Genomic DNA, 274,561 nt, shown 5'->3' with positions numbered 1-274,561 from the left:
AAAAGAAAAATCTACCCTGCCAGACACTTCCTGCTTTGGTCTCATTCAAAACATAGTTTTCCAGTGACTATTGTTTCCCCTTTGGTCGGCTCCCTCATCACCACCATAGAACATCCTGGTTCATTTACTGCAAAGTTACCAAGTGATTCTCTTCTCCTATCCTGGAATGTTATTATTGTTCTCAGTGTCTCAGGGAAGACACTGTAGTTGAAAGAGAACTGGTGAACTGTTTGTTCTGGTGAACTGGAGGTGCACCTTACATGGCAGATGTTAGACATAGCTCCTGATAAAATGTGTGGGTGCACGACCAAAAAAGGCAAAATAAGTAAGTAAAATCCTGTGCCCGTGTCTTCTGCTTGCTGTATATCAGGTTTCTGCCTCCTATGCAGCAAGGTCAGGGCACTGGTGTGCCCTCCTAGTTAAATATGGCTTGTTGGGAGGAGATCCCCTCACGTGACCCCTCTCAGACACTGTTTTCCCTTCCCTGTCCCACCATGCAATCTCTGTTTCTCTTGTCCTTCCTTCACCAAGGAACCTCCCCAAGCCTGCCCTTCCAAAAGTGCCCTTTGCTTCAGAGCTTCCCTAGACCTCTTTCCCTCACCCCACCTATGCCATTAAAATCCCCACCGCTGAGCTCTGCCTTATCTTGACTAGTTCTTGTAGCATAGCAACCTGTGCAATTATCCACAGTTAACCATATTACCAGCAATAGCAACCTTCCTTTTCTTTCTCCCTTCCCCCTTCCATAATCCGCCTAGGAAAATGTGCTCCTGTAAACAAACCTCTAAATGACAATGTTTAGAAAGAGTTAGCAAGATATTGGAGGTAGAAGTGAATGAGGAATTTAACCTGGACTTGTCCCTTAAATTTTATTGCCCAGGTTTCTCTTCTTAGAAGTAAGGTCTGTTCTGGGAATATATATGAAGGATTAGTTCCCTTCCTTCAACAAGGAAACTTCTGTGAAGACATTTTAAAGGCCCCTGAACAAATGATTTTCAATGAAATGACATACTCATTAAAGCCATAGGTAAAGGGAAGTAGCTTTCTCCTGACTCCTCCTCTAGTGGAAGGAAATGAGGAAGGTTTAGCTGCTACTATGTTGACCTTGGTTTCATAGTTCTAATCTTCTTACCCTGACTAGAGGCAAATGTGGCAAAAGCAGCAAACAGACAGGGTCTATTTCAGGTCGGCTCAAGCACCTCACCTCATCACTGCCCCTTCCTCCTGACAGTGAAGGAGACCGTGAAGAAGGTGGCAGGAGGGATGTTCTTTTGAGGGAGACAGGACCACCATGTACAGCTACAAGAGTCTGCAAAAAAGCCTCTATCTCCTATCCCCTACTTATTCCTATCTCCCTTCTCACTCCTTCCCCAAAGAAGCTTACTTGCTTGTGATAAATTAAAAGAAAAAAAGAGCAACCCTTGGCATTCAGAAACTGTGAGTACTACACTCACAGCTAGGCTGCATAATGCTTCTCTTAAACAATGTCACAGAATACCAGTCTGGACAAGTTTACTCTCAGACCATAATAAAATGAGACAAAGCCAGGCCACTTTTAAATATCGTCTAAGATCAGAAAAGAAGGTCACTGTGCAACCCACAAAATACCAAACATCCCTCTCTCTTGCTGAATGAATGACTGCTATTCTTTACCCAATCACAGGAACTTTACCCAATCACAGGAACTCTGCTTTCTGACAACAACTAATCTAGAGAAAATCCCTGCCTTCTTAGACTTCACCAAGTCACTCAGCCAAAACCTAAATCATATGATAGTTTCCTCCTAATACGCTCTTACTGAGACACCCCATGGCTTCCCATGGTGTGCACCCTCCCTTCCCACAATAACTGATAAAGCATACTAATTTAACTGCAGGTGTGCTCCTGGTGGTCTTTGGAGCACTGACATTGTATGAAGGCAGAGGCACTTAGTGTTCATTCTTATAAGAATTCAGAAAATTTTTATTGAGCATCTTCTATGTACCAGGCTCCCTTGTAAGTATTAACAATACAATAGTGAGCAAAACAAACAAGAGCCCCTGCCCTCACTGAGTTTAAATTCTTGTAGGGGAGGGAGATAATAAATAAGAACAGTAAATAAAATATTCAGTATGTTGCAAATTATGATAACAAAGAAAAATAAATAAGGCAGGATTTGTTCCTAGATGGTAACAAGCCTCACTGATCCCAAGGATAAGAGGAGTCAGCCTGGAGGATGTCTGGGGAAGTATGAGGGAAAGCAGGTGCAAAGGCCCTGTGGCAGAGCATGTCTGCTGTCTCTAAAGACCTTTGAAGAGGTCAGTGACTAGGTAAAAGGAGCCAGAGAGGAAAGAGTGAGGGTCTTGTTGGGGCTTATAGGTACTCAGGCTTTCACTGTAAATGAGATGGGAAAGATGTGGTGGGCTTTGAAAGAAGAATGACATTATCTGCCGTGGGCTTAACTGGATTCCTCTGGCTGCTGTGTTGAGGCAAGCCTGAAAGGGAAAAGACACAAGAGAGAAGCAGGAAGACTATAAAAAGCTCTTGCAATAATCTAAGACAGAAATGAGAGCAGTTCAAACCAGTTATTTATGAGACCATAATATTTTAAACAATCACCACAAAGGAAAAGGATATTATAAATCAATAAATTAATTGCACTAATTTGCTTTCATTTTGGTTGCAACTCTAAGTGCCTGTTCTCAAACACCCAGTGCGATGTTTTTTAACTTTACACAGCATGGTGATCCACACTGATCTTTACGATTAGAGTGAATGCTCTGGAAAAGTTTTTCAAAGCATATACTCCCTTCTTAATATTCAGGTATTAGTGAAACGAGTTGATTTTCCAAATCTACATGTCTTCTATTTCTTTTTTCATGATATTGGGGTTCTGCTTTAAAAACCTTTAAGATGCCAAGTGTCTGCTCCTAAAACCGTGAGAGTTTGAAGAGATATCCTGAAGGTCATGGTCCTTAGGAATTTAATAAATGCACTGTTTTATTTCCAAGCCCCTAAGGAAAGTACTGACCAAAGTGATATTTTGTTGCCAATGATGAAAAATATATATACTCATATATATTTATCAGACCGAGAGACAGAGCAGAACCATGAAGTTCAAAGCTATGTGCTCAATTTTGCAGAACTAATTGCCAACCTATTTTCTAATAAAAGCTTATTAGAGCAACAGCCAATAATAGGCATCTATTTTTCTCTCTGATGAACTTTTTCTCTTTTGAAACATCAATGCTCTGCAAGCTGGCTCTTTAGTATTCCAGCAGAAAAAGCAAAATATTTTAATGTTAGAGGTTTCTCAATTAAGTATTTTTCATACATTTTTCTTAAAAACTTGTTGCCTATGGGTTTATAATAAATCTACTCTATAACAGTATTTCTTTAAGGCCCATAATTCATCATTAGATACTGAATTTTATGATAACTATTTTATGTTATTATCAAAGAACACAGTGTCCCTCCATCTGAACTAATTTTAGAACTCCTATACTATCTTGATTGTATAAAATTGTTTCATTTCCAGTCTTCTTAAATATAGGCTTAAGTTTTGTAAATATGTGAAAATGACTATTTCAGTGTCACTTTTGCTAATGGTAAATTCACTATATTATTTGATCTGAAAGGCCTCATTTTTAATGAAGCAAGCAAATTTTGCAGTTTTAAGAAATACAACCTGAAAGAGGTTTAAATTATCTTTGTATAAAAGTATACACTTGGTCTTTGTCTAAAAGTATTACTCCTCTTTTAGGACTTGAAATTTCTTACAGCCAAGATCAACAGATTTCTTGGAAAAGCACACTAAGTCTTAGGATCACATTTTGAATAAAATGTTCCCTCTGTCAACCTGTTTTTAACTAAGTTCCTTAAGATAACATTAAGTTGATTTATGTCTTCAGGTTTTTAATTAAAGTTGTTGAACTAAAAAGCCATCCAGTGGTCTGCGAAATGTTATTTAAGTCTTTCCAATGTCCATAGTCAAGATTACAACTTAAAATACTTCCCTCCCCATAAAAATGACCCAAGCCATTGATTAGGAGTGTTGGGATACTAGTTAGGGTTATCAGACAGAAACTAGAGATGGGGAGCTGAGTCCCCAACCTCAGGCCTGAGGACCAGAACAATATTTAAGCAGGAGAGAGTTGGATCCCAGTTCCCCAGATCCTAGTTCTCAATGTTAGAGTACAAGACTGGAGAGGAAAGGCAAACATTTGAGAGGTCAAAAGCTGTAGCCAGATCACATTGTCTTGTCTCTGATAAACATGGCTTAATTTCAAATTTTGCCTCAGTCCTGAATGGAGTGGCTTAAAAACTAGGGTTCCCCTGGCTTTACAAATGGCAACCTATCATCTATCTCTCTGTACAAGCATATATATTTTAGCAGGATAAGAAATTTGAGCAAGGTGAAATGTGCAGGGATTGATTCAAACCTGAATGAAGAAAGAGTACATTCCTAGTGGAAACAGAAGACTGGAAATTTCTATCTGAATTATCAATGAATAAAACCTTTCACCAAGAAATTCTGCTTCTCTGTAATTCATTGTAGCACTTCTTATAATTAGGAAGACAAAATTAATGTCTTCCTAATTCTTATAATTAGGACAACAAAATAAATGTCTACTATAAGGCAAAAGCCACATAAGGCATGGCCTCGTATACAGTTGAATGCTATGCACCTATAACAAAGAATGAGGTTTCTTCTACATATTGATAAGGACATTCACCAGATATTAAAATAGTCTCTAAAATATGTATTTGTTTTACATGTGTGTCTGTACACAAGCTATAAATTTTAATAAAGTGTGTATAGATTGTTGCCATTTTTCAAAGAAAGGAATATATGCATACATATATATACACACACACATACACATACACACACAAATTACATATGTACACAGTATAATAATTTGTGTACTGAGGAATATCTCTGGAGCTATATTAGTCTGTTCTCACACTGCCATAAGGAAATACCCGAGACTGGGTAATTTATAAAGGAAAGAGGTTTAATTTACTCACAGTTCCCTATGGCAGGGGAAGCCTCAGTAAACTTACAATCATGGCAGAAGGCAAAGGGAAAGTAAGTGCCTTCTTCACAAGGTGGCAGGAAAGAGAAGTGTTATGAAGGAGGAACTTCCAAACACTTATAAAACCATCAGATCTTGTGAGAACTCATTCACTATCAGGAGAACAGCATGGGGGAAACCGCTTGCATAATCTGATCACTTCCCTCCCTCCACACATGGGGATTACAGGTCCCTCCCGCAACATATGGGATGATAATTTGAGATGAGATTTGGGTGGGGATACAGAGCCAAACCATATCAGGAGGGATACTCAAAAAAGGTTATATTGCTTGCTTCCAGGGAAGAGAACAGGGTGGCTAAGTGAGAGAAGTGAGCATGGGTGAGATTTATTTGAGAAGGAAGTTCTATTGGGATTTTGTAATATGTTGCTGTAACAGCTAACTAAAAACCATCAATCTGATTTTAAAAACTCAAAGTTCTTTGGATATATAAGAGAAGATGCAAATCGATTCTGACTACAGTATAAGGAATCAAGTTTTCCTAAAGAAAGTTACATCTCACGTGCATTTTGTCATGAAGATCATTTTTATAATTTTATTTGAGAAATTGTATGCTCATCTGCAATCTGACAAGAACATCCCTTTTCAGGAAATAAGAATGATTTTTTTTAATGGAAATGAACACTATCAGCCAGAGCTTTAAGTTAAGGCTCTATTCTGACATTTGATTATTAAAAGCTAATTATTGATTGGTTACTATCTATGGTAAAAGAAAATTAACAGTGGTTAATGGTTTAGGAGGTGTTCGGTAGGAACACTGATGATAAGCTTGAAGAAACTGATTAGTATTATTATTCTCCACAAAATGTAATGCACAATACCGGTGAATTATTTAATACTAGTGGAAAAATATACTTTACAGTAATAGGCCTTCTCTGATTGTAAACAAGGCAAAACTCTAGTTACAACAGATAAAAGTATGCAGAGAAATTGGATATGAAAAAATGATTGTTCTTTCTTCTTTATCTTTGACTATATATTAGTTTTGGTGATTTATTCAGCCTAATTTTAAATAACTCAGGAAGCTAGATTGCTTGTTAACTTCTTCAGCATCAGATAACTTTTTTCCTTGGATTTTCTTCAATTCCATTTTATTTCATCACCCATAACTTTTTGATGAAGACTAACTTCTGATCTTATTTTTTATTCTTCAATGTCTATGGCATTGTTTTTATTTCTTTTTATTCTTCCCTACACTTTTCTAAATCCTTCTCAAATCTGATTGCTTTCTTTGAATTACGTCCAACTACCCTGGTGTGTTTACAACACAAAATATCTCAGTGCAATATAACAGAAGTCAGTAAAGGGTGCAGGTTAAAATCTTACACTCTGGAGCCAGTTACCATAAACAGCACACTAGAAGAAGTTTCATTATTTTTCCTATTCAATTTTTATTTCTATTGTTTTAACTTGCCTTCCCAGCATATCACAATACTGTCTTTAGGGGCAGAGGAGTGCCACGATAATAGTAATGGCATGTTATATATCTAAACATAGTATTGATGTCTATTGTGTTCTTATCAACTAAAGTCTCAACTTTTGAAAATTATATTTATGAACTAGAACTTAAATTCTAATTTATAAATATGGGAGAGGATCTTGCACACTACCCTTTCGCCATTCCTCTCTGCACTCTTGCCTTTCTCTGTTTGACATTTTCACATAAGACAGATCTTCTAACCTAGACAGCAATCCTACTATATGGTTCAATGGACATCTTATGTCCACTATGCGCTGACTACCACATATTTGATTAAGTCATGCCTGAGTTTGTAATGCCTTTTGGCATTGCACCTAATGTTTTCTACCTAAAATATCTCTGTCAATCTTCATTAAACTTGACTATGAGATTTCAAGCCCATCAAATTAAGCAATCTGAGAAGATTTTGGCTTATAAAGAGCTGTCTGGATTATGTCTGTATATAATTTTCTTCACTTTTTGGTTTACATCTTACATGGTTGCTACACATACATTTCTTTTGTTTGTGTGTTTTTTGAGATAGAGATAGGCTGAAGTGTAGTGGCACAATAGCAGCTCACTACAGCCTCAACCTCCTGGGCTCAAGCAATTCTCCCACCTCAGCCTCCTGAGTAGCTGGGACTACAAGTGTGTGTCACCATGCCAAAGTTAATTTTTATATTTTTGCAGAGACAGGGTTTCACCATGTTGCCCAGGCTGGTCTCGAATTCCTGAGCTCAAGTGATACACTTGCCTCAACCTCCCAAAGTGCTGGGATTACAGGAGTGAGCCACCACACTTGATCTACATAGACATTCTGTATCTCCATTTAAGAGCCTAGTTTTCCACTTCAAGTACACCTTCTGGATAAATGATGATGTTCTTGATGTTGCAACTGAATTGTGCCAATCAGCCTGATCATTACCAGGTTTAAATAACAAATAGTATATGTTATGTGACCAACTGAATTATGTTTTGTTTCTATTAAAAAAAAGAAAGAAAGAAAGAAAGAAAGAAAAAAGAAAGAAAGAAAGAAAAAGAAAGAAAGGCAGCTGGCAAGATGGCCCAATAGCAACAGCTCTGGTCTGCAGCTCCCAGTGAGATCAATGAAGGAGGGTGATTTCTGCATTTCCAACTGAAGTACCTGGCTCATCTCATTGGGACTGGTTAGACAGTGGGTTCAGCCCATGGAAGGCAAGCAGAAGCAGGGTGGGGCATCACCTCACTTAGGAAGTGCAAGGGGTTGGAGAATTTCCTCCCTTACCCAAGGGAAGCCATTAGGGACTGTGTGGTGAGAGACAGTGCTATCCGGCCCAGCTGCTATGCTTTTCCCATGGTCTTCGCAACCTGCAGACCAGGAGATTCTCTCAGGTGCCTACACTACCAGGGTCCTGGGTTTCATGCACAAAACTGGCAGCCATTTCAGCAGACACCAAGCTAGCTCCAGGAGGTCTTTTTGTACCCCAGTGGCACCTGGAACACCAATGAGACAGAACCATTCACTCCCCTGGAAAGGGGGGTGAAGACAGGGAGCCAAGTGGTCTAACTCAACGGATCCCACCTCCACGGAGCCCAGCAAGCTAAGATCCACTGGCTTGAAATTCTTGCTGCCAGCACAGCAATCTGAAGTCAACCTGGGATGCTCGAGCTTGGTGAGGGAGGGGCGTCCACCATTACCCAGGCTTGAGTAGGCGGTTTTCTCCTCAAAGTGTAAACAAAGCCACTGCAAAGTTTGAACTGGGTGGAATCCACCATAGCTCAGCAAAGCCACTGTAGCCAGACTGCCTCTCTAGATTCCTCCTCTCTGGGCAGGGCATCACTGAAAGAAAGGCAGCAGCCCCAGTCAGGGGCTTATAGATAAAACTCCCATTGCCCTAGGACAGAGCAACTAGGGGAAGGGGTGGCTGTGGGCGCAGCTTCAGCAGACTTAAATGTTCCTGCCTGCTGGCTCTGAAGAGAGCAGTGGATCTCCCAGCACAGTGATCAAGCTCTGCTAAGGGACAGACTGCCTCCTCGAATGGGTCTCTGACCCCCGTGCCTCCTAACAGGGACAGCTCCCAGCAGGGGTCAGCAGACATCTCATACAGGAGAGCTCTGGCTGGCATCTGGCGGGTGCCCTTTGGGATAAAGCTTCCAGAGGAAGGAGCAGGCAGCAATCTTTGCTGTTCTGCAGCCTCCTGGTGATACCAGGCAAACAGGGTCTGGAGTGGACCTCCAGGAAACTCCAGCAGACCTGCAGAAGAGGGGCCTGACTGTTAGAAGGAAAACTAAAACACAGAAAGCAATAACATCAACATCAACAAAAAGGACACCCATGCAAAAACCCCATCCAAAGGTCACCAACATCAAAGATCACAGGTAGATAAATCCATGAAGATGAGGAAAAACCAGTGCAAAAATGCTGAAAATTACAAAAACCAAAATGCCTCCAAAGTATAACAACTTCTCACCAGTAAGGGAACAAAACTGAATGGAGAGTAAGTCTGATGAACTGACAGAAGTAGGCTTCCGAAGGTGGGTAATAACAAACTCCTCTGAGCTAAAAGAGCATGTTCTAATCTAATGCAAGGAACCTAAGAACCTTGATAAAAGGTTACAGGAAATGCTAAGTAGGATAACGAGTTTAGAGAAGAACATAAATGACTTGATGGAGCTGAAAAACACAGCACGAGAACTTCATGAAGCATACACAAGTATCAATAGCCAAATCAATCAAGCAGAAGAAAGGATATCAGAGATTGAAGATCAACTGAATGAAATAAAGTGTGAAGACAAGATTAGAGAAAAAAGAATGAAAAGGAACAAACAAAGCCTCCAACAAATATGGGACTATGTGAAAAGACCAAGCCTATGTTTGATTGGTTTACCTGAAAGTGATGGGGAGAAGGGAACCAAGCTGGAAAACACACTTCAGGATATTATCCAGGAGAACTTCCCCAACCTAGCAAGGCAGGCCAACATTCAAATTCAGGAAATACAGAAAACACCACAAAGATACTCCTCGAGAAGAGCAACCCCAAGACACATAATTGTCAGATTACCCAAGGTTAAAATGAAGGAAAAAACGTTAAGGGCAGCCAGAGAGAAAGGTCAGGTTACCCACAAAGGGAATTCCATCAGACTAACAGCAGATCTCTTGGCAGAAACCCTCCAAGCCAGAAGAAAGTGGGGGCCAATATCAACATTCTTAAGAAAAGAATTTTTAACCCAGAATTTTATATCCAGCCAAACTAAGCTTCAAAGAGGAGAAACAAAATCCTTTAAAACAAGCAAATGCTGAGGGATTTTGTTACCATAAGGCCTGCCTTACAAGAGCTCCTGAAGGAAGCAAAACATATGGAAAGGAAAAATGGTACTCACCACTGCAAAAACATACCAAAATGTAAAGACCATCAACACTATGAAGAAAATGCATTGACCAGTGGGCAAAATAACCAGCTAGCATCATAATAACAGGATCAAATTCACACATAACAATATTAACCTTAAATGTAAACAGGCTAAATTCCCCAATTAAAAAACACAGCCTGGCAAATTGGATGATGAGTCAAGTCCCATTGGTGTGCTGTATTCAGGAGACCCATCACACATCTAAAGACACATATAAGTTCAAAATAAAGGAATGGAGGAATAAGCAAAAAAGGCAGGGGTTGCATTCCTAGTCTCTGATAAAACAGACTTTAAACCAACAAAGATCAAAGAGACAAGGAAGGCCATTACATAATGATAAAGGGATCAATTCAACAAGAAGAGCTAACTGTCCTAAATATATATGCACCCAATACAGGAGCACCCAGATTCATAAAGCAAATTCTTAGAGACTTACAAAGAGACATAGACTCCCATACAATAATAGTGGGATACTTTAACACCCCACTGTCAATATTAGACAGATCAACGAGACAGAAAATTAACAAGGATATTCAGGACTTAAACTCAGCTCTGGACCAAGGAGACCTAATAGACATCTACAAAACTCTCCACCCAAAATCAACAGAATATACATTCTTCTCAGTACCACATAGCTCTTATTCTTAAATTGACCATATAATTGGAAGTAAAACATTCCTCAGCAAATGCAAAAGAACATAAACCATAAGAAACAGTCTCTCAGACCACAGTCCAATCAAATTAGAACTCAGGATTAAGAAACTCATTCAAAACCACACAACTACGTGGGAACTGAACAACCTCCTCCTGAATGAATACTGGGTAAATAATGAAATGAAGGCAGAAATAAATAAGTTCTTTGAAACCAATGAGAACAAAGACACAATGTACCAGATCTCTGGGACACAGTGAAAGCAGTGTTTAGAGGGAAATGTATAGCACTAAATGCCCACATCAGAAACAGTAAGGATCTAAAATCGACACCCTAACATCACAATTAAAAAAACTAGACAAACAAGAACAAACAAATTAAAAAGCTAGAAGAAGACAGGAAATAATTAAGATCAGAACAGAACTGAAGGAAATAGAGACATGAAAACCCTTTCAAAAACACAGTGAATCCAAGAGCTTGTTCTTTGAAAAGGTTAGCAAAATAGACTGCTAGCCAGACTAATAAAGAAGAAAAGAGAGAAGAATCAAATAGACACAATAAAAAATGATAAAGGGGGTATCACCACTGATCCCACAGAAATACAAACTACCATCAGAAAATACTATAAACACCCCTATGCAAATAAAGTAGAAAATCTAGAAGAAACAGATACATTCCTGGAAACATACACCCTCCCAAGACTAAACCAGGAAGAAGTCAAATCCCTGAATAGACTAATAACAAGTTCTGAAATTGAGGCAGAAATTACTAGCCTACCAACCAAAAAAAAGCCCTGGACCAGAAGGATTCACATCCGAATTCTACCAGAGGTACAAAGAGGAGCTGGTACCATTCCTTCAGAAATTATTCCAAACCATAGAAAAACAGGGAATCCTCCCTAACTCATTTTATGAGGCCAGCATCATCCTGATACCAAAACCTGGCAGAGACACAACAACAACAACAAATTTCAGGCCAATATCCCTGATGAAGATTGATGCAAAAACTCTCAATAAAATACTGGCAAACTGAATCCAGCAGCACATCAAAAAGCCTATCTACCACAATCAAGTTGGCTTCATCCCTGAGATGCAAGAGTGGTTCAACATATGCAAATCAATAAATGTAATCCATACATCAACAGAACCAATGACAAAAACCACATGATTATCTCAATAGATGCCGAAAAGGCCTTCAATAAAATTCAACACCTCTTCATGCTAAAAACAATAAACTGGTATTAATGGAATGTATCTCAAAATAATAAGAGCTATTTATGACAAACCCACAGCCAATATCATACTGAATGGGCAAAAGCTGGAAGCATTCCCTTTGAAAAGCAGCACAAGACTAGGATGCCCTCTCTTACCACTCCTATTCAACGCAGTATTGGAAGTTCTGGCTAGGGCAATCAGGCAAGAGAAAGAAATAAAGAACATTCACATAGGAAGAGAGGAAGTCAAATTGTCTCTGTTTGCAGGTGACATGACTGTATAGAAAACCCCATCATCTCAGTCCAAAATCTCCTTAAGCTGATAAGCAACTTAAGCAAAGTCTCAGGATACAAAATCAATGTGCAAAAACCACAAGCATTCCTATACACCAATGATAGACCAACGGAGAGCCAAATCATGAATGAACTCCTATTCACAATTGCTACAAATACCTAGGAATCCAATTTACAAGGGATGTGAAGGACCTCTTCAAGGAGAACTACAAACCACTATCAAGGAAATAAGGGAGGACACAAACAAATGGAAAAATATTCCATGCTTGTGGATAAGAAGAATCAATATCGTGAAAATGGCCATACTGCCCAAGGTAATTTATAGATTCAATGCTATTCCCATCAAGTTACCATTGACTTTCTTCACAGAAGTAGAAAAAACTACTTTAAATTTCATATGGAACCAAAAAAGGGCCTGTATAGCCAAGACAATCCTAAGCAAAAAGAACAAAGCTGGAGGCATCACACTACCTGACTTCAAACTATACTACAAGGCTACAGTAACCAAAACAGCATGGTACTGGTACCAAAACAAATATATAGACCAATGGAAGAGAACAGAGGCCTCAGAAATAACACCACATGTACAACCATCTAATTTTTGACAAACCTGACAAAAACAAGCAATGGGGAAAGTATTCCCTATTTAATAAATGGTGCTGGGAAAACTGGCTAGCCATATGCAGAAAACTGAAACAAGACCGCTTCCTTACACCTTATATAAAAAATAACTCCAGATGGATTAAAGACTTAAACCTAAGACCTAAAACCATAAAAACCCTAGAAGAAAACCTAGGCATTACCATTCAGGACATAGGCATGGGAAAAGACTTCATGGCTAAAACACCAAAAGCAATGGCAACAAAAGCCAAAATTGACAAATGGGATCTAATTAAACTAAAGACCTTCTGCACAGCAAAAGAAACTATCATCAGAGTGAACAGGCAACCTACAGAATGAGAGAAAATTTTTGCAATCTACCCATCTGACAAAATGTTAATATCCAGAATCTACAAGGAACTTAACAAATTTACAAGATAAAAACAAACAACCCCATCAAAAAGTGGGCAACTGATATAATCAGAAACTTCTCAAAAGGTGACATTTATGCAGCCAACAAAGATGAAAAAACGCTCATCATCACTGGTCATTAGAGAAATGCAAATCAAAACTACAATGAGATACCATCTCACACCAGTTAGGATGGCAATCATTAAAAAGTCAGGAAACAACAGATGCTTCAGAGAATGTGGAGAAATAGGAATGCTTTTACACTGTTGGTGGGAATGTAAATTAGTTCAACCACTGTGGAAGACAGTGTGGCAATTCCTCAAGGATCTAGAACCAGAAATACCACTTGACCCAGCAATCCCATTACTGGGTGTATACCTAAAGGATTATAAATCATTCTACTATAAAGATACATCCACAAATGTTTATTGCAGCACTATTCACAACAGCAGAGACTTGGAACCAACCCAAATGCCCATCAATGATAGACTGGATAAAGAAAATGTGGCACATATACACCATGGAATACTATGCAGCCATAAAAAAGAATGAGTTCATGTCCTTTGCGGGGACATGAATGAAGCTAGAAACCATCATTCTCAGCAAACTAACACAGGAAGAGAAAACCAAACACCGCATATTCTCACTTGTAAGTGGGAGTCGAACAATGAGAACACGTGGACACAGGGAGGGGAACATCACACACAGGGGCTGTCAGGGGGCAGAGGGCTAGGGGAGGGACAGCATTGGGAGAAATACCTAATGTAGATGACAGGTCGATTGGTGCAGCAAACCACCATGACACATGTATACCTACGTAACAAACCCACACATTCTGCAGATGTATCCCAGAACTTAAAGTATAATTTTAAAAAACTTCGTTGAAACATCAAATGTAGTATTTAACTAATCATTAATTTGCATGTATTTTTTAAAAGATCATTAAATAATTTGTTGTCTACTTTGGTTTCCCATTCACATGGTGTGAGAACTGTGTTGCACTTGGATCTTAGTAAAGTAAGTTGAGTTCCTACATTAATTCATAGCAACATATATTAACCATAAATGTAAAGAAATACTTTTTCATACAAATATTTTTTAATTCTTTAAAAATAAGTTTATTTATCCAAGACTGCTAATTGCATGCAGTCTAATTACGCAAACCTTATAACTTCAAAATGTTTCACAATAGATTTTGATTTTCAGATGTAATCTTGAGAGAATTTCCTAATACAATAAGGAAATTTGGAAATGTTCCAATCATAGATTTTGGGTTAGACTAAGGATGCAATAAGGTCATTCTGGAATTCTCTTGACAAAGGCAGAGGAACTCCAGCCTAGGATTGCAGCCAGTTCTTCAACCACCCAATATAGTGTATCAAAGAAATATTGCTCCTTGAAGAATGAGATTGAGATTTTTCACATATTCATGATAAGACAGAGCACAGGATTCATGCATTTGGGCCTATTATGAACATTAGGTCCATGCTTAGTACTTAGGTAAAGAGACTTCGGTCTGTGAACAAAACAACTACAGGTTGTTCTTGTTAGAAATTCACAGTATCTGTAATTCTATTATAAGTAGAGTCGCACGGTGGCTCAAGACTGTAACCCCAGTACTTTGGGAGGCTGAGGCCGAGGACCGCTTGAGCCCAAGAGTTAGAGACCAGCTTGAGCAACATGGCAAAAACCTGTCTTTACAAAAAATACAAAAAATTAGCCAGCTGGTGGTGCGTTCCTATGGTTCCAGATACTCAGGAGGCTGAAGTGGGAGGATCATCTGAGCCCAGGAGTTCAAGGCTGCAGTGAGCAGTGATCATGCCACTGCACTCCATCCTGAGTGACAGTGAGACCCTGTCTCAACAACAGCAACAAAAATCTAAGTATTCATATTTCAACAAGAGCTCTTCTTTCCATCCTCAAACTGAATTCTAATTTACAAGCAAGGCTGAAATAAATCGTGTGACTAAGCTTTCTTAGCTATTGCTACAATTGTATTGCATTTATCAGTACAATAAGTATCTCAAGTAACAATGATTCTAACATGTGTCACATTTGTTGGAAGAATTCCCAAAGCTTTGAAACAAACAGGTAAATCCAGTGTCACTCTAATTCTACCTGATTGGTATGTAAGAGGGTTGCATGCTACTATGTAAGATAAAACATATGAGAAATATAGAAACATGTTTCTACATAGAAATATAGAAAGTTTTGTATAAACAGGTGAAATAGAGAATCAAGTTTTTTGTTATTTGTGAGAGAGTCTGGCTCCATCGTTCAGGCTGGAATGCAGTGATGCGATCTCAGTCCACTGCAATCTCCGCCTCCTGTGTTCAAGCAATTCTCCTGCCTCAGCCTCCTGAGTAGCTGGGACTTACAGGCACGCTCCACCATACCCTGCGGAGAACCAAGTATTATGAAGATGATTCAAGTCAGTATGTCTATGAAGGAACAAAAATTTTGTCTTAAAAGGTTTCTCTTTTGTTTTGTTTATGTATATTGTTTTAAAAAAGAAAGCCTGGGCCAGTTGCAGTGGCTCACACCTGTAATCCTAGCACTTTGGGAGGCCAAAATGGGCCAATCACTTGAGGCCAGGAGTTCAAGACCAGCCTGGCCAATATGATGAAACCCTGTCTGTACCAAAAAATACAAAAATTAGCCAGACGTGGTGGTGGTGGGTGCCTGTAATCCCAGCTACTTAGGAGGCTGAGGCAGGAGAATCACTTGAACCCAGGAGGCAGAAGTTGCAGTGAGCCAAGATCGTGCCACTGCACTCCAGCTTGGGTGACAGAAAGACCCTGTCTCAAAGAGAGAGAGAAAGAGGGAGAGAGAGAGAGAGAGAGACTGTACATTAGTTATTCAGGTACTCCAGGATCTAGAGATAACAAGTTTTATTACCTCATAATTTTTCAAATTTTCACTTTATATACATACATACAGTCACATACATAGTCACTAAAGTAAACAGCATTTTCCCCATGATTATTAAATTTCTCAACTTTAAGATTTCTCTTTAATAGGTTGAATGATTTAAGATTTACCTTCCTTATACTGTTTTGGTACTTGTTCCTTCTTTTCTGGAAAATCTAAATCTATCCATATGTACATATATGTATATGTTTATTTATTTATCCTCTCCCCAATTACTAAGATTTTTCTTTTTTGAAATGCCAGATGATTGTTATCTCTAAATATTCAGTCACTTTAACATATTTGGAAAGAAAATATACAACCCAGTTTTACAACCAAAAATCATCCACTTTCTGAGCCCTTTTAAATGTTGCATGCGTCCTAAAATCTGCAATACTTATTCCAACAAACAGTCCTCTTGTATTGACCATCATGGTAAGTATAACTATAAAATTAGGTATGAAAAACATGCTTCATTAAAGATGGTGCAAAAGTAAAATCTTTGTCAAAATACGCACTTATACTCTAATGGAAAACATTTATGTTTATAAAGTTAGCTTGAGCAGTGCTTCACATCTATTGATTCAAAAGAATATTAAAGTTGTGGCTGTCTCATAAAGTCATGTGTTCCTATGGCTTGTTTGTAGTTAATTTACTAACCTGCTTCATGGAATACATTTTGAGGCTATCACAAGTTAAGGTTAGTAATGCAATCACAGAAACTATGTGCACAAGAAAAATGAAGAAAGCCTTGAGTAGTCATTAAAGTGGGAATTATTTTCAAATGTAGAATGTATAATAAATAAAAAGTTAACTGAAATTTAGCTCGTAACTATCAGTGACAAATGTGTATTTTAGGCTGCTTGGTTCATAAAAACAAACTCATATTTCAAAAGGTAATGCATTTGAAAATTAAGTAAAGTTAGGCTGCAAAAGAAATTGAGTATTCCAAGAAATTAATATTGGCTTTTTTCTAACTCCTCAAATTTCTAAAAACAATTTTAAAAATTTTTACAAACAGGAAAAAAAAGTCTATTTTACCTTTGCTTTTGTTTGCTGCTGGTCCTTTAGTCACCTTGTGCAAATCAGAGGTTGAATGGCAAAGGATGTCCTGTGCGTGGTTCAGACAAACATGTTATTACAGGGGTGACTCAGTCCTCCAAGTTAAACTGGAGGCTTGCATTAAATCTCTTTATAACCAAAGTCAGTTCTCTTAAAAGCATCTTGGTATACATGACCATTGCTTTCTGAAAATACCCAGTTTAAATTCACTAACTTAAGATGGAAGAAAGAAAACTTTGACTCTTTAGCTGGAAAATAAGGAAGAAAAGAAAACTGTATATGTAAGACTTCCAGAATAAAGAGAAAAAAGGGGGTCAAGTGCTTTGTGTACTAAAGCATGTATTATTATTATTATTATTTTAGACGGAGTCTCACTTTGTTACCTAGGCTAGAGTGGAGTGGCACAATCTCAGCTCACTGCAACCTCCACCTGCCAGGTTCAAGCGATTCTCCTGTCTCAGCCTCCCAAGTAGCTGGGACTACAGGTGTATGCCACCATACCCAGCTAATTTTTTTGTATTTTTAGTAGAGACGGGGTTTCACTGTGTTAGCCAGGATGGTCTTGATCTCCTGATCTTGTGATCCACCTGACTGGGCCTCCCAAAGTGCTGGGATTACAGGTGTAAACCACCGCTCCAAGCCTAAAGCATGTATTATTAAAAAAATAGATCCTAATGTGCTGTTCTTAATGATAATGGAATCGTTGAATAGAGTATTAGGTATCATCCTGAGTAAACACAACATGAATTTACTAGAACTAATGGCTCAAGATGGTGAGCTGAACATTGTATTTATTTACTGTGTCATTTTCAGCACCTAGGATTAGAAAAAATACACTATAAAGCTGAAAATGAAAAGGGATAACATGACTCAAAGACTGAAAACAACTAAAAGCATATCTCAGAAATTTTTTAAAAGTAGAAAGACAAAAACAAACAAAAACCATAGTAGAAAGTTATTCTAGGAGATCATGGCAGACAAGAGGCAGGACTAGACTGCAGCTCTCACATGGACAGACAGAGCAGTGTATGGAGACTCACGTCGTGAACTTTTGCTCCAGAACTACTGCAGAAATTAACCAGGAAAGCTGAGAGCACCCACAGACCATCTGAAGGAAGCGGAATGCTCCTGGAGGACCCAGGAGACACCCCAAATAGAGCCCAAGTTGTGGAAGTGGGAAATGGAGATTGTCTGCCCCCAAACACACACCCTCAATGGGGAACCTGAAGGTCTAGATCATGGGAGAAGATTCTGACTTTACCTTAAGCTGGGTCGATTCAGAGAGCTGAGTGAAATACAGGGATAGAGGAAGCAGCAAGAAAAGCCCTGTGGACTCTCTGAGTCCCCTGGGAAGCTATTTCTGCCTTGTCTCATAGGGGTCCTTGGGGAGGGCTGCTGGAGGTATTTGGAAAAGACCACAGGGAAAAGGAAACCTCCAGCTGAACTTTGTAACAATTCCAACAGAACCTGAAGTTTCCTGTCCAGACCTCAGGGGAGGGTGTGAATCTGGTATGCAGACTCCACAGGCAGGGAGGCAGGGAAGCAGGAAAGCCCCGTTTGCTTTCACAGCTAGGAGGCTGGTAGTCTGGGGCAAGTTCTCAGTCTTGCTTGCCCACTGCTTGGAAACAGACTCGGTGCTGTTTGAGAGGGCAAGGTGGGAGTGAGACTGGCCTTTTGGGTTGTATGAGAGCTGGGTGAGGCCTATGACTGCCAGCTTTCCCTCACTCCCCTGACAACCTGCATGACACAGCAGAGGCAACCCTAATCCTCCTGGGAATATAACACCATTGGCCTGGGAACAACACCCCCATCCACCACAGCAGCTGCCACCAAGACCCACCCAAGGAGAGTCTGAACTCACACATGCCTAGCCCTGCCCCCACCGATGGTCCTTCCCTACCCACCCTGGCAGCTGAAGACAAAGGGCATATACTTTTGGGAATTCTAGGGCCCTGCCCACTGCCTGATGCCCCTATGCTACTACAGCTGATGCTCTCTTCAAAGTGCCACCTCCTGGCAGGAGGCCAATACAAAAATAGTGCATTAAGCAACCAAAACTAAGGACCTTCACAGAGTCCATTCCACCCTGCTGCCACCTCCACCAGAGCAGGTGCTGGTATCCATGGCTGAGAGACCTGCAGATGGTTTACATCACAGTACTCTGTGCAGACAACCCTCAGTGCCAGCCTGAAGCCTGGCAGACCAGCTAGGTGGCTAGATACAGAAGAGAGATAACAATCACTACCGCTCAGCTCTCTGGAAACCACATCCATAGGAAAAGGGGGAGAATACTACAGCAAGAGAACACCCCGTGGGTCAAAAAAATCTGAACAGCAGCCTTGAGCCCTATACCATCCCTCTGACATAGCCTACCCAAGTGAGAAGGAACCAGAAAAACAATTCTGGTAATATGACAAAACAACTTTCTTTAACATCCCCCCGCAAAAATTACACTAGCTCACCAGCAATGGCTCCAAACCCAGAAGAAATTCCTGATTTTCCTAAAAAAGAATTCAGAAGGTCAGTTATTAAGCTAAACAAGGAGGCATCAGAAAAATGTGAAGTCAAATTTAAGGAAATTTAAAAAAAATGACTCAAGAAATGAGAGGAGCAATCTTCAGTGAAATAGATGGCATAAATAGCAAGGCACGGTGGCTCACCCCTGTAACCCAACATTTTGGGAGGCTGAGGCAGGCAGATCACTTGAGGTCAGGAATGCAAAACCATTCTGGCCAATATGGTGAAACCCCATCTCTACTAAAAATACAAAAATTAGCTGGGCATGATGGCATGCTCTTGTAGTCCCAGCTACTCAGGAGGTTAAGTCAGGAGAATCACTTGAACCCAGGAGGCAGCGGTTGTAGTGAGCTGAGATCACACCACTACACTCTAGCCTGGGCAACAGAGTAAGACTTCATCTCAAAAAAAAAAAAAAAAAAAGGAAAAGAAATAGATAGCATAAATAAAATAAAGAACTATTGAAACTGGAAGATGGCCAAATAGGAACAGCTCCAGTCTGCAGCTCCCAGCATGATCGACGCAGAAGACGGGTGATTTCTGCATTTCCAACTGAGGTACCTGGTTCATCTCACTGGGACTGGTTGGACAGTGGGTGCAGCCCAAGGAGGGCGAGCTGAAGCAGGTGGGGGCATCGCCTCACCCAGGAAGTGTAAGGGATTGGGGGATTTCCCTTTCCTAGCCAAGGGAAGCTGTGACAGACTACCTGGAAAAACAGGACACTCCCGCCCAAATAGTGCTTTTCCCAAGGACTTAGCAACCAGTAGACAAGGTGATTCTCGTGCCTGGCTCAGTGGGTCCCATGCCCACAGAGCCTTGCTCACTGCTAGCACAGCAGTCTGAGATTGAACTGTGAGGCAGCAGCCCGGCTGAGGGAGGGGTGTCTGCCATTGCTGAGGCTTGAGTAGGTAAACAAAGCAGCTAGGAAACTCGAACTGGGTGAAGCCCACCACAGCTCAACAAGGCCTACTGCCTCTAGACTCCACCTCTGTGAGCAGGGCATAGCTCAAAAAAAAGGCAGCAGACAACTTTTGCAGACTTAAACGTCTCTGTCTGACAGCTCTGAAGAGAGCAGTGGTTCTCCCAGCACCGCGTTTGAGCTCTGAGAAAGGACAGATTGCCTCCTCAAGTGAGTCCCTGATGCCCGTGTAGCCTATCTGGGAGACACCTCCCAGTAGAGGTGGACAGACAACTCATATAGGCGGCTGCCCCTCTGGGACGAAGCTTCCAGAGAAAGGATCAGGCAGCAATATTTGTTGTTCAGCAATATTTGCTCTTCTGCAATATTTGCGGTTCTGCAGCCTCCGCTGGTGATACCCAGATAAACTAGGTCTGGAGTGGACCTCCAGCAAACTCCAACAGACCTGCAGCTGAGGGACTTGACTGTTAGAAGGAAAACAAACAGAAAGGAATAGCATCAACATCAACAAAAAGGTCATCTACACCAAAACCCCATCTGTAGGTCACCAACATCAAAGACCAAAGGTAGATATAACCACAAAGATGGGGAGAAACCAGAGCAGAAAAGCTGAAAATTCTAAAAATCAGAATGCCTCTTCTCCTCCAAAGGATGGCAGCTCCTCGCCAGCAATGGAACAAAGCTGGATGGAGAATAACTTTGATGAGTTGACAGAAGTAGGTTTCAGAAGGTCAGTAATAACAAACTTCTCTGAGCTAAAGAAGGGTGTTTGAACCCATTGCAAGGAAGCTAAAAACCTTGAAAAAAGATTAGATGAATGTCTAACTAGAATAAACAGTGTGGAGAAGACCTTAAATGACCTGATGGAGCTGAAAACGATGGCACAAGAACTTCATGACGCATGCACAAGATTCAATAGCCAATTCGATCAAGTGGAAGAAAGGGTATCAGTGATTGAAGATCAAATTAGTTAAATAAAGCAAGGAGACAAGGTTACAGAAAAAAGAATAAAAAGAAATGAAAAAGCCTCCAAGAAATATGGAACTATGTGAAAAGACCAAATGTATGTTTGATTGGTATACCTGAAAGTGATGGGGAGAATGGAACCAAGTTGGAAAATAGTCTTCGGGATATTATGCAGGAGAACTTCCCCAACCTAGCAAGGCAGGCCAACATTCAAATTCAGGAAATACAGAGAACAGCACAGATACTCCTCGAGAAGAGCAACCCCAAGACACATAATTGTCAGATTCACCAAGGTTGAAATGAAGGAAAAAGTGTTAAGAGCAGCCAGAGAGAAAGGTCGAGTTACCAACAAAGGGAAGCCCATTAGACTAACAGCAGATCTTTCAGCAGAAATGCTACAAGCCAGAAGAGAGTGGAGGCCAATATTCAACATTCTTAAAGAAAAGAATTTTTAACCCAGAATTTCATATCCAGCCAAACTAAGCTTCATAAGTGAAGGAGAAATAAAATCCTTTACAGACAAGCAAATGCTGAGAGATTTTGTCAGGACCAGGCCTGCCTTACAAGAGCTCCTGAAGGAAGCACTAAACATGGAAAGAAACAACCGGCACCAGCCACTGCAAAAACATGCCAAATTGTAAAGACCATCGATGCTATGAAGAAACTGCATCAATCAACAGGCAAAATAACAAGCTAACATCATGATGACAGGCTCAAATTGACTCATAACAATATTAACCTTAAATGTAAATAGACTAAATGCCCCAATTAAAAGACACAGACTGGCAAATTGGATAAATAGTCAAGACCCATCAGTATGCTGTATTCAGGAGACCCATCTCACGTGCAGAGACACACATAGGCTCAAAATAAAGGGATGGAGGAGGATCTACCAAGCAAATGGAAAACAAAAAAAAGGCAGGAGTTGCAATCCTAGTCTCTGCAAAAACAGACTTTAAACCAACAAAGATCAAAAGAGACAAAGAACGCCATTACATAATGGTAAAGGGATCAATTCCACAAGAAGAGCTAACTATCCTAAATATATATGCATCCAATACAGGAGCACCCAGATTCATAAAGCAAGTCCTTAGAGACCTACAAAGAGACTTAGACTCCCACACAATAATAATGGGAGACTTTAACACCACACTGTCAATATTAGACAGATCAACATGACAGAAGGTTAACAAGGATATCCAGGACCTAAACTCAGCTCTGCAACAAGCAGACCTAATAGACATCTACAGAACTCTCCACCCGAAATCAACAGAATATAAATTCTTCTCAGCACCACATCGCACTTATTCTAAAATTGACCACATAATTGGAAGTAAAGCACTCCTCAGCAAATGTAAAAGAACAGAAATCACAACAAACTGTCTCTCAGACCAAAGTGCAATCAAATTAGAACTCAGGATTAAGAAACTCACTCCAAACTGCACTACTACATGGAAACTGAACAACTTTCTCCTAAATGACTACTGGGTGAATAACAAAATGAAGGCAGGAATAAAGATGTCCTTTTAAACCAATGAGAATAAAGACAAAAGGTATCAGAATCTCTGGGACACATTTAAAGCAGTGTGTAGAGGGAAATTTATAGCACTAAATGCCCACAACAGAAAGCAGGAAAGATCTAAAATCATCACCCTAACATCACAATTAAAAGAACTAGAGAAGCAAGAGCAAACACATTCAAAAGCTAGCAGAAGGCCAGAAATAACTAAGATCAGAGCAGAACTGAAAGAGATAGAGACACACAAAAAAATCCTTCAAAAAAATCAATGAATCCAGGAGCTGGTTTTTTGAAAAGATCAACAAAATTGATAGACTGCTAGCAAGATTAATAAAGAAGAAAAGAGAGAAGAATCACATAGATGCAATAAAAAATGATAAACGGGATATCACCACTGGTCCCACAAAATACAAACTACCATCAGTGAATACCATAAACACCTCTACGCAAATAAACTAAAAAATCTAGAAGAAATGGATAAATTCCTGGACACATACATCCTTCCAAGACTAAACCAGGAAGAAGTTGAATCTCTGAATAGACCAATAACAGGCTCTGAAATTGAGGCAGTAATTAATAGCCTACCAACCAAAAAAAAGTCCAGGACCAGACAGATTCACAGCTGAATTCTACCAAAGGTACTAAGACGAGCTGGTACCATTCCTTCTGAAACTATTCCAATCAATAGAAAAAGAGGGAATCCTCTCTAACTCATTCTATGAGGCCAACATCATCCTGATACCAAAGACTGGCAGAGACACACACACAAAAAAGAGAATTTTAGAAACCAATATCCCTGATGAAAATTGATGCAAAAATCCTCAATAAAATACTGGCAAGCTGAATCCAGCAGCACATCAAAAAGCTTATCCATCACGATCAAGTTGGCTTCATCCCTGGGACTCAAAGCTTGTTCAACATACACAAATCAATAAACGTAACCATCACAGAAACAGAACCAATGACAAAAACCACATGATTATCTCAATATATGTAGAAAAGGCCTTCGACAAAATTCAACAGCCCTTCATGCTAAAAACTCTCAATAAATTAGGTATTGAGGGAACATATCTCAAAATAATAAGAGCTATTTATGACAAACCCACAGCCAATATCATACTGAATGGGCAAAAGCTGGAAGCATTCCTGTTGAACACCAGCACAAGACAAGGATGCCCTCTCTCACCACTCCTATTCAACATAGTGTTGGAAGTTCTGGCCAGGACAACCAGGCAAGAGAAAGAAATAAAGGATATTCAATTAGGAAATGATGAAGTCAAGTTGTCCCTGTTTGTAGATGACATGATTGTATATTTAGAAAACCCCATCGTCTCAGCCCAAAACCTCCTTAAGCTGATAAGCAACTTCAGCAAGGTCTCAGGACACAAAATCAATGTGCAAAAATCACAAGCATTCCTATACACCATTAACAGACAAACAGAGAGCCAAATCATGAGTGAACTCCCATTCACAATTGCTACAAAGAGAATAAAATACCTAGGAGTCCAACTTACAAGGGATGTGAAGGACCTCTTCAAGGAGAACTACAAACCACTGCTCAAGGAAATAAAAGAGGACACAAACAAATGGAAGAGTACTCCATGCTCATGCATAGGAAGAATCAATACCGTGAAAATGGCCATACTGCCCAAAGTAATTTATAGATTCAATGCCATCCCCATCAAGCTACCAATGACTTTCTTCAAAGAATTGGAAAAAACTACTTTAAAGTTCATATGGAACCAAAAAAGAGCCCACATTGCCAAGACAATCCTAAGCAAAAAGAACAAAGCTGGAGGCATCACACTACCTGACTTCAAACTATACTACAAGGCTACAGTAACCAAAACAGCATGGTACTGGTACCAAAACAGATATATAGACCAATGGAACAGAACAGAGGCCTTAGAAATAACCCCACACATCTATAACCATCTGATCTTTGACAAACCTGATAAAAACAAGCAATGGGGAAAGGATTCCCTATTTAATAAATGGTGCTGGGAAAACTGGCTAGCCATATGTAGAAAGCTGAAACTGGATCCCTTCCTTATACCTTATACAAAAATTAAATCAAGATGGATTAAAGGTTAAATGTTAGACCTAAAACCATAAAAACCCTAGAAGAAAACCTAGGCAATACCATTCAAGCCATAGGCATGGGCAAAGACTTCATGACTAAAACACTAAAAGCAATGGCAACAAAAGCCAAAATAGACAAATGGGATCTAATTAAACTAAAGAACTTCTGCATGGCAAAATAAACTACCATCAGAGTGAACAGGCAACCTACAGCATGGCAGAAAATTTTTGCAATCTATCCATCTGACAAAGGGCTAATATCCAGAATCTACAAAGAACTCAAACAGATTTACAAGAAAAAAACAAACAATCCCATTAAAAAGTGGGCAAAGGATATGAACAGACACTTCGCAAAAGAAGACATCTATGCAGCCAACAGACACATGAAAAAGTTCTCATCATCACTGGTCATCAGAGAAATGCAAATCACAACTACAATGAGATACCATCTCACACCAGTTAGAATGGCAATCATTAAAAAGTCAGGAAACAACAGATGCTGGAGAGGATGTGGACAAATAGGAATGATTTTATACTGTTGGTGGAAGTGTAAATTAGTTCAACCATTGTGGAAGACAGTGTGGCGATTCCTCAAGGATCTAGAACCAGAATTACCATTTGACCCAGCAATCCCATTACTGGGTATATACCCAAAGGATTATAAATCGTGCTATTATAAAGACACATGCACACATGTTTATTGCGGCACTATTCACAATAGCAAAGACTTGGAACCAACCCAAATGTCCAGCAATGATAGACTGGATAAAGAAAACGTGGCACATATACACCATGGAATACTATGCAGCCATAAAAAAGGATGAGTTCATGTCCTTTGCAGGGACATGGATGAAGCCAGAAACCATCATTCTCAGCAAACTATCACAAGGACAGAAAACCAAACACCACATGTTCTCACTCATAGGTGGGAATTGAACAATGAGATCATTTGGACAAAGAGTGGGGAACATCACACACAGTGGCCTGTCAGAGGTGGGGGAGCTGGGGGAGGGATAGCATTAGGAGAAATACCTAATGTAAATGATAAGTTGATGGGTGTGGCAAACCAACATGGACATGTATACCTATGTACCAAACCTGCACGTTGTGCACATGTACCCTAGAACTTAAAGTATAATAATAATTTTAAAAAAAACTATTGAAACTTCAGGAAATAATGGATGCACTTATGGAAATGCAAAATGCTCTGGGAAGTCTCAACAATAGAATCAAACAAGCAGAAGAAATAACTTCACAGCTCTAAGACAAGGTTTTCAAATTAACCCAATTCAACAAAGACAAAGAAAAAATGAACAAGGTCTCAAAGAAGTTTGAGACTATGTTAAACGACCAAACCTAAAAATAATCAGTATTCCTGAGGACAAAGAGAAATCTAAAAGTTTAAAAAAACATATTCGGGGGAATAATTGAGGAAAACTTCCCCAGCCTTGCTAGAGACCTGAACATCCAAATATAACAAGCTCAAGGAACAACCAGGAAATTCATCATAAAAAGACTATCACGTAGGCACATTGTCATCAGGTTATCTAAAGTTATGATGAAGGAAAGAATCTTTTTTTTTCTGTATATGACATCATTTATTATAAAAAGCCAATGCAAAAGCCATACAAAAACTATACAAAACACATTTAAAATGGGTAGTATAATGGTAGAACCCTTTTGTAATGTTGATATTATTTGTTGGGGTTGTCAGTCATATTAGATCTTGACATAAGCCCATACGTAGCATGATTAATTATGTAATAGTAGTTTTTCATTGCAATATTTCAGCAGGCATGACATGGCCTGTTGCATGCCTGAATCTATTTAAATATTAGCAATTCCACAGAGTTTCTTTGTACATAATTCTGTTGATTTCCAAAAAAAAAAAAAAAAAAAAAAAGGCTCTGTAAAGAATTCTATGGTAGAGGTAAACAACAGAGACTACAGTCTGGAGTCAGGATTCATGCTGGAGAGGATGTGGAGAAATAGGAATGCTTTTACACTGTTGGCAGGACTGTAAACTAGTTCAACCATTGTGGAAGTCAGTGTGGCGATTCCTCAGGGATCTAGAACTAGAAATACCATTTGACCCAGCAATCTCATTACTGGGTATATACCCAAAGGATTATAAATCATGCTGCTATAAAGACACATGCATATGTATGTTTATTGCGGCACTATTCACAATAGCAAAGACTTGGAACCAAGCCAAATGTCCAACAACGATAGACTGGATTAAGAAAATGTGGCACATATACACCATAGAATACTATGCAGCCATAAAAAATGATGAGTTCATGTCCTTTGTAGGGACATGGATGAAGCTGGAAACCATCATTCTCAGCAAACTATCGCAAGGACAAAAAAACCAAACACCGCGCGTTCTCACTCATAGGTGGGAATTGAACAATGAGAACACAGGAAGGGGAACATCACACACCGGGGCCTGTTGTGGGGTGGGGGGAGGGGGGAGGGATAGCATTAGAAGATATACCTAATGTTAAATGACGAGTTAATGGGTGCAGCACACCAACATGGCGCATGTATACATATGTAACTAACCTGCACATTGTGCACATGTACCCTAAAACTTAAAGTATAATTTAAAAAAAAGTGGTAATGCCAGACACGTTAATATTCTGTTCAGTGTTAATGGAATTTTAATGCTGCATGTTGGAGTTTCAGATTAATTGCTCCCTGAGAGACAGATGGTGTAGAATGAGGTGGTGAAATGCTCAGACTAAAATGGCATTTGCTAGTTGACAAAAATCTACTTAAACACTTCCTTTTTGATGCAGGAAAGAATCTTAAGAGCTGTGAGACAAAAGCATCAGGTAACCTGTAAAGGAAAACCTACAGATTAACAGCAGATTTCCCAGCAGAAACCTTACAAGCTATAAGGGATTGGGGTCCTATCTTCAGCCCTCTTAAACAAAACAATTGTAAGTCAAGAGTTTTGTATCCAGCAAAACTAAGCTTCATAAATGAAGGAAAGATAGTCTTTTTCAGACAAACAAATGCTGAGAGAATTCACCACTACCAAGGCAGCACTACAAGAACTGTTAAAAGGAGCCCAAATCTTTTTTTCTTTCTTTTTTTTTTGTTTTTGTTTTTGTTTTTGAGATGTAGTCTCGCTTTGTTGCCCAGGCTGGAGTGCAACCTTGGCTCACTGCAGCCTTGGCCTCCAGGATTCAAGCGATTCTCCTGTCTCAGTCCCCTGAGTAACTGGGATTACAGGCACCTGCCACTGCGCCCAGCTAATTTTTGCTTATTAGTAGAGACAGGGTTTTGCCATGTCAGCCAGGCTGGTTTCAGACTCCTGACCTCAAGTGATCCACCCGCCTTGGCCTCCCAGAGTGCCGGGATTACAGGCATGAGCCACCACCTGGCCAAGAGCTCCAAATCTTGAAACAAATCCTGGAAACATATCAAAACAGAACCTCTTTAAAGCATAAATCTCACAGGACCTATAAAACAAAAAGACATTGAAAAATATATATATATACAGGCAACAAATAACACAACGTATGGACTAGTACCTTACATCTCTGTACTAACGTTGAATGTAAATGGCCTAAATGCTCCACTTAAAAGATACAGAATTGCAGAATGGATAAGATTTTACCAACCAACTATCTGCTGCCTTCAGGACTCACCTAACACATAAGGACTCATATAAACTTAAGGTAGAGGGGTGGAAAAAGATATTCCATGCAAATGGACACTAAAAGTGAGCAGGAGTAGCTATCCTTATATCAGACAAAACAAACTTTAAAGCAACAGCGGTTAAAAAAGACAAAGAAGGACATGATGTAGTAATAAAAGGCCTTCTACAACAGGAAAATATCACAATCCTGAATATATATGCACCTAACAGTGGAGCTCCCAAATTTATAAAACAATTACTACTAGACCTAAGAAATTAGATAGACAGCAACACAATAATAATAGTGGGGGACTTCAATACTCCACTGACAGCACTAGACAGGTCATCAAGAAGAAAGTCAACAAAGAAACAGTGGATATAAACTATACCTTGGAACAAATGGACTTAAAAGATATTTACTGAATATTCTACCCAACAACCATAGAATATATAGTCTATTTATCAGCACATGGAATGTTCTCCAATATAGACCATATGATAGGCCATGAAACAAGTCTCAATAAATTTAAGAAAATTGAAATCATATCAAGTAGTGTCTCAGAGCACAGTGGAATAAAACTGGAAATCAACTCCAAAAAGGAACCTTTAAAACCATGCAAATACATGGAAATTAAACCTGCTCCTGAATGATCATTGGGTCAACAGTGAAATAAAGAAGGAAATTTAAAAAATTTTTGAACCAAATGGCAATAGTGACACAACCTATTAAAACCTCTGGGATACAGCAAAGGCAGTGCTAAGAGGAAAGTTCGTAGCCCTAAATGTCTATATCAAAAAGTCTGAAAAAGCATAAATAGACGATCTAAGGTCACACTGCAAGGAACTAGAGAAATAAGAACAAATCAGACCCAAATCCAGTAGAATAAAGGAAATAACCAAGATCAGAGCAGAACTAAATAAAATTGAAACAAAAAAATACAAAAGATAAATGAAATAAAACCTGCTTCTTTGAAAAGATAAGTAAAATTGATAGACCATTAGCAAGATTATCGAGAAAAGAATACAGAAAATCCAAATAAGCTCAATTAGAAACAAAACAGGAGATACTACAACTGACACCACTGAAATATAAAAGATCATTTCAAGGCTACTATGAACACCTTTACATGCATAAACTATAAAACCTAAAGGAGGTGGATAAATTCCTGGAAAAATAACCACCCTCCTAGCTTAAATCAGGAAGAATTAGATACCCTGAACAGACCAATAACAAACAGAGAGATTGAAGTGGTAACAAAAAAAATTACCAATGAAAAAGTCCAGGACCAGACAGATTCACAGCTGAATTCTATAAGACATTCAAAGAAGTGGTACCAAACCTACTGACACTATTCCACAAGATAGAGAAAGAGAGATTCCTCCCTAAATCATTCTATGAAGCCAGTATCACCCTAATCCCAAAACCATGAAAGGACATAACCAAAAAAAAACAAACTACAGACCAATATTACTGATGAGCATAAATACAAAAATCCTTAACAAAATACTAGTTAACTGAACCCAACAACATACCAAAAAGACAATCCACCATGATCAAGTGGGTTTCATAGCAGGGATGCAGGGATGGTTTAACATATGCAAGTCAATAAATGTGATACACCACACAAACAGAATTAAAAACAAAAAATCACATGATCATCTCAATAGATGCAGAAAAAGCATTTGACAAAATCCATCGTCCCTTTATGAATAAAACTCTCAGCAAAATCAGCATATAAGGGACATACCTCAATGCAATAAAAGCTATCTATGACAAACCCACAGCCAACATAACACTGAATGGGGAAAAGCTGAAAGCATTCCCTCTGAGAACTGGAACAAGAGAAGGATGCCCACTCTCACCATTTCTCTTCAACATAGTACTGGAAGTCTTAGCCAGAGCAATCAGACAAGAGAAAGAAATAACATCCAAATCAGTAAAGAGGAAGTCAATGTCACTGTTTTCTGATGATATGATTGCATGCCTAGAAAACCCTAAAGAATCCTCCGAAAAGCTCCTAGAGCTGTTAAAAGAATTCGGCAAAGTTTCTGGATACAAAATTAATGTACACAAATCAGTAGCTCTTCTATAAACCAACAGCAACCAAGCTGAGAATCCAATCAAGAACTCAACCCCTTTTACAATAACTGCAAAAAAACCTAAAATACTTAGAAATATATCTAACTAAGGAGGTGAAAGACCTCTACAAGGAAAATTACAAAACACCGCTGAAAGAAATCATAGATGCCACAAACAAAAAGAAACACATCCCATGCTCATGGATGGGTATAATCAATATTGTGAAAATGACCATCCTGCCAAAAGCAATCTACAAATTCAATGCAATCCCTATCAAAATACCACCATGATTCTTCATAGAAATAGAAAAAACAATCCTAAAATTCCTACGGAACCAAAAAAGAGCCCACATAGCCAAAGCAAGACTAAGCAAAAAGAACAAACCTGGAGCATCACACTACCTGATTTCAAACTATACTATAAGGCTATCGTCACCAAAACAGCATAATACTGATATAAAAATAGGCACATAGACCAATCAAACAGAATAGAGAACTCAGAAATAAACCCTAATACTTACAGTCAGCTGATCTTCAACAAAGCAAACAAAAACATGAAGTGGGGAAAGGACACCCTTTTCAACAAATGATGCTGGGATAATTGGCAAGTCACAAGTAGGAAAATAAAACTGTACCCTCATCCCTCACATTATACAAAAATCAACTCAAGATGAAGAATCAAGAACTTAAATCTAAGATGTGAAACTATAAAAATTCCAGAAGATAACATTGGAAAAATCCTCCTAGACATTGACTTAGGCAAGGATTTTATGACCAAGAACTCAAAAGCAAATGCATGAAAAAAACAAAGATAAATAGGTGGAACTTAATTAAACTAAAGAGATTTTGCGTGGCAAAAGGAACAGTCAGCAGAGTAAACAGACAACCCACAGAGTGGGAGAAAATCTTAAAAATCTATACATCAGACAAAGGACTAATATCCAGAATCTACAACAAACTCAAAAAAATTAGCAAGAAAAAAACAAACAATCTCATCAAAAAGTGGGCTAAGGACATGAATAGAAAATTATCAAAAGAAGATATACATGGGCCATCAAACATATGAAAAAATGTTCAATATCATTAATGATGAGGGAAATGCAAATCAAAACCACTATGCAATACCACCTTACTCCTGCAAGAATGGCCATAATCAAAAAATCAAAAAATAATAGATGTCCATGTGGGTGTAGTGAACGGGAACACTTCCACACTGCTGGTGGGAATGTAACCTAGTACAATCACTATGGAAAGCAGTGTGGAGATTCCTTAAAGAATAAAAGTAGAACTACCATTTGTTCCAGCAACCCCAACACTGGGGATCTACCCAGAGGAAAAGAAGTCATTGCACATGCATGTTTAGAGGAGCACAATTCACAATTGCAAATATGTGGAACCAACCCAAAAGCCCATCAATCAACAAGTGGATAAAGAAATTGTGGTATTTATATATGAAGGAATATTCAGCCTTAAAAAGGAATGAACTAATGGCATTCTCAACAACCTGGATGGGATTAGAGACTATTATTCTAAGTGAAATAACTCAGGAATGGAAAGCCAAACATGTATGTTGTCACTCATAAGTGGGAACTGAGCTATGAGTATGCAAAGGTATAAGAATGACACAAAAGGCTGGGCACGGTGGCTCATGCCTGGGGGGCTGAAGCAAGCAGATCATGAGGTCTGGAGATCGAGACCATCCTGGCTAACACAGTGAAACCCCGTCTCTACTAAAAATACAAAAAAAATTAGCCAGGCATGGTGGTGGGCACCTGTAGTCCCAGTTTTTTGGGAGGCTGAGGCAGGAGAATGATGTGAACCCAGGAGGTGGAGCTTGCTGTGAGCCGAGATGGCACCACTGCACTCCAGCCTGAGCAACAGAGCGAGACTCTGTCTCAAAAAAAAAAGAATGACACAATAGACTTTGGGGACTCAGGGGGAAAGGGTGAAAAGGGGATCAGGGATAAAAGACTACAAATCGGGTTCAGTGATTACTGCTCGGGTGATGGCAGCACCAAAATCTCACAAATCACCACTAAAGAACTTAACTCATGTAACCAAATACCACCTGTTCCCCCAAAACCTATGGAAATAAAAAAATTTTTAAGAAAGAAAAACAGAGTTACTTTAGATATATGAGCTGTTCCTTCCATTAGAAAGAGAAATTCTAATATTCAAAAAATGGAAATGGGTGGAGGACAAATTATCACATCAAGGAAAATATTTATTTCAACACAGCAGAGCCAGTTCCACTATTTAACTTACCAGAATGCGTAGAATGGCAAGCAGTAGAGACATTTGACCCCAAGACATTTAAGTAAAGAGAAAGCTCTTCCTACACAGGTTCAGAGTTTATATGTTGAACCAAATATAAAAGCAGACCTAAAATGAATATATCTGGATCTTTCCAGTGGGCATGGAAGGGAAAAAAAAAGGAAAGGCTGCTCATCCCAGGAAAGAATTACACTCCTTTTCCATGATAATTTTCTACTTATTTTGATAATTATGAGGGGTTCTACTAACCTGCCTGGTTTCTACTCATCTGCTACAGATGCACTCTCACTTGTCAATATGTCCCAACCATTTTCAGAATCTACAGTCCATCCTTTCATTCAATGAAATAATCCTGTTGAGTAAATATGCCCAACAAACACATGGGGAGGGGGGCAGAAATCCCTATGACAGATTTTTCAATTACTCTGGTCCTTTGTAAATATAAACAGATGACCAAAGATCACAAAACATTTGATACAGACCAAAAGTATAAAGGAAATTAACAAAGGGAACATTCTATTCTCAAAGGAAATGGAATAGAATAAAATGTATAACAATAGAAACAATTTTCAATAATCTAATTAACAGCCTCAGAGAGATTTAAGAAGTTGTTGAACCAAACCAAAATAAGAGTACTATAACAAAGGAGCAATCATATTGCACACAAAAAAGGGTTCTCTGAAATTAAAACAAATATCAAAATATGGTGGTGTCTCAGTTCATTTAGCATTGCTATAGTCAAATACCCGAGGCTGGGTAGTTTATAAAGAAAAGATGCAGGCTGGAAAGTTCAAGATCATGGCCCTGGCTTTTGGTGAGGGCTTTCATGCTGCATCACAGCATGGCAGAGAAGGTCAAAGGGGAAGCAGATCAAGGGGTAGCCTGGCTTTATAACAACCCATAGACAAGGGAACTCACTCATTCCCATGAGAACTAATCCAGTCTTGCCAGAGCAGGAACTCAGTACCACAACAATGCCACTAAGCCCTTTATGAGGGATCCATTTCCATGATCCAAACACCTCCCATTAGGTCTCACCTCCTAATACCACCACATTTGGGATCAAATTTCAATGTGAGTTTTGGTGGGGACTAATAAACCATTGCCAAACCATTGAAAGCGCAGAACAAACTAGTATTCTAGAAAAAGAGGTTAGCAAATCCATAATATGAGGCAAAAAAGACAAAGACTTAGAAATGTGAGAGGAAAGCAACACAGGGTTCAGATGTAGAAAAGCCAAGATCTATCTAATAGTAATTTTATAACTGAACAGTGAAAATTAGCTAACTATTTGAAAAAAAAATTGAAAGCAAATTATCTTGAGACAAAGATGAGAGTCTAAATTAGAAGATAAAGTCAAAAGACTTTGTAAAGAATGTCTCCAATATAAAAATAGCCATGACATGAATCTACTAAAGACCAGAAAGACTGATTATAACATACTGCTTGTGAAATGAAGACATAAATTCCTTCTGATTCAGAAAATTGTGGGTTGTATGGAATAGTAAGAGACTGGGAAAAACAGGTGTCCCATGAAAAAGTTTATGTCCAGATAAAGAGTGCTGTGTTGTTGTTGTTGTTTTCTAACAATAATGCGAGGTAAGAAACAATACTGCCCTATAGAGTAGATAAAAGTGTCATTTTTCAGGTTATTCAGGACAGAAATAAACCCTCTTTGGGTTTCTAACAGATATTACCTCTTATCTTAGAAGATAGGTTTTATTTGCTAAAGTGATTTGTGGTATTTATAAGATATTTTGCTTACAGGTGTACCTTTTACTAATTTCTCTTGGAAAATTATCATAGGCATAGGAAGAGTTTAAATTTTGATTTTTTATTTTAGAAAAAAATGTTCATCTCAGCATAAGACATAATTGATGATACTCATTTTTATGAGACAGTTGACAAAGTATTACAGTCTGGAAGTCCAAAATTATTCAAGTTAAAATAAACTACGACAAAACCTGAATGCTTTTCATGATCTGTTTTTAACTTGAGAAAATGATCACTTGTAATATTTAGGGATCCCCAATTACTGGAGTGCAAACAGCGATTTGCTTCTGCATTTGCTATTCCCTATTCCAAGAATGCATTTCCTCGGATCTATTTGTGACCTGCTCCTGCCTTCAAGACATCTCATCAGAGAGGCTTTGACTCTCTTACATTTCCAGTGTTCTCTCACACTCCCTACTCATTTTACCCCTCATTGTTATTCTCCAGAGCACTTGCAGCCACCAAATATATGTGTGCTTGTTAGTTTATTGGGTCTTTAAAAAAATTTTTTTGAGACGGGGTCTCACTTTGTCACTCAGACTGCAGTGCAGTCACAAAATCATAGCTTACCACAGCTTTGAACTCCTGGGCTCAATGATCCTCCCACCTCAGGCTGAAGTTGCTGGGACTACAGTCCACACCACCACACTCAGCTATTTTTTACATTTTTTGTAGAGATGGGATCTTGCTATGTTGTCCAGGCTTGTTTATTGCTTATTTATCATTGTTCATTTTCCCACAAGTATTTAAGCTCCCTGAGAGCAGGTATATTCACTTTCTTTTCCCTATTGCCTTGCATGAGGTAAACACCCAGTAAATAATTGCTATATCAATGAGTGGCATCAATGACTAACTTTTTTATTTTTATTTTTTACTTTAAAGTCAATACGTATTTTGGGAGAGGCTTGAGGTTGAAAAAAATCAACACTTGCTACTGTTTGGTATTTCAAGGAAAAATTGGCATTGTAGTAAGGGCTAAAATTTTTTTTAGCAGAATCACAGAAGAAGCCATACTGAGAAAAACTAATAAATTGAAGCTAACAGTAGGAGCCTTATTCATCACTCTTAGGAGATCTGAAGAGTGATCGTAACAAGACGGTCCATGCCAGCCGTAATAGCAGTGACACACAAATCCATTCTTCATGTCTGTTATTGTCTTCTGTTTATTATTTTCAGAAATGATGAATCTGAAACTCTTGTTTAGAACATATTTCTTACCACTGCTTTCAGGCATATGCAGATAGAAGGAGGACTCAGGTGTTTTTCGAATACATCTTCCATGATTGTTACATAGACTCTGACTGCAGAGCTTGGCTGCAGATGTCACATTCACAGCATAATGGCCCAAAGGCCCTCGGACAGATTGCTGCACAGATAAGCAGTTCTCCTATAGGAAAAACAGAAATCTACTTAAAGCACTCTCAAAGTGTGATTCCATAATCCAGGCAGTATTAATGCCTAAAGTTCTGTATTTGGTAAGGCTGAGGAGGAGGAGCATTTGTGTGGATTAGCTATTTAAAGGAGGGACTAAGCCTTTATAGGGTCATGTGAGTAATGAGCCATGCCTTTAATTGGGAAGACTATGACCCAACCAAATTCGTATCATTTCCAGGTGAAGATGATCTCACAGTGTCCCAGTAAAGACTGTTCCTTAATGTAAAGATATATTTGTAGTGATACTTTTAAAAGATATCATTAATATGGGGATGGTTTGTTAAAATTGAACTTTAATTGTGAAACATTTTCAATGTTGATACTCAATATATTTTAACATTAGGTCAGATTTTTCAAAAACTACCAAGTCATCCTATTCTTCTCCCTACCTCTGAAGAGATAACAATTCTCCTAAAGTTGATGAGTTCTCATACACGTTTTTAGAGGTGTGTGTGTGTGTGTGTGTGTGTGTGTGTGTAATTATGAACAAGAGGGAGTATTATTTTGTGCTTTTTAAACATTTACGTATATATAATCATGTAGGATATTTTTGCAATTTGCTTTTTGAACTTAACATTTTCCATTTTTTATGTTGATACATGTAGCATTTTTCCATTTTAATTGCTGCTCAGTATTTCATAATATAAATATAACATACTTTACTTGTCCATCAGTCAGTTTTTAGCAGGTAGAATATAAAAGATCATTATTTACACCAAATGCTAGTGTTACTTGTACATTGTATATAGGGTCCAATGATAGTAGGTAAGAATGTCTTCCCACAAGTCTACCATTGGGTATTTCATTGGTGTGTCCATAGCATTGGGCTTTAACTCTAGGACACACTTCTACAGATTAATGATCACATTGTGCAGCTAGGATGGGCAAACCTAATTGAAATGATATAATCAGCTAATCCAGAAGAGCCTGGCAGGAATCTTGATAAATGTCTGCCTTGATCCATACAGGTAGGACCATGGAAAAATTCTAGTAGATTAATTAATAACATAAATTGAGTTTTCTATTAGCATTTAATTATTTATTTTATCAATATTAAAACTAATTCATAATTAAAAACCAATTAAGCTTAGAACAGTGGGATATTTTCTCAGTAAGAGGAGGCCCCAGAACTGTGACTCCATCTGGTAAAGATTTGGGAGATTCAAATTGAAAGTCATAAGGCAGAATAAAGCTCTTAATTGACAGGTAGTTGAACAAGGCCAGCACTTTGGCAATAGCAAATTCTGAAGATCATGTAAGCAATATTATTTGTTACAGGCACATTCAATCGGAGGCAGTCTCATACTGTGTTTAGAAACACATGCTGTTTTTAGTCAGGACAAGACTCCTTGTCTGAGGCATCTGAGGAGGTTTCTAAGAAAGACACAATAAAATAAAGCAGGCAAACAATTGAAGCAAAGGAAAGAAGGAAGGGGAAAAGGGCAGTTGGGAAGGAAAAAGAGGAAGGACGAAAAAGCAACCAAGAAAGACAAAGGTCGGCAGGAGTCAAATGAAGACAACACAGAACACTGGCAAATATAATCAACTTCAACTTGGGCATTCCCTGTTCTGTTGCAGCCACCCTCCTTGAAATACCTTCTTCACTTAGCTTCCAGAACATCACATCCCTGTTTTATCCCCAACCTCACTAGATGTTCCTTCTCAGTCTTCTTTACTGGCTCCTGTTCATCTTTCCTACATTTAACACTGAAGTGCCTCTGGCTTAAATCTTAGACCTCTTCTCTTCTATAGCTGTACTATTTCACTAGATAAGCTCACCCTATCTCATTACTTTAAATACAACCCCCAAATGTGTACCACCCAGACCTTATCCCTGAATTGATTATATACCCACCTATTTACTTGACATCTCTACCTGGATGTTGTACAAGCATTTCAAACTTAACGTACTCCAACATAATCTGACCCTCTTCCCAGACTTCCCCATCTCAGCATAAGCCAACTCCCTCTTTCCAGTGCCTCAGGAGCAAAACCTTGGAGTTATTCATCACTCCTTTTTCCCCTTACAGTTAATCCATCAGCAAGTCCTTTTCAGTCTACCTTCGAAATATATCCAGAATTCAACCCTTGCTACCATTCTGTTTCAGGTCACTACTAGCTCTTGCCTGGATGATTGCCTCCCAACTAGTCTCCACAATCTGTTCTAAATACAGTAAGCATACATATATTTCTCTCTATAATTAAGTAAAATAGGAATCAATAATAAAAGAAGTAGACACAAAAATCCTAGTTTTTTACAGATTAAAAATATCCTCCCAAGTAGCAATTTGGTCCAAAAGGAAATTTTTAAAATTACAATTTCGAATTAATTAGAAAAATAAAAGCAACTGGAATACTACATGTTAAAATGTGTTAATACATCCAAAGTAATTTTCAATGTCAATGCCTAGTCATAAGTGCTTCTGTTTACCGGGCAATCCAATTATCAAACCAGAAACAAGGCATTTTGGCATTGGCTTTCACCTGGACTCCCATTCAGCTATACAGCACTGTGTACTGGTAGCTGATGGGGTACTGAGTGGCTTGCTTTCCACTTACGCTTTTTTCCATGTTTCCTGTTCCCCCAACTCTCTGCATCTTCTCAGTCATTTTTCTACTCTTAGAAGCTCCACCTTAGTTGCTACCTGCTGCATTGAATCAGTGCATTTCCTATCTCTATCTCATTATCAGAAGCTGGTCACCAATTTCCCAGAACCCAGCAAGTGACATTCTACCCATTATGGCAAACTTTCTTGACTTTCAGTGTATCTGGAGCGTTAGCTAAATATATAAAATTAGCTTCTAATTTTAAATCTTTATCCAAAGAAATGTGCACCTTTTTGTGGAAGTTTATCTTCTACTCTGTCTTTGGATCTGAAAAAAATGTCCTAACATTTTAAAGCATGCTAATACTAGATGCAAAAGTAACACTTTTTATTGCAATAGTTTTGATTATTTAACATAGAGGAATAAAATAATAAATTTAACAAGCATTCAAGAAATTAGAAAAATAATTTTTTAGAAAGCAATCTCATGAAAAGAAATAATAAAGTTAAAAGTATAAATTTATGAATTAGAAAATTGAATTGATAAAGAATAGGTCTTCAAAAAAAGAAAACCATCAAACATTTATATCTGACAAGCCTAACTAATCAAAAAAGGAAGAGACATGATTGATTGATTGACTAAGTGGTTCAACTCAAGCTCCAACTCATTGATAATGCATAGCTTGAAGCATCTACCCATTGTTTCACCCTTTGTGACATGGTTGATTCTTGAGGCATAGTCAGCCCTTATCATAAAACTATTAGGTGTGACTATATCCACCCTAAACAAAGATATCCCCAGATTACCACCCAGAGCCAAGGACAAAGGCCAGATCTCTCTTTGGGAAAAGCCAGATTCTTTATAACCCATTGTCTCTCCATCTCACTACCTCCTCTTCTATTTTACTATGAAAGTTTTGATTATATCAACCTTAATTATTGCTTCTAGAGTTGGATTTGTCAGCCTCTTGGATGTGATTACATGGCTATTTCAGCTGCTCTAAGGAAAGATGATCTGTATTTAAAGATTTACATCAGGAATCTAAAAGAGAATTTTGTCTATGTGACAGCTTGGATTTAATCAGACCATCCCAAATACATGCTTCAATTAGGGGAAACCTGTTACACCATTTATATGTAACGTGGTTAAAAAAAAAGACAGGAACTTTACATATAATTTATAAAAATCTAAATACATTTTATATATATAGATTTATCATAGATATATATATATATAGAGAGAGAGAGAGAGAGAGAGATTTCACCTGAAACCCAAAGCTGAAGACAGTGGGGTTGACAACTAAGGAGTTAGAGACATTTACCCATCTCCAGCATATATAAATGGCTAGAAATTATCAGGGCAGAAGGAATGTTCTGTGAAAGGAATTTGAAGTAGAGAGCACTGTCCTAGAACCCCACGGGAACTACTGGGAGCTTGGAGGCTGACATGTTTATTTATTCACTCTGCAAATATTTATTCAGCACACATTACTATGCGCAAAGCTCTGCTACAGGTTCTTGGAATAAAGACACTGAGGAGAGATGACAGCAGTGGGAGTGGCCTGCCTTCATATAATTTAACAGAACAAGGGTATAGGAGTATTTTCATGATCCAAGTGGACTTTACACAGGTAGCCAGGCATGCATCTTCCTGAAAAGTCCAAGGGCAAAGGGAATGTAGGAGGTACTTCTGGGGAAGAAGTAAAGGGGAAGTTTCAAGGTGGTAGCTAAAGCCTGCATTGTTCAAAGCAGAGAATGGTGTCATGTGCGGGGGTGAAGGAGGTGGTGGTGAGAGTTGTGGGGAGAAGGGGGTTTCCTGTAACCAAATTGCAGCAGCGCTTCATGTAAGAAAAAGTCAGCCACTAAATGGCAGCTGTATCAAAAGGCTTTCAGCAGGAAAGATAATTACTAATGTCATTAAACTTAAAAAAATTATATTGCCACCTTTTCTCATCCTCATCCCCATCTTCTAAACCCATCTTTGAATTAGCTGAACAAAAGAACTCACCATACCCCTCTTCTCCACACCTCAGATCCAAGCCTGGTGTGAGGGGAAGAGAGGTAAGAAGTAATAATCAACACTTACGTGGCACTTGCCATCTGCCATGTACAGTTTTAAGTGCTTTACATATATCAATAGTGTAATTCTCATAAAAGTCCTATAGGAGAGATACTATTATTTCTTTCATTGTATAGATAAAGAAATTGAAAAGTCAATTACTTGATCAAGGTCACACAGCTAGTAGGTGACAAAAAGTGAGCATTGAAACTCAAGCAGTCTCATCACAGGACTCCTGTTCTTAACAATGCTGACATCCTAATTTGTGTCACACTGAATGAAAAGAGATTGCTATTTTTATATTTTATAAGACTAGACATTTTAATTCCTGAAACTGAGACTGTTGGTTAATGCCTGGAAGTGAGGAAGAGCTGTGGTCTCAGAATTTTCACTTAAGCAGTGGGATGGATGACCATACTCAAAGGCAGCTTTAGAAAAGTAGTAGTTATTTTGTGAAAATTAATAGAGTTATTTTGTGTGTACTATCTAGGTAACTCGGGATAACCTAGAAGAAATGAATAAATTCATATATATAAATATATATGTGTGTGTGTGTATATATATATATGTGTATATATATAAATATATATGTGTGTGTATATATAACTTCTAGAACTAAAAATGAAAAAACAAATAGAATATCTGAATAGACCAATAACGAACATGGAGACTGAATCATTAATCCAAAAATTCCCAACAAAGAAGAGCCCTGGACCTGAAAACTTCACCAGTGAATTGTGCCAAACATTAAAAAAATAATGCTAATCTTTCTCTAACTCTTCAAAAATATTGAAGAAAAGGAAACACTTTCAAACTCACTTTATGATGCCAGCATTACCCTGATACCAAAGCAAGGCAAAGATGCTGTAAGAAAAGAAAATTATCAGCCAATATCCCTGATGAAACTGGATGCAAAAATCCTCAACAAAATAATAGCAACCCAAATTCAATAGCACATTAAAAGTATCATACACCATGATCAAGTAGGATTTATTCCTGGGATGCAAGGATGATTCAACACACACAAATCAATAAATGTGATATACCACATAAACAGAATGAAAAATAAAAATCCTATGATCATCTTACTAGAAGCAGAAAAAGCACTTTTTAAAAATTTAACACCCCTTCACAGTAAAAACTCTTAAAACAATAGGTGTAGAAAGAATGTGCCATAACATATAAAGGCCACGTATGACAAGCCCATAGCTAACATCATAGTCAATGATGAAAAGTTGAAAGCTTTTTCTCTAACATCAGAAATAATACAAGGATACTCACTCTAATCATTTCTCTTTTATTCATTTTAATTTAATTATTTTTCTTTAACAGATGGAGTCTGTCACCCAGGCTGAAGTGCAGTAGCACAGTCATAGCTCACTACAGCTTTGAACTCCTGGGTTCAAGTCATCCTCCTGCTGTAGCCTCCTGAGAAGCTAGGACTACAAGCACACACCAACACACCTGGCTAGTTTTTTCTTTTTTACCTTTTGTAGAGATGGGGTCACATTATGTTGCCCAGGCTGGGTTTGAACTCCTGGCCTCAAGCAACCTTCATCCCTCAGCTTCTCAAAGTACTGGGATTATAGGCATGAGCCATCTCATCCAGCCAACTCTGACCACTTCTATTCAACATAGTACTAGAAGTCCTAGCTAGAGCAATTAGGCAAGAAATAAAAATGAATCTGAATTTAAAATTATTCTTGCTGCAGATGATATAGTTCTATATATAGAAAACCCTAAAAACTACAAAAAATGTCATAAGTAATAAAGAAATTCAGTAAGGTTGCAGGATACAAAATCAACATACAAAAATTAGTTGAATTTCCATCTATTAATAGTGAGCCATCTGAAAAGGAAACTAAGAAAACAATTCCATTTACAATACCATTAAAAATAATAAAATACTTAGGAATAAACTTAACCAAAAAAGTGAAAGACTTGTACATCAAAAACTACATAATATTGATAAAAGGCGTTAAAGGAGACATAAATAAAAGATAACCTATGTTTATGGATAGAAAAACTTAATATTGTTAAAATGTCCATACTATCCAAAGTGATCTGCAGGCTTGATGCTATCCCCATCAAAATCCCAATGGCATTTTTTACAGAAATAGAAAACAAAAAACTAAACTTTATATGGAACCACAAAAGGCCCAGAACAGCCAAAGTAACCTTGAGAAAGACGAACAAAACTGGAGGCTTCATATTTCCTCATTTAAATATATATTACAATTCTACAATAATTAAAACACTATGTTTCTGGTATAAAGGAAGATATACAAGTCACAGGAACAGAATAGAGAGTCCAGAAGTAAACCTACACATATATGATCAACTGATGTTTGACAAGAGTGCCAAGAACACAACAGAGAAAGGATAGTCTCTTCAAGAGATGGAGTTGGGAAAACTAGATATCTGTAGCCCCAGAAATGAAATTGGATCCCTATCTTATACCACACACAAAAGTCAATTTAAACTGGACTAAAGACTTATTTAACATTAGACCGAATACTGTAAAACTCCTAGAAGAAAACATAGGGAGAATGCTTCTTGACACTGGTCTTGGCAATTATTCCTTAGACATGACACCAAAAGGACAGGCAACAAAAAGAAACATGGACAAATGGGACGCATCAAACTGAAAAGCTGTTGCACAGCAAAAGAAACAGCAGTATGAAGAGATAACCTACAGAATAGTAGAAATATTTCCAAACCATATGTCTGATAGAGGTCAATATCCAAAATATATAATGAACTTCTATGACTCAGCAAAAAATATATATAACCCAATCAAAGATTAAGCAAAGGACTTGAACAAACATTTCTCCAAAGAAGACATACAAAGAGCTAACAGGTATATGAAAAGACGCTCAAAATCATAATTATTGGGGAAATGTAAATCAAAACAATGAGCTATCACCTCACACCTGTTAGGATGGGTATTATTTAAAAAATAAAAGATAACAAGTGTTGAAGTTGTAGAGAAATGGGAACCCCCATACCCTGTTGATGGGAATGTTAAATGGTACAAGAGCTATGGAAAACAGTATGGAAGATTCCTCAAAAAATTCTAACTATAATAACTACTATATGATTCAGTATATATGCATATATACTTCTGGATATATAAAAGAAGTGAAATTGCAATCTCAAAGAGGTGTCTGCATTCCCATGTATATTGCAGCACTATTCACAATAGCCAAGAAATGGAAACAATCCAAGTGTCTGTTGACAGATAAATGCATAAGGATAATTCGGTATATACATACAATGAAATATTAGTCAGCCTTTTAAAAGAAGGAAATAATGTCATTTATGACAACCAGATGAACCTGGGGGACATTATTCTGTGTGAACTAAGGCAGTCACAGAAGGACAAATGCTACATGATTCTACTTACGAGGTATCTAAAATAGCCAAACTCGTAGAAGCAGAGAACACAGTAATAGTTGTAAGGGGCTGAGGGTGGGAGAAATGAGAAGTTGTTATTTAAAGGTTGTAACGTTTCAGTTATGCTAGATAAATAAGTCCGAGATATGCTAGTTTAGTTACGCTAGATAAACAAGTTCGAGAGATCTCCTGTACAACATAGTGTCTATGGTTAACAATGTATTAAGCACTCCAAAATTTAAGAGGGTAGATTTCATATTAAGTGTTCTTATAATAAAAGGGGGATTGGTAATTTTTTTTTTTTTTTGAGATGGAGTTTCACTCTTGTTGCCCAAGCTGGGGCGCAATGGCGCAATCTTGGCTCACCGCAAACTCTGCATCCCAGGTTCAAGCAATTCTCCTGCCTCAGCCTCCTGAGTAGCTGGGATTACAGGTGTGCACCACCACATCCAGCTAATTTTGTATTTTTAGTAGAGACGGGGTTTCTCCATGTTGGTGAGGCTGGTCTCGAACTCCTGACCACAAGTGATCCACCTGCCTCGGCCTCCTAAAGTGCTGGGATTACAGGGATTACAGGCGTGAGCCACCGTGCCCAGCCAGAACAGAGTAGATTGTTAATAAACCTTTATATACAAATAGATTTTTCTCCCACATGCATTTCTATAATAGGTAATCAGCAAAGTAAAGAATCATTTTTGGGCCAGGTACAGTGGCTAATGCCTGTAATCCCAACACTTTAGGAGGCCGAGGCAGGCAGATAGCTTAAGGCCAGGAGTTTGAGACCAGCCTGGCCAACATAACGAAACCCTGTCTCTACTAAAAATACAAAAAAATAAGTCAGACATGGTGGCACATGCCTGTAGTCCCAGCTAGTCAGGAGGCTGAGTCACAAGAATCACTTGTACCTGGGAGGCAGAGGTTGCAGTGAGCCAAGATTGCGCCACTGCACTCCAGTCTGGGTGACAGAGTGAGACTGCCTCACAAAAAAAAAAAGAAAAAAAAAAGAATTATTTATCATTTTTGGAGAATCTGCCCTCAGTGCAAATGAAATAATTATTCATTTTTAAAATTTATTATTTTTTGTTTGTCACATATATATTATGCCATTTAATCTACCAAAATCCTGCAGAGGAGGTTTTATTTTAGTCTAATTTTTTAGACGGAGAGGCTGAGACTCAGAAATGTTAACTAACATGCTCAAAATTACACCCCTAGGACATAAACATCAGTTTCTCACTTAGCTGTCTGATTAGAATGATTGTGCTCTTTCTACCCTTCTACTAACCACAATGGCTGGTATGGAGTAGGTGCTCAATGTTAGACCCTGTACTTTTTGAATTTCACTAAGGTCAAGTAAGCAGATAATCAGCAACCATTTGACTCTGATGCGAAAAAAAAAAATGTTTTTAAACCAATATCAAAAGTATATTCAAGTTGCTGACAGAGAAATCATTGCTTACCTTTGAAGCAGAATATTCATATCCTCCCCACAATATTACTCCTGCTGCCCCCAATGCGGCACTTTCGCCAATTGTATGCACTAAGTCCTCCTAGAAAAGAGAGGCATCAGGAGTAGTTTCCACCAAGTCAAATTTTGTCAGTGATAATGCAATAAAAAGACTCAACCCCTCAACTGTGATAAGGAACATGTTAATAACGATATCTTTGTTTCCAAAACAAAGGACGTACCACAAGGTAAATACTGCATGATCTCACTCAGATAGAATCTGAAAAAGTTAATCTCATGGAAGTAGATAGTAGAATGGTGATTACCCGAGGCTGAGGTGGTTAGGAGGGAGAGGGGATTGAGGAGATGTTGGTTAAAGAATACATAATTACAATTAGATAGGAGGAATAAGTTCAAGAGATCTATTGTATAGCATGGTGTCTATAGGTAATGACAACATATTGTATTCTTGAAAAATGCTGAGAGTGGATATTAAATGTTCTTAAAATAAAAATAACTGTGAGGTCATGAATTTGTTAATTAGCTAGATTTAACCATTCTACAATGTATATGTACCTCAAAACATTATGTTGTATATGATAAATACATACTACAATTGTATATGTCAACTAAAATATAAATTTTAATACACAGAAAAAAAGGCATTTCTTTTAAATAAAGCTATCATACAAAAAATAAAACAAAAGACCATACCAGAATTGGAAAAGGTGATACTGCCTTGAATTCTTAGATTTATTTGAGAAATATTTACAATGTTCCAGGCAATATTCTAAACACTGAGAATATAAAAATGAAATAGATTTCAATTCCTGTTCTTGAAGGAATGCTTTTTAGTCTAATGGTTGAGACAGACATATAAACAAGTGACTATAATATAATAATTTTTATATTAGTAGCACTCACAAAGCATATATAAATTAGAAGTGCTTAATACTTCATGGAAGAGTCTGGGAAGGCTTCCTTAACACGTTAAATTTCATATGACTCTTGGGAATGAGAATCAGTAGACTCTTGAGAATGAGTATGAATTCACAAGACAGTCTAGAGAGAGCAGAGTTTTATATCCACAGGAAGAATAAGAGCAGAGACTTAGATCCAGGCAAAATCACAGTCCATCCAGAGAACTCCCAGTACTTCCTTGTGGTAAAGCACACAGAATTTGGCAAGTAAAAACATATGAATTTCTATGTATAAACAGAATCCACATACAAAGAGAAAAATGCTGTTTTAAAGCGTTAAGACAACTGGTCAGGCGCAGTGGCTCATGCCTGTAATCTCAGCAATTTGGGAGCCCGAGGCAGACAGATCACTCAAGGTGAGTAGTTCGAGACCAGCCTGGCCAACATGGTGAAACCCTATCTCTACTAAAAATACAAAAATAGCCAGGCATGGTGGTGCCTGCCTGTAATCCCAGCTACTCGGGAGGCTGAGGCAGGAGAGTCTCTTGAATTCAGGAGGCGGAGGTTGCAGTGAGCCGAGATCCTGCCACTAAACTCCAGCTTGGGTGACAGGGCGAGACTCCATCTCAAATAAATAAATACATAAATAAATGTTAAAAATTTAGTGCTGGAAAGACACAAATTTGCAACTTTGATTTTTTTTTCTTTTTGCATATAAAGAATGCATTGGAGGATGGGTAATCCCAGCACTTTGGGAGGCTGAGGCGGGTGGATCACCTGAGGTCAGGAGTTCGAGACCAGCCTGACCAAAATGGTGAAACCCTGTCTCTACTAAAAATACAAAAATTAGCCGGCGTGGTGGCACACGCCTGTAATCCCAGCTACTCAGGAGGCTGAGGTGGGAGAATCACTTGAACCCGGGAGACGGAGGTTGCAGTGAGCCAAGATCATACCACTGCACTCCAGCCTGGGTGACAGAACGAGACTCCATCTCAAAAAAAAAAAGAAGAAGAAGAAGAATGCATTGGAGGGCAAGGTCAAGATAGTACAGGCAGGAACACCAATTAGGAGTGATAGAAATTGTTCGGTGAGAAATGATGATGCCTCAACAAAGGCAATGTAAATCCTTGTAAAGCAGAGGGAACAGATTGAAGAGTTATTTGGAAATAAAGATGGATAAGTTTTAGTTACCCATTGGATAATGGAAAGAGGAGAAGGGAGGCAGCCAAGTGACTTTCAAATTGGGTGACTATACAGATTACAGTTCATAAAGATAAGAAACCGAGGATGTTATGCTAATGTATATAGGCCAAGAGCAAAGAAGTAGGAAATAGGGAGAGATGGGAGATAAAGGGGATGACCGATGGCGCAATCTGCATTCTTTTCTCCCCTACAAGGTATGGAGAGTCAGAGATCCAGTGCAAAGGTGGAGTGCTCACAGACTGCAATGAGTAAATTGTCACGCCACTGTAAGCTTTCCTGCGTTATAGGAAGGTTTCAGCAATACTGGCATTTATGTTCTGCAATTTGTCTAAGTAATACAACAAGAAAGGAAATCATTCTTCCATTATACTGACTAATATCACATTCCTTAAACCTAAATGTAGTCACTTATTTTAATTGTGACACTCCTGAAAGCAAATACCAAACAGGACTGGTTTAAAAAAAAATGCGTTGGAAAGTTATGTTACTTAGACCAAAGGTGAGAAAAACCCATGTTGTTTTTTGATATATGATACATGGAAGGCAATAGGAAAGCATTAAAACAATGCAATATAATGCTCAGGTCATTCTATATATTTTGGTGAGTAGAGAATGCAGTCTATTGATTTCTCAAGTAGAGCTCAGAGGTGATACTTAGCATATAATTTACTTTAAAAGTCTAATGTACCCACAAAAATTAAAAATAAAAAAGATTAAAAAGTCCAATAGTACAAAAAATAGGAAAGCAATGAACAAGGCTTTTATGAAAATGTGGCTCATCTCATTCTCCCATTTTCTCTCAAGGTGAACTCTTTGACTGCATGAATTATTATTATTTTCTACTGTTATTACTAATAACATGTAATTCCTGACACAAGGTAGGCACTCAAGAATTTCTCAATGAATAAATATAACCCAGGTTTTTTTTCTGAAAAGGATTTAAGAAAGTAAAATGATTTGAGAAAGCTGGCATCACTTGAGGAATACCTTAGCAAGAAGACTTTGGTAGGCATGACTGATATCCTAAAATAACTGGACAACTGCCTTTTGAAAGAAGGATTTGCTGTATTCTATGTTGCACCAGAAGGTAGAATTAGAACTAGTGGTACAAAGTTATTAAGAGGAAAAGTAGATTAAATAAACTCAAAAACTTTCTAGGAATTAATATTTCCCCCAAATGGCAGTTTCCCTTCTAATATAAGAAGTGCCCCCATCAAAAAGTGTTAAAGTGTAAGAAAGTGTTTTTATTTGGGTAGGAGATGGGTTAGTGCCCATGAGATTCTTCCAAATTTTTGTCATAATGCTATGATTCTTTTCCTTCTAAACTTATTGAATGAATAGCCCATTCTGAATAATACTGAGTAATCCTGCAAAGATGAATATGTCAAATCTAATTAATAATTGGATTTTATTCTGAAATATTTAGGAAGAGTTGCTACTGCTTTTAAATGGCCTTATCTCAAACCTAAGTGGTCTAAGTGAGCTGTGTATTGTCCATACAACAGCTCTGCTTCTGTGTTGGGTACTGGCATAAAGTATTGTTGGCTCTCAGGTATGGATGGAGATTTGAGGATTTTCTTATCTAGCCACCTATCCAATGATTGAATCCTTACAATAATGTCCTATGTGACAATCTAGTTAAAGTTTGGACACTTGCCATGTCTTCAAACTTATTATCTTCTAAACAAGCTCATCTCCACATCGGTAGGCTTCCAGCTTTGTGTTCAGTCTAAAGACAATATCTGTCTCCTTATATAAACCAGTTTTAATGCCTTGACAATAACCACTAGATTGCATTGTTGACTGTTAAAGACAAAATCAAGAGAATCTATGTAATTTTTTTAGTTAGCCTAGCTAATTAAAACATACAAATGCAATATAATGAGAAATGTAGTTGGCTAATAATTTACCCTAAGCTCTATGTTGCACGTTTTTGATTTGGAAAATTGCTGCTACCTTTTCATATTAAGAAGTTAGTTCTAAAATTTCTCTCTGGTTAAAATTAATCTGTCTGTTACATTATTTAAGTCAAGTTTAACCTCTGTTCTGTAGGAAACTCCTGTGAATGCTAAGCTGGTAAGAATCATTATCCAAAAGTGTTAAGTGTACATCTAATTGTCAGTGACATTTTTCAGAATTGAGTTGACATTTGAAGAAATATACATGTTTAATAAGAGAACAGCATTGTATTGCCAAGGGAAAATAAATATTCTAAAACATTTATGTATAGGCTTTATATAGTTATTCTACCAAATTTCCATTTTTTTAAAATGTGAGTGACTGTGCTTTTCCTTACCTGTGACAGAGCTTCAGTATGATGCAAATAAAATGGTCTGGAAAAAATAAAAACTGGCAAAACATAGTCATGTCTAGCCATTTCAGCAACCCTCATGGCTTCTCTAACTCGATAGTGAACAAATTTCAAAGCATTTAAGCTTGACTTCAGTATTTTATCCAAATGTATTGAAGGATAAAGTGCTGCGCTTTTTTCCCACAGCCACAGGAGTTGGTCATTGCGGAGAACTTCATCCTTTGGACAATTACCTGTGTACATCTCTGGATTTATTCTGTAATCATAATTGTAGCAGTCTGGATAGAGATAAAAGCCCCATAAACATTTTGGTCTCATTTCTAAAGCCAATGTGAGAGTAATGTTCATGAAATTTTTTCCAGCATTTTCAAATTCCTCTTGGGCAACTGTTTCCACTTTCATTTCTGACCAATAAGGATGATGGTTTCTAGTGAAGGCTAAAGAGTGGTTTTTATATATTATTCTGCTGCCCCGATTTCTATCCCATTGGGGTTTCCAACTTTCCCAGTCAATAACAACAAGTTCTTCTGATCTCCACCAAGGGACACCTTCTCCAATGTCATCAGCAGTTTTCCTAAGGTGTTCAGAAAGGCTCACATTCTGCGGTATTCCTCCATTAAAGGATTTTCCATCTTGAGATAAGTAAGGGTAATACCCTAATTCATTTGGATAAAATATGGCGATTTTTGACCCACTCTGAGTCTCTAAAGGATTTGATATAATGTTAAATACTTGAAGATTTATAGCCACGTTGAAGAAAGGCATACAATACATTGTTGGGGCTGCCCAGAAAATGTTGAAAGGCTGGCTCTTGATCACCGGAGGCATTGCTGGTTTGAGGGCTGCCTGAGTTAATAGGATAAAGAGTGGTAGCACTCCTAACCACGCCACCCATGGGTTACACATGGCTTGAGGTTTTCAGCATTACAGCAGTCTCCTTGAAAATAATAAGCAAAATATCATACATAATGGAGTCAAATGTCTCTTAAGTTTTGTGGTATACAATGAATAGACCAAATATTTTAAAATATCTTTGAGGCTTATTAATATCTATGCCAATTTGTAGTTTCATCTGAACAAGGGAGGATGAGTGAGGCAATTTTTTTTTACTTGAAATGTGAAAAAATATATATACTCAATAAAAACTATAAAAAGTTTCACACATTTGTCAGCTATGCAAACTCTAGCTGCTAGCCATTCTGGTTTTAATTTCCTACGATTCTGAATACGCTAACCCAAACCTTCTTGTACTGACAAGCCTTCACTGGCTCTAAGAGGAACTAGAAAAGGAAGTCTGAATGGATTGTCATATCTCCTTATTGATTACTTACAAAGTGACTCCAAGAACATGCCCACTTGAAAATTAACAAATATTGGGATTTTAACGAATATTAAATAGAACAAAAAGAAATAACTAACTGTACTAACAGTAAGTAATACTTTACATGCAATTTGAAATGCACTGGCTTCAAATGTTTATTTTTAAAACAGAGAGCAGTTACCCTTGCAACTAGCATAGGCTGAAATAAAAAACAAGTAGAAATGTTAATTACCCTGTGTTGATTATGGATTTTGGTGCTATCATCTTCTCTTAGGCATATAAACAAGCCTAAAATCCTATTAGTTCTTTAACTCCAGTGGTTTTCCTATAAAGAAACTGGATTGTATATTCAGCAGTTAAACCCTAAACAAAACTTGTCTCTTTAGGCCCCTTTAACTAGTCTGTTGGGACGAAAACTGCCAAAGAATCTTCCCAGAATATAAGGACTATCGAATAGTTGATGCATTCCAGCCAACAAGATCTCATCCTGAAAGCAATATGGTTTCAGTTACATATCAAAATTATCTTATCGTATGGATTTTTTTAAATAAAGGAATTTATTTTAAACAGATTTTTCTCTGATATAATTAAACTCAGTTTCTTTTTAAGAATCATACATTGTTTCTCATGTAGTTCTTGGTGTCTTTATTTAACGTACTAAATTCAGGAAAGACACCAACCAAAATTGTACACTAACTCTCACAACATAGCACCCCAAGTTTGTAAAGAAACTTGAGTTCAAGTCATACGCTCTCTGTACACTGAATTTTTAAATTAACAAATGTGAATGATAATTTACTCTTTTAAATAAATTGGATATTATTGAGACAATTGCCTTCATGTGGAGTGTGTATTATAGCACCAGATGAATCTCTAAGCTATCAGAGATGGTTTTTCTCCCACCACTCTTCTCCAACCATGGGATCTTAATTTGACTCCCACTCCCCCACAAAAATATAAAGGCAAATCTTCTTCATTCTTTATTTGTTGTTCAGGGAAAATGCAAGAATATCTACTCTCCATAAATATTATTCTTTACCTCCCTCTGGTCATGACTGCACATTGGGTGTATATATGCCTAATAAACTGACACCCTTGGGAACAAAAAATACCTTTTTAAAATGTCATATCACAATAAATTTTTTAGAGCCAAAGGGCCTAAAAATACAAAATATTGTACTTTAGTAAAATACTGTTACAAATTTCCTCTTCTAGGAGATTTTCATTATGTTTTCCATGTATATAAATGATACACAATCATCTATTTTTCTAGCTAGCCTATGGAAAAATTATTTTGGCATTATTTTGTTCCCTAGTCTACATTTTATAACAGACTTCTACTACAGTAACAAAAATATGCATTATAATGGTATGCATTTTTAAATATAATGAATTCTTTCTATATGCTGCTTACTGAGATTTTATTTTTTCTAGCTATTTTTATTACTCAAAATACAAAACTAGATCTACATTTTTCCACTTATAAAATATATATACTAATACATGCATACATATATACACACATACACTTGAATTTTTATTCAACAAATCTGATATGTTTCAGGCAAGTAGCCAGGTCTAGTGAAGCAGTGAGGAAAGCAACATAATTCCACACATTGCAAAAAGGTATAGATACCAGCCAGACGCAGTGGCTCACACCTGTATTCCCAGCACTTTGGGAGGCTGAGGCAGGCAGATCACGAGGTCAGGAGTTTGAGACCAGCCTGGCCAACATGGTGAAACCCCATCTCTACTAAAAATACAAAAATTAGCCACGTGTGGTGGTGTGCACCTGTAATCACAGCTACTCAGGAGGCTGAGGCAGGAGAATCATTTGAACCTGGCAGGCAGAGGTTGCAGTGAGCTGAGATTGTGCCACCGCACTCCAGCCTGGGTGACAGAGTGAGACTCCCTCTCCGACAACAACAACAACAACAACAAAAAAGGTATAAATACTTAGATGTAAAATATAAAACTATAAAACTCCTAGAAAATAATATAGGAGAAAATTTAGATTACCTTAGACAAGCAGATGACTTTTTAGATACAATACTAAAGGCACAATCCATGAAAGAAATAGTTGACAAACTGGATTTCATTAAAAACATCTCATCTGTGAAAGACACTGTTAAGAAAATGAGAAGACAAGCCACAGACTAAGAGAAAATATTTGCAAAAGACATATCTAACAAAGAAGTGTTATCTAAAATATACAAAATCTCTTAAATTTCAACAACAAGAAAATGAACAACAGATTTAAAAATGAGCAAAAGGCTTGAACAGACATCTCATCAAAGAAGATATACAGATATGAAAAGATGCTCAACATTATATGTCCTTAGAGAATTGCAAATTAAAACAGCAATGAGACACCACTACATGCCTATTAGAATGGCCCAAATCCAGAACAATTCCAACTCCAAATGTTGGTGAGGATGTGTAGCAACAGGAAACTCTCATACATTGCCAATTGGAATGCAAAATGCTACAGCTATTTTGGAAGACAGTTTGGCAATTTCTCATAAAATTACATATACTCTTACCATACAATCCAATCATTATGCTCCTTGGCATTTACCCAAACAACTTGGAAACTTACGTCCACACAAAAATCTGCACAAGAATGTTTATAGAAGCTTTATTCATAATTGCCAAAATCTGTAAGCAACCAAAATGTCCTTCAGTAGGTGAGTAGATAAATGAACTGTGGTACATCCAGATAATGGAATATTATTCAGTGCTAAGAAGAAATGAGCCATCAAGCACTGAAATGATGTGGAGTAAACTTAATATTACTTACAGAATTAAGTAAGCATCTTACTAAGTGAAATAAACTATCTGTAAAGCTTACAAGATTACATATTGTACAATTCCAACTATACATGACATTCTGGAAAAGAAAAAATATGGAGACAATAAAAAAAGTTAGTGGTTGCCAAGGGTTGGGGAGAGGGACAGATGAATAGGTGGAATACAGTGGATTTGGAGAGCAGTGGAACTATTCTGTGTAATACTTTAATGGTGGATACATGCCGTTATACATTTGTCAAAAGCCATAGAATGCACAACACGAAGAGTGAACCCTAATGTAAACTATAGGCATTGGATAATAAGAACATGTCCATGTAGGTTCATCAGTTATAATAAATGTACCACTCTGGTGGGGCATGTCAATAGCAGGGAAGGTTGTGATGTCAGGGAGAAGGGAGTATACAACAAGTCTCTCTACTTTCTGCTCAATTTTGCTAGGAACCTAAAAGTGCTCTGAAAAGTAAAGTCTACTTGAATGAAGAAAGTTATAGATGCAATTGCATTCACTGCTACTATGTTTGTAATAGAAAATCCTAGAAACAACATCTATGTGACCAACAAGGAGTTTCTTAAATATATTGTGACTATATTATGGTAATTACACCAAATATTATAGTATGAAGTAACACGGGTTTTTTTTTTCCAGTTTCTTGTTGTCTTTCAACTTTTTCATTCATTTTGCCATGAAACCCCTCACAAGAAGAAAGTCAGCTTTAAAGAGCCAATTTCAGATTGACACCTGTCAAGTAAACATTTTCTGCTTCTCTTGCAGCCACTGATACCCACACTTCAACCATGCAGGAACCAGAAGCAACCTAGTATTTGGGGAAAAGCACTTGGCAAGGGATAGAGAAGAAGTGAAACACTCCTCGTCTTTTCTCCTGGCAGATTTTCTTCCATCAGATTTAATCCAGAAGAACGAAAAAAGAGTTAACTTTTACTAAACTTTGAATTTAAATTTATAAACCTAATTAGTGACCGAAGTGCTAAAATCTGGTTGTTGAGACTAAGGATCTGTAGGTGACTATAACTTTGAGGGGTTTAGTCTGCTCTTCAGTTTGATCTGATGGCATATGCTTCAATCAACTGGGGCTGTTCAATAAATTGTTAATGGAAGGGACACTTGCTCCCTCCCTGTCCAGTGGGATGTGACAGGTGAGAGAGAACACAACTAGCAGGTAAGAGAGATGCAGAAGAAAAGGTCCTAGAGATGGATGGTGGTGATGGCTACAATGATATGAATGTACTTAATGCAAGAAAGAATGTTGCAAATGCTGGGGGCAGTGGCTCACACAAGTAATACCAGCACTTTAGGAGGCTGAAGGGGGCAGATCACTGGAGGCCAGGAATTCTGAACCAGTCTGGGCAACAAGGCGAAACCCTGTCTCTACAAAAAAGAATACAAAAATTAGCCAGGCATGATGGTGCATGCCTATAGTCCCAGCTACTCCGGAGGCTGAGGTAGGAGGATCACTTGAGCCTGGGAGGTGGAGGTTGCAGTGAGCCGAGATCACGCCACAGCACTCCAGCCTGGGCAACGGAGTCAGACTCTGTCTCAAAAAAAAAAAAAAAAAGAAGAAAAAAAAGAAAGAAAGAATACTGCTGCAAGGGAAGCAGTGCACGCAGTGCACTTGGAGGACAGCCAGTTTTCTATTACAGCAAGAAAATACAGAGAAACTCAGAGAAGATGTATTTGATCTAGGGGATTCTCTTGATTGGAGATTTTAAGTTACAAAGAACATAATGGACAGGTTTTCAGGGTCAGGGAGTGGCATGATCTTGGCTCCATTAGAGAGTGTAAAGAAGAACACACAAAAGACAAATAATAATTTGGGAATTTGGACTTCATGTGTTAAAGGCATGATGGAATGAGTTCTGATGGATTCTTCAAGGGAGATGAATAATCAGTTCCAATTATATCCTCCTTCTTGTCAGTGGTACTATGGTCTGAATATTTGTGTCCCCTCAAAATTCATATGTTGAAACCTAATCTCTAATGTGATTATATTAACAATTGGGCCTTTGGGAGATGATTTGGAAGGCTCCGCCCTCATGAATGCGATTAGTGCCTTTATTACAAAGGCCCCAGAGAATGGCCTTTACCCCTTCCACCATGTGAGGAAACAGTGAAAAGGTGCTCCAACTAAGGAGCAGGCCCCCACCAGACACCAAATCTATTGGGACCTTGATTGTGGACTTCTCAGCCTCCAGAACTGTGAGAAATAAATTTCTGTTGTTTATAAGACATCCAGTTTAAGATATTTTTGTTATAGCAGCCTGAACAGACTAAGACCATTGGTATCTTAGACATTCTGTAGTGGGAAGATCTAGAGAGAAAGGGCATCAGCTTTCTGTCTAGATCTGTCAGAGTTCTATGAGGTCTCTTTTCAGTTCTGCCAAGGACAGCGTCCAAAATGAGCATGAGGCTTTACCATGCTTTTTTTCATACATTTTCTGCAACTGAAATGTGAACCTACTGAGATGGTCTAAACCAGAAAATACACACACACACACACACACACACACGTGATAATACATATAAAATATGTGTGCATGCGTGTGTGTGTGTGTCCATATTTCTATGCAACCGGGAATTTCATTCTTTCCACTCAAGGATAGCAAGTCTTATCAGGGAAACACATTCTTATGTACTATGAAATCACCAATCACTAAGTTCATTATGATAAAGCATTGTTAAACCTAGGACCCAGTAAAAAAAAAATCACATTGGAATTTGCAAGAACTTTTAATCAACAAAGGTTTACATATATACCATAAAGCCTTTTGTAATGTATTATCAGGCATTCCAAGCAAAGATGAGATTTTCTTTTATGGAGGGTCTTGTTTGCACGAAAGCTTGAGCCCTGGCTGGGCAACTATAGTACCTCATGCCTGTAATCACACCACTTTGGGGGGCCGAGGTGGGAGTATTGTTTGAGCCCAAGAAGTTGAGACCATCCTGGGAAACACAGTGGGAGTCTGTCTCTACAAAATAATAATAATAATAATTATTATTATTATTATCCAGCTAAAAATATTAGCTGGATGTGGTGGCATGCACTTGAAGTCTCAGCTACTCAGAAGGCTAAGGCAGGAGGATCACTTGAGTCTGGGAGGTTGAGGCTACCGCCAACTATGATCATGCCACTGCACTCCAGCCTGGGTGACAGAATGAGACCCTGTCTTCAAAAATACATAAAAAATAGGCCAGGCACCTTGAGAGGCTGAGCACCTTGAGAGGCCAAGGCAGGTGGATCACCTAAGTTCAGGAGTTCGAGACCAGCCTAACCAACATGGTGAAAACCTATCTCTACTAAAAATACAAAAATTAGCCAGGCGTGGCAGCACACACCTGTAATCCCAGCTACTCAGGAGGCTGAGGCAGGAAAATTGCTTGAACCTGAAAGGCAGAGGTTGCAGTGAGCTGAGGCAGAGGTTGCACCACTGCCCTCCAGCCTGCATGACAGAGCGAGACTCTGTCTCAAAAAAAAAAAAAAAAAAAAAAAACCATAAAAAGTAAAAGTAAAATTAAGTCAAAAATTTTTTTAAAAGGAAGTTTGAACTCTAATGATGACATCCAGCATTGATCAATTTTTTTCAAACCTGCAGATTATTTATGGTTTTAGTTTTCTCAAAGAGATAATAGTAGTAGCTTTTATGAAAAGAAAAAGAAGAGAAACATTGATTAAAGCAGACTTGATACAAAAAAGCATTTTGCTCAAGTTTGCCTGTATTTTAAATTTCTGATGAGAAATTTAAAGCCAGGTCAATTAAGATTAGATTCTTTTCGAAGAAATAAATGATTCTCTAAAAAGTCTATGAGGTTTATAACTCCTTCAGAAATAAGCAGGGAAATTGCTATATATCATATAAGCTTTAAATCTGGGGAAAAGAAATTGTATGCAGTAATGTAATTTTCCCCCAAAAGGTCCAGGAGCTGGGGTAACTGTAGGACATCTATAAGGATCAACTGAAGGACTTCCTGTGGAATAACTAGGCCAATCCTGTCCCTTCCCATTCCCTAAGTATAGGAGTACCTGACTGAGTGAAGCTTTTTCACTAGCCTGAAGCCTTGAGCACTGCTTTCTAAAAAGTGGTGTGACCATCTGGAGACAGCTACTAGCCTGGCCACTGAGGTGAAAGGAAGAGAGAGAGACAGAAGGAGTACGAGAGAAATGGAAAGCAAGGGCCGGGCCTGGTGGCTCATGCCTGTAATCTCAGCACTTTGGGAGGCTGAGTTGGATGGATCACCTGAGGTTGGGAGTTTGAGACCAGCCTGACCAACATGGAGAAATCCCATCTCTACTGAAAAAAAAAAAAAATACAAAATTACTTGGGCGTGGTGGCGCATGCTTGTAATCCCAGCTACTTAGGAGGCTGAGGCAGGAGAATCGCTTGAACCTGGGAGGCAGAGGTTGCGGTGAGCCGAGATCCCACCATTGCACTCCAGGCTGGACAACAAGAGTGAAACTCCGTCCCAAAAAAAAAAAAAAAAAAAAAAGGAAAGCAAGATTATGGCTACATCGGACTGCCACACTAAGGAGTAATGGAGAAATTGGCAGTATTTCCCAAGAATGAGCTACACTAAATACACTAAAGCCTCCACACGAAAGGAAAACCTTCATTACTTTGGCAAGGTTGGGGCCTCCTTCCTGCCTACCTAAAGCCCACCTATGGAACTTACTTTGGTTTCAGCATCCTCCTTTCCCCTCCATGTTCCAAGGCCAGCTGCTCCCAGTGCAACACTCTCACCTCATCAATAATTTGATTGATCTCTGTATGTACGATTATGCCAGCCTCATCTTGTCTTGATTATTTCAGTTTTGTTGATGAGTCTTGAAATCAGATGGTATAACTCCTTCAACTTTATGTTTCTTTTGCAAAATTGTTTTGGATACTCTAGATCCTTTGCATTTCCATATATATTTTATTTTATTTACTCATTTATTTATTTTTTCGGACGGAGTCTCCCTGTTGTCACCCAAGCTGGAGTACAGTGGCGCAATCTTGCCTCACTGCAATCTCTACCTCCCGGGTTCAAGTGATTCTCCTGCTTCAGCCTCCCAAGTAGCTGGGATTACAGGTGCCTGCCACTACGCCCGGCCTATATTTTAAAATAGACTAGTCATTTCTACCAAAAAAGCCTGCTGATTCTTTTACTGCAATTTCTGCCTTTTAACTGGTGTGTTTATGTAATATAATAAATATATTACATAATGTAACAATTAGTACAGTGGATTTTGAGTCTATGATCTTACTTCTTATTTTCATTTTGTATCTTTTTTATTAAATATCATGCCTTTCTTGCTCTTTCACTTTATCTACTGCCTCCATCATTCTATTTCTTTTTTATTATGTTGTTAGTAGTTGTTCTGGGACTGATAATATAACTTAAATTATCAATGTCTACCTAGCTTCAGTATTACTGTTATTCACACTTTACATTTCATACCTATCACTTTCCACTTCCCACTTTTCAATTCTCACTTCCCCCTTCACATTTTACACTCCACATTTCAAAAATGTAATAACTTTACAATAATATAATTCCATTTATACCTTCCTTCATTTAAAGACATAAGAATTGGAAAGGAAAAGAATAAAATTCATATCCAACAACATTATTGCTTATGCAGATATTCAAAAGAATCTACAAATTATGTGAAATAATAGGAGGGTTGAACAGATTGTTGGATACAAGATTAATATATGAAAATCAGATGTATTTCTACTCACTAGCATAATTGAAGAGAAGACAAAAGAAGATTCAAAACTTCCGCAAGGCCTTTACAGGGGAAAGTTATTCATCTTTATTGAGATTATATTATAGGAAACCTAAATAAACGGACTTACAACTTTTTCACCCTTACCATTCACTACATAGCACAATCTCTTGATTTACACTGATTTCACCTTTCCAAACCACCTGGGGAAGAAAGGCTAGCGATTAAGGAAGGGCTTATCTCTGAGATCCTGCTTAGGAGACCCCACCTCCACATCTGGAAGTGAGAATAGGTTACATTTATAACCTGTGAAATCATTGTGCTTAAGATAAAAAATTTTAAATACTCAATAAGAATTCATTGATATAAAGATCTATTGAAGGACTTCCTGTGAAATAACTGTGGAATAATGTCTATAATCTATAGCCAAAGTTTGTAAAGATTCTAACATTCAGATTCAATTCAGTATCAGCAGAGTTCACCACCACATTCATGGTTTGATGCTAAAGATGGACACAAAATCCCGCCCAAGAAGTTCAAGGTCTAATGTGTGGGGGGGCCATGTGTGTGTGCACACATGGAATGTATGTGTGGGAATATATGTGATGGGAACTGGAAGGAAGGAAACATATACGTCCTATTTAAAATACCAAGGAGAATAGCATGAGTGCTAACTTTTTCTTTTTTTAAATTAGCTGTTACAAAATTAATGATCATTGCAAAAAATACAGAAAAATATAGACAAAATTAAGATTAATTTTATTCTTATTACTCAAAAAGTAATATTTTTCCTGTGCACCCTGAAGTTCTGATTAAATGAGAATCTTTTCCCTCCCTTCCTCTAGGACTCTTCAAGATAAACGCTGAAGAGGACAATCAGGGCAAAAGGCCAGACTTCCATCTGAGGGGTCTCAGAGCACTGGGATTTGTAGTATTATTACACCTGTGAATCAGTAATCCCCAATGGTGGGTAAAATCAAGAAACATATGTGCATAACCACACTCACCATATACTTCGTTACAAAAACAGTGTCACACTATATATGCCATTTGCTACTGTGTTTATTCACATAGGTTGGGTGGCAGCTTGTGAGAATAATCAGCTTTGTTAGAGAGGGGAGAAAGCTACATTTTCTTAGCATATATAGTATTGTGGGAGTAAATTGTGAACTCTAGTATAAGGATAAGACAATTATATAAATAACCTACATATTATGTGGAGTAAAATCAGTTCCATAAGCTAGACATACCCAGAATGCCATGTGAGTTCAAAACGTGGAGCTATCAAACGTGGTTTAAAAGATCTGGATAAACTTCAAGCTGGAGGTGGTATTTAAGGCTTCAAACATAAGCAGAATTTCAACAAGCTGAAATTGCAAAGGGACTCCAGATGGAGGAAATGGCAAGAGGAAAGATGCAGAAGAAGAAAGACAAAGGGCATGTACAAATGGTAACAGACACTGATTTGGGGGTGTACATATCTTCACATGGAGATCTGCTGCAGGCAGTTAGGAGTTTTTCTAGAAGTATAAAATTGGGCATCTTCTGTGTTGAAGTGATGGTTGATGCAAAGGAGGAAAATATCTACAGAGCAGAGATGAGATCTGAAGATAGAATTTTGAGAATCACCTACATTTATATCGAAAAGGAAAATGTCCAATAATAAAAGGAAAAATAGTCTTGAGAGAATTGGGAGGACGGTATAGTGTACCTAAGGATAAGGAACACAAACATTTAAGGAAGGCAAGCTGTGGAAGATGAAAACCAAGAAAAGGCAACTTTGCTGAAGCCATTAGATGCTGATTAAAGATATCAGTATACAAGTATTAAAACATTGAAGGGGTTTATGAGTAAATCAGTCTAGTGGAGGTGGCATTCTTTTTTACACGCAAATGATGTCTCTGTGGCCCCCTTTTTAAAAATTTTTTTAAATTCAATTTAAATTTAAAATTTTTTTTAAATTTATTTTATTTTTTAGAGACATTGCCCAGGCGGGCCTCAAACTCCTGGACTAAAGCAATCCTCCTATCTCAGCCTTCCAAGTAGCTAGGACTAGAGGTGCATGCCACCTTGCCCATGGAGTCTGTGGCCTCTTTATCTCTCCCTAGAGATCCTTCAGCTAGAATAGAGAGAGGATTATTTCTCAAGAAGGGAATGCTTGGATGGTACAGCCTCTCAACTTTGTGGTACTCAACTGAATTTACTCCTGAAAGGCTAAGGGAACAGAATGACACCAGATTTAGAGTTGTAGTAAATAATCAGGTGTATGGAGCCTAGTGTCTTTCAGTCCTGAGACACCAGCAAGGTCAGTCATGACAGATTTTAAGACATAAGGTTGACCTAGTGTAATATAGTAGTATACAATTGCATATGTTTCATAATCTTAAAATATGTATCCTATTTGAAATGGTACTACATCTTTTTAAAATTATTAAGCCATCTTATTTTTATAAGCAGATGAAAGTATTAGTTAATACTTGGCTTTTCCTTTAGTATCTTTTGTTTCTGTCTTTAAAATTAAAGATTCAGTGCCATAAAAAGATCTATAGGGCGTTGAAGAGTAACATATGCCCAGGCTGTATTCTTTTGTAGGGATGTCTTCAAAAGAAAGAAAAAAAAAAATTCCCAACTTGGGATTTACAATGTGGGTTAGATATTTAAATTTATATTAATAATAAATGTAGCCAAAGAATACACAAGACAAAGTAAATGGAACTTGATTTGTTGTCTAATACAAGCACTGTTGATGTGCGCCAAAAGGCATAAGTTCCATTTAAGTCAAATTATCTTGATTTATTAAAAGTTGAACAGAGGATTGTCAGGAACAGAGAAGTCATCCTTGATATGGAAAAATGAGATGAAAGCTCTCCTTTAAAAAGAGCATTCTATCTGAAGATTATTAAAAGATTTACAGTAGAGGGGACTATGGTGAGGAAAGGGGTATGTTTAAATAAATTTAATTTAAGTTTAAAAAAGTCCAAGTGGACATTTAAGTTAGAATATGAAGCAAAAAAATAACCTTTTTATATAATATCAGAAACTTCTGCAACAAGTATCTGGGGAAATGTTTCTTTTTGGAAGCATCAGGCATTACATTGGTTTCTTTGGCAACAGTTATACTTGGAGATCATATGCTCAGTTTCTTCTCACAAACTCATCAATCAGAAAAGTCACTCCTCCTCCCCTGGAGAGGAATAAGAGAAAAGACAAGAAAAGATAAAAGTGTTTTCCATACTATTCTAGAAACTCTCTACCCTCTAGGACCAAAAACCATGGGGGAAAAAATGCACTGCCCTCACACCTGTCTATAGGTGACCAGGCAGTCTGGTTTGCTGGGGAGAATCACAATTTACACCTGTTGCCCTCGTGTGATAATTAGTAGTGCACATTTTAATACCCCAAACTGTCCCAATTTAGACAATAAATTATATGAGCAGCCTAAATATGTAGCAATTGTAGACTCAAGAGATGTATAATACTGAAAATAGAAGTTTTGTAATAACTTCTACTTAGCCTGCAAAATTGAGGACTAGGACACTGAAAACAGATTATAAAATCAAACATGAAATAAAATTAATGAAATCAAATAAATAAGATACATTTACTTACCTTATTTTTTATAGAGAACGTTTAAACTGCTTAGAAATAAGAATAGGTTTTCGTATTTTTTAATTTAACTTTAGGATTTAAGTCGTCTTCAATAAGTCAATTTTTACTTTTTCATCCTTTCTCCTCATGAGAGAAAAGGCCTCAGGTAATTTATGGTTCAAGCTAATGAGTACCTTAAAATAGTTTACCTATTTTTGATTGAATATTAAAGTACATGGATAGAAAACAGATCAGTATTCCTTTTCTGGATTAATAACTCAATGCTATTCCCACTCCCACTCAATTCTACATAAATTTAAAAGATAATCATTTTTAAAAAGTTTTAGTAGATTTAACAAGATTTATTTAACTGCCTCAATAAGAAAACCAAAAGTGAATGAGAAATAATATGAATAATGCCTAAATTGACCATATTCTCATTGGCTGATTCTTTGTATTTTTAGTAGAGACAGGGTTTCACCATGTTGCCCAGGTGGGTGTCAAACTCCTGCGCTCAAGCAATCAGCCCACCTTGGCCTCCAAAAGTGCTGGGATTATAGAAGTGAGCCACCAAGCCTGGGAAAAACTTCTATTTTTAATTAATAGTGATTTCATGTATCAAATAAAATAAATTTTATTTTGAAATTACATTGAGGCTGGGCACAGTGGTTCACGCCTGTAATCCCAGCACTTTGGGAGGCCAAGGCAGGTGGCTCTCCCGAGGTCAGGAGCTCAAGACCAGCCTGGGCAACATGGTAAAACCCCGTCTCTGCTAAAAATACAAAAAAAAAAAAAATTAGCCAGCGTGGTGACGCGTGCCTGTAATCCCAGCTACTCAGGAGGCTGAGGCACGAGAATCGTTTGAACCCGAGAGGCAGAGGTTGCAGTGAGCCGAGATCAGACCACTGCACTCCAGCCTAGGTGACAGAGCTAGACTGCGTCTAAAAACAAAACAAAAAAAAAGAGAGAAAAATATTACATTGAGATTTTAAATCGGTATTACACTAGATGGAATTGTTAAAGATGCAAGAAAATGAAGTGATTGCATTCTAATTAGACCATAGAAGATGATATGCTTATTTGATATTTTAGCTATCAAAAGAAAAACTTTTTTTTAATTTTTTTTTTTTTTTTTTTTTTTAATTTTCAGGCCGGGCACGGTGGCTCACGCCTGTAATCCCAGCACTTTGGGAGGCCGAGGTGGGCGGATCACGAAGTCAGGAGATCGAGACCATCCTGGCTAACACGGTGAAACCCCGTCTCTACTAAAAATACAAAAAATTAGCCAGGCATGGTGGCGGGTGCCCGTAGTCCCAGCTACTCAGGAGGCTGAGGCAGGAGAATGGCGTGAACCCGGGAGGCGGAGCTTGCAGTGAGCCGAGATCGCGCCACTGCACTCCGGCCTGGGTGACAGAGCAAGACTGTCTCAAAAAAATAAATAAATAAAATAAAAAAAATTGACAGAGTCTTTCTTTGTTGCCCAAGCTGGAGTACAGTGGCGCGATCTCGGCTCACTGCAACCTCCACTTACCCAGTTAAAGCGATCCTTCCACCTCAGCCCCACCTCCAATAGCTGAAACTACAGGCGCACCACCATGCCTAGCTGATGCTTTGTATTTTTAGTAGAGACGGGGTTTCACCATGTTGCCCAGGTGGGTCTCGAACTCCTGCGCTCAAGCAATCAGCCCACCTCAACCTCCAAAAGGGCTGGGATTACAGGCGTGAGCTACCAAGTCCAGGCAAGACTTCTATTTTTAGTTAATAGTGATTTCATGTACCAAATAATGTATTCAAACAAAAATTCATATTAGAATTGAAGTAAATAAGAGACCTTGTTTAAAATGCAGTCATTCCTTGGTAGAAAAACATGTCTGATAAAAAGAACAAAAAGAACAAGAAACATGGAACCAAAATGAGTAAATGAAAAATTATTAACAAAAATGTTAGCAAAATGTTGCTAACATTTAAATTTATATATATTTTTTGTATTTTTAGTAGAGACAGGGTTTTACCATGTTGCCCAGGCTGGTCTTGAACTCCTGACCTCAGGAGATTCACACCCCTTGGCCTCCCAAAGTGCTGGGATTATAGGCATGTGCCACTGTGCCCAGCCTCAGTGTAATTTCAAAATAAATTGTATTTTGAAATTATAAATTTATAATTTATAATTTAATTTTATTTTATAATTTTATAAATTTATAAATTACCTTTATAAAATACCTTCCATAGTATTATATTTTCAAAAAGATTAGAAAAATGAGCCTGCTGATAAAAGAGTAGGGAACTGAATATATTGGCTTAAAAGGAGCTATGAAATTAATTTTTTCTGATTGTATTTTAACCAGAAAATTAAAGGGAAATCTACAATAAAGAAATAATGTCTTTACATAAGGCTATGAGGAGAAGAAAGAGAGGAAAATACATTAAATGTGAATCAGTCAGAGAGAAATGACATTACTTTATCAATACTAAAAGAGTTTGTAATGAGTCTACTGATATATACAGTTAACTCTGATAAATGTGGATGTCCTGAATTATTTAATAGCCTCTTACAAGTTTCCCTGCTTGTATGATTGCCCCCTTCAGTCTAGTTGCAAGCGTAGTGTTCTCTTAAAATCTTAAGTCAGATCATGGCACTCCTCTGCTCAAAGCTCTTCAATGGCTCCCCATTTCCTTCAAGGCTCTATCGAATCTGATCACAGTTACTTCTCTTACTTCCTTTCCTATTTCCCTCCCCTAGACCATACTCTAGAGTAACAGAATTTTATGTTCCACACAGTCACTCAGCTGCCACCATCTTGTAGCTGCTTCATCCTAAATATGCCACTTCCTTGGGTATTCTATTAAAGGGAAAGAGAAACGAGAAATCTGCATGGACTTTTCACTACCTCAGTCTGGAAAGGACACACTTATATGCACAAACATTCTATTAGTCAGAACTTGTCCTATCCACTCATTTAATTTCAAGAATGCCACGAAGGGAGTAAATGGCATGTTTGATCTGTTTGTCAGCCCCGTGAACCTGATTGACACACCCAACCATCTGTCCCACTCCTAGTTTCAGCTTCGTCTTTCCTAAGGTTGCTTTTAAGCTCATGATAATATGATTATCCATTTTTAGAGATGGCTTTACATTTTGTGGTTTGAAAAGGATAGTGCAAGATCTTTATAAGTCTTTATTTAGGACTAAATTATGGTTCTAAGATCATTGTAGGTAATCTCTCTCTCTCTCTTTAAATGAAGCAGTGTTTATGGGATGAAGGAACACACCTACTCTTTCCCTTATCAAGAATAAAGCACTGAGCAAGTAGAAGGGTGGAGGCTCTGATAATTGCATAGTTTCTATAACCACAACTGACCTGTAATCACTTGACCTTACTTCTGGCTTAAATACCCAAGAGTGACTTTAAACATCTGACTGTGTTGCAACTAGCTCTATAACTAGCGCTGACAGGTGTCCAATTACAAAATTCCTATTGCATTACAGAGTCTTGAATAACAGAAAGTTGCCAATTTGAATATCAACACAGGGTACTTAAAACAATATAAAAATTTCCTTCAGAAGCCAGGCCACATCTTTAGGAAATGTAAGGAAGTAGCACCCTCTGGTGGGTAAAATAAAAGGAAAATTTGTGGACTTGCTTATTGAGGAATCTATAATTGTGGGCACTTTTTAAAATTATTATTATTGCCATAGGTGTAATTAAGTTTTCAAATATAAGCTTTTTGAGAATTTGGAATTGAGACCTGGGGAACAAAATGCTTTTCTTAGAAAACATTGATAAATAGAAAGTGCATGACTTTGCAAATTGCCATTTTTGATTGATAGCTACTTGTATGAATTCCAGGTGAGTTAAAGCAGAGTCTAGTAATGATGAGAAGGTTACTTATAACCTGAGACTATTATCTTCAAGGAGCCACGTGCCTTAGTAATTTAAAAAAGTTTACATATGCTAGGCCCAGGCCTTAGTGTGGGCCTCCAATCTCCAATTTACTTAGTACTTATCAGCAGAGGCCAACAGGGGCCCTTTTTCATATCTACTTGATTTATTTGTTAGCCAATTTCAGAAATAATAGTTTTTATTTTTGTTTTGTTTTTGCAAAGGCAAGAAAAATAAGTTTTTGGCTTTTCAGCTTTCAAGTATCTGGGTCCCATTTACTTAACTGACATTTTTCTCAGAATTTTAACGTTGCTTCCTTGAGCAATTAAGTTTGGAGTTTTATTTGACTAAAAGGTTACTTAGTTCAACAGAGCAGCAATGTGATGGACCTGTTCTGGAATTTTACCCTGACACTTTATTATAACTTTTTCTGTGATGTTCAGTAGCAATGAGAGAATAGAAGATCTTTTCTATAAAAAGAGAAGGGTACATGAATAGTCATAGCAAATAGATGCTAAAACTTCATAGAACCTGTTACTCATCCATTTACGATTGAGTCTCATTAAGCCAGGCTTCTTTTTAACCTTTTACCTTAAGGATACTTTTTACCTGACTTTGCCCCCATATGAATACCAAAACCACATGTATTTTATAGTATGTGAATATATACAGCAAGAAGTCCTAGTCAGTAGGCTTCTGTGATCAAGAAAGATGGGCATAGCCCAGAGATTGAGAGCACAGACTCTTGATCCAGATCCTGACTTTTTTTTGAGATCTTGTTTCCCCCTTAGCTATCACCTCCCTACTTCCAAGAAACCACCAATCTATTTTCTATCTTCATAGATTTGCCTATCTTGGACATTGTATATGAATGGAATCATACAATATGTGGTCTTTTCTGACTGGCTTCTTTCACTTGATGTAATATTTTCAAGGTTTATCCATGCTGTAGTATGTAGTATGTATTGGCACTTCATTCTTTTTCATGGCTGAATAATATTCCATTGTATATATATACTACATTCTGTTTATCCATTCATCTGTTGGTGGACATTTGGGTTATTTCTACCTTTTGGCTATTATGAATACTGCTGCTATAAACATTAGTGTACAAGTTTTTATGTGGACACATGTTTTCACTTATCTTGGACATGTACCTAGAAGTGGAATTACTAGGTCATATGGTAATTCTGTGTGTCAACAGACTGCCTGATTTTTAGGCCTAGTTCTGTTGTTGCTTGCTCTGTTGTCTTGGGCGAATTATGCCTCAGTTTTTTAATCTATAAATAGAACTGATAGCATCTCATATAGTTGATTTAAAGATTAAATAATTACAACTTGAAGGGCTAATAGTATAAACACCATGTAAGTGTTTCTTTAAAAACATTTTTTTTCCAGATTCTCTTCTTTAAAGATTTTGAGAGAATCCCTAAATCCAAGTGACAGAAGGAATTGTCTCAGGTTTGGCCAGGTCTGGATGACTCTTCTTATGAGGCTCCACAGTTGTCTGTTCCCATGATGTCTAATCCATGCTGTTCTGTGTTTGAATTGTTGCTTGGTGCCTTCAGTGCCTTCTGGGGATTTGCAAATAGTGCTTATTCTTTGCATTGGCAAAAGTTCAAAGTTCACCTAAATACAAGCTTTACAGAGGCTTCATTTCCCTGCAATATAGTTTGCAAACAATTGGCTTCCTGCTTTCTCATAAACCCTGAGGAAGGTTTTTGTTTATTTGGTTCACCCTATACTCTTAAACGAAGCATCTTATCCTATGTGTCTCTGTCAAACAGTACTCAAGGAACCAGTTTTATTCTGCTCCATTGGGGTAAGAATCTTTCACATGTTGGGTCCAAGCTATATGGATCCAACCATGATGCAGTACTGTGACTCTTCCTCTTCCTTGGTAACTAAACACTCCACTAGTAGCATTTCTGATCAACCCAGTCATACTTACAACTTCATATGTTTCATTGATAGTATATTAGTCTGTTCTCATGCTGCTAGTAAAGACATACCCAAGACTGGGTAATTTATAAAGGAAAGAGGTTCAATTGACTTAAGTTCAGCATGGCTGGGGAGGCCTCAGGAAACTTACAATCATGGCAGAAGGGGAAGCAAACACATCCTTCTTCACAGGGTGGCAACAAGAAGTGCTGAGCAAAAGAGGGGAAAGCCCCTTATAAAACCATCAGATCTTGTGAGAACTCACTATCATGAGAAGAACTTGAGAAAACACCCCATGACTAAATTACCTCCCATCGGAACCCTCCCATGACACATGAGGATTATGGGAACTACAATTCAACATGAGATTTGGATGGGGACACAGCCAAACCATATTATTCCACTCCTGGCCCCTCCCAAATCTCATGTCTTTGCATTTTAAAACACAATCATGCCCTTCCAACAGTTTCCCAAAGTCTTAACTCATTCTAACAATAACTCAAAAGTCCAAGTCCAAATTCTCATCTGAGACAAGCAAGTCCCTTCTGCTTAAGAGCCTGTAAAATCAAAAGTAAGTTAGTTACTTCCTAGATACAATGGGGGTACAGGCATTGGGTAAATACACCCATTCCAAATGGAAGAAATTGGTGAAAACTAAGGGGTTACAGGCTGCATGCAAGTCCAATATCCAGTAAGGCAGTTATTAAACCTTAAAGTTAAAAAATTATCTCCTTTGACTCCATGTCTCACATCCAGGGCATGCTGATGCAACAGGTGGGCTCCCACAGCCTTGGGCAGCTTAGCCCCTGTGGCTTTGCAGGGTACAGCTCCACTCTTGGGTGCCTTCAGGGGCTGGCATTAAGTCTCTGTGGCCTTTCCAGGCACACAGTGCAAGCTATAAGTGGATCTACCTATTCTGGTGTCAGGAGGACAGTGGCCCTCTTCTCACAGCTTCACCAGGCAGAACCACACTAGGGACTATGTGTGACAGCTCTGACCCCACATTTCCCTTTTGCATTGCCCTAGCAGAGGTTCTGCATGAGGGTTTCATCCCTGCAGCAAACTTCTACCTGGACATCCAGGTGTTTCCGTACATCCTCTGAAATCTAGGCAGAGGTTTCCAAATCTCAGTTCTTGACTTCTGTGCACCCACAGGCTCAAAACCACATGTAAGCTGCCAAGGCTTGGGACTTATGTTCTCTGAAGCAACAGCCTGAGCTGTACATTGGCCCCTCTTAGACATGGCTGGAGCTGAAGCAGCTGGGACTCAGGGTACCATGTCTCAAGGCTGCATAGAGCAGAGGGGGTCAGGGGATGGGCCTGGCCCAGGAAACAATTTTTCCCTCCTAGGCCTCCAGGCCTGTGATGGGAGGGGCTGCCACAAAGGTCTCCAACATGCCCTGAAGACATTTTCCCCATTGTCTTGGTGATTATCATTCACCTCTTGTTACTTATGCCAATTTCTACAGCTGGCTTGAATTTCTCTACAGAAAATGGGTTTTCCTTTTCTATCAGATTGTCAGTCTGCAAATTTTTCAAACTTTTATGCTCTGCTTCCTCTTGAACACTTTGCCACTTAGATGGTTCTTCCACCAGATACGCTAAATCATCTCTCTCAAGTTCAAAGTTCCACAGTTCTCTAGGGCAGAGGCAAAGTGCCATCAGTCTTTTTGCTAAAGCGTAACAGTCACCTTTGCTCCAGTTCCCAAAAAGTTCCCCATCTCCATCTGAGACCACCTCAGCCTGGACTTTGTTGTCCACATCATGATCAGCACTTTGGTCAAAACTATTCAACAAGTTTCTAGGAAATTCCAAACTTTCTCACATCTTCCTGCCTTCTGTGCCCTCCAAGTCTCTAGGAAGTTCCAAACTTTTCCAAATTTTCCCGTCTTCTTCTGAGCCCTCCAAATGGTTCCAACCTCTGCCTGTTACCCAGTTCCAAAGTCGCTTCCACATTTTGGGGTATCTTTACAGCAGCACCCCACTCTCTGTGGTGCTAATTTACTGTATTAGTCCATTCTCATGTTGCTAATAAAGTCATACCTGAGACTGGATAATTTATAAAGAAAAGAGGTTTAATTGATTCACAGTTCAGCATGGCTGGGGAAGCTTCAGGAAACTTACAATCATGGGGGAAGGGAAAGCAAACACATCCTTCTTTACAGGGTAGCAACAAGAAGTGCCTAGCAAAAGTGGGAAAGTCGCTTATAAAGCTATCAGATCTTGTGAGAACTCACTATCATGAAAAGAGTATGAGGCTAACGGCCCCCATGATTAAATTACTTTCCACCAGGTCCCTCCCATGATATCTAGGGATTATGGAAACTACAATTCAAGATAAGATTTGGGTGGGGACACAGCCAAACCATATCAGATAGTAATCTCCCAAGTCCTGAGATGTTCTATATAATAACATGACCCAGACAACTTTGGGTCTCAGATTTTATCACTGTAAAAACAGTTAGGCATAAGGGTAAAATATTTAGAGACAACTGTCTAGCAAATACTTCAAATTGTTCTTAAGCAAAGAAGGCAAAATGAGTAGCTTATTGTGTGGCAAGCACTAGTTGCTTTAAGGAATATTTTGGACCAGATCAAGTTTGGAGCATGGCATGAGACCCTCTGTACATCCTGGATAGCACAGCTTCCTGTTATACAAAGTTCCAAAGCTGCTTGACCATCACAGAATGTTTTGAAACACCACAACAGATGCCCAGACACATACCTTGTTTTGCATGGTCTTAGGATAGCTGTAGAAGAGAGCTCAATCCTGGTCCACCAACTGTGTTAAGGCATCCACACACCAGTCTAGGGGACTGGGATCCCCTGAAAGAGGCTGGCCTGAAGGGACCTCAGAGCCTATGAGAGGAGGTCTGGAAGAGCAGGCTGAACTGGTAGCCTGCCTGAATGTCAGAGGAGCAGTGGACCATGGTAGGAGGAAGCTTGACCTTACCTGATATTATTCCCTTCCCCCTGAGCATCAATGTGTTATGACAGTAGAAGGCTAGGATGTCAGTTACATCTGTTTCTAGGGCCCTAACTCTTCTGTGAAAAACATCTCTGATCATGAGACTCTAAGGGAGTTTTCCTACCAGTCAGAGAGGGAGAAAAGCAAGAGATCAGCAGTCTGGGGATGAGACAAGGCATGAGAATAAAGGAACTTGTGGGCAAACCTCACCCATGGGACCTCCCAGACAGAATAAATTAACAGGAGGGGCTTCTACTAAAAGACTCAGTCAAGCAGGTATGGGCTCCAAGCCTTGAGATTTGGACTGTTATTATATATGTGACTATTTGTATGCCCTGGCAGATAAAGCTACAGCTATCTGTGTTCAGTGCATTTAACCTTCACAACTAATTTTACAGAAGAAAAACTGAACCTCAGCAAGGTAATTTACCTAAGTGCAAAGAGATAAGAGGCAAAGCCAGGAATCAAAACCAGAGCTGTCTGACTCCAAAAGCCAGGCTCTTACTTCCACAACTTAAGGCATCTCAAGAGGTGGAAGATTCAGTGGAGCATAACCAATAAACACGTACAGTGTTCTAAATAATGATAAAAAGCAACCTAATGTGACCAGTTTCTATGTGCTATGTGATCTGCCTGTGTAACAGTGTGACTTCCTGAAGAATTTATTGATATCTTGATTTTTCCCCCTATTTTCTTCTCATCAGTGAAACAATGAGGTCAGGGCTCTATGCCCTTGAGGTCAACAGTTCCCTTGTCCTCAGAGTGAGAGTTCATAGGACTCATTTCAAAGCTCTCAGCCAATGAAGAAATTAAACTGGACTGTCCCAAAGAAGATGAAAATAGAGGCTTTGGGAGAGTGGCCCAACCTTGCAGTTGGTTTCACAGACGCAAACATTGGGAGAATTGTGAATTTCTTCACGTGCTTGGACTTGGCATTCTGGAGGTTACAAGTCCTTGTATGGGAACAGGTGTTTGGAACAGATGAGAATTGGCCATTAAATGCTATGTCTTGAGCATCTTTTTAAGACATTTGTGACTAAGCAGTCAGCAGAGAGGAATTTTGAGGAAGTTTTGGGCCAGCTCACCCAAGGAGGCCGTCTCCAGTGCATGGCAAAGAAACCATGCTCAACTACTGTTGAACATTTGGAAGACTGAGCTGCCATCCATGTCTGTGAAGGTTGTATACGAAATGGCCCTGTGCACAGCACCCAAGTGGAGCCAAGGGGTAAATGGCTATCCCTGTGGACCAAGAACCAGGCCCTTCCCCTTTTCCTGGGAATATGTAAGCCCCAGGGGTTTTGTAAATTCCAGTGAGGATAACCCCAATTAATCACTGATATTGAGCTTATCATTGACCCTGATAAGTTATGATTTGGAGATGGCTTTATTTAGAAAATAAAGAAGCATACCATCTCTTGTATCTTGAGTGTTAAGAAGCTATTCATAACTTTACACAGACAATAAATCATTTTCTATTTACATGATGAATTACTGAAGTTCTATTATCATTCTCTTTTTACAGATAAAGAAATTAGACCTTAAAGTTGAACAACATGCCCATGTTGACATGACTCATAAGCCCTTTTAAATATAAGGAATTCAGGCCTTTCGGACTTCCCAGCTTTATGAAAAACACTGTGGCACCGTTCTACATGCTGTGAAAACTAATTCAAGGAGCCTGTCACCACAAGCTGCATAAACAAATTGTTACCAGCATAAACAGAATATATAGCAGAATTTATTCTTTGAAAAAAATACTTACTGATATTCAGGCCAGGTACAGTGGCTCCTGACTGTAATCCCAGCAATTTGGGAGGCCGAGGCGGGTGGATCACCTGAGGTCAGGAGTTCAAGACCAGCCTGGCTAACATGGCAAAATCCTGTCTCTACTAAAAATACAAAAATTAGCCAAGTGTGGTGGTGGGTGCCTATAATCCCAGCTACTTGGGAGGCTGAAGCAGGAGAATCGCTTGAACTCGGGGGGTGGAGGTTGCAGTGAGCCAAGGTCATGCCACTTCACTCCAGCCGGGGTGAAAGAGCAAAACTCCATCTTAAAAAAAAAATTACTCATATTCAATTATATGTAGTACATAATATGGTTGGCCATAAAAAGGCATGTCTTTGAATTTAGTTGGATAGATAGAATATATATCCATAAAGGTACTTTGCACTAAGTTTCAAGACAGCGTTACAGATAATGAATGCTATAGAAATTTGGGTTGGAACTAGTAGATGGCACAACAGAAAGAACACTAGATAATGAATCTGAAGACATCAGTTCTAACTCTAACGTCAGCTGTGCCACTTCTAGTTCCCTAAACTTCCAGATTATTAATCTCTCTGTGCCTCAGATTTGTCATTTAGAAACTGTTTATAATAATATGCTACCTTCTTTTCTCACAGGATTTTTAATGATTATATATGCAAAAACATTTACAAAACATAATGAGCTGTGTAAGCAAAGGAAAGACTTTACTGTTTCCCATGTTTTCATTACTGCCATGTCTTCATGATTCATGACAGCTCTGACGGTCAATTTCATGTGTCAACTTGAATTGGCTAATGTGGGTGGGCAACTAATCAGTAGAAGGCCTTAAGAGAGAAGACTGAGGTTTCCCCCGCCTCAAAGAAGAAATTCTGCCTCCAAATTGCATCAGACTCAAGACTGTGAGATAAACACCTGCCAGAATTTTCCCTACCTAACAGCCCTTCAAATTTCAGACTTGCCAGCCCCCATAATCGTGTGATTCAATTCCTTACAATCTCTCTCTCTCTCTGGCTCACTCATTCTCTCTCTGGCTCACTCATTCTCACTCTCACTCTGGCTCTCAATCTCTCTGTCCAACAAATAGGATATATATATACACACACAGACACATACACATACATATATGTGTTTGTACTTATGTGTATATGGATATATATACATACATATATGTATTCATGTATACGTCCTATTGGTTCTATTTCTCAGGAGAACTCTGACTAATCCAATAGCTGAGCTAACAGCTTACTTTGACAAGAAAAATGTGGAAAACAATTAAAAGGACTTCAGAAAGTACTATTTTACTCTCAATATATTTTCTGTTGGTCATTTTTGAATATTTATGAAGTAGCAAATAACAGAGCATATGTTTCATAATTATACCTTTCATTATTTCAATGAAATATGCACATTTTATATACCCAAGCAGGAAATACAATGACACATGACTATTCACTATTGTTTGAAGCAGTTGATTTGCCTCTCCTGGTCAGAGTGTATGTCATTGTTCAAGGTGTTCCTTGCATCATGTTACCTCCCTCCCCAGTCAGCCCTTGTCCAAATGGATTATAGTCCATTCTCTAAGGCATAGTTCAATGACCCTTCTAAGCTGAAATGCTCAATTCCTCTAGCTGAAAATGGTCACTACCGCTCCTAAACTCCATTCCTCTTACACTATTTATCACTTCAGGTCCTAAATTATAGTTATTTGTGTGTTTGTGTTGTTTCCACCTCTAGAAATAACAATCTTCTTGAGAGTAGCATTTACTGATAAATCATAGCTTTTATCAGAGCCCACTGTGGCTCCTGGTGAAGATGTCTTCATAAATATGTGCTGGATAAATACACCTTCATGGGTCATTTCAGTCTCCAGAATTCAATCTCTTCTCTCTAATTTGTGCCATAACAAGTCCTATAAGTAATTTCTATCAGAGTGACTGTAATCTTTAATGCATGGTGGTGGTCTGGTGGTGAATATTTATTACATAGAGAAAGGATGAAAAGCAGCAGCATGGGGCTTTAGCTATCTAAAGAACAAGCTTGAAAATTGGCTTCCAATTACATTTTTAATGAAGGAATTTTACGAACAGAGGTAGTAAAATAGCACAGGCTTTGAAGTGTACACTGATAACTGCACAGTAACCAAGGTACTTCCTTGTTCTCACATGAAATGTTCTTGCTATTTGTCAGTGATATAAACTAACTGCTAAATATGTAACAAAAGCAAAGTACAAGTGTCTGTGTACCCATCAAATATTTTACTTTCAAAAATATTCCTGTACCCTCCATGAACAGTGTGTACTTTTCATCTAAATTCAGAACACTTTAGTAACTTCACAATATGTGAAGAGACACAGTGGTACAAAGAGATAGAATGACTTCTCAGGGGTTAAAAGCAGAGCTGAGATCTATTTTAGATCTCAGAATTTTAAAATTTCAATTTAGCATATTTGATAACCAATATTCCTTGTTCATCTGGGAGCAAATTTATCAAAACGTTATGGTTGAAGAACAGAGATTTGTCCTTGAATTCTATTCAACTAGTTTCATATTTTAATGCATCTAAAAGTTTCTAAGACCAGAATTATTCTAGAAGACACAAATAGTAACCAACAATACATTCAGTTCATTGAGCATTTTTTTCTGAGACAAGATCTCACTATGTTGTCCAGGCTGGGCTCAAGCATTCCTCCCACCTCAGCTTCCCAAGTAGCTCAGACTATAGGTGTGTCCCACCATGCCCAGCTTAATTTTTAAAATTTTATCTTAGTAGAGATGAGGTCTCACTGTGTTGCCCAGGCTAGTCTCGAACTCCAGGGCTCAAGTGATCCTCCTGCCTTGGCTGCACAAAGTGCTGGGATTACAGACATGAGCCACCTCTCCTGGCCATTGAGCCAATATTTATTGGCTGATAACATGTACTATGTTGAGTGCCGAAGACCCATTTATAAAGAAACAAAGCTCTTATCCTCAAGACCCATGTCTATTGAGAGGGGATGGGCACACAACAAACCAACTGGTAAGTTGTGTTTGTTGCTTAATGCTATTTATGGATTTCCCTGCTGTTGACTCACCATGGTTAAAAAAATTATCTCTTTTTCTGTTTTTCATCCAAAGAGATGAAGTTTGCTGTCACTGCAATTGCCCCTCCTCCTCTCAATAAACACACACTGAACTCTTAGGGACAAAATTAAACTGTTTGGGATTCAGACGCATTGAGGAAGATTATGCTTCCTCAATCCACTTCTCAGAAGGTGAGGTTATTGTTTGAAATTGATGATGGGGTTGACTGGGCCATAGAGAGGATTTCCTAAGGCGGGTAGGGACTTGGGTCTTATTCTCAGTCAGAATCCCAATAGGTGGTAGGACTGCTGATAAGACATGCATATAAATGGCTGGTGACTCAATATTGCCATGGCCTTGCAAGCTTTGGAGAAGGCTGCTAGGGCTGAGTTGAGCATGGAGGAGGAGACTTCACAAGAAGCAGGGCAGCCTACCTTCAAACAGGCCACATGGGCTTGAGCAATGGGCATGACATTAGGCAACTGGAGTGAACTCAAGCTAAGAATCCTTTCCTCTCCTCAGCTGACCTGTCACGGAAAAAAAAAAAATTTTAAATGTAAAAGAATCTTTTCTTTCATGACAACATGGGATAACTATATAATGCCCCAGGGAATCCTGAGCAATGCTAAGGAAGGGCCCTCTAGTAAATCATAGTCATGTTTACAAGGAAGTTCAGAGTGAGATACATTTTGATTTTTCAAAATAAAGTAATGCAGCTTTTTTTTTTCTTTTCTTTTTTTTTTTTTTTTTTTGAGACAGAGTTTTGCTCTTGTTGCCCAGGCTGGAGTGCAATGGTGCAATCTCAGCTCACTGCAACCTCTGCCTCCTGGTTCAAGCGATTCTCCTGCCTCAGCCTACCAAGTAGCGGTGATTACAGGTGCCCTCCACCATGCCCGGCTAATTTTTGTATTTTTAGTAGAGACGGGTTTTTGCCACGTAAGCCAGGCTGGTCTTGAACTCCTTACCTCAGGTTATCTGCCCGCCTCGGCTTCTCAAAGTGCTGGGATTACAGGCATGAGCCACCGCGCCCAGTTAATAATGCAGACTTTATTCACCCAAGTCTCATGAACCAAATTCATACCCTTTACAGTTTAGATAGATGAAAGATAGATTAGATAGATAGATAGATAGATAGATAGATAGATAGATAGATAGATGATAGATAGATAAGCGTGTGATACATGCCAAAATAGAGAATGTATTATGTGCTAATGTTGCAACACAATTGTGGCAGACAAAGCAACTACCCCATTTACTAGATTTTAAAACTTGTTTGATTACTTTAATGTTTCCCCATTGGAACATGTCTTAAAACTGATGCATACTTTTAATATTCTATTTGTTTGGCTCTGATTTTCAAAAAAAAAATAAAGCTGATGTTCTAGAATCAAGGAGTCATTGTAATTCCTTTAGGGAAATAACAGAGAAAAGAAGGTATCATAGATGAATTGATTTTTCAAATGGGTCAAAAGATAAGTAGTGAACAAAGTGGAGTAAGGATAGTATGTGTGGAGGTGGAAATATGTAGGAAATCATAGTGAGTGCAAGAAAACTTCAGCATCATTGGCAACCAAGTGATTTGACACCTCTTTCACCCCAAACTACTTTTTGAGCACTTATGTAGAGTGTGAAAAATTATATTAATAAAAAGTTGTACATAAAAACAAATTTTTTTACTGATTGACTTCTGCTTAAAGCACAGTCTGTATTTTCAAAAAATGTGACCACTTACTTGGAAGCATATTCAGAGATTAAAATTTTAAATTAAAAGGTGAATCATGTCCCTATTAAGCAGTATTATGGCCTGCATTTTGGACCTTGGGATTTTGGCTATTTGTAACTGCTTGTGTGCAAGAACGTTCAGAAAAGAGAGGTGATTCTAGCAAGGAGTTGTAGTTGTTTGTTTTGTTTTGTTTTGTTTTGTTTTCTTGTTTCTACTGAAGGGCTTGCTTCTTTTGCTAGGAAAGGAAATGTAAATTTACATTTTGCCTAGGATAGCAAATCAAAGCCTGCATTATCTGGCAACATATTTTCAATGTAATCCAGGGCTGGGTAGCATTTTTATAGGTTGGCACTCAGCTGAGGCTGTCCATGTGTCCCTTGCCTTATTCCAGCTCTGAGTTCAAAGAACTTAAAGAAGCAAAAGGGAAGTAAAAATGTGTTTGTGGAAGGGATGGGAGATGAAGGAGTACAGCAGAGTGCAGCACACTATTATTTTCATGAAATACGTGGCATATACAATCTCTTTTGATCACTTCTTTACAATATATGTATCATCATCCCCATTCTTAAAGATGGTGAAACTGGGACTAAGAAAGTTAACTTGCCTTAGACAAGGTTAATCAAGTAGTAAATAAGTAGAACATTGAGTGCAGCCCTTCTGAATCTCAACTCATGGACTGCCCACTGCCTCATATAACAGGTAGAGTGGCTAGCTAGCCAAGTGAGACATGTTTTATTTGTTTAAAGAAATCCAAATACTTAGGTCCAGCACAGTGGCTTATGCCTGTAATCCCAGCACTTTAGGAAGCCAAGGTGGGAGAACCACTTGAGCCGCAAAGTTTGAGACCAACCTGGGCAACATAGGGAGACATTTTCTCTACAGATAATAAAAAAAAATAACCAGGCGTGGTGGCGTGCACCTGTAGTCCCAGCTACTTGGGAGGCTGAGGCCAGAGGATCATTTAAACACAGGATGTAGAGGCTGCAGCCTGGAAAGTGGAGGCTGCAGTGAACCGTGATCATGCCACTGCACTCTAGCCCGGTGACAGAGAGAGACCCTGTCTCAAAAAATATATATGTACTTAATTTTTCAATAATTGTTTATGGTACAAGTGTCAAGGCAAATGGAAAAATGAAAATAAATTATCCAGCTGGTTTTGATCAGAAAAACACCACTTCTCTCTTTGTTACACTCAACATACAACTCCCTAACACAGTAGCAGGATTCTAGTTGCTAGTTCTAGAGGTCACACAGCTTGATACCTGACTTACTCTAAGACATGTACAGTAACAAAAGCAACAACCACATAATCCAACCTGCGACTACCAAGGTCCTTCTCACATGCTGGAAGGCTCCTTGTTTTCAGTGGAATTGGTAGTGGTGGTGAAAACTAGCAAATTCAAATAAAAGCAGATGTGGTTTGTTTAGCTCTTTATAGAGTTACGGTAAGCAAATTTATCTGTAGCAAAACACACGCAATGAAAGTCCTTTGAGAAAAACATTGCTAAATAAAGTTACTGAAACACTGTGGATTTTTAACGAGAAAGTAATTCCCTGGTAATCAGTTTTGAATGCTGACAAACTTGTTTTCTTCCTGGTTTCCTATTTCTGACCTTCTAATTCCTTTCTTTAGCAACAGTAAGAATATTCCAAAATAATTCTTTCCAAGGACTCTGTGTCAGCAGCTGCGAAGCCTCTAAACTTCTGTTTTCCTTTGGCTGGTCATTAAGTGAGGTCAGTGTGAGGCTTATGTCACATTTTCTAGTTGTATTAAGCAACTTCTCAACTGGTGAAAAATGTAAAGTTCTAGATTATCAATATCTCAAGAGTTTTGAAAAACAATTATGATATTGCTATTATGTAGTATACAAAGTCTGTGCTAAATTTCTGACTAATATGTTTGTTAGACATAGTTTGAACTCACTTATCTAACATCATCTTATTTTAACAAATATACTGAAATTAAGGAGTTTCTTTTTAAATCAAGACTAGACGTACTTTAAAATACCAGGAAAATTATTTACTATACAGATGGGAAACTGAAGGATATTCAAACAACAGAATTAAACTCTCTTTTACAAATATACTCTGTCGCTGTTACATGAACACACACACACGCATGTACACAGTGACTAAGAACTTTCTGGAGGAAGTTCTTGCTAAAATAGTAAGATTAGATTACAAACACATTTTATGACAATTATTTTATTGAAAGGGAGTGACCAAAAGCTATTTTATGTGGTGGTAACTTAGCATACTTTTATTTCTTTGGTAGACATTTAACACACCAATGAAATTTTCTCATCAGGCTCTTAAAGAGTTGGCTGTCCAATATTGAAGGGTACTCACCAATGACATAAAGTCTAGTCGTTAAAATCATAGGTCGTTTCTTCATTCTCCTTAAATCATATTTAAACAGACTTTATGTCTGGTTCCCAATTATTTTTTTAAACTTATATTTGCCCACCATCACCCTAACCTGTTCCCAGCAGCATGGAACATGGGCTTACATGGTCTCTACTGCAATTGTGCAAACAACTCTCTTGGCCTGGAAATACTTAATACTCTCTGTGTGTCTGTCAGCATTTTAATTTTTTTCAAGGCTCTACTCACATAGGACCTCGTCAGTGAAATCCTTTTCAATGATTCTGGGGAGAACTGAGTAATTCCTTCTCTATGTTTTAATATCACTTCATTTATGTCTTGTTATATCACTTAACTATTAATTCTTAATACAATCATGTGTGTTCCACCACTAGATTAATTCTACTAACCTTCATAGACTGTTGATAATATGATGAGAAGTAGAAATGCAATTATGAAAACAACCAATCAATAAAAATTAGGGAAAAAAGTCCCAACATAGAGAAGGCAAACTAATCCACATTTTCTATACAACTTAATCCATAAAGGATCATGTCTGATTCATCTTTGCATTATCAGTACTAGCCCAGGGCTTGATGTGTAGGAAGCATGGGATGAATATTTATTGAAATTAACTGAAATTAGCTGAAACTCAGATTTACTGATCATGAATAAAAGGAAAAAATTTCTTTAAGCAGATACCTGCTCATATCAATGCTACACTTTAGAAAAAGTCAAACGCTTTTGACTTTATATTTATATTTGATTTATAAATATATAATCAAAAGATTATATATTTATTTACATAATGATAAAAAATTGTTATTCCTCCTATGGTAGAAACCTGTTAGTTAAAAACCTGGCATTGAAAAATTCTGAATATGGTCAAACTAATTGTAAGTGTGTTCTGTGGGATGTTATATGTGTCACAGGAAAAAAGGGAGTTTCAATAATGAAATAATTTAGGAAATGAGTTACACTAAGTTAAAAACATTTATTATATGACTTCTCAGAAGCGAGTACATGTTGTAAATTTCTAAGAGGGAGATGGAATATGATTTATTTCCCAAGCTTATTGAATCAAGAAATCCTACCATCAATGAGGATCTTATGAAAGGTGAACCATGAAACTTACTGTCCATACTGAAACACTTTTGAAAGTGAAAGGGAGAGCTAGTTAATAATTATGCCAGGACAACAGGTGTAAACTGGGATCCTGCCAGGAAAATCAGGATGTATGGTCACCCTACTTTTATAGGGTTTTTTTTAAAATACACTTTGAAAAAAAACTAAATCAATATGGCCAAGAGATAAAACTATTTTATGTCAATACCCGTCTGCTATTAGTATACGTGTTGATAATATCAAGAGGAAGATTACTTGCATTTTAAACATAATGATATGTTCTTATTTTTCTAGCTCAAGGATTCTCACCATTCTTATAGCTCTTTTCCTGAAACTATAATTTGAGTGATAAGGTTATATGGTTGGGGAAGAATAATACACAATGGAATTTCTCACTTAGCAGTTAGGAAGATGATTGAAGAATGCTGGCTTCCTGCCTAGAGTCTACCCCACCAAAAATACTAGGATCATATATGTCAACAACCTCTTTTTTCTTTTGTATTATTGATATTAACCACATTGTCAATGATTTCAACTATGGAAAGGCAGCAGTATCTCAGGCTTTAATGCAAGGCAGAGGCAGGGGAAGCATCATATTAGCCCATGGTGATGGCGTGCCTATAGTCTTAGCTACTCAGGAGGCTGAGGTGGGAGGATTTCTTGAGCCTCACGAGTCCAAGGCTGCAGTGAGCCAGGAACTTGCCACTGCACTCCAGCCTGGGATATAAAGTGAAACCCCACCTCAAAGAAAAAGCTTCATAAAAGAATTACCATTTATGAAGTAACCCAGGTTCTAGACTAGCACTGTCCATAGAAACAGGAAAGCCACAATTTGATTTTACAGGTTCTAAGAGCCACTTAATCTTTGTTTAATAACAGGTAGAATTAATTTTAATACTATTTTAACTCAAAATATTCATAGTATTATTATTTCAATATACATGCAATATAAAAATATTAAAGAGATACTTTTGTTTTTCATATTAAATCTTTGAAGTCTGGTGTGTATTTTATATATATAGCCCATCATAATTCTGACTAGCCACATTTCAAGTGCATATGTGACCAGTGGCAACCATATTGGAGGGAGAGTTCTAAAACTACTCTTAGATATTTTGTATTTGGCTGTGCAGATGATTTCATATATTCTTAGATGATGATTCTAAGGGAGCTATACTACTTGGTGAGGAAAAATGAATAATAAAAATAATCTTAACTGTCATTCCTTATATTCTTATGTGACAGCCATGTGTCAGTCTTTTCTGTACATTATCTGAGGTAATCCTTGTGCCTATGAAGTGGATACTTTTTTATCCCTGTTTTATTAAATAGGGAACTAGGCTGATAAAGATTAAATAACTTAGGTAAAGCACTTAGCTGGTAAGATAGAGCAATGTAGTGCAGTGGGTAAGAGCAAGGACGATGATCTGGCACCCTGGTTTTGAAATCCTGATGAAATTCTTAGCGAATATATATTTAGGCAGCTTATTTACTCACCAAAAGTAACTTATAGTATGACTTAGCACAAAACCTGTCACATTTCAAGATCTACAAATACTGGATTTGTTAGTATTTCTATTATTATTACTGTTATTACAGGTGTTATAAAGTAGGAGAGCCAGAAATCAAATTCAAATTTAACTGATTTTAGAGCCTACAGTCTTAATGAGAATTATTCAATTTGCATGCAAGCAACATATACTGTATTACAGCTAATTCCAAAAATGCAATAATTTTACTTGTCATTGTATGATAGTTTTTTATGTGCATTTGATGTGTTTATTTTTTTAATTTGCAAACTTCCCTAAGATGTTTCAAAAGACCAAATAAATAGATAACGAGTACTCATATTTTAAAAGTCAGCCAAGATGAATCAGTTTGAACTCTACAGAAGAAAGGTACTATGTAAATCCAAGAAACCATAATTAACAGAATTTTTAAATAATTATAACATCTGAGAAAATTAAGCTTGATTCTCTCCTAAATTTATACTATTAAAAAGTTTACCTAGAGATGAAAACTTTAAAATTTTTTTATTTTGAAAATGTTCAAACATACTCAAAATAGAATTTTATAATGAATCCCCATGAACCAATCATGCAGCTTCAATAATTAACAGCACAATCGTATTCCATCTATACCCTTACCACCACCATCACCATTATTTTCATTATATTATTTTAAAACAAATTTCAGACATCATATTATTTCACCTGTAAATATTACATTATGTGCATTATTAAAGATGTTCTATGGAAAATATCAGGCCTTTCCTAAAGATGCTTTTGTCCAAAGGGCAAGCACTCTGGAAATCTCAGTTTCAATTCTCCTTCATTGTCACTGCCCTGAGAAATGTTAGGTTGTAGCACTCATATCAGCATTTCATTTGGTCTTGGACAATAGTTCTTAACCTTTTTCTTCTCAAGACCCCTTTTTATTCTCAAACTTGTTGAGGACTTTAGAGAGCTTTGGTTTATGTGGGCTATATCTATTGATGTTTACTAGATTAGAAATTAATACTGAGAAATTTTTTTAAATCTTTATTAATTCATTTTAAAATAACAATAAAGTTTAGTTGAAATGTGGAATCTGGAATCTTATATAAGCCTCTTACATATTAACATGGGTATCATATTTGTATGTAAATATATTTATTTTTCCAAAACAAACAAACAAAAAAGCTAGTGAGAAGAGTGGCATTGTTTTACATTTTTACAAATCTCTTCAATGTCTGCTTAATAGAATTCATTTGGATTCTCATATCTACTTGGCATTTAAACTGTTGCAATATATTGCTTTGGCTAAAGAGTATGAGGAAGTGTAATTAATTCATGTAAGATTCATCAATCTGGGCTAAAAATTTAGGTAAAAATTTGAAAAGGAATATTTAGATATTTCAATTGTCAAAGTGTCTCTACTATTTATGAATTACAAAGGTAAAACCTGAAATTTTACAGTACAAAAATCTGTGGACACCATCTTAATCAAGCTGGCATCACCAAAATGGGAAGCTAACATCATGTGCTCTTGATGTGGCGCCCGAGATCACAACTTCACTTTTGTTGTGCTCCTGCCAAAAGATTCATAACCTGCATCTCATCACTAGGAAACTCACATCAAAAGACATTGTACGAAACAATGAAAAAATATTTAAATTTAAGAGGCCCACGCTCTTAAAAATAATACTGTCATGAAAGATAAAAGAGGAAAAAAAGGCTGGAAACTGTTCTTGATTACAGGAAACTAAAAAAGACATGGCAATTAAATGTAAGACGTGATCTTGAATTGAACCCCCGTCAATTGGCAAAATTTAGATATGTATTGTATAATGGATACCTGCATTGAATTAGTGTTAAATGTCATGAAATTGATCGTTTTATTATGATTTTATAAAAGAATACACTTAGGAAATGCTCATTGATGTATTTTGGAGTAAAGAAGTATAATGCCTGCAACTATCTCTCAAATGACTCCTGAAATAATACGAATAGGTGATAGATAGATAGATAGATAGATAGATAGATAGATAGATAGATAGACAGACAGACAGACAGACAGACAGATAGATAGATGGGTATGGAATGGTAAAGCAAATGTGGCAAAAAAAATTGATAAATCTGCTTGAAAGGTATATAGGAGTTGTGCTGTTCTTACAAGCCTTCTATGACAAAATTATTTCAAAATAAGTAGTTAAAATAAAAATAATTTAGAATTTTAGAACTTCAGTTAATATTTCTCTCAATTATAAATTAATAAAACCTTATAGAAATAAGCAAAAAAAAAACTAACAAAGAATTTTGCCCTGATTTCTTTCTTAAATTTCTCATTTTAGAAGTATAAAACAAGGAGATGGAAAAATAAACTCATGATGGAATTAAAATAATTCTGTTATTCATTAGCACATTTTCTGAATTGAATGCTTTTTATAACAATACAAAATTCTGTTTATAATCAAAATGCACTTATCTAGGACACCATCTAAAAGTGGTTCACAGTTTTATGGAAATAAAAAAATATTTTTAAATTAATTCAAATCAACAAGTATATAGCAAAATCAGGTGCTAACAGTGCTTAAGCATCTGGAATAATGAAAAATAGAAACACAGAACCTATCCTCAAGGAGTGTATAATTTTATCAAGCCAAAACTTTTTGCACGTGTGAATTAAAAAGTAAAATAAGCAGCATATGATTTAGCACTTAAATGTTAAATATCAGTCAACTCTGTCTAACAAAAGTATAATGCAAGCCACATGTATAATTTTTAATTTTCTATTAGCCACATTAAAATGAAGTAAAAAGAATCATATGAATAATTTTAGTTATATGTTTTATTTAACCCAATATATCCAAGACATTATTATTTCAATATGTTATCAATATAAAAAGGAATATTTTACATTCTTTTTTATACTGTTTCAGAAATCTAGTATGTATTTTACACTTATAGCACATTTCAATTCAAATCTGCCACATTTCAAGTAGACAACAGATACATGTGGCTAGTGGCTACCATTCAGCACAGAGCAAGAATAAATAATGGTAAGAGAATTTCTTTCATAAAAATTACACAATGGTGGTGGCGTATGGCTTCAAAATGGTCTCATTATCTGGGAGTGCCAAGGAGTTTTTATTAACTGTAATTACTTGAATTTGGTGAGCTTCCTATTCTCCTACGTATTTCCCAGGATAATGGTCTGTTGCAAAATTCCCCTTCACCGTAATTATTTTTTGAGAGTTTTCAGGGGTATTTTGCCTGTAGTCACAATCAATCAATCCTTTCACCAACCTTGGCTGAGAAGCCACTTGAAGGGAAGCATCATCACTGTCAAAAGACATGTTTCCTAATATATCCCAAATCTGCAGTGTAGAGATGGAAAGAGCACCTCACAACTCTTTGTGCCAGGGCTGTAGTGTATGCTGCCCCAAAATGTAGGACATGTCCCTCTCCAAAACCTCATCTTCCCTCATGAAAATGGTGCCTTCAGCCAGGCACAGTGGTTCACACCTACAATCACAGCACTTTGGGAGGCCAACGTGGGAGGACAGCTTGAGGCCAGGAGTTCGGGAGCAGCCAACTGCAACATAGCAAAACAACATCTCTACAAAATATAAAAATAAAAATTAGCCAGGCGTGGTGATGCCCACCTGTAGTCCCAACCACTTGGGAAACTGAGGCAGAAGGATCACTTGAGCCCGGAAGTTTGAGGTTACAGTGAGCTATGATCACACTGCTGCACGTTTGTGCAACAGAGTGATTCCCCATCTCAAAAAACAACAAAAAACCCACACATCTGCAGCTTTCACCTAACATGCCTCTCCCCAAAGGGCCTTAATTTAATACAAGATCAAGAAAGAGACAGCATGTTGCCCATTGTTGCATTGATTTCTAGCTCCCAGGCTCCCATGCATAAAGCTTCCTCAGACTTCCTGCAGCCAGAAAGTCTCCATCCCAATCAATCCATGGAAATCACACTCTTCTTAGGCTTATCCTACCAGTTCCCAAATGCCACCCAGTCATGCTGAGTCCCAGCAATAGGCACAGTCCTCTTTAAAGCTGAGATCTTTGCCATATAAGCGGAGACATACAGAAAGATATCTTACTTTATGCAGCAGACATTTTCTTGAAACTTTTATATAAATTGAAACTGTCTAAATTAATTCCTATTTAAAATGGATTATAGATGGCAAGTGTTGGGTGTGCCTGAAAAAATCTTCTCTAATCCAATTCCTCTGATTTTCCAGATGGCTAAAGTGGCCAGGCCAGTTTGAGCTTGCAAACTTGAAACACACGTGGTCTGCTCTATATTTCCAGATAGCTGCAGGTCTTCCAACTTCTGGTTTAGGGGGCTTCCTGTTACACCAGTTGCCTAGGGTAGTGTGTCATTTTAAAGATTCATCTGGAGAATGATCAAAAAAAAGTAGGGAACTCTTTTGGTCTGTCATCTAAAGATGACAGGAAAGATGACATCTAAAGACATCTAAAGATGACATCTAAAGATGGAGGAAAATAAAGATAAAACCAAAATCAGAGATTAGAATGAAGAAGGCTACATCAAGTCCATCAAGTCCTTGTCACAAGTGGACTGCACTCAGCATTCTATACATGGTACAAAGCAGAGTGACTTTGCTGTAGTTTTTGTCTTATTCCAGATGTGGTTGAAGACTAACAACAAGTTGTTTCTGATATTCAATATATATAGCTTTAGTATGGAATATAAAATAGGAACTCTCATGGCACTTTTTTTCTTTCATTTTTTTTTTTTTTAAGAGACAGGATCTGGCTCTGTCTCCCAGTATGGAGTGCCATGGCGTAATCACAGCTCATTGCGCAGCCTCAAACTCCTAGGTTCAAGCAATCCTCTTGCCTCAGCCTCTTGAGTAGCTAGTACTATAGGCATGTGCCACCATGCCTAATTTTTAAATTTTTTGTAGAGATGAGGTCTTGCAATGTTGCCCAGGCTGGTCTCAAACTTTTGGCCTCAAGCAATCCTCTTGCTTTGACCACCCAAAGTGCCGGGATTACAGGCGTGAGCCACCATGCCTGGCCTCTCAAGGCATTTTTAAAAGATGTGCAAGTATTCTCTTAAAACATTTCATGAGTTGTCTCATTCAATCAAGTGCTTACTTAGCACCTACAATGCAACAAGCACTAAGCTAGACTCCAGGTATCCAGAGTGGAAACGACATTTTCCCTGCTCTCAAGTTTCTTGTAGAGGGACATAGAACAAGAAAATAAGCAATTTTAGTACTGTCTGTGGTAAAGGTACACATAGAAGAGATACCTAACCCAGAGAAAGCATCCTGGAAGTAGTGAGCGCAAAACTGAGACTTAAATTTGGTTGGAATTAGCTAGAAAAAGCATGGCAAAGAAGGTGAGAGATAAAGTATATCGACATGAAGAGTCAGAAGGGAAAGTGCCTCCAAAGACCCAGAGGTGAGAGAACACATGTTCAAGGAACTGAACAGGCAGGTGAGATCTATGTGAGCCGGATCAGAAAAAGCCTTGAGGAATGTTAGGAATCTGGACTTTATCGTAATGGAAATGAAAAAATACTGAAGGGTTTTTGAGTGGCTTGAGACAAAGTCTGCTTTGCATTTCAAGGAGATCCTATGAATGCCGCATTGACCATGAATTAGGGGAAAAAGAGAGATCCATTAATTAGCAGTTGCCACTATCCCAATTATAGTAGATATCTGGTCTAGGATGGTAACAGAGGCTGCTAAGAACAGCAAGGGACAGATTTCACAGGAAAAAAAAAAAAGGAAAATTGACAAGATTTTGTGAGAAATTGAAGATCAAGGCAAGGGAGCATACCACACCCAGTGAGCAAAACATAGGAGCAAGAATTAAGCATGTGACCAGGCATGGTGGCTCACGCCTATAATCCCAGCACTTTGGGAGGCCGAGGTGGGAGGATTGCTTGAAGCCAGGAGTTTAAGACCAGCCTGGGCAACATAGCAAAACCCCATGTCTCTAGAAAGTTTTTAAAAAATTAACTGGGCATGGTCGTATGTACCTATAGTCTCAGCTAATTGGGAGGCTGAGGTAGGAGGATCACTTGAACTCAGGAGTTGAACCTAGGAGTTTGAAGCTGCAGTGAGCTTATGATCAAGCCACTGCACTCCAGCATGGGCAACAGAACAAGATTCTACCTCTGAAAAAACAAAAATAAAAAATAAAATACAATTAAATTAAACATGCGAGACCATGTCTCACTCACCCTTGACCCCCCACTACCTAGCAGACTGCCATGCATAACAGAGTGTACAACAAATGTTTGATGAATGGATGGATGAATATGGAATTATTGACTGACTAATTAAATTCATTAAGAAGCAGGAAACTTGAGGGAGAGGTGAAAACAAAGAATGAGCATTGCCTAAGAAGAAGAAAGTTCAATCTGAAAAATTAAAAATTCCCATCTAGATTGAGATATTGTTTGAATTCTGAATCATGAGCTTGAGGAATTTAATTAAGCAAACAGTAAAGGTCTGACTCAATGAGTTGGTTCCTGTAAAGAAAATGCACACAAACGTACATGCGCATGCACACATACACACACCCCAAGGTAAAATTGAATTGTTAACAGCTAATACCATGTAAAAAAATATACATTATGTAAAAACATTCTGTGAGATAAAATCTATCCCTAAAGTATGTAAGTACCCGGTAGTTATTCCTGTTTGAACTAGTATAAATTGAGCTAGTATAAATTAATATGAAATTTTAAAACCAATAATGTAATTTCAGGTAGCAATTAATTTATTCTTATCTTACTCTTCCATAGAAAAGAGGAAATAATTAAGGAAAATAACAGAATACTTATTATTCATAAATAGATAAGTATTAAATAAATGAAATAGTAAATATTTACTTTTTTAAAATGTAGAAATAGGTCAAATCTGATAAACCACAGTTTATACGTTTTTTCCCATATAAGAGCACAAACAGGAACTCATACAAGAAGAGCACCTGGACTATTTGTTGTATTAACAGCGAAAACTCCTTAATTAACTATAAAATATAAAGAAGCAAAAACGAAGTGCGAATAAGAATCAGGAAAAAGCAAAGACTTCCAGTAGCTTTCATGGGCAAGATTAGACTTAAACCATCAGAAAAATATTCTTATGGAATACAAGTTCCAATGACATAGGAAAAAAAGAAAAAGAAAACAAATCAAGACCACCACTGAATCTTAGGAGAGACAATGTGGTGTGCCATGAATAGCTGGCACTATCAGTTCTTTTTCATGGGTGTAGTCTGGTCTGACATCAGATTCCGTTTTTTAACTGTAACATCTGCTAACAGTGTCCTTGTCCCTCACTTGGTGGATGGCCCTCTGCAGCTTTTGATCTTTCAGCCCCACCCCACTTCCTTCTGACTTGAGGCAAAAGGCACAGAAGCAGCTTTCATCAGGAAGAGCTTGGCTTTAAGACAATTTTCTATAATTCCATTTCGAAGATGCTTCACTTTCCACAGGTTTCATTTACTGTTCCACAAGTCACAATTTCTACACCACATGCATCAGATAATTGGATTGCTGCTTTGTCCCTAATTCCTAGTTTCAGTCTCAGTTTTTTGCCTACTTACTCATTGCTACCACTAAGATGAAGCACCTTTTTGTCTATTTTAACTTTAGTCTCCGCGTTTGAAATTTTGTAACAGAAACATTGTTTTCAATGGTTGGAAATCCTGTTATTTGTGCACAAGCCTCTCAGATGACAAGTCCCATGTGTCACTTGTCTAGATGCCAGAGTGTCACATGTCTCAGGTATATGGGTATTATGATTATGCTCTTGCCACCTATTGAGATGCCCACTATTGCCTGAACCACGACGGGATGTTGCGGTTGCCCAGGGAATCTATCCACCAATCACTCTGCTTCCAGCCTTAGTGACTTCTATCCAAATCCAAGTATATAAGTCAAGGTTCTCCAGAGAAACAAAACCAGTAGGAAGTATATAAACATATCGGAGCTTTGAACTTCCTGGGTCTCCACCTTTTTATGTATAAAAAAGGAGATTTATTATGAGGAATTGGCTCACATGATTATGGAGGCTGAGAAGTCCCATGATCTGCCATCTGCAAGCTGGAGACTCAGGAAAGCCGATGTCAGTCAGTCTGAGTTCAAAGGCCTGAGACCCAGGGAAGCTGATAGTGTAAATCCCAGTCTGAGGGCTGGAGAAGACAAGGTGATGTGTCCCAGCTCAAACAGACAGGCAGGAAGCAAAAGTGGTTAATTTCTCTTCCCTTTCCCTTTTGTTCTACTCAGACCCGCAACAGTTTATATGATGCCCTCCATCTTGGGCAATGTACTTTACTGAGTCCATTAGTTCAAATGCTAATCTCTACATGGATGGGTAAGTTAAAAAAAAAAAAAAAAAAAAAAAAACTCAAACCAAACAAACAAAAAACAAGCAAAGAAAACAAACGCTAATCTCATCCAGAAACACCCTCACAGACACTCTCAGAAATAATGTTTAACCTAGGCACTCTGTGGCCAGTGAAGTTCACACACTAACCAATAAGTCAAGTAATTGGTATTATGTACAAACTACCCATAACAAAAATGCCAAAATATCGTAACAACTAAAAGGTTTTAAATTGCAACAAGATATTAGTAAGGAGATGAAACACTATGGAAAAAATATATAAGGTTGCCAATGTATGTGAATGATGAGCTGAAGAGAATAACAAGCTGGGTAACTGAAATCAGATACTAGATGCTACTGGCATCTAGTGGGTAGAAGCTAGAGAGGTTGCTAAACATCCAACGCACAGACAGCCCCACAACAAAGAATTATGCAGTCTGAAATATCATTAGTGCTAAGATACAGCAACACGTACATGTAGTTTTTGAAATCTGTATCCCTCATTTTGCATGATACCATGTTGACTGAGATTTGGAATCAGTGAATAGTGAGGAAATAATTTCAATAAACATGAGATTCGGTTAACATCGTACCAAGCAAGATGAGGACTGCCTTTATTTATTTGTCAGTTGAAGCTCAACTATCCATGATGTTATAGCAGGAAAGGAAACGTATTTTTAGAAATAGATCTTCTCTTCAGCCTGCTCTTCCCAGGGTAGATTATTTAAAGTTAGGATGCTTAGAACTAACTGGACTTTTTATCTTCTTCTAAAACCTATCTCTTCCTCACCCTCTTTTTCTGTTAATGAAACTACCATTATTTTTTCTCTTCTGTCTCCTGAAGCCCTCCAATAAATTACCAAGCTCTGGTTCTATTCCTACCGTATTTACATTCATTTCCTCCTTCTTATTCTCAGTACCCCATCTCTAATTCATATCTTCCTTTTGCCTTTCACAGACTACAATTGCTTCATAATAAGACACAGAATCTCTGCCATGTAATCCATTTTAAGCATATGTCATATATAAAACCTTTTTTTTTTTTGATAAATTACTTTTCTTAAAGCACAACTCGGATCATGTAAATTCTTTGCCCCAAAATCTCTACTACTTCCTATTGTCTGCTGAATAATCTGACCCCAACGTACTCTAGTTTCATTTCTCAACACTCCTCTCCATGACTAATGCTCCCCTGAGCAGGATTACTACACTTCATTGTGTGATTATGCCCTGCTCTTCCCCATCTTTGAGCCTTTGTTCACACTGTCCACTCAGCTAGAAACCTCCACCCTGACTCATCTTGTTACCTATCTTTCCAACTTTAATGTTACTTTTTCTCCCAGGTCTTCCCTGGAACTTCCACGGCAGGATTTTTTTTTTTTTTTTTTTTTTTAGACGGAGTCTCGCTCTGTCGCCCAGGCTTGAGTGCAGTGGTGCGATCTCTACTCACTGCAAGCTCCGCCTCCCGGGTTCACGCCATTCTCCTGCCTCAGCCTCCCAAGCAGCTGGGACTACAGGCGCCCGTCACCACACCCAGCTAATTTTTTGTATTTTTAGTAGAGACGAGATTTCACGATGTTAGCTAGGATGGTCTCTATCCTCGTGATCCACCTGTCTCGGCCTCCCAAAGGGGATTTTTTTTTATAGCCCACTTATGGTTATGATTTCCAAATGTCAGTTCACAGACAAACCATCAGTGACAAACTTTTCTCCTGTCCATGATGAAATGAACAATGTAGGTGAACGTTTTATAAAGGAATCTTTATTTAGTTTAAACTTTATTCTGATATCATGCCCAGCCTTTTATTATTAAAATATCCTCTCTTTTTAAATATTGTTAAAAAAAAAACTTTACTTGGCGAAAATAAAAGCTGATAACCACACGTTTGTTATTTCAGTTGCTGAGAGAAATTTCACTGGTCTGTGAAATCCACGAGTCCTCATATCACATTTTACCCAGGATTAGTAAGTGGTCAACTTTTTGTTTCACGGTGTTTTTGTTTTGTTTTTTTTTTCAAGTCTCTTTCACTTACAGATTTGAGGCAGCTATTATTACTCTATGAGGTTATTTACAAAAGGACTGTTTAAACTATAGAGCAGACCGATGTTTGCATTGTGTAGTCTCTTACACTTGACGGTGAATTGTAGTGGACACTGTGATGCATCACCAAGATCCTCCTTCCAGGAGGACTTGTTTCCCCCATGCTGGAAGGGCTGTTGGCAGAAGCCATCAGCTGCCAGCCTTTTCGGTATTGCTCCAATTGCAGAGAGCCACCTCAGTCAAGGTCATGCCCCTTTCTTGGCAGCTCATACACAATGACTGATTCACACAATGTCAGGAATACTCTGAAGGGCCATTCTAACCCCAGAGGTTTTCCTTGGATCAGCAAAACTGTTGCTGGGTCTGCTCCAAATTTAACTTTTCCTTCTGCCTACTCCTGCTTCCTCCTTCCCCTCTCTCTAACAGGTACAGGTCCCATAAACACTCCTATACACAGCCTAACTGCTAAACTCCATCCCAAAGTTGGCTTCCTACGGAATCCAACCTTCTTTATTAACTCATTGAAATCCAAAACTATGCTTTTAATCTTTACATCTTCCCAAGAGCCCTACGTTGTGTCTTGAACATGTACTTGACACAATTAGAAAAGTAAATTAAGATAGATCCTCTTGTTTGAACCCATAATTCTACTTAGGAAAAAAAGAAGACTAAACATACATAGGTAATGAACTCACTTGTGTTTCTCTCCCTGTGATATCATAAAAATTCTGCTTCAGTATTGGTAGATTCTTACGTTGAATTTATAAGCTGACATGAGAAATACAATTTAAAACGTCAAAATAATGTTACCTTTACTTAGAAATGCTCATGGGTCTCTGAAAACAGAAACAGACTGTGGCATACAAAAAGGAAATTATTAAAAGGCTCATACAAATCTTAGGACAGAAACAGGGGCAACGTCATTTGCCTGGAATCATAGCAAAAAAAAGTAACCAATGGACAATCCCCTCAGCTAGCTGATCAGAATGAACCAGCTCCTTTTTTGGCTCCAAAGTAATTCCTCTTGAAACTCAAAATTCAGGGAGAAATTGTTTGCCTGGCCTGAGTTGTGTCACATGTTCACCTGGTCAAAGATGGCAGGACACTGGACTAACAATACTACCAAGATTACATGCAACAGGAGATGTACCTCCTCAAATGGTAGCTGAAGTGCTGCCATAAGGTTGGTGCAGATGTACAGTGTACACTGACTGATGAATCGGCCTACCTTATAAAAGTCTATCAGATGATCATAAGCAAAAAACCTCCCGAGTCTCTGAGTCTGAGGATGAATCGAGACAATATGGTAGTAGCCATTGCCCAATAAATGTAATCAAAATGCCCTATAGTTTCACTTTTCAGGAGTGCTAAACAAGTGGAAATATCCTAATAAGATAGGTCTTTACCAGATAAACAAACCAGAAAGTACAAAATATAGATACTTAAATTATATCAACCAAACCCATGTAAATAAAGTGAGAACAGGTTGCTTACATTATTGAGATCGAATTGTTTGGTTTTTATTTTAATAATGGCAATTTGATTGTAAATGTTATTTATTTTTACTGAGGTTATGTAGTACTGTAGTTATGTTTATAGCACCTATGATTCTGGATGGATGAAGTGGCTGCCTAATATGAGATTACTTATTTTCCTATTCTTTTAAAGTTAACCTTAATCTTACATTTTTTAAAAATTAAATTTATTCACATACCTTTGTGGTAGGGTTGCCAGACAAAATACAGAATACCCACTTAAATTTGAATTTCAGATAAATAACAAATACTTTTTTAGTGTAAGCAGTCCCAAAGGTTGCATGGGACATAATTATACTAAAAGTTATTCATTGTTTATCTGAACTGTAAATGTCCTCAGGTGTCCTGCTTTTTATTTCCCCTCTAAATCTGGCAACCCTACTTTGTGATGCATACCTGATGTTTTTTAGTATCTGGCATTCATTTTCCCTACCACCGGTAAACAAACCTCTCTTTTCCTTTAGAGGACTATCCACTCTACTATTAATATATATGTGTGGGTGGAACTGACCCATCTCTTATAGGTGCATGATTCAAGCTGTATCAACCTAACTCAATGTCATGCCACGGTGATTGGTTCAGTAATGGGGACATGACTCTGGTCAGGACAATGAGAGCCAGACCTAAGACTTTTTTGCTCTTTGTAGAAAAGACAAGAGTTTTTTTTATTTGTTTTGTCCTGTTTTGCTTGTTTGTTTTTCCTGAAATTATTGCTAAGCTTGTTGGTGATATGTCCTGGAGCTGCAGGGAGCCAGCACATGGAGTCTGTCCAAAAGTGGCTTCATAGGATAAAGCTGAAAGATGAAGAATAGAAGACTGAGACCTACTGATGTCATTGAGCCCTGGATCCAGCTAAGCCTGAAGAGGTCTATCTTGGACTTTTTCATTATTAGAACAGATAGATCCAGTTCACCAGACAAAACAAAACAAAACAAAACAAAACAAACAACAACAATAATAAAACATAAGCTACTGCACTTAAATTGTTGCCACCTGCAGCCAAAAGTCTCTTTTAGCAAAGATATTTTGAGGCAATGAGAGGCATATACAATAAAGTTATTAAATAGAAAAATCAGAACCAAATATATGAGGACAAAATAAGCCAATCCTAAAAGTTAACATAATTTAATGTTTTCTAATATATGTGTACTACTGATAGTAAGATGATTTTAAACATATATAAATAATTTTTTATTTGATAGTTTAATACTATTTCAATGTGAATTAAATACATAGCTGCACATCATAACCAAATGTTCTTATAAGAGACATTTGCTAAAGTAAAAACATGATTTGATTAAAATTAGAATATAAATTATTCTTCTGGAAATATAACGATATGGCAAACATCATGAAGGTATCATGCAAGGGTCCAAAATTTTAAAAGCATTGACATAGTTAATGTGATTGTATATCACGTTTTGCTTTGAGTAACCTAGCAGTCAGGGTTGGGGCAGGAAATGGGGAAAAATATGTTATTTTATAACTATCATCAGAAAACAAAAATTATGTCAACATTTCTGGAAAACCCATTTATTCTCTGCAGGCAAATTCCAAAACAAATTTCTCATTTAGTACTTATATGAAGACTGTTAACCTTTATTACTTAAGAAGAATATCCTCAGCAATAGTTTTATAATCAAATAAAACCATCAATATAAAAGGAAATTTTTAACATTTTTTCTTATAAAATCTTCCATTAAGTCAACAGTTTTAAAAATATACTTTAGTACAACTGGTTCTATAAAATTTAAGTTAATATGGCACAACCATGCAGCCTTTCAGGGATCTAATTTAACGAAAAAAAAAAAAATAAGCTTAGGTTACCCGGGGGTTTCAATGAGCATTTACATTGAAAACTCGTAAACCCCACATCTCTTACTGGGTTTTGAAAGTAGCTGAATAGCAAACAATTAGCTATCTAAGGTGGCTTTAGAATATTGGTGCTATATATTGCTAATGGATTCATATGCTTTGAAAATCAAGAGAACAAAAGACAACTATTATTAATGAGAAAAAGTAAAAGGCTTTTGGTAATTCAAAGAATTCTGTAGCAATTACAATTAGGAACCTTTCATAATAGGTAAGATGCCAGGGTAATGTCCCTCAGTACAGAATGTACATTGTTAGAAATCCAAGTGTAGTAGGCCTTTTCTATTAGGAATTATAGGAATAGGAATTGGAAAGTGGGAAATCAAGAATAGTTTTTGAAGAAAGAACAAGTAACATAATGGAACGACAGCAAGAGATAAATGAGAGAAAGATATGAAGTTAGGCTTTCTAAAGCCTATTTTGGAGAGGAAATTCAAATAGCTTAAGGAAGAGCAAAACAATAATAAATGAAACCTAATCTCACACGAGAGAGTGATAGAACACATCCAGAGAATAAACATATTCAGGGAATAAATGTCCTTGGGGCAATGGTTTCTCTTACTAAGGAAGCAGGAAGAGTATATTGTTTGCTATTTTGGGGTATAAAGTAGTTTCAGTCATAGCCTTGGTTTAATAAATACGAAGACTAAGATAAAGAGATGCACTGTGTTGGTAGTAGATTAGTTGAAATGCTGACTACAGAAAGGCAGACTACAAAAGCAGATGTTCCTTTAAATTTTAATTTCTGATAAAATAAATATTTAAAAGTTATTTTTTCTTTTATTGCATAAATATTTGCCTTCTATTGCATTAATTTTGAAAATACAAACTATTCATTAGCAGATTTTACTTCTGAAAAGTTTATGAAAACTAAGAAGGGAATTAAGGTCAGATTATTAGAGTAACAGACCTTAAATTCCCTTTCATACCACATTTCCCATAGAACTAAGAGATACCTAATACTCTGAAGAGTGGGGATTTCTCTACCTAATTAAAGATTACATTTTAAACTCTTGACTTGCAAAAATCCCTAATGTATAGTTAATTGTATGCTATTTTTCTCCTTACCTACACTGACACGAAAACTCTTCCCTAACCCTTCTTAGAAACTTGCTTAGAGAACAAGATTTTTCTATACAGACAAAGCATCTCTCTGTTATCATCTTTTCATCTTTCTTCACCCTCAGAGTGACAATTTTTTTTATTTATCACTGATAGCTTTGTTAACTCAAAAGAGTTAAAATGCAAAAACTTCCAGAAATATATTTTTCTTTGAGAAACTGATGTTTTTTATTAATTAAAAATTAACACATATTCTGACTGATGAATAAAATGTCCAAAATAAGTAGCTCTTAAGTACTTAATGTTGCATTTTTTTGTAATAGAAATATCTTTAGACAGACCATTTAATTATAATATGTTATTGCTGGGCAATCTGACACTTTGGTTGAATATATTTCTATCATTAAGAATCACTGTCACTTTCAAAAGAAAATTTTGTTTTCTTTTCTTATCAGATTGTTATGGATCAAGAGTGTCCATAAAAAAGAACTAAAACTGGAGTGGAAGCTGGTAGCTGGCAAAAGATCTTCCAATGAAGGTGGGAGAATTTTCAAGGCACTTACCTGGCTACAGAGGATGACTTTGGCATTTATATCCAAACAGGTGAGAACAGAAGTTTCAGCCATGATTAAAATAAAATATTTAGCACTGGGAGATCCAAGATTATTTAGCAGAAAAAGAGATAGAGAGCTACAAGGAAAGTTTCTTAAAACTCCCAAGCATCTTCCCTTCGTCACTCACTCCATTCCTTTCTTTCCTCCCTTCTCCCTACTATATGCTTTAATCATTAGTCAACAAATTCTTACTGAGATCCCTAGACTCTGTGCTAGGCAGTGGAGGATCATCTTCATGAAAAACATACATATTCGGGGACATATAATTGTAAATGTCAGGATCCATCTCCTTAGAGTCAAATGAGGGGACAGATAAGTACAAATAAGTTCAATTCATTTTAAGCTGTGAGGGGATTAGATGCAAGTTGCAATGTGGGCACAGAGGAACAAGGGACAACTCACCCGGGAAATTCAGAGAAGGCTTCTTGAGGTGGTAAACACCCGACATAAATATTGAAGGAGGCTGGGCACGATGGCTCACCCCTATAATCCCAGCACTGGGAGGCTCAGGTGGGAGGATTGCTTGAGCCTGGGGGTGCAAGACCAGCCTGGGCAACACAGTGAGGTCCTCTCTCTACAAATAATTAGTCAGGCGTGGTGATGCGCTCCTGTAGTCCCAGCTACTCAGTAGCCTGAGGTAGGAACATCACCTGAGCCCAAGGAGGTCAAGGCTGCATGAGCCATGATCTTGCCATTGCATTCCAGCCTGGGCATTGGAGTGAAACTGTCTCAAAAAACAATAACAAACTAATTTATTGAAGGAAAGCTTGCCTGAGAGACACACTGGGGGAAACAGGAGAGAAGACATTCCAAGGAGAGGGAATAAAGTGTGAGAAAAGCGTGGCCTGTTCAGGGAACTACAAGTACTGACAGTGTAAAGTTTGAGTGAGGGGTTGGAGGTGGGAGAAGCAGCTACCAGAGGATGAGGCTGAAGCTGTTAGAAGGAAGAGATATTAAAGGGCCTTACATGTCATGGTAAGGAACTCAAATCTTATATTGAGAGGTGACAGCATGCTGGCAGTCCTCGCAGCCCTCGCTCGCTCTCGGCGCCTCCTCGGCCTTGGCGCCCACTCTGGCCGCGCTTGAGGAGCCCATCAGCCCGCCGCTGCACTGTGGGAGCCCCTTTCTGGACTGGCGAAGGCCAGAGCCGGCTCCCTCAGCTTGCGGGAAGGTGTGGAGGGAGAGGCGCGGGCGGGAACCGGGGCTGCTCGCGGTGCTTGCGGGCCGGCGCGAGTTCCGGGTGGGCGTGGGCTCGGCGGGCCCCGCACTCTGAGTGGCCGGCAGGCCCCGCCACCCCGGGCAGTGAGGGGCTTAGCACCTGGACCAGCAGCTGCTGTGCTCGACTTCTCGCCGGGCATTAGCTGCCTCCCCGCGGGACAAGGCTCAGGACCTGCAGCCCGCCATGCCTGAGCTTCCGCACCGCCTTGGGCTCCTGCGCAGCCCGAGCCTCCCTGACGAGCGCCGCCCCCTGCTCCACGGCGTCCAGTCGCATCGACCACCCAAGGGCTGAGGAGTGGCGGCGCACTGCGCGGGACTGGCAGGCAGCTCCACCTGCGCCCGGTGCGGGATCCACTGGGTGAAGCCAGCTGGGCTCCTGAGTCTGGTGGGGACTTGGAGAAACTTTTTGTCTAGCTAAGGGATTATAAATACACCAATCGGCACTCTGTATCTAGCTCAAGGTTTGTAAACACACCAATCAGCACCCTGTGTCTAGCTCAGGGTTTGTGAATGCACCAATGAACACTCCATATCTAGCTACTCTGGTGGGGACTTGGAGAACGTTTATGTCTAGCTAAGGGATTGTAAATACACCAATGGGCACTCTGTATCTAGCTCAAGGTTTGTAAACACACCAATCAGCACCCTGTGTCTAGCTCAGGGTTTGTGAATGCACCAATCGACACTGTGTATCTAGCTACTCTGGTGGCGACTTGAAGAATCTTTGTGTCCACACTCTGTATCTAACTAATCTAGTGGGGAGGTGGAGAACTTTTGTGTCTAGCTCAGGGATTGTAAACGCACCAATCAGCACCCTGTCAAAACGGACCAATCAGCTCTCTGTAAAACAGACCAATCGGCTCTCTGTAAAATGGGCCAATCAGCAGAATGTGGGTGGGGCCAGATAAGAGAATAAAAGCAGGCTGCCTGAGCCGGCAGTGGCAACCTGCTCAGGTCCCTTTCCACACTGAAAGGTTTGTTCTTTTGCTCTTTGCAAAAAATCTTGCTACTGCTCGCTTTTTGGGTCCACAATTCCTTTATGAGCTGTAACACTCACTGGGAAGGTATGCAGCTTTGCTCCTGAAGCCAACTAGAGGACGAACCCACCAGAAAGAAGGAAGAAACTCTGAACACATCCAAACGTCAGAAGGAACAAACTCCAGACACGCTGCCTTTAAGAACTGTAACACTCACCGCGAGGGTCCGTGGCTTCATTCTTGAAGTCAGTGAGACCAAGAACCCACCAATTCCAGACACAATATTGCAAACAATGAGGAGCCTCTGAAGAATATTTAGGAGAGAAAGTAACATGATCAGATTCTCACTTGCATGCTGGCAATGATGTGCTGGGTGAATTGTGAGAATAAAACTGGCGAGAGAAGTGAGGTAGTGAAGGATGCTTGATTTAGGGCACAGGCAGAAGAGATGAAAAGGAAGTGGTGGTGGAGGGATAATAGGAGGAAAAATTGACGGGAGGTGGTGACTGAAGATTAGAGGGCAGGAACAATGTGAGCAGTAGGAGGACAAGATGGTTTTTGAGGTTTCTAATTGGAAAAGAGTGTGGTGGTATTAAACACTGAGATAGGAAACACAGAAAAGATTTTGAACAAAGATCGTGAGTACAGATGTGTACACAATGACTTTGAGGAACTTATCAGTTGTAGCTATAGTCCAGACCTCAGAAGAGAGGTTTGGAGAAATACCTGGGAATCACAAAGAGGGCAATAAAAGCTGTTGACATTAATAGTGTCACTGTTAAGGACACAGGCTCTGCTGTCAAAAGACTCAGATTGGAGTTGCCTCTCTCATTGACCTTGTGCAAGTTTTCTAAATCTGAAACGTGCTGTTAATAATATCTCTTATAAACCACTAAAGAACTAAATGGAAACGTATCTAAAGCATTCAACATGGTGTCAGGCATGTCGTAAGTGCTCGGTAATGCTACCTTATATTATTCTGATGAATCGGATTAGAAAGTTAAAATTCACCTGTCTGGGTGCGGTGGCTCACACCTGTAATCCCAGCACTTTGGGAGGCCAAGGCAGGCAGATCACAAGGTCAGGAGACTGAGACCATCCTGGCTAACATGGTGAAACCCCATCTCCAGTAAAAATACAAAAAATTAGCCGGGTGTGGTGGTGGGTGCCTGTAGCCACAGCTACTGGGGAGGCTGAGGCAGGAGAATGGGGTAAACCCGGGAGGCGGAGCTTGCAGTGAGCCAAAAATCACGCCACTGCACTCAAGCCTGGGCAGCAGAGCGAGACTCTGTCTCAAAAAAAAAAAAAAATTAAAATTCACCTATTCACTAAATCTTCTGGGGACCCCTATTCTATTCAAGGCCAAATAAATGAGGCAAAATGATAGAACTCTGGGTGGAATTAATATTTAAGATGCAGAGCCATAGAGAACAGCAAATGAGTGATCATATAAACAGGATAGAGACACCCTACATAGGACCGATAGACACCATATTGATTGATGGTAGAGAGCTTGCAAAGAAGAAAATGTCCAATTCACATTTAGTTATGTGACAAAAATGTCACATTAAATATTAGATGTCACCCCCAATATTAAAATATTGGGGATGGAAACAAGCTCACATTGCTTGATGAGTGAAAGAGAAAGGAAAGTAGACAATGAGTATAGATTACTCTTTTTAGAAGGTTGTCTGTGAAGAGGAAAGACACGAACTAGTAACAGGGTATTTACTTATTTAAATTGATTATTTTAATGAAAATAGTTTTTACTTTAATTTGAGAGATATCTGAACATATTTATACATTGACCAGAAAGAGCCAATGGAGAAAACAAAACGATGTATATAGGCAAGAAGGGACTCAGAATCACTGATGGAGCAAAAGGAAACAAGGAAATGTAGAGCGCAGCAAAGCAGAAGGCCTTAGGAAGAGCAAAGTGCTTCACTCAGTGAGTACAGAGATGCCAGGCCTAATGGGTGCTTGAGTTACCTTTATTGCCACTTGAAGAATTCCTAGGCTATCAAAGAATTACTGAATTCCACGTTGAGAGAGTGCTAACTACATTAGGATACAGAACACTATGACCATCTGGGAAATAACTGAAAATCAGTTCACCACTGGGAATGAACAGGAACTGGTGGCACGTGCAGCTTCAGGCACTGTGGAAAAGTTCTGGTTCAGCAGGCAGATCTTTGCATTGGGGGAGATGATGATCTTAACAGTGGTCACTATAAGGGAGCTCAACATGAAATGACAGTGTTTAGAGTCAGGGCGTGGAGGAATTGGAATTACTTGGAAATCTGGGAAATCAGCATCAGAAAAGTCCTTCAGCTGTTAGAGCTGGAAGAGGAGATCTATCCTCTTAGACCAATATTTTATAGGCACAAAAACACTTAACAGATTATCAACAATTGGAATTAAGCAATATTTAAAAAGGGATCATATATCATGATCAACTGGGGTTTATCCCAGGAATGCAAGCCTGTTTCAACATTTTAAAATCAGTGTAATTCCAGGAACAGAAAACCAAACACCGCATGTTCTCACTCATAAGTGGGAGTTGAACAATGAGAACATATGGGCACAGGGAGGGGAACATCACACACTGGGGCCTGTAGGGGGTGGTGGGGGGCAAGGGGAGGGATAGCATTAGGAGAAATACCTAATGTAGACGACGGGTTGATGGGTGCAGCAAACCACCATGGGACATGTATACCTATGTAATAAACCTGCATTTCTGCACGTGTATCCCAGAACTTAAAGTATAATAAAAATAAAAATCAGTATAATTCACTGTATCAACAGACTAAACAGGAGACAAAATATGAGCTTATTTAACATAAACAGAAAAAACATTTGCAAAATTTATGAGGAAAACCTCGCAGGAAGATGGGATAGAAAAGAACTTCCTCAATTTAATAAATGGCATCTAGCATCATATTTAATGATCACAGATCAAATAAGTAGAAAACAGAAAACCATAAAGAACATCAATGATACCAAAAGAAGTTTCTGTAAAAAGGCCAATAAATTAATAGTAAAACAAAACAAAACAATTGTTTGCTTGCCCTAAAATATTAAGAAAATAGTTTTTAATGCATGCAATGTGATTGAATATGCTCCGTAATTTTTGAAAATTTGGCTTAACACTTTTTGACATGGGATCCAAAGGTTTTGCTATAAGGTGAGTTTTATCTATACTATATTTTAGTGGCCATAACTGAAAAGGACACTTTACAAAACACATGAATATACACCCGCCTGGGAGAAATACACATGAATTTGCTTAGTTGAGCATAATACTTATGTTTTTCAATTGTATTCACCTGTTATAAATTTGTTAAAATTTTGATAGTAATTTTCTTGCAAACTGAGAAGTATTTCACTTCCATATTTTCAGCAAATAAGAAAACACCAAAATTTTTTTACTTGGAAAAATTTTAAACAGGTTTAAAGATTGTTTTTAAGTTTAGAAATACATGTTTTTAGAGGTGACATATTTTATCATTTTGAACTTTAAAGTCACATAATGATGGACAAGATTCCAAATGACTGTTTTCAAAACATGCTTTTGACAATGTAAGTTTCTTTTGAGAAGTAGTTACTTTCTCACTCATGGTTAAAAACCTTGAAGCCACATAGTAAATGTGTGCTTTCTTTTTCTTTTTTCAAAAGTATCTACTAACAGTGATTTCTTGTCACTGGAAAGATCAGCACACTTAAACAGTTGTCTGTTTTGTTTTAAAAAAAGTAACATCCTAAGTTTAATGATTCTTATAAGAAATTTACACAAAGATAGACTGTATGTCTTTGTTATTAATTATTTTCATGGTCATCTCCTATCTCATTATGAAGTATTTAAGATACTTTAATTCATAAATTATTAGTTTAGCAGCCCTGGATCAAATCATGAGTTTCACTTTTGGCTGTCTCAGTCCTGTAACTATCAGGGATATATTTTTTTCAGAATTATCATAAAATATCCCTGTAGCAGGCTATCCTCAGGGGCAACATTCATTCATTCTTACTGGTTAATTTATCTAATGCTATCTCACAATTCTTGAATTCTTCACCCTTCTATTATTCGATGGCAAAAACTATGCAGTTACCTAAAGCAAGGGTTGGCAAACTTTTTCTGTAAATGGCCAGATAATAAACATTTGAGGCTTTGCAGGTCATAAGGTTTCTGGTACAACTACTCAACTCTGCTGTTGTAGCATGAAAGCAGTCATAGACAATACTAAAAGAATGGTCATGGCTATGTCCCCCCAAAAAAGCTCTATTTACAAAAGCAGGCAACCGGATAGGTGGAGTGTAGTTTGCTGATCCTGGCCATAAAGCTTTCTAGAACCTCAGAAGTTTCTAGATCCTAATAACCAGAGGCAGTAATGTAATTGTCTGATGCTAGTTTCCCATCTTGGAATATAAATGAGAGTTTCACCACCTCTTGCTCCAGTATAGCCAGGTAAACAGTGCCAAATGACCCAGTTTTCTGAAAGATCTCTTGCTTGTAACCACCTTCATGGTACAAATTTTAGAATACCTAGGGTTTCCAGTTCAGAATCACCTAGAGTTTTTGTAAATAACAGAATCTGACCCAGGCTAGCTAAAGCAAAAGGGAATTTATGGGAAGGATATTGTGTGCCTCACAGGTCAGCTCATTTTTAAGCAGAGGGCAATTATCCTAGACCATCTTCCTATTCCACTTGATATCAGACTAGCTCATTGTACAAAATAACATCATGTTGAAATGACCTGTAGAGCAGGAAGTTGCAAGTACACTATGTCCTTGGTCACATAAATGAATGCTGGGGGATAGAAATGCCATGAAATATAGGAGCCTGATACCTCAGGGGTGTTTCTGGGGGTCCGTTATTCTGAGGCATGCAGAAATATGTCCTTCAAAATGAAGGACATGTTGCTATTCCTTTCATGCCTTTCCAGCAAGAACAAGGCTTGGTGGGCCTCTCTGGATGATAATGACAATAAGGCACAGTTGAGTGCCTTGTTTCAATCACACTGTCCAATGATCACAATGCTGCTATCTCTCAATGGAACTGAGAGCAAAAGTTCCATTGTTCTAGTAAGTTCTAGTAAGTTCAGGCTGAGGTGAGGTAGTGTGTGAATTGTCCCTTATGACACAATAAATCCAAGGGTGCTTGGAGAGCCTGAGGAAGATTGGGGTGTTGTATGGACTTGCATTAAAACAGGAAATTGAGACAGGGGAACACGTTTTCCTTCTGTGTGTCAGAACATTATAATGTGCATGCATATAGATACCATCATTATGTGGGAACTGAGTCAACATACCAAGTCAGCCCTGATGCTTGTTATAGCTTTCCTCTTTCATCAGTTCAAAGCTCCAGTCCAACAGAACATATAATAAACACACAATAGCTTCAGTATGAAGAGGATCAAGATGAAAGAAAAGTGCCAATATTCTATCTTCCTAAAAGGAAATTTGAATGTGAGAAAGCGAATATGTAATTTAATTTTTAAACTGATTCTAAGTAAAGACATTGAGCTGAATGACTCCCTAAACTAGGAATGAGGAACTTATTCTAATGTGACCATCGACTCTAAGTTGTTTGCATGTTCAATGTGTTCCCTCCTCTATTAAAAAACAAAACAAAAAAATCAATGACTACTACTAACTTCCAGCCACAGGGAACTGAGAATCATGATTGATGTAACAACTATCAAGTACCATGCAATCCAGTTTTGAATATAAATGGCAAATATTAGATCAATAATTCCATGAAACCACAGTCACCAATTACCCTTCCTTCCTGCTCTGAGGTAACTAAAAGCAGGATTTTTATGTTCTGGGGATTGTATTCTTTACCAATCCCTCTTTCAATAGAGTAGGCTTTTGATAAGGCTTATATATTCATTTTCATACCACCAAAAAAGGATTTGTAATAGTGAAAAAGCCATGAAATTGTTTATATTCCCTTATGCACTGCCTTTTACCCATTGCTTTTTAAAATGCAGGATTTTTTTTAAATCCAAAATACATGGGATTGATTATATAATTTTGAGCTGAGAAGGACCTTAGCAATCATTAAGTCATTCCTTTCATTTTACAAATGAGTAAAGAGAAGCATGATGAAGTTGAGTGATTTTAGTAAGATTACATGGCTAGTTACTATCGGAACTCAGATCAGAAAAGCTATAGCTAATAAATACCTGCTTGCCCTTACAGCTATTTTGCCAGATGTGAACAATGAAGACATTCCACCTACAGACTCTATCCTATCTAGGTCTTAAACTGACAAGAATAAATCCCAGTGGTTCATTACAAGTTCCGTCCCCTCAAAAGAATATGATTCAAACATAGTTTGTGTAATGCCATAAGCCTTATATGCTTGGGAAAGGGTGGAAGGTGGCTGGTGGGGGTGGTAAATTTCATCCCCTGGAGGTCGTCTTGAAGGTCTACTTATTGGAATCACTAGGAGGGCTTCTTAAAACATAGACTGATGAGTCCTATTCCCAGAGTTTCAGGTTCAGTGGGTCAAGAGTGGGGCCTGAGAATGTGCATTTCTAACATGTGATGCTAATGCTGCTATGAGAACTGCTTGCCAGTCTCCCCCAGTCCCTTGGGATGCCAGCCTACTTTTTGTCCTGGTTATTTTCACTTTAGTTTCCAGCGCTCCTGGATACTAAGCTTGCTTCCATATGCTTCCAGAGTTGCTTTCTAAGACCAAGTGAAGCCTTGACTTAGTGTTTTTGCAATCACTTCATGCTAAAAACTATTATTCCCCCAAATCCCTAAAATATGACACACATTTCTTTTCTCAGACTAGGCCCCTGGACACCTGAGCTCACTCAGGAGGAAAAAAAAAATCACTTTATCCTCTGGACTTGAATTAGGTTGCTGGGTCATCTCAAGTGGAGGTCATTCCTTTCTATTGCTGTTGTCACAAGCCCTGCTCCTGCTACCATTAGGTTGTGTGCAGTTTCTTATGTATTGTGTTTTCTCTCCAGGTGCTCTCAGAATACCACATGCTTAGTACTGTGTGGAAGAGTTTGGGCAAGACTGTGGTTTCTCTTTATTTGATCTCAGATCCTGTGTAACTATCTTTGTACCTGATAAAAATTCATATGTTTTTATTTGAATCAAAGGTGGTCATTTGATCTACAAATATACGTTGAATAATGTATAGGTTCAATGTTAAGACTAAAAAGATACAAAGATGAATAAGACATGATACCAGCTCTTAGAGAGCTTTGAGGCTAATGTAGGAGACAAACATTTAAAAAAGTAATTACAATTTACAAATGAAAAGCCTGCATATCACTGACTTTGACAATTTATTATATCAAAATGACTTACTTCAATTTGCTTTAATGAATCAGCTAAATAGCTATTTATAGATAAATGATATCAACGTGTATGAACATATAGTACTAACCCATTCAACCATTACCAACTTTCTAAGGACAAGTAACCTAGTTAATGTGGGGGAAAAACACAGTTCTTATTAAAGACTTTGTATGGAGGCAAAAATAAATAAAGACTATTTACTTCCTAGATACAGAGTTTTACAATTTTATTATGTATGTAATATGCATGTAATTCAGTACACAAAAATGCTATCATCTTGATAAAATTGGAAAGCATTAATATTTCATATTATTGCTTTTTCTTAACAAAGACCCTCTCCCCAGTCATCAAACATCCTGAAGTTCCAACTGTCCCCAGTTGAATTCACTAGCTGCTGAGTACCTTTTGAATACTTTTTCTGTGTTCATGGAATTTCTGACCTTATGAATCCGCAGACCCTTAACAATGAGCCTGAAATCTCCAGCTCTTTTGCAGCTAGAGTACAGGTATGTGACCTTTCCCTCATCAGACACACCCATGGGCAACTGTGATTTGTAAACACATAAAGTGAAGAAGCATGTGGCAAAGGGCAGCAAGGATGGCAGCAGAAACACCCTGCTTTTAGAATCTCAGAAGAGATTCTAGTTTCCAATTCCCAATGTTAGCAGTAAATCTATAGTATCTCTGCCCAGAGATGACCACACTGAAGGGCTCACTGGAGTAGTTCCACAGTGAAACTTGGGTGTGGTTTCTAATTGTATAGAGTGAGTCAGAAAATCTGACATTTGACCAACAGGCATTCCAGAAAGCGAAAAGAGAAAAAAGGGGAAGAAAAATATGAAAATAACAAAAGAAAAATTTCCAGCACTAAAAGACATGAGTTTTTGGATAAAAAGGGCCTTTGGAATACCCAGTACAATAAATGTAAAAGTATTCCACTATGGTACATCATCAACTTTCAGAATTCCATAAACAAACAGAATTCTGAAAACTTTTAGAGGTCATAAAGACTTATATACAAAAGATCAGAATCAGAATAACTTCAGATTTCAACAGCAATGTTGAAAGTTCGAAATCAATAAAATAACACCTTCGAATACTGAAGAAAACTGGTATTCAACCTGAAATTTTCTACCCTGTTAAACTAATCAACCAAGAGTGAGATTAGAATAAAACTATCAGCTATGCAAGGTCTCAAAATTTTACTATCTATGCACTTTTTCTTAAGAAGCCACTAAAGGATATACACTATCAAAACAAGGGAGTACATCAAGATGGATGACATAGGTTCCAAGAAACAGAGGGTCTAATACAGAAAGATAAAGGGAAATCCCAGGATAGTAACTCAATAAAATTCCAGACAATAGCCATGTAGCAACAGTACAGATTAATATGGGATGATGGATGGCTTTGGGAGACAGGTCTTTGATTAAAATTAGTGAGTCTAATAGATTCCTGATACACTTGATTATGTGGAAAATAATATGAGGAAGGACTTTATAGTTCTTAATATAGAAGAAATAAAAGAAATAAAATTTAAGCAAATTATTGAGGGGGGTAAAATCCAACAAAGTTAAAGTGGTACAAGAATGTAACTTCCGTTTTATGCTGTTTTAAGTTTTGTACTACTATTTGATTTTTTAAATTATGTGCATTTATCATTTGTATAAAAATAAAAATTGATTTTAAAAATGTTACATGGTAGCAGAGACCATATCCTTGACCCCAATAATTTCAATTTGGTAATGGGGACATGTGGCATCTTCAAATTTTCCCAAGTATCCAGCCTGCCTACTCATTTATAATGTAGATTGACCTTGAGAACATTACAATAAAGAAATCAATGTTGTTTCTCTCTCATTTGGAATAATAATAAGCCATTGAATATTCATTAAAGTTAAAGAGCAGCCAGAAAACTGTAAGCAGCATCCTGGGAACTATAACATACTTAGCTCTTCAAATCATTTCTTGATTACAGGTAAGTACTAGGTATTTGGAGACTAGGACATATAATGGTAGTAACTATCACTGGTAATTTTGTAGCATGAATAAGTGTTCAATTTTCCACTAACTTCAATAAGAAATCAGAATGATTTGTAAATAAACTATTTATTCCTAAAAAAGAAAGCCCCAAAGAGGTTTGTAGTTAAAATGAATTTAAAAAGGAGAGGCAGAAAAAAAATGGTGTGCTAGCTTACTTTTCAGAATTTAGTTGATGAAAAAGAAAACAATTAACATTTAACTTGGGATAACATGTACTAGAATAAATTCTTGTAAGCATTGCCATATGCAACATTTACATAAAAATGTGCAGATATTTTACAAGACGAACATTTTAGACACATGACATTTCTGGAGGTTGCATGGGAGAAGTAGCACTCATTGCCCCTGCACTTTTTCTGCAAATCCAGATTTGCAGTATTCAGATTTGCTGTTGTTCTGTCTCTATAAAATCAGTTCTGCCATAGCCAAGCAGCAATTATGGCTACAATGGCTGCTGAATGCCGTGTGCTTTCAGCCACCTTTATATTCCCCCACAGTAAAGGGTGTCACTACGTTTTAAATTATTAACATTAGCAAGGGGAATAGCGTGTTTCAGAGGACTTTTAACGTACATAAACAATGACATTTGTAAAGAAGAAAAATATATAACAAAGAACCGTAACAAGAGAAGCTTGCAAAGTACCCATAAGGATAACAGCAGGAATGCATCTGAAAATATGCTCTCATTTCCATAATAAGCTACCCTAATGTTTTCTGTTAAAATGAGGGCTTTCCTTAAAAGATCATACCAAAGAAAGAAGAAAATGAAGTACTAGAATAGATGCTAGTTGAGGTAAGGAAAGTCAAATGGAAGAAATTAAATGTAAGAATTGCCTTTTTTTTGTTATATTCATATACACCGTAATAAAGCTTTTTTTCACAGCCCTCTCCCACTACTCTTTCCTGTCTTCAAAATAGTTTGGTGGTCTACAAGCTCTGAAAGCTGGTATTTCTAGCATATGCATTTTATATGTATATTAATATAAAACCCCTAGTCTTCTTAACTGCGCTTACAAACTTCAAGATACTCTGTTGAAGGGAAACAGAATGCTTATGTCCTGGATAAAATCCAATCTCTCAAACTGGGTAAAAAAATTTGAGATAAGGAAATAACTTGCCAAAGAAAACAGAGAGAAAAGATGTCTTGTGTTCTGCCAAACAGAGGATATGCTATCAAGAATGAAAGAAAGGACTTGCTAAAACTTTTGAAACAAAAACAGCCAGTACTGCTTGGTCTCAGGATGAGTATGGAAAAATAGAATCCTTTATGTATGGTAAGGAGGGAATCCCCAAATATTGCTTGTTCACAGGCTTAAATGAGTAAGGAAGTCATATTTCCAGTGAAATGTTCATGCTTACATTTTCCACATCAAGAGTTGGAAAAAGCCCAGAGAAAAACAAAAATAACAATGGAGGGTAGAAGACAAGAACTTAAATTGCAATTTTGTGGACAAAGGACTATACTAAAAATTTGGAGAAAAATTAAAGAAAGGTTGGACCTGAGGAAAAAAGTCTACTGTGGTCATAATTTTCCATCTCCAAGTCTAAAGAAAACAGAACAAGGGCAAATAGTAAAAAGAAAATTGCATTTAGATAAGTCATAAAATTTCCTGAAAGAAAAGAAAATCAAAACAATAGATAGTCTAGGCTAGTAAGAGGTTGTGAAATGATTGGAACTCAATAATTCTCAGAATGAGATAGATTCTTGAACGCAGCTACTGTCCATTCACCTATCATCTCATGGCCTTTTTTTTTTTTTTTTTCACAGCCCTCTCCCACTACTCTTTCCTGTCTTCAAAATAGTTTGGTGGTCTACAAGTTCTAAAAGCTGGTATTTCTAACATAAAATTTGCTAATCTTTCAGTTTTTATTAAATTAGAAGCTAATAGGATTCTATCTCTGGATTTACAGTTTTAAAAAGTTTTATTTTGGCATACTGGGATATATGTAGCCTATTTGATATAATATATGGCCTAATCAGAAATTCTGCTATCAAGTTCTTCACTATATTTTTGAAAAAATATGTACAATTGTATATCTGAAGGACAGTTTTTGAAGAGTCAGAATTAGAACAAAGGTAAGAATACATATATTAAGTCTTGATCCCTTAGCTCAGGGAAAGCAGAAAAGACCATAGGCAAGGACTGTCAATGGCCAACAACTAATATTTGAGTAACCACTATGTATCAGGTACTTTACATGTGATACCTTTTTTTAATGTCTTATAATTTTAGTTTAAAAAAATTTTAATACACAATAACTGTACATATTTATGGGGGTATATAGTGATGTTGCAATACATATAACATATAGTGATTAGGGTAATTAGCATATCTATCATCTCAAAAACTTATGTCTTTGTTTTGGGAACATGCAATATCCTTCTTGTAGCTATTTGAAACTATACAATATTGTTAACTATAGTCATCCTACAGTGCTACAGAACACTAGAACTTATACCTCCTATCTAGTTGTAATTTTGTATTTTACAACTTTGAAGTAGGTGTAATTATCCCTATTTAGACTATACCTGTATGAAACAGAAATTATTTTCATTTTACAGATGAGGAAACAGACGCAGAGAAGTAATTTGTCCAAAGTCCATAGGGTTGTAAGACTCATAACAAGAACTACAACTTGGGCCTATCTGAATCTTATACTTCTGGTACTATACTTGTTCACAGGTTTGAAAAGAGCTTTAATTTCTATTATTTCTCAAGAATTTGTAATGCTTTCTCTTGTCACTGTGCTTTCAACTTAGAGGAGTTGCAGTTTTGATAAAAGACAAACTGATTTAGCTTCTAGGTTTGTTAAATATGTAATTCAGAGGCAACTCCAGGCTTATATTTCTACTACTGCTTTCTAAATCTAATTATTTTATAAATAGTCCTGTTGCTTTAATTCACTTTTTACCATAACATAATTAATCAAGTTTAACTTTGAAATCTCCATATTTTATGTGAGAACTCCCAAGGCTATCCACTTTTATTTTCCTTTGTAAATTTATTGTTGCTCAGCCTATTTCATTAAGGGCAGCTTTAATTATAATATTTTATTATATTTTCAAAGTGCATGATAATGGTTTACCAGTCTGGTTAGTACATCAGAGATTTCTATTGGGAGCTATCAGAGATGTTAACATCCAACAATTTTACCAAAGTGTAATTGTTATAGATGTCTTAACATACAACTTTTTTGTTTATTGAAATTAAGCAATTAGCAGACATGAATTTACGCAACAAAAATATGTTTAATGTGGAGAACAGTGAGATGCATATTTGATAATTCACTGCAGTCTGCATCATCATCTCTATATTCCAAAATTTCGTCTTAAGCCGTTTAGTATTTAACTTACAGAAGAAAGGGGGTTATCTTAGATAACTTTTAATATCCTACGGTATTTTCCAATTCACGATACAGGGAGAAAAGAAATGTGTCCAGGCCCTTAGAAGAAAATACTTTGAATTTAAATGTGACACATACATTAAACCCACGTGACACGCCAGGCAGGCGGTGGAAGTCAAGTGCATTTGTTTTTGTTTCATCCACCAGGGCGATCTCTTTCACAATTCTGGGAGAGGCCTGTTTGTTCCTCCACTCCCACAGCTGAAGTTTGGGACAAAGTTTGAGAAAATCCCAGGCACCTGCGGCTCCTATCGAAGCCGGCGAGGAGCACAGGGTAGAGCGTCTCTTCCCAGTTTTCAGTCTTCAGATCGCAGGCCTCTCGGACTCGCAGAGCGAGCTTCACGCTGCAGCGCCTGAGAAATAAGAGCTATTCCAAGGAGGTGCCCTGGATCCTCACTGACGCTTCGCAAAGGTGTGCATCCGCCCAGGGAAGGACGGCGGCGCAGCGACGGCGAGGAGTCCCCATCCATCTTCTCTTCAAGCAGCAGTAGCTGGGTTCGGGTACCCAACCGACGAGCCGAGACGCCAGAGGCCAGAGTACGAAGTTGGAAGCCTGCGCCCCAAGCCAACCGGGATTCCACTTAGCTCCGCGCGGTCCGCGCCTCGGCCGGAAGGGGGCGTGGCTTCGGGCCGGCGCCGCGAGGCCCGCCGCCGAGTGGGGGGGTTTCTCCCGGGCCGCAGCCGCGCGTTTCCGGCGCGCTCCCCCGCGCCCTCCGTCCTGTGGTCTCGCCCGCCCCCGCTGCCATGTTGGATTGTGCGGCCGCCGCCGCCGCTGCGGGAGGGTTGGGGGAGGAGTTGAGAGTTTAGCGCAGTCGCCGGAGTGCGAGGACAACGACCATCCGGCCCTAGCCTGGCCGGGCGGGTGCCGGGAGCTTCCCTTTCTCAGCGCGGCGCGAAGGTGGCTCGCCGTCAGCGCCTGCTTCCCTCGACCTCGTCCTCCTCCCCGCTCCGGAGGAGCTGCGAGATGTGGCGCCTCTGACTCCGCTTCTCCCCGCCCCTGTCACCGAGAGGGGGAACGAGCTCTCGCCCACTCGTCGGAGGAGACGGCCCTGGACTCCCAACCCCGCCGGCGAAACCATGAGCTCCGTCCAGCAGCAGCCGCCGCCGCCGCGGAGGGTCACCAACGTGGGGTCCCTGCTGCTCACCCCGCAGGAGAACGAGTCCCTCTTCACTTTCCTCGGCAAGAAATGTGTGGTCAGTGGACGAGACCCGCGTCGCCACCCGTGACATTACCTCACGGGCCCGGGCTTGGGAGCCGGGAAGTGGGAGTGGGGAAGGAGGCGGGAGCGGCGCGGGCCAGGCCTCCCGCCAGCCCCGGCCCCGGCCCCTCGTCGGCGCCCTCGCCCTGCTCCCAGGGTGCGGGCCGTGGCGGTCGGGCGCCGCCTCCCCGAGCTGCTGGAGAATAAGGGAGTGTCACCTCCGCAGGCCTGTCCTCCAGCCTGGCCGGGCCTCGGTCCGCGCCCTTGCTGCTGGTTAAAACTTTATTCTCAGGCCACAAGGGGATTTTCTTGCAAGAGCCGCTTGGTCCTAGAATCTGGGCCCTTGTTCTAGCTCTCGCTTCACCTCTTACTGCTTGATCTGGGGGTACCTTCCTTAACAATGCCAGGTTTGAGGAGTGGATAGGTCGGGGAAGGAAGGTGGTTTTTAATCTCCCATTAGGATTCCAGGAGGGAATGAAGTCGAGTGCAAGAGCCTGGGCTCTCTTCGGATTAGAGAGGTGCAAGAAATGTTATTGCTCTTCGTTAAAGAGAAACAAGATTTATTTCTCCAGCAACCTTGCCTAGGCCTAGTTTCTACTCTCCTTCCCACTGATTTTTTTTTTCCCCCCATTGGTGGGAGGGGGTGCTGCTCTCCCCGCAGCCATGCGCAGGGAAACCTCAATCTCTGGTAGCTCTTGGCTTTTGGGGCCGAGAATGATTCTTAGTTTGGTGCTGTGCGGCCAATTCCAACCCCAGATGGCCGGTTGGGAGCGAGCAGTTCTGCTGTGGGAAGGGGAATGTGTGTTGTTGACGGAAGCATTCATTACATTGGCTGCTGGCAATTCTGGGGGTGGGGAGGTTCTGCTCTGTGGTGTAGGCCTTGTCGGGATCATACTGCGGTGACTGGGTTGAAGTGTGGTTTGTTGAAATACTGGCTGGATCCCTTTCTCTCCACTTTGTTTGCTAGCACCTGCAGAGTATGTGCCACTGGAACCCAGAAAACACGGAAATTTCAACAAAGCAATACCATTTTATAACTCCTTTAAGTAATATTAGGTATGCCAAACCAGATGTCACCTGCTTCTTTAAGAAGTTAGGATTAGACAATTTCTGGAAAGTTATTGGATTCATTGTTAACTTCATAGGAGTCCACCCTTTGTATCTTGTGCCATCCGGTTGGAGATTGAATTGTTCCATTCAATTTCAGATGTGTTTCATATTTCGGAATTTAGACCTTAGAGAACATTGAGTTTCCTGATTAGAAGGATGAAACGAGGAGTGGCTCAAAACGAGAATTTTGGGTAACAACTTTAAGCCCCTCCCCATTCACACGCACTTTTTTCAACAAATGAGAAAACTGATCCAGTGAGCCCAAGTCATACAGCAATTTAATAATGTAACCAGAACTAGAAAACCAGGACTCCTCACACCTAGTCCTATCCCATTGTACTTTGCACTACATCATGTTGTTTTAGAAGGGTATTTTTTTTCCTGTTACTGATTTATTTCTAAAAGTGGTGTTAAAGAAATAACCACTTTGCCTTTTTCACCAAAAACTAATTAAAATACAAGATTCTTAAAGCACCACTAATGTTTGCATATGCTCAGTTTAGGAAAATCTTCAGCACTTTGAATGTTAGTTACCTCCAATGAAAAAAAATTCAGTTGCTGGTTTAGTAGATTAGCTATGTAACCTGTATCAAAAAGGAAGTAGTTGTGCTGTGTTCTACATACCAGACACATTAACTTTAGGCAGAAAGGACATTACATTTATACACAAGTATACTAATTGTTCTGTGCTTACCTGTAGTCTTACTGGTTTCGAAAAATGGCAGATGGGGAAAAATACTGTGATAGAGAAAAATGATGTTGCACATTGGTTAGTGTAAGTGGATTGCTGAATAGGCTCTCAGTATTCAGTGCTTAATTTCTTTATGCCATCTTTTATTAATCAACTGTGCCTTTTGAATTTGTCATTTAAAAACCACACTTTCAGTTGTCTGCTTTTGTGGGATGAAGTCTTTGCAAATACTAATTTCAATATTTGAAGTCCCTAGTTAATAGAGAGTGAAGTAAGAGTGATATTTTAATTTTTGAAATAATCTTTTCCTCCCTTTGCTGATTATTCAGGTTATTTTTGTCCTTTAAAACATCACTGAAATATATTGTCTCATAATAAATCCAGCAGTAAGATTTACAGGTCAGACCAAATGTGTTAGGCAGAAGTATACTCAGAGCTCTACCTAAGAATTCAAGAAATGAAACAGAAGCAGTTATAGTCGGAGCTCTGGAGGAGCTTCATTTCTTCTTTCATTCAACAAACATGTATTGAATAAATGTTGAGGTCAAAATCTGGAAGGGCTGATACTTGTCCTCAGAGAGCTTACTAGGTCTAAAAAGGGAAACGTGTAAACTGATAAGTCAATGCTTCAGAGTGATGTGTAAGAGGCTGCTTTTCACAGTAGAAAATGCCTTGGCTTTGTAACAGCAAATGTGGGTTCAAACTGGGGGTCACTTTGGACAAGTTTCTTGAGCTTCCTATCCTAGATTTGGTTTTCTCATCTGTAAAACAAGGATACTGTCTCATGGGGTAGTTGTGTGGATTAAGACTGTATAAATATATGGAAACTATTTTTATAAAGGTTTAGGGGATTAAAAGAGAGAATGGTGGGAGAGAGGATGAGTAAAAGCTTTTTAAAATGGATAACTGATTATTTATATTTAAACAGGTACTCCCTAGGCTGATGAGAGGTATGAAACAGCTTGAAAAGTTAGGAGACCTACTAATAAGTTTGTTAGGTTTGTTAGGGAGCAAGGAGGGCTTCTGCTTGGGCTCTCAGATTTAGATATGAATTGGAATCATTGTGGAGATTATGAGAAATGCATATGCCTAGGCCCAATTCCTAGATATTACTCAGAATCACTGGATCTGAGGTGAAGCTTGGACATGTCTATTTTTAGCAAGCTTGACAGAAAATTCTAAAGTATATCACAGTTTGAAAACCACTGCTAAAGTCCATGTTGTCTGATAGGATAATCCTTGAGCACATTGGAAATCTTAATAGATTTTTCTTCAATTTTTGGTCTATATTTTGCAAATTGAAGCTAAATTAAGTTAAACCAAATTCTTTTAGTACAGCATTTCTCTGACCGCTGAAGATACCAGTGTACATTTCACAACTAAGAAGGAGATACAGTTGGGGAAGTATTGCACTATTTAATGGGGACTCACAAGATCATATTTGACTTAGAAAATTTTCAGGGGAAAGGTGGAGGCAGTATAGAAGGTGGATTGAGGATTGTGAGGGAAAGACAAGGGAAATCAGATAGTTGATTTATAGTATTGCAGGTGAAATATGATGAGGGCCTGAATTGAGAGAGTACTTTGGGAATTCAAGAACAATTAAAGTCTCCAGCAGAAATTAGTCCCAGTTATATATAGAAGGTGAGGGAAGGGAGTTTCAATAAAGGCAGGCATTATAACCACCAGCAGAAAAAGTACCCAGAAACATATTTTTATTCTCTTTCGCTGCAAATATGCCTAAATGTTAATGAGACTCTGGATTGGTGATTGGCTTCATGGAGGAGGCAGATCATCAGTAAATCTTTTGTTTTACCACAGTTTCTAAAAATTCATTTTGTGGAAATTGAGATTTCATTGTAATACATAAATACATGATATGTACTTTTACATAAACAGTTCTGATGCCATTCATTAGCTGGTAGTATTATGAAGGGAGAATAAGAAGGTTATAAACAAGATTACTAGGTCTTATTTTGTTGTTAGATCTGTTGCCTTTCATGTAGTGTGATTCAGTTAATTTTATGTAAAGAGTATGTGCAGTTTTGCTAAGTGAAGTTCAACATATATAGTCCTGAATAAGTGAGAAACTAAGGAATAGGAAAAAATAAAACATTAAACTACGTCTCTACAGCCATATCTGGTTTATATGGATTGGCGCTGATAATGTTATTGAGCATTATCTTTCCCTGCCATACTCACCTGGTTTGTTTTTTCAAGATTTAGTGATACTTAAGCCATTTTTATTAATCAACCTTAATCTTTATTTCCTTTAACTCCTCAGCACTTGTTTTAACTTGCTTATTTTCTTTAGTTTTTTGTTTCCTCACTATATATAATTCTTGGAGATAGACTTTATGCCTAGGTAGTCTTCTATAATTTTTATAACTTCTGGCACCCAGATCAGTGAATACTTATTGATTGATTGAATAATTATAATTACTCACTTGTTTATTTTTTAGGAGCTCATTCTGCGTTTCTTATTGCTTGATTAGGTTGTTAAGCCCTTCAGTTTCTAATGCACATGGTATCTGGACTTTAGTCTTCATTTATTAAGCGACCGAAATGGTTTAGTTGTGCTGCTGAACTAATATAGGTGGTAACAGTTGTCTAACAGTAGTTTGTTTGTGTTCTAAATCAGACCTGTTGGGTAGGGATTCTTACATAGGCATACAGGGAAGGATATGCTTAGAGGGATCATTGTATTGATGATGGCCTGAGTAAGGCACTGTTGGTGGAAAGTTTAGACCGGGAATGTATTTCACCTTGAGTAGTAAGGAAAGATAAAAGTTAAAATTCACTGGATTTGGAATATACAAAGATGAGAAGATACCTTTGTCTAGTATAGAGGAAAAAGATGAGCACAAAAATGTATGTGACGCAGCGTAGCTGTAAGCACAAGAAGAGATTCAGAAAAGTCCAACAGGGTTGGGTTATGAATTTTGCTTCTGGTTATTCTTAGCTCTCTCTATATAATAGAGGGACATTTCTTAACTAGTCTCAGCCTTCATGTCTAGATTTGTAAAATGGGCTTAGTCAAGGATTTCAAAGAGTAATTCAATCATTATGGAAAATACTTAGAGTCCATGACACAAAGTATTCTGGGAGTTTGGAGGAGCATATGAAAGAAAGTTGTTATGAATACTATTCAGTGCTCAGTTTAGATTTCCTGTTACTGGCAGGGAGGATTTAGAGTAAAATTTTCAGCTCTATATTGTATTTGTTTTGACTTAGGTAAATTAACAATTTTAAAGTCAGTTAATTATAGGTGTGTAAATTAAAAGTTAAGGAGCAGCTTGAATGTATCTCTTTGGGGAGTGTCTGGGCAGCCTGAGCCTCCCTGGCTGCTAATTGAAGAGGAAGAAAGGGGTCCTGATGAAAAAGTTAGGAGTTCCTGAATTCTAGTCCATGCTCTGCTACCATACATTGTGAATGTGAACAGGAATTTTTTTTTTTTTTTTTTTTTGAGACGGAGTCTTGCTTTGTCGCCAAGGCGGGAGTGCAGTGGCACGATCTCGGCTCACTGCAACCTCGGCCTCCCAGGTTCAAGTTATTCTCCTCCCTCAGCCTCCCAAGTAGCTGGAACTACAGGCATGTGCCACTACCCCTGGCTAATTTTTGTATTTTTAGTACAGACAGGGTTTCACCATGCTGGCCAGGCTGGTCTCGAACTCCTGAGCTCAGGTGATCTGTCCGCTTCAACCTCCCAAAGTGCTGGGATTACAGGTGTGAGCCACTGTGCCTGGCCATTTCTCCCTTCCTGAACTTCACTTTTCTAATTTGAAAATGAGGGGTCAGACAAGATAACTCCACAGTCTTTCCAGCTTTAATGCTTAATCAGTTTAACTATTCTAGATGCCGGGGACTCTAGCAGGGAAAGAACAGGCCTAATGTTAACTCTAGCATATATGTGTTTTGCACAGCCGAGACTAATATAGCATATATCTAAGCAGAAGATAGATAATCCTGAATTATTTCATTGAAAATTCCTATTTTTAATTCACCTTTTTCTAAGCATTGTAATTTAATAGGCATTTCACTTTTAAAACAGCAGAGTGAACAGAATAAAAAAGCATTAGTAGTAGAATTACCAACTCTTAGCTAACTTATAATTATTATTTGTAATTATAATGTATTTTTGGGTTATTAGAAACTGCTTTTTTGGTTAAGATGGAATTATTTTTAAGAATTTCTCTTTTGTTAACCAATTCCATCTAGAATCCTAATTCTGGATGAAATTGTATTAGTGATATGATAGGTGTTACATGTTACTGCTTATTTTCCAATATTAAATCGGTTTTTAGTTTCAGTGGTAGACTTAATAGTTATAGGGAATTGACTTGGTTACTTTAGAGACTGATTCAAGATTGAGGTTACTGTGGGGATTCATTTGTGTGATTAAAATAATCTTGGTTTTCTTAAATTTTTTTGTAATGCACTGGACAACATGCTGAAATTATGGCTTATTATATTAGTGAATTTTGTATTCCTGAAACAGCATACCAAGAGACACTAGAACCTTTGACAGAACTTTTCTGAAACCCAAATGAATGCCAAAATTAGGCATGCTTTTAAGATGCAAAGGGCTGGGTTTTATCTTTTACTGTCTTTCTTGCTTATTCAACTTCTGTTCTTGCCGTGCTCTGGATATTAGAAAGCACAGCTCTTGAGGGAAAGATGTGACTGGGCCTTTTGAACAGTGTCTCTTTCACCAAGTTCTGCCAGTCACTCTTTGGCCATCTCTCTGTTGTGGACAGTTGTAGGGATTTTATTTAAAATATACTATTTTTTTAAAAAGTTATCTTTTAATGTAAAAATTGTATCTATGAGTAATATCGGATTGTAAAGTCTGGAAATAAAGTCTTGATTAGAGAGCAGGTTTGATTAGGACATTCAGGATTCCTCATAACATATAGAATTGGAGCTACTTAAGCGTTGGCCAAAGTACAGAGGAGCCGGGTTCTATTTGTTTTGCTGCTGAGCAATTCCTACCATGTGTATCAGTATTCTAGTCTTCTATAGTAAGATTTTTAAAAAGTCTTTATAAAAACTGGTAAGAGCAAAACTTTCCTAAGGAAATGCATGCTTGTAGTAATCTCATGTATTTCACTTTTGTCCATATTCTATAGATTTTTTAAATAAATAATATTAATGGAAGTATAATGGTAGCCCGTTCTAGTTTTGAGTAGAAAAACAGATTTTAAAAGAGCAGATAAGGGTTGAACTTTGTTATAATTTATGCTGTCTAGAAGTCATAGCTTTCTTAATAGAGTTCACTCTTACTCTAAAGGTTCTAGAAACAAAAGTTTATACATTCATAGTCACAGTAATAGGATATACATTGTTAACTATAAATATAATTCTTATAGGTCACCTAGCATCGTTGATGGATTCTTAGAAACTGTGACTTTAGGTGAAACAACACATAATGAAACCAGTTTTACCATGGGGTAATTGATATAAACAAGGGCTAAGTTTCTGTAGCATATATCACCAAACTTCTAAATAAAGACAAAAACACTTCTAATATTAATTAATGAAATAAATGTGAGCTGTAACACATTTAAGAAAGAGTAATAAAAACAAGATAATTATTTACCCAGTTACTTCACTTCAGTCTCAGGTGGCTGGAGCCTATCCTGGCAGCTCAGGATACAAGGCAAGAACCATCCCTGGACAGGACATCATCCCATCGCAGGGTGCACTCATACCTACACCCACAACTCACTCGCACACTTGCTCATCCTGGGATAATGTAGACAGACCAGTTAACCTAACATGCACATTTTTGGGATGTGGGAGGAAATCCAAGTACCCAGAGAACCCAATAGACATGGGGAGTACCTGCAAACTCCACACAGACAGTGGCCCCAGCTGGAAAATGATTTTCTTTTCTCATCAAAGTTAATAATGGGCTGGATGTGGTGGTTCACACCTTTAATCGCAGCGCTTTGGGAGGCTGAGGCAGGAAGATCACTTGAGGCCAGTAGTTTGCGACCAGCGTGGGCAACATAGACCTAATCTCTACAAGAAAAAGTAGCTGGTATTGGTGGCCCATGTCTGTAGTCCCAGTTACTCCAGAGGCTGAGGCAGGAGGTTCACTTGAGCCCAGGAATTCAAGGATGCAGTAAGCCATGATGAGGGCATTGCACTCCAGCCTGGGCAACATAGCAAGACCTGGTCTCTTAAAAACAACAAAAAAAGTTATGATGAAAGGACATTGAACAAAATGATGTTGAACAAAAGGATGTTATTTGAGGACCTGCTGTATTAAGTATTTAGTAATTAGGAGACATTTGGCATGCTTAACCATATTCATAAATATAGTGTAATACAAAATAAATCTTATTTATTGCATCTATGTTAGTAGTCTCAGAAGTATTCGAGAGTTATACTGATATAATAGCATATAGGAGAGTAAAACTAATTAGAAAACATTATTTTCTCTTAGGAGTTAATGCACTGTAGAGGAATTGTAACCCTTTTTTTAAAGAGACCAAATAATTGACTGTAGAGTAATGTTGAAGAGGTAAATACAGAAAAGCCCCTCAAGAAAATGTGATCAAATGAAAGATATATATATAAAAGATAATATATGAGATATATCTGACATATGTATGAGATATATATGTCTTATCAGTCAACTCCTTTACTAATACATAAACTGATGCATAAACTAGCTAGAAACTGAAATGATTTTTATTAGTGAAACGTAGTCAAGTCTTGAGGACTTACTGAGCACATAACACCCTCCCAGTATCTTGGAATATGAGGGAGCAGTAAGGAAAATCCAGGTTTTACCCCTCAGTTATTCACTGTATAGCTGAAGAAGACAAAAATTATGCACAAAAAGATATATGCTGCAAACCAGCATATATATATATACACACACACACACATATACACACACATATATAAATGTATAAAAGATTTGAATAATAGGAGAGATAGGTATATCATTGTGGGACTTGAATATGAAAAACCTTAAATAGCCTAGAGAATTGATGTCAGAAACAAGCAGCTTATCAGGTACAGATGCTCTTCTACTTATGATGGATTATGTCCTGATAAACCTGTCGTAAGTTGAAAATGTTGTAGTCAAAAATGCATTTAACACACCTAACCCACCAAACATTATAGCTTAGCCTAGCCTTCCTTAAATGTGCTCAGAACATTTACAATAACCTACAGTTGGGCAACCTGATGTAACACAAAGCCCATTTTATAATAAAGTGTTGAATATTTTACATAATTTGTTGAATACTGTACTGAAAGTACAAAACTAAATGGTTGCATGGGTACTCAAAGTATGGTTTCTACTGAATGCGTATTGCTTTCGCACCATTGTAAAGCTGAAAAATTGTAAGTGGAACCATCATTAGTTGGGGAGTATTTATATCAGGAAATGTGTAAACAAAAGTTTGGGGTAGAAAATGTGTATAGAATTTTAGGAGGCATTGAGGAGACTGGTTGGCTAGAATTGAGAATGACATTTGCTTGGGCAGATAGTGGATGGTAAGTTTGAAGAGTAAATTGAGGCTAGATTTTGGAAGACCTTTGAACTTCAAGTCTTAAGGATTGAACTTTATTCCCTAGAAAGTAAGGAAACACTAAGATTTCTTCAAGAAATTTCAAGATAGGAAGGATCTGGAGAAAGAAAATTGGAAATTATTATTCATAATAGAAATAAGGATTGAGTAATAGTTTATTGTTTACTAAATTTCTTATTTATTAGTTCAGCACATCAGATCTGACTAAGAAACCTGGAATTGTGGCAGCTTCTAGAGCAAGCTTGTCCAACCTGCGGCCCAGGATGGCTTTGAAGGTGGCCCAATCCAAATTCATAAACTTTCTTAAAACAGTTTGAGATTTTGGGTTTTTTTTTTGCAGTTTTTTGTTTTTGTTTTGCTCATCACCTATCATTGGTGTTACCGTATTTTGTGTGTGACTCAAGACAATTCTTCTTCTTCCAGTGTGGCCCAGGGAAACCAAAAGATTGGACACCCCTGATGTATAGCAAAAAAAAAGGACTAAGTCCTTGATCTATGTGTCCATGGCAGACACCAACAATCACAGCATTTTTTCCTACTGAGTTCAGACATGGTTTCTAACTACCTGTTGTATTCCTAGAGGCAACCACTACCAATTGTCCAGGTTCACGATAGATGAAATCTAGTTGTCATTCCAAGGCTAGATACCAGAAACATGTGAAGAAAAAATTGGCAATATTTAATTGGCTTGTGAATTCTGGATGACAACAAAACCTCATACTATAAATGGCTAGATAGTAGGAACTAGAACTTTGGACTCTAGTGTTGATTATTGCGGCTGTGGGAGTGGGATTAGATCTGTGAAGGTGTCAAGCTCAAGATTACAGAGGGAACAGTCTAGCTAATGTTTTACTTGGCCAGCAGCATTGGAAGAGGATGGCTTTGGCCAAGTGCTAAAGTGCTATTCTCTTTAATTTGCTAGAAACATGGTATACATATTGTTCTGCAACTTAACTTTTTCACTTTTATTAATATATATAAATATATATTTCCATGTTCATATCTGTTGCATCCTTTTTATTAATATATTACTGCCTTATATCAAGTTATATTTATGTGTAATTAATTAACCTCTATTAATGGATTAATAGTTTTCCCTGTAGACAGTCTCACACTGGTGAAAACATCTTATTGTTCAATTCATAGTTTTTGGTGAAATTGAATATCTTTTCGTATCAGTTGACCATTTATATTTCTTCTGTGAATTGCCTCTTCTTGTCCTTAGACCAATTTTCTATTGGATTATTTGTTTTTGTCTTAGTGACTTGGAGGAGCACTTTATATGTTAAAGATAATAATTCTATACTATAGTATTTTTTGTGGTTTGTCATTTATCTTTTGACAAGTACTTGGTTTTGGTCATTGTACAGGTTTAACATTTTTTGTAGTTAAGTGGAATAATCTTTCTATTATCATATCAAGTTCCCTAGCTCAGAATTGCAAAAATATTTGCTCACATTTTTCTGGTATTTTTATGGTTTTATTTTGAACATTTAATCTTTAATCTTTTTGGAAGTGAATTTGGAAAAGGAATGTAATAGAAATCCAGCTTTCTATTTTTATAAATGGCTAGTTAGTTGTCCCAACACCATTTATTGAGCAATTTATTTTCTCCCTCCCATATGAAATGCTTTTTTTTTTTTTTTTTTTTTTGGGAGACGGAGTCTTGCTCTGTCACCCAGACTGGAGTACAGTGGCGCTATCTCTGCTCACTGCAAGCTCTGCCTCCCGGGTCAAGAGATTCTCCTGCCTCAGCCTCCTGAGTAGCTGGAACTACAGGCATGCACCACCACGCCCAGCTAACTTTTGTATTTTTAGTAGAGATGGGGTTTCACCTTGTTGGCCAGGATGGTCTTGATCTCTTGACCTCATTATCTGCCCACCTTAGCCTCCCAGAGTGCTGGGATTACAGGCGTGAGCCACCGCGCCTGTCTGAAATGCTGCTTTTATAATTTACTAAATTACAAGGAGTACGTAGACCAAGCTTTTCCAACCCGTGGCCCATGGGCTGCATGTGGCCCAGGACGGTTTTGAATACAGCCCAAAACAAATTCATAAACAGTCTTAAAACATGAGATTTTTTTTTGCAATTTTTTGTCTTGTTTTCTTCTGCACTTTTATACTTTTCTTATATATACATTACCCATTTCTTTTAACATTTTTTTGAAGTACAAAATAATACCCAGGTATTACATAATGTAATGTATCACATAATGGTGTTTCAGTCAGTGATGGACCACATATGTGATAAGGCCCCATAAGATTATAATGGAGCAGAAAAATCCCTATCACCCAGCGACGTAGCCCTACCGACTATTATGCTGTATTGTTGCCATGTATTTTACTTCTACAAATGTTATAAATTCCATGATGCATTTTTATAGCTTTTGCTGTAAAGATTCAGTTATCTTTTAGAGACATTTAAATAGTAAGGGAAAAAAACCTTATATTTATTCACTTAGTTATCATTTCTGGTACCCTTAATTCATCTGTCTAAATCTAGGTATTTCTCTGGTATCATTTTCTTGCAGTGAGAAGGAGAAGTATTTTTTTCTTTCCTTCTTTTAAAATGTTTCTTGTAGTGCAGGTCTTCTACTTATAAATTCTTTCAGGTTGATATAACTTAAAAGTCTGTATTTTATCCCAATTCTTGAAAGAAATTTTCTCTGGGTATAGAATTATAAGTTGATAGGTTTTTCTTTCTGTTCTTTAAAGATACTGCTCCAGTATCTTCTGGTTTGCATTATTTCTGACAGGAAATCTGCTGTTGTTTTTTTCTTTAATTTTCTGTACATAATGTATCTTTTTTTCTCTGACTGCTTTTCTGATTTTTCTCTTTATTACTAGTTTGAAGGGATCTGATTATGATGTGCCTTTGTGCAGTTTTCTTATTCTTTATCTTGCTGGGTTTTAACTAAGTTTACATCAAGTTTGGAAACTTCAGACATGATTTTTTCAAGTATCTACTTCTCTTTCCCTGGCCCTGCGTTTCAGATATATTAGACTGCTTGAAGTTGTCCCATACCTCACTGCTGTATAGCATTTTTTCCTCCCTGTCCTCGTCGTCTTCCTCCTCCTCCTTGCTTTTTCCTTTTCTGTGTTTCTTTCGGATAGCAGTTGTTGCTATGCCTTTAAATTCACAAATATTTTTGTCTACAATATCTAATCTGCCATAAAAACCGTCCACTGTATTTTTCATTTCAGACATTGTAGTTTTCATTTCTAGAAGTTTGATTTGCGTGTTTTTTAAATATATGTCCAGTCTTTGCTCTAGCTACATTTTGAAATATATGGACTACAGATATAACAATTGTTCTAATGTCCTGTCTGCTAGCTACATTTTTAAATATATGGACTACAGAAATAACAACTGTTCTAATGTCCTGTCTGCTATCATCTGAGTCAGTTTCTGTTTTATTCCTATTTTCATTATGGGTCTTTTCCTGTTTTTTGTTTTTTTTTTTTCCTGCATTTTTGGCAACTTTTGATTGAATGCCAGATTTTGTAAAATTTACCTTGACTCTTTTAATAAGTCTTGAATTTTTGATGGTAAGAAGCTATTTTTTTCCATGAAGTCATTTGTATAATTGCTAATTGATCTATTTTAATAGCAACCTGCTCTTTTGTGTGCTCTTTACAATAATACTTAAGTAAATATTTCTGAAGATACAGATAGTTTTTTTTAATTCCCATTGAATTTTTTTTTTTTTTTTTTGGTCAGACACTTGCACTGTGTATTCATTGTAGTCACTCTACTCTTTGCTGCTGGTTTTCCTCAGCTGTCTTATTATTCTTGGTTGTTTGTTTATATTTATCCCTTTGAAGGACTGCTTGCTCAATATAGGTAGCTGGCATGCATTTTTTAAAAAAATGAAATCTTATTTTTTAGAGCAGTTTTACATTTACAGGAAAATTGTGCAGAAAGTGCAAAGGGTTGCCATATACTCTGTCTCCTTCCCTACTCTTCAGTTTCTCCTATTAATAACATTTTGTATTAGGTAAATTTGTTACAATTGATGATCCAGTATTGATACATTATTATTAACTAAAGTTCATAGTTGACATCAGATTTAAGTCTTTGTATTGTACAGATCATTGGGTTTTGGTTTCACAAGTACATAACATCATGTCCACCGTTACAATGTCATACCAGAATAGTTTAACTGCCCTACAGATACCCTGCACTGCAGTTATTCCTCCCGCCCTTCCCTGCTGAAATCCTAGCACTCACTGATTTTTTTTTTTTACATTTTCTCTAGTGTTGCCTTTTCCAGCATGTCATATAGTTGGAATCATACAGTATGTAGCCTTTATAGACTGGCTCCCTGTTTCTGTTGCACCACATTCACACCAGCATTTGGTTTTACCAGTGTTTTGGATTTTTAGTTATTTTAGTAGTTTTGCTATCATATCTCATTGCTTTTGCAATTCCCTAATGCCATATGATGTTGACCATCTTTTCATGTGACTATTTGCCATCTGTATATCTTCTTTGGTGAGACGTCCAGGTCCTTTGTCAGATTTTTTATTGGGTGTGTTTATGTCTTATTGATGAGCTTTAAGAGTTCCTTATCTATTTCAGAATCAATTCCTGTATCAGCTGTGTGTTTCACATGTATTTTTATCTGAGTCTGTGGCTTGCCTTTTCTTTCTTTTATCAGTGTCTTTCACAGAAAGAAGTTTTTAATTTTAATGAAGTCCATCCAGTTCATCAGCTTTTTCTTTCATGGATTGATCATGTTTTTGGTATTGTATCTAAAAAGTCATCACCGACCCCCAGGTCACCCAGGTTTTGTTTTATGTTCTCTTCTAGAACTCTTACAGTTTTGCAATTGACATTTAGATCTTTCATCCGTTTTGAGTTAATTTCTGTGTAAGTCATAAGGTCAGTGCCTAGATTTGATTTTTTTTTTTTTTTTGGCACGTGGATGTCTAGCTTTTTACCACTTGTTGAGAAGATTATTATCAGTTCTTTATTGGATTGCCTTTGCTCCTTTGTCAAAGATCATTTGACTGCATTTGTATGGGTCTACTTCTGGGCCACCAGTCTATTTTGTCTATTTGTGTTTGCTCTCAACAAGGCCACACTGCCTGATTACTGCAGCTTTATAGTAAGTCTTGAAGACAGGTAGTGTCAGTCCTCTGATGTTACTCTTACTCTTCAGCATTGTGTTGACTATTGTGAGTCTTTTTCCTTTCCATATCTTTCGGTTTTTTGATATCCACAAAATAACTAGGATTTTGACTGGGATTCTATTGAATCTATAGATCCATTTGTGGAAATTGACATTTGAGCAGTATTTTTTTCCTATGTGAACCTGAAATACCTCTTGTTTAGGTCATCTTTGATTTCTTTCATCAAAATTTTGTAATCATATAGATCTTATTTATTAGATTTATACAGAGATTTTTTTTTGGTACTAATATAAGTGGTGCTGTGTTTTTAATTTCAGGTGTTAATTGGTCATTCCTGGTACACAGGAAAGCAGTTGACTTTGCATATTAACCTTGTATGCTACAACCTTGCTTGATATAAAGGCTTATTGGTTTCCAGAAATTTTTTGTTTCTTTGATTCTTTAGGATTTTCTACATTGATAATTATGTCATCTGCAAACAAAGACAGTTTTATTTTTTCCTTCTCAATCTGTATACCGTTTATTGTGTTACATTAGCTAGAACTTCTAGAAGGATATGGAATAGGAGTGGTGAGAGGAAACATTTTTACTTTGTTCCCAGTATTAGGGGAGGAACAGTCTACTTTTTCTCCAGTAAGTATGGGGTTAGCTGCAGGTTGTTGATGGAAATGCTTTATCAAGTTGAGGACGTTCCCTGCTATTTTTGAGATTTTTTTTTATTATGAATGAGTATGCTTTTACTGTATCTGTTCATATGATCATTTGGTTTTTCTTTAGCCTATTGATATGATAGGTTATATTAGTGGATTTTTGAGTGTTGAGCCAACCTTGCATACCTAGAATAAATTTCACTTGGTTTTGATGTTTAATTCTTCTTATATATTGTTGGGTTCAATTTGCTAATATGTTGTTGATTTTTTTTCCGTCTTTGTTCATGAGAGATAGTGGTTTGCAATTTTCCTTTTTTGTTAGATCTTTATCTGGTGTTGGTATTAGCTTAATGCTGGCTTTACAAAATAGTTACGAAGTAGTCCTTCTGCTTCTATTTCTGGAAGAGATTTCTATCATGTATTCCTCATATGTTTAGGATAATTCACCAGTGAAACCATCTGCTATGGTGTTTTTTGCTTTGGAAGGTTATTAATAATTAATCCAATTTTTAAATGGTCATAGGCCTATTCAGATTGTCTAGTTTTTGTGTAAATTTTGATAGATCGTGTCTTTCCAGGAATTGGCCCATTTAATCTAGATTACTAAAATTTGTAGGCATAGAGTTTTTCAAAATATTCCTTGTTAGTCTTTTAATGTCTGGAAGATCAATAGTGATAGACCTCTTATTTTTTTATTTTTATTTTTTATTTTTTATTTTTCGAGACTGAGTCTCGCTCTATCACCCAGGCTGGAGTGCAGTGGCGCAATCTCGGCTCACTGCAAGCTCCGCCTCCCGGGTTCACGCCATTCTCCTGCCTCAGCCTTCTGAGTAGCCGGTACTACAGGCGTCCGCCACCACACCCGGCTAGTTTTTTTTTGTATTTTTAGTAGAGACGGGGTTTCACCATGTTAGCCAGGATGGTCTTGATCTCCTGATCTCGTGATCTGCCTGCCTTGGCCTCCCAAAGTGCTGGGATTACAGGTGTGAGCCACCGCGCCTGGCCGCCTCTTCTGTTTTTATGTTAGTAATTTGTGTCTTTTCTCTTTTTTTCTTGGTTAAGCTGGTTAGAAGCTTGTCAGTTTTATTGACTTTCATTTCTCTGTTGATTTCCTATTTTCAGTTGCATTGATTTCTGCTATAATTCTTTTTTTCTTTTCATCTGCTAACTTTGGGTTAAATTTGATCTTCCTTTTCTAGTTTCATAAGTTAGATACTTAGGTTATTGATTTTAAATCCTTTTTCTTTTCTAGCACATTTCTGCTTTTCCTGCATTTTACTCATTTTCATGAGTTATATTTTCATCTTCATTTAGTTTAGAATATTTTAAAATTTCTCTTGAGACTCCTTTGACTCATGAATTATTTAGAAGTATGTTTAGAAATATTTACGAATTTTCCTGTCTGTTACTGATTTATAGTTTCATTCCATTATGGTCTGAGAGCATACTTTGTGTGATTTCTATTCTTTTAAATTTGTTAAGATGTGTTTTATGGCCCAAAATGTGGTCTCTCTTGGTGATCGTTCCATATGTGTTTGAGAAGAATGTGTATTGTACTGTTGTTAGATGCTGCATTCTATAAATGTCAACTAGATCCAGTTGATTGGTGCTGTGCAGTTCAGTTCTATCCTTCCTGATTTTTTGCCCACTTGTCAATCACTGATAGAGGAGTGTTGAAGTCTCTAAGTAAAACAGAGGATCTATCTATATTTGTCCTTGTAGTTATGTGGGCTTTTGCCTCATGTATTTTGACCTGTATTGTTAGCTGCATACATATTACAGATTGTTATGTCTTTTTGTATGATTGACCCTTTTATCATTATGTAGTGTCCCTTTTTATCCTTGGTATATATGTGTGCATATATATATGTATGTATGTATATATGTGTGTGTATACATACTTACTCTGAAGCATACTTTGCCTGAAATTAATATAGCTGCTCCAGCTTTCTTTCAGTTAGTGTTATCAGGGTCTGTCTTTCTCTATCCCTTTGCTTTTAATTTATCTGTGTGTTTTTATATTTAAAATGGGTGTCTTCATTGAGTACACATGGACACAAGACAACAACAGACACCCAGGCCTACTTGAGGGTGGGGGGTAGGAGAAGGATGAAGATTTAAAAACTACCAGTGGGATACTATGCTGATTACCTGGGCGACAATTACCTGTACACCAAACCCCTGTGACATGCAATTTACCCATATAACAAACCTGCACATGTACTCCCTGAACCTAAAATAAAAATTGGAAATAAATAAAATAGGTTTCTTGTAGACTATATAGAGTCGGGTTGTTATTTTTTAACCCATTCTGACAGTCTTCTTTTAATTGGTGTATTTAGACCATTCACATACGATTATTGGCAGTTGGATTAATATCAACTGTAACTGTTTTTGTTGTCCTTAGTCTTTTCTTTTTCTCCCATTCTTTGGTTTTAATTGAGCATTTTATGTGATTCCATTGTCTCTCTTTTTCTAACAGCAGTTATACTTATGTTTACAATTTTTTAAGTGGTTGCCCTGTAGTTTGCAATATGTATGTACAACTAATCTCAATCTAGTATGGAATTATACTCTAGTGCTTTGTGAATAGTGGAGTACTTTAGAACACAATGTTCCCATTTTCTTCCTCCCATCCCTCCCCACTGTCATTAATTTTATTTATCTAAAAGCTATAATAACTGAATACATTGTGTCTACTGTTATTTTAATCAAACTATTATCTATGAGATCAATTAAAAAGAAAAAATTATTCACCATTTATTCGTTCTCTAACAATATTTTTTCTGTATGTATGTGTATTCAAGTTTCTGACCTCTATCATTTTCTTTCTCTAAAGAACTTTAAACATTTTTTGCTAGGCATATCAGTAATAAATTTCTTCAATTTTCAGTTGAAAAATTATTTCTCTTTCGAAAATGTTTGAAGGATAATTTTGCTGGATACAGAATGTTAGGTTGTATTTTTTTCTTTCAACACTTTAAATATTTCACTCAACTCTTTCACTATACTCTCTCCTTGTTTGCATGATTTCTGAAGAGAAGTCCAATATAATTCTTAACTTTTTTCTTCCACTGGAGAGAAAATTCCTCCAATAGGAATTTTTAGGTTTATTGAAGGCACACAGAATGAATTCTTAATTTTTTGAGCCTTGTTTCATGCTCCTAATTATTATTTTTTTCCTATTTTTGAGAAAGACCTAAGAAAGTTTGAGAAGCTTTTAACTTTATTTGATTAAACATACACCGAATTATCATAATCTCATATTAAGGGAGCTCAAAGTAATGCTCATAGAATAGTCGTAACTATTGAATTTAACTGTCAGAAATTCAGTGTTAGAAAATCTGGAAATTAGAAATTGGCTTCATGTGTACACCCACATACGTATCTGTAGGAAGACTTATTTTAGTGCTACATTGTAGATTGATTTTTATGTCGTTGTATCTCTTTATTCCATAACTTTACATCAACCTGTTCATTTCCAAAAACAAGAATCTTCCATGGAATGCTAGAAACAGTTTGGAGTAATCTAAAACATTATGTAATACACAGCTGCGAGACTTTGGAAAAAGCTCTGATAGCAGTCAGGTGACTTACTTAAAAAATACTGTGTCTTACTCATTAAAAATATAGTGCTGATTATTAAAGACTTAGTCCTTCACTGTCCAGTATGGTACTTGGTAGCCATTAGCCACATGAGCTATTGAGCAATTGAAATGTAATTAATTCAAATTGAGATGTTGAGTAAGTGTGAAATACACACTGGATTTCTAAGACTTAGTGCAAAACAAAAAAATGTAAACTATTTCATTTAATATTGATTACATGTTGAAATGGTAGAATTTTAATATATTCAGTATATAAAATTTATTGAAATTAATTTCACTTTTGATTTACAAGTTGGCTACAAAATAATTGAAATTGGTTATTGGCTTGCATTATATTTCCAACAGATACTGTAGACATAGGCAGTTCACAGAGTAATAATGACGACAGTGCAAATCATCTATAAACCTTACCACCCAGAAATAACACTTATTAACATTTTTGTCCAAATCCTCCTAGGTTTTGTCTTACATGAATTATTGAAGAAGTACACATGTATGTACTTACTCTCAGCAAACACACACCCACAGGCACAGACATTAATGGTTTGTTTTTTTGTTCATTCGTTTGTTTTGTTTTGTTTTTTGAGACAGAGTCTCCAGACGACTAACAGCATTTATGTATAATGGAGTTGCCCAGGCTGGAGTGCAGTGGTACGAGTTCAGCTCACTGCAACCTCCGCCTCCCACGTTCAAGCGATTCTCCTGCCTCAGCCTCCCAAGTAGCTGGGATTACAGGTGCTTACCACTACCATATTTTTTTGTATTTTTAGTAGAGATGGGGTTTCACTGTGTTGGACAGGCTGGTCTTGAACTCCTGACCTCATGATCCGCCTGCCTCGGCCTCCCAAAGTGCTGGGATCACAGGTGTGAGCCGCTGCGCCCAGCTGCTGACATTAATGTTTTATTGGACCTTGTTTCTTGTCAGTAGATATATACCATTATCAGTGGACACATTTATGGAATCAGCAATTTCCTAGAGATGGACAGTTGTTGGGTTGTTGTTTTCCCTTTCTACCTTTTTACTCCCTAACATAGCAGGCCACACACACATGCTCTTCATCTGTCTTCACCAGACTTGATCTATTCTTTTATGACAATTTCTAAGAAATAAGTTTGCTCAGTTTTAAATTTAATTTTTGCCTTGCCAAATTGCATTTTCCAATAATCTGTACCTTTTATAATGACAGTCTAGTGTTTTCTTTGTAGTTCTTGAAAGTGCCCAGTCCCCAGGTAATGTTAAACAAATGTGAGTTTTTTAATTTTTTTGTATTTCATTCTGTAAAATGCTCTGAATTTTAAAATGTGATCTTTCTGAATGCTGTCCATGCTTTTTGTAAGAGTCTTAGAGACATCTCACTTTGAAAATGAAAGTGGATGCCTGAGATGATGAATACAGCAGTATATTTTACAATTAAGCTTTCTTGTCTCCCTTGTAAAGTGAGGTACATTTCTTTTCAAATAAAGCAAGTAAGGTTACATTAATGTTTATTGTTTATAAGAGCTTTCTTTCCAATTTATCTAGCTACCATGAAATGAAGTGTGTCAAACATAAGAAGTCGTTAGTGTTTTTGGTGGTTTGCATTAACGCTTCATCTTAAGATTCTTTTTTTCACTTAAGAAATTACGGTATAATTTATGTATAATAAAATACACAGATCTTAAATATTAACTTTGATGAATTTTGACAAATGATACAGAGTATGACCATACCCCCAAAATAAAGTTTAGAATGTTTGTAATACCTCAAAAAGTTCCATTGGGAGTCTAACCAGTTGGTTCCTTTCTAATTCCTGCCTCTCTCCCATCTTTGTCCACCCTTTGCAATCACTTTCTGATTTCTGTCATGATGGCTTAGTTTTGTCTGTTTTGTCCTCTTCACTCAGTATATACGTTTTTGAGATTCATCTCTGTTATTGTACACATGTTCATTCTTTTTTTATTAGTCAACTTGTCAGTGTTTACCATGAATTTACCACAATTTGTTTGTCTGTTCTTCTGTTAACGGATATTTGAGTTTCCCGTTTTTGACTATTATGAATAAGGCTCCTATGTTCTTGTATAAGTTTGTGTGTGTGTGTGTGTGTGTGTGTCACATATTTTTATTTCTTTTGGGCAAATAGCTCAAGAATTACATTGTCACTGGAAAGATGTACGTTTATTTTTATAAGAAACTTTCAGATAGTTCTCCAAGTGGTTGTCCAATCTTTGCACTTCCACCAGCTATGTATGAGACTTCCCATTGCTCCACATCTCCAATATTTTATGTGGTCAGTCCTTTTGTTTTTGGTCATTTTAGTGGATGTGAAATGGCATCTCAGTGTGGCTTTTCATTATATTTCCTTGATGACTAATGGTATTCTTTCACCCTTTCAGTGCTTATTGGCCATTCGTGTATCTTTGTTTTTTGTGTAGCACTTCAGGTCTTTTGCCCATAGATTTAGTGGGTTGTTTGCTCTTTATTAATGATTTGTAGGGATGTTTTATATATTCTGGACACAAGATTATTGTTAGAGATACGTACTTCAGATATTTTCTCCCAGTCTGTGGCTTGCCTAATTATTATTATTATTATTATTATTATTATTATTTGAGATGAAGTCTCACTCTGTCGCCCAGGCTGGAGTGCAGTGGTGCATTCTTGGCTCACTGCAACCTCTGCCTCCTGGGTTCAAGTGATTCTCTTGCTTCAGCCTCCTGAGCAGCTGGGATTACAGGTGCGCGCCAACACACTCAGCTAATTTATCTATTTTGATTAGAGATGAGAGTTTCACCATGTTGGCCAGGCTGGTCTTGAACTCCTGACCTCAAGTAATCCACCCGCCTTGGCCTCCCAAAGTACTGGGATTACAGGCAGCCACCACACCTGGCCCTAATTAATTTTTAATGATGTTTTTTGATGGGCAGGATTTTTTAGTTTTGGTGAGGCTAATTTATCTTTTTTTTTTCTTTAACCTTTTCTAGCACATGTATTTGTGGTTTGAGAAATCTTGGCCTATGCCAAGGGGTCACAGTCACAGTCTTCTGCTGCTTCTAGGAGCTTTGTGGTTCTAACTTGAGGTTTATGATCCATCTCAAATTTTTTGTGTTATATAAAGTGCAAAAAAGGTCATATGAGATGATCATATGAATTTTTTCTTTACAGTTTCATTTTTTCCCTATGTAGTTAATTTGATACAGCACCATTTGGTAAAAAAGCCTTATCTTTTGTCATTGAATTGACTTGGAACCCTTTCTAATAATAATTGACCTTATATGTTTGGGTCTATTTCTGGAGTCTGACCTGTCCCATTAATTTGTTTTTCCATCCTTATATAATATATTATTGATATGATTGTAATTAGAATGATTTTTCACATTCATATGCATGAAGAATATTGATCTAAATACTGGTCTGTAACATTAACAGAGTTAGTACTGGCTTTGCAAGACCTTTAAAAAATATGCTTTAGATCTCTAGGTAATATTTAACAGTGAACTTATGTTTGCTTAAAACACTGATCTGTTTATCTTCTTTTCTTGTGACCAAAATTAACTGTTAGGGATTCTTACAGACTTAGTGTTGAATAAAAATTTTTAGTTTAGGGAAGGAATTGAAATCCCACCTCCCCCTTCTAGAAGCCAGTGGGACATTTAATTTAAATGTTTTCTGCGCTGAGACACATGGTTCACAGCATGGGGTCTGCAGTAAAGCAGATCTAAATTTATAACCCTGTTCTTTGAGTTTCTACCTCTGTGACAACGGGCAAGTTACTAAATCTAGCTTAATTTTAATTTCCTCATGTATGAACTTAGTTCCTTCTAGGATTGATATTAAATAAGAAAATACAAGTAAAGTTCTTAGCACTCTGCCTGATACAAGTATCAGTTCTAGACAGTTGTTATATTAATATTTTTATTTGGGATTCTAATGAGGAAAAAAACATATTTCAAGAAATTGTTTTTTTTTAAATATAACCTAGTGTAAATTAAAATAGAAATAGGTTTCAGAGGCATAAATTCTGTGTAAAATTACATGTGTTTTAATTTTTATCTTTGCATACATAGCTTTACAGTTTTCAAATTATATCCCTCCTTTTTTAAAAAAAAACAGATTATTAGCATCTTGAGTTTAAAAGTCCGTTCCGTATTTTCATAGCACAGTAGTGATGAGCATACTTAATATTTATTGAGTAATTTAATAGAACATTAAATTTACATACAGTTTGTGTACCACAATAATGTGTAAAAGATAGAACACCATCTGTTTTTAAGACCGTCTTGAAAACCACAAAATTGTTCAGTTAACCAAATGTACTGAAAATTATTTCGTGCTTCTATGCTCATCTGACTTACAGCCTTGTTGTACTTTGAAAATTAGTGGGAAAAGTACATTCTTTTTAAAAATATATGTTGACTTTGGTATGTTTTTTTTTTGCCCCCAAACTCTCACCACTTCCTTCTATTGGGGAAGCTGTTGTAGAAGCAAATTGTTGTGGCATTTAAAACAGTATGAAGGGGGATGCATTAACTGAGGTTTTTCACCATGTCATATAAATGTTTATGATTAGTTATGAAGTGCCAAGAAGAAAAGTGTCATCATTCTTCTAAAAATAATTTCAATACCACAGATTAGCAGTTTGTAATGTTCTGAGAAATTGTTTAAGACAATTTTGATAGCACAGCAGTAATCAATACGATTCTAAGAAAGGCACCCCTCTCAGTTCAATCCAGCAAATGAATAAATGCAAAACGCATATAAAATACTGTGTTGGAGGCTAAAGGTAATAACAGTTCAAGAGCATGTGGCCCTTGTCTTTAGAGGGTGAACAGTGTTTTGGTGAAGCAAACCCTACATGGGAACTTATAAGTCATTCAATAAGTGCTTTATTGGATGTATAAATGAAATATTATGAGAATACAGAAAGGGAGAAATATTTGCTTGAGGAAATTGAAAAAACTTGATCAAGTGTGACATTTGAACTCTACATATATGGAGTTTGAAAAGTTTTCAACATTATGTTTCAGCAGAGTGAACACTATAAGCTGAGAAGTATGATATGTTTGGGGGTCTGCAGATTAATTGGCTGCTATCTCTGATATATATTGGGTTCATAACAAGATAGTGTCAAAATGTTGATTGCCCCAGACTAAGAAATAGCTTGAATTCTTGAAGAAGAGTTTGGACTTTATTTTTATCAAATAGGAACCTGTTATGTTTTCGAATATTGATCTGTGTCCTAAAAGATAACTGGCAAGCACTTACGAAAGAATAAAGTAGAGGCAGTGTCTCCTCTTGGGAGGGGGGAGCTATTACAATACTTCAGGCCAAAGCAAGGTATAAATTTCAGATCTTGCTTATATACTTGTATATAACAGCATATACATATAATGAAAACGTGTGTCATTTCTCATTGAATTTCATTAAGATTTCAGAGATATGAGAATATACACAATCTTTTAGAAGTGTATTGTTAGCTAAGCTTCTTTTGTACAAATAAAATGAACTAATTCTGGCTGGCTCAACCAAAAAGGAATTTTTTGGCTACCAGAGGATCCCATGGAATCCAAAGCAGAATTGAACAAGGAAGTTTCAGGAACAGCAGGAAGCTGGGAAGCTCTGAGAAAAACAGCAGGAGTTATTGGAACTTTACTGAACTCCAAGCCTCTCCTTCCTTACTAAACCCATCAGTCCTGGGTCCCAGTTTAGAATTCTAAATTCCTGGGAGAGAATCTTAATTTAATTGATTGAGCTTAGCACAAGTGCTTGTCCCTGGAGAGAGGCAATGAGTCTCTAACACTGGAAGTATTGGGGTTGGGGAATGGGTGGTACTGGCAAGGTAGGTTTGGCATATGTATACAAGCCAGCAAAAATCTTATTAAAATGTACTACATGATTATTAATTTGGTTTTTCACTGACCTAAACTTGCTTTAGATGCCATCGTTCAAAATATTTACTCTCTACTGTATTGAAGTGTTTTTTTAGTTACAGCTCCAATCTGAGATTTGCACATAGTAAAGGTGTGAATGTTATCTTTCTTATTTTTGGAAGCCTGGGCTTTTTTCAGATTCTCTTTAATTGACCAACATACTGAAAATAAAAGAAATATTAGTCTTTTCATTACTAGCTTCTGTTGGCTAGTAATAGAGCCTTAAAATGATCTGATTAGAAATGTCGCAATGATACATCTGATAATATCATAATTAGCATTTAATAATGCATACAATGCCAGTGTTCTAAGTACTTTATGTGTATTAACCCTATAATAAGGAACTTTACATGTATTAACTAAATAAAGTTAGTCCCATTTTATAGATGGGAAAACAGGGATAGGGTAGTTCAGTAATTGCTTAAAACCACATTGCTAATAAGTGGTGGAATCTATCCCAGAGTCTGTGCTTTCAGTCATAACACTATTCTTCCCTGGGACATTCCTGATTCTTTGCCCTCACTTGTGTCCAGTTAGCATTCAGGGCTCCCTTCTTAGCCTTCCCAGAACATTTTTATTCTTGCTTTCATTTTGGTACTTATACTTTGTTATAATTATTATTATTTTCGTTGTTATTTTTTGAGACAGAGTCTCCCTCTGTCACCCAGGCTGGAGTGCAGTGGCGATCTTGGCTCACTGCAACCTCTGCCTCCCAGGTTCAAGCAATTCTCATACCTCTGGGATTACAGTCACACACCACCACCCCTGGCTGACTTTTGTATTTTTAATAGAGGCGTGGGGTTTCGCCATGTTGGCCACGCTGGTGTTGAACTCCTGGCCTCAAGTGATCCACCTGCCTCAGCCTCCCAATGTGCTAGGATTACAGGCGTGAGCCACCATGGCCAGCCTACAATTATTTTTCTAAACATATCTCCTTTTTAGGTTATTAACATCTTGGAGACAGAGACCTTCTCTTAATCATCTAAGATGATTAAGATAATAAATAATTGTTAATTGAATTAATACCCTGTTCAGATTTAGTCTCTAGGTTAGCCAGACATTTTGTGAATAAATACGATTCTTTAAATTATTTTTATTAGGAACATTCCTTTGTGTAGTTATCCCAACTTTGACCTTCTGTTGACCTTATAAATTCCATATCTTGTTCTAATAAATTATTTGCGTAAGATTATCCCTAGGACTTTCCAGAGCATTATTATCCAATAGAACTTTTTATGATGCTGTCCAATATGGTAGACATCTGTGATTATTGCGCACTTGAAAGGTAGCAGGTGTGACTTTGAGAGACAACATTTTTAACTTATATTTGAATAGCCATTGTGGCTAGTGGTGACCTTATTAAACAGTACAGCTCCAGAGAGCAAAAGCAAGATGAGTCCAGAAACTAACAGTACCCTCCCGCCTGCCCCTGCCCCCACCCCCAAAGCCACCCAGCTTTGGAGCTTACCTAGAGAGGACAGTAACAGTGTAAAAGATCTGTGTGGACTCAAAGTGAAATCATTCCCAATTAATTTATACATTCTAAAAAATAGAGAACATTTAAGTTATTAAATCTCAATCGCAGCTCACTGCAACCTCTCTGTCTGCTGGGTTCAAGCATTTCTCTTGCCTCAGCCTCCTGAGTAGCTGGGACTGGGACTACAGGCGCCCGCCACCACGCCTGACCAAATTTTGTGTTTTTAGTAGCGACAGGGTTTCATCATGTTGGACATGCTGGTCCTCAGGTGATCCACTCTCCTTGGCCTCCCAAAGTGCTGAAATTACAGATGTGAGCCACCACACCCAGCTTTAAGTCTCTTAAATTGTGAATAAAATGTAAATCTTAAAAACAAAACGAGAAAGGTTCTTGGATTCTTTGGTGGGGTTTTTTGTTGTTGTTGTTCGTTTGTTTGTTTTTTGGGGTGGATGCTATCTAGCTCTTGTGTGTAATGTACATGAGAGTCTCAAATGTTGTACTTTAAGTCCTTAGGTTGTATGTTGAATTTAAACTGTTACTTGTTACAAAGCCCTTACCTTTACCTTATGCCTTCAAAAGCTCATATTTAAATAAAATGGCTCTCAAAGTAACCTACCTTTTGCACGTTTTTTGCCCACCTTGATTGTACATGTCAAAGTCAAGCAAACTAAAAGTGCTTATTTATATAAAGTATATGTACATCCCTGTGACTGTCCTTAAATGCGTATTAGATCATTGAATTGCTGAATATAGAATAACAAATATGGAAGACAAAAAATTTTAATTTGCTTATTTTTATTAATCATGTTTAAGAGTTTGAAAGACTGCAAGAATAAGTTTGTAAAAGAAATCAAAGGCTGTTGTTCATTATAGACTGGCTATCTCCCTATAGTAGCCAGAGTTTGCTTTTTATTAGTTTAAGCCCCTGTAGGCACTGTAGTATGTTATTCCGCAATGTTTATTTTTAATTTTTTAGGGGGAAGCTAAAGAGCTACTCAAAATTCTTGCTAGGTTACTGTTTCTAGGTCAGAAAGGTTATTTTTGTTTGTTTGTTTCAGACTTGCACCATAATGTAATTTGAGTAGGTCTTTTTTTTTTTTTAACGTGTATATTTTTTAAATCAATTTTTAATTTTTGGAGAGCCAATACATCCACATGGTTTAAAAATCCCACAGTGTGCAGGCACCTGTAGTCCCAGTTACCAGGAGGCTGAGGCAGGAGAATGGCATGAACCCAGGAGGCGGAGCTTGCAGTGAGCCAAGATTGTGCCACTGCACTCCAGCCTGGCCGAGAGAGTGAGACTCCATCTCAAAAAAAAAAAAAAAAAAATCCCACAGTGTGAAAAGAAAGTGATGTTTCTCATTTATCCAGTCCTTCATTTGCCTAGTCATTTCTTCTCCAACAAAATACCTGTCCACACACAGAACCTTTAAACAACTGTTACTAGTTTTGTCTCTTCTTCAGAAGGTTCTGTGCATACATAGGCAAATGTAAGTTATTTATTCTTGTTTGTAGTATTGTGTACAGACGTTAGTATATGCTACCCTTACTTTTACATCTTGCCTTTTATTCAGATAACAGTGTATCTTGTTCATCTTATCATTACTTGAATAACAACTTTTTTTTTTTTTGCAGCTGTATGGTATCCTATTTGTATAGCTGAACTGTGCTTTATTTAATGAGTGTGTATTTTTCTTGATGACCAAAAAAATTCGAGTAATTTTGGATAATTTTAAGATTCTGAAGATTTGAATTAATGATTTAAATAATGGTTTTGATGGAAGTCATTGTAAAGTGTGTTACCCCTTTACCCTGGTTTAGTTAAATAGATCAAACACGTTACTGAACTGATTTTAATTCTTATATGATAAACTGGTTGTTGGGAAACAGGTTTGGGGGTAACCATATATTTTGTGCTAGGTGAGTATAGAAATAAGACAGGGCCCTATCTTCAAGGAGTTGACAGTCTGCTGAGAAGACCTAAGTGAACAGATTATAATACAGTAACTGGTATAATGAAGGTTCCTAGGCACTATGGGAACTCAATGGATAGGCCTTTGTCACAGACTGAGGGAAAGGTGGGTTGGGAGGTTCCTGTCACAGGTGAGCAGTGACTAGTGACTATCTGGCTGGTGGCTTGGGTGGTAAAAAGAATTTACCAAGACAGTTGTAACTACAGAAAGGCAGATTTCTTAGAGACAGTATGAAAATATGTTGCAAGGGTGCAACAGACAGGTCAGCAAGAGAGGAGCTGACTGCCAGGATACAAAGGCTTGCTGGAGATTTTATAGAATGGTGCTTGTGCTCTGTACTGAAGAGGGCTTTGTGCCATACTGATAACAAGGTTGCAGTGAGCTAACTTGAATTTTTCTGTCAGCCAAGGGTCTGCTGATAGCTGAGCTCAGGAAGATCGTGAGTTATTTGCACAGAAGGGCTGTGTGTCCTGGACCATGAAGAAAGGCAGACTTACAGCTTACTGCTTTCTCTTTTTGCTTTCCTTGGGTCATCTCGCCAGCCTGACTTCCCTCCCAAATTAGGACTTCACAGTTCCCATAGGCAACATCATAGCTGAAGTTTGAACAGTGACCAAGTGAAAGGAGAGTCAGAGAGGGTACTTCACTTTTGGGAGCATGGATTTCGACATAAAGGATCAGGATATGAGAGAGGTTAATGACTTCTAAGACAGTCCCATGTGACTTCAGCATATCATGTGGTAGATGACAATGAGGCTGCACATTTCTTTTTATGATCAGAAACATTATTTTCCCAATATTTTGCACTGCTGATCAGAACGCATGTAAAATATTGACTTCATTTTAACAAGGGTGACCAGACTAATAAAGGGATTCATAAACCAGGTCAGATGAGGAATGATCAAAATAAATTTTACCTTTAAAAGAGATGATGTGACAAGTAGAGTTTTAGTGGAACATTGCTGTGGAAGCGAAAATGTTGCTGCCACTACACAGAAGTAAGTATGCTGTAACTGGAGGATGTGGTATATACCTTCGGTTTTGCATTATTATAGCTATAGTACCTGGCATTATGCCTGCCACATAACAAATGCTCAACAGATACTTGAATGAAAGAATAAAAAATACAAAACGTGTGGGTGGCAATTGCCAGGAAAACAGGTTTAGATTAACGATGTAAAATTTTCTAACAGTAAGATATTCTTACTGCTTAAACAGTAAGATAGTTTTTCCCTCAAGTTGTGAGCACCCCATTACAGCAAGCATTTAAGCAAATGCTATGTAATCATCTGTTAAAAATATTATATGGGGCTGGGCATGGTGGCTCATGCCTGTAATCCCAGCACTTTGGGAGACCAAGGCAGGAGGATCACTTGAAGCTAGGAGTTGGAGACCAGCCTAGACCACATAGTGAGACCCTTTCTCTTAAAAAAAAAATGTTATATGAAGGATTCTTAAAACATTGAATATAGAAGACTCTCCTCCTTCCAGATACACTCATTGTCATTACCCACCTATCTTAGTGTTTTTGTGTTTTTTTGAAGTTGCTTGGCTTTAGTTTTCTTAAATGGATAAGATCACTATATGTTCAAAAGTTGTTTCGTTAAGTGTGGTTTGGCAAAATGAATATATTCGCTTAGATAGTTGTTTGTTTTCTTCATATACAAAATTCTGTTGTTCTGATTGATGCATCATTTTCTCACCCCAAGCAAGGCTAATCCAGGTTTTGTGGCCTGAAGCTTATAATTGGGAGCGGCTCTCATTAAGAAAAACAATCCAAAATTAAGTCTAAAAGTGAATGTTTATTTGGTGTGAGAAAAGATCACAACAAATAAAAAATGCCATAAACTTCACAAAATTTAGACAAGTAGCTTATTGCTATTATAACTTGCTGTGTTTATTATTAATTAACAGTCCAATATATTATACCTATTTGGTACTTTTTTTCTACCTATTGTGGCCATGTATTCATTCGTCACTTCTTTACATGACAGTTTTATATTTTATATAGGAAGAGTCTTTTCCTCTTGCATAAGACTTGACAGAGTACCAACCATGGACCAAATTCAGCCTGCTTGTTTTTATAAATAAAGTTTTTTGCAGCACAGGCATATCCATATAATCTATGGCTGCTTTTGTGTGCAACAATGGATGAGTTGAAAGAGATCATGAGTTGGAAGCGCAAAGTATTAAATATCTGGCTTTTTACAGAAAAAGACTCCTGCTCTAACATATTTGCTCAAAATTTATTTACTATCAATAGCTGTGAAGCTGAAAAAAAAAGTTTTGAAACCAGTTACTAGTAATGTAATAGCACATCTGTAATTTCCTTCACTTTGCATAAAACATGTTTCTTGCCTGGGGAGAACTTTACATCTCATTTGTTTGGACCACTGTCCCTGACCCCAGAAGTGTCCATGTAGTTGGATCATAGTATGTCGTCACACCCAGCAGGAGCTGGGCAACACTCATGCAAATCCTTGGGTTAAAGATTGAGTCCGGATGCATCATGTGGTCCAAGAGGGACAGGAAATTACTGCTAGGAGCTAGGCGGATACAGAGATAGTGCATTCTTGATGGAAGTACCATGATCATCTTCAGGGACAGCTAAAGAGGAGCCCCTAGGCATGAGGCTACAGTTGCTGCTGGTCCTGTGTCCCAAAGGAGAATAATCCAAGCCTTGTAAGGGACTCTACGAAGTAAAAGATCCTGAAACTTAAACCTAATTAGCTTCATGGTAAGTTCACCTCTTTTCCCCAGGACAAACAACTTAATGTCTGTTTGGAGTTTTTCCCTTCATAAACATGTTTTTTTTTCTCATGCACCAGCAATCCTTTACTTTCTACAACCACTACCACAAACTCTCCCTCCCTGCCATTTTCCCTGCCCCAAAATTAAGGTAAAAAACAAACCAAAAGGGGGCGTTAGAGGAATAAAACTATATTAAGGATATATCCTTCTTGGAGAATCATTTAGCTGGCATAGGGCAAAAATATGACAAATTAGGATTGGGATGAATCACTGATTATGTAGTGTATGTTGAGTATAGAATTAGCAACTGATTGGGAAATTCATCCAAAGCTGTATAATATGTGACCTCTGGCAAATAAATTGAGCTCACCTATAAAATGAGGGGATTGGATTATATGCTTGAGAAAATATATGGTGAAGTGGTATTAAGTGCTATTTGGCTCTAGCATTCAGGAATACCCACATCCCACCAGCAACTGCAGTAACTACTTTTAACCCTCTCGTCCCAAACTGTTCCCACAGAAGAGTAGTAGCAAAGTTAAAAAACAAAAATCTCTCTTTCTCTCCCCCTTCCTTCCTGCCTCCCTCTTTCTCTCTCCCTCTCTCTTTCCCTCTCTCTCCCTCCATCCTGCAGTTGCACTCTCCCTCCCTCTCTGTTTTTTCCCCTTGTTATCAGGACTTGGGGCTCCACCAGTAATGTTAAACTTTGGGCCGGGCACAGTGGCTCACGCCTGTAATCCCAGCACTTTGGGAGGGTGAGGCAAGCAGATCGCCTGAGTTCAAGCAATCGTCAAGCAGATTCAAGCAGATCGTCAGGAGTTCAAGACCAGCCTGGCCAACATGCTGAAACCCCATCTCTACAAAAATACAAAAATTAGCTGGGCATGATGGTGGGTTCCTGTAATCCCAGCTTCTTGGGAGGCTGAGGTGGGAGAATTGCTTGAACCTGGGAGGCGGAGGTTACAGTTAGCCAAGATCGTGCCATTGCACTCCTCCACCCTGGGTGAGAGAGCGAGCCTCCATCTAAATAAATAAATAAAAATAAAAATAAACTCATTGGTGAGCTGGGACTCCTAGGGTACCCCCTTTCCAACTTTATTCCCTGAAAATCCAGACCCAAATTTCAGGTTTTACCATAATCCAACTGAATTTGCAAGAAACAGAAGGAAAAGGAGACAGAAGAGAGAGGAAAAACTCCTTTTAAGTAGATCCACTTAAGTTACAGGGTAGGGCAGAAGAGAACCAGCCACACCTATGAGCTGCCCTTTTAACACAGTGTCCTCACCCATTTGCAAATATAACCCAGTCTATAATGAGATCAGTATTCCTCTCACCTTTATCTGTATATGATTATCCTTCTGGTAGTAGAAAGTTGAGAATACCGTAAGACTTGCCATTTTTAGTTTTAACATCTAATTTTGATTGTTTACTGGTAATGCTAAAGGTCTGTGCCACATAATACTTTGCAATTTTCTGGATGTATGAATTTAAATGATAGGCAGTATATAAGATTGGTGTGTGGTTGTGAATGACCTAAGCCTGCTGTGTAGCACACACCTTTCCATATGGCTTTTTGTATATAATAAAGTGATTTTTTAAATGGTTCCAAACAGGAATGTGCACTGATAATGAAGGTGAGGTCTAAAACTTTTATGATTTGTAACCAAAAATTTGTCATAACTATACTGCTAGAAATGGAATAGAGGAAGACGTGGAGCCATTTCTTATAGGTTATGTCTTTTAGTATATTAAAACAATCCCCTACATCTGTTATCTGTTGTTGCAAACAAACCACCTAATGACTTTGTGACTTATAGCAGTATCAACAGATTTCTCATTCTGTAGATTGAGTGATTGGTCTGCTGGTGACTAATCTCACCAGAATGTAGGGACTGGGCTCAGAAAGGACAGTTGAAATGGACTAGGGCCTTGCTCTCTATGTGGTCTTTGATTCCAGGTTTTAGGGCAGCACTTCCAAAAGGGCAAGCTACAAGGTGCAAGTATTCCCGCTTCTCCTTCCATTTACCAATGTCTTCTTCATCAAAACAAGTCACGTAGACAAATCCAGCATAAGTGGAGGAAGATAATATATAAGAACTTGAATCAAGGGCCATTACAGGAATGATGTGCTACTGTACCAAATCTCCAGTCAAGGTTTCCAAACTGTATGTGGCTGTTTATCTCTTTAAATCACTGAATTGAGCTGTGTTTTGTATTACTTTAACATTAAATCTGTGTCTTCAATCCATGCCACTCTTCTCTTTCTTATTTCCTACTCCACACAGTTCACCAAACTTTCCTATGGTAGGGTCTTTTTGATGAGTCTACTTAGAATGCCATTTCCTCCATACTTACTCCTCACCAACGCTTTGTTCACTTGACTCACCCTTTTTCATTCTTCAGGTAAGATGTCACCTCAGGGAAGCCTTCCTACACTAGTTAGGTTTTACATTTTTCTTGCATACTAATTTTTCCTAGTAGCATTTTAATAGTTATTAATGCCAATCTCCCCTTTATTAACTAGATGTTTTATGAGGACCTTGTCTAATTCATTTTTGTATTTGCCCTCATTTTCATTCTTGTCCTCACCCCCAGTTATCCCAGTCCCTTGTACATAGGAGGTTCTTCATAAACATTTGGTGAACAAATATGTCTGGCAGAGACATTTTCTTAAAAAGCAGCTAAGATCTAAAAGACTCTCTGTGTTTGGTCCCTAAGATAGCAGCTGTTTCTATCTGGCTCCGTTTTTCTTCACTGTTGAGATTCTGTTTGTTACTTTTTGCTTTTGTGGTTTTCCTCCTTCATTGCTCCAGGTTTGCTTTTTTAGAAATTTATTTCTTGTGGAGTCTTTTGTCATTGCCATATTCTTTTTAAAACGTGTACTGTTTTTGTTTGTTTTCTCTTTTCTTTTCTGGTTATTTCTCATTGTAGAAATTACCAGGTGATAAGATCCCTTGTCTCCAAAGTGAATTTTTGTGTTTTCTTTTCCTGGATAGTTCTTACTGATACTCACCACTCTCAGGAGTTGTTGTTCCCTGCCAGATACATTGTTTTTCTTTTTTAAATTTATGATTTCTGTATTGGGTTTTGAGGTGGGCAGGTAACAGGTGTTGCTACTTTAATTATTTAGAACATTGTTTCATGAGATCACTACATAATAAACTGTAGGAATTCAACCAAATTCTTTGCATTTCTTTACTTTTATACTACTTTTTATAATGTATAGATTAAAATTTTACAGTCATCTCTTAGTATCCATGGGGGATTGGTTCTAGGGCCACCCACAGTTACCAAAGTTCACACATACTGAGGTCCTTTAGAACCCACCCATGTGAAAAGTCTGCCCTCCTGTTTTGTGGGTATCTCATCCTGCTAATAACTGTATTTTTCAATCCACGTTTGGTTGCGGATGCAGAACCCTGCGATATGGAGTCCTGACTGTATTTAGTGAAAAAGATCTGCATGTAAGTGGACCCACACAGTTCAAACACGTATTGTTCAAGGGCCAACTGTATATTCAGAGTAATAATAGGTCATTTCATGTAAATATATCATCAGAGCATCTAGGAATGTATTTAAATCTTAGCTTTTATATAATGAGAAGACTTAGAATGGATTTTCTCATGTTAGTTTTCAGACATTTGAGGCCAAATGCACATTCAGATACATGCGTACATATAAAAGTTGGGAGTATTTGACTGTTAATCTAGGCCAACATGATCATAGAAAAGACTTTATTTTGTTAAGTCATATGATTTCCCCCCCACATTTAGTGTATTTTGGATGTTTATTGAAAATATATTTTTGGCCAGACACAGTGGCTCGCATCTGTAATCCCTACACTTTAGGAGGCCAAGGTAGGAGGATCACTTGAGGTCAGGAGTTTGAGACCAGCCTGCGTAACATAGTTAGACTGCATCTCTACAAAAAATTAGAAAATTAGCCCGTCATAGTGGTGTGTGCTGGTAGTCCCAGCTACTCAGAAGGCTGAGTGAGGTAGGAGGATCACTTGAACCTAGGGGCTTGATGCTGCGGTGAGCGATCTCACTCACCATTGCACTCCTGCCTGGGTGACAGAGCAAGACCTTGTCTCAAAAATAAAAAGAGAAAATATGTTTAAATATTTTCTTTAACAACATTGTATATTTGTTAGATTAAAATAATTTTAGTTATTATTAAATATTCAGTTATTAAATATTCAGTTATTCAGTATTAAATCATTTTAGTATTTGTTGTAGGCAGTTGATGGCTAAAAACAAGGATCCCTGTGACTCCTAGTATTTTCTAGTCTTTTTGTGGTCTAGCTGTTTCCGTAGTCAAAGAAATACCTGTTTTCCTGATCTAAAATTCTTATTCTGACCTGTTACATAATGTGGTTGTTCTGAAAATGTGAAAGGAATTTAAACAGTAGAAGTGCTGAATGTTTGTGGTTTAAGTCTTATGCAGGATAGAACTTTTCAGAAAGTTGGTACACATATAGAGGGAATAGGAGGAAGTGGGAGTTTTCTTAGTTTTGGGCCATTGCAGCAGTGGCTAACATATATAGAGGTAGTAATGGCTCTGGGGAGAGGACCACCTTCTCAAGATTGCTGTGGTTGTGAAAGAGAGCTAAGGGTCATACATTTTAATGAATCATTCGTGCTTGTTAAAGTTAGAAATAATTTCATACTTAAAGATACAGTACAAAGAACTTCTATATATCCTTCATCCAGATTTGCCAAATGTTTATTACATTTACCATGTTTTTTTCTCTATATATATGTATACATGCATGTTATTTTTTTCTGAATAACATGAGAATAAGTTGCAGACATAATGCCTCTTTATAATATTTCAGGCTATATATCCTAAAATCAGAGTCATTCTGTTATTATTGTAGTATCATTATCAAAATCAGAACATGTAGTTTTTAACAAATACTTGTTCACTTGGGGACAAAGTATAGGTGGAGTGAAAGTACAAGCTTGCAGAACTACTTTAAGTGCTTATGGGAATTGCAGTCTTTTTAGTGGTTAGGAAATCAATACAGAAAATTATTCTGATTTAGAGTAAGACCAGTGGAATAACAGAGTAACACAAGGTACACAAACAAGCACTTCAGAAATGTGAGAAAAAAAAAAAAAAACCAAAAAACTCCAATAAAAGTCATTTCAACCTAAGGAATCAGAGAAATACTTCTCGATTGGTGCAGAGTCAACCTCAAAGAGGTGGAAGTCCCAGGCAGAAGGACAGTGGGAGGGAATTCACTTCCTAGAATACATCCCCCATATTCTTCCTGCCCTTGATCATCATAGTTCTGAGAATGAATATGTCATTACAGTTACTCAGTACTGAAGTATCAGGAATACACAAGATATGACAGGTTCTGTTTCTACCAAAGTTGATACAGTACTTTTTTCCTTTTAATTACCAGATTTTAACCTTAACATTATTAGGGTAATAAGAAATAGATTTCCCTTCCTAAGCACTTGTTCTTAGGTTGTTTTTCATTAATATCTTCTTAATTACGAAAGACAAGAAGGAATGGAATTGATTCGTTGTAATTACTTAAAGGAATGGAAGGAATGTCTTTAAAAACTTAATTAAGTCACTGTCAATCTAGAGTGTGGGGATTAGTGACTGTTTTTATATTGTCTAGCATTAATATACTGTATTAAATGTATAGTAGTTATTCTCATATTCACTGTAATTATTCTGAATTAGAAAAGGCTTTACAAGGTGCTGTGGTATGTCATTTTCAGACTGCCAGATGAAGGTAAGAATTAATGAAATAGACACTTAGACTCATAATAAGAGTGTAGCAAATTTTTTGAAAATCCAGTTACTGAAAATTGCTTTTGAATAGTTGTTTTTTTAGTTTTAATGTTTATAATGCAGTATCCTGTCTGTGAAAAATTATAGCATTGTTAGTCTTTATTTCTTAAGCAGGTGTTTTAAGAATTTAAGTTTATATAAAGGTTTAAATGTTTTTTAGTTTGGGTTTTTTTTGTTTTGTTTTGTTTTTTAAAGTTCACATATATAGCCACATGTTTTACAACGTGAATATTTATAACATCATGAATATTTAGTCCTTTGGCTAGCAAGGGGATTTTCATAATGGAATTTCAGACCCTATTGAATAACTTTTGTGTGTGTGTGTGTGTGTGAGCTGTTATTTCTTGATTTCTGGTAAAAAGCGAAGTAGGGAGATTTTTAGATCTTCATTTTGGTACATCTAGTTTCCTAATTGCTTTTCTTTTTAGAAATGAATGTATTTTGACAGCACCATACTAAAAAAGACTTTATGTGAATTCTCCTTAGAACTAACAAATTGCTTGTTTGATTTTTGAATTCTTCAGCCTGGTATTTGGTACCTTTAGATAGTGTATGCAAGACGCATTTTTCTGAAGTTTTCAGTGCTGGCAGCAGGATGCCTGTGGCACTATCATCCTGAGATTGTGCACTTGCAAACACAAGTGTGTTTTGAGCAGGCCAAAAAGTGTCCCACATTCTTCAGTCTCCTCTTTGAAACCCAGTGTCCCAGGATACACATTTTTTGTTTTTAAGTTATCATAATTTTTATTGACTCTTGCAGAAATTTTTCTGTTCCTTTGTGTCCTACTCAGTACTGTGTGTGAAGTTCAAGGTTGAGTTTGGTCTGTAATGTTAAAAACATAACATTGAACATTGTTATCTGAGCAAGTCTTTATGGACTTTTGATCCTAACAGTATACTGATCTTACATTTCTGAATTTAGTATCTAGTAATAAAAGATTTGTGCATATAATTGTTCTTTGAAATTCCTCTTACCAAAAGAGGGCACCCCTCAGGCATAGTTAAGTAAACCTAAAACAGCGTATCTTCAAATCTTAATGTAGTCTATTTTTTATTACAGAGCCCAAATTCCGTTGAACTAAGGTACCATAATTACTTAATCAGCTCCTATTTTAGTTTATTTCAGTTCTTCCTCTTTAAAAAAATATATATTTATATGAAATATTTTATTTTTATATTTATATTAAAATATGAAGTATTATATTCTAAATGATTTTCTTAATTTCTAGTTTAGAAGTGAAATTACTTTATCAGAAAACATAATTATGGCTTTCAGAGGATTTGTAAGTGCTTTATCAGTGTAAGTGTGTATCACTTTCATAGAAACTTAAGGTTGAATAGTTACATTCTAGGTTATAAAGTAAACTTAATTTAGAATAAAATTAGTTTACACCTTTTCATGATATAGTCTTGAGGAAGGGGGCAACATGGTGTACTGGAAAATCCTAATGCCCTAAAGTGTCCATTGCATGTAACGAGTTAGCTTCCCTCCTATACATCTGAAAGGGTTCTATTTAGGGACTATCCTTGGTAAAATTGAGACAATAGTCACTCAAATCTTTTTCATATCCTCAGTATAGCATTAAAACTGTGTGGCCACTTGTGCAAATCACTTACAATCTTAAACTCACTTTAGAAAGGAGATACTATAATCTGCCTTCCAGGGTGGTAATACTGCTTTCAAGTTGTCTCAATCCTTATCTAGATAAGTGCTTAACTGCTTTATACAAGTCAGCCATTACTAATGCTACTACTTCATTGCTTAAGTGTTCACTTTATGGGGAAACAGTGTAATAGGGGGAGTAAGAATGCTAGATTTGAAGTCACAAATTGCCTGGATTTGGAATTTCAGCTCTGCCATTTAGCTGTGTGGTATTGGGCAAATTACCCCCTTTGGTGTCGGGTTTCTCAAGTAAAAAATGAAGTTATCATAGTAATAACAAATGAGGCTATATTTAAAAGTGATTAACACATTTCCTAACACATTTTAAGCATCAATAAATGTTTTCAGTAATTATTGTTATATGATTATTATATTAGTTATTTATTACTACATAAGAAATTACTTCAGAAACTAGTGGCTTAAAATAACAATACATGTTTATTATTTCCTGTTTCTGTGAATCAGGAATTTAGGAGCAGCTTAGCTGGGTGGTTGCGGTCAAGCTGTCAGCAGGGGCTATGATCATCTACATATTATTTTGAACCTAATGGTTATAATTTTATATTTTGCAGACTATGTCTTCAGCAGTGGTGCAGTTATATGCAGCAGATCGGAACTGTATGTGGTCAAAGAAGTGCAGTGGTGTTGCTTGTCTTGTTAAGGACAATCCACAGAGATCTTATTTTTTAAGAATATTTGACATTAAGGTGAGTTTTGTTTTGCTTTCACTTTAAACTACATGATTAGGTTTTCTATATCAATTATAATTTAGTTTAGATTTGTTTATCCTATATGTGATATTTAAATTTGTACATAAACTAATATTAGAAGAGTGAAGCTTGGTTTTTAGATATTGCATACGGAAATCATGACCAAATGGGAACGTGTCTGAAGCCAGAATGTGAATAGTTTCCTATTTTATCTTTCTACTGCTACCACGCATTAAGGCTTTTTTTTTTTTTTAATTATGCCTGTTGGTTCTTGGGCTTTCTTTACACTCTGTATTTTTTTAATGAAACTCTTTTATTCCACCTGGTTCATTATAGAATAGCGTAGATAGTCTGTTCAGGTAACAACAAAATAATATTTTAGCTCAGTATGTACTATTATTTAGCCCAGATTTAAAACATTTCGATATCTATAAAAATCTGTTTGCTACTCATTTTTCCTTATATTGTTTCTCATGATAGATATATTCAGATTTTCGTAGCTTTATATCCCTCCCTCCCAATCATAAATCACATTGTTATAGATTGAATACCTTGTTAGGTATTCATTTCTTACAGTTGTCATAAAAATATTTTGCTAAGATGAAGTCTCCATTATTTTTTTAAAAACCATTCTGTAAGTAAGCCTCCATGATTAATATTTATATGTGGCAATAAGTGCAATGAGATTTTAATTACAAAAAACTAAAACTGCCTCTAAACTCTTGGGCGCTAATATGACCTGATAGATAACAGTGAAGAGATTTTTACACCTCTGGTCTCAGCTTTATTTGTAAAATCAGATAACCATCTTGCTTTGTTATGAAGTATTTCACTGAGATTAAATGAGATCTCAGTTATGGTATTTGGTAAATTAGTGCTGCTTTTGTTGTTGTTGTTGTTGTTTTGAGACAGGGTCTTGCTCTTGCTCTGTCACCCAGCGTGGAGTGCACAGCTTACTGCAACCTTGATCTCCTTGGCCCAAGCAATCTTCCCACCTCAGCCTTCTGAGTAGCTGTGACTACAGGTGCATGCCACCACACCTGGCTAATTTTTGTATTTTTTTGTAGAGATGGGTTCTGCTGTTTTGCCCAGCCTGGATTCAAACTCCTGGACTCAAGTGATCCTCCTGCCTCAGGCTCCCAAAGTGCTGGGATTACAGGCCTGAGCCACCAGTCCCGGGCTAAATTAGTGCATCTTAATGTCTGCTTCCAAGACAGCTGAGAGATATGACATGCTTCTGTCACTAGCAGTGGCTTACTAGTAATCACTAGCAGTGGCGCTAACTATGGCAGTGATTCTGGGGGGTGGGGAACACATACATAGTTTGAAAGAAACCCCCAAGTGCTTTGACATATTTCTCATAACCATTGAGAAGCACTATTTAGAAATGGCATACACATACTACTCCACTAAGAAGAAAGGGATTCCATTGCAGTGGTTATAATGTGTGAACAGTGTATTTTACATATTTTTAAATTGTGGTCTAGGTAGAACCTTGCATTTCTGAATAGGGCAATGACTATCTTTCTCTAACCACTTATTTCCAATTGCTGGACACTCATAATTCGTCACCTTTGGTATTAAGATTAAACATATTTTTTATACTGTGGCAATAGATATGGCAGCCATCATGGCACTCTTATCCATAGTTTAACCTTGATACATTTTAATTATCAGTCTCTTTCTGCATCATGATTAATACTACTTATACTAGTATATAATTAGAAAGGTACTCTGCAAAAGTTAAGAATTTGAAGATGGTTAATTAGTAGTACAAGGAAGGTATATTTGACCCTCCCACATCTATAAAATTGAGGAAAAGAACATAAAGTATTCCTGCAGTGTTTGATAGTACATTGTCTAAATATTGCTGGTGGAACTGTGCTTTGGTAATCAGTTCATGTACAAAAGTATCCTATTCCTTCTATGTAACATTGATGACCTAGTAATTATTCTGGTTATTACGTATTTGACCAAGTAGCTGAATTTGGAAATGGTTGGCTAGTGAGATTATATCTTAGCTGAATTAAACTGACTTGATATGTAGGTTTTATGAAAGATACGTTATCCAGTGTTTGCAGTTTTAAGAAATTACTGATTAGATTATGTGACACTATTTATATATTATAAATATGTTACATGTGTGCACTAAAAGTTATTTTTAATATAAACAGTTTTCTTAATATGAGTCATCTTCTTTGTTTTATTCCTAGAGATTATGTTTTGGTAGTTCTTATTTTAATTTTTAACTTTTTTCTAGGATGGGAAACTATTGTGGGAACAAGAGCTATACAATAACTTTGTATATAATAGTCCTAGAGGATATTTTCATACCTTTGCTGGAGATGTAAGTCATATTTTTCTTTATTGCCATCTTTACTTTTTTCATTGCTTGCCTTTTCTAATCCAAATTATTTATAGAACCTTATTGAAAGATCAAATTCAATTTGCTATTTTATTTTTTTGCTGAAGATGAAATATTCAAATTAGTATATGTGTCTGCTGTGATAGGTAACTTCTCTAATAGTAATCTTTTACTTGAACTTCTTCATGCTTTTGTGTTAAGTTATTCAGATCATAAAATAATGTCTTATCTGCTAGTAAAATTAACCTTTCGTTCTTTAGAAATATACTTCTTTTCTTCATTGTTTTTATGATATAAAGCTAAATTCATACATTCTGTTGTTTCCCCTTTGTGATGAAAATATTTCAGACTTGTCAAGTTGCTCTTAATTTTGCCAATGAAGAAGAAGCAAAAAAATTTCGAAAAGCAGTTACAGACCTTTTGGGCCGTCGACAAAGGAAATCTGGTAACCCTTTTTTAATTACTTAAATCAGGCCAGCAAACTAATGCTCATGGGGCAAGTGTGGTCCATTTCCTGTTTTTTGTAAATAAAAGTTTACTGAAACTTAACTGTATTCATTGGTTTACATGTTGTCTTTGGCTACTTTTTTGTCACAACACAGTTAAATAGTGATGACAGTGATTATATGGTCCTCAAAGCCAAAACTATTATCTGAAATATTTACTATTTACAAAAAAATGTGGTGGTCCTTACCTTAAAATAAATAATATTTTTGTTGAGAACTATTTTTTTTAGATTTACCGAAGGGCCCAATACAATAACCTTTTTTGTTGATAAAATTTCATATATATTGACTTTTAATTTTGCATTTGTGATAGCATTTTTTGTAAAGTTTTAAAAGTATTTTATACTTTGTAAACAAAGACTTTAGGTAAGCTTAGAAGCAAATAAGCAGAATTGCTAACAAGATCTGTAAACATTGCCTTGTCTTTCTATTTTGTTCCTAATACTATATACTATAAAACCCATAAGGAACTTAGTTTAGTGTGTGAAACAACTCTAACACATATAAAACAATTATAGAACAATGCAGGATAGTATAAAGCTTTAAGTTAATTGGAGTAGAACTATTATTTGACAACAGTGAACCAGGTGTTTTTCTTGTAAAGTGGAGAAGGGTGACTAGGAAAGGGGAACCTCTCCAAAATCATCTTAAGCAGATGAGTTTCAGAAGAAAGAACATGTGCTTTCATCCAGTCCTATAGTTCCAAAAACTGTATGCCAATGACTCTTAAAGTTTTTTCTTCAGTACTGACACATCTTCCCTCACCTTCAGACTCTGTCTACTCAAGTGGCAGAATAGCCTTTAGACTTAACACGGTCTGAGCAGAATATTTGATCCATGTCCTGTATCCTGAACCTTAGCCCCACTCAGATCTGTTCCTATTCTTCTACTAATCTTCCTTGTTTCAGTAAAAGGCATTTGTTCCATCTTATCCCTCAGGCTCACCATGGTCCCTCATAAATCCTATCAGAGTCCTATTGACTCTGCCTTCAAAAACATGTCCTGTCTGACTATTTCTTACCATTTCTGCTGCTACCATCCTAATCCAGGCCGCCATGATCTGTCAGCTGGGCTGCCACACTAGCTCTCTGACTAGTCTTCCAGCTGCTACTCAATCCTTTTTACTATCTCTTTTCTATACGGTAGCCAGAGTAAACTTTTAGAATTGTAGGTTAGGTTATATCACTTTCTCTATTTAAAATTCTGTAAGAGCTTCCTATCATATACACATAAAATCTATAGTCCTTAACCATGGCCTGTGGAACCCTACATGATCTAGTCCCTGACTTTCCTTCTTGTCTCCTTTCACTGTGCCATTTGCTCACTGTAGTCCAGTCTTCATGATGTTCTTTCATGTTGCACCCTCCTTGGGGCCTTTGAATGTATTGTTCCCTTACTTATTTTATTTAGATCTCTACTTAAATGTCGGGTCTTCTGAAAAATCTTCCTTAGTCACACGTATGTCAATTTAGGAATAAGACAGTTTAGTGAATTAATTTTTTTATGTTGATGTTGTCTTACATATATTTAATAATATTCTTCTAATTTATTTTCTAACAGAGAAAAGACGAGATCCCCCAAACGGTAAGCTTTTTGACAGTTATTAATCTTTTAAGATTTTAGATGACAGTTTAATCCTTGTGGAAACATGTACCATACATTAGTAATATTTAGTATCTTTTACATGTTAATCCTTGTGGAAACATGTACCATACATTAGTAAGTAATGTTTAGTATCTATGATCAAATTATACAGTTTATTGTGTTCCTATTTTTAATTAATGATTGACAGATGAGACTTGGGAAACAATATTCTTTGATATTTTTCTAACATGAAGAAAGAATACATAGGGTGAAGATCACTAATACTTATATTTTAATTCTGGATTCACAGTTGACTAAGTATACAATCGGACCTTAACATTTTTCCTAGAGGCAGTACATTTTGTCTAGAATATTTGTTAATGTCCTACTTTAAGATTTACCTTTCATTCTTATTTCAAAATATTATTTCACATTGCTTATGTGTTATATGAAGCCCCTTTCAAAATGAACACCTACTGTTGTGGTGTATTTAGAACTAATTTAGCTCTGTATAATGCTCTTTAATTTGATAATGACCACTTGAAGTATTATGAATTCATTTTTTAAAAAACATTGAATACCAGAGAGTAAAAGCAGAATACCAGGATGTAAAAGATAAGGTCTCAGGGGTAGAAATTCTTACTCTAGACTTCATAAACTCCCTGAAATTGTGTGCTAAATATGTTCTTTTCTCTGGAGAGAGAGGATCCATGGCTTTCATCGTATTTAAATGAGGTCCCTGACTCTATGAAGGTAAAGAACCATTCTCCAGCACACTTTGTTGTGATAGAGAAAATGGCTGCTTTTTAAAAGCATATCTCAAATCCTCTTATCAGAACCTAGAATGATTATTCAAGAAAAACTTACATAATACAAAGTTCTTAATATATGGCAGCTATTGGTGATTGTTGGGGTTTGTTTCTTTTAAACAGATGCGTTGCCTTTTGATTTTGTCCTTAAATTTCTTTTCCTGATACAGAAACATGAACCAAATGTTGCTGTATTAAATTCTGGGTTGTTTACCTTATTATTAATTTTTTAAATGCCTGACTACCTTCAGTAGTGCTTAACAGGTACCAAATATTGTATAGTTTCACTTTTTCTTTTGAATAGAAATATTAATACTTTTTAGGGCTGTTACGGGGATTGAAGTAATCAAAGCTTAGCATAGTGCTTAATAAATATTAGTTATTCTGATGAAGATGATGACAACAATAATAGCAACTACTAGTTAATGATCTTTTACTACCTGCCAGGCACTGTACAGCAACCTTCTGAAGTAGCTCCTATTATCTCTTTTATAGATAAGGAAACCGAAGCACAGATAGGTAACTTGCTCAAGGTCTCATAACTAGTAAGTAGTGAAGCAAGATTCAGCATCAGATGATTTGACCCTAGAGACTGGCCCTTTAACCACTATGTTATGTCAAGATGATTTTGAAGGCAAAACTGAGACACAGGGTAAATATCATGTCTCAGAATATATAAATTAGTACATGGCAGAGGCAAAAGAAACAGAAGCAGCTGAGTTACAGGTTGCTCATCTGTGAATTTTTAATGTAGTAGTAGAAATTTTCCTTGATATAAGCCTAGTATTTCAACCTTTTTGAATTTGTTACATTATTTTGAGTTTGGAGAGTATATACAGTATTGAGTACCAACAGAGAAGACTTTCTAGTGGTGCCATCGAAACACTTTGGGGAAAGTAACCCCATATTTTAAAGTGTAGATGCTGTAGAAATAATATAATTAAAATTAAGGTTGTAAATACATGTATCCATGTTGGATCAGTTCCAGGATCCCCCCATGGATACAAAACTTCATTGATACTCAAGTCTGCGATACAAACAACATAGTATTTGCATGTAACTACAGATTCTCCTATATGCTTTAAATCCTCTGTAGAGTACTCATAATACCTAATACGATGTAAATGCTAGGTACATTTGGTCTTAGCCAAAAGGCTGAGAAGTAATGCTGGGTAAATAGTTGTTATACTGTATTGTCTAGGGAATAATAGCAAGAATGTTCTGTACATGTTCAGAACAGATGGACCCATCCATTTTTATTTTTAATCCACAGTTGGTCGAATCCATGGATGTGGAATGCATGGATATGGAACTGTGAATATGGAGGGCTGAACATTTATAAAATGAATTTCTGAAGAGGCACCTAGTTTCCATGAATAGATAGAATTTGAAAATTCTTTATATAACAGTGGTGTTTCATAATTTTATTACCCCTACTAAGAGACCCACTTAGAATTAAATGTAGTTTCAGGCCGGGCGCGGTGGCTCTCGCCTGTAATCCCAGCACTTTGGGAGGCTGAGGCGGGCGGATCACCTGAGGTCAGGAGTTCAAGACCAGCCTGGCCAACATAACGAAACCCCGTCTCTATTAAAAGTACAAAAATTAGCTGGGCATGGTGGCGCATGTCTGTAATCCCAGCTACTCGGGAGGCTGAGGCAGGAGAATTGCTTGAACCCAGAAGGCGGAGGTTGCAAGTGAGCCGAGATCACACCATTGCACTCCAGCCTGGGCAAAAAGAGCAAGACTCCGTCTCAAAAAAAAAAAAAAAAGAATTAAATGTAGTTTCTTTCTATGAGTTGGCCATTGGTTTTAAATCTTTAGTTTTAATCATTTGGCCCAGTGGTTTCAGACTTCTTTCATTAAATAAATGGAGGGTTTTTTTTTTTAATAGTGTTGTTAAAGGACAAAATTATACAGCATGTATTGCCAATACTTGTATACTTATAAAATATACATATAATATGGAATTAATATATTAATACACAAAGAATGAAATAAATAATTATTAATACAAGTTGTAATATTTTAAAACTGCTTTGCATTCAACTATCTTGCTTTCCCCACTAAGTGGAGACCACTGTTTAGGAGGCAGCATTATTACTTTACTGTATTTGGTGCACCACCACTAGGTGGCAGTGGGCCCCTGGACCATGTCCTCCAGTAGCTATGCAGGTGCTTTGTCTCAGATCCTTATTTAGATTATCAGTTTACCACACCTTTTCAAATTTTAATTATTAAAAAGATACTTTATGTAGAATTTACATACATTCCTAAAATGCAGTTCAGTAACTTCCTCACTCCTAATTTCTTTATTGGTCAGTCTCACATTTTAGCATATATGCTTTCCAATGATTTGTTCTCAGCTTCGTGACTGCTAGACATCAGAGGCCTCTAGGCCACCTGTTTTTCAACTGTTTTCCTTGGTGAGGCTTCTTTGCTTCTTATGTAATTAATGGGAAACTTGAGTTCTTTTAGATTTAAAATTAACTAGACATGTCTGTTCACAAGAACATTTAAAAACCTTTTCGTGCAACAGTTATCCTTAATCAGAAGGAGTTAATTTGTCATTTGTTTTTTAAAAAAGAAGGAAAACAGCCCGCCTTCATTATATGTTTACATAGTAGTTCTTAAGATGAGTGTAATTTCATAAATGGAATAATTAAACTTTACTAGAAATGACTTGAGTATGTACATCTGTTACTAAATCTTTCATATACTTTACGTTGTTTAAAAAATGGCTCTATACCTTAAACAGGTTATCACTTTTTTTAGTGTGTCGCTTGAAACAGATACTTAATTTGGCTCTAGAATACCATTTTAAACTTATTTCCTAACATCTTCAGACTCTAAAGTAAATAACCATTGTCAACAGAAATAACCGAGTACCTAACCTCTTGAATATATAGAAATCCATTTTTTTCTAAATTCTGTAAGTTGTTAGTAAATATTTGTTGAATAATGACTTGTTGGACCACAGACCAAGAAAACTGAAAAATTGGTAAACAAAGAATGTATTATGACATTTGTAAAATCAGCGGTGTTATCCACCTTGTAGTTTGACTTTTGTGTAAGAGGTATAAGAGGTAGAATAGTTGGCCGGGCACGGTGGCTCACACCTGTAATCCCAACACTTGGGGAGGCCGAGGCAGGTGGATCACGAGGTCAGGAAATCAAGACCATCCTGGCTAATATGATGAAACCCCATCTCTACTAAAATATGAAAAATTAGCCAGGCTTAGTGGCACACACCTGTAGTCCCAGCCACCTGGGAGGCTGAGGCAGGAGAATCACTTGAACCCGGGGGTGAAGGTTGCAGTGAGCCGAGATGGCGCCATTGCACTCCAGCCTGGGCGAGAGAGTGAGACTCCATCTCAAAAAAAAAAAAGAGGTAAAGTAGTTAATTGGAAGGGTAGTGGACTAGGAACCAAGATATCAGAATACACTTTTGCTTCTGTCACTAATCATATGACTTTATAAAGATCACCTGACTCTTACTGTCCTTCATTTTCATTAATAAAATGAAAGGCGATTTTGAAAAGAAACTCTAATTTCCCATCTAATACTAATTTTCTATATACCTCCATTATATGGATTTTTCTTTATAGTCTTACTTAAATAATGTTTTAACTAGTACTAATGAAATTCATCTATAATGACTTAAAGAGATAATGTTGATGCATAATAATATATTCATGCCTGATTTTTGGGTAGAGGAAGAGGGGAAACACAGTCTGATTACGGTATGAGTTAAACATTGTTACTCATTTCACATATCACTTACATTTTGTTCCTATCCTCATTCTTGAATCTTCCTCAGAGACAGCTGAATTACTTTCTCTAGTGAGTTATATAAATCAAGGTTATAAGAAGCTGATTTTTCAAAAATATACTAGCTTGGATAATTTAAATCATTAAACTTAACTTTATCCAACTGTGTTTCCATGCTAGTCATCTATAGTATAATAGATGGCTTTTATATAAGCTAAAGTGGCAGAAAATATTTTTGTTGTTTTCTGTTTTTATATTTTACTGGTGAGTCTGATTGTTTATAGTTGCTATTTGAATACTTAGTTCCGGAAAAGTCATATGAATAAAGAGAGTGCCTAATTCTTTTTCTTTTTTTCCTTTTTTGAGACAGGGTCTTGCTCTGTCGCCCAGGCTGGAGTCAGTGGCGCAATCTCAGCCCACTGCAACCTCTGCCTCCCAGGTTCAAGTGATTCTCCTGCCTCAGCCTCCTGAGTAGCAGGGATTATAGGCACACACCACCACGCCCGGCTAATTTTTGTATTAGAGGCGTGGTTTCACCATATTGGCCAGGCTGGTCTCGAACTCCTGACCTCATGATCTGCCCGCCTTGGCCTTCCAAAGTGCTGGGATTACAGGCATGAGCCACTGTGCCTGGCCAGGGAGTACCTAATTCTGATACTCCTAATTCTGTCTTAATTCTTACATTTTATTAAGATATAAAGATAAGAAACAAAGTAATTTGTAGCATCCTTATTGTGGATAGTGTTGCTGATACTGACTGGTAAAGATAAGAAGTGAGAGGGCAGAAAGGGAAGAATGAGAAGTAAAAGTAGACCACCAGATAAGTCTGTGAAGGTCTGAGTGTAACCCCAATTCAACCCTCTAGTCCCTACATTCTGGATATTCTCAATAAGTCCTTTATTTTGTACAGCTACATAAATGCTGAAATCTGATACCTGAGCAAATTTGAAAATTCACGTCCTAATCACCCTTTCAGGTCATTCGATACTGCTTAACTCACCTTTACTTACTGATCTAGTTATTTTTCAGATTATTCCTGGGCACTAAAAAAGCTTTTAATGATTTTATCCATATTATTCACTAGCTCTCATTTTTCCCAAAAACTATTTCTTATCCATATCAGCAACTTCCTATGGAATTTTTGAATGAAATTGTAACTGAAACTTTAGGATTATTAAAATATTATATATAAATAGTATTTGAATATTAAGGGAAAAGAGTTGAATTTTGGTGATATTAAAAATATGCCTTTCCAAATTATTTACTTTTTTGATAAGGTGACATGGCTTTCATAAATTTGTTTTAGTTTTGTTTTATCTTTAATAGTAGAGTCGGGAGAAAATAGGGTATATACAATTTACCCATGTAAATAAACTTTTTTTTTTTTTCAGATAATTTTAGTAAGTAGGATACTTTGGCAGTTTGGGGCATAATTAAAGAATAACAGTCAAGTTGGATTTTAAAGATCAACTAATATACATTAGCCTTGAGATTTCTATTTGCCATTTATTGATTATGTTGGGGATCCCCAAGACCATCCTCAGAGGTGGTGATTCACCAGGACTTACAGGACTTAATGTATAGCTGTACTCATGGCAAACATTTATTACAGTGAAAACACATATAAAACAAAATCAGCAAAGGGAAAGACACGTGGGATGAAGTTCATAAAAAAAAAAACCACACACAAGTTTCCAAGAGTTCTCCCAGTGGAGAACACAGAGGTTGCACCTAATTCCTCCAATAACGAATTGTGACAACATGTGAAATGTTGTCTAAAGGAAAAGCTTGAGACTTGGTGCCCAGGGTTTTCGTTGAGGGCTAGTTACATAGGTCTACCCTGCCTTGCACTTACCAAGATTCCAGACTCCCAGAAGGAAAGTAGATGTTCAACATAAACTGCATTGTTAGCACAAACAATTTAGACACAATAAGCCCACCTTGTCAGGGAATAGTGGGAACCCTCTTGAAATCCAACTTCCCAAGTGGTCAACTGAGGGCCAACCTTGCAAGTGGTCCCTTCTAAGAAGAGCAGTCTAAAGTGTGCTGCCTTAAACTCTTTTCTACACAACGATGATAGTATTTCATATGTTTTGGAAGTGGTCGTTAATGTAGTCACCTCAGAGGAACTTGGTCTCAAAGGAGGATTTGTCAGAGAACCATATATAAAAATAGGATCTCTGAGGAACATGTGTTGCCCTTTAGTTGAATTTTTAAGGAATTTTTCAGTTGAATGCTCCACATTCAGACTTTCATACTTTTAAGATCAAGAATTTTATTTTGAATTGTAAGACAAGTTTTGTGCTACATTTAGTACCACTTCTGAAGATACTATTTATAATATGGAAAGATGCCTTTGACATTTTTACTGTTGATTCTTGCACAAGATGAGTGCTTTAAGAATTTTTGCGTTTTAAATTTTTAAATTCTATACTTCTGATAGTCAAGGTGTATGCGTACTGGTGGGGAAAATATCATTTGACTTAAGGATGCCAGTTCTGGAAAAAATGGTAGTAATAATTTTAAGTACCCTTTTTCTTCTTGACTAATAAAGTTGAAACAAAGAGTTAAGGCTATATTTCTTTGTTAAAGTTAAAACAAAAATAGATACTTACTTCACTTTCTTTATCCTTGTTACAAGATATGTTTCACTTTACTGTTGAGCAATGTGTTGGATATGAGGCTATTATAATCAAAATTTAAGAGATTAGACTAATTATATTTAAATTCTAGCTGGAAGTTCATATTCTTTATGAAATTTAATGGCATAAAAATGTAAGTTTGCTTTGAAATAGTGCATCTACACTCATTTCTTCAAGAACTTAACAGGTTTTAGAAATTTAGGCAGCACTTTATGAAAAAAATGTAGAAGTTTAAAATATAAATAATTTATAATGAAGTGATCCTATTTCAGAAAAAGTATTTAAATTGTAAATTATGATTGTATATCAGTTATCTTAAATTATATCCCTTTTATATAATTTGGTTTTATTTGCAGGTCCTAATCTACCCATGGCTACAGTTGATATAAAAAATCCAGAAATCACAACAAATAGATTTTATGGTCCACAAGTCAACAACATCTCCCATACCAAAGAAAAGAAGAAGGGAAAAGCTAAAAAGAAGAGATTAACCAAGGCAGATATAGGAACACCAAGCAATTTCCAGTAAGACAGTTCTTTTGTTGTTCTTATCTTCACTTTTGATTTATTCATTGCTGTTCTTGATGTTTAACTTGTTAGAAAATTTTCTTCTCTTTTCGGGAGGGTGTGTACATTCATCACTTAGATACCGTTTTAACTATGTACTTTGTTGGAGTTTTTTTTTTTTTTTAAGGCAGCTGCTCAATAGATGTTCTTGGAATCTTACGGTTTATTTACTTTTTCAACTATGAGAAAAGAAAAATTAGATAAAGTTGTTTCTTCAACTAATTATTGAACATAAAAATGATTTCTCACTTTGCTCTAAAAATAGCATTTAGAAATTGTTTACAGATACTGCCTAGGGGCAGTAAAAACTTTTGGTATTTAACGTATTTCAAGCATTTTCATATGCATTATTTTATTAGCTCATTATGAAACCCGTATCCCGTCATATATATAATGCTTGGACTCTTATGCTAATTTGACAATTAAGGAAATAGATGCTCAGAGAGATTGTACAAAAATTTTAAGTTTCAGTTAGTAGCAGAGTCAGGGCTAGAATCCTGTTCTTCTGACTCCTTGTACATAGTTTTTATCACAATATGGTTATGTCTGTGAGAACTGTTAGTTCAGACCAAAAATGCAAAGCCAAATGTAGATTGGATTTCATATATATTGTGTTTATAATGCCCTTTATGCATTTTGTTTTTCTATTTTTTTTCTATTTTCTACTCCAGGCATATTGGACATGTTGGTTGGGATCCAAATACAGGCTTTGATGTAAGTATGTTTTCAAATCATGTACGTTATAACTGTATGTGGAAATGCGTTGGCCTATTTTAGATTTTTTTAAATTCTTTTTTGTGGTTTCTAGTATCTGTTTGAATGTGCTTGTGTTTTATGTATGTATACAACTGAGGTTTAAAACCATATTATTGTTCTGTCATTCATGGCTAAGTCTCTAAAGACTTAGACTAAGGTTTTGTGTACCTTGGCTTTATACACTGTATAAATAAAATCCTTGTGCTTTGAAAGCCAAGAGAAGAAAATCATTTCTGCCAAGTGATAATTTCAGGGGAGTGTATACCAAATTACTAGAAAGTAGTATAATCAAATTCTGAATATTCAGTTGTTGAATTCTCCAGATCTTTTCATTCTCCTGTTCTTTTTGGCAGTTGTGCCGTTGTTTTGTAGCACTGTGAAACTGCTGGCAAAAATTAATCAGCGTTTGGATGCATTATTTTAAAGAGGTATTATTTGTGATTGGAGTAAAAAATGTTTTTAGTTATTTTTGTTATAGCTACAATGTTAACTCTACAAACATACTGAGCACCTCTTTGTGCTGGGCATTGTGCAAGGTGCTTGGGATTACAGGAAGATCCTTGCTCTCAGGTTTTCAAATTAATTTACTTTTTTTGTGTTTATTCCTGATTTTTACATACTTACTTAGGACAAGGTAGAATAAATGAGCATTGGAGATGTCTGAATCATGAATAGGCTAATAGAAATCTAAATGAGATTTCAAAAAGAGATGCCCTCTTTTTGAAGGCAGGGAACAAAAAAGAATAAAATAGGGAATATATCTGTTCAGTTTTTTTTAATAAAATATTTTAGTTAGCACATAAGTAATATAAACATGTTAAAAGTTTAGGCAAAATAATTTCAGAAGGACACAGATGAGACTTAAAATTATGTTTTTTAAATTGGGATATATTTTTATAGTTAGCAGTTACTTTCTTTTGTAGCTGAATAATTTGGATCCAGAATTGAAGAATCTTTTCGATATGTGTGGAATCTCAGAGGCACAACTTAAAGACAGAGAAACGTCAAAAGTTATATATGACTTTATTGAAAAAACAGGTGGTGTTGAAGCTGTTAAAAATGAACTGCGGAGGCAAGGTAACTTTTATCTCTATTCAGCGTTCTGTTTTGTTTTAATCTTTTGAGGTCAGTTTCATGGAAAACAGTTACATTCATATATGTGAACCCTTCCTTGAGCAGAATGTTGAAGTTTATGGACAACTAATGTGGCCCATCACACTGTGTCTTAACATTATTTCATTATAACTAAAAAAACTTTACAAGGTTTTGTTTATTCTTTATTCATAAAAATCCATACAAAATCTTCCCAGCTATTCTATTTTAAAGTAAAAAGTTATAGTTGCCTAAATGTTATACTTAAGGAATCCTATAAACCACCAGATTTTATTGTAATTCAGAAGTAATAATTTAAATATAATCACTTTCTAATTAGTAATATACGCATTTCCAGAATATAAATAATGTAAACTTTCTATTTTGAAATACAAATCCTTTTTCTTGGATAAAGTATGAAATTTTCTTTTGTACCTGAGAGCACAATTTATAACCTTTTAAGATTTGATATTTATTTTAAAGGACCTCGTATTTCAGTTTTGTCTTAATAATTATCGCAGTAAAATGCAGATAAAATACTCTAAATTTTCCAATTAACAGTCATCTCTTTGCTACCTTATTAGGACTGCTTTCTTTTCTTCTTCCTAGCTTTTGCATACTCATAATAGTGTAGTTAAGCAAAAGCTCCGGTTAAAACATTCTTGTGAAGAACTTAACTGTCATTTTAAATTAAGCATTCAGTTTACTTATGTCTTTTTCATTGCCAGTGTTCATTTAAACTTTGATTGATAGATTGACTTATATAGTTCATAAACATTATTATGCCAGTACTAGTCTCAGGATATTTAGATGTAAAGGATTCTCATGCCTCAGCCACCCGAGTAGCTGAGATTACAGGCATGCACCACTACACCCTGCTAATTTTTATATTTTTAATAGAAACGGGGTTTTTCCATGTTAGCCAGGTTGGTCTCAAACTCTTGGCCTCAAGTGATCCTCCCGCTTTGGCCTCCCGAAGTGCTGGGATTACAGGCATGAGCCACCATGCTCAGCCAAGTTTATTTTTCTGTTATATCTTACATTTTCACTGATGTAGAATAAGAATGCTAATATCATGACTACTGGAATAATAGTAATTTTTGTTAATAACTTTAATTTTGCAGTGTATGGAAATTCTCAGTTAATTTGTTAATAACCAGTTCATGTCTCTGGAATAAGTAATTGAGCATTTCAACAAAGCAACCAGCCTCCTATAATGCCATTACTAGAATTGCAGACAATTTTTAGAGATACAGACATTATACTATAAAAGTACAAATGTAAATTAAATGACAAAGGCTTACACTTTGAAAGGAAAGCATTATATTTGGGCTTTAGCGCAGATTGATGTGAATGAATTCTATTAAGCTATGCTACACTATAATTCTGAATGTGAATTGATTTTATTTAAAAAAATAAGTGTACTTGATTCTTTTTTAAAGAGGGAAGGTATTTATTTTTATTAAAATGTAAAATAATGCTAATTAACAAAATGTTTAATTTCATTGGTATATTTTGTTATTATTTTGTAAAGTAGAAAATGTTTATTCCCCTTACTTTCAGAACTGGTACTAATTCCAAAAAAATAAACTATTCTGTTTTAGCTCATATTTTTTTAAGAACCAATAAGAAAGTGATCTTTAGGCTGACAATTCTCAAAAAAAATTGTGAGATATCATCTGTGCTCAGGTATCTTTGTAAAATAAAATGCAAAGATGAGACCCTTTTTTGGTATTATTCAATTTTTATACATGTTAAAATGAATTACTTTTCAATATGATGTTTATGAGAAGAAAAAAGCATGCCTTCTTTTTTTCTGTTTGCATTTCAGCACCACCACCTCCACCACCATCAAGGGGAGGGCCACCTCCTCCTCCTCCCCCTCCACACAACTCAGGTCCTCCTCCTCCTCCTGCTAGGGGAAGAGGCGCTCCTCCCCCACCACCTTCAAGAGCTCCCACAGCTGCACCTCCACCACCGCCTCCTTCCAGGCCAAGTGTAGCAGTCCCTCCACCACCGCCAAATAGGATGTACCCTCCTCCACCTCCAGCCCTTCCCTCCTCAGCACCTTCAGGGCCTCCACCACCACCTCCATCTGTGTTGGGGGTAGGGCCAGTGGCACCACCCCCACCGCCTCCACCTCCACCTCCTCCTGGGCCACCGCCCCCGCCTGGCCTGCCTTCTGATGGGGACCATCAGGTTCCAACTACTGCAGGAAACAAAGCAGCTCTTTTAGATCAAATTAGAGAGGGTGCTCAGCTAAAAAAAGTGGAGCAGAACAGTCGGCCAGTGTCCTGCTCTGGACGAGATGCACTGTTAGACCAGATACGACAGGGTATCCAACTAAAATCTGTAAGTAAGCTTTTTTTTTTTTTTTTTCATTTTTGATCCTCTATCATAATGGAATTTTAAAGTAATTTATTGAAAGATATTTTTGAAAAGTGTATTCTTTTTTCCTCTTGCTAATTCATTCTTAACCCTATAAATTTAAAAATACTTTTACATGCAGTGACATGCACAAATTTTTAATTCAGCTTTGATACATCTCTATAGCCATGTAACCCATATCTCTATATCCAAATGTAGGGTATTTCTGTCACCCCAGAAGGTTTTCTCATACCTCTTCCCAGTTAATTTTTCCATAAACAATCACTGATCTAATCACCATAGATTAGTTTTACCTATTCTAGAACTTCGTGTGAATGGAATTTTACAGGATGTTTGCAATTCATTGTTCTAGACTTTACTTTCAAATGGTACTTTAAAGAAAAATCCTTATTAAGCTATGAGAATTAAAAATAGCCCTACTTGAAACCAATTGTGATCACCTTAGGAAATCTAAACCAGTAGCTTTATGAAAATTAAATCATGTTCCAAAGTTTTCATGTTCTAAAATTTAGATTAGTAGAGAATCAGACCAAAAAAAATTGAAAGAGTTGTAATAGAATTTCTGACAGTGATGGCAGATAAATTTAGGATTATCTGATTTGGATGAGGTAATCATTTAATCTTACAGGTCATTTAATCTTCTAGAGTTCAGCAAACATTTTCCTATAAAGGATCAGGTAGTAAAACCTTGGGCTTATATAGGCAATATGGCCTCTTGTGACCACTCAGCTCTGCTGTTTTACTGCAGAAGCACCACAGACAATACATAAATGAATGGACATGCTTGTGTTCTATAAAACTATATTTGGACACTGAAATTTGAATTTTATGTAACTTTCACATATCAAAAATACTCTTATTTTCTTTCAGCCATTTAAAAATGTAAAAATCAAGCTTAATTTTTAGATAGTTTTAAAAAAAAATCCAAGAACAGGCTGGATTTGGCCCATGGGCTCAAGTTTGCTGACTCCTATCCTAGAACCTAACCTGTCTACATTTACATACTTCTTTTGGAGCCTTTTATAACATGTTCTCCAGGACTTCAGGGAGGTCATGGATGATAGAGTTTTTCTGTGAAGTAAATGGAGACGACAGAGGATGTTTTAATTGAAAATTATTTCCCAGTATAGGAATTAAAGTAACTTTCTAGATCTCAGAAACTTTGTCTAAAAGGAGGGTAATAGATAGGAAGCACAACTAATTGAATGAAAATATGTAAACATTAGCATAGATTTAAGAAGACTCTGATCTTTAAAATATATCTAGCTCTTTTCTTTACATGTATTCAGGATGACACTTAAACCTATGAACAGTCATCTCTGTTCTCTTTCCCCGTTTAGATCAGACTAAAGGCCTGTCAAGAGCAGTTGAAGAACTTTAAAGAGTGGTTAGTGGGGAGAATTAATGTCAAAATGACCACAGCCCAGCTTTTACCTTGGAATCTCTGCTAGTTCCTGTGTCATTCTCATTCCCGTAACTCTCACTCCTAACCCACCTTTTTGTTTTCCCTTTTCTATTTCCTTTTCCCAAACCAACTTTTGTTTCTTTCTCTCATTTAGCTATAATAAGGTGATTTAAAATTTTTAACGAATAAAGTTGTATCCTCATTTATTTTAAAAAGTTTAAGAGTCTCCCTTTCTTTCCAAAAAAAAAAAAAAAAAGCAAAACCTGTTAATTGATGTGTAAGAAGTATCTTTTAGAAAGAAAAATATTTTCTATTCTAAGTGTTGGATGGGGGCCATTTTTATCCTAAATAATCACTTTCCTTTTGATTGCATTTATTGCAATCATAGGGTGCATAATCAGTGAACTATTGGCATGTTATACATGTAATCTGAGTTCGTTATTTTTTGAAAAAGACCATTTTGTGGTTGAAATTTCTATGGCTATGTTTCTTTAAATTTTTTGAGTAAATCATCAATTTATTCTGTGATGAATATGATTAACATAAAACCATAGATTTACTTTAAAGAGCTAGTAGGAGGTATTGAATACTCACATATATTTTTGAATTCCATGGTTTTAGTACCTCAAATAGTACTTTGTTCAAGTAAGCACTTCAAAAAATGTGTTTGATGAGAGTATGCTCACTTCTGCTTTGTGCTCTCTGCTTTACATTATCACATTGCTTAAAGGTAGTCTAAATGTCCCTACCGCTGTTGTACCTCCTTGAGAGCCTTGTGCAGAAATACAAAGCTCTGAAACTCTCTGTTATCTTTTTTCATTTGTGGTACTTCTATACTGGAAATAGTTAATACATAATGTTTAAAGCCAAAATACTAAGGAATGAATCTATATCTTAGGGGGAACCACTTTGAATTTTTTTAAAAGAGGTGTTTACTCCAGAAAGAACAAGGAGTATTAGAGGAAGAATTGTACAGATCAAAATGGAAAGTTTGTCTAAATAAAATAATTGTCTTTGGGAAATGATTAAGAATTTCAAAAATATATATTATATATGTATTCATTAAAACATAGGTAATTATTTAGTACAGCTATGCTGTTTCATTTTTAATTATAATTTTTTTTTTCATGAATGCACTTTGGCACAGCTGGAAGTACTTCAGTTAGGGATTGTTACTTGCCTAGTGAGGCAGGTACATTTTGAAAGTTGCTCAACTCATCTCCTTAAAAAGAAATTATATACTATGAGAAAGGAGGTTCATTTTGAAGGTATAAATATAACATAAAGGTGTAAAGCTGAATTTTTGTAGGGAAATATAAGTTTCTACAGTTGTTTTTCAATATCTTCAGTGTGTGTCCCACGTAACAACTCTGGAGTCTAAATATTAACCTCTGTTTATAACATGAAATCCCTTGATAAAAGCTTTAAAGTTGATCATCTAAGTCTGTGTGTGCTGGAATAAACAGAAGTAACCCAGCAAGTATTATTCAGGAGAGGGTTTGTTATCTGAATATAAACATAGATTTGGAAATGTATTTTTGGCTTATACATTAAGATGGAAAGGAAATATTTTTGAATAATATCTTTAAGGCAGCAGTTTATTTCTTGTTAATTTGATTAATCTTGTCCTGCGCTTGCCAATTTGATATCTTTTTTGTCTTTTACAATAAGAAGCGATTCTAAGAAAGTAGGACTTTCTGGAGACAAAGATTCTTTGCTAAAGATTTATTACTGAGTTTTGCTGACTTTCTTTTCCAAGGTGGCTGATGGCCAAGAGTCTACACCACCAACACCTGCACCCACTTCAGGAATTGTGGGTGCATTAATGGAAGTGATGCAGAAAAGGAGCAAAGCCATTCATTCTTCAGGTAGAGAGAGAGAGAGAGAGAGAGACAGAGAGTGTGCGTGTGTGTTTAATAAATTTGAATGTTTGACGTTCTGTTATTTTTATGACTGTCTTTGCTAGCTTTCTCTCTGCTAATTGAGTAACTACTGATGTGGGCTCTAGGATGTATTTTAAAAAGTTGTTGCCTCTGTGACTAGTCTCTCTGAGACTTAACAAATGCAACACCACCACAGCCATAGCCATAAATTGAAAGAACAGCTTTGGGAATATTGACAGTTTTGTTTCCTATATCAGGAAATGCTAATAGACTTCCTAGCAAACAACCTCTAAACAAAGCTTGAGATTTTTAGATCTCATTCCTGTGACATTACTCTGACATGAAAAATTCAGGACTGGGTGCGGTGACTCACACCTGTAATCCCAGCACTTTGGGAGGCCGAGGCGGGTGGATCACCTGAGGTCGGGAGTTCGAGACCAGCCTGGCCAACATGGAGAAACTCCATTTCTACTAAAAATACAAAAAAGTTAGCCAGCGTGGTGGCGCATGCCTGTAATTCCAGCTACTCGGGAGGCTGAGGCAGGAGAATTGCTTGAACCCAGGAGGCAGAGGTTGTGGTGAGCCAAGATTGCACCATTGCACTCCGACCTAGGCAACAAGAGCAAAACTTCGTCTCAAAAATAAAATGAATAAATAATAATAATAATAATAATAAATCGGGCCATTTACCTCATCTGTAAGGATTAGGGATAAGAATTTCAGTAATTTTTACTGTTTCTAGAGTTTGCTAAAGAATACTAACTTTTTTTAAACCTTTCTTTTTCATTTTCTAAAAGGTTAATTTGAACAAACCAGTACCTATTCTGAGGTTATTATTAAACATATACATACCACCATATAAATATTCCTTTAAAGAAAGAACAGGAATATGAGTTCTGCTGATTGGAGTAGTTGAGGTTTGCTAAATAGCTTCTCCAACATGATGTGCTAGAATCAGATCTTTCTTCTTCTTAGATTTATTTAATCTCTGTGAGCCTCAGTTTCTTGTTTGTTACATTCAGAGAACTCACAAAACATATAGATGTGAGAATTAAATAGTATGTCACTAACCTGCAGATTGCCTGGCACATAGTAGGTGCTTAATAAATGTTACCTTCCTTTTGTTTCTCTGTAAGGATGTGCATGTCTTAAGATCCTTGAGCAATGTTTGTTTTCCTTAAATAGGCATATTTGTACCTACCCTCCATTACAGAGATAGAGATAAATATTTATTGTGGAATAATAATAAAATTTTAACAAAAAAAAACAAGTCCCTGCCTTCATCGACATGCATTAGGTCTAATGAGAGAGAGAGACAAGCAATAAACAAAGAAAACTAGAAAAACATACAGTATGTTAAATGGTGACATTAAGTAAGGACAAAAGTCTAACAGAAAAGGGAAATAGGGGGCAGACTGTTGAGAGAGAGGTTCATTTTGAAATGATAAAGGATGATAAGGGACAATAAAGCCTAACTGAGGTGACATTTGAGAAAAGACCAGCAGTTCAGGAAGTGAACCATGTAGAAAACTAGGGAAAGTGTATCCGATGGAAAGAACAGAAAATATAAAGTCTGTGAGGTTGAGAATCAATGAGGAGATCACGGAGCTTGCAAGGGAGGGAGGGAAAGAATAGTAAGGAATGAAATACAAGAAGTAGTAGGAGGCCAGTGACAAGGCTTTGGAGACCCCTGAAAGTGCACTAGCTTTTATTCTGCATGTGATGGGAAGCCATTGGAGGGTTTTTAGCAGAGGTGTAGTAATGATCCAAGCAAGAGGTGATGGAGGCTTGAACCAGGTTTATAGCACCAATGAGAAGTGGTTAAATATTAGTTATATTTTGAATGTGGAGATCACTGGGTTTGATGATGGTTTGAAAGTGAAGGTTGAAGAAAAAGAAGAGTGCAAGATGACTCCAAGGTTTTTGACTTGAACAACTGGAAAGGGGAAAGACTTACGAAGAAAAAGTTTGAGAGGGAAGATTAGGAGTTTGATTTTACATATTAAATTTGAGATACCTATTAATTCAACTATAGATGTGGAGTAGGCATTTAGTTATGAGTCTGGAAGTCACAGGAGAGGTCTGAATTGTTAAATTGCATGTCAATAGGATATACATAGACACCTGGTATTTAAAGTTATGGTTATGTTTATGGTATAGTCTTCTTTAGCATAAAAACAGTGAAAATTACCTAAATTCTTAGCCCTAATCCTCACAGATGAGGTAAACTGCCTGAATTTTTTATGTCATAGTAATGTCATAGGAATGAGATCTAAAAATCTCAAGCTTTGTTTAGAGGTTGTTTGCTAGGAAGAGATAAAGAAAGGTCATTCATTCATAAAGAAATGTAAGGCTTCTGTGAACTACATGATTCTGAAAAAGCGTTTATTCTATGCTGGTATCTGTGAGTTCTGCTAAATATTTCCCTACAATAAGTTTTTTTTTAATAGTATATAATAGTCACGCTAATATAATGAAAATATAGGATGGTTTTTACTTATTTTCAGACCCGTTTATTTTAACTGTTAGTATTTCTGTGGTAGTACCTGATGATGAAATTATTAGCTACTTCTTCCTCTTCACCATAGATACTGATAAGTTTCTGTCTTTTGTCAGTCTGTAATGCCAGCATAGTCAGGTGTCTTTGATGCTTTTCATCCAGGTAAATTTTGTGAAGCATGTCTAGCAAAATCTGGTAGCAAATTATTTCCGTTGCTAGAAGAGTAAACAGAAATTAACATGACTCAATTGAACTCCTTTCCAAATAAATTCTGTAACAATTTAGAGCTGACCATGAGATTTAAATAAATAAATAAATAAATAAATAAATAATAAATAATTATCGTTTTAAAAGTAACAACTTAGTTTAGGGCTAAGAGAAGATAATGTTGCCTCTCTTGGGCTTCTGTTAATTTTCAAGTTCTAATACTAGAGCTCCAGTACTTCTTCAAATACTACCTTCACACAATCAATTTTACATGAGAAAAATAGAAGAAAAAGATTGTTCTGTGTTCTGTACATGTAACCCACACGTATGTCACATAGTCTTACTGGCTTTTTATCATTATCAAGTACAATTACTCAGCCACTGTCCCACTTTATATACTTGGCCTTCATGGGTCCTAGATATATATTTATATACATATTTATATGTATTTATATATTTATATATAGGTATATGTATTTATATATTTATATATAGGTATATATATTTATACATATTTTATATATAGGTATATGAAGAGGTTAAATATGGAAAGTCAGTATAATATAGAAGTATGCTTATAAAATCTGATAACTAAATATTCCTTCAACAAATAGTTATTGAACGGCTGGTGTGTAGTGCTGTTTTGGTGTTGAGGATACAGTGAGAAATAAGATAGGCAAGGTCCCTGCTGTCATGGAGCTTAATAGATAAAGTACAATAATTTTAGATATTAGCGAGTGATATGAGGAAAGTAAAATGGGATAGGCAGTTACTGATTATGGGGAAGAGCTATACTTTACATATGATGGTCAGGAAAGGCCTCTCTGAGGAAGTAGTTTATGAATGGTTTCTAAATGATGAAAAGATTCAGTTTAACGAAGAAATAGCTACTGCAGAAGTTCTAAAGCCAGAATAAGATTGGTAAGTTTAAGGGACAGAAAGGAGACCATCTTACTAGAGAGAGTGACTTGAAGGGAGAGTACATTATGAGAAAAGTTTGGGGAGAGAGAGAGAGACAATAACTGGACAAATCATGTAGGGTCTTATGGAGGGAGGTAGCATCAGATTTCATTCAAATAGCAGTGGTAGCCACAGGAGGACTTTAAGAAGGGTAGCAACATATTTTTTAAACTTGAAATTTAAATAATATCACTCCATTTGCTCTGAGTCAAATAGACTCTAGAGTTGCAATAATCCAAGCAGGATGTGATGGTGGTGTGGAGAGTAGCAGTGAAAGAGGTGAAAAAGAGCAGGCTTGATAATTGGATCGTGAAAAAGGAGGAAGTAATAATAATTTCTAGGTTTTTGGCCTGATTATGTGACAGGATGGTGATGCCATTTATTGAGATGGAGCAGCAGACCAGGATGGAGCAGGAAAAGAAGATTGGGGAAGGAAATAAAAGTTAGAAGTTTTGAGTTTGAGAATCCATATGAAGAGTACAAGAAGGTAGTTGGATTTGTGACAGAAAGGTCTGTCACAAATTTTATACATTAACAGGTTGAAATTTGTCACATAGATATTAAGGAACTAGAACCATTGTCTTCTGAGTCCTGTTTTAATCTTTAGTTTACTATCATACTCTATAGATACATTTCTTTAGATTCACTTTAAACTGTTTTAGTAACTAGATTCTTCTGGGAGTCACATTATCTGTGTTTCAGGAGTTAAATAATTGGAGAAACCACCCAAGAATTATGTAATGTCATTTTATTTATGCATATGTTTTAATTGTCTTGATTTTCTTGTAGATGAAGATGAAGATGAAGATGATGAAGAAGATTTTGAGGATGATGATGAGTGGGAAGACTGATCTATATATTATATATATATATATATTTTTAAGGTGAAATACTAAACACTACTTTCTGTCTGTGGATTCTGTAAAATTATCATGTAAATGTTCTACCAATTTGCTGTATATTTTTGTTGCCTTTTTTGCTTTTTTTTAATCTGTGCAATACCTCATTTAATCTGTAAAGGTTTGTCGTAATCCTCTACAAAGCTACTCCCTGTTATTGTGTGCAAGTTTACACCAGGATGCTCACTTGATTTGTGAATATTTTTCATTCCATCAACAAGGGAGTTTAAATACTATATGTGAGACTGACAAAAACCTTAATGTAATTTACTTATAATGCCAGAAGGAAAACACTATTTTCATACCCTACTTTTTCTGTACCTAAATTTTCTTAAAAAAAAATCTAGTATAGCACTACATTCTTTTTTAAGTGATGCAGACCTTAGTTTCTTTAGCCCCTTTATTTTGAATACAATGCTACATATGAATGTTGAAGCTGATACATTGCACAGTTCTGTAGACATCACTACACCGATGTAGTTTCTCAAATTTTAGCAATATGCTCTACATAAAATCACTACAGAGATACTAGTGGGGAAGACGAGTAACACACCTCTTACAGTAATACTGCCTGTTATTGGTATAGCAGTGGTATTTGCAGACTGGGATCATAAGGAGCCCTTAAATACTTGTTATTGACTGGGGTTATTTTTATGCTGTAGCAAATGTGACAGGCTCTTTTTAGCAAAATTTTTGAAAATTTTTTTGGTATTACTCTGAAACAAAATTTAAGTTGGAGTTTCGGGGATTTAGGGAGTAGTTTTCACTCTACAGGAACTGAGGTAATATTATGGTAACTCCAATATTTGGTTAAAAAAACTATACAAAAAACTATACAAATCAGAATAGTACTAAAATACTGTAGAATTTTAGCATTTTTATTTTGCACTTTGTGTGGATTGAGGTGTTCAGAAATACCAACCATAAAAATGTAATCTAGTTGGCAAAGGTGTGCGCTAAAACACGGAACCGAACATGCATTGATTTGGATAACTTTTGAGGGTTTTTGTCAAATAGCATGTGAAGAGTTACATTTTTCTTAAAAGATTGGTGGTCCCAATGTCAAAGTTCTTGGAACACATAACTGAATGATAGATTTTTTTTTTTAAAGATAAAACCTTACAACCTGCACATTTGTTATGCATACTAAATGGTGTGTTAAAATTAGGGTTTCTTTGCCTCTCTACACTACACTAATCTGCCTAAAGGTGGTTGTTTCATATTTATAATGCTAATTATCATACCTACCTACTTTAAATTTTAGGTAGAAAATTATCTGATTTAAATACAAACATTTTTCTCACATTGAGTCATATGCATAATGTAGTTCCAAATGTATTTCATTACTATAGTCACAATATCCAACTAAAAATTACGCTATCTAGAATTGTACCAACCAAAATCTCGTATTGGCAGATCTTGACAGGCTGGACCTGCAAGATGTGGCTTGAATTTTAACCATTTATTACATAATCTCTAGTGATCATGCATCTAGTTATCATAAGAAATAATTTAAAAGGTTTTGTTGCTGAAAGCAGTAAGTGGTGCAGTAAAATACTTAAGTTATTCAAAGAATGTTATCTTTCTTGCAAGAGTAATTTAAGCACATGGGAAAGATTCTAGACTTTTTGTTTCTTGCAACAACAGTGCCCTCTGCTGCTAGAAACCTTTTTCTACTTACTATCATTTTTATTGTGGCTTGAGCTCAGTCAATCTGGTGCAGATGAGGCTGGACAACTACTAACCAATAAAATCAGGAGTTTGCACAAAAGTTAAATGGGACATTATAATTATTTTAAGTAATGTTAATTGAAATTTTTTTTTCTTTTTGACAATATAAAAAACATTTTAAATTTCCTAGAAATGTCTTCAGGGTAATGCCAATTTAAGATCTCTCTTAACTTGTGGCCAAGAAATTCTAGGTTTTCCAGCTGACTTTGGTATAATATATATTTATCAGGAACTTCTCTCAGCAGAGAGTACCCATTCTTCGAGTTCAAAGCACAATTTTAAACATGTAAAATGGATATATAATTTGCCAAAGGTAATTGATTTATTCTTTTTTTCTTAAAGAAAAAAAAGACATTGGTTGTTGTTGCAAAAAGTCTAAATTACTGTTGGTTGAAACACAGCAGCTGTGGAGTTCAGTCCAGGCATGAAGACTAAATCTGCTTAACCAAGTAAGGTGTAAGGTTGCATGTTTCAGTCCTCTACCATCCTGCACTGTGAGCAGCACTATACCTGTGCGTTGTCTGAAAGCCTTCCGTATATTCTCCAGCTAAATGGTCGTCTGGTAGCCTTTGCATTTAACAAACTAGCATGAGGCTTTTTATATCTAAATGCTACGTGATAGACAATTTCAGCTAGCCACATATTGTATGTATGAGATTCATAAAGACTTTCAATCATTTCATTTTCAAACAACTGAAATTTTGTTTAGTATGTGAATTCTTTTTTTGAAATGTATAGTGAATAGGATGTTGCACTGGTGGCAATTCATCATGGAGCATAATAAAATTAATTTGACCCAAATAGAATAAAATAATGTGTTTCATTTGTTTATTGTTAAGAGAGTAAAATAGGTTTAAAATTTTTAAACTGTATAGTGAAGGGTACAGAGCGATCAATGATAATGGTTGATGTTTTCAGCAGACTGCATGCCCTGAGAGTTAGAGTGTGCCATTAAATAAACATGGTGAGCAGAAGAATGTTACACCCTGTTCTGTTGGGAAACATGACAGCTGCTCAGCAGCTCCCCTAGAAGCCACTGCTGTCGTTTACAGAGCATTGACATTGCAAGGTCAAACTGTTTGGAACTCTTCCACATACCAGAAATGTTGAAGTTTCCTAAATCAGAATGATATTGGAGTTTATTGGTAGTTTCAATAAATGCCAAATATAGCAGTTTGTATGGGACATAAGTAGCTTTTAATAAATGATATCAAAGAGGGTGCTCATTTTAAACGGTAAACTCTGTTTTTGATAGATAGAATTTTCTGTTTCACTGACCCTGGCACAAGTGGGTGTCTGAAGATTAAACTGAGTTGCGGAATTCAGAGTGTAGGATGCTACAAAATTCCTTTTAAGAGCTTTGGCCAAATTTAACAACCATTTCAAGAGTAATACGTTCTATTAAAAAGTTGTTTCTATTGTACAAATGTGAACCCTTAAGAATATATTAGACTTTTAAAATAATTTTTTAAAGAGAAGTGAAATATGCCTAAGAATTGTTTCTGTCACGTCATTTTTATCTAATCAACAGAGGGGATTCCCGAGATAACTCTTGTTTTAGAAACGGAGTTCCTAAAGGACAAATATAGAGATAAGGCTTATTTATAGTACAATAGAAAAGCCTGTATGGAAAAGTTGGGAAATTTACCTTCCACATTTATTGCATTGTCACATCTCACCTCCAAAACACAGCATTCTTTATAATCTCTTGGTCATTTATTCATGGATTAAAAAAAAAACTTTGCTTTCTAAGGAAGCCTCTAGGAAAGGTATAGTACACTGTTATGAATATGTTAGAGAACATGCTTTGCACCTACTGCCTTCTGTATGTGATACGTGGCATCCTCCATTGCCATGAGGAGCCTATTGAAAAATTTGTCTCCGGATGCATCTGCCATAGGTTTTTCCAAAAAAAGAAAAGCATCACAGATTGTGCTAACTAACTGTTGATACAGTGTTTACTATTACACAAGTCCAGTGTAACTCTAAATTGGCCGTGCACACCATCAAGATTGACAAGTCAAGATAAGATAGCACACAATTATTTTGAGTAAAACTTTGAGTAAATTTTTTTGAGTAAAAATTATTTGAGTAAAAATTATTTTGAGATTGTAATTTATAGGTGGTTTCAGTCTAATCAGATATTTGTGTATTGGGGCGTTTCTAGTAAACTTGAAGTAGTCCCTGAATTATTTAACAACCACAAAAAATCTACCTTAGGATTTTTTTTAAAAAATGTTTCTATTTAACAGCAAGTTCAATTTCAGCAGTATCAGATTGCATTATGAAACTTGAACAAAACACTATCTTCTGTCTTGAATTGCTTAGCATTTCATGACCTAAATTTTGTCTTGTCTTAGCTGTTGCTAGATGTGTGAAGATTTTCATCAAAGCCTAATTTTAAGGATTTTTTTAAGCATCAATATCATATTATGAACTAAATGTGTGGTGGACATTAAGATACAACAGTGGATAGGATAGGTCCCCACCCACATTTACATCATTTAAATCTAAAATACTTATTTCATAAATGAAAGACGTTTGGACCATTGAGTTACATGAGAACAGAGGCCTGTGGACACCACCAAGCCTGTTCTCTAATTTTGCAGGTGAGGGTACTCATTCATATTCACAGTGCTTGTGGGGCTTGCCCGAGGTTAATTAAAGTATCTACTAGAAGCCAGATCTGACTAGTTCAGCTGCTCTTTCTCATGCACCATAATCCTATTGTATGCCTTTCTCTTTTTCTTAAGGATAAACGCAGGTTTAGTTTGTTTCTGAAAGGTACATGGCTACAAATGTCACCCTTTCTCATATCATCTGGGTGTTGATAGATGCCGCCAACATCCTGTGTCCATCTCTAACCAGAAAAGCTGGCTTGTTTTGAGGAGCCAGCCTCTGACTCTGATGCATGTGATTGTATTTTGGCTCATTGGCGGCAGTCACCCTACATTGCCCGAGCATTTGGTCATCACAGGGCACTTCTGTCATCTAGTACAGAGTTGAAATGAGGTTGAGCTTTTCATTCTACATCCAAATTATTTTTGTTAGTTTCTTACAGAAACTATAGGCATTGTTTTTACTTAGACATAAGTATTTCATAAGTCTACAATCAACTTGTCTGACAAAAAATTAAGAATATATTAATTTTCTGAATAATTTTGATCAACAGCTGCACTGTCAATTTAAAGACCGGGAGTTCTTCCAAGGACCACAAGGACAAACAATGCTTCAAATCCAACTTCCTGGCTTTATTATTGATGAGAGAGAGGGAGATCCTAACTTGGTTGCATGTATTTCAACCTTACTGGAAAAGAGGCAGGAAAATAAAATGTGGATCTCGTATTTGTGAAACAAATACAAGAAACAAATGAAAAGGCATTATCATGTCCGGTTAACTATGGGAAAACAAAGCTGTTTATGTCTCAGTTCTATAGTTGTGTTAAAGGCAAGTATAATTTAGTTCTTTAAATCAGCGTCTGACCTAATTTTTTTTTTTTTTTTTAACCAGGGTGGGAATCTAAGGAGGCAGAGAACAGAAAGGAGAGTGTGTTCCTAAGCATATTGTGGTGATTGAGGAATGCTCAGCAAGTAGAATTAAGAAATGCATTTGAATCTCCATTTTTAGGGACAAAAACTAGTTCTGGAGGAGGAGACTCATTTGAGACTCATTTGAGGAGGAGACTCACATGTGAATGCATAAGGGCCAAACTTTCTCTTAATTCTGTTAGCTAAAGCTCAAAACTACACCTGACCATTCAAGTGTAAGGGTTTTTTTCTTTTCTTTTTCTTTTTTCTTTTTTTTTTAAGTTTTCTGAACTTTGCTGTAGATACAAGCATAGCCCTAGTATTTCAACCACATTCTTACCAAACCACCAGTAAATGGGCCTTATGATTCCATTTAAGAGGCCTTGCTTTGGCCATGGTTGAATATCTGGATGCTATAGAACATGCTTATAATGGACTTGCTGCCCAGAGATGTTTAGGAAGTTCAAGTGGATTCTGAGCCAGATGGTTGCTTTAGATCCGCACCAGTGCGCAAAAGTTCTATAGCCAACATACTGCATTAACTTGACACGGTTTAGACCAGTTAGACTGTGCAAAGAGAGGTAGTCTGCGCACACTACATGAGCCCTTTAGCACCCTGTTTGCTTTAGCACTTTCATCGCTTTGTTTTCCAAAAACTCAAAACAGCCGAAAAACTGATTTGATATGGGAATCACTGTATTTTTCTTGGTTTTTTTTTTTTTTGTTTGTTTGTTTCCAAATTGTCTAAATCACTAACCAAGATCATTCGACCAGCTTAGGAAAAACAAATAGATTGTGCATTTGAGTTCAGTTTTGATTCTGTAAAGACTTTGCAAAGCCTACTTCACTAATTATGTGCTACTGTTAAATGGTATTTGATAGGTTGTTGGAAAAGATAGGGTAACTTATATGCACAGAAAAAAGAAATGTAGTTGCCCTTTCCAATGCATGGCGGGTTAACACTTCAATGTAGCCTTATCTTTGTATCTTGGTCTTGCCTTGTGATATTAGGATTGTGGTAATGATCCTACATATGAACTGCTTGACATAATAAACTTTGGGGTATCTTTCAACTTGTGAAAAACTATTGCTCTATCTTCACATTGGTAAGATTTTCCACAAAATTGAGGGTAGAGATAGGCATTGTAAAACTGTAAAGGAATTTTTTTGAAGGTTTTCCCCAGAAAGCTTTTAAATATACAAGTTTCTTAAATATTAATAGGAAATGGTGACTAAAGCAAGAAAGAACAGAAATGTAAGGAAATGTTTTCCTAATTAATATTCCTGAGTCTTCAGAAATTTCCAGAAGTATGATTTATTTTCAGAGTCAATGGATAAATGCACTTGAATGCAAGTATTACTCTAATGTCCTATACTGAAACAAACTATTTTAAATGATTATCATTACTGTAAGTTGGAAATAGACCCCGGAATAAAACAAATCTATGTACTAGTACATCTCTAAGATCAGGGTAATACAGGAAATTCATGTGACCGTATAATGCTAAGTCCCATCGAGAAGTCAGGCTTATTTTTTTTTTCTGTCACTTCCTTAGCAAGTTTTTATAGTATATTAAGTAGGATTTGGGATACAAATAGTGCACGTGACACAGTAGGATTTGGGATAGAAATTGTGCACATGACCAATTGTGAAAGAATGGCAAAAAGGCATGCATTGGTGGACAAGTAAAGGACAGCTGGAAAAGTTTGACACACTATTGGAGATACACTGGTTGTGTGTGTGTGTGGGTGTACCAACAGCTGAGGCCACTTCCAAATGTGCAAAAACACAAAGCCTGCTTTAGCAGGTCACTGGAGAGGCCAGTCTTGGAGCTACTTGATGTTATTTAGAGATTGCCTTAGTATGCATGGGCAAGAATATTTATGTATATTGATGTATATAAAATATTTATAGAACCACCATGACCTGTGGAAATTTAAAACAACTTGCTAAGTACAAGGAGAAGGAACTAGTGCATAAATTATTCTGTGGCTGACTCCATTTAGGTCGAGAAGTAGCTTTTTATCCGTAGGTCATGATTCTTGGGAGGTTTACATGACTGCACTCAGCATCTAATCTAATGGGAAAATGTTGGTAAAGCAAAAGGGTAAGGAGGAGATTCATATTTGTAATTCTTACCCACAAGACTGATAATGGTTCAGTGGTGAAAACAGGCTAGTTGGAAGGTTTGGTGACTACAGGCTGTTTTATGCAGGATGGTTCATATCAAATTGCTGCATAATTTATTTCTAAATATGAGAGTTTAAGTCACTGATGTAGGAAATACATATCCTTTAATCATTTTGTCAAAGCTAAATCATCTGTTCTCTTATAATTGGAAAAAGGGACCATTAACCATGAAATTTTGGACATGCAGAAGTGTGTGTCCAACATGCTATTGAGAGAAATGTAGGTGGAGGTGGCATTTTAGACGAATATCTATTTCTTGTGGAAGAACTGGCCTGACTAAATATGCACCTTGGCAGTGGGATTAGGCAACTTGCTAGAGCTGTTCTGGCTCTCTTATGGAGGAACATAAATCATGCTATATAAAATTCAAAATGCAGAAAACTCTTTTTCTCAACTGGTTTCAAGACCTAAATTTCCAATGGCATTTTTTTTCCCTGCAGGATCTCAAAAGATAGAAACTGCATGATGTTGAACAGACAACTAGAAGAAACAACAGGTTTCAGAGAATTATGGCATTGCTTCTCAGTCTTCAGTTACTACTTCAAAGCATTGCTTTACTTTTTCTCTGAATATTATGGTAATAACCTTCATTCTTCTTACAACTCAGAGAAATTATCCAATGCAATTTTGTTGTATAGTTTCTGCCATTCCCTCCTTGTGTCCCCCATTACAGCAATGAGTACTAGTTTTCAGGTGCAGGTATTAAGAGGGCAATGGGGGGGATATAAAATGCACAGAGGAGGATTTGCTTTTTCATATATGGGTTCTGTAACTTGTAAGTGAGTAGATATTGGAGGATGGGTGCACAGTGAAACTTTGATGGACTTCTTGTTAGTAGTAACAAGAACACCTTCAAATATTAATCCTACTTTGCAGTGGCAATATGTGTATCAGTCCATAGTGATATTTTTCTAAAACACAGTTTCCAGAGGGCACAGTTGAGCCACTTAGTTTGCATTTCCCAGTGTAGACTGCTCTCTGACTTCCTGAGGGTGGCATCTTCTGGCCCTGTCTCCTTTCTACAGAAGTGATGGTATGTGGGCTCTCACCTAGTTTCAAACTGGACTACTTTTTCATGACGGTGATGAAGCCATTTAGAGGGGCTTCCAAAAGTCCCATGGCTGTACTCACCCCATTCCCAGACCTTCATCACCAAAATGTTTTTCCTTTGAGGAAAATCATGTTGAAAAGAATTCTCATAATACTAACTAGTATTTATTGAACACTTATTAAGTGTTGCACGCTATGTGAAATGGTTTATATGAGCAAGATATCACAATATTTCAGCCAAAGCAAATGAAACTTAGATTAAATAATTTGCACAAATTTAAGTAGCTAGTAAATGTCAGAGCTGGGCTTCAAAATAAAGTCTGTCTTAATACAAACCCTTCACCACTATAGTACCCTGCCTACCAGGTAGCATTAAGACACCAGAGATGGTCTGGGTGCAAAAATAAAATGGTTATTCCAATATCTACTTCAAATGTGGAGGGCTTGGGATTTTTCTGCTTATGCACATGCAAAGACCCAAAGAAAAATGCTGTCACACTCTGATTTAAAAAAAAATATGCAACAGAAAGGAAAATACATTATAATCATGCAACTAAACCAGCAGCCACTGAGGCAAGTTTTAAGATTAGAACAGCCCCAGATTTTTGGAGTACATGAATAGAATTTTTAAAATATTTTATCTGGTTTGCTCATCCCTGATCCCCATTCCCTACTTCACCACCAATGAAATATTTTTTCCACTTGAAAGATTAGGTAACTGGTATGTTTGAGTAATCCCACATGCTTAATAAATGATTACATAACAGTTTATTTGGCATTACCTCAGAGTTTTCTTTGTGAATTTAGAGTAATCTCTGCCAATGTGTCTTCTTAAGTATTTCATATTTATTTTATACTTTTGAATGAACCCAATGGTGATTTTTAATTTAAGGAGGTCAGGAACAACTTGGATTTGTTGCTTAAAAGAAAAAAAAAAGTTTGTATTTCTTTAAAAACAACTTTTATTAGTGACAGCTTCTGAGGCAAAAGGATTGTAATCCATCCGAGCAAATTCTAACAGGTCAAGATTCCTGTTAAATTTTCTATGAGTGTCTCTGCAGAGAGTCACCAGAAATTCTTGGCAGGATTTAGAGAAGAAGTTGGTGTTACTTTGCTCCTCTTGAATGTGATATTTTCAGCTGTTGCTGGTTTCTTGCATAGTCACCACAACTCTCAATTGCTAACATGTTGAAAAAGCAAGAACTGCAGAAGATTGAAGTATAACTTCTAGAAAGACATTCACAAATAGGTATCAATATATTTTCCCTCTGACTCTTCCCCTTAAATGTAATTTAAGAAAAAAAAAAGCTGTATTTTTCCAGTTTTGCCTCAATGTAAAGGATCCCTTTGAGCTGCTATTTGTTGGATAATTTGTTCACAGGAATGTATTGGTTTAATCTGGGTGCTGCCACCAACCCACCCCCAGCTTGACAGGGAATTATTTCACGATAAATTCAGGAAGGACAACTTGAAAACTGTAACCTGAGAGTGACTTTAGATCATTTGTTTTTGTGTTTATGTAACAGTGATTAATGGATCTTCTGAGATTCTATTTAGGGAGAAAGAGACATTTAGCAGTTAGTGCTAGTGACTACAGTTTTTGATGTGAGAAGATTGGTATACATTTCAATAACATGCCTAATTTTTAAAACATTCTAAATATATGGCTTAAAAAAAAGTTGTGTTGCTAACAAACTGTTTAACTTGTTCTAAAGGCTATACAGCTAATCACACAGTGTTTCAATCTGGAACAAGTGATTAGTCATCTGAAAATTCATGCAGCATTGTCAGTGTACAAACAGATATATCTAAATGAAACCCTCAGCTTTAGATTGCAAATTTGTCTAATGAACTCAAAGAGTTAAGGTTTTAAAGATTATAATTTCACCTCTGAATAGTTTATTTAGAGAACCAGACTTCCATTTTCCAGTTGTCAACCCTTAACTTTCCCAAACACCCTCCCAACTGAAGCCTGCACAGCAATTCCTGACTACACAGCCTGACCTCTGCCACCAGATCTCACATAGAAAAGGGGTGGAGTCTTTGAGGGAGGAGGGTCAGCACAAGTGAATGTAGATATTCTTAGAACTCTGGCCCTAAAATGTGCCAGTGTTAGAGTGAGATGGTAGAGTGAAATGCCTACGTTGGCGGCTCCTTAGTGACATGCTCCTTGGAGCCCTTTAGCCTCCATGCATAGATCCTGCCCTGTCCTAGACTTTTGGGGCCAGTCTTGCCTCTAGAACCTCATTTCTCAACCACAATCCTTTTTGATCAATGTAAAAATTTTGCATTCAAAATAAGTATTTGTAAGTAAAAGCAAAATTGAAGACAAGTGATTTGTTACACACAAGACAAGACTTCGATACGTTCCTTTCCTGTTGCATCATTTTCCAATCCCTCTACCTCTACTGGGGAGAGCCTCGTTTCTATAAGGAGCTCTAGGCCATTTTCTTTTGAACTGTTCAAACAGGACCAGTGACTAGTACTCTTGTTCCTGGACTCCAACCATCCCCTCTGAGCCACTCCTTTAGCTCCCTGCCTGTACTTTAGTTCAGATCTGCAGTATAGCTTCCCTTGCCCTAGTCCTGCCCTGTCAAGGGTGGTAGTCAAGTGCCTTATGCCCCATTGCCAGAGTCTGGGTCACTTCTTGCTCTGGTTGGACCCCATGGGTACATGTCCCACACATCCACCCACCTCCATCACCACCACTACGACAAGGGCCAGGTGGTAATGACTGTCCTGCCTAACAAGAATTGCTCTTTGCTGATTGCATGTCCACCCACATCTGACCATCCACGTGGGCTGTTGGTTTTCTGACTCGGGCGTTTCTATCTGGCTTGCCCACCACTGATCCATAGATTGATCTATAGATCTCAGTATCTTTCTTCAAAAGGTAGAAGCCATGGAATACAGCAATTCTAGGAGTTCACTTTGGGCACTTACCATGTTACTGCAGAGTCCAGTAATATACTAAAAGGGTTTGAGGGTAAAATACTTAACACCTATCCTCCTTTTTTGGCTTGGAAACATTTTAGTATGTCAACATGTCATCTAATTGTGTGGTTTTCAACAGTAAAATATTTTCAATCATGAAGTTCCAAAAGGGATGACTGATTGGGATTTTCTTTATAGCTGAGCAGCACTGTTCATGTAATATCTAGTAATTGCACAATGGAAAAGCATCCCATACCACTGTTGACCACACTGGAGGAGTGGTGAGAGGGTACTGTCATGATGTCACTTCACTATTGTTGAGTAGCTAATTATCTCCATCTAATCAAATATATGTATTGAGACCTTGCTGTTTCAAGACGTGAACATAAGATATAGTGCCTGATTCCCAGGATATCAATCCAGTAGGATAGTAGGAAGATAAGACATGTGGCCAGGCGCAGTGGCTCACGCCTGTAATCCCAGCACTTTGGGAGGCTGAGGCAGGTGTATCACCTGAGGTCAGGAGTTCGAGACCAGCCTGACCAACATGGAGAAACCCTGTCTCTACTTTAAAAATACAAAATTAGCTGACTGTGGTGGCACATGCCTGTAATCCCAGCTACTTGGGAGGCTGAGGCAGGAGAATCGCTTGAACCTGGGAGGTGGAGGTTGTGGTGAGCCAAGATTGCACCATTGCACTCCAGCCTAGGCAACAAGAGCGAAACTCAGTCTTAAAAAAAAAAAAAAAAAAAAGACACGTCTACAAATAGTATAATGCAATGCAAAATATAGTAGGTACCAAAAGAAAAGTTTGAGGGAAGGACAAAGAAGACTCAGAGGGAAGAATGGAACAGGTAAATTTTATAAGAGTGAATCTTGAAAGATGAGCAGCTTATTGACCCAAGGAGATGTTAAAAAGAAAATTCTGAACTGAAGAGACCCTGTGAACAAAACCAAGAAGGTGGGGAAGCTGGATGGTGTTTGAGGAGCAAGAGCCAAGTTTCATGCTGACTAAAGGTGTTGAATGAACCAGAGGCATTTTCTATCAGGCAAATTGTAGCCATTGTACAATATCAGAAATACAAAATGCCATTATCATAAAAACCACCATGTGAGTGGTGTTTATTTTCTTGGAGTCATTCATTTATTCAAGAAACATTTATTAAATGTATTTGGCCCTGGAGCACTAATGAGATCAGACATGGCTACTGTCCCTAAACAGCTCATGTGGCAAGCGCTCTGTTAAAACTCCTCATCAATGCTGAGTGTGTGGAAATCAAAGACAGGTAACTGTCCAGTGGGAAGACAGGAGGGATAGGGATAGAGAAGACTGTCCAGTGAGTGATATGCAGGACTGTGGGATATAGCAGAAGGTTTTGGAAGAAGAAGAGGAGTTCAATTTTAAATATATTGTATCTGAGGTGCTTTTCCATTTGGGTGTGTGGGTTTAGAATTGTAGGGGTAGATTTTGTGCTGGAGTAAAGACTTGGGGGTCATGTGGTATGATGGTATTTCAAGATAGAGACCTGGATAAGGTCACCTAAGGGAGAGTGTGGAGAAGAGCAAAGGCTCTTTTGAATCGTGCCTTTTTCCCCATCTCCTTAGGTCAACAGGATACTCATCTTTCAAAGTGTTTTTTGGAAGATGAGTAGGTATTAACCAGATGTAGAGAGTGAAAAGTGAATTCCAAACAGGTAGATGATATAAGTAAAGATGTGTGTCAAGAGGGGCCATCACTCATTCAGTGAACTACAAGTCACTCAATATGGCTTAAGCACAGGGTACCTAAGGACAAGCGTTGGAAGATGAGGCAGAAAAATGGTAAGAATCATATTTACCATGCTAAAGGATATGAACTTTATTCTGTAGAATATGGGTTACTATTAAAGAATTTTAAGCAGGTGACTGATGTGATCAGAGTCGAATTTTGGAAAAAATATCACTCTGGCATGTTGAAGACAAATTGGGGTTGATTAAAAATGGAGACAGAGGCCAAGTGCAGTGGCTCACACCTGCACTCATTTGGGAGTGCAGTTTGGGAGGCCAAGGCAGGAGGATTTATTGAGTCTAGGAGTTTGAGACCAGCCTGGGCAACACAATGAGACCCCCTTCTCTACAAAAAATTTAAAAATTATCTGGGCATGGTGTCGCATGCCTGTAGCCTTAGTACTCGAGAGGCTGAGTGAAGAGGATCACTTAAGCCCAGGAATTCGAAGTTGCAGTGAGCCGTGATTATGCCACTGCACTCCAGCCTGGGTAACAGAGCAAGACCCTGTCTCAAAAAAAAAAAAAAAAAAAAAAGGATGAAGACAGAGAAACCAGTTAGGCATCCTCAGCGATGCAATAGTCCAGATAACAGATTATGAGTGACTTAGCAAGGGTTTTTGTGGTGACCAAGGAGATGTACCATTTTCCAAAAGGAAGAAAATGTTCTTCACAACTACAACTTTGGAGTGGCTTCTATTAAATAAAAGATGTATCTGCTGGTCATATTGACCCATTTGGGTATGCAGCGGTAGAGCTAGAGCTTCCTTTGGGAGGAGGGTGGAGAGAGCTGAACTTGCAGTACATAAAAGAGTGAAAGAATTTGGGATTCTCAAGAGTAATCTAGGAGAGTGATAATGAAGCAGAATCATGAGAAGAGGAAAGAAGGGATAAACCAACAAGAAAACAAAATAGCCAGTGGGAATAAATTTCTGGTGGTGTTAGCCAGAGGATTTTTCGTCATAGGGCATCTAATACTCAATTTGAAGTTGTTTATGTTGCTGTACTCTCAACCTCATCTTCATTTCCCAAAATTTCATGCTGTGTTGAGTCTATGGAAGTTAAGCATGAGGGCTGATGTGGTCAATGTAGTTTGGAATAGTGGCATTAATCATAAATTTGCAAGATGCATGCTTAGAATATGAAACCAAAGAGGACCATGAGCATACAAGCCTCCAGCCCCCACTCCTCCATCCAAGAATTGCATACAAGACTCCAGCCCCCACCCCTCCATCCAGGAATTCTCAGAAATCTTGCATAACACTTCGAGCTGTCATGGAGAGAATTAAGTTTTCAGCTGACTTTATTTGGATCTTAGATATAAGTTTATATACCTTTATATGAGAAATGTTTTTTCTCATGTCAAGTCAAATAATATACTAGAAGATGTGCCTTTTTTATCCTGAGACTTTGGGGAACCTCTGAGTCTCCACCAGAGCAGTGTGCTCACTTTTTGAAGGACTGCACTACACTCTTCGTCTTGGTGAGTTGTGCCACACCACTCCTACAATCTGATTTCCACCTCCACTGTCCCATGAACTTGCTCTCACCAAGGTCAATGTTCAGGTAAACACTTTCTAGCTCTAGGACTCACTGAGGCATTTTATGCCGTTGACCCCGCCTTTCGTAATACAGCTCTCTGCTCTACAACATGACTGGCTAATCTCTGCCCTCTCTGGTCATACTCAGCCTCCGTCATTCTCCACACTCTTCCTGAGTGACCTTATCCAAACCCCTACCCTTAAATACCGTTCATAACACATGACCCGCATATCCTTACTTCCAGCACAAATCCCACCCCCACGATTTTAGACCGACACATTCAAATGGATAGGCACCTCAGACACCATGTGTTTTAAATTAAACTCATCTTTCTCCCTCCCAAACCTGCTTCTGCTGTATTTCCTACTCCGTTTTATGGCATTTTGGACCACCCAGATGGCCCAGCTAGGAATACAAGTGTCATGCTAGTCTCCTCTCTTTTGTTGCTCACCCCCTCCCCCAACCCACCCCCTATAGGTAACTAGTAACCAAATTCTGGGGAGTTTATGCTTTCCTAGTCTCTGCTCTATCTGTTCCAGCCTCTTCACACCTACACAGAGTTCATCGTTCAGTCTGCATCACTTCGTTCTTAGATCATTACAGTGGTCTCCTAACTGGTCTTACCACCACCAGCCTAGGCCTCACTGAATCCATTCTTCTATTGGTTACAGAAGTCATATTTTTAAAACCTATATAAATACCATGTCACTTCTCCTCTTGAGCTCCTTTGATGCTCCTCTTGGCTTTTCACAATTAAGTCCACATTCCCTAGCTTACACTAAGTTGCTCAGGACAGACTCCTGTGACACTCAGCCCATATGAGCCTTCTTATTCAGATAAAATTGTACTGGCTTTTAAAAATGGATCTTACAAATACATGCTCTGTGGTTCAGATTGTCATATAATTTGTCTCACAGAAACTTGGTAAACATGACAATTTAGTTGAAACCTAATTTCCAGTTTTGGTGTACCACAATGATGCCACACCACTCTAATCTATCTGGGAGATGGCTTTTTAGCTGTGATTTGTCACAGCTAAATCATTTCTTCTAAGGGCTTTTGGAAAAATTAAAAGTTACAGTAGCTAAATACTAAGGGAAGAGCTGGGAAAAACAAAATATATAACACCAGAGACTGGGCTAATCAAAATAATCTAAATATCCAACAGTTCTTGAAATTGCTTAAATAAAATAGGATCTTAATGGTATGTAAACTATCTTCTTTTTGAAGAAAAAAATAGTTATGTGTGTGTTCAAATATGTATTGAGAAGAATTTTTAAAGATGCACTAGACCAGGCACAGTGGCTCATGCCTGTAATCCCAGCACTTTGGGAGGCCAAGGCGGGCAGATCACTTGAGGCCAGGAGTTCCCGATCACCCTGGCCAACATGGAGAAACCCCGTCTCTACTAAAAATATTTTAAAAATTAGCCAGGCATGGTGACGCATGCCTGTAATCCCAGCTACTTGAGAGCCTGAGGCATGAGAATCGCTTGAACCTAGAAGGCCTAGGTTGCAGTGAGCCGAGATCGCACCACTGCACTCCAGCCTGGGTGACAGAGCGAGAGTCTGTCTCAGAAAAATTAAAAAATTAAATAAAAGATATGCACTAAGGAGTTATCAGTAATTGTTCTGTGTGGATGGGATAATGTGGTTCTTTATGTTCTTTAGTTTATATGTGTGTTCTGATCCTTCTTAATGATCACACACCATTTTAGTTCTAAAAAGAAAAGACCATACAGAAACTACACAATATTTATATTTTTAGTCCACCAAAATTATCAATACTAGAAAAAAAACTAAAATATTAACTTTTTACCAAATTGCTTTTTACAGAATGACATTAAATCCTATGGTTTCCAACCATTTTTTATACTAGCCTTTTTCCTCAAATTGAAATGTCTTTCCCAATCCCTACACCCGTGAGACTTTTTTTTCCCAGACTGGTGACTTTATTGTTTAAAAATTCTGATAGTGTCGGCCGGGTGCAGTGGCTCACGCCTGTACTCCCAGCACTTTGGGAGGCCGAGGTGGGCAGATCACGAGGTCAGGAGATCAAGACCATCCTGGCTAACACGGTGAAACCCCATCTCTACTTTAAAAAAAAAAAATTAGCGAGGCATGGTGGTGGGTGCCTGTAGTCCCAGCTACTCGGGAGGCTGAGGCAGGAGGATGGCTTGAACCCAGGAGGCAGAGCTTGCAGTGAACTGAGATTGCACCACTGCACTCCAGCCTGGGCGACAGAGCGAGACTCCATCTCAAAAAAAAAAAAAAAAAAAAAATTCTGGTAGTGTCACATTCTTGGCGAAGCTTTCCTTGATCCAGAGTCTGCTGTAGGTCAGGGATCTATGATAAAACGTGGTTCACAGGCTGAAGCCATCCAACACCTATTTTTGTACAGCCTGTGAACTAAGAAGATTTTTACTCTTCTGGAAGTGTTGCTTTCCTTAAAATTCCCACTGCTCTGAGGTAGAAGACACTTTCTAATTCAGTTTGGTCTCCCAAGCCTGGAGGAGAGTGCCCTGTCCATAGAAGCCACTTGATATATAAATGCAGAATGCATGAAGGAGTAGTGTAAGCTTCCTCCTTACACTAGAATGTAAGTTACATGAGGACAGGGGTTCTATTGCCTTTGCTCACTGTTTACCTCCAGTGTTTGGAAGATATCTGGAACACAGCAGGCAGTCAGAAAATATTTGTGATGTTAAGTGCACCAATATTGGTGCCGTATTTCTGAGTTTTGTAAGTTTTAGATCAACTTGTAGTCTTTTATATCATACATTTGGCAATTTATGGAAATAAAAGTCCACCTTAAGAGCTTCAGAGAAACAAGGAAGAGGCAGCTTTAACTATGTCGAGAAAGGAAGTAGTTATGAGATATTTTCAAGAGCATATTGATTTACCCCTGTCTTTAGTGCATCTGCATAGAGACATTGCAGCCTGTAATTACCTCTTCCTTTCACCCTGTGGTAGTAACAGTCTCAGGGCAGGTATTAAATCAAGATCCTGCTGACACCGAGTTATTAAATACCTGTGGCAGCAGGGTTCATGAAGCAGGGGGACTCAGCATCCTGGCCCTGTTTCAAATCAGGATGAGCTGTACTGAGCTGTACTTTCTGAGATTAACATGCCCACATTAATCAGAGCCTAAACACTTCATCTGGTCTTGGACAGTTTCTCTCCCAGTGAGTTGAAAGCTCTTTATAGAGGATGAACTAATTAGTTTTCATATCAGCTCTATGAGTTTCCAGGGAGGATGGACCAGGATCCCCGTTCTGTGCTGAATAATGATCATCATAACATTTTGCATGTTTACAGTACTGGATTCTGAAATAACACATTCTAGAAATGCTTTTTTCATAATGATAAATGTGCCCACTTAGAATCTGACCGTATTATACTTGTCTTATTATATGCTTTATAACTTTGTTTCTTAGATTGATGTGAGAGCCTGTATCTTCACTTAAACTTTGTGAAGTCTGTAGTAAGTACATGTTGCTCTCTCTTAAGGCACAGAAAGCCACAGTAAGGCAGCCTGTTAAAATGCAAAGGAGAAAACATGTCTCCTTATCACTTGCTTCTGGTGAGAAGGCTTGGCCAGTCTCCCCAGCCCAACCAGCTCCTGGTAATACTCGTGCTAGCCTTTTCCTCTTTATTCAGGAGGGCTGCCACACTCCGCTCCTGGGATCTCTGCATGGTTTAATCAATGACCCAGTTTATCAGCAAACTTTTGCTCCTCTGCCTCATCAGACTGGAGGTGGAAGCTGTTCACCTCTCACAACTCTTTGACTTAGAAGAGCCCTGTCTTCATGCACACACAAGGGTCAGACGAAGGGAAGGCCTGCCTTGGCTTTCTGTTCTAAATTCACACACCTGCACACATAAATGCCTTTTAAAAATGTACATTTTACCTTTTATTTCCTTGAACAAGAATGAATGTAATTGTGACCATGAGGTGAAAATAGTGAAGTCTCTACCAAGGGAAATGAAGATCTCCACTGTTCTAAGAACAGCAAACCTTGGGAAGCTAAGTCTGGGTGGAAGAAGAGAGGTGCAGTGACACGGAAGGAGCATGAGCTTTACAGTCAGAGACACCAGCCTTACCCTCTCTGTACCTCGGTTTACTCAACTATAAAATTGCAATGGCACCTTTTAATGTTGTTGTGAAAACATGAGACAACTTAGTTCAGAAAATATCAGTCACCTCCCTTCCCTCACATGGAATCAGGGCACCAACTAGCCCATGGGCCACTGGGATCCTTTTTAAGTGATTATGTCAGTTGTTATTCTGTAAAAGAATGGCTGAACAGCAGAAACAGACTCAAAGAGCCAGGCCGAAGGACTATGGGAGAGATTTTCTAGTGAAACACAATCCTCTTGATTGGAGATAATCCAAAGCTCTGTATATGAAGCAAACAATTACTTACTGGGTGACTCAGAGAGTTTGCCAAGATCACTGTTATAATCTGTAGGACACAAAGGATACATCGCTAATCATAGTTAATACAAAGGACTTTAGAGGGATTTATAACTTTCATAAATTAGAGTGGAGCACTAGAGTGAAGTAAAGGTAATTCAATATATCTTTCTCTTATTTGAATTCAGACACTTCTTGAGTGACAGGAGTAGAAGGATAGCTGGAAAAAATGCATGTGCCCCATGTCCCCATGTCTATTTTGTGAATGTTAGCATCGTCGTGATTTGTGTAGAGACCCACTAGACTAAGGCTTATCCAAGGAGAGCTCAAAGAGAGACTTGAATGGTCCATCCTTAGCATCAGCCAAAAGGTAGCTTTGAATTTAGGGGTCTTACCTTCCAGCATTCCTCTAGCACTTATTTCCTTCCTACCAAGAAACTTCTTTTCAATTTTATTCCTTCCAGAGATCATTCATTTTTATAATAAATGATTGAATCAACATCTGGGTACATATGGTACTTCTGGAAATATGGAAGCATCAGCTACCATCCTGGGTCTAATATCAATGAATCTAAGATGATAATGATCACATTGATGATCTTTTTGCAACGTTTTATCTCACTTTGAAGAAAGTTCTTACTGGGCACGCTAGCTCATGCCTATAATCCCGGTGCTTTGGGAGCCCCAGGTGGGAGGATCTCTTGAGCCCAGGAGTTGGAAACCAGTCTAGGAAACACAGTGAGACCCCGTCTTTACAAAAAAATGAAATTGTTAGACAGGTGTGGTGGTGCATGCCTGTAGTCCTAGGGACTCCAGAGGCTGAGGCAGAAGGATCAGTGGAGCCAAGGAGTTTGAGGCTGCAGTGAGTTATGATTGTGCCTCTGTACTCCAGTCTGGGTAACAGAGCAAGACTTGTCTCAAAAAAATAAATAAATAAAATATAAAAAAAATTATTGCTTGCAGTCCTTTAGAAAGAGATCTAATCAGATTTTCTTGAACAAGAGGAAACAAAGAAAGGCAAATGCTTAGGACCCAAACCCTTTTTGGGTGAGAATGTAATATTTTTTTTTAATGTCCAGTAATGTTACATACACACCTGACAGATGTATTAACTCACAGAAAAATATTAGTTTGGCTTTTTAAAAAAAGGGAAAAAACTTCAATACACATTTATCGAGATTACAAAAATCTGACAGATGTATCAAGTCACAGAAAAATATTAGTTTGGCTTTAAAAAAAGGGAAAAAACTTCAATCCATATTTATTGAGATTACAAAAATAACAGCACATTTCATGAACTCATTACAACTCGGAGTTACCAACACATCCAGAGATAGGAAGAGCATCTTTAAATTAACTGCTTCTTGCCAATACAAATCTCACGACATAAAAAATAAATTTATTTTCATATTTACAGAAGAAACATGCTGATTGTTTCTTAAGATTCTCTTTGGAATTAATGGGTGAGATTATTTTTAAAGTCAGGGATCATTTTGAATTGAAGAAGGTATTTTAGAAACATCTCACAATGCATTTCGTGTAATACCACTGAACAGTTCTGCATCCTCTTCTAAAGATCGTGTTTTTATCGCAGGGCTTCTGGAACTTCCACCTACAAAAATAGCGGATTTTCTCTCAATGAAACAACACACATGATAAGTGAAAAATATCCGTAGGATATGTCTCTAGCAGTATCCTCTGAGAAGAACTCAGGTTGATTATTGCTGCATGGTAATTTTTTTACCACGTTATAAATTTTGTGTTATAAATTAGGTATCAAATCAGTCACAACTCTGTGGTAAAATTTTTGACAAGTGGTGAATCCTTTTGGAATTTAGATTATATTCCCTGGTTTTCTTCTTAAGGGAATTGGGACATGTATGAAAATGGTCCTTGCCCTTACATGACTGAGAGGCTGGGAAAGCGGCCCAGGCGTTCCTCTCAAATAGAAATGTGCTCACTTGTGTGCCTGCTCCTAATGTTTCAAACTTGGTGTGTTTGCTCTCGCATACTAAAATATTGAAAGTATTGATAAGTATTGTGAGAGGTGACTTTGGTACCACCATGCAATGAAGGACAACTCATTTACTTTATCTGTGCCCCTATGTCTGTTCTCTGGTTACTTACCCGCTTTAGCTGTTTTATGCTGCTTCCCCGAATTGCTTCCATGAGATTCTCATGAGCTGATCTCTGTGGGGTAGAAGGTCGGGAACTGTCTTCCATTTTCTTCTCTTGCACTGACCTCAGAGAATTTTTTATTTCCTTTAGAATACTGTTTGGCTGTTTCTTGACCTTTTTCCCTTTTTTCTTTTTCTGTCCATTTTGTAATGCCCGTTGGGCACTCTCCTGTTGTTTGATGACTTCTGCAATGTTTCTGGTAATGAGCTTTTTCTCTGGGAGTGGAGGAGGGGGAGGAGGAGGAGGTGGTGGCAGCCTTTGGGAAGAAGGAGGGGGAGGAGGAGGAGGAGGAGGGGGAGGAGGAGGAGGTGTGGCCACAGGAGACAGAGGACGGCTCCTCACAGTCTGGACTTTTTTGGGCAGTTTTGGGGATGACCAGGGTGAGTGCCTGGGAGATACATAAGGTGAAGAGCTAGGTGTTCCTCTTTGCCAGACTTTGGTCCTAAGATTGGGTCCTCCATCATATCCCTCCTGCTGTTTTTGCTCCTGCAAACGTTTTTGCCTCTGTTTATCCATATTTCTTGTCAAAATGCTCGTCATGCTCATTCTTGGTCCTGGGAGTTCAAAATGGTATCCCAGCCTCAGCAGCGTCGTGTTCTCCTTCAGCAGCTTGACAATCTCCATTTCCACCTGGCTGCCCATGATGTGCCTCTGGTTATGGAAACGCAGCTCCGTGAGCACCGTGTTGTGCTGGAGAGCTCTCATGATGGCCAGGATCCCCTTTCCCGTTATGAAGTTGGACTCGACGTTTACGTTGGTGATGTGCTCATTGACTTTGAGCATCTCTGCAATGGCCATGGCTGCACTGTCGTCGGCATGTGTGTTGGCCAGACTGAACGTCTTCACCACAGTGTTGTCCTTGAGGGCTTCAGCAAAGCGGGTAAGGGTCTGTGTTGTGATGTTCTCAATGTTGTTCAAATTGACTTCTGTGGTGTCAGGGTCATTGCTTTTAATCTTGTCCAAAGCGTCCTCAATCACTGTAGGATTTCCACAAGGGTGAATGGCAGCTGGGGACTCTGTGTTCCTCCCATTGCTGCCATTGGTCAAATTTATGTTCTCTATTTGACTTTTAAATATCTTTGGCTTAGAGTTGTCAGAATTGACACTATCATAATTTACAGTTCCATTAATCCCTTTTGCAGTTTCAATTGTTCTTTCCTCTTCGTCACTGTCTTCTTCCTCCTCTTCCTCCTGGGACTCCTCCTCCTCCTCCTCTGTATACACTTCCTCAGAAACCTCACTGTTACTTTCAGTAAAGATAAGCTCTTCCTCACTTTCCTCTTTGTCTTCTGCAACCTAAAGAGTATGATATCATCATTAAGCTTCTTAAAAATGATACAATTTTTAAGTACATTTTTTAACTTGCAAAAGTAGCACATGGCAAGTGACATAAGTTTATAATAAAAAATGTTAATAATCCTCTGCTTCCGATCTGTCTAGTTCTCATGACCAAGGCTGACATTTTATTGCAATAAATAGCAATAGCTTTTTCTACAAACATTTCTCTTGTTTTCTGCAGAATATCCAGAATTCAACTTATTGAATACAAATATATAATCATTTTGCTAATTTGAACAAATAAATCAGAACTTCAGCTTTGGAAAACCCTTGATAAATTTGTTCACCTCCTGAGGACCGACTCTTACTGGTTTACTCTCCGTTTACTTACAATGTAGCAAATTCAACCCTCCCTTCTGGAATCACTCTGTTCTTTCTTATTTCTCCATCTCAAGCAATCAAATGACAACAAAAATATACAATATGTTAATGAGTTTCCCTTTTTAATTCAAAAATTCCCAAATTTTCCATCCATAGCAGATGTGACAGAAGTCAACCACTCTCTGCCAGGCCTTGCCTCAGTGTAGACAGAAGCAGAGCTGTCATTTGCTCCTCCAGCATTTATCTGCTTCTACGGTAGAGCCCGGCACAGGGCTCTACCACAGAAGACTCTCTGAATCACCTGAGAGCTGCCTCTGTAGCTGTCCCTTATCTGGGCAAGGGAAGCCTAAAGGCAGGGCTGCTGCTCAGGACAGCAGGAGGTCAAAATCCAGTTCGATGCAGAGAAAACATTCAGGTCACCCTTTTGGGAAAATCAACTTGAAACCTCCAACTAGTCCAGGGTTAAATGAGACAGACTGTAGAAGACCAGGTGGGAAAGATAATCACCCTTGGCATCCACTAGATTCTAATCAGTAAAGTGGATGGAACAGCAGAGAACAGCAGAAAATCTTGAAGTAAGCCATTGCCCAGCCTGAAGGTCTTAAATTATTTAGCATGTATCAATTATGAAAGGCTTTCAGGCAAACACAATTTCATTCTATCTTTGTCTTTCCTGTTTACAAGATTTGCTGTACAAAGACGCTCAAGTGACCCCTTGTTTCTCTTTTTCTTGCTATCTTTTCTGATTAAAAAAAAAAAAAGGTCTAGAAATTGCTGACAGAGTCTAATCTTTTTCTCCTGCTGTCTTTTTAGTCCTTTCTCTTTATCTTCTCTACAGCCCTGGGACCCTGCCCTGTCCTCCAGGCCCTGATTCTTCTCTCTATATTGGCAACTTTTTTTTTTTACCTCGAGGGCGCCCGCTGCCTGAAGCATGTGGATCTAGCTTTGGAAAACACTGCCCTTGTCTCCAGGTTTGTTTGCCCAGTTGCTATCACAAAATAGCCTCCAGTTATCCACTGTTTAGAGTGGCAGGCACCGAGTGATGGCCTGGGGAAGGGGTCAGCCACTCCTGGGATGACTTTTCCAGTCTTAATTTATTCACTTCTTCAGGAGCAGGGAGGGAGAGAGAGAGATACTCTGTGTGTCTCTGTGTGTGTGTGTGTGTGTGAGAGAGAGGTGGGGGGAAGAGAGAGAGAGAGAAAGACAGAGAGAGAGAAATGTTTGGTGGCAGCTGGCTGCAAGTCACAATGCAACAACACAAGAAAAAGAGTGTGGCTCTAGTCAAGTCTCCAGGCATACGTGAGGGAAGAGAGGAAGCCTTCCCTGTCCAGCAGTGAAACAAATGGATTAACCCGAGGAAGGAAAGAATTGTGGGCTGACTTCTCCTCACCCCATTCCACTCCAAATTCCTTATAATTCTAGTCCCTGTAAAGCTGTGTGTGTTCATGTGTTTGTATGTATTTTTAGCTGTTTCAGTATTTGGAGGAAAGGGGCCTGTCTCAAAATCAAAGGTATACGGCCTTGTATGACACCATTACATTTTATTCCCTTTGGTTTTTTAAAGACCCTCTGGCTCTATCTGCAAGATCTGTTTTCCCCTTATAATGTACCTGGACAGATAATATCTGAAACTGTGAATTGTCATATAGCATCTAAATGATAGATCTCCCAGAAAGCCTTCTTTGACATCCCCTCCAAATATCCCTCAGATGCATTCCCATACCATTGTACCCACCCCCAATGAAGTACCTGTCACACTTTATTTTGGTCACTTGTTTTTCCCAGCAGACTGTTAGCTGTTGAGAGCAGCGGACCATGTCTGCTTTGCTCACCTAGCACAGTGCTTAGCATGTAGTAGGAGCTCAATAATTATTTGCTTACTGAATGGCTCTAAGTTGACATTGGTTAACAGCAGCTGAGAGTCAGGACTACACACAGGAGAAAGGTGATAAACCCTCCCAGTTTGCCTGAGTGTGAAGGGTTTCCCAGGATTTTAGTCATGAAATCTAGATAGTTCCGGACAATCTGAGATGATTAGTCACCCTAGGTGGGGGACATCTGGAGAAAGAACAGAAGGGGAAAAGGTGTCTACAGAGGCAAGGTGAGAGGATGCAAAAAACAGACTTCGCTTACTTTATAAAATACTCTGTCCCTAGGGGGCCTGTTTTATTACAGATTTCCTATATGCCACTGCTTTGGCATTAACCCTGATTCTTTGGAGAATGGAGGTGGGAAGGAGGGTGTAGAATAAGGAGGTGGGAGATGAGATGGCAAGGGACTGGACAAGGAGAAGGGGAATGTTAGTAAACTTAGAAAACAAATCAGGTAATGAGAAGAGTGGCCAGTTGTTTCTCCTGATCACCTCCCTATTATGTATGTACATATCACATTCAAAGTATGTGTTAATTGACCGTTTATGTTATTGGTAAGGCTTCTGTCCACAGTAGGCTATTAGTAGTTAAGGTTTGGGGGAGTCAAAAGTTATACATGAATTTTGGATGCTGCAGGGGCAGGAGTTGGTTCACCTGACCCCCATGTTATTCAGGAAGTAACTGTAGTTGAGTGGTTCTTAAGTTTTACTGTGTGTCATAATCACCTGTGAGAGCACCAATTGTTCGGCCCCATCCCCAGAGTTTATCATTCATCAGATTGACGGGAGCTCTATAATTTGCAGTTCCAAGAAGATCCCAGGTAATGCTGATGCTGCTGACTGGGCACCCACAATTTTGAAATGTTCTTTAATTTTCACTTCTATGTACAAGCTCTTAACCTCTAATGAGTTTCTTAACCTTGCCTTGTCTCAGTTCTCAAGTGCAGAAAGTTAAAAATGAAGTGAGATAATGGGAGAAACTCATTGGCACCTGTGCTGAGATTTAACCACTGCTCAATAGGGGAGCTAGACCATTGGGATTCTAGGGTCCCTGGGAGCCCCAATGCGGCATAAGTTTGTGTAAGCCCAAGTGGGCAGAAAGGCTGGCATTCAACAGGTGTTGCATCTGCTTTTTATAAGCCTTTACAGAGCCAGCCGCCTGATAATCAGTCAAGACCCTCCGCTCCTTCTCAGGGTCCTTCCTTTATGGCTCTTCACTTACGCAACTACCTTGCTCCCCCAGCCACCCAACAGCTGCTCGAAGATTTTCCCTGTTGTGGGAATTGGATTTGCACCCTCCATCAGCAAGTTCCTGCTCATCATACCTGGCAACTACAGACAGCTGGCCAGCAGGGAAAGTACTGGGAGAAAAAGTTAATAGCCTAGAAAGGAACCGAAGTCCATCAACACAGCAGCCTCTCTAATTGAGCTGATAAGCCATTGGCAGGGATCAGCAAAACCTTTGGCAGGATCAGGTGGGTTCGTCCGGCTGACAATAGGTTTTGCTCTTTGGTTCCCACCACTATCATGTCATTGTGACATTAAAAAGCCTTTGTTGGATTATTGATACGTTGGTTGTACAGCCTGGATATTCTGAGACAGTTTTATTCTTTTTTTTTTTTTTTTTTAAATGAGACAAGGTTTCGGTTTGTGGCTCAGGCTGAGTGCAGTGGCACAACCATAGCTCACTGCAGCCTCAACCTCCCATGCTGAAGCCAACCTCCCACCTCAGCCTCCTGAGCAGCTGGGACTACCACCTGCTAATGTTCCACTAAACCCAGCTAATTTTTTTTTTTTTTTTTTTTTGTAGAGATGAGATCTCACTATATTGCCAGAGCTGGTCTTGAACTCCTAGGCTCAAGTGATTCTCCTGCCTCAGCCTCCCAAAAAAGTGTGGGAATTATAGGCGTGAGCCAGCATACCCAGCCAGTTTTATTTTATTAAAGAGAGTTTTAAATAATTGTGATAATAATGCCATTGTTATTTTGACGCTCATTATCACATCAAAGAAAAAAAAAATCCCTCTTAAAACAATGGTTGTGGAGGAATTGACCTGCCCAAGTACTGACTTGTATGTGTCCTTCCTTCTAACACACCCCTTCTAGCTGATTAGTACTGTGGCCTTGGCAGACCCTGGCCAGATCCCAGTGGCCCTTCCTGCAATGATTGACGTGGACAAAACTCACACATATCTTGCTGCAATTGTGGCCAACATAACCCTATCATCAAGATCATCTAACAGCCCTAGATTAGTACTGTGGAAGTCTTGCCATTGGCTTTAGGCCATTTTGATTTTAGATGATTCCAACAGAGTGCAAGGGTTTTAAACTGTTTCTACTGACCTGTGTTCTTCCATAATTCTGGAAGAATTTTTTTTTTTGTTATATGGACACTTTATTGTCATTACTGTTTTCCCAGAGAATAATAGTCTTTTGGACTTCCTTCTGGTAATGACTCATTTGGAAAATTCAAAATAACTGTTTACTGGGCAGTACACAAGAGCTTTATAGGCCTGAGCTCTGATATAAGCACATTTCCTAACCTCAGGATCACCATCGTAAAGGAGACAGAAATCTAAGAGATCATCTATACAGCTGTGCTGCCCCTGAGTCCTCAGATGGGTTTCAGGATGTGTTATCATTTTGAAATTCTATGCAAAAGTTGGTGTATTTTGCACAAGCCCAGGGCTATTTTCTTAAGAAGGTTCATAACTTATCAAAATCTCAAAGGGGTTCTTGATTCGCAAAAGAAACACTGTCTCTAACTCCCTCAATGTCCAGAGGGAAAGAGAACCCTGTAAAAGTGATTGTTCAAGGTCTAAAGACGTGGGAACAGAGCAGGGACTCGTAACAAGGCCCTGTGACTCTCAGTGTCATGTACTTCCCACCACCCCACACTTCTTGGTATTGGAAAAGAACTATTTCACCATAGCTACTATCACAGTCAAAGCAACCAGCGTTCCCACTTTTGTCTTTATAGGAGAAAATAAATGTACTTAACTGAAAAAAAAGTATACATTTATACGTATGCATGTATCTTGGGAACAAATATTATGCCACATTACCAACTTATAGCTCAAACAACACTTATGTTTGGCAAAGTATTGAATCCCATACACTGATTGTGAATTATTTTCCTCTTAGCTTTCTATTTGTAATCAATCAAAGAGCCCCAATTAAGAATTTTACATATTATGATCCATTGGGTGGCCACAGCATTTACATGATTATTTCAGCCTGAAAAATGATTTAGTAGCAAGTATAAATGGGTTATAGGAAAATTCAAGTGATGAGGATTGAGAAGTTAGGGAAAACAAGTGTCTGGGTTTGGGATGGGGTGATGGGGAGGTGGGGTTAGCCAAGGAAAAGTCCCGAGAGCCTACCTTTCCACATTCCCCCAGCCTCTCCTTCTCCAAGAGTTTTTGGGACTCCTTTTCCCAATAGGCCATCAGTGCCTCTCTGCTGAATGTCCCTGTGGGGGTTTTCTCTGTCAGGCTCTTTTGCCTTAGCCCCACGGGAAGGTTGCGGTCAGGTTCAATGTCTTCCAACTCTCTCTCTAGCTCCTTCAGCTCCTCGGCTGACAGGGAGGCGAGGAGTTCATCCTCGTCGATGGATTCATATTTACTCAGTCCTCTTCGGTAGCCAAAGGTAGACATGGTCCCTGCTTTGTCAGACCCAGAAGGAGCTTGAAGGACCAGGCATTCAAGGCAGCCAGAAGCAGGCAGGGAGGCAAGTGGCAGGCTGGTCAACAACTGGTGCTAGGAGTGGCTGTGGGAGCCTTTTAAGAGTGGTGATACAGGGCTGTGACAATGCAGAGAGGGGTGAAGGCATGGGCTGTTTTAAGCATCAGACGTCAGCTAGACATTTGAACACAAAGAATGTCACATCGGTGGTGGATGGAGGTCTCAGAACCAGTGGGGATTATTAACATACTGGCCAGGGCCATATTTAGCTGAGTCTGATAGCTCATGAGGACAGGCAGAGTGTTTCAGATAAGGAGTAACACAGTTCTTCTCACTTTGTATTCAAACAACAGGGAAATAAAATTTATTTTGAAAATGACTTGCCACCACCACCATGGCCATGAAAAGATTCTTTCATTATAATCTTAGGGTTGAGAAATGTCTCCACAATACTCCATGGGTAGTTATTTTGGTTCTTCTATAAACATACTGTAGGTGGTATTGATGGGGACAAAAGGTCATAATAATATAGTATTTCATAATTTTATTCTACTTTGCAGTTTACAAAGCACTTTAATAAGTTTTTCTAATCATAAATACTGTGAGATGAATAACATGATTCTCATTTATAGATGTTGGCAACTGAGGCTCTCAGAGATTAAGTGAAACGTCAGAAGTTGGAGAGCTGAAAGTACAGAGAGGTGTCTTTCTCTACTGAACGAAATGCTTCTTCCTACTCACCATGATTACTAGTAAAAATCTAGATTTGCAAATGAAACTCTAAAAAGACAAATAATAATACTGGATATGATTTATTAAGGACTGACATTATGCCATTCCAGTGTTAAGCATTATCTCCTTTAATTCTACAGTCCTGTAAGGTGTACATTAGTGCCTGTACTTAACTAGTACACACTCAGAGAGGTTAAGTTACTAGCATGGGAGCACAGAGCTAAGAAGTGAGAGAGCTAGAATCTGAGCCCAGATTTGTATCTGGCCTGAAAATGGAAGAGATGCTAATTTGAAATTATATATATGACTTAATCACTACATATTATATATATACAACAAATTTTCTTATGTACTCCATACATTTGCACAAATTAAAAAAAGAAATTATATATGAGCATATTGTTGTGTATATGTTAAAATAAATCCATAGTTTATAGGACTCCATAAATATAACACCATTTTATAGATATGTAAAATCTATTAAAAATATTAATGCATACAAAAATACATTTATCAATACATGTATAGTACATGATATTCTGATTATACCTTCAGCAGCTGGTGAATATTTGGATTGTTTCTAGCTTTGGGTTTCTACCTTTTATCTATGAATAAAGTTTCTATGAACATTTACATGCAAGTGTTTGAGTAACCTCAGGTTTTCATTTATTTTGAGTAGATATGTAGGAGCAGAATTACTGGGTTATATGGTAAATTTACTTTTTAAGAAACTGTAAAAAACTGTTTTCCGAAACGGCTGTACCAATTTACATTCCCATCAGCAATGAATGAGAGTTCCGGTTTCTTGACATCCTCACCTATTATTGCTTGTCTTTCTATTATAGTCATTTTGGAGGGTGTCAAATGATAGTTTTAATTTTCATTTCCCTAGTAACTAAAGATGTTCATCATTTCATGTGTTTATTGGCCACCTTATATCTTCTTTGGTGAAATATTTATTCAAATCTTACCTCCCCCTTTTTTAAACAACTTTTTGAGACAGGGTCTTGCTCGGTCACCCAGGCTGGAGTGCAGTGGAGTGATCATAGCTCACTGCAGCCTCAATCTCTTGCTTATGCCCATTTTAAAATTGGGTTAATTGTCTCCTTATTACTGAGTTGTAAGAATCTTTATATGTGCTGGAGACAAATATTTTATTAGGTATATGATTTTTTTTTTCTATTCTGGGGCTTGTCTTTTGATTCATTTTGAAGAGCAAACTTTTTAAATTTTGGTGAAGTCCAAGACCAATTTATCAATTTTTTTGTTGTATTGCTTGGTGTTATAGTTAAGAAATCTTTTTCTGGCCATGCACGGTGGCTCACGCCTGTAATTCCAACACTTTGGAAGGCTGAGGTGGGCAGATCACTTGAGCCCAGGAGTTTGAGACCAGCCTGGCCAACATGGCAAAACCCTGTCTCTACTAAACATACAAAAATTAGCCGAGCATGGTGACAGACGCCTATAAACCCAGCTACTTAGGAGGCTGAGGTGGGATAATGGTTTGAACCCAGGAAGCCGAGGCTGCAGTGAGCCAAGATGGCACCACTGCCCTCCAGCCTGGGTGACAGCGAGACTCTGTCTCATTAAAAAAAAAAAAAAAGAAGAAGAAAATTTTTTTCCAACCCAAGGCCACAGAGATTTACTCATATTTTATTGTGAAAGTTGTATAGTTTTAGTTTTATTTAGGTTTCCTACCCATTTTGACTTATTTATGTGTATATGTAAGGTAAAGTTATATATTCATCTTTTTTATTTTTATTTTTTTTTTAGGCAGAGTCTGACTCTGTTGCCCAGGCTGGAGTGTAATGGCACCATCATAGCTCACTGTAGCCTCTATCTTTTGGGCTCGGGTGATCCTCCCACCTCGGCCTTCGGAATAGCTGGGACTAGAGATGGCAAGCAACCACGCCCAGTTAATCTTTTTTTTTATTTATTTTTTGTAGGGACAGTGTTTTGCCATGTTGCCCAGGTGGCTGGTTTCAAACTCATGGACTCAAATGCTGCCCCCACCGTGGCCTCCCAAAGTGCTGGGACTGCAGGCGTCAGTGACAACACTCGGCCCAAATTTATCTTTTTGCACACAGATATTCAATTGTCCTAGCACCATTTGCTGAAAAAAAATATACTTTCCTCTATTGAATTACCTTGGCACCTTTGTGGAAAATTAACTGACCGTAAATACAAGGGTTTATTTCTAGACAGTCAAGTCTGTTCTATAAATCTATATATCTATCCTTATGCAATATCACATGGTCTTAATTATTGTAGCTTTATAATAAGTTTTGAAATCAGAATGTGTATAAGTCTATCTGACTTTGCTCTCTTGTGAGAATGTTTTGGCTAGCTATTTTGATCTCAACTCGTTGTGGTATTCTACTCCAAAAATAACTGACACTTTTCAGTGATGCTAATGAGAGAGATGATGATTGAATTAGAAATAATGAGTTCATTTGTGGGTTTTTTTTGTTTTTTGTTTTTTTTTTTTTACAGCCTGTAGCATATGCTTTTGTGTAACCTCAGCTCAGCGAGGGCCCATCTTTTTTATTTGAATGGGTTTGATTTTTGGCAATGACGTCAAGTCATGATAGCCAAATCTGATGCATGAGATGAGTCATTCAGCTCTAATACCACATTTTAGGTAAAAAGATGAATAAGGATTACAGCCATGTAAAAATCTATGTGCTTTTGGGAAAAAAAGAAGAAAAGACATATAAATGATAGCATGAGTTCATTCTTTCAACAATACATATTGGCCACATGTGATATGTTGACTACTGTGCAAGTTTTAGGGTATATAAATATGTGCGAAGAAACACTGGAATTGTGTTTTACCCTATCTCTCTCATGTTTGTAATTGTTCAGTAACATCCTTTTTTTGCTAAGTTTTATTGGACAATTGACTAAACACATATTACATGCCAGATTCTAATTTAGTTGCTTGGCTTAGAGAAGTGAACAAAATCAACAAAGTTCCTTCCTCCACAGAGCTTACATTCTAGATGGGAGAGACAGACAATATCTAGACAAACATGTAAATATAGAACATATTAGACAGAAGTTCTATGGAGAAAAATAGAGCAGGGTAAAATGGAAGGAAGATTTTGGGGGTAATATTTCATCTAGGAAGATCTCTGTAGTAAGGTAACATTTGAACACAGACCTGGGCTCGATACATGCAAACTATAATATACATTTAGTATTCAGATATTTTAGAATCACAGATTCTCAGATTTCAAAAGGACTTTGAAATACATGAATTTTGTATCACTTCTATTTGTGATCATCTAGTGTTTGCTTGAACATCTTTAGTGAAAATAGCACATTTTCAAAAGCTTATTTCATTGTTGGATGACTCAAATCTTCAGAAAATTCTTTTTATTGCTTTGAAACTAGTCTCTTGAAAAATCCACATATTTTAAATTTTCTCATTGGAACAACCCAGAATAAATATCATCTCACATGGATTTCTTTTGCCAAATCTTATGTGTCCCATGAGTGACTCTGAAAATGGCTCCAAAAGGGAAGGCTTAATGCCTTTTGTTTGTTCGTTTTTGTGTGTGTTTTTGCTGTGTGGCAGCATCACTGGAAAAAGCCATTATGGCCTCTCAAAGACACTGCCTTAAAAACAATAGTCATTTAGATATCCTAGTATATTTGTTACAAATCACTCCGATTATGATAATAATCACAACTCACGAATGATCTTATGAGTTGGTTCAAATAGGTTGGATACTTCTTGGTTCCCCCTGTAAGTATCCTTCACAAACTTTAAATCTCCTGGATACAATTCTGCTGAGTGATCAAACACTACCCGCCTGACCCTGACTAGAATTAAATATGGTGAATAATTTAGTTTTCTTTGGAACTTTGTCTACATTGAAAAAATCCAGTCACTATATGTTCCAAGCATCACCATTTTGTATTTTGAGATTTTTACTTGGTTGCATTATCTTTTTGGATATAATTGTTTTTACAGTCAATAATACTCCAAGCCTTTTGACGATTAACATTTTTTGTTTAGAAAAATCTGCCTTGGGATAGAATTTTTTCGTAGTTCTGGCTTCCCAATGAGATATATTCAGATACACTCAGATACATACTATCTCCCAATATATTGGCAATTCCCTTTTTAGTGAAAACAGAGCTTCCCCTTTCAACTTTTTTTCCTTTTGTTTTCCTCCTGAAAATACTATCATCTGTTTGTTGGTTTGTTTATTCAACGCACATTTACCAACTATGTTCTGTGCAACAAGTCTGTGCTGGAAGCTGGGATTATAAACAGAAAATGGAAATTGATCTAGTCTCTGCCCTCAAGGAGTTCACACTCCTGGGAGAGAGGCAGACAGCTGACAATAACACAGTGCAGTGATGCCTCTAGCCAGGCGCCAGGGAGGGAAGAACCATGGGGCACAGATAAAGAAGCAATATAGCCTATGTGAGTGGAGTCAGAGAAAGTGCAGAATCAGATAGAGCTTTCCAGGCTGAAAGAGCAGCCTCTGGGCAAATGCACAGGAGTATGAAAACAAAAACAAAAACCAGACTGTTTGGCTAGGTGGAGTAGGTGGAGATGAGGCAGAAACTGGCCCTGATTCAGGTACTACTTTTTAAAAATGGCTTTGGTATCTACCCCTCCCCACTCCTAATAGCCACCAGTATCATGCCCTTCACATGGTAGGTGCTTATACATGTTGAATATTTCTTTATTTGAAGGGCTTTCTAGGCCATGTCAAAGAGTTTTGGACTTTATTACCATCTAGTGTTAGGTAGACATAACATTATCCCGTAGCATCATCCATAGCCATAGTTGCCTAACAAGGACACTGTTCACCTTAGCAAGTGTCCTGATTTAATAAAGACTCAACAAGAGAGTGGCAAAAACTCACCAGTTCCTCCAAAAATCATCAATACCAGACCTGCCAGTAGATCTGGTGTTTCCACAATTAGTATTCATAGGGTGATCAGAGAGAGCTCCTAAATATACATGTATCTAATTCCTACTTCAGCCTAACAGTCTCTATGGAAGGAGACTCCCACTTCCTATAGATGAGTCACTTTGCTTGTGGCTTATGTTTTTGTGGCAGCTATTGTTTAGAAGCGTTGCAAGGCCCTACCAATTGTTTGTTTTCATACTTTATTAATCCCCAAATTTTGAGAAGAATTTGGTAATTTCAGAAACTATTCCTATTTTAAAATATTTGTTTAGGCATTACTATTTATATCCACCAAAGAGTTAAGTGAATATATTATACAAATATATTTAATTATTAATTATATATAATATTTATATATCATATGTAATATATATTTCATATTTAATTAAAATCCTCATTTCCACTGATCCTCTGCTTTATTCTACTATAGGCTTGTATTTTTATTTTATTTTATTTTTTGAGACAGAATCTCGCTCTGTAGCCCAAGTTGGAATGCAGTGGCACTATCTCAGCTCACCGCAGCCTCTGCCTCCCAGGTTCAACTGATTCTCCTGCCTCAGACTCCCAAGTAGCTGGGATTACAGGCGCCCATCACCACACTGACTAATTTTTGTATTTTTAGTAGAGACAGGGTTTTGCCATGTTGACTGGTCTCGAACTCCTGGCCTCTAGTGATCCACTCACCTCAGCCTCCCAAAGTGTTGGGATTATAGATGTGAGCCACCACACCTGGCCTACTATAGAATTCTATCACTCACAGATTTAATATGTGTATTTCAGTGATAGGAGGAAGGAAGGAAGGAAGGAAGGAAGGAAGGAAGGAAGGAAGGAAGGAAGGAAGGAAGGAAGGAAAGGAAGGAAGGAAGGAACGAAGGGAGGGAGGGAAGGAGGGAGGGAATCTCCATCTGAGTATATCACTGGTAGCTAAAACAACCTGCCCCAAACCAGTGTTTTAATTTCCCTTTATACTTTCCTCACCCACTCTTCCAGCCTTCTATGTTTCTTTTCTTTTTTCCTTATTTCATTTCTGTTGTCACTTTTTTTTTCTTTCCAACTTTTATTTTAGGTTCAAGGGGTACATATGCAGGTTTGCTGCATGGGTAAATTGCATGTTGCAGGGGTTTGGTGTACAGATAATTTTGTTGCTCAGGTAATCAGCTTCCACATTTCCGAAAACAGTATCCTCATCCACCATGTGCTGCAGTCTATGTTCTACCTTTGTCTCCTGCCGTCACCAACATCATTATATTCCTTTGGAAGGCCTGAGCTCTTATATTTTAAACAGCTCTTGAATCTTACTTCATTTCTTGCTGTTCCACCTGCTTGAATCTAAGCTGCTGTCCTCATTTTCTTGGATGATGGTCATGATGGACTAGCAGTCTCCCTGGTACATTGCTGCATGATTCTTTCCCCTTTACCATAATGCAGCCAGAGTTAACCTTTTAAAACACAAATCTTATCAACTAATTCCCTGGCTAAAACCCCCAAATGGTTTCCATTGTCCTTCAGGCAGAACCTTCAACTGCAGGCTCTGGCCCTTCCAGCATCAAGCCCTACTCACCTCTCCAGCTTCAACTTGGGCCACTTCTTCCAACTCTCACACTTGAGCCACTTTGGGCTGAATTGTCCACACACCCTTCATCCCCAAGCCATTGCACTGCTCCTTTCGTTGCCTGGAAAGCCTTTGCTTCTTCTACTTTACTCAAGTCTTAAGTAACACTTCCTCAGGAAGGTCTTTCCTGATGTCTGAAGCCAGCTTAGTTTTCCCAGTCCCCACAAGACTATTTCATGGCAATATCCCAGTTGGGATTACCTGTTTCAAATAGGTCTTCGCTGGAAAGGCCTTTTCTCCGAGGAAGAAACCATGTCTGCCCCATTTGCCCTCCTCAGGGGCTAGCATAATTATTAAGTGTTCAGGAAGTAATTAAACATACACACACACACACACACACACACACACACACAGAAAGCAAAACAAAACAATACAAAACAGATGAGTTGGAGAGTAGGCAAGGGTAAATCCAGTGTTATAGAGCCCAAGAATTATACAATGTTGGGAACCTCTTTAATAATATAAAATTATAAATACAAAATTAGTTATAAAAGTGAAAATGTATTTAAAACAATAATAGAAATCATGATAAAGTACTGGGTCTTAGGTGATTTAGACTTCTTTCTTCTTTGATGCCTTTAAGGAGTTTATTAGAAATGCTTTCAGAGTAATGCCACTTCATTGTAACCTGGCTTTCCTCCCCACCAAGAGCTCTCTACTAATCCTGGAAACCCCAGCACTCACAAGGACCTGAAACTCACTCTTCATGGTCAGTCTGCCTTTGAGTATGTCCCCCAGTCTAATGAGTGAGCCCAACTGGCCACTAAGTGCTCATATCTCGTAGTGGCATTTTTGTCCGTTTCATGGATGCCTTTCTTATTTAAGTTGTCCTCAGTTTGCTGGTGAGGAAACATTGAAATCATATTGTAAACCAAAAATAAGATCCTAAGCACCTCCCCCCCGCTCCATTCTATTGAACAGACAGCCCTTTGGGCCAAGGGGACCTCAGAGAAACCTGAAAAACTGAATTTTGGCCCTGATGGGAAGGTGGTCAGACACACCTCATTCATCCCTCTCCGTTTTGGAGTTTAGGCACAACTGGCCAGCATTAACATCAGAGATCATAATGAAACCGCCTTTGCAAAATTATGATTGAGGCAGTGAAAGAGATCTAACTTAACTGACTCCATCTTTCTTCTAACCTCCAAGCTGTCCTTGTTCATTCTTGGGTGTAGCATGAACTAATTTTGGGAGAAACTTAGTTTATAGTTTAAAACAAAGATGATAACAGCCCTTTCCCAAAGTAGACTTGCTTCTTTCCAGGAGACTAGATTGCCTTTGTAGGACTAATATTAACCACAAGATTAGGAATCATGGTTTACGAGTCATGCAGCTGGAGGCTACAAGATTCTGACCCTCCCTAAACTGCTCCTAAGATCAGTGCTTGAGATATTTTGCAGACTCTGCACTTGATAGCATCTCCCAGATTGATAAACTGGTTCATCTGATCTTGTGGCCCCCACGCAGAAACTGACTCAGCGCAAGAAGACAGCTTTGACTCCCTGTGATTTCATCTCTGACCTGTGACCAGTCAGCACTCCCGGCTCACTGGCTTCCCCTCACCTACCAAGTTGTCCTTAAAAACTCTGCTCCCTAAATGCTCAGGGAGGCTGATTTGAATAATAAAACTCCAGTCTCCCACGCAGCCGGCTCTGCGTGAATTACTCTTTCTCTATTGCATTTCCCCTGTCTTGAAGAATCGCTCTCTCTAGGCAGTGGGCAAGGCGAATCTCTTGGGAGGTTATAGTAAGACTGACAGAACTTCTCTTGTGGCAATAAGATTCCAAATTCCAGCATGACTCTGGTATAGCATCACATATTCTCTGAGGGTTGCCACCTATGAAACTTCGTTTACTTAACAAGGGCCTTGGCTTCTACAACCTCCTTGTCTTAGCTCAAACATTTCTTTCTACTGACTTCCTACGTTTTTAGACAAAGTTTAACTTTTTCAACTAATTGCCAGTCAGAAAATGTTTAAATTCACTTGTAAGATGGCCCCTACTTGAAGCTATCCTGTCTTTTTTTTTTTTTTTTTTTTTGAGACGGAGTCTCACTCTGTCGCCCAGGCTGGAGTGCAGTGGCGCGTTCTCAGCTCACTGCAACCTCCACCTCCTGGGTTCAAGCAATTCTCTTGCCTCAGCCTCCTGAGTAGCTGGGACTACAGGCGTGTGCCACCACACCTGGCTAATTTTTGTATTTTTAGTAGAAACAGGGTAAGCATGAGTCCAGTTTAAAATTATTTCACCATATTGGCCAGGCTGGTCCTGAACTCCTGACCTCGTGATCAGCCTGCCTTGGCCTCCCAAAGGGCTGGGATTACAGGCATGCACCACCGCGCCCGGCCTATCCTGCCTCTTTAGGCTGAACTAATGTACATCTTCCATGTATGATTTATGTCTTTAATTAAAACTCCTATCTCCCTGAAATGTATAAAACCAAGTGCTATAACCCAACTGCCTTGGGGACTCTTTCTCAGGATCTCTTGAGACTGTACATTGGGCCATGGTCACTCATATTGGCTCAGAATAAACCTGTTTAAATATTTACAGAGTTTAGCTTTTTCATCAACAATATGTTACGTTATCATTTGCAAATTTGGGAAACTGGAAATTCTTTTATTCTCACAAATGTTAAGTCTACTGTTAACAAGCTATTCCTAATTTTCACCCTCCCTCTGCACCTGCCTTTTAAAAAAAAAGTCTTAATCTAATTTCTCTCACTGTACAGGTGCAAGGTTGCTGCCTGAAATAGATCTAACATGTTTCCCAGTTACACGGAAGGGTTTGGGTTTTCAACATTTCCTACGGATGATTTGTAATTAGGCTGCTGAACTAATGTAATGGCTCCTAAGGAAGTTAAGCTTCTGACATTGCTCAGTCAGTTTGCTGGGAGCTTCTCAGATAGCTGGAAAGAGGCTCCCAGGGGAGAATGTCAGGCAGAGGTCAGGCTCTGTACAGACAACAACCAAGCAGGCCAAAGGGATCAGATGAGAACTGGCAATACCCTTATCAAGTCTTCACTCTTAGGTTTGGCAGCCAAGCAAATCTCCCAGCTGTGCCAGCTTGTGGTAGTGAGCATGAGTCAAATTTAAAATTATTGGAGCTATTTATAATATCTTGCAATTGTATAATATTTATAGTTTATAAAATACTTTTATCTAAAGTCAATGTGCCAGGCAGTACGACATGCTAATGTGATCTCCATTTAATAATTGCGTATATTAACACTTAACTTGTTTGAGACAACACTTGCTGAAGTAAATACTACTGAATTAGTTCCATTTTACAAAGGATAAAAGTGGGTTCTGAGGTTCTGGGAGGTTAAAAAAATCCCTGTAAGTATGCCCAGCTAGTAAGTGATGGGTATAATTATGTTCTAATGAGTCCAAACTGCTTCTCACATTGAGATCTACTAGTTAAGCATTTCAAAATGTATCAAAATGAAAGAAGGATGGGATGAAAGACAAAGATTAGTAATAGAGCATCTAATGCTTCACCTGTGTATAGTAGGTCTACTTATTGTTTGTTAATCTGATTCAAACATGTAATAATGAGTCCCACACAAGCAAATAGAAAGATAAACTGATAATGTTAAAACTGTAAAGACCAAAGAAAAAGATTTTCAGAAAAAAAAATGAGAAATAGCTGAATTTATCAACCAAGTCTTTCTTCTTACACAGCAGATGGTGAATATGGAATTCCACTTATGAAACAGGAAACAGATTTAAGTTCTAATAAAAAGAAATTTTACTTGAGGTGGACTAGAAGGTTCTAATAAAGCTCACCTAAAATTTTCATAAAGGAAATTTTCCTAGAGGTGGAGTAGAAGGTCTTCCATTCATTTCAGCAATTACCTCTCCTGAAGCCCCGAGTGTTGGTCTGAACAAGTTTGGACAGAGTTGTTCGCTGTAGTATTAAGAAGAATGATGTGGAAGGTGAGCACCCAAGGCAGCGATCTCCTTGGTATGGTTCCCTCCTCAGGGTCATGACAACTGTCACTTTAGAAGACTCCAGGTCCTGCAGGTAAATGCTACATTAAAGGGCAGAAAAGTTGAGATCTTGCTGTGAATGAGGGCAGAGAGGTAAAGTCAGTTTCAAAGTACAGGAATATGAGGACTCAGTGTGACCTGACAATGGGACAGTTAGTGCTTGAAAGCTGGTATCTGGTTACTGAGATTTTTTTTTTGAAATTTTATCACGAATATCAAAGGCACTCTCTTTTCACACAGACTCACAGCTCCTAACTGACCTTTACTTCCACAGCGCCCTGTGTTCTTGAGATCTAGGGCCTGTTGAATATTTGCCTTCTCTGATTCCCCACCGCCGGGAGTCCCATTTCTCTTTGTTCTCCTTTCTAAGGCATCCTCAGTGAATCAGAGCTGGTTTTCAGAGAAGTTACAAAAGACCCGTCCCACTGGTAACATGATCCCTTGCCAATTCCTGCCCTTAACAGGACTGGAAACTTTCACTTTTAGCTCTCCAATCTACATGTTTTATTGCATTTGTTTTCTAAAATATATATTTTTTTAACGTGGAAAAGTTATATTACAAACAAAATGAAAATGTCAGAGGCTGGCAGAACAAGCTACACGTGTTCGGGTTGAGATCCAGTAAGACTGGTGAAGGCAGCAGGCTTTGTGTTGCCCTTGAAGAATGTGTCATCATCTGCTTTTAATGGCCTTATCAGCAGGGCAAAACCAATAAATCATGTGCTGCCAGCACAAAAACCAAGTGCTTTCCTCCGAGCCAGATGATTCCATTGTTGTGCTGGGCCTCTCTGTGAGGTTGTAAACATGGCATTCTCTGCCAGTAAGACACATGCTCCTCCTGTTATTATTTTTTTTTAAGGAGACATATTGAGGTGAAATTTACATATCATAAAACTCACCTACCTTAAGTGTAACGTTCAATGATTTTTTTTCTTCTAGTAAATTTACTGAGTTGTGCAACTATCACCACAAACCAATTTTAGAACATTTCCATGATCTCAAAAAGATCCCTTGTGCCCATTTGTAGTCAACCTTTGTCCCAATGCTCTAGCCCCAAGCAACCTCTAATCTGTTTTCAGTCTCTCAATATTCACTTTGTCTGGATATTCTATATAAATGGAATTATACGATTTGTGATCTTTTGTGTTTGGCATCTTTCACTTAACCTAATGTGTTTGAGGTTCACTTAACCTAATGTGTTTGAGGTTCACACATGTTGTAGCATGTTAACAAACAGGATCCCTTTGTCTGGATACGCCACATTGTGTCCATCCATTCACCAAATGATGGACATTTGAATTGTTTCTGATTTTTGGCTATTGTGAATGATCCCTTCCTATTATTGTTGAGCTAAAAATGATGATATGGAAGGAGCTTGGGATTTGGAGTCAGGTCCTAGGGATTTGGAGTCAAGTCCTAGCTCTGACATTTACTACTTTAGTTAACTAGAAGATTTATTTTCTTTTCTATAGAGTGGAGATAATTAACCCCTTCCCTCCCCTGTTCCTAGAGTAGCTGTAAGAATCAAGTGAGGTGATGTATGTGAAATTCTTTATGAACTGTAAAACCCAGGATAAATGAGAGACATTATTGGAGTAGTCTTTCCAGATGTATTCAAATGGTCTAGATGGTCCTCAAGATATTTTCCATATTCATAGAACAAATTATGAAGCCTTTGGCTATAGAAAATACCTATACTTTTCTTCTGCGGACTTGGGGTTCTCATCCCTTTTCCCTTATCAAAGTCCATTATTTAAAAAAAAAGTTCAGATATCATTCTACCTCTCTTAAATGTACTTGTATTTTAAACCTTAGTTTTGATTGTCAGATAAGGTTTTCTGTTGAAGAGAGGGTCTTCAGATACTCTAGAATCATTGTAGGAAGTATGCAAATCACTATAGTTGAAGTTCTGATTTAATCAGAGCACCCTCCAACCCACAGACTCAATTTAGCTTCTTGTGTACTTCAGGTGATTATGAAGGGCAGGCCCCCAATGAGAGGACCGGGTGCAGAGTCAAACGCAAGTTGAGAGGTTCCAGTGAGTCAAAGGAAAGCCTAAGCAAATGTTGGCAGCCTCCAGTCAAAGGTGATTAAAACTGTTGCTTCATTGAAATGATATTAAACCAATGTGGGTAACCATATATTTACGGGTATTCAGACACTCAGGAACACAGCAATTGCACAGAACATGCAATTGCTGACCACTGCATGTCATGCCTGGATATTTAACTTCCACAAAACCTAGAAAATAGCTTCCATGGGAAAACAGTGTGGACTTTGCTTCAAACAGAAAGAACTGGCTACTGTGTCTCACACATACTCAATCCCAAGGTAAGTATCACATTTAGTGCCCTCCACATCTTCTACCTGATCCAACCATATAGGATGCTTCCAAGAAGTTTTATCTTAAATCTCATTGAGAGATTCCAGAATGGAAGATTTCCAGAGCAACAGCAATGGCTGTTACCAGTTTCCCGGAGTCTGAAGCACAGAATGTGAGTGCCTGTCAAGTGCTTGTGATAGAATCATTGGCTAATCCAGCATTAGAATTCAGGCGCTCCCAGTGCCCAGATTCAAATTACTAGACTGTCTCTTTCCCAAAACAGCAAATCCCCCGACATCTCCAGCACTCCCTGAGGTTACACAACACGGGGCACTGAGGTCAAATAAGTCTATTCCTTCTACTCATCTTCTCCCTTGAGAAGCCCTTTCTTCCCTTGTCAACGACGGATAATTAAGGCTTTACTAAGGAAAAGAATATGTGGGGGTTTATTGCCTAGAGACAATTCTCTGCAAGTTTTTATTCCGTGAATGTTGTCAAAGTATTTAGAAATGACAGTGAGATGCCATATGCATTCCTAAGATTTTTTTTTTTTGTATTTTCAGATGTAATGACAATCTACAGTCATGTACCATACGACCAAGGTTCTTGACTTTTGCAGCTCTGATGTTGGCACTTCCACTATGTAGTAATAATGATGAGAGCTCAGGTTTCATATGCACTTACTCTATATTGGATATAGTAGTTTAGACACTTAGTTCATGTCTTGTCCAAAACAAAGCAGCTAATAATTTGCAGAGCCTGGCTCAAAATGGCTCATAGACTGTTTTTATTTTTATATTTTAATGATACTATTTACCTGCATAAACTTAAGACACTATAAAGGTAATTGATATCTTTTTTGGTATCTTTTTGTATTTTTTAAGCATATTGCATGACGCTGAGGTTTGGGGAATGGATCCCTTTACTCAAGTAGTGAGCATAGTACCCATTAGGTAGTTTTTCAACCCCTGCCCCCTTTTGCCTTCCCCCTTCCCCCTCCCCTCCCCCTTCCCCTCCCGGCTCCCCTCCCCCTCCCCGCTCCCCTCCCCCTCCCCGCTCCCCTCCCCGCTCCCCTCCCCCTCCCCCTCCTCTCCTCTCCTCCCCTCTTCTCCGTCTAGTAGTCCACAATATCTATTGTTCCAATCTTTATGTCCATGGGTACTCAATGTTTAGCTCCCACTTATAGGTGAGAACATGTACTTGGTTTCTGTTCCTGCATTAATCCTTGCAGGATTATGACCTCCAGCTGCATTCATGTTGCTGAAGCAGCTTACAATTTTTATATTCCTAAGTAATTTCTGATTGGAAGGTGGCTATATACATAAGAGTATAAAACTTGAAACCAAAATTTGCATAGGAATTTCTGGTAAAAGGTCAGTGACAAGAGAAAGGCTTACCTATGTTCTCTGTGTCATAAGATACTCCATCTTGTTAGAGTTTCCATACTGTCTGACCCATAGGTTCTGGTTGTTCAAAAGCCTGCATTAAAGGTGGTGTTAACTATGAATATTTGCTGCACATTGATACAATCGTTTTCACATCTTCTGCATTGACATCCTATTAACAGAAAACATGTTCTGTGACTAATTAAAATGATTAAACCATATTCTTCAGGAGGCACTTGGTTTCAGTGTCCTTCTTAAAATTATCTTTAGCCAGAAATGGAGATCCTATTTAATGATGGCCTATGGAAAGATAAGACATGCTTAATGAGAGTTCAGATCTGCTTTTTTCCACCCGGACACTCTGTGTGATACAAAACAAAATCCAGAGTGACTAAAACAGCCACAGACATCTTGGCAGCATGGGGGAAGATGGCATCCAAACTCTGCCATGTTGATTCCACAGTGGTTAGACAGGCTCCACTGTAGAATGTTTGGCTTCTCCTAATGCTGACTAGGGAGGAGCAGCTGTTACCCTTTCCTGGATAAAGTGACATACTCTAGAAGAAACAGAGCCCTAATAAGATGGAAATTAATTCCTTTTTCCATCCAGCCATCTAAAAAACAAACACACTGCTAGAAAAACCCAAAATATGGTGAGCAAAAGATCAAATCTGATTTAGATACAGCAATTGCTTCTTTTTCATAAGACACATTTTTCTCTTGCTTCATAAATGCCAAAAAGCCACTTTAAAAAACCCATAGCATGTGCAGTTAATTCATATCTTTATATCCAAGTATTTCTTGAATATTATCTACACAAATATATATCAAAGAAAATGTCAAAGCTTTAGTGAGCAAAAGTTTAATGTATGAAGTATCATAAAGCAGACTTATAACCTCAATATGATTTTTTATTCATTAGAGTAATATTTTTAGGTAACAATACATTTAACCACGTCTAAGAGTGCAACACAATAATAATAAAATCTTGTATACAAGATGTTGCAATTAAATATAAATACATTACAGTTTAACTTACATATAAAATATATCCTCTAGGGAATACAAGAAGTTAAAATTATAGCCCTAATTGTATGATTTTTTTCATAGTTATTTATCTTTCAAAGGTAACTAAAGCTAAATACAACTTGAAAACTTTACAGACCAGTGAGATATTACTGTTTAAAGAATACAGTAACAAGGTAAAAATAAATATAAGAAAAATACACTATTAAAATCTAAGAATAATAGCATTAAATAATTACAAGATTACATAACTCACTCAGAAATTTAAAACTATTATTTCACCATGATGTCACTGATTATTTTTGTCACTTATTCAATATATTTCAACAAACAATTATTGAACTCCATGCTCTAGGGAATGTGTTTGGCCCTGAGAAAGCACTGGAAAACAAAACAAACATAGAACCTACTCTCATAGACCTTATAGTCTAGTGGGAAGACAGCAGGGAACACAGGCATCTATAATATGGCATGACAAGTTCTGTGCTGAGGCTTCCCATCCTAGAGGAAGCAACATCTCAGCTGAGACCTATAGGGTAAGTGGGAGTTGATCAGGTGAAAGGGTGCAAAAAAAGTGGAAAGAGAGTTCCAGATGAGAGAAGGAAATGCGAAGACCCTGAGGTTAAAAGAGAGCATGGTCTATTCTACAGCAGAGGTTCCCCATACAAAGGTCCTCAGATATTTGATGGCCCACAGTGAAATTCTCACTCGTCAATGGGGAAATGAGAGCAGTGTGAGGTCTTTTCAAGGTAAAAGTCATTCAACTTGAATGACTGAATTTATAACCATCTTATTTTCTGGCATTAAAATGACCCCTCTTTTATGAAATGATGGTGATAGTAGATGGTATTTTTTAATGACTCTTTTTGAAAAATCAACACAATAAAACCTATTAGTATATGACACCTTAAAGTCTGGGAATCACTGTTTAAAAAATAAAATTCTAGAAGGTTCAAGGGAAAGGAGGAAAGGTAGACATCCAGAGATGAGGCTAAAGAAGAAGGCAGGAGTTAGATCATGAAAGTTCAAGTAAGAACTTTGGAATTTAAGAGCAATGGGAATGATCTTAAGCAGAGAAGTGAATATTATATTTGTAAAAGACTCTTCTGAGATGCTGTATGTAGAAAGTGTTTGGGACAGGGTAAGACAGAGGCAGGGGAGCCAGATAAGCAGCATTGTATTATCCCAGGAAAAAGAAGATAATAGACTTAGGGCCAAATGCGGGGTGGGTTGAGGGGGGGGCGCTGAGTGGAAGATGACTTCAGGAGATAAACTTAATAGGATTTGGTGATTTGTCTTATTGGGTGAGGAAAATGGGATGGTCAAACCTAATGTCCAGGCTTTTTTCTTTGGAAACTGAATCGAGCATTGTGCTAACTACTGAGCTCGAGAAAGAGTTTTTTTTTTTTTTTTTTTTTAGTTCATCTGGGGACATGTTGAATTTGAGGTGTCTTTGTGTTCAAATGTTCATGAGGCCAATTGTCTACATAGGTCAGGAGAACATGAGAGAAAGAGCTGAGCTTCGGATGGAAATTTTGTAGTCTCTAGCAAAATGATTAAGACCATGGATGTGGATAAAATATCCCAGAGAACAAAGCAAAGAGGGCTTAGGATATATAACTTAAAGAACAAAGAGAAGAGGGCTTAAGATATATAACTGTAAGATTGGCTAGAGATGAGCTAGGCAGAAAGAAGCCAGAGACAGAGTGTCCAGGGAGGTGGGAGGACACCCAAGAGAACAGGTTTTGCGAGAAACAAGGAAAGAGATATCATTTCAAGCAAGGAACAGGCAACAATGTTAGATGCTGTAGGAATCGATTGGAAGAGGGACTGAAGAATGTTCACTGAATTTAGCAACAAAGAGATTGTCAGGGACCTTGAGAAAAGCAGTGGAGGGTCAGATGCCAGATCACAGTCTGTGAACTTACAGGCAGGAGGAGCTCTTTTACACAGCAAGACCGTGAAAGACAGGAGAATCTGGCCAGCAACTGGCAGATGTGGGTTTGAGAAAGTGGTTATCTGTTTTTTAAACATAGAGACTTGATTGTGGATATTGTAGGAGCCACTTGATAGGGAGAGTTTGATGACTTGTAGCAAACAAATATACAAATCTAAGTTCAAAATACTATCTTTAAAAAATGCAAATGTCTTTAAAGACATAAATCATGGTGTTCCCATAAGAACACATGATAACCTATAAAACTGTCAATGAATTTAAATACACTTTACAATTAAGGATGTAAAATGGTTACAAGAAATTATCTGAGGGAATCACATTTCAACATTTTTTTAAATCACATTTTAAAATATTAAGTTATGTCAATTTTAGCTCTTGTCCATAGAGATCATACTCTTTAAATAATATGTATCTTTGAATAGCTGGTGGTAGAGGAAGCTTCTCCACTGAGGCTGGCTGGCAGAGTTTTGGGAGACCCATAAGCCTTCGAATTTTTAACCGACACAAATGCTTCAATGAACAAGGATTCTCTAAAAGAAATCAGGAAAATAAGCAAAAAAATTTTTTAAATAGTGGATTGACCCCTAAGATATGACTGTTTCAGAATAACATGAGTAGTGTATTCTCAAAAACATGTATGCACACTTTAGCAACTGGTGATTTTAAGTGAAATTCAAATTGTAATTGAGCATTCTAGTCTACTCCTCTAGAATGTAAGCTCCATGAGGGCAGAAATTTAGTCTGTCTCTGTGCCAGGAAGAGAGTCTGGCTCATGGTAGGTGTTCAACTAGAATTTGTGGAATGAATAAATGGACTTAAGAAAGCAAATGCTCACATCTCTTCTTTATTTTTTAGAGCTAAGTATTATAGAGATATATTTCTTTACTTTCTTTCTCCTACCAATCTGTCTGATAAATAATTATCCATGAAACATCGACACACATGATTCCATAGATCATGAATAATCCAATCTTTTTGTTTCCAGTGTCTAATACTTAAACCTTGTATATTCTCAAAAAATATACTAACATTATTTAAGTATCTGATATTTTCAATTCTTACTTTATCTATATTATAATTGCAAGATTGAGATTTTATAGCAGCAATATGAACGAATGAAGGAGCAGCATAGCATTCAGGCTTAGATGTGCGCTCTGGACCTGGTCAGCTTGGATTAAACTCCTAGCTCTGCCCCTTAATATTTGTGTGACCTTGGGCAAATCGCTTAATGTCTGTGAGTTTGGTATTCTCATCTGTGAAATAAGGATAACAACAGTACTTATCTCATAGGGTCGTTTGAAGATTAAACAAATCATGTAAAGTATTAGAAAAGTGCTTGGTACATTGTAACCATTCGATAAATATTAACTGTCATTCAGTGCAATAATAAACATGATCACATCTCTATTACATTTGATGATATAAACAATTTATCGTTTAAAATTAAAAGCAATATTCTCAAAAATTATTGATGCAACATTACCAAAATAAGCAAAACAAAAATCTAAAAAAATATACAATTTTTTTTTTTTTTCCCCTAACCAATACGCTGCCTTACAGATAGCTGGAGGACTCCTGACATCCAGTGGTTAATCACACTCATAGCAATCAACTGGCTTCGACTCTAGTTGCAGTAAAGTATGATGGAAACAATAAAAAAAACTTCCTGGCCTTATTCTTACTTGGATTGTCTTTCTAAAGTCATCAGAATTAGTAAGTATTTTGCAAAAAAAAAAAAAAAAAAAAAAAAAAGTGAGCAATTAATTTCCATTTAAAAGCAAAGTCTGTTCTTTCTATGACAGGAAGTATAATGGTATTGTAGAGTCTGTGTTTTCAAGTAAGACAAACAAGGGTTCAAATCTTCACTTTGTTATTTTCTATGTCTATTACCTTGAGAAATTAACTTATCTAAGCCGCACCATTTTTCTCTGTCTTGCAATCTCCAAGCTAAAAAAGAGACGGTTTTAAGCTTTTTATTGCAAAATAAAATAGAGAAAGAAAGTACACATGTATAGTTTCATAAGTTATGTAAGTAATTATTAGTTGAACATCTATAATCACCTCCTAGGTCTATAGGAAATAGAACTTTGCCAGAGACCAAAGAAATTCTTCTACAATCCATCCTTCTTTATTTCTTTCTCCTACCATAAATAACTACTATTCTGAATGGTAATCACTTTCTTTAGAGTTTCATCATCTAAGTGCACTATCCCTGCACTATAGTATTGACAGTATATTTTTAAAATTTTTGCTATGTCCTTTAAGTCTTTTCTAATCTGCATGTTATTCTCTCCATCCCCTTTTTGTCTTTTCAACTAATCTTTGAAGAACCCAAATGCCCTTTAGTTTCCCACAGCCTGAACTTTGCTGATTGCATTTCCGTGGTGCAGTTCCATGTCCCACTGTCTCCTCTATTTCTTGCAAATTGATAACTGGATACAGAGACTTGATCAGGCTCGGGTTTGATCTCTGGGGCAAAACTATATCAGGTTCTGTGTTCATTCTTTGGGGGCTACATATTAGCAGCTGTTGATGCTCATTGACTACATCCATTAATTTATTGGAGGCTATATAATGGTGATAACTAATTATATCTTTTTAAATTATTTAGAATACTTTTATAAAGGAATGCTTTTACTTATCTACTCTTTAGTTACTAATGGCACAGTTTATATATATATATATATATATGTAAAGCAGAATAAATGCTTAAGTCTTTCTTTTATCAGTTTTTAAGATAATGAGTTGATTTTCTATCATATTCTGGAGCTGACCAGTATTTTTAAAAATTGTATATTTAATAAATCATCCTATTGTAAAGATACATGCACATGTATATTCATTGCAGCCCTATTTGCAATAGCAAAGACATGGAATCAACCTAAATGCCCATCAAGGATAGACTGGATAAAGAAAGTTTGATACATGTGCACCATGGAATACTGTGCAGCTATAAAAAGGAATGAGATCATGTCCTTTGCAGGGACATGGATGGAGTTGGAAACCATTATCCTCAGCAAACTAATGCAGGAACAGAAAACCAAACACTGCATGTTCTCACTTATATGTGGGAGCTGAATGATGAGAACACACGGACACATGGAGGGGAACAACACATACTGGGTGGGGCCTGTCGGCGGGGTGGCTGGGGGAGTCTGAGCATCAGAAAGAATAGCTAATGGATGCTGGACTTAATACCTAGGTGATGGGATGATCTGTGCAGCAAACCACCATGATAAATGTTTACCTGTGTAACAAACCTGCACATTCTGCACATGTGCACTTAAACTTAAAATACAAGTTGAAGGAAAAAAAAAGAAAAAAACCCACCAATCGTATATTTAAATAGATTGGTTTCAATTCATTGAAATCATTACCCTTTTTGAAACTTAAATTGTCCCATCTTTGGCCAGTTGGAGCCTCTTCAAGTTAGCCCCTCAATTCTTTTGTCATGAATCATGTAGTCTTTCAGAGTTTCTTTGCTTTCTGGTATGACCAGATGTTCCAGGTTCATCTTATTCATTTCCTTCCCCAGATACAATCATCCATTTCTCAAAAACAAAACAAAACAACCTCCAGCAAAAACCCTGGTTTCTTTTGTTAGGAAATGGCATTTCCAGGCCAAAATCTGGGTCATAGGAATGCTCATTGCTACTGGGTTTATCATTATTTCTAAGACTTATCTGTAAACAGACAGACGCACGTGCGCGCGCGTGCACGCACACACACACTCAGCATAATCCACATGCACACAGATGCTTTCAAGATAAAATAGCTTATGAGTTTATATTGTTATTTCTAATTCAAATTCAGGACTACAGGATTTTTCTTTAATCTCTTCTCTATTACATCTGTATTTTCTTTCTGCCACACTGACAATCCTTGGTTTCAAGGATACAAAGAGTAATGGAATTGGAATATTCCTTAATTACTCATTTACTGAATATATCTCTCATCCTCAGCATAACAATATTAATATTATATCACCATCAATATTTTAAGATATTTAAAAATATGTATTTTAATTATTAAATATTATTTATTTTATCTATTTACTAATATTCAAAAATAAATAATTGTGCCGTATCTATTTTATCAGAGCATATAACCATTACGTATTACATCTTCTCCCTTTTAACTCTCACTTAGTCTTGGCATTCTGTTTAGTGTTAGCCTTGTTTAATACTAGTCCTCATGGTGATATCTCGCTAATCATTTTGGGTTGTCTAAAGGCCATTTCTTAGTGGATCCTTCGGACGTCAGCAAGAGGAACAATATTTCCTGAGTTCTTGCATGCTGACAACAGTTTGCCTACATTGATCATTGGAAGTCAATTTTGCTGTGTAAGCATCCTTGCCTCACATTTTCCTTCCAAGGAGAGTCTTAAATATGTTACTCCATTGTCTTTTGGCATAAAGTATTGTTGATGAAAAGTTTAATAATAATCTTTTTTTCTCTTATAAGTCACTTGTTCTTTTTGCCTATGTGCCCAAAGGATATAGTATTTTATGTATTATAGTTTCAAATCTTTCTTTTTTATTACAAGTTTTTCTTGAAACGTAGTTTTTTGTATTTCTTATGTTCCCTTGATTTGGTTTTCCTTTTCAAGGAATCCTATTATCCATATATTGAGTATTCATTGTCTGTCATCAATGTTTTTAGCTGTCTTTCAAATCCTTTTATCTAAGCTACAAGGATGCAAAGGCATAAGAATGATACAATGGACTTTGAGGACTCAGGGGGAAGGGTGGGTCAGGGATAAAAGAGTACACATTGGGTACAGTGTACACTGCTTAGGTGATGGGTGCACCAAAATCTCAGAAATCACCGCCAAACAACTTATCCATATAACCAACACGACCCGTTCCCCCAAAACCTGTTGAAATAAACAAATATATATATATTTTAAAATTCTTTTATCTATTTCTTCGTTTATATTTGATTTAAAATTTTTCTTCCATATCCTCTTTTATATCTCTCAATGTATTGTCAACTGTGTTGCTAGTTCTTGTTTTCATTCTAGTTCAGTCTTCACATTTGACATTAATTTTTTCTAATTTTTATTCCTAAATCTTTCCTCAGTTGTTACCTGATTTCTGAATTTTTCAAATTTTGACTCATGTTGTTCTTTCATATCTGATATTATTTTCCTCATGCTTTTTAGCTCATTTTTGAAATAGAAGGTTTGAATTTTGATTGTTCTGAGATTGCATTTTTTAAGTTATGTATTCATTGCCCGTGGGGATATTATTCTGTTCTTCTTTCTATTATTATTATTATTTTTTTTTTTTGAGATGGAGTCTCGCTCTGTCCCCCAGGCTGGAGTGCAGTAGGGCGATCTCGGCTCACTGCAAGCTCCGCCTCCCGGGTTCATGCCATTCTCCTGCCTCAGCCTCCTGAGTAGCTGGGATTACAGGCGCCCGCCAACACGCCCGGCTAATTTTTTGTATTTTTAGTAGAGACGGGGTTTCACCTTGTTAGCCAGGATGGTCTCGATCTCCTGACCTCGTGATCCGCTCGCCTCGGCCTCCCAAAGTGCTGAGATTACAGGTGTGAGCCACCGCACCCTCTCTGTTGCTCATTTTTATTTGCATTTAGTTTTCTTGAATTTTTAGAAGGATGCTTGATTCCAGATAGCTCTTCTAACTTTGCAGAGCTTCTTATTCTATTATTTTCTTGCAATGACCCAAAATATGGTGGTTAGATCTCTGAGGTTTCCTGGCTCTGTTTGCCACCCCAACTTTTTTGTGGGTCCTTTCTTGTTTCTGTCCTGCTCGATTTTTGATTTTACTCTCAATGCGGGCTTAAGTCCAGGAAGGGAACTTAGAGAAGTGGTTTTCAAGAATGCATAGGGTCTAGACTGTTTTGTAATTTCCCTTAGGCTTAGCTTTTTATTTGTAAAAAATAAGCGTGATAATACTTAACTCTACAATATTTCATAGCACACTGTACATATACATTTCAGATACCTCACATAAACTTACCATGTAGTGAAAACATAAAAATGTTAATACTTTAGTTTTAAAACTAAATAAATTTATTAAGTAATTTAAGTATTCTAGACACTACCACCTTATATGCATTATTTCTTTAGATTCCCACAACAACTTTATGAGGTTAATACTATCTTACATCTACTTTGCAATGGGAAAACCTAGGCATAAGAAGAATAAGTAATTTGCTCAAAGTCACACAACTAGGATGGCTATCTTGGTCTTTTTATAGGAAATAAAAAATCCTCCTCCACTTAGAGAAGCAAAAATGGTAACAATAAATTGTTGCTTTTTATCATGAAAACATCAGTCCTGAATTACATATGCATTTTATAATCTAGCAATCCTACTCCTAGGCAAGGCCAGAATTTCATTTCATTCTAGGTCTATCTGACCCCAGAGCTCAATTTCTGGGCTAACAATACTATATTACTCATCAGATTCTCCAAGACTCCTGTTTTAGTTGCTGCAAAGTCTCTTCTATTATAGAACTAATTCCAGGGGAAGGCTGATTCAGGTACATTAAAAATGTCAAATTATTTAAATGTCATATAAAATTCTATAATGCTTCTTTAGGCTTCATGAAATTGATGTCCAACTAGGTTTTGAAAGTTTATTTTTCCAAACTTATATTTTGAAAGTGAAAGCATCTCATATCTATGATATTTTTCTGGTTTTTATTTGTATTTGCATTATTTAAAAATGTACATTCATTGAAACTTGTATTATTCATCTTCATGGTAAACTTTCACCTAGAAAAGACAAAATGGCCTGTCTACAAATACTAACCTTTGATGGTAGGACTTTGTCAATAAAGACCCCAGAGAAAGCATGTCAAAAAGAGTAATTCTAATCCCTGCTGTTCATTCATTTACTCCATATTTATTGAAATGTACTACTTACTAGGCACTATGCTAAGCCTTGCAAATATAACAAGAAACAAAGTAGATCTCTGCCCACATGGAGCTTGCAGTCTACGTATTGTATGATATTATAGAAGTTAATTTTTAAAATGAATTTAATCAGAACGTTAATATAGCTGTAGTATTACTCATTATACAATTACAAAGCTGGAAAATATAAAGAAAAATGAAAATATGTATCTTACAACAGAGGAAGTGTTAAGGATGATTTTAAAACCCAGATAATTCTGGAAATACAGTAGAGTAGCATAGGAAAAGTATCAAAGAAGACATTAAGAAATTTCCCCCATATAAGTTCTTAATTTAAAAATTGTAGGCAAAACTTTTGGTTTTTACCTAGTATTTGGCGGATTTCTGGCCATTCTCTCTGTACTTCTAGTGCAGACTTCAGTTTAGCACACAGAGGAACATAATCCATGTAATCTATTAGTACACGAGTAACTCTGCCTACCAAGTGCTTCATCCAAGGAACTGTAATAAACTCACAGAACTGAGAGAATTGATAAAATTTAATTTAGTAGTATTTTTAATATGCCATATACATAAACACTCAATTGTGTTATGGAAAAATTACTCTGTTTTACTACAGAAAATAAAAGATCTCTCCTTGTAATGAACAAAAATTAAAAATAAATTGTTTGCTTCTCTCTGTGAAACCATCAGCCCTGAAGACTTGCCTGGCTCTGATGTGATTGTAGTCAGCAAAGCATGGAGAAGTCATGCTTCTTTCCATCTGGCCCCAATATTCCACCAAACAGGCAGAAGTGACTAATTACATACATTTTCACATTCTTCTACATTCAATTTTCAAGTCAAGAAAAAACAAACAACATATTTTTGGGGGAGAGGTTGGGGGGCTAGATTTATGCTTATATCCCTGTATCATTGCAAACAAAAATTGAAAAAACAAGAAAAATAGAAAAATTAGTTTATTTTTCTTTTCTTGTAACATCCCTGATTGAATGAACATGTATTAAATTAGGATGATGACTCAATATAAAGCAGAAAAGGCATAACTCACCGGGTTATCTTTTATTACACAAGATGTCCATCCTGGCAGCACCTCTTCCTGTATCTCTGACCACACAAATGAATTTCCAAAGATGTCACCATGCATGCAGTCAAAGCACATCTCCACTTGATAGCCATTATTCAGCAATAGCCTCAGCATTACCTCGTCGTTTAGGGCATATTGAATGACACTGGGGAAACGAGTGTCATTCACATGCATAAAATAACAATTGACATTAGCTCCATGGGAGAGAAGCAGCCTGACAATTTCATAATTATTGGCCCTCACTGCCACAAGTAGACAGTTGAGGGGATCTAAGTTTGGGTCTGCACCTGCAGCCAGAAGGACTTCTGTGCAATGAACATCATTATTAGAAACGGCAAAATACAGCGCAGTCTTCCTCTCATCGTCATAGCTCTGGGAAATGTGGTCAGCAAGTAGAGTGTTGACATCAAAACCATTTTCAATGAGCAGTTCTAGACACTGTGCATTTTGTCCATCTGCTGCTGAGTGAATTGGTGTTAGCCCACTTTTCCGAATTGCATTTTTAGATGTTACTGGGATAAGATATTTCAGTGCACTAAAAGAAAAAAGTCAAATATCTACTTGCCATAAACAAAACAAGAAATTAAATGAACTACTGTTCTCACTAGATAAGTGAATGCAAGTTGTATAGTTTCCCTTATTTTCTCTAGATAACTTTATACTGAAACATTTAACCTTTGTCTGCCGAGGTACAACTATTTAGTTTAATGTAGCTCAGTTTTGATTTAGCTTTTTGTTCTAAATATTCCTGGGAAACTGCATCTTATACGTTTTTTCCTAGAATTGTGGTTCCTCAAGAACACTCCCCATCTTCCAATTCTCCTCTGAACAATATAATATTTACAGGCAACCAATACTATTTTAAAAAATATAGGAGAAAAGTAAGCCTTTCTAATGCCATAGAGGAATGCTTCATAATCTTGACCATTAGGATCATGGGGTCATAGGAAGTGACCCTGGATGTCATTCAGTCCAACTGCTTCATTTAACAGAAGAACAATCTGAAGTCTAGAGAGGCAAAAAGATTGTCCAAGGTCACACAGTTAGACGCAGAGCAGGACGAGAATTTGGGCCTTTTCCAATTCTCATGAATTATTCCTCTTTCACTGATTCCTACGCAATCTAGTTTTTAATATTGACCATGAACACTCTGTCTGCTTCCATATAACTTGCAATTGAATTATTAGCCAAAAGAAGAGTCTTTAGTATTCCATCAACCTTGCATCAGTCCAATTGAGATAACCAGCCACAGTTTATGTTTCTAAGTACATGTGATATAGTTGTGAGTTTCACACTTGACTAACCAGCTAGACATGTATGAGAGTCACAGGCAAGGAGAACCTGATCTCTTGCGTCTACTGTTGTGAATTTATGAACACTGGGAGTAAATCCAGGTAAACTCTAACAACATGTCACTTAGCATCAATTATGCGTCACTGGCCACTTAGCCAATGGCCCACTGAAAACTATAAAGCCCAATTACTTCAAAGTTTTTGAGCTTATGAAATATATTTAATTGCCTAAAACCATCTTCTCGTGGTGGGTGGTTTAATATAGGGATCTAGACTTCTACCAATGTGTTAATTATGTACATTTTGTGATTTAAGAATCTATTCAACCATTCGTATGGAATAAAAAATTATAAACTTATAATGAAAGTTTTCTATTCAAGAATACATTTGACATTATACTATAATATCCTGGAGATGTTAGGAAATAACTGGAATAACACTGATAGTATTGCTACAAATTTTAATCCTTTGTCAAGGGCAAAATTTTTAGAAACTCTGTAGCCTTTTGTTAAATACATTTGTAAACAGGCACTCTTGAGTGGCTTGTGCAGAATTCTCACTTATGCCTTAATTCCTTCTAAAAGAAAATTTCTTTTCATTATAAAAGTACTATAAATTCTTTTTTGGAAGTACAAGAATATCAAAAGGAGGAAAATTAAATAAGTTCTAAATATCTAAATTTGGAGCATCAAAACCTGAAGATTATGCCTATTTCTCCTTGGATTTTGAAAGGTATTACATATAGACTTATGATTATACTGTATATAAAAATTAGCATTTTTAACTCAAATAATTACCCTATAATTTATCACTCACAGATAATGCCCCTCATAGGCAGCTCGGTGTATAGGAAGATGTCCTGCTCGGTTAGGTACATTTCCGCTTCCTCCATATTCCAGCAGGAGGGAAATGCAGTCGGGATTGCCACCTCCTGCTGCCTCAAACAGCACTGACGCCCCATCATCCGCCAAAGCAAGCACATCACTACCTGGCAGTAGAAAACATGTGGCATAATGATAACTGGATGGTATTGTTTAAACAATCCCCTTAAAAACAGCCTGTTGTGGGGCTGGGCACGGTGGCTCACACCTGTAATCCCAGCACTGGAGGCTGAGGCAGGCGGATCATGAGGTCAGGAGTTCGAGATCAGCCTGGCCAACATGGTGAAACCCTGTCTCTATACTAAAAATACAAAAATTAGCTGGGCATGGTGGCGTGCACCTGTAGTCCCAGCTACCCAGGAGGCTGAAGCAGGAGAATCATTTGAACCTGGAAGGTGGAGGTTGTGATGAGCCGAGATCACTCCACCGCACTCCAGAATGGGCAACAGAGTGAGACTCCATCTCAAAAACAAAGAAACAAACAAACAAAAAACCCCCACAAAACCTGTTGTGTTCCTTTCTGGTTAGTACTTAAAAAGTATAGAATTAAGGGCCTCCATGTTTTCTATATTTTCAATAAACAGTTATGCATGCAGTATGGTTTGTTTTATTAGAAAATCTTTGGGCCAAAAATCATGAGAGAAACTAAGTCAATTTTCATGATAGGCAAATTCTTCTGAAAAAGGCTCGTTAGACTTTTTAATTTAAAGACAGTAGTTTTTTATTTTATTTATTTATTTATTTATTTATTTATTTATTTATTTATTTTTGACGGAATCTCACTCTGTCGACCAGGCTGGAGTGCGGTGGTGTGATCTCAGCTCACTGCAGCCTCCGCCTCCTGGGTTTAAGCAGTTCTTCTGCCTCAGTCTCCTGAGTAGCTGGGATTGCAGGCATGTGCCACCACAGGGTTTCGCCATGTTGGCCAGGCTGGTCTTGAACTCTAGGCCTTAAGTAATCTACCCACCTTGGCCTTCCAAAATGCTGGGATTACAGGCATGAGCCATGGTGCCCAGCCCCCTCTATTTTAACTTAACAAATACTTACAGTTAATAAAATATTAACAAATACTTTATTGCCCTCTATGTGCAATCAGTGTATGTGACCCTAAGAAGAATAAGTGTGACTACTCTAAGGAGCTTAGAGGGGAAATGAAACAAAATATCAGACAGCACAAACTGTATGATATTCCAGTGACATTGACATTAAGACAAGGAGACATGATGTAGGGGACTGTGGCTCTGCTGCTTATGGTGAGAGCTGGGGGCAAGCCGTTTACTTCCGTGCACCTCCATCTCCACATCTGTGAATGATTAATACAGCTTACTTCACAGGGCTTATTTGAAAATTAAACGTGGTTGTATTGGGACACCTCAAAAATGTTAGTCTTTTTCCCACAGGGAATCACTGGGGATCATGCGGTGCTAGAGTTCATTTGCAGATGAGGACGCTGAGGACCAGATATTTAAGGAAGAAGGCTAGGGTCTCACAGTGAGCAGTGGCTCAACCAGTTTAGGAGTCAGGTCTCCTTAACTCATGGTTCTGTAGTTGTATAAAACACCTGGAGGGTTTAAGAAAGGGCAGTGTCACAATCTGTTGGGAAGAATTAGGAAAGGATTTAGGGAGGAGGTGTCTCAAGAGATTGACTTTGAATTGTGCTGAAGAGATAAAGGCAAGGACCTGACCCAAACCCAGAGGGAGGGAAGGCAAGGTATGTTTGGGAATACTGCTAGCATATTTTGACTGGAGTGTAGGATACAAGATGGGAACAGTGAGGGATAAACGTGGTAAAACAATTTCAGATGATGCAATAGGGATTGTTTTTTGGATAGTTGACACTATTGTAGCTGCCCTATAGGGAGAGAAGCCAAGTTGCAGTATGTACTGTGATTCTCTGATGGGAGACTAGAAACCCAGAAAATGGTTAGAAACTATTTGCACTGGTCCAGGGAGGATTGAGGGACCTGATCAGGATGGCAGATGGATTGCAACGAGAGGACAAGAGAAACGCTGCAAGAATTTGCAACTGATTGGATTTAGGAAAGCAGGTGATGGAGGAATTAGAGATAAACACAATCTTTCAATCCTGTTGAGAGAAATTATTACATCAGAAGAGTAGAAAAACAGGAGGAATTCAGTTAAGGAGAAGATGAGCATGAGGCCCTGATGGGCCATCTATGTGCAGATTGAACTCTCTCTCGAGAGCAATCAGGACTGGGCTTGTAAATTCGTAGGTCACAATGTACAGGGCTTAGCTGAGTTGTAGAATAAGGGTCTACTGAGGGACCAGGTGGGAAAACCTGATGCCAAGTTCCATTCAGCAGAGGAAGAGGAGCTCCCCTAGTTACATTCAGGTGAGGAAGAGTGATGAATGGAGAAAAGGAGGACAAAAGTCAGGAAGTGTAACTCCTTTTCACATACCTTTGTGGATTAGATGTTCTAACACGTCACAGTGACCATACTCGGCAGCGACGCCTAGTGGTGTGACTCCAAATCCATCTCTCAGGTGGACATTGCCTCCATGTTTCAGCAGCAGAGCTACGATATCTTTTCGGCCTTGCTTGGCTGCTTCATGCATTGCTGACCATCGCTTGACACAGGGCTGGTCTAGGCTAGTGTTGTGTTTGATCAGAGTCGACACCATGTCATAGGAGCCCTTTTTTACAGCTTGAAAATGATTGTTAAAAACAACAGTAAGTATATCAACACAAATACCTTAGGTGGTATTAAACTAATTACTGAATTTAATATTGAAATAGATACTAGCTAGTAACTTTTTTTCTACAAGGAAAATAATGTATTTCTCATATCCCTTCTGTTTCTCATACCCTAGTTTATATTTGTGAAATATAAGTTTACAAGATGACACTACCTTTTCTTTAAGACCTGGAGGAGGGGTAAGAGTTTCGCAGAAAATAACACGTATCACTAGGATAGGATGCTGTGTGCCCTCTTTCTAAATTTTAATTTCTTCACCAACAAAATGGAAATAACATTTGTTGTTGGGTTGTACAAATTAAATAATGTATGTAAAATTCTCAGTGTAGTACCTAGTATATAACAGGAGCTCAGTAACTGACTATTATTATTATATCACTCCTAGGACCCAGGAACCTCATATGTAAATCATGTTCATCAGGTTTCCCCTATAGAAACAGGGTTTTTTTCCCTTGCCACAAAAGATAGCAGTAAGTATTGAATGAACTTCTCTTTCTTATATATGTATTTTCTTTCCTTCCTTCTTTCTTTTCTTTCTTTCGTTCTTTCTGTCTCTTTCTTTCTTTCTTTCTTTCTTTCTTTCTTTCTTTCTTTCTTTCTTTCTTTCTTTCTTCCTTCCTTCCTTCCTTCCTTCCTTCCTTCCTTCCATTCTTTCTTTCTTCTTTTCTTTTCTTTTTTTTTTTTTTTTGAGACAGAGTCTCGCTCCATCGCTCAGGCTGGAGTGCAATGGCACAATCTCAGCTCACTGCAACCTCCACCTCCTGGGTTCAAGCAATTCTCCTGCCTCAGCCTCCTGAGTAGCTGGAATTACAGGCGCATACCACCAAGTCTGGCTAATTTTTGTATTTTTAGTAGAGACAGGGTTTCACCATGTTGGTCAGGCTGGTCTCAAACTCCTGACCTCGTGATCTGCCCACCTTGGCCTCCTAAAGTGCTGGGATTACAGGTGTGAGCTACCACGCCCGGCCCTCTTTCTTACATTTTTAATGGGTGATTATCAATAAGATTGTTTAGAATCTACATAGGCCAGCTGTTCCCAGTGAGTGAAGTAAGTGACCGTTAATGTAGTACAATTAAGGAGGTTCACCAAATCAGTTGTCCCTCTCCCTCTCTGCTCGTCTCTAATGGCTGAAATTATACTGTTACAAGGTTTTTCCCCTTTTGGATTATTAAGAGATTGTCCCCATTTAGATGTATACACTTCTAAAAATGTAACTTTTTTTTCCTTTTAAGTAAAATCTTATTAAAATACAGATTAGGATGAGTGCTGCCCCTACAAATGGAGATGTACACAGTTACATTCACTCATTCATTCATTCACTCACTCATTTCCTATTCAGTTAATACGGCTAGCTCTACTAAAGGCTCTGTGTTATGCACTGTGGACAACAGGAAGAAGAGACAGATTTGGATCTCACTCGTAGAGTTGACGGCCTAGAGAAGAAGCCTATGCTGCCTTCTATTTAAAGAGAGACTCAAAGTCTGGGCCTGTACTGGGAAACGTAGAAGAAGATGTGAGGCCACATGGAACGTTCTGGGGTAACCAGGAGGCAGAACGCAGAAAGGATCTAAAGCCAAGGCAAGGAAAGCGGCTCCCAGTGTGGTAATGGGAGGATGAAGACGAACTTTGCCTACTTCATTTGGGAGCAGGCAAGCCATCCCTGCAGGAGATGCCCGTTTTTCTCCCTCTCCTTGTCTAAAGTAGAACCTGTTGACAAATGCCTCTCTGAATTGCCCAACTGTCACCGGCAGCTCTAATTGCAGTGAATTACCTCATGCTAGCTGGTGTTATTGCAGAGCAAACATCAAGTAAGCTAAACAAACTATGAGAAATGTGTCCTCATGGATCTTCTTGCTCTGATGGCAGTTTTTATAATTAGAGAAAAAATGTATTAAAATAATGAGCCTCTTCCCTCATAATCGTTTTACCTTTTGTCTGACTCAGAAAACATATTGATTAAAATAGTTTCTCTTCATGAAAATAACTGCATAAATGGGCCATCTTCAACTTAAGATAGTTTTTTAAAAATCAAAACTTCACTTCCAATTTAATTTTTTGAAATCAAGAATGTATTTCCCATAGAAATAATAATGCAAATGGTAGGAAATCCCTTCCAAGCTAACTCATGAAGACATTCTTAACCAATAAATGACTGAAATAATGAAAACTCATAAAGCACAGTATTGGTGTAACATAAATGATTAAGTAAAATAATTTTAAAATGTCTTGTTTTACATGTGGATTATATATATGTTTACATATTATATATAAATTTTTTTCTCTAGAACTTAAAATTCTAAAATTTAGAATTCTTTAGAATTTTTTCAGAAATGTTCAAATTATTTATTAATTTTTAAAATGTATAGCTTCAATAGTAATGCTTAAAACTGACTTTAAGTTGAAGAGTTTAGGGAATTAGATTAAGAATTTTGCATAGATGATAGGCAAGGGTTATCTTGATTATCTTGACAAGGACTGCTGGATTAAAAGCAGAAATGGAGTGAAGAAGATGTGTATTGATTTGTGAGAAAGAAAATGTCTGAAGCAAAATGAACTGATCTGTGAATGGGGTAAGGCCATCAGGAATGGAGGGCAGTGGGACTGAAGCGTCATGCCAGACGGTCCCTGAGCGTCCTCCTTACTCTGGGCTCCACTGGCCAGGATCAGCTTGTGCCTATCCAACTAGGGAAAGGTGACACCAACTCCAGGGGAGTGGGCAGAGAAGGAGTCCAAGTGCAAAAACCTTTAGTAAGTGTCAGATCATCACAAATCAGATATCTACCACTCAGCAAGAAACTCTATGACTATAATACATCAAAGTACCTTAAATAAGGAAGGGCCAGATGGCTGATAGGGAATAAGGGTCCCAGAGGGACCAAAAGTGATTTTTTTTCTTGGCCCTCTAAGGATATCTCATAAATAGAGATAAGGATGATGCCATTAGGATAAGAAAAATTAACATGGCATTGTACAGACAAAAAGAAGAAATACTTTTTTCCCTCTTATCTCTCCTCTACAAGTTAAGGGATTCTGAATAGCAAATCTCAAAGAAGACCATAGATTCAAGAACAAACTGAGGAAGTGCCATGAATAATCCATTTTCCTATAAAACCTAAGAAGACTTGGCATGGGTTCCACAAAAAAGGTGCTGATTAAGGTGACCCAGGAAAAGTCCTTCTTCCCCAGATGTGTGGCTGATGAGGATGTACATGAGCACCTCCAGGATATTAACTTCATGGAGACTTTAGTCCTCTCTCGACCTTACCACTTAGTTTTTAAAATATATTACTTCCTAATATTAATTCTGTTTCAACTCTGATAACTCAGTGATAGAGTTCCTTTCCTACACTTTAGATATTGCTAGCATAGAGAATGAAACCAACATGGAACTTTGAAATGCATGTAAATGTTTACTGCTCTGTTGTAGGCCTTAAGCATTAAAGAAAATTTTAAATGAGGCCAAAAGAAAACAAGGAGTGATAATCATGGCTTAGTTGTCCTTTAAGAAATAAGTGGATTGATACTAGCAAGTGGAGAATAATTCTGTATTTGCAAAGTGAAGCAGTATACCATTCTGGAAGTGTGTCCTTTTTGTGCAGAAATTCAAGGTGATCTATAGAAACAACACAGGTGTTGTTGCAAACACTCCTGCGGCATATTCTGGCCTTTAAAAAATAATATAGGTCGCAGGCCAGGCACAGTGGCTCACGCCTGTAATCCCAGCATTTTGGGAGGCCAAGGAGGGCGGATCACGAGGTCAGGAGATCGATACCATCCTAGCTAACATGGTGAAACCCTGTCTCTACTAAAAATACAAAAAATTAGCCAGGCATGGTGGTGGGCGCCTGTAGTCCCAGCTACTCGGGAGGCTGAGGCAGGAGAATGGTGTGAACCTGGGAGGCAGAGTTTTGAGATCGCGCCACTGCACTCCAGCCTGGGCGACAGAGCGAGACTCTGTCTCAAAAAAAAAAAAAAAATATATATATATATATATGTATGTATATGTGTCACATTACTAGTGGTGAATCAACACCCACAGATACATATTCTGTTTAATGTCTGTAGAGCCTGCTCAGGAAAAGAGTTCTGGTTTATTTATGAAAAGTCACGTGACTGTGATTTAAAGGCAGATTAAAATGTATGCAGAGACTATGATTGGTTTCTCAGTATTTATGCTTCCCCTTTTCCTTCTAGCCACAGAAGCCCCAAGTATTTAGCTGGCCACAGACCATCCAGGTAGACAATAAATGTCCTGGCCTCTGTTGCCCCAAGGTGTGGTGGCATTGTGACAAAATCTGAACTAATGGGACATGAGTGGAAGGGCCATGTGCACTGTCCCGGTCATCTTTTTAAATTGAAGATGCTTGCCTAGGGCTTCCTCTTTAGTCCTTCCTGCTGCCTGGAAAATGGTGACATTGGGAGCAACTTTGGAAACACACTGTAATGTTGATACAGCCACCCTCACAACCCTGGGCCATTCTGCAATGTGTGAGAGAGAAATGACTTCTTTCTCTTTAAGTCATTCTTGTTTATTTGTTTGCTTTGTGGATGCATTTTTGTTTTTTGTTACAGAAGTTTGTCTGTATTCTAACTATATGGATTAGATTGTTTTTCCCATCTTATCTGAATTTGTGAAGGCTGAAAGTTCTGACATGGGGCAAGAGCAGGCAAGAAAGGGCCAGGAGCGGTGGCTCACGCCTGTAATCCCAGCACTTTGGGAGGCTGAGGTGGGCTGATCACGAGGTCAGGAGATCGAGACCATCCTGGCTAACACAGTGAAACCCCATCTTTACTAAAATACAAAACATTAGCTGGGCGTGGTGGTGGGCGCCTGTAGTCCCAGCTACTCGGGAGGCTGAGGCAGCAGAATGGCTTGAACCCGGGAGGCAGAGCTTGCAGTAAGCCTAGATTGCGCCACTGCACTCCAGCCTGGGCAACAGAGCGAGACTCTGCCTCAAAAAAAAAGAGTAGGCAAGAAGGAACCAGGCCAAAATGACACCGTGCCGTGGAGACCCTCTTCACTGAGCAAACTGTATCGGGGCAGAACACCTGCCGTTCCCCTATACAACCCTCAAGGCAATCTCCAAGAGCAAGGCTCTTTGAAGTCTTTACAGATTTACTGCTTTTTTATTCTCCTAATTTAATTTAAATATATACTTTATTATAGCACTTATAACACTAATTTTCCATTTAAATCACATCTAATTCTCCTCCTAGACTCTGAAAGGAGGAAGATTAGTCCATTCATCTTTAAATCCACACTACCCAGGACAGCGTCTGGCTTAATGTGACTTCTTTTTTTTTTTTTTTTTTTTTTTTTTTGAGACGGCGTCTCTCTCTGTCGTCCGGGCTGGAGTACAGTGGTGCGATCTCGGCTCACTGCAACCTCCACCTCCCAGGTTCAAGCGATTCTCCTGCCTCAGCCTCCTGAGTAGCTGGGATTACAGGTGCCTGCCACGAAGCCCAGCTAATTTTTGTTTTTGTATTTTTAGTAGAGACGGGGTTTCACCATGCTGGCCAGGCTGGTCTTGAACTCCTGACCTTGTGATTCGCCCACCTTGGCCTCCCAAAGTGCTGGGATTACAGGCATGAGCCACCGCGCCTGGCCAATGTGACTTCTTAATACATGTTTTTTGCATTGATATTGTTGAATCAATGCCATCAAATACAAATATTTTACTGATGTTCATGATTTATCCAAGTTTGCTTAACAATATTCAGGTTTTCTTAATATTCAGGTTGTTTAAAATTTTTTTTAAGTGATTCCTCTGTGAACAGGAGCTGTGATGGTTCTTAACTAGCTATGACCTTTAACGTCTTCCTCTGTGATTGCTGGTAAATAATCTTACGTCCTTTCCTCCCTCTCCTCCTGCTCCTGCTCCTCTTCCCTCTCCTCCTCCTGCCACACAGACAACTTCATAATGGCTCTTCCCTCTTGAGCATCTATTAATGTGAGAGCTTTTATATATTTTTTCTCTAATTTTCCTCACAATTCTGCATGGTAGGTGCCGTATTTCCATTTTATACTTGAGAAAACTGAGGCCCATGATTGCAATTCACAGCTAAGATTTAAACCCAGTGATCTCACGTGCCAACACCAAATTCTTACTCCACCACCCTGTGTCCCTAAGAGAAAGGAAATGTTATCTCTGGGTCATTTGGAGTTAATCTTATCACTCTCTGCTTTCACAAACAGACTTGCCAATTCTTATTGTTCAGCAAATAGCAGGATATACAAGACAGAGCTGGTAAATGTCACCTTCAGATTTCCCATTCTTCCCTTGTGTCACAGTGTACCCCTCATAGGTGCCATGCTCTGCATCTGTGATCTCAGAATCTGCTGGCCTCCCTTCCTTCCAGGTTCGCCTGATCAGTCTGATGTGAACTTGATGTCTCCCTTTGGAATCCCTTTCCACCTCTTGCTTCTGGCTACATATGGCACATGCAACCCTCCTTACAACTGGATCCTACCTAGAGAATATTCCTTTAAAATTGCTATCTCTGGCTTCAAAAAACGAATTCAGATCCCTCCTGGTTAGTTGCAGTCTCTACTACTGGATACTGAAGGATGTAGCCATCTTTCATATTTGACATCCTTGTGGGATAGGAAAACAAAATCACAGGACAGAAGACATGGGGGTTAGGCAAGTAGCTCAGGGAACGGAAGGAACTGAGATCACAATTTTAGCCATTATACAGTGGTTTCCAATAAATACTTATTATTTGTTTCAAACTATAAAAGTTCTAGAAAAAAAGGTCATTTACCAATCAGAAGGGGGGTCTCTCCTTTGTCATTTTTTGTGTTGGGCCACACTCCCTTTTCTAATAAAGTTCTTACATTTTCCACCAGACCAGCTTTGACTGCCAAAGTCAAGGGTGTTTCTCCATCACAGGTCTTGAATTCCCAGAGTGTCTTATAGGATGCTGTGACATGAAAGCATTATGTTGAAAAGTTGAAAATACTCACTTATAGGATATTACACAAATCAGAGCCATCCAATATTATATACATCGGATTGAACAAAGTCAATTGATGAAAACGAAAGGACTTTGACAAAAGTTTACCAAATGACGGTGAGGATAAAGTAGATGCACATGGACTTGCTAATCAAATTGACAGCTAGAAAACCAAAATCTGTTTCTAGCTGCTTTTTTGAAAATGACGTGCTAAGTCTCATTTCTTGATACATTACAAAACAATGTTTCAATCCTTTGTATTATAATTTATATTGTAACTGAAATTGTTTTTTGTGAAATGAAATCTGTGAATGTGGGAATGGAGAATGTACTTGAATGTAGGTATCACTGTGTCAAAATGATCCTTAACATCATCTGTATCTGTCTGTCTGGCTGTCTAGTTTTCTAGATGGCTGGCTTATAATCAAGTATGTATCTCCCAGAACACAGAGCTGTCATGCAACAGTGGAAGCTGAACGATAGGGCACTCTCAAAAGTGTTCTGTAAGATGCTGAGATGTGAAAACACTGTATTAGAACATAAAAGTTACTGTTAATATTTAACAGTGGCTTGATTTGCCATAATATTTTTTAATGCTTACATTATGAAAAAAATCAATGTAATGTAAAGACCAGTATTGTCAGTACTCCCTGTTGTACTATATAAGAATCTTTTGGAAACTGTTAACTCAAGAGATAGTTCAAAATGAAAAATTTAAAATTGATTTCCAAAAGAAAAGAGTGTTATATATGACTCAATTAATTCATGATATATAGAAACTTTTATCACTTTTATGTGATAACCACACCTTTCCACCAACCTGTGTCTCATTCATAGGTAAAAGGATGCAAAAGGTAAACCCCCAATGTCAAAAAAATGCCTAATTTTTGTACTCTGAGTTTAAAACATGGGTGCTGCCTTTTTCAAATTCCAAATAATATTTTAATCTGCCTTTTCCTTCTGCTAGTTATGTTCACTGAAAACACTTATAACATCAACATATCAACATTCTTGCTCTGGCTTGGTCAAACATGTTTTATGTTCTCTTACCATCCAGAACAATCTCAAGTATTTGTTGAATGGGTTGAACAACAGCTTCATGCAATGGAAACCATCCTTTTTCATCAGCTTCATCCATTGCATATTTATATTTTACATACTCCTGGAGCTCAAGAATGTGACCTAAATTAAACACATGGACAGATGACTAATCTCTGTTTTTTCAAGGCGGAATCTCCAGTCCATCCCACTGTAGATAGTACACCCATTTACCTTGTTTTATGGCCTCCACAAGTTTTCTGTTTTGAGCACTTAGGGGTACAAATCTATGAGATAAAGAAAAATCGTATTTATACTAGATACTAGTGGTATAGTTCAAGGAACCAAACATTTTAATTTATATTGCATTTTAAAAATTAATTTTGATAATCAAGATCCAAAGGAGATGCATACAATTGATTTTATCTCCTTAAAAAGTAAATGTATGGGAGTCAGACACAGAGCATATTTATGATACATTGATCTAAGAATATTAGTGAAGATGGCAAAATAGAAGATTACAATGCTATCTCTGAGATATCTCAAAGCAATAAAAAAGGAGTAAACAATTGGAGTCAGATTCAGAGGAGCTAGGTTCAATTCCTAGCCTTATTTTGTGATTCTGGGGAAGCCAATTAGCCTTTCTGGATGTGGGTTCTTCATCTGCAAAATGATGGAATTAATAGAAAGATCTCTAGGTTTTTCTAATTTTAAACACTCTATGCTCAAAAAATGTTTTTTGCTTTGAACTTAATAATTGCTAATAAGATACTTACTTGGGAGCTTATGATCTAAACTACATATGCGAGTTTTAAATCAACTGTTCCACAAGTGAAAATAGGCAGGGCATTTACTAAACAAACTCCCAATCACTGGCCCAGCAGGTCATGATTTAAACCCTCATGGAGGTTTTCTGGTGTGTGTGTTTGTTAAGTGGAAAGAAGGAATTCCATAACAAATTTACTTAACTCTGTTAAGCAGAAACATCTGCTAGCATACCAGGGTTGCGAATGCCTTCCAGGAAGCTCTGAAGTTCTAAAGCTTGTTGGAGATAAGGGAGAAATTCCAGACCAGAAATTTCAGTGTACTACGTCTACTTTTTCAAAGCTCAAAAGCAACAATTTTTAAACACTGGATCTCTTCAAAAGTACTACTAAATTCCAGAATACAAGATTTTAAACACTATAACAAAAAGTAAAGGTAAGCTAGTTTATTTCTGTCAGACGTATAATGTGTTTTTTTAGAAAGAAATTTACTTTTGCAGTTTTAGACTCGATAAATCCTACCTACATAATACATCACTTTTAGGTATATTTTAATTTATTAATTCTTGTCATTTGGGTAGTAGATAATCAAATAGGTGGTAGTTTGTATATTACTTTGCCATATAGAATAAAAGTCCACAACTCTTCTCTCATTCATTAACTAATGGGCTACATGGCTTAGCATTATTCTTCATATTTTAAACATACAACAATGGAATATGTTACCTATAAAGGGTTAGCTGTATCAGTAGCAGAATGAGCTCTAGAGTGTACAGACCTCTGTATACCAACCTGTCTGTGTATTTGTTCTATAAACTGTACTTGCAAATATGTTCAAATTACTCATTGCCCTTTGTTAATCTATATTAATTTAGAAAATAGGCAATTCTATACAACCAAATTCATCTAGGAATTTTCCACATAGGGTTTTTCCTGTTTTCCACATGAGGTGAGGATTTGTGGAAGATCAGATTGCTAAAACTTATGAACAGTGGCCCTTGGAAAGCTGTTAGATTCCCTATCAGAAAGGAAAGGTCAATTTTCCTAGAGGAGGAATTAGGAAACGGTATTCATTTTATCTTACAACAAAATGAATGCCATAAAGAAATTTTGCCAAGGATAGTTGGTTTGAATACTACCTTTCAGGACAAAGTGCAGTCTTGCTGGCTTCAATGGATTCTTGAATACTTAGCTGAATATCATAACTTGTAAGATGGTCTTCATCAGGGTCATCATTAGTATCCATTCCTGCATATAATTTTGAAGGAGACAAGTTCTTATTATCAACAAATGGCCCAAAACAGTACATAGAGTAAACATGGAAAATGCATAGTGAAAAACTAAAATGCATTTTCCTTTCCCTAGTTAACAAATACAAATGTGGGTAACATTTTAATCCACATTACATGTGAGGTCCATTTTATTAACTTAAATGGTCTAACTGTTGAAACCTTTAATGACCCGCCCTTTGAGAATTTGCACTTTCTAACTTTTGACTTTTTTTTTTCAGTAATGACTGCAGTTGGGCTTATAAGAATTCACTTTTTCCTGAGCTTCTGATTGATGTCAATTTTGGTCCATCAGTTTTCTTGGAGAGTGTGTACATAACCTATTAAAAGCTTAAAAATTGATCCAATGAGGATAAGATGGATAATGGCTGTAATGGAGAACAGTCATCCTGTTACATTCCTTTTTTTTTTGGAGATGGAGTCTTGCTCTGTCGCTTGGGCTGGAGTGCAGTGGCGTGATCTCGGCTTACTGCAACCTCTGCCTCCTGGATTCAAGCAATTCTCCCTCCTCAGCCTCCCGAGTAGCTTGGATTACAGGTGCACACCACCATGTCTGGCTAATTTTCATATTTTTTTAGTAGAGACAGAGTTTCACCATGTTGGCCAGGCTGGTCTCAAACTCCTGACCTTGTGATCCCCACCTTTGGGAGGGGATCTGTAAACCCCTCCCAAAGTGCTGGGGTTTACAGGTGTGAGCCACCATGCCTGGTCCCTTTTACATTCTTCACAAACCAGCAATGGTCAGCTTCAAAGTCTGACTGGTCTCAGAGCATCATTTGAACATTGTGATAAGGACCATTTTAACTTCATCCATAGACCGGAAACCAGCCCTACTATAGAGTCCCCATTCACTCCCTTACACAGTTCTATTACAAGCCACTGCTCTTGACTGGCCCACCTCCCTGAAGATAATACAGAAAAATGTAGATTAGTCTTCATTTGCTTATTTATCCCAAATATCAAATTAGGAGAATGAATTTACTATTTTACTCTTTACTATTGAGTCAATTGCTTTATTTTATTTAGAGAGGACATTTAGTAAATATAGAAATAAAATTTCTATAGCTGAGTTGACTGGCTAATATGAAATTATCTTTGATTGATGGTACTTTTCAAGCCTTTTATAGTCTCTATATGAAATTTTACTTTATAGTATGTCTTCTGAATGAGAGAAAAACAAAAGAGTGCTCTGCAGGCAATTTCCAAAACACAGTTGACACATGCTTTACCTCTTCTCATTCTTCCTCAAGGTTGGATAATTTCAAACTCTATACCTGCTAACATCCAAGGTCTCTAACCTGTGGACAGACTGTGCATGAACTCAATGGCAATATTATGATTAATTGTTCATTGTTCTATATCAGTGGCCTTAATATCACCTCAGAACAAAAGGTATAGAATAGTGCTAATGTTCAGAGACCACACACGAGATAGTCACCATGCTCCACCAAGCATGTTCCCTGACACTGTGGTATCTCAGTCTCCTCAAAAGGCGCCCTAGAGATCTTATTCACCACGTAGATGTAAATGGTATTTTGCTTTTTAATTTATTGTTTATTGGCTCATTGTGTGTCTCCTCTCCTTAGAATGTAACTCAGTAAAAGCAGGGAATTAGTCTGTGATCTCAGTGCCAAGAGAAGCGTCATCTCCTGGTTTGTGCTCTCTAAATATGTGTTGAATAAATGAATTAATGAATTAATAAGTGAGCATTGAAATATAATTCAGGCTCTTCTTTGTTCTTAGAACTGACCATTTCCTTTGGATATGGAGTTTCTTTTTTTTCCAACTAAACAAATTTGATTGTTCACTCTGTGCTTAGCTTCATTTGTCTCTCTTCTGTTCTTTTACATAATATTTCTCTTTATTCACGAGGCCCTCCAGCTGATCCCCATCCATGGCTGGCACTGTGTCAAGGCTGGCACAAGACATTCCTCCTATATAAACTCTCGGTATAATTCTTCAGTTCCTCTCCAGCCATCTTAATCTGTGAATATCTCCTCTTATGTAATATTTTTCCAATGTCTGGGTTTATACTCATTCATTCTGTATTTGCTTTACAAGTTATTTACATACTTGTGTTTGTGTTTTCACTTGGACCATTGGTTTTCTGAGAGGAAACAAAATCTCTTCTTTTCTCTATCTTTTCTCTCTATTCCTTCTCCTTGTCAACTATTGCAAACAGCTGCTGTCAGTGGTCCCTGGAATAAAAGTTGTTGACTCATTACTAGCAGACAAGTACTGAATCTGTCAGCCAGCACCAGTAGATGACAAAGTTCAACCTGTGGCCTTGCCTGGTGACTTTCTCAGTGATATTACTGGGGTGATAGGGGGGATTGTATGGCTCTGGGATTAGTAATAGGATACAGAGCCTTTCACCTATTTAAATCACCAGCTTAAATCTAACCCTGTTTGAAATTTGGGCTTTCAGTGTATGAGAGAGCACAGGCTCCATAAAGAACTGAGCTGGCCTGTGGAAAGTATTTTATTTTAACGTTTTTTTTTTTTTTCCTACTATCACAAAGGAAGTTCCCTAGCTTCCTGTTTGGTATCTCTAATGACAGTAGGGTGAAAATGATCGGAACACTTTCTATGCAGAACAACGCCAATCTAGCACAGGTGTCTCCAGCCTTTTCCTGAAAGCTTGAGATGAAGTGAAGATCTGCATGCAGGTGTACTAAGGTGCCAGACAGTCAGTCAAAGGAGCATTACTGGAATGGACTTAAAGACGTCAAGACACAATGATAAAGGCAAGAGGAGAGTACCTTATTTATCTAAACCTCACATAAATTTATCCTTTAGATAAATAAGAGTAACTTATTTATCTAAGACCAGTTCAGTTCTCTATGGAGCCTGTGCTATCTCATAAATAAGAGTAACTGGCCGGGCACGGTGGCTCACGCCTATAATCCCAGTACTTTGGGAGGCCAAGGCGGGTGGGTCACGAGGTCAGGAGATCGAGACCATCCTGGCTAACACGGTGAAACCCCGTCTCTACTAAAAAAAAATACAAAAAAAATTAGTCAGGCATGGTGGCGGGCGCCTGTAGACCCAGCTACTCGGGAGACTGAGGCAGGAGAATGGCGTGAACCCGGGAGGCGGAGCTTGCAGTGAGCCGAGATCGCGCCACTGCACCCCAGCCTGGGCGACAGAGCGAGACTCCATCTCAAAAAAAAATAATAATAATAATTATTTATCTAAACCTCCTTGAGTGGCGAGGACTCAATCCCACCTGAGGGCCAGCGACAGTCTATGGGAAATTATTTCTATAAAGCACTACTCAGAAGCATGAGGAAAGGCCAGACAATATTTTGACATCTTTAAGGTATATGTATGGGTATCCCACTTCTCAGTCTAGAGAAAATTGACTTTTCTTTTTTTTTTTTTTTTTTTTTTGAGATGGAGTTTTGCTCTTTTGCCCAGGCTGGAGTGAAACGGCACAATCTTGGCTCACTGCAACCTCCCCCCTGCCGGGTTCAAGTGATTGTCCTGCCTTAGCCTCCCAAGTAGCTGGGATTATAGGCACCGGCCACCATGCCTGGCTAATTTTTGTATTTTTAGTAGAGATGGGCCCCCCCAATGTGCTAGGATTACAGGCATGAGCCACCATGCCTGGCCTAGAGAAACTGACTCTTAATAATAATTTGCCATTTAACATTCAATCTTGTTCTAGAGAAGACCACAAGATAAATCATTTGTTCTCCATAAGTAGCTGATTTACAAAGTAACTGATGCAATCATATTGTACAATCAGCCTCTTCATTTAAAGCACTGGTTAACCTTGCTTAGGGTTGTGAAAACATTTGATGAAAGCTATGGATTCTCCCTCCAGAGGGACACATGTCCACTCAAAATTTTGCATGCAATTTTAGGGAACTTATGGAATCTCAGAGGTTTTTTCATGTTCTCCTGGTAAAAAACCACTGAATTAAGGATTCCTAAATGCTAAATGCCAAATATATTCCTCAGATATCAATAAGTTTTAGTTTATTTTACAGATAGGCTATGTTAAATCCTTAATTCAGATAGTGAGAAAAGGGAACTTTGGTGATCATGTAAATTTTTTGATACATTTGGCAATAGTAATAATAACCATAAATTATCAAGTGCTTGCTTTGTTTCAAGCACTGTGCAAAGCATTTTGCATACATTAGCTTGTTTTAAATTCTCATTCCAATTCTATACTGTAGGTATTATAGATTCAAGAGGTTAAATGACCCACCAAATGTCCCAGAGCTAATAAGTAGAGTCTGGACCGAGCAGGAAATACCTTCACTTTTAAGGTCTTTCAGAAGTTAGAGGAAAATGTCTCACAGTCTGTTGCCTTTAAAAGAAAACACTGTGATCTTGCTTTTAACAGCCAGCTTTTGATGACAATCACTTCCAAAAATAAAAAATAGCTTCCAGGGACACATAAATCTTTTTCTTTGGCTTCATGCAATAAGGCTTTATGTTACTTAGGGTGGTCTGAGGTTCCTAAGCTTGCCTTCATTCTGTACTTTTTGCCTTGGAGTCTAAACATCATGGTCCAAACAACAGGATCAACATACCAGTTGGTGCCTGACTGAAATGGTGAGGAGGTTGGTAATGTTGCAAGATATGATGCAGGAGTGAACATGAGTATATGACACCTTTTTGCATCAGTTTTGCTAAACTGCCTCCAAACCATGATCTGAGCTAATGCCTTCCTGTAAAGGCAGCTGATAAATTTTTGACACCTGTCAGAGCTTCCTTTGAAATACAATAGCTCCCACAGCACAGAACCAAGGTTCTCCCTTTCCCTGAAAAAGGACGAATACAACTTTCTTCCTCATGTATTGTTTAGCTGGTTTACTCCTGCTTACATGCAGATCTGTTTTCTCCACCTACCCTCACACTCTGTCTTGGGCATACCAAACCGAAACCATCTCTATGAGTCCTAAACAAGGCTGGCCTTGAGAGTAAGCAGAGTGGACAGTTGCTTCCATGGTGCAAGGAAGGGCTCTGTGTCTATAAATAACACACTGCCCCCAGCACCTGTCACATCAGTGTCATTCTATTGCATCAGCAAGAGATTCTGTCCTTTAGGGCTTATTGTTCCATCTTCCAGTGTCCCTTTTAAAATTTAGATAGCAACATACTGGCCCCTAGTTTAGAACCAAGATGTCTTGGGATAGTTACTGGAGTACCATGAGGCTGGGAAGATGGCAGAAAGTTTAAGGCTAGGATCTAGTGGGAAGTGATACGAAGGGACAACAAAAGAGTCAATAGAATACAATTTGGTTTTCTTTACAATTTTATCCAAGGCCAGCCCAAATAGAAACCCTGGGGTTCTGAGGGAGATGCAGGTTTCGGCTGTGTGGATTGGGGGACACTGATTCCCTGGGAATTTTTCTTTTACCTTGAAGCTGCAATGATTCTCGAGTGTTGAGCTCATCTACTAGAGGTCCCTGAAAGAATCATCAGGATTTATTCTATCAGAGGAAGGGCAAGAGTTAAAAGACATTTTCTTCTTTTTTTTTTTTTTTTTTTTTTTGGTACGGTAAAAAAAATACAGTTGTTATATACCAAACAATACTAATTCTCATTTTTATGCACTTTGATCATTTGTATGCATACTTTTAAAGATGTGGAGAAATCAATATAAATACAATCCTGTTATAACTTTGCTTTTTATTTGGTGGCTGAATGCTTATTTTTAAAGAATTGCATAGCACAAAGTAGCAAATCACATGAATGGATGCGTTAGGATGATTTAAACAACAGAATCAACTAGTTCCCCAAAAATTTCAGATAGAAGTGTAACTGTCAGAATTGGGTTTTACCCCACAGTCACAGGTAACTTTTACTTACAAGCAATAAGTTACAGCAATTCCTTCTTTATGGTATTTGCCTTTTCTACTGAAGAGAAATCCTAAGCATGATGGGGAGAACTAAATCAGTTTAAATAGCATCTTTCTTAACAGCAAAGTATGTTCTTCTGATATCTTGAAAACATGCACACACACAAACAATCTTAGTCCAAAAAACAAATGCTACTTTTATGTTACTTCAAAGAAACACAACTCAACATTTTAGAAAAAGATATAAAAGGCAAAATGATCTGTAGAAACTAAACATGATATCTGGCACGGGATAAAAACTCAGTATTTACTAAATGAATGAATAATTGTATAATTAAATACACACAACTCTTAAAATTAGCCTTGTGTTTCCTTTATAGGTCACAGATATATTTTTGCTGAATTCTCTTCAAATTTTGGGGCTTCACTGATTGATGCTTAATTTCTATGCAAATATACTAATGATAGAACCTGTTTAGTAGTTTTGTTTATCTCTAGTTTCATATTACAAAAGTAAAAAATTTTAATGAAATTAGTATGAGGACTAGATAAAAAAATAAAATAAGAACAAGAAAAAATAGAGAAAAAAGAAAGTTTTACTCTTTACTATTGATTTCCAAGTCAAATTTAATTATAACAGAAATGTGGGAAGACGCATGTTAGCTTTTGAGGACTACACTCATAACAGTTTAGGAAGGAGCTTTAGACTCACAAACTCACAGGTTTCTAGGGGAATATAAACTTACAGAATAGCAAAGAGTTAAAGGAAGATAAGCCCATGAAAAGACAACTTATTAGTAGACGTGCCCTGATCACAAGCTAATGTGATATAATGATTTTTAAAAGCCCTATCCTTCTTCTGTAATTCTACGTCTAGGAAGAAGGCCGGGCCTGGTGGCTCATGCCTGTAATCCGAGGACTTTGGGAGGCTGAGAAAGGTGGATTGCCTGAGCTCAGGAGTTTGAGACCAGCCTGGGCAACATGGTGAAACCTCATCTCTACAAAAAATACAAAAATTAATTGGATATGGTGGTAGGCACCTGTAGTATCAGCTACTTGGGGGGGCTGAGGTGGGAGGATTGCTTGAGCCTAGAAGGTTGAGGCTGCAGTGAGCCACGTTCATGCCACTCCACTCCAGTTTGGGTGATAAAACAAGACTCTGTCTCAAAAACTAAATAAATAAATAAATAAAAGAAATAATCAGAGATGTAAAAAAAGATGTGCATGTGAGAATGTTTATCTCAGCTGTGTTTAAATTGCCAAAACATTAGAAACAACATAAATGTCCCAAAATAGGAAATTTGTATAAGACATCATTGTACACATACAAATGGAATACTACACAGTTATTAAAATTCATATACTTGAAGAATATTTAACATTATATGTAAAGTGTCAGTTTAAGTATGATGTTTATTTAACCAGATATGAGTAACCACTTTTAAGGAACTATGATGGATTTTTCCCCCAACTTTATTGAAGTATAGTTGACAATTTAAAATTATATGTATTTACCGTGTACAACTTGATAATTTGACATATGTATACATTGTGAAATATTCACCACTATCAAGCTAAGTAAATTGTCCATTCTGGCACATAGTTTATCTTTTTTGGGGGTATAGCTATTTTAAAAAACAGTACAAAGGTTTCTCAAAAATTTAAAAATAGAACTACCTTATGATCCAGCAATCTCACTTCTGTGTGTATATATCCAAAGGAATTGAAATCACTATCTCAGAGAGATATCTGCCCTTCCATGTTAGTTGCAGCAGTATTTATAGCAGCCAAGATATAGAAACAACCTAAATGTCCATTGACAGATGAATAAATGAAGAAAATGTGCTGTGTATTTACAATGGACTATTAACCTTAAAAAAGAAGAGAATCTTGCCATTTGTGACAACATAGATCAACCTAGAGGACATTATGCTAAATGAAACAAGCCAGGTACAGAGAGAAATATTGTGATATTTATCTGTGGAATCTAAAAAGTTGAAGTCATAGAAAAAAGAGTAGAATGTTGGTTGCCTGGGGCTAGGAGGTGCTGGCCAAGGGGTACAAATTTCAGTTAAGCAGGATGAATAAATTCTGGAAATCTAATGTACAACAATGTAACTGTAGTTAACAATATTGTATTGTATACTTGAAATTTGCTAAGGGTGTAGATTTTAAGAGTTTTCACCACCAGTAACAACAAGAAAAGTGAACTAAGATGGACTTTACAGAGGCAAAGCTTACAAAGCCCTCTCAGGAAAATTAGCTTAGCATCTACCTCTTAGGACTGAGCAGGCCAGGAACCTTGGTGACCTCGAGAAGAGAGAAGATTGTACAGGAAAGCAGGTAGAACTTGGTGAAGAGAGTTTCTTGGTGTGGGAAGGAGCAGAAATTTGAAAGAGCAATTCATTTATCTGAATCGTCCAAGCAGTGGCTTCATTACCTAAGTTATTGTGTCTGTCTGCATGAAATCAATAGTTTATTTTCCATTAATTAGTGAGTGGTGGCTCCTGAGAAAGGTGAGGCCAGTTACAGACAATAAAAAATCTACTTTTGGTTTGTGCAATTGAGTTGTAGAGTGAGTAAAAAATGTTTTGACTACATTGATTACCTATAGTAACAATAAAAATAATATCTCCAGACTTTTAAAACGTATTATTTTTTTAACTTTCATTTTAAGTTTTATCTTAACGTTTGTTATATAGGTAAATTGTATATTGCAAGGGTTTGGTGTACAGAGTATTTTATCATGCAGGTAATAGGCATAGTATCTCATAGGTAGTTTTTCTATCCTTGCCCTCCTCCCACTTTCGACCCTCAGGTAGGTCTTGGCGTCTGTTGTTCCCTTCTTTGTGTCCGTATGTACTCACAGTTTAGTTCCTACTTGCAAGTGAGAACATGGGGTATTTGGTTTTCTGTTCCGGTGTTAATTTGCTTAGGATAATGACCCTACAGCTCCATCCATGTTGCTGCAAAGGACACAATCTCATTCTTTTTTATGGCTGGCTAGTATTCTATGGTGTATACGTACAACATTATCTTTATCCAGTCTACTGTCATTGTGCATTTAGGTTGATTCCATGTTTTTGCTGTTGTGAACAATACTGCAGTGAACGTACGTGTGCATGTATCTTTATGGTACGGTGATTTATATTCCTTTGGGTGTATATCCAAAAATGCGATTACTGGATTGAATGGTAATTCTGCTTTAAGTTCTTTGAGAAATCACCAAACTGTTTTCCACAGTGGCCAAACTAAGTTACATTCCCACCAGCATTGTATAAGCATTCCCTTTTCTCCATAACCTCGCCAGCATCTGTTATTTTTTGACTTTTTAGTAGTAGCCATTCTGACTGGTGTGTGAGATGGTATCTCATTATGGTTTTGATTTGCATTTCTCTAATGATTAGGGATGTTGAGCATTTTAAAAAGTATTATTCTTATGCATATACACATAAATATTCATATACAAATATATATGCATATATTCTCTCCAAAAATATTCATTCCTGGCATAATATATTTTGTTCAACATGACAAACAATCCTGTCTGGTGCTCAAGTCAAATTTTTTTCCCTTCAAAATTGATTCAAATAATAATGAGTCACTGCATTTTTTCATATCTTGTTTTGAAATCATGTACAGGCCATTGATTTCTTTCTGTTGGAGGCAGTTGAATATAATGGTTGAACCTTTGTTCAAATGCTGACCTGCCTGCATTAGCTGCCTGGTTAACTGTGTCTGACGTGTCACAAGTAGTCAGTAAACATTACCTGTTATTATTCTGTGATTGAACTCCTGTGGAATGGGAAAGTAGGATTCTAGTACTTTTTGAAAGTTTTAGTTCTATTCCTTACCCTTGAATATTGACCCTGACACCCCCATTTTATTTTCTTCTCCCTCCTTTTCCCTAGAATCACCAATTTTCAGAGTTAAAGACTGTCAGGTAGCCCCACCTGTAAATTTTATTTACAACATGCCCAATAAGTAATTGGTAGCCTCAGTTTGAACATCAAAGTGTCAGGGAGTTTGCTATCTCCTCACACGGCGCTTCTTCTTTAGCCAGCATTTTTTTTTTTTTTTAGACAGAGTCTCCTTCTGTCAACCAAGCTGGAGTCCAATGGCATGATCTCGGCTCACTGCAACATCCACCTCCCAGGTTCAAGTGATTCTCCTGCCCCAGCCTCCCGAGTAGCTGGGATTACAGGAGCCCACCACTATGCTGGGCTAATTTTTGTATTTTTATTAGAGACAGGGTTTCACCACGTTGGTCAGGCTGGTCTTGAACTCCTGACCTCAGGTGATTCTCCCCCATCGGCCTCCCAAAATGCTGGGATTATAGGCATGAGCTATGGCACCCGGCCTAGCCAGATTTCACAATTAGGAAAACCAGTGAACTTGAATCCACTCTTCAAAACATTATCTGAAGATAATGTTTCTACTTCTCTTACCTTTTTCTGGTTCTCTTTCTCAGAGCTACGCTGAGAAAGTATTGTTCCTCTGCAACACAGGAGCCCTGTTAATATCCCCCAGGAAGGCTGTCAGATCTCCACTGAGCTTTTTCTTCCAGAGGCTGGACAACTGCTCTTCCTATAAGATGGTCTCACCTCCTGCACTGTCTTGACTGCTTTCCTGTAAACACATCTGTTTATCCATTTCTTTCTAAAAGTGACACTGTACCACAGGCTCTGAAGGCAACACAACAGCTACAGTCAGACCAACACAAGTTTAAGTGGGTGTGACCACTTCCCTTTTCTCAAACACTATACATCTGTTAATTTAGTCCAAGTTCAGATAAATATTTAGGCTATTATGTTACAGACTTGATTTAGACCCCAGTATCCCAAAGATCTACAAGTCGTATGTTTTCCCCACATTGTTTTCTGTGCAATTGTATGCAGGACCCTATTGGACTCTATTTATTCCTATTACATTTTATATTTTTTCAATTTGGCCTTTATTTCCTTCTGCTAAAATTGAATGCATTTTCTATCTCTCCAAGTATTGTTTTATTTGCTGACTTAATAAGCATGCCTTCTATATGTCCTTAAGCTCCACTGATAAAGATAAATGTTGAAAAGAAATTGGCACAGGACAGAGGCCTTTATGTTGACATTGATCCATTATTTTGCACCCTCTCAGAAAAGGTGTTTATCCAGCTACAAATCCTCTTAAAGACACCACCACCTAGTATTAATGTCTCCTTTTTGATAATAAGACCATCATCAAGGAATATTGTCAAATACCTTGTTGTAATACAAATGCACAGTTATCTATGATACTACATTCCTTTGCTCTGCTAATCAAAAAGACAAAGGAAAAGAATTAACCCACCAATTCTTAGTCATTATTTTTTTCCTAAGGATGTTCAGACTATCCTATTTGTCCATGCAAAAATATACATTCAATGTCTGTTGTGTTCCACGCACAGGGCTAGACACATATATACAGGATCCATGCCCTCAGGGAGTTTTCTGCCTTTAAATAATGTATTTTAGATTTTTCTCCAGAAATAATACCAATTTCTCTTTAAGGTTTAGCACAAAGTCAAGCACATAGCATAGCAAGTCTTTAATAAGTATTTTTATATTGAGTTTAATAATTATTATAACTAATATCTATTGAGTGTTTACCTGTGATAGGGATTACACTAAGTGCATTAAATGGATGTCACTTAATGTCTATGACATAATTCTCCCCCACTTTACAGATGAGAAAACTGAAGCACAGAGTCATTAGGTAACTTACCTAAGCCCACATATCTAGTGGGCAGTGGAGAGTGGGCTATAGCCCAGTCATCTGACAATGGAGGCCACACACGCTTAACCAGTATACTCTAACTATGACTCAGCTACTTTGAAGGAATTAATGAAAAGAGGGTCTTATTTTGTAACCTAAAAATTCATAAACCTGAGAAAAAGTTTTCTCAAAAAGTTTAAGCAACTACCTAACAAATTCATCCAACAACTCCAGAGGAAATATAAAACTTGTAGGCAAATTTCTATTTGAAAATAAAATATTCTCATAAAATAACTGGTGTAAAATTATAATTTTTATCACAATAACTTAATAATCTCAGCACAAAGGAGTGATAAGATTTTTCTTGTCCACATCACTGCTTTACTTCATGGAAGTCAAATCATTTTAGATATAGAAAGCTCCTTAGAAGTTAACTGTGCATTTAAGAACAATATGAGTGATGATATCAGACAAATTTTAAGGACTTTCCAACCTTTAGATTTTGTGATATAATTTGCAGGAGTAAATTTCCAATTCTATTCAGTTTATTTTTAAAAAAATCTAACTAATTTAAAGAAATGTTTCAATCTGGGCAGAAAGCATTCATCTTTTTCAACAAGTGATGAAAAAGCCTTAAAAGAGATTTATTTTATTTATTCACAAAAATTATTTAATTTTTTTTTATTAGAAACCAAGAGGTGAGCTGAGACCCTTCTGGGATTCTATAGTAAAAATATTGACATGTTCTATAAGGATACTCATTCTTAATCTGTTTTTCTCATGATACAATTTTTTATGCTTAGTAATTATGCAATTGAGTTGATATTCTATAAGCAAACAAATTCTAGCTTTATTCTCTAATTAAAAAGGCTCTAAACAGGTAAGCCCGTAGGTGATCAAGCGGAAAGAAAGTAATGAGTAGCTACTATAATTTGTATTTCCATCTGTTTAAAATATTACCAATAATGAACTATTCAATAAGCTAGTTGGTGAGGTACAGATCAAATATTTCATAATCTCACCTTTTGGAATGATCATCTTGTCATTCTTATCCAGGGACTTGCCTTCCTAAATCAGAGGAAGTGCCCTGGAGCCAATGTGTGCTTCTGTGTATCTAAAATTAAGTATCCAGTTGGTGGTTAAATTAAGACCTGACCTTGTACAACTGAAACATAAGCGGTCTCTGGCACACGGTAAAGTATTACCCATGACTTCTCTAGACTCTCATCAAAAGAAACGCAAGCCTACAGAGGTATAATAAGATTATCTGTGTCCTGATTGGTTCAAAGAACTCTTATGAAAACAAAGGACCTGCCAATTCAGCTGCAGGGAGTGTTGCTACTGATGGAACAAAACCAAACCACTTGGAATTAACGCACAATTTAAAGGTATTTGTTCGAGAGACAAATCTGTAAGTCTTTGCGTTGTCAGACCCTAATCCACTTTTGACATATTTTAATACACACTATTTTTCTTTCTCCATCTTTCAGATTCAGGTCAAATTTCATTAAATACAATCTTCTTGTCATACTAATTTGCTGTCTTTGATTTTTGTTTAATAATTGCTAGTCTGATATACAGACGGAGATAGGGCAGTCAGTGACATCTAATCTGATCAAGAATTTTTAGGTCAAGTTATTGAGCATATATAGTCTAAAAAAATGAGTAGCAAATGTATTAATAAAACAAGCAAAAAAATTGGGATTTTTAATTGAGGAAGGTTGTTTGTTTTCTTTTAAAAAACCAATTAAGTTTATTGTCTTACTGATTTTCCAATGAAAATAGTCTGCCTTAAATTTGTTTTGACATAGCTATCCTTGGACTAACTCAGGCCACCATTGGCACTCACAAAGCCATCTGGCCTCTATCCCCTACACCCCCCCACTAAAACAACTCGTTTTGCAGCTCTCAATGACCTCTTTCTGACTTATATTAGAAACTCATTTCATATTTTATATTCATTTCTTATTTTACAAACCCTCATTGGATTTGCTGCCAGTGATTCTTTCCTTTTTCCTGAACCTCTCTACTTCTTAAGCTACTGGGAGCACTACACGCTTTTGTTTTTCTTCTCATCTCTGACATTTTCTTTGTACTCAGTGTTAATGAATATAAATACGTGGATTTTAGTGAATTTGCCAGTTTTATTTCAAAAATTGAGAAACCGTAAATGTGAAATGAGAGGTCCTAACTCCGCTTTAACTGTGATAAAAGAAGGTGCGTTTCAGTCATCTTCAAAGCAAACTGAGAAGTATTTTATGTTTAAACCACTATTAACTGTGTATTGCAGTAGTCAAGGGTAAAGGTTAGATCATTGCATACATTGTCCACATTTTATCATTATTAATCTAATTTGGAATTTTTCAATGAAGAATTCTTGTGAAAAGCAATCAGCATTGTGAAACACTTTAATTTTATACAACTTTTTTTTACTTACAATATTAGAAATTCATACAAAGCTTTAGAGTATAATGCAAATGTGTGGGAAAACGTGCACCTAACACTTTAAAGTGTGGCTTGACACATTGCAGTGACTTTTCTGCTCTTAAACTAATGACGGTATGCCTGTTTTATCCATTTATATAATAGTTGTTATAGATCTACCTATACCATACAACATTTAAAATAATGCATATAATGATAGAAAAGCCAAAATAAGATCATGTGGTAAAATAAATGAGAGCCTGTTACTGAAGACATAGTCCTGTGAACATGTCTTGCTTTACCACTTACTGTTTCTGTAGATGCATTATTTACATTTTTGAGATTATTTATCTGTAGTATGGGAGTGATGATGATGATGATGATACAATGACCATGGCACCACCATTTTAATGAGGCCTATTCCTCAAGTAGTTAGTCATCTATGCACACACAATAAGACATACTTTGAGTAACTCATATATTTGAAAGAATGATCTGTTCATAACGCTAGTAATCGCCTCCACATTTGCCTCTATGAAAGCTGGCTTTTCCTGTGGGTTTTCTCAAAGGGGAAACAAAATGAGTCCTAGCTTTTCAAACAGTGCCTCTAGTTTTGTCCGGTGAGAATGAGTTTCGGGGAGGGGTCAGATTTAACAGTGAAGGACTAGTTGAATACTACTGTTGTTCCAAGGAAGGTACACAAAATGACACTGACATCCAAATACGCATTCCTTCTATCTATATATAGCAAGAAATGCATGTCCTGTTTCAAAATGATAATTATAGCAACTGATATGAAGAGTCTTAGGTTAAAACAGTTGAAGCACGGTGTTAGAAGAACTGTCCTTGGACCCACCTATTTCTATTTTGGGAATAAGAAATTTAGGTAGCATTGTTTGTGAATTTCCAGGGAGCAATGTGGCAGCTTGGCTTTCATATTTTAGGCACCTGCCACTGCTACAGCCTCACTTTGCCCACAGGTATTCTGTCTTCCTGAAAAAGAGTGTGGCACTTGCAGGCCTGGATTTTAAAAAACAGCTCTTGCTATGATTAGTCATACAATCCCATCTACCCTCTACAAAGCCACTTATCAAGTCCTTTCTGATCCAGCCCGTTCTTTATGAGGCTTTATCAGAACTGAAGCTTTATCTTTGCCTTCTACAAAAAATGGTGTTGTTCAAACACCTTAGGGAGTCCTACTTTAAGTTATCCAATTACTTTTTGTTTGTTTTGTGTGTTTTTTTTTTGTATTCTCTTCTTTTTTGTTGTTGTTTTTAAGTTATCCTATTATTTTGTTGTTTAGTAAGCAATACCCATGTATATCTCTCTTGGCTTCATTTTCACTTTGGTATATTTCAGGCTTTCTCCTTTTTCTCCTTCTTCCTTTTTTGTACTTGACCATTATTTTGGCCTTGGGGTCAGTGATTTAAGAAATGCACATTTTATTTTGGTTAGGCATAAAGCAGTAGAAAAAAATATAAAAACATAAAATAAATCCTTTATTTCTAGTATGCTTCCCAGAACCTTGGTAATTGTTTATTTTTGCTATGCTGTACACTGTTTTTCCAGACTGAAAATCAAACAACTGAAAACATGAGCCAAATCTATTAGCACTGAACTCCTCCAACAGCACTGATGTCACAGGCCTCTGGAAGAATCCACATTGTTGACATTACTCTGGTCATAGTATTTTTTAGTAAGGTAGCACTATAAGTAGTTATACTAAATTAATGACAAACCAACAGTGAGGAAGATCCTGTATGGGGTTTCAGTTATATTTATCACTCAGTCTAGTAAAGTTTTTGGCACTCATCAAATATGTGTTGAATATTTTGTTGAACACTGATGACTTGTTCAAATGGGTTCGCAGTTATTTCTGTTTAACCAAAGTTTAAGTCAATTAAGGTTGAGTCATAATAAATTTTTTAAAAGCTGGTTGATCTTTTTTTTCTCGTTTTTCCTTTTGCGAACAAAGTACTTAATTTTCACTATTGTGAAAGGCATTTCAAGTGTATCTAAGAGAAACAAACTTGGATTAAAAGGAGAGAATATGTATTTTAGTCTAAGTACTGCCAGTTTTTGTGAATTAAGACAAATCATCTAGAGATATCTAAAGGTTTATACTTCAGTTTCCTACTGTGTAATAACACTGCTCTTGATTATTTCATATCATTGTTATGAAAATAAGAGCATAATTATGAAAGTTCTTTGAAAAACTAATAATCCCTATACAGATACAGGACTTATAGTCTAGATATAAAAGTGTATTATACTTCCAGGGACATAAAATGGACATGAGGGAAACCATCGCATTTGGTTTTCTATTCTATATATACAGACACACATTTTAGTATAGGCATAATGTGAGGCTAGGCACTTCTGGGAGTGTCAAGATGGGTGGGACATGTGATTCTAGTCCCAAAATCTTACCATTGTGTAGAGACAAACAAGTAGAGAGATGAGACCTAAGAAGGCTGTGGAGGAGAAGGTCAGAGAACAAAGACACACACACACACACACACACACACACGAACTTTGAAAAGAGAAAATGGTTTTACATTAATGGATCATCAACCTAGAGTAGTTTCGCCATATCTGTGAAGGATTTTTTTTTTTTTCAGATGAAGTCTTGCTCTGTTGGCCAGGCTGGAGTGCAGTGGTGCGATCTCAGCTCACTGTAACCTCTGCCTCCTGTGTACAAGCAATTCTCTTGCCTCAGCCTCCCGCGTAGCTAGGATTACAGGTGTGTGCCACCACGTCTTCTAATTTTTGTATTTTTAGTAGATACGGGGTTTCACCATGTTGGCCAAGCTGGTCTCGAACTCCTGACCTCAAGTGATCTGCCCACCTTGGCCTCCCAAAGTGCTGGGATTACAGGCGTGAGCCACCACGTCTGGCCAGGGGAGGATATGCTTTAAGACTCACAGTGCTGAGTGCCTGGAAACACAAATAATACAGAACTCTATGTATGCTGGTTTTTTTCCTATACATAGATACTTATGATAACATTTAATTTATAAATAAAGCACAGTAAGCAATTAACAACAATACTAATAATGAAGAACAATTATAACAACATACCAGCATCAATATTCTTGCAGCCATCATTAAATAAAATAAAGGTTCCTTGAACACAAACACTGTGATACCATCATGATTGATCTGACAATCAGGAAAACCACTAAATGTTCAGATAGGCTGGTGACATATGCAGAGTGAATATGCTGAACAAAGGGGTGATTAATGTTCTAAGTAGAACAGAGCAGGGTGACCCAAAATTTCATCACACTACTCAGAAGGGCATGCAATTTAAACTTATGAATTGTTTATTGCTAGGATTTTTCATTTAATATTTTTTGACTAGGGTAACAAGCAAAACCGTGTGTAAGAGGGATTATCGTTTAAGAACCTTCCTTTTTCTTCCAGTCTCTTATAATTCTGACTTCTTACATATCTCAATAGTGCTAAGGCAAAGAGATTGTCACTATTCTTAGTACCTTATTTAATATAAACCAAGCCTAATTATAATCAGGACTTAAAATAAAGCTCTATATTGGCAACCAAAGTACATTTTGAATTATTGAAAATTCAGTATTGTACTCTATTCTCTCTGAAAATAATTGATCTTTTCATGTGCATTTGTGTTTTGTTTCAATTTCTAATTGAAGTTGCTAATGCATAATGACATTTAATTAATATTTGATTGTAAAAAGCATTTTAACAGTACATACTATAGAAGAAATTATATAAATTTAACGAAGAAAACTTACCACAATAAATTCAAATTTTTCTTTTTCTCTTTCTTTATTTTTTCCTTATTATTATTATTATTATTTTGAGACAGGGTCTCCCTCTGTCACTTAGCCTGGAGTGCACTGGTACGATCTTGGTTCACAGCAACCTCCGCCTCCCAGGCTCAAGTAATCATCTCGCATCAGCCTCCTGAGCAGCTGGGACCACAGGCATGCACCACAACATCTGGCTAATTTTTTTTTGTATTTCTTTTGTAGAGATGGGGTTTGACCTTGTTGTCCAGGCTGGTTTCAAACTCCTGAGTTCAAGCAATCTACCCACCCTTCAAAGTGTTGGGATCACAGGTATGAGCCACTGCACCTGGCCTAAATATTTCAATGTAAATCCATCCTTTCTACCATTAAAATATGTCACTCTTGCTCTTGTGGATTCAGGTCTTTATATTTCAAATTGGAGCCACCACTTTGTGTATGTTAAAACAATTTTTAATGGTCTCATGATTTGCCTCCCCCCAATTTTTTTTCAATATAAAAGGTAAATTTAGTAATTCCTTTGGCAAACTAGAAAAAGTGTGATGATTTATGCTAGTTTTAGATTTATCTTTAGTAGAACAGTATAAGTACTGAGAAAAAATATTCTGAATATTCCCAAAGTATTTACTACATATTTGGCTTAGTTATGGCTTGATTTCAAGATTTAAAATGTAATTACCATTCAAATAAAGCAAAATTTTACATTTCCTTTATGTATACATTAATATAAAAAGTATTAAATCAGATTGAGTTTTGAGGTTTGGTTAAGCTGTTTTTATGCAGCTTGGAATGTCTGGGTAATTTTCCAGTCTTGAAGATATGGCCCATTCACCCACAGTGTAGACAAATACTTTCAAGGGGGCTTTGGGTGGGAAATGATAGTGAATTGGCTCACTAGCTAAACAGCATTTACAAAGTCAAGAATGGTAGGACCCAGAGAAGTAGATGAATGTGGGATTCTCACCAGTGCAGTATTTAACAAATATTGACCATCTGCAATGCCAGGTATTATGCTGTGCACTAGGTATGCCAATGAGCTATATCAAGTTCCTGTCATTGAAAAGTTTGTATTTAAGTAGGTGAGGTGAATGTTACATAAGTAAGAAAATGAATTGTGGTAAACTCTGTGAAGAAAATAAGCATGACGATAGTTGGTCATTGAAGTGGGGAGGCTTCCTTCAGAAAGGATAGTCTGAGAGGGAACACATCTGTGCTGAGAACTTTCACAAAGAATAACCCGACACAGAAAGGTATAGAGGACAAACTTTTAGGAAGATGGAATGTAAGTTTAATTTTACTTTTTGTCATGAGGCAAAAAGGATGTGCCATGTTGAAGGGATCAACCAGAGAACAAATGAAAGTGAAGATCATCAAGGGATGGTAGGGATGGGAGGTGGGCCATGGATAAAAGCTTGGGTTTTATTACAAACACATGAATTGAATGGCTTTAAGTTAGGGACTAATAATCTGGCTTATTTTTAAACAGTGATCAGTGTCATTTAGGGCAAGTGTCATTTAGGATAAGTGTCATTTAGGCCTCCCATGCCTGGCTCAGCGAGTTCCACATCCACGGAGCCTTGCTTGCTGCTAGTGCAGCAGTCTGAGATCGACCTGGGATGCTGGAGCTTGGCGGGTGGAGGGGCATCTGCCATTGCTGAGGCTTGAGTAGGCGGTTCTATGCTCACAGTGTAAACAAAGCAGCAGGGAAGCTCGAACTGGGTGGAGCACACGGCTGCTCAGCAAAGCCTACTGCCTCTCTTGATTCCACCTCTGGGGGCAGGGCCTATCTGAACAAAAGGCAGCAGACAGCTTCTGCAGGCTTAAACGTCCCTGCCTGACAGCTCTGAAGAGAGCAGTGGTTCTCCCAGCATGGCATTTGAGATCCAATAATGGACAGACTGCCTCCTCAAGTGGGTCCCTGACCCCCGTGTAGCCTGACAGGGAGACTCCTCCCAGTAGGGGCCGACAGACACCTCATACAGGCAGGTGACCCTCTGGGACGAAGCTTCCAGAGGATGGATCAGGCAGCAATATTTGCTGTTCTGCAGCTTCTGCTGGTGATACCTAGGCAAACAGGGTCTGGAGTGGACCTCCAGCAAACTCCAACAGACTTGCAGCTGAGGGACCTGTTAGAAGGAAAACTAACAAACAGAAAGGAATAGCATCAACATCAACAAAAAGGACATCCACACCAAAACCCCGTACGTAGGTCACCAACAACAAAGATCAAAGGCAAATAAAACCACAAAGATGGGGAGAAACCAGAGCAGAAAGGCTGAAAATTCCAAAAAGCAGAATGCCTCTTCTCCTCCAAAGGAACACAACTCCTTGCCAGCAAGGGAACAAAACTGGACAGAGAATGAGTTTGACAAGTTGACAGAAGTAGGCCTCAGAAGTCGGTAATAACAAACTTCTCTGAGCTAAAGAAGCATGTTCTAACCCATTGCAAGGAAGCTAAAAACCTTGAAAAAAGGTTAGAGGAATGGCAAACTAGAATAAGCAGTGTAGAGAAGAGCTTAAATGACCTGATGGAGCTGAAAACCACAGTACGAGAACTGCATGAAGCATACACAAGCTTCAGTAGCCAATTCGATCAAGCAGAAGAAGGGATATCGTGATTGATGATCAGATTAGTGAAATAAAGCGAGAAGACAAGATTAGAGAAAAAAGAGTGAAAAGAAATGAACAAAGCCTCCAAGAAATATGGGACTATGTGAAAAGACCAAATCTATGTTTGATTGGTGTACCTGAAAGTGATGGGGAGAATTGAACCAAGTTAGAAAACACTCTTCAGGCTATTATCCAGGAGAACTTCCCCAACCTAGCAAGGCAGGCCAACTTTCAAATTCAGGAAATACAGAGAACGCCGCAAAGCTATTCCTTGAGAAGAGCAACCCCAAGACACATAAGTGTTCAGATTCACCAAGGTTGAAATGAAGGAATAAATGTTAAGGGCAGCCAGAGAGAAAGGTCAGGTTACCCACAAAGAGAAGCCCATCAGACTTAACAGTGGATCTCTTGGCAGAAACCCTACAAGCCAGAAGAGAGTGGGGGCCAGTATTCAACATTCTTAAAGAAAAGAATTTTCAACCCAGAATTTCATATCCAGCCAAACTAAGCTTCGTAAGTGAAGGAGAAATAAAATCCTTTATAGACAAGCAAATGCTGAGAGATTTTGTCACACCAGGCCTGCCTTACAAGAGCTCCTGAAGGAAGCACTAAACATGGAAAGGAACAACGGGTACCAGCCACTGCAAAAACATGCCAAATTATAAAGACCATCGAGGCTGTGAAGAAACTGCATCAATTAACGGGCAAAATAACCAGCTAACATTATAATGGCAGGATCAAACTCACACATAACAATATTAACCTTAAATGTAAACAGGCTAAATGCCCCAATTACAAGACACAGACTGGCAAATTGGATAAAAAGTCAAGACCCATCTGTGTGCTATATTCAGGAGACCCATCTCACATGCAAAGACACACATAGGCTCAAAATAAAGGGATGGAGTAAGATCTACCAAACAAATGGAAAGTAAAAAAAAAGCAGGGGCTGCAATCCTGGTCTCTGATAAAACAAACTTTAAACCAACAAAGATCAAAAGAGACAAAGAAAACCATTACATAATGGTAAAGGGATCAATTCAACAGGAAGAGCTAACTATCCTAAATATATATGCGCCCAATACAGGAGCACCGAGATTCATAAAATAAGTCCTTAGAGAACTACAAAGAGGCTTAGACTCCCACACAATAATAATGGAAGACTTTAATACCACACTGTCAATATTGGACAGATCAATGAGACAGAAAATTAACAAGGATATCCAGGACTTGAATTCAGACGTAATGCACATCTACAGAACTCTCCACCCCAAATCAACAGAATATACATTCTTCTCAGCACCACATCGTACTTATTCCAAAATTGACCAAAAAATTGGAAGTAAAACACTCCTCAGCAAATGTAAAAGAACAGAAATCACAACAAACTGTCTCTCAGACCACAGTGCAATCAAATTAGAAATAAGGATTAAGAAACTCACTCCAAACTGCAAAACTGCATGGAAACTGAACAACCTGCTCCTGAGTGACTACTGGGTAAATAACAAAATGAAGGCAGAAATGAAGATGTTCTTTGAAATCAATGAGAACAAAGACACAACGTACCAGAATCTCTGGGATACATTTACAGCAGTGTGTAGAGGGAAATTTATAGCACTAAATGCCCACAAGAGAAAGCAGGAAAGATCTAAAATCGTCACCCTAACGTCACAATTAAAAGAACTAGAGAAGCAAGAGAAACAAATTCAAAAGCTAGCAGAAGACAAGAAATAACTAAGATCAGAGCAGAACTGAATGAGACAGAGACACAAAAAATCAATGAATCCAAGAGGTGGTTTTTTGAAAAGATCAACAAAATAGACAGCTAGCAAGACTAATAAAGAAGAAAAGAGAGAAGAATCAAATAGATGCAATAAAAAATGATAAAGGGGATATCACCACTGATCCCACAGAAATACAAACTACTATCAGAATACTATAAACACCTCTACAGAAATAAACTAAAATATCTAGAAGAAATGGATAAATTCCTGGACACATACACCCTCCCAAGACTAAACCAGGAAAAAGTTGAATCTCTGAATAGACCAATAACAGGTCCTGAAATTGAGGCATTAATTAATAGCCTACCAACAAAAAAAAGTCTGGGGCCAGAAGGATTCACAGCCAAATTCTACCAGAGGTACAAAGAAAAGCTGGTACCATTCCTTCTGAAACTAGTTCAATCAACAGAAAAAGAGGTAATCTTCCCTAACTCATTTTATGAGGTCAGCATCATCCTGATACCAAAGCCTGGCAGAGACACTATATAAAAAGATAATTTTAGGCCAATATCCCTGATGAACATCGATGTGAAAATCCTCAGTAAAACACTGGCAAACCGAATCCAGCAGCACGTCAAAAAGCATATCCACCACGATCAAGTTGGCTTCATCCCTGGGATGCAAGTCTGGTTCATTATACGCAAATCAATAAATGTAATCCATCACATAAACAGAACCAACAACAAAAACCACATGATTATCTCAATATGTGCAGAAAAGGCCTTCGACAAACTTCAACAGCCTTTCATGTTAAAACTCTCAATAAACTAGATGTTGATGGAATGTGTTTCAAAATGATAAGAGCTATTTATGACAAACCCACAGCCAATATGTTACTAAGTGGGCAAAAACTGGAAGCATTCCTTTTGAAAACTGGCACAAGACAAGGATGACCTCTCTCACCACTCCTATTCAACATAGTATTGGAAGTTCTGGCCAGGGCAATCAGGCAAGAGAAAGAAATATAGGGTATTCAATCAGGAAAAGAGGAAGTCAAATTGTCTGTATTTGCAGATGACAAGATTTTATATTTAGAAAATCCCATTGTCTCAGCCCAAAATCTCCTTAAGCTGATAAGCAACTTCAGCAAAGTCTCAGGATACAAAATCAATTTGCAAAAATCACAAGCATTCCTATACACCAAGAACAGACAAACAGAGAGCCAAATCATGAGTGAACTCCCATTTACAATTACTACAAAGAGAATAAAATACCTAGGAATCCACCTTACAGGGGACGTGAAGGACCTCTTCAAGGAGAACTACAAACCACTGCTCAACAAAATAAAAGAAGACACAAACAAATGGAAGAACATTCCATGCTCATGGATAGGAAGAATCAGTATCGTGAAAATGGCCATACTGCCCAAGGTAATTTATAGATTCAATGCCCTCCCCATCAAGCTACCACTGACTTTGTTCACAGAATTGGAAAAAACTACTTTAAAGTTCATATGGAACCAAAAAGGAGCCCGCATAGCCAAGACAATCCTAAGCGAAAAGAACAAAGTTGGAGGCATCACGCTACCTGACATCAAACTATACTATGAGGCTACAGTAACCAAAACAGCATGGTACTGGTACCAAAACAGAGATATAGACCAATGGAACAGAACAGAGGCCTCAGAAATAACACCACACATCTATAACCATCTGATCTTTGACAAACCTGACAAAAACAAGAAATGGGGAAAGGATTCCCTATTTAATAAATGGTGCTGGGAAAACTGGCTAGCCATATGTAGAAAGCTGAAACTGGATCCCTTCCTTACACCCTACAAAACATTAACTCAAGATGGATTAAAGACTTAAATGTAAGACCTAAAACTATAAAAGCCCTAGAAGAAAACCTAGGCAATACCATTCAGCACATAGGCGTGAGCAAAGACTTCATGACTAAAACACGAAAAGCAATGGCAACAAAAGCCAAAATAGACAAATGGGATCTAATTAAACTAAAGAGCTTCTGCACAGCAAAATAAACTATCATCAGAGTGAACGGGCAACCTACAGAATGGGATAAAATTTTTGCAACCTATCCATCTGACAAAGGGTGAATAACCAGAATCTACACAGAACTTAAACAAATTTACAGGAAAAAAAACAAACAACCCCATCAACAAGTGGGCGAAGGACATGAACAGACACTTCTCAAAAGAAGACATTTATGCAGCCAAAAAACACATGAAAAAATGCTCACCATCACTGATCATCAGAGAAATGCAAATCAAAACCACAATGAGATACCATCTCATGCCAGTTAGAATGACAATCATTAAAAATTCAGGAAACAACAGATGCTGGAGAGGATGTGGAGAAATAGGAATGCTTTTACACTGTTGGTGGGAGTGTAAATTAGTTCAATAATTGTGGAAGACAGCGTGGCGATTCCTCAAGGATCTGGAACTGGAAATACCATTTGACTTAGCGATCCCATTACTGGGTATATACCTAAATGATTATATATCATGCTACTATAAAGACACATGCACACATATGTTTATTGTGGCCCTCTTCACAATAGCAAGACTTGGAATCAACCCAAATGTCCATCAATATTAGACTGGATAAAGAAAATGTGGCACATATACACCATGCAATACTATGCAGCCATAAAAAAGGATGAGTTCATATCCTTTCCAGGGACATGGATAAAGCTGGAAACCACCATTCTCAGCAAAATATCACAAGGACATAAAACCAAGCACAGCATGTTCTCACTCATAAGTGAGAGTTGAATAATGAGAACACAGGGACAGAGAGAAGGGAACATCACACACCAGGGGCTGTTGAGAGGTGGGGGGCTGGAGGAGGGATAGTGTTAGGAGAAAAACCTAATGTAAATGATGAGTTGATGGGTGCAGCACACCACCATGGCACATGTATACCTATGTAACAAACCTCCACATTGTGCATATGTACCCTCGAACTTAAAGTATTATAATAATAATAATAATAATAATAAAGAGATGAAGGTCATTATATAATGATGAAGTGGTTAAATTTATCAAGAGAAAATAACAATTGTAATTATATGTGCACCCAACATCAGAGCACCTAAACATAGTAAGCAAATATTAAGAGTTCTGAAGGGAGAAATAGACAATAATAGTAGGGGACTTCAATACTCTACTTTCAACAATGAAAAGATTATTTAGACAGGAAAACCAGCAAGGAAATATTGAACTTTAGACTAAATGAACCTAACAGACATATGCAGAACATTACATAGAAGAATACACATTATCAATGGACATAGAACATTCTCCAGGATAGATCATGTTAGGCCCTAAAGAAATCTTAAGAAATTTAACTAGATTGAATTCATATCAATTATCTTTTCCAACCACAATGGTATGGAACAAGAAACCAATAATAGAAAAAAAATGGGAAAATTAAAAAATATGTGAAGATTAAACACACTCATGAAAAACCAGTGGGTCAAAAAAGAAATCAAAAGGGAAATTTAAAAACTCTTGAGACAAACAAAAATGGACATAGAACATACCCAAACTCGCAAGATGTAGCAAAAGCAATTCTAAAAGGGAAGAGCATAGCAGTAAACATCTATGTTAAGAAAAAAAAAAAACCCAAATAAATAGCCTAACTTTATACCTCAAACAACTAGAAAAAGAAAAACAAAATAACCCCAAAGTTAGTAGAAAAAAGACAGAAAGGAAGGAAGGAAGGGAAGAAGGAAGGAAGGAAGAAGGAAAGAAAGAAAAAGAAGGAAAGAAAGAAAGAAAGGAAAATCAGAGCAAAAATAAATGAAATAGAGAGAAGACAAACAAGAGAAAAGATCAAAAGTTGGCTTTTTGAAAAGATAAAATTAACGAAACTTTAGCTGGCCTAACTAAGAAAAAAAGAGAGAAGATTCAAATGAAATCAATAAAATCACATATATAAAAATACAGAAATACAAAAGATTATAAGAAACTACAATGAACAATTAAGCACTAATAAACTGTATAACCTAGAAGGAATAGACAAATGCTAGAAACCTACAACCTACCAA

The 274,561-nt window shown here is 37.5% G+C and overlaps 4 protein-coding genes across 7 annotated transcripts; 1 reads left to right on the top strand and 3 right to left on the bottom strand.

The window, feature by feature from the left end:
• Positions 1 to 35,315: 35,315 nt before the first annotated feature.
• Positions 35,316 to 106,649, bottom strand: LOC100989231 (hyaluronidase-4-like). 3 transcript variants are annotated; one of them, XM_055115346.2, is made up of 7 exons: positions 106,477 to 106,615; positions 77,658 to 77,750; positions 63,037 to 63,201; positions 53,503 to 53,608; positions 50,148 to 51,099; positions 45,742 to 45,831; positions 35,316 to 36,233 (listed from the first exon to the last, which is right to left on the bottom strand). In XM_055115346.2, the coding sequence occupies exons 5-7, from the start codon at positions 51,066 to 51,068 to the stop codon at positions 35,793 to 35,795; spliced, it is 1,452 nt and encodes a 483-aa protein (XP_054971321.1). In that variant the 5' UTR covers positions 51,069 to 51,099; positions 53,503 to 53,608; positions 63,037 to 63,201; positions 77,658 to 77,750; positions 106,477 to 106,615; the 3' UTR covers positions 35,316 to 35,792. The 3 variants fall into 3 exon arrangements, with proteins under 3 accessions (XP_054971321.1, XP_003815517.2, XP_054971322.1); XM_003815469.4 differs by lacking the exon at positions 63,037 to 63,201 and having other exon boundaries at positions 106,477 to 106,649; XM_055115347.2 differs by lacking the exons at positions 63,037 to 63,201; positions 106,477 to 106,615 and adding an exon at positions 100,401 to 100,854.
• Positions 106,650 to 112,543: 5,894 nt separating this feature from the next.
• Positions 112,544 to 181,516, top strand: WASL (WASP like actin nucleation promoting factor). The gene is made up of 11 exons (XM_034964906.3): positions 112,544 to 115,597; positions 154,505 to 154,639; positions 156,903 to 156,989; positions 157,356 to 157,452; positions 159,074 to 159,097; positions 166,674 to 166,842; positions 167,556 to 167,598; positions 168,564 to 168,717; positions 170,564 to 171,084; positions 174,285 to 174,393; positions 178,865 to 181,516. Exons 1-11 carry the CDS (start codon positions 115,481 to 115,483, stop codon positions 178,924 to 178,926), a joined length of 1,518 nt encoding a protein of 505 aa, XP_034820797.1. The 5' UTR covers positions 112,544 to 115,480; the 3' UTR covers positions 178,927 to 181,516.
• A 2,308-nt stretch (positions 181,517 to 183,824) lies between these two features.
• LMOD2 (leiomodin 2) lies at positions 183,825 to 207,590 on the bottom strand. The gene is made up of 3 exons (XM_003815450.6): positions 207,220 to 207,590; positions 200,258 to 201,604; positions 183,825 to 199,742 (listed from the first exon to the last, which is right to left on the bottom strand). The coding sequence occupies exons 1-3, from the start codon at positions 207,490 to 207,492 to the stop codon at positions 199,716 to 199,718; spliced, it is 1,647 nt and encodes a 548-aa protein (XP_003815498.1). The 5' UTR covers positions 207,493 to 207,590; the 3' UTR covers positions 183,825 to 199,715.
• Positions 207,591 to 223,339: 15,749 nt separating this feature from the next.
• ASB15 (ankyrin repeat and SOCS box containing 15) lies at positions 223,340 to 261,060 on the bottom strand. Of its 2 annotated transcripts, XM_057302754.1 has the most exons (12): positions 260,967 to 261,060; positions 258,657 to 258,837; positions 254,219 to 254,279; positions 248,240 to 248,348; positions 246,571 to 246,623; positions 246,349 to 246,480; positions 245,107 to 245,265; positions 238,044 to 238,289; positions 235,558 to 235,729; positions 233,414 to 233,984; positions 232,729 to 232,882; positions 223,340 to 226,006 (listed from the first exon to the last, which is right to left on the bottom strand). In XM_057302754.1, the coding sequence occupies exons 4-12, from the start codon at positions 248,344 to 248,346 to the stop codon at positions 225,834 to 225,836; spliced, it is 1,767 nt and encodes a 588-aa protein (XP_057158737.1). In that variant the 5' UTR covers positions 248,347 to 248,348; positions 254,219 to 254,279; positions 258,657 to 258,837; positions 260,967 to 261,060; the 3' UTR covers positions 223,340 to 225,833. The 2 variants fall into 2 exon arrangements, with proteins under 2 accessions (XP_057158737.1, XP_034820795.1); XM_034964904.3 differs by lacking the exons at positions 258,657 to 258,837; positions 260,967 to 261,060 and having other exon boundaries at positions 224,411 to 226,006; positions 253,767 to 255,489.
• Between the last annotated feature and the right edge of the window lie 13,501 nt (positions 261,061 to 274,561).

This window comes from Pan paniscus, chromosome 6 (assembly GCF_029289425.2).
Source record: "Pan paniscus chromosome 6, NHGRI_mPanPan1-v2.0_pri, whole genome shotgun sequence".
Lineage (NCBI taxonomy): Eukaryota > Metazoa > Chordata > Mammalia > Primates > Hominidae > Pan > Pan paniscus.
Note: the sequence above shows the minus strand (reverse complement) of the source record. Positions and strands in the feature narration are given on the sequence as shown.

Excerpts from the sequence above, each read along its gene's own strand:
- LOC100989231 (XM_003815469.4), bottom strand. The coding sequence starts at position 51,068 with ATGTGTAACCCATGGGTGGCGTGGTTAGGAGTGCTACCACTCTTTATC. Across the intron at positions 45,832-50,147 it reads ATACTGAAGCTCTGTCACAG|GAGGACTTAGTGCATACAAT; the intron begins GTAAGGAAAAGC and ends TCTCTTTTCTAG. Across the intron at positions 36,234-45,741 it reads ATGAATATTCTGCTTCAAAG|GAGAACTGCTTATCTGTGCA; the intron begins GTAAGCAATGAT and ends TTTTTCCTATAG.
- WASL (XM_034964906.3), top strand. The coding sequence starts at position 115,481 with ATGAGCTCCGTCCAGCAGCAGCCGCCGCCGCCGCGGAGGGTCACCAAC. Across the intron at positions 115,598-154,504 it reads TCCTCGGCAAGAAATGTGTG|ACTATGTCTTCAGCAGTGGT; the intron begins GTCAGTGGACGA and ends TATATTTTGCAG. Across the intron at positions 174,394-178,864 it reads CAAAGCCATTCATTCTTCAG|ATGAAGATGAAGATGAAGAT; the intron begins GTAGAGAGAGAG and ends ATTTTCTTGTAG.
- LMOD2 (XM_003815450.6), bottom strand. The coding sequence starts at position 207,492 with ATGTCTACCTTTGGCTACCGAAGAGGACTGAGTAAATATGAATCCATC. Across the intron at positions 201,605-207,219 it reads GGCTGGGGGAATGTGGAAAG|GTTGCAGAAGACAAAGAGGA; the intron begins GTAGGCTCTCGG and ends CATACTCTTTAG. Across the intron at positions 199,743-200,257 it reads GCATAAAACAGCTAAAGCGG|GTGGAAGTTCCAGAAGCCCT; the intron begins GTAAGTAACCAG and ends CTATTTTTGTAG.
- ASB15 (XM_057302754.1), bottom strand. The coding sequence starts at position 248,346 with ATGGATACTAATGATGACCCTGATGAAGACCATCTTACAAGTTATGAT. Across the intron at positions 238,290-245,106 it reads AGAGACCCCCCTTCTGATTG|CTGTAAAAAAGGGCTCCTAT; the intron begins GTAAATGACCTT and ends ATCATTTTCAAG. Across the intron at positions 233,985-235,557 it reads GCCTATGAGGGGCATTATCT|TGCACTGAAATATCTTATCC; the intron begins GTGAGTGATAAA and ends TTTTTCTTTTAG.